Below are 243793 nucleotides of genomic sequence, written 5' to 3'. Positions count from 1 at the left end.
GCTGAATAAACACGCTGACGTTTTGATCAACCGTGTATGTTGTTTAATTCTTGAGTTATGATCACTTGAATGCGTCCAAATTTACTTTGAATCGGGCTTTAATCGCACAAAATTGCACCCTAAAATTTGCAGGGCTCATAGCATCTAAGACAGGTCGGGTGTGATGGCAAGTATGATGTATGATAATTGTCTACCACTCATTGTACCACGGAAACTAAGTCCGATAGCAGTGGGCGCTCCTCCTGTTTGATTTGATCAAGCTTAATAAACTCTGATTATCCTCAACATGTCACTGTATGAAGGGCCATAGACGGGTTTGGTGGAAGATTGGTAAATTCACCTATACGCCTCCTCGGGATAGTAGAGATTCTCCTTCCAGCCACATGATCATACAATTGGTCAAAAAACGAGCCATCCGACATAAGGATACCCCAATGAGTGTGGAGAAGAGCCCTCCCTTTTTCCACGAGAAGTTAACAACAGGAAGTTGACAATTTCACTCTCCCCATGCAAATCGCTTCAATCATGGTCCCTCCCAATTCCAGCATTGTTTTGTATATATGAGCCATAATAAAAATTAAAAAATTTAATCGATCTCACCAACTTTCACTATTTTTTCACCCTTCTGTCCAATTTTCGTGCTTATTTGTGAACTCGTTGTCCTTCTATGCATCACTGCTAGTCGCTACTAGTCTCCCGAAAGTCTCCCATGTTATTGTTGATGTGTTCTACGATATTTCGACGTTCATTATTTTTGTATGATGATCTTGAGTTCCTAGTTGGGTCATATATAACTGTAACACCAATGCGGAAAATGGACAGTGTCTCCGGGTATTTCCTTAACGAGCATCACTCCATTGTCGTATAACATGTGCTCCATTTTGCAGCTCCTTCTTTCGCTTTAACTTTGTTGACTCCATGCTTCCGGAAAAGTTATAGATATATACATTATTAGCAATGATGTGATAAAACCACATAGGGATGGCCGTTTGGAATGTTTTTTTTTTTTTTTTTTTTTATTTGTTTTCCGTCGATCTTGTTTTCCGTGCTGAGCACCAATGCTACCGACGCCAGGAAGGCAGCTCCCACACCTGGACCCTACCTATCGACCCATCAACTCATGAACCGGGGACCAACGGCTTTACTTCCCTTCCGAAGGGACATCAGAACATCCCGGCGGTGCTGACTGAGATTGAACCCAGGCCTGCTGGGGTGAGAGGTAACCACGCTTACCACTACACCACCGGCGCCGCTGTTTGAAATGGTTCAACGGATGTGAAATGAGGGAACATTTCAATTTAACACGATTTAAAGTATTTCAATGCAACATTACATTTGTTCACTAACAATTAACACATTTTTCAATGTGTTATCTTAACTAATTTCTGGAAGAATTTACTTGCGTTTTATATCACTGCTGTTAGGGGTGCTTCTGGAGGAATTCATCCTTGTAAATTTATCCGTTAAAAGTGCCAGATGTGATGACGGACTGACTCATTTTACCACATCCACAGATCGCCTGCCAGACAAGAAATGTATTGGCAGCTTCTAGACTTGTTCGAAAAACAGCTTCGTTCGATATATTGGACTTAGGCCTCTGGCACCAACTCTAAACCTTAACGACAAACGCTCATTTTTGGATATGTTGTTCATTTGGCCCTAATAATTATTTTCCACGTGAGAAAACGTGTCCTCAAAATTTTTTGAAAAATAAGCGCCACCCTAATGTGACGCGTCTGGATTTTCGAAGTGAGTGCAAACAATGTGTTGCGCTTCTGTTCTTGTTCCGACGCCATCACTGTAACCACTCGAACGATTGTGATGAAATATCACGTGTTGTTATTTTGGTATTTATTTGATTTATACAAAACCCGAGCTTATTGTCAGTGCGAACCTCAACCCGAGCCAGGTTACAAAAACAAGCGTTCACACTGACGTTTGCCATTGAACAAGCAGATTCAATCTTGATACCCGATCCAGGCTGTAACTGAATCAAAAACAAATTCGCTGTATTCATATGTTATCGGTTCTTGCTCGGGAAGGGAGGCCCCCGCATATAAGCGTACGTTCAATACCGATACCAACACTGGCATCACTTCCACCGCGAAATGCAACCGATGCTTTCGTCACGGCTGTGACGCTCCGCCACATGCCAACGCCATCGTCGGTGACAGTAGATATGTGTAGCTTGCTATGTACATACCTTATGTATGCCTTAACAACAGGATGGAACTCAACTGCCTCTCGAAAATCTTCTCCCCGAGAACTGGGTCCCCGGGCATGCGCCCTTGCCATCAAGGTCTGGGCATTGGTAGCGGAATCGGAAAAGCTTCCATGTATCGTCAGCTCCATACTCACCCACGAAAACCACCAGCAGCGAGCAGCGTGGTGCAAGCTCACTGCACGCGGTCGTCACGAACGCCACCACCGTCGTCATCGTCGTCGTCGTCCTCTTCACAGGACGAGCTTTTCATTGAGGCAGAGGACTCTCCACGAACATTGCCTGGCCCAAAGAGAATGTATTTCAACAGTTTCCGCTCCACACGCTGCAGTACACTTTCGACCGAGGAATAGAACGTCTGGAAAAATACCACCCAGCGGATCAGCTCTCAAAGTTCAGTTTTCAATTCGGTCTGACCCGGGACTATACAGAGTGCTTGCACTTGGTGAGAAGAAAATAAATTTTTCCTGGAAAAAGTCCTCCAAACAGTAAGGTCTTTGCTCCAGCGTGAGTGAGTCGTCGGTTGCGGTGCCATTGCGTTTCGCGAAGTGTATAAAAGTGATAAAAGTGTGGATTTTGGTGGAAAATCAAAGCTCGGCAATTCCATTGAAAAGGGAAGTGAATTCCAACTACGCATCAGAACGAGCTCCGATTGCGGAGAGAAAAGCGAGAAAAAAATTACTCACAACCGTACGACGGGTGCGTGAATTGTGGAAAAGTTACGTTTGTTGATTGCAGTGGGAATTCTGCTAGAGTGAACTGTAGCGGGGCTTGTTGGTGAAACTTTGATCCGGAAAGAACCCGAGTCAGGATTCCGCACCGCAGCACATTTTTCGGCACATAGGCGCTGCTTCCTGTGGTATCAATTTTACGGCAGTAAAAAAAAGGTAACGTCAATCAACTGGGTTCACACAGGAAAAAACGGAAACGATAAAGTTCTATCTATAATGATATTATTCCACGGTTGGTAGACGAGACGCTGTGTTTCGTCCAGCGGAAAAACAAAAACATATCAATGTCTCAATTATCTCCCATTTGTGTTTTCCATCATAACACGCATTGGTTTTGACTAAGTGTGGTTTGATACACAACATTGAACATACATGAGCTGGGTGCAGGAATAATGTTCGTTGATGCATTACGTAATGAAATTTGAAATAAGTCTGCGGTTTTGATTGTTAAGAATTAGCGTTTGATTGGTCGGTATGGTCGTAGGTGTTATAGTTTGAAGCCGGTTGTGATAAGCAACGTCAATGCACCGAATTGACCTTTTAGGTTTTTGAACGGCACAAGGAGATAGCAATGAAATGACAGTTTCGTGGTCATTAGTCATGTTGAAATAGTTAGACGAATATGTAGGAGTAAAAGCATTTCACATAGGCATGCCACGCTAGTCATGCTAAGCATTAGTATAGATGCTTCTGGAATGGATAAGAATACTTTCAAAGTGGGGCATTCATTAAGGATTGGGATATGTTTGACTTATTTAAACCATAGAAATAGTGGAGTATAAGTGATTCATAATAGTATAGTGGGTCACCAACTTTTAATAAAATTACATGTTATAAATTGCTCATCACTTTATCTACTGTACTGCAAGTAAGTTGGCCCTATAGACTAGTCAGTAAAGACCACGCCGGAGGATTCCCAGACTGGTCGAGGAAATTTTTCGGGTTGGAAATTTTCTCGACTTCCCTGGGAAAAAAGCATCATTGTGCTTGCCACACAATATTTAAATCATGCTTTGGTATTGGCATTAAGAGTTCTCAATTTATAAACTTATTAACTGTTGAAGTGCATTTCGAACACGCAATAAGCTTGTATGCGATGACCAAACAACTTGAAATGCGAAGAAGAATAACAAGAAGAAATCATGTAACAATCAAATGTCGATGACTCCATTTAACCCATATTCAAAAGATTCACGCAAGCATCCTGCGCACCTGCTGTGGAAAATGCGCTGCTGGATTTCAATGGCAGAATTCGTTTCCGCTCCTTCATACCCAAGTAACATTGTAAGTTTTATCGTGGTTTTCAAGCACTCTTCAAGTCTTTATAACCCTAATAAAACCTAAAATGTTACTTGGGTAGTGTGTGGCTGACTCACCTTCACTTCCGTTCTCGAATATCTCCTGACATCGGCTTCTGATGACAGTCAATGAAAACCTGCAGCTGATGAGTGTTCTCGGCAAATACACATCTTGTTTAACTGGCCTATCACAGAATAGATTTCATCTTAGCGGCGCCGGTGTTGTAGTTCAATCCGAGTCATAACATCTCCCCTGTTCATGAGTTCATGGGTCGATAGGTAGGGTCCAGGTGTGAAAGATGACCTTCCTGGCGTCGGTAGCATTGGTGCTCAGCACGGAAAAAAAGATCGACAGAAAACAAATCAAGGAAAAACAATAAAATGAACAGATTTCACGTAGGAATTGAAATCCCGGATTTTGATGCGTTGCTCAATTTGAGTCGATCTCCAGATATTTTGTAAGCTTGTAAAAACAGTTCTGTCGCTCTTGGACACGCCATCTGACGCCGCTACCAATATATTGAACTTTTAACGGATGCGAAATAAAAAGAGTGATGACCTATTTAAAAATTTGAGACTCTAGAATAATTCAGGATTCATTGTTTCGTGTCAGTCATAACTAATTTTTTTTTTATCAGAAACTGGTACAAGCCGAATTAACAAAAATGTGTAGTTTGACTGACTTCGTACTGTTAAAATCGTACAAGAGATTTTATATGTTAAATGATGGATTCAGCTAGATCTTTACTTTTAATCGTCAGAGTGTAAATGAAATCCATGAGCGTTCATTTGTTGCATGAAGATACATCATGTTTCAGCGTATCGATTGGAAAAATTTAAGCTCTAAAGGATATTGGTGATGATAGCCCAAGCAACATTATTATAGTCTTCAAGTCCATTCTAATGCTTTTAAATTAAGCAGAAACCCATGATAATTTAAACATTGTTACTTAGGACGTAAACGAACAGCCCAAGCCGGCCTTTTCCCCTCATTATTTTTAGTGTTTCCTACACGCAAAACAAATGGCATATACATCAAATGTAAGAGTCGATATCTTACATCCTCAACATGTTATCTTACAACAAATTTAACTTCAGTTCTTACAATGGATTGTAGCGTACAGGCAAGCTTTAATTCAGGACAAATATTTTCGTATAAACCTTGATGATCTTATGGCTGCAGTGCAAAAAAATCGACGACCACATTACATAAACAGTTCATAAAGCTAAACCTACAAAGTCTGCAGACTTCAGATTTGGTTGGAAATGCTATCTAACATAATCATGATAATTTAGTAGCTAGAGAATGATCTTAGAAGAGGGTAGATAGATAGTTCCGTTAGAGTACGGCAGTATGAAAATTGAATAGAAGTTGAAAATGAGCGAAGGGCCATTAATGCGGCAGTACAAAGTCAAACGCCCCCCCTTTGCCTAACCCGTACGATGTAGTCTGGATCCATTTCTCTCCAGGTACGGGTCAATGTTTGTCTGAGGCTTGCTGTACTCGGGTGGCGTTTAGAACAGGCCTTGGCCTTCATGACGCGCCTTATTGAGTAATCCAGCGGATTAAGATCGGGGCTGGATGGCGGACACATATTCTTCGCCCAGAACGGAAGATGTTCCTGCAACCACTTCTGAGTGCGGTTCGAGGTGTGGCACGGAGCCCCATCTTGTTGAAATATAACATTTGGCTTTGGACCATACTGTTCTTTGATCCACGGAAGAACATACTTACTTAAAATCCCGATCAAGACCTCCATGTTGACCTTGTCGCCTTCTGGAATGAACACCGGGTCCATTTTTTTGCCATCGGAAGCCACCAATCCAAACACCATAACGCTAGCAGGATGCTTGGTCAGATACTCGTTCTTGTTCTCGTCGGCCACGTCTTTTACCGGACGAGAAATAATATACCGGTCGGTTCTGGAATTTGATACGGGATCGACGGTAAACATGCTCTCGTCGGTGAATAGGAATCAGCTTAAGGAAGTTCAAGATTCTCTTGCATCGTTCGACTCGTAGGTTACGTGCATGCAAAGAAAGCCAAGGCATTGTATGCACAGGTGAAACGGGAACCTTATTTGTACGATAGTACAAACATTATCACGCATACGGTATGTCTTCAAATCTACAGGCAAAAAGTGTGCGCCCGCCTTTGCTCATTACTGTCTGTGGTTGTGGAATAGTTTTAGCGACGTTTCATCACTACCTAAAGCCGCACATTGCCGAAAGCATTTCCAGTCGATGGTGTGTTATAATGCAATTCTTCTTTGCCCAACTATTGCTCCTCTCGTCCGTCATGACCAACGTGTTCATCTCAGAGAGAAAGCAGTAGGGTGGTTGTTGCGTTCTGTACCATCATCAGCATTGTTGACGGCTACTCCCACCTTGAGTTGTTACATTCAAAGTTTTTATGTTACTTCATACGTGACACCACCATCGACTGGAAATGCTCTCGGCAACGTGGGGCTTAACTGCCGTTCTACGCATATCTGTCCCATGTTCTAAAAGTAACATCTGAGAAAATCGCGAATATCGTTTCGAATCATTTCTGCTCATTGGAAAAAAAAATATAAGTTAAAATAAGTTAGTACATTGTTCACATTTGAACAGAATAAAGTTGTTTTAGTTAAAACTACTGAAATTACCTTCTATGAAATTAGTCAAGCCTATTTTTATACGAAAACAATTCAGTGGTACTGTTATGCCGAGAAATTTTCTCTGAAGTAGGAAATTCTACGCATATCAGTCCCACTAAGAACTATTGCTTTTCGTGTTGCTTTGATGGCCACGTTGCGTTTGACGTGTTTACTCTTGTGGTTGTAAATATGTTTACATGAGCGTGCTTGAGTTCTCCGCGAAGTTTTGCAAGTGGATAGTTTGCATAGGCTTGCATCATTAACTGAAACCAACAATAAGTGAGTTGACATTGCTGCAATCGTCGTTTGCTACATCTATAAAGCGTATAAGTATGGGCATCTTGAGAAACAAATGTGCAGAACACAATAAGATTATAAAACAACAAAAAAGGTTATCTTCCATTTAATTCCACTTAATTAATTTTGGTATCCATGGCAGATACGTATTCCGACTACAATGTACAGTCTTCATCAGTGTCATTCCCACTAAAGAACTTATGAAAATCTAACCCCCTTAAGTACTCATCTCCTAGGTAAAAAAAAGTCAAGATCATAGGTATAAAAATGAAACTACAATGTGTTGAATCGGAACCTACCTAACTAATAAAAACCAAAGATTTAAGTAAACTACAAGAGAAAAATCTATTCAACTCTCTAATAAGGAAAATCCCAAAGGCTTGGTAGCCATCATAATGAAGTAATGAAATTGGGTTGTTAGCGGAATGCTTAAACAGCAAAAAAGGTTATCTTCCATTTAATTCCACTTAATTAATTTTGGTATTCATGACAGAAACTTCATTACTTCATTATGATGGCTACCAAGCCTTTGGGATTTTTCTTATTAGAGAGTTGAATAGATTTTTCATATACACGAACACATTTATTTTAAGTGTATTTCACCATTGTTCAATGTGTTCTACGCGTTGATTTCTAGTGTTTGAAACTTTGAAATGTTGATAGTACTTATCTATCAATTAAAGTGAATTGCACATTGAATCAGACAGTAAAAAATAAATTTTAATATTACATCCAAGGGGATGCACTTCAATCATGTCGAAAATCTCGCCACAAAAATAAACAAATGCAATAAAAGCAGCGTAATGTCAGTTCATGCACTGTATTAATGATAATTTTGTCCTTTTTTGCAAGTAATAGTACACCATCTTTTTGACACGATTGCAGTGCATTCACTTTTATGTGATATCAACATTATTTTATTGCTGTGCACAAAGCTGTGTCATTTCTCCGAAGGTTGTTTCGCCGAGTGGGTTATTTCAGCGAATTTAAATCTTTAGTCAATATACAGTTAAATTGAATTTGGAACGCATTTATATAATAGATATTCCCATGTAATGTAACTCGAAAGCATGGCATGCACAGTTGTACACACCAACTGCTCATTTGTTAATAACTTTTCACTCAGTTGTTGAACTTTGTTTTTCTTTAAAGTAATTGATAGATTGGGAACATAGTTTACTATAGATATGGAAAGAGTAGGTAAATCTTAACATTTGAATCAACACCAATGAATTTTTACAATTAAATTCCGAAATGTGCAGCGAGCATTTCATTTTTGCAACGCAAAAACAAATACAGTTTATAACTAGAATTAATGTCTACTGTGATTTACGTATCTACAACAAGCTTAAATTCTTTTCTATCTACTGCTTCAAAAATAATTTTGTTTCGTCAAACCGTTGACGAAGTTATTAGCGAATGAGCAGTTCGTGACCAAAACTGTGTATGCCAAGAAAGAACTTGAAAGAACTTTAGAAGGAAGCATTCCTATAAATAAAAACCCGAATTTATCCACCTATGGTGTGATCAGACCCTTCTTACTTATTCAAGTTTATTTATTTTATTGTCTTTATCAGTGACCAAGCCCCCCACCCCCGTGTCATCCAGGGACGCTACGCCACTGCCTGGGGGTACCCGGAATATATCCGGGTGTAGTCTATTTGGTGAGGCTACCAATCACCTTATCATCGTATTTTAATGTGATTTAATGGGTTTTAATTCAATTCATATTCAAGCAACTTCCCCGGGGTACCCGGAACATGTCCAAGTGTGTCCAATGTGGTCTGGAACACTTAACACGACTTGCATTGATCTTATTTTTGAATTCTGTAGTCATGTGTCGCATGATGGTTTTGATACGTTTTCCGTTAAATCCAGCGTGAAGGCCCATATTCACCGGATCTTATTCCGGCCATATCTCCGGAACCGGTTCACCGATTCCAAAACCGTTCAATAGCGTTCAATGGGACCCCAAGACCTATCATTTGGCGCCGAGTTTTCCAAATCGGTTGAGCGGTTGCAGAGAAACGTGAGCGCATTCATTTCGTTACATACACACACACATACACACATACACACACACACACACACACACACACAGACATGTTCCGATCTCGTCGAGCTGAGTCGAATGGTATATGATGGTTTTGATACGTTTTCCGTTAAATCCAGAGTGAAGGCCCATATTCACCGGATCTTATTCCGGCCAAATCTCCGGAACCGGTTCACCGATTCCAAAACCGTTCAAAAGCGTTCAATGTAATCGAGCTAAGACAATGCCAGCAGCACAAAATATTCGCTGCACTATGAAGTTTTCCGAAATTTCTCGAAGTGCTGCGTATTCTCTTGACAAAGTTCTAAGTATTCCAGTTAACTTCACTGCACTCCTACAAATATCTCTGAAATTTTTAGAATCTCGTTGATTTTCGGCGAAATTTTTTGAACTTCTTCAAAGTTTCCTGAATTTTAAAGAATATCATGATCTATTTTAAGTTCATTAAAATTAATAATTATTGAAGTTTTCAAATTATTCAAAATTACCATAGCTTCAAGAAGGGGTTTCCCAAACTTTCATGAGGATCCCAATTCATTGACCTTCAAGAAGCATCGTAGAACTTATGAAAACTTCGTAGACATTCATTGAATTGCGTTGAAGTTCTGAAAACATTCTAGAAATTGAGCAATTCAGAACATTAAGCTAAGTTTATAAAAGCCCAGCAAATTTTGTAGAAGTTCATTAAACTTCATAGAACTTCAGTGAAATTCAGTTGAACACGAAGCTTCAGATAATTTTGCAAAACTTAGCAAGCTTTGTAGAAGTTCAGATAAAAATATGGAACTTCATCAAATATTGTCAAATATTTGCAAACTTTAGAAAAAAAAATTAGCGATTAAAAAAAAAACATTCAGTAAGCTGAAGCTCAGCGATTTTTCTTCAATATCTTCAGAGATGTTCAGAAGAAATCTTTGGGCTTCAAGAATTGTTATTGTTTCCTTTGTAAAAATTACATAAAAAAGCGAATAATCAAAAAGTTCATAAATTTGACATATAGTTCTTTTTCTGCGGTTTTTGTAAATATTCAAGTGTCCATGGTATTAAATATTCCAAAAGTTTGCATTTTTCATGAGGATTTTGATCACATTTTTACAATGATCGCTCTCCACGATAGATTTTTGATTACTTTATACTTAAAGTGCACTCTTAAAATTTGAAGGTCACAATTTCAAATCTCATCCCAGGTCAAGTCATGAATGATCTAAATTGTGATGAAATCACAGTAAAAAACATAAAATAACCAAAAGGATAGGCTTAAAAATCTCACAATCAAAAACTATGGAAGTGTGCTAAAAGGGGTCTTTGCTGACAGCACGGGTAAAATTACTAACAAGTCGTTATAAAGTCGCGAAGTGAGCCAGTCAACAAACCGACGGAAAGAATTTGTAAAACACGTCCATATTTTTAGATAAGGCTAGAATAGACTAGAAGAATAAGAAGAAAAAGATGCAGAAGTGCAGCAAAGGGTGATTAAATCCACTTAGTGGCTGCTCAATAACTACGTAAACAGTTTAGGGGGGGTGTAGGAGGGGATTTATATTATCCACGGCCAATACAAATTTTAAACATTGTGTATGGTCAATTGTCTACGCAGGGAAAGCGAGGGGGGCAAGAATCCCAAAAACTGTCTACATAGTTAATGAACAGCCGCTAACATGGATGGTAAGTCAAAACATTGTTTAACGATCTCGATAGTTTATGCTAGCAATCAAGCAGCTGCAACATCTGCTTGCAATAAGCAATAACATCTATATGTATAAATCCCACAATTCCTTTCCTAAGCAATTCAGTGCTCCGATCGCTTCCGACAATGAACATACTACTTGCAGTAATCACCTTATCCACGGTTCTCTCATTCATCACTGCTGCCCCTCAGGGAGGTTGCGGATGTGGATGCTGTGGGTGCTTTACACCGTGCTGTGGCGGTGGTTGTGGAGCCCAACGAGCAGACGCACCTACTTCGGACGAGGTGCAGAGAGGATTCAATTTCTTAAAGCTGGGAAAGGGTATTGGGAACATATTCAATAAACTCAAAAAGGGAGGTCAAGCGGCCGAACATGTCGTTGACACTGCATCAGCCGTCGTTGATATTGCAGAGAAGGCATCTGGTGGTGGTGATAAATGATAGTAGTATTAAAGGATGAAGCAATAAACCATTTTCTCCCTGTGTAAAGTTTATGCTTATTGAAAAATCCATCAACTATGTGCTGCAAAAACTTTCGTAAACGTCCTGGGCTCATAACGGGAAAATTTCCACTTTTAAAGGCCTCTCGCCAACAATGGAGCCATGCATTGCACTGCGTCAACTTTCAAACTGCTCAGAAGCTTGATGGAGAGCTAGTACAAAGTTTACTTTCACCCGGAGTGGTGTGTTTGAGGAACATTACTTCCAGCAACTTTGTATGAGCAAGTGAGTTTGAGTCGAGCTCGTGTACATATAACAGCACAACAGGAAATTGCACAACTATGCGGATGTGGCTGTTCAAGCGGTTGGTGATTGTTCTGCAACTCCTTGTGTAACCTAATGAATAGCTGTCACTTTCAAGCTGAACAATCTGACAAGAAAAACTTTCCTGAGCGTGTTACGTAAAACTGCAAGCAATTATAGAAACAGGAAGTTTGGGGATCTTCTCGGCCATTTTTAAAAGCATTTTGAGATTTTTCATTAGCATCAAAAAAAGCATTGATTTCCAAATTTCATAAACGAGATTAATTCGTAGGGCAGTTCAAAGCACTGAACCTAGTTGCAATAGCAGAGCTCAACCATCCCAAGTACTCATGAATAACTTGTTAGGCCAAATGACGGCTTTGGGCACGCATTGACTATTTTTGGCAACCAACATTTAAACGGTTATTTCACTGTATTTAACCACCGAAACACTCCACTGAATGTTTTGAAACGATTCCTCAGTTTTTCAGCTTCAAACTGATTAGATGTGTATGACTGAGTAAAGGCATTTTGTCTAGTTTTTCATGAAATGAAACATACGCACTGCAAAATACGGCTGATTTCGAGATGCCGATAATAGAAATGCAAGTTAACACGCAGTTCAAATGGAAAGGAAGCCGAAGAAAAAGAGGTTGCCGACAATAGTCACACTAACACCAAAAAAAACTGTTCACATAGTTTCTATTGGGAACGTTCAACGTTCAGTAGATTAAAGTTTTGTAAATTAAAATTGGATAGCCATTTATCAAAATTTTGCCACTGAATTTCAGAGAGTGCCGAAATTATTGTCAATTCAGAGAAAACTAACGTCCTGCAACGAACAGTTGGATAAACTTATGTTTATATTCTTCCTATGAATTGAAATTATGAGCTCTAAAAAGTCAAATATGATACAGTTTAATTTACGTTCACTAATATTTCCTTCACAAAAACATTGTTTGTGCAACATCATTTATATGTATAATTATCCTACCCGCTGTAACGAACAACACAAATGAACAATACAAATGAACAATACAAATGAACAATACAACAGCGTCTCGTATACCTCCGCCATGGCAGGATGACAAAGCAATCAGTGTTCTTTATCTTTAATCAATCCGTATCACAACACACAACGTAGGGATTAGACTGATGCAAAATTTGAAATTTTCGCTCCACAGTGCTTAAACGGTTCCAAAGGGGTCCTGCTTAGCCTCCCAAAATTTGAACTACTTTAGTAACAAACTGACTTGGCACAAACCATTTCAAGTTTGAATGGGAATTACTATGGGAAAACTTATGTTTTTGTTCATATCTATCTAACAATTCACCACATCACTATGCTTTTAAAAATGATAGCAGTGATTGTAGCAAATTTTCTCAGCTACAACTTTGTTTAATACCTTTTTTCAATCAAATGTAAGGAGCAAAAGTTTTTTTTTTTTTTTTTTATCTAGTTCGTTTATTTGGGAGGCTCAATCGCGTTAGCTTTACGGAGCCGATAATTCATTGTTCACTGTGTGTAACAAAATTCACTTAATTCTATGTCTAGTAGGAGTTGGGCCGATTACTCGCGGCTTACTCGAGGTTAGAAGGGTACATTTTCGAAGGATAGGATCAGGGGAGGAGCTTGGGGTAGGGTTTCGTTGTCTCATCAGAGCGTTGTCGCCAGTATGAACGGTAGTGCTGTTCTAGCTTCGTCCGGAGTTCGACCGGCTATGGTGGGTGACCAGTGGGCGACGATGAGACTCATCGAGACGGGGGGACAAGACAAACAAAAACTAATAAAGAGAGACAAAAGACAAAAGGAATTAAATTCTTATACTAGACATTTGAAGAAAAACATAAACGGACTGCATATAGCAGAGATCACGGGTTGCCAACACGTCTCTGATAGGAACATAGGGTTGTCTTCCTTGGGCCTCGAGGGTATTCAAAAGTCGCTCTCTGGCGGCGTCATTATCCGTACATTGCCAAACTGCGTGTTCGATGTCATCGTAACCGTTTCCACACCGACAGATGTTGCTGTCCACGAGGTTTATTCTATTGAGATGAGCATCTAGCGAGTAGTGGTTGGACATAAGTCTACTCATCACGCGAATGAAGTCACGACTTAAGCCCAAGCCTTTAAACCACGCTCTCGAAGAAACATTAGGAATAATTGAATGTAACCACCGTCCAAGATTTCCAGTGTCCCAATCGGTTTGCCAACTCGAAAAGGTACTCTGACGCACTAAATGGTAAAATTCATCGTGTGAAATTTGCCTGTCATACAATTCGCCTTCCTGCGCGCCCACCTTTGCGAGAGAGTCCGCCTTCTCATTGCCTGGGATTGAGCAATGTGAGGGGACCCATACAAAGGTAATAATATATGATCTTTCGACCAGCACACACATCTGCTCCCTTACCTTTGAAAGGAAATAAGATGAGTGCCTACCTTGTTTCATCGACCGAATAGCCTCAATCGAACTGAGACTATCCGAGAAGATGAAGTAATGGTCTGTGGGCATATTGGAAATCATCCCCAATGCGAAGTTGATTGCTGCCAGCTCAGCAACAAAAACGGAACAAGGTTCCTGAAGTTTGCGGAAGGCGCTAGAGTTTTCATTGAAGACACCGAAGCCAGTGGAGCCATTGAGACGGGACCCGTCTGTAAAATATCTTTTCATGCAATTGACTTGTTGGTACTTTTCAGTAAAAATACGTGGGATAATAATAGGTCGAAGTTGATCGGGAATCCCATGAGTTGCTTGTTTCATGGTCAGATCATATTCAATTGAGGAACTGCGATTGGTGAAGTGAACACGGTCTGGAGTATAACAAAGAAGACACATATCTGATGATATGTAGTGGTGGTAGATTCTCATAAATCGAGATTGTGTGTTCAGCCCAAGAATTTCTTCAAAATTAGCAATTATAAGTGTGTTCGTCACTCCGCATTTGATTAGTATTCTGAGAGAGAGCTCCCAGAAACGGTTCTGGAGGGGTGTTACTCCTGCCAGAACCTCGAGACTCATGTTATGCGTTGAGTGCATACAGCCTAGAGCAATACGCAGACAACGATATTGAATTCGTTCCAATTTTATTAGGTGACTTTTTCTTGCCGAGAGAAAGCAGAAAGAGCCGTACTCTAGAACAGAGAGAATAGTTGTTTTATAAAGCGTTATGAGGTCTCCCGGATGAGCACCCCACCATGTGCCGCAAATTGAACGGAGAAAGTTGATCCTCTGCTGACATTTTTGCTTCAAATACGTAATATGGGCATTCCAAGTGCACTTTGAATCAAACCAGACCCCAAGGTACTTGAAAGACAATGATTGAGTAATGTTTCTGCCCAAAAGATTAAGATGCATTTGGGCTGGGTACCGCTTTCGAGTAAACACTACCAGTTTAGTTTTCTGCGGCGAGAATTCGATCCCTAGATTCATAGCCCAAGAAGACAAGTTATCTAAGGAATTTTGCAATGGTCCTTGCAAGTCCACGGCATGTGGACCTCTTACGGAAACCACACCGTCATCTGCAAGTTGTCTTAGCGTGCATTGTTCTGCCAAACAGTTGTCGATATCTTTGACGTAAAAGTTATAAAGAAGAGGGCTGAGACATGAGCCTTGGGGCAGGCCCATGTAGCTAATTCTGGAAGTTGTCAGTTGTCCAAGGGAAAAGTTCATTTGCTTTTCTGACAACAAATTGTACAAGAAATTATTTAAAATTCCAGAAAGTCCACATCTGTGCAGATTGTCTGACAGAATTTCAATGGAAACTGAATCAAAAGCCCCCTTAATGTCCAAGAATACTGAAGCCAATTGCTCCTTGTGTGCAAAGGCCAGTTGAATATCTGTGGAAAGCAGCGCTAGACAATCGTTTGTTCCTTTGCTCTTGCGGAACCCAAATTGTGTATTTGATAGCAAGTTATTTGATTCGACCCAGTGATCGAGTCTCCGAAGGATCATTTTCTCCAACAATTTCCTAATGCACGAAAGCATAGCAATCGGACGGTATGAGTTATGGTCAGACGCTGATTTGCCAGGTTTTTTAATGGCTATTACTTTGACCTGTCTCCATTCAGGCGGTACAATGTTGTTTTCTAGCAAGGAATTGAATAAATCTAGCAAGCGTCTTTTAGCGATATCTGGGAGATTTTTCAGAAGATTGAATTTAATCATATCGCTTCCCGGTGAGGAGTTGTTCGATGAAAGAAGAGCCATAGAGAAATCCAGCATTGAGAATGGTCTATCCAGAGAGCCGCCGCTAGGAGACGCTTCTCGAAGAATATTTTGTGCTGGAACTGAGTCCGGACAGACCTTTTTAGCGAAATCGAATATCCATCGGTTGGAGTATTCTTCACTCTCATTGAAAGATGAGCGGTTACGCATGTTGCGAGCCACCCTCCACAAGGTGTTCATTGAGGTTTCTCGTGAGAGTCCCTCGACGAAATTGCGCCAATAACCGCGTTTTTTTGCTTTGATTAATTGTTTCAGCTTTGTCTCAAGCTTTGAATATTCCTCGAAGTAAGTGGAGGTTTTGTGTCTACGAAAAGCTTTGAAAGCATCAGATTTTTCTACATACAATTTTGTGCATTCTTCGTCCCAACCAGGTGTGGCTGGTCTCCTTTTAAAGGGTGCACTTGGAACTTTTCTTTTTTGTGCTTCCAGTGAGCTTTTGTAAATCAAATCGGCTAGGAATCGATATTCTTCCAATGGTGGAAACGCATCTATTGATTCGACACCGATTGTCACCGCCGTTGCATATTTCTGCCAGTCGATGTTCCTTGTAAGATCAAATGGAACCCGAGATGGTTCTGCAGAGTGAGGGCCACACTTTATTGAAATGATGATTGGCAAATGACCGCTACCATGGGGATCATTGATAACCTTCCACTGACAATCCAATGATAGCGATCTTGAACACAAAGATAGGTCGAGTCGGCTTTCTCGAGCCGGAGGTTTTGCTATACGTGTCGCTTCACCAGTGTTCAAAATAGTCAAATTGAAATCGTCACATAAATCGTAAAAAATAGCCGCTCTATTGTCGTCATATAGATCGCCCCACCCAGTACCATGGGAGTTCATATCACCCAGAATTAATACTGGGGATGGAAGAATCGAAACTAGATTCCAGAGTTGACTACGGCTAATGGAGGTTCTTGGTGGAACGTATACTGAAGCTATGCAAAGATCTTTGTTCTTCACATTTATTTGGCAAGCAACGATTTCGACGCCGGATAGAGCAGGAAGGGAAATTTTGTAGAAAGGGTAGCACTTTTTGATCCCTAAAAGTACTCCTCCATAAGAATCGTCTCTATCCAGGCGTATAATGTTAAAATCGTGGAAGTTGAGTTCTTTATCGGAAGAAAGCCATGTTTCACAGAGAGCAAATATATCACAATCAGAATTGTGAAGTAAAAATTTGAACGAGTCTAGTTTAGGCACTAGACTACGGCAGTTCCACTGTAGCACAGTGATCATATCTTCAACCTCGTTCGACGAATTATCCATCGAAAGATATGATTGATGCAAGGAGGGGCCATGAAACAGTCAATTGCTTAAGATATGATTCTAACGTTGGAAGCAAGGCAGAAACTAAGCTTCTTAGAGGGTCTTGTATGTTGAACATGTTTAATATGAATTCCACAATGTCCGAAAAAGCTAGCAAACCTCGTTCGGACTTGGATTTCGTTTGAGAAGTTTGAGGAGCAGCTTTTTTATTTTTTTTATCTTTGTTGGGCAATGGCGGAAAATTCTTGCTGCATCCAGGGATTGGATCAACAGGAGCCTTCGGTTTTGTTTTTTCATCCCCATTACCCTGGGAATTTGGCAATCGTCTGGAGGTGACTTTAGTTTTCTTACGGCGCACTTTCGGGGAGGGGCATTTTCTTTTTGAGGAACCGTCTATTTTTGAAGGTGCGTGTACCACCGTAGAATCACCTTCATCGGATGAGTCAGAGTCCGATTCTTCAACTGACAAAACCGAAAATTGGTTTGCATCTTGGACGGCTGATGCAGCCTTCAACATTTGAGCATATGTCTGCTTGGAGCGTCCAGAGATTGAACGCTGCACTTTATCGGAGTGCTGTTTGTACATCGGGCACTCCTGCAAGGGGTGAGGATTCTCGCCACAGTAAGCGCATTTTACTGATTCTTTGTGGCAAGAATCCTCTTTGTGGTTTTCACCACATTTGCCACAACGAGTTTTGTTGCCGCAATGGCTGGCCGAGTGTCCCAGCCTTTTGCAGTTGGTACAATTATATACCCTCTGTACAAACAACCGCACCGGAAAAAAAGCACCATCAATTTTAACAAAGTTTGGGAGAACTGAACCTGCGAAAGTCACCCGGAACGAGTCTGAATGTTTATAAACTTTTTTACCGTCTAGCAAAGATGCTGAATGCAGTTGCCTTACATCCAGTATCTTCACTAGCGCGGTAGCGAATGTCGAGTTTTTAAAAGTTCCCGAGGCATGTTTCAAGTCCTCGACAGTCAGACTCGCGTCGGAGACCACGCCTTCTATCTCCACATCTCGAGAAGGGATGTAGATGTTGTACTCAACACTAAACAACTCGTGATCAGCAATTTTATTTGCCACATCATAAGTCGGTGCTTCTACACGCAGTTTGTTGAATCTTTCTTTGTGTACCAAGATTCCCGGATACTTACGCAGCAAATCTCTCGTTATGTCGAGAGTTTTCAAAGGTTTATTTTTGGGCCGAAAAAAGACAACCCATGGTCCTTTCGAAGACGGTTCATAGTATCTGGTTCGCGTAACGTAGGCATCGGAAGATGCCATAAGTGTTGCGCAAAAGCGGTGCGCAACCACTTAAGAAGGAAAAAAAAAATAAAACCTTCACTAATTAATTAATTTTAATTACTAGTAATTAAATTTTTTGCCCGACGTACGAACAAATCAAAAAGAAAAAAAAAAAATCGAAACAAAAAAAAAACTTATATCTACTTGCAAAAAGTTGTCTCACTATGACCCATACTCCCCTACCAGGGGTGAGAGACAGAGTCACGCGCCACGAGGCAAAATTAAACTACAATAGGGAGGCAATGGACTTGCAAAATGTATTGTCTAATACTTATGCCGGTTGTAAACAACCTATCAGCCGTTGCAGCTAGATGGTCCGTTTGCTGCTGCTGGTGGTGATGATTGGTGTTGGTGGGTCGGCACGATGATGATAAAATGACTTGACGACCGGATGGATTACCGGGGTGGATTAAAGCTGGATGGCAACTCCAAGGGGCTCGGCCCATGGAATTCCACTTCCTCTGTTGCACACTGGTCACTTGGGGCACCCAATGGGGGGGTGAAAAAACCGCTCGGGCGGAAAAACACCGAAAAAAATTAGATGCCGCGCGACTGAGACCGGGACGTTGTTAACCGACTGAGTGTTCAACTAGGAATGAAGGAGCAAAAGTTATTAATGATTCAAGTCACTGATGTCTTATGATTATGCTCATTCAATTGTTCAGCAGGCAACATTGGTGTTTCTGGTGCGAAGAATAGAGCACAAATATCATGACTACTATGTCGCACTGCAGAATACAGTGCTGCCCACAGAACAGCTGCTTGATCATGCCATACGATTATCAATCTCTTAAAAAATAATAACAATTTAATTTGACATTTGGCTGAAAAACAATATTCTGCAAAATTGTAGCTTATAAAATTTCCCGTAAGGATAGTTATAGAAATTTTCGAAAAAGCAATATGGATAATGGGTAGAAGACAATGAACAAAAAGTTTGGTTTTCCAATAGTAATTTCCATACAAACTTCGAATAGTTTGTGCCAAGTCAGTTTCTTATCAAATGAGTTTAAATTTTGGGAGGCTAATCAGGTCCTGATTTGAAACCGTTTGAGCACTGTGGAGCGAAAATATCAAATTTTGCATCAGTCTAGTAGGGATCCCGCCCGTGCGCGATTAAACATTCATTCATTAATATTTAGCTGAATGCAGGTTTTAAATGTGACAACAATACACGGGAACAAATCCGTGTCCATTTTCATGAATAAAAAATCATGAAATGAAAATACTTGCTATCCCATGAAATCATCACGATGATTTGTGATTTCATGCTGGAAATTCATGATTTCATAATACAGCATTATCATGACGGCTACAAGCGTTACACGTACCTGGCAATCCGTGTTTTTTAAAACGCACTGCATTGGTAGCTCTTATACGCCTTTTGCCTTTCAACTTATACAAGTACTGATAGTCTAGTGGTCCAACTATGGTTTTAAGAGGCAACTAACCATCCCAAGTAACATTGTATGTTTTATTGAGGTTTTAAAGCACTCTACAAGTCTAAATCATGGTCTACAGTACCCTCATAAAACCCAAATTGATACTTGAGATGACTCGATTTGATTCTGTTTCTTCTTCTGGTTTTCCTAAATCATCATTTTCTAAAAGGATTGGTAAAATTCGATGGTAGCATGCGTCGCCGTACCAAAACAGTCAATGCATCATAAATTTAATCTGGAGTGAGTAAAATCTTACCATCTCTTGAATTCTACCACTTTTCAATACAACAGAAAATGTGTCGTCACCGGAGACGAACCAGCCCAGGGCTGAAAGTCTCCTTAATAAAGATATAAAACAAATGTGACGTCATACCATCTAGTGCATAAAGGGTGTACAGTTGAAAATCAGCACACACAAAATTCGAGTTTTTATCCGATTATCACCAATTTTTTAGGGAATAAAATGAAACAATTAAAGTTAGTTTTGGTATCATTAATTTATTTAATTTCGCCTTTATATCCAAAAACGCGAACTTTGGCCTTAACCCCAGCCATGATGTTCTGCACGACTTCAGAATCGACAGTTTTTTGCATATTAAGCCATGCTTTCTTCACTTCTTCTACATTCTTCACCACTTTAGGTCGTGTTAGAAGATGCTCCTCAAAATTTGCCAGTACTTTTCTACTGGGCGCAGTCCGGAGTAGCCCAGCTCGAGTTTTGGTATTCTGCACGAAAGTCTTGCTCACATGCAACTTTTTAGCCACATCTCGAACTGAGGCGTTCGGTTTCCGTTTAAAGGCCCCAACCACGCGTTTGGGATCGTTCTCGTTGACCTGACGGCTTCCCAGACAACCAGAATGCACGTATATTCAAAGTTGTTTCTGTGATATACAAACATATATACAAACAATCAAATCGTATAGAATGCAAAAAAAGAGCTTATACCTACAAAAGTGGAGGCCATATACGTGTAAATTTTTATTTATTATTAAACGAGTTGATTTGACATCATATACGATTTAATGTGTCATAAAAAATTCAATTTGAAAAGTCTTACGATGTAATCCGATTTAATTTGTGGTACATTACGATGGAAAAATGATTCATCGCATATAAGTCGGAAATTTGCATTCTATACGATTTAACTTAAACACAATGCGATGTATGTCATACTTATATGCGATGTTGACTTAAACTGTAGTTATTTACGATACTGTCTGTACATTGTTGTACGACTTCTGGTTTTCTGGGTTTTTTTTCCGGATCTTCGCTTCCAATCAACAGTTAGACGTTCTTCGAACCGTTTTATGATACCAGACTCCGTGGAACTCGCGTTTCCTAGCCCTAATAAAAATAACCATAGAAGAGAGCTTAACGACGTGTTCGGAGTATCATCCAAACCATTTGTGGAATAGTTTACCCATCCGGGATACAGTTCGTTTATGGTATTTGATTATTAGGGAACTTTTTTTCCGATGCCACGATGCGACAGATCCTTATTCTCAAAGTATTCGTGCAAAACTTTTTCGCGCACTGTTCTTTCGTCGCCATTTTGAAAACTTTTGCGCACCTGATGAAATCAACTCATAGAGGGTAAACAATACACATCAAACCATGTCTACGCAAAATTTCAATTAATGTTACCCAACGGATCAAAAGTTAGAGCAATTTTAGTGTGTGTGGACTTTTAACGGTACACCCTTTAAGAATGTCGCATTTAGATAAAATATTCTCATATCAAGACCACGCTGTTATTTTGTTTACATCCTTGAGCGGGAAGGCGACTGACAGGCTACGTGCACTGCTGCCATCTCCCCTGTTTGTGTTAAATTCAATCTCTTTTTACCTTTGTAATTGGAAGGTTTAATTTCCAAAAAGGTCATTTTAGTTTTATTTACTAAGTTTTTGATATTTATTCGGGATAAAAACATTCACTCATCTAAGTTATTGGTTTAAACTTCAAATTTACATGTTTTAATAAACTTATATTCACTGCTAGAGACAATACATCTGGCAACGCTTGTTCAATGATTATTTTGTGTTCGTTAGCAAAGAAGTGGAGTCGAAGTGATTTTCATTATGTTTTATTGTGTTCACCAAGAGATTTTACCAGCAGTTTGAATTAATTTCGTGTAAGGGAAGTGCACCAGTATTGACCTTAGGTTCCTATTTTGGTCACAATTCTAAAAACCAATATTCGGGCATTTTGTGGTCGAAATGTGTATGTACACCGATGAATATGATTTGTACCAACAAACTGAACACAACTGAACATCTCAACATTGTAAACAACGTGAAATATCGTCAACTAAACTACTAGAAGTGTTGAGTGTATCATCAAATGTGAAAAATCAGTGAAATTCAATCGAAAAAATTGAGTGGTGGAAATGATGACCATTTTGCTTTGGTTCCCATAAGAGTACCTGAGATCGAAAGAGTGCGATGTTTTTCCTTCTTTTTATTCTATCCGTCGGTGTTGGTGACGTCGATTTTTGTTCTTGATGAAAAAAAATTTCTTGTGAAAAAAAACAGATCCGCGGAATGGAGGACGCCAAGTGAGTGTTTCATTGCAGTAGTGTAGAAGATAAAAAGTGAGAGAGTGAACACCATCCGAAATATTTGGGGTGGTGGTTATGTTGATTTTCCGTGCTGAGCACCAATGTGCCAGGAGGCAGCTCCCACACCTGGACCCTACCTATCAACCCATCAACTCATGAACCGGGGACCAACGGCTTTACTTCCTGTTATGCCTCAGAACATCCCGCCAGTGCCTACTGGGATTGAACCCAGGCCTGCTGGGGTGAGAGGTATCCACGCTTACCACTACACCACCGGCACCGATTGGTTTTTCACATTTGTTTAGATTGGATTTGTTCCCGTGTGCTCTCAGCTTTTATTGCTGATATTAATCCGCCAGTAGCTTTCCTCTCATCCTTATCTGGGAAGATCTGCAAAGATCCGATTACCCATACGGACGGTTCTTTATCGCTCAAAAGGAGAACTGCAGTTCTAGTTCCAGTCCAGCTCATCAGCTCAGCTCCGAAGCCAAATCACTGAACAGATCTGGGAGCTGTTTCGATGGAAGCGAGAGTGATGAAGGTTTTCCGCATTATTTTTTGCAAGATCCGTTCAGCTGAGCCACTCAGCTAACCTGTTCAGCTCAGAATTGAGCGAGATTTTTGAGGGTATGGGAGAGGCAGTTGTCTCTCTCATATCACCACGAATACAGCTGCGCTCCACGCGTGCTCGCCATGTCTGAATTAACCTTTTATCGAGAAATCCGCTTGGAGTTGTTTGCGATGGGACCGAGAACTATAGACCTTTTTGACGTTTAATCGTCTTTCTCTATCTAGCACACATGGATGAATGGACGGTTTGTTTTCCCACTAATCTGTTTCCCTCTTGCTCTTGCTGAAATTGGAAAAAGAAATGAAGTGGTTCTCAGTGAAGTGAGCTTATGAGCTGCGCTTCCTAAAAAATAGCCCGCGAGTCTTCAGCTCACATTAGTGAATCGGATCTTTTGAACAGCTCGTGAGCTCGTTATTCATCATCTAAAAAATATTCAAAGCCAAATCAATCACTTCAACTGTGGTTTCGGTACAAATGCCAATTAATTGAGTAAAACGCATGAAAATTGCCGCATGATCAGTCCGTTGCGATATAGCTCTTCACCTACGCAACACTGTACAACTTCTTCAAAAACAACTTCATCTCATCACCAGAGCATCATGCAGGAAACGTAACAACCATGAAACTTGTTTAATTTTATGCCAAGAATAATCACCACTTGATGAGTGTTTACGGTTCGTTCTGTGAAATTGTTTGGTTCTCATTAGCAGCGAGTACAGATGTAAAACACTCGCTATCAATCAAATGGCCATTTGAACTCCCTTGCTCCGGCGGAAGGCTTCTATAAAGTTTCATTCTAGCGTTCCACTGTATCGCTCACGCTAGGTCAAGTTTTGTCGTTGGATAATGAGATCAACTATAATTTTCACGGTGCTAGTGGCAACTTTAACCGGCTCGAAAGGAGCCTCATTGCCGTCAGCAGATCCCGGGTGCGGTTGTGGTGGCTGTTTTGGTTGCTGTGGGTGCTGTTGTCAATCGCCAAGCATTCAGCAGGATGGCAATGTAGACTATTCGGGGCAAGAGGGTGACGTATCTCGTTCTCCATTCCTTCCAGCATTGGTTGCTGGCGCCGAGGCGCTTGGCGGGATGATTGCCGAATATGCTGTTCCAGCTCTAGTCAACGCCGGACGTATTACTTTGGCGGCGGCCAAAAGGATTCCTGCAAGACAGTGGGAAAACCTGGGAACGGCCCTTGGAATTGCATCCGATGCGTCCGATGTCGTTTTTGAAGAAGCGTTCGTTGAAGGTAGTAACATGGATGATTTAAATGAATGAAATTAAAATGGTTCATTCCTATGTATTGGTCATGAAATAAATCATGTTAAATGCTGCACGAGGTGAGTGCAATTTAATTATTGCCCATTATCACCAGCGATTATCGCATCGCCTCACTTAGCTCTGGGGATTAAGTATCATTAGCGCCGACGTGCATAGCAGCAATAAAATTGCTCCACTCTAATGAAATATTAAAGCTCTGCCGTCCTTCAGGTTCTCTCCTCTTGATCCCACCGCGTAATTTTCCTCGTTCCATGGTCCATAAACCCAATGAACTTGAACGAGTTTTTTTTTCCAGCTTCTCCTGACAAGAATTATGCACTACGTTAGTGGTAGCAAATGGCCACCGCATACGAAAGTAATGACCTAATGCCAAACCAAGCCAACCGGTGTGCTTGGTGCGGTGGAGGAGTAGTCAGCATAAAAGGATAGCATGTATGCATTCTTTTCACCTCAACTCTGAGTTGCCAGCAGCAGCACCAGCAGTAGACACCCATGTTTGTGCACGAGCTGGTAAGAGCGTGGGAACACGCAATAAATCTGGCGCAGAAATGCAAGAAAATTTGCATAGCGATAAATTTCAAGCGCCAAGGGAAACATTTTTCCTGTGCAGCAAGTGTGTGTATTTTTCGACTCCTAAAAAAACGACTAAAACGGGTTGGTATGCGAACTGGAGAATGCAACTCCCGTGCCTCTTTTCGGTTGACAGTGAATGCGATTCTGAATGGCTATAATGGTGCATTTGTCAGGTGAAAAACGAGCAGAGAATCGGTGGAACAGGCTCTTGCTGATATTAACCTGAAATGCACAATGTCAGGAGCACTGCGCTGATTCGACACTATTGTCCGTCCGGCACGAACTACGCTTGAGTTTCCCTTATGCCCATGGAATGACGACGGTGAGGCATCCGTTGAGTTTGTGCTTAGGTGAATGCCGAGTTTTCCATTTGAATAATATATGAGTGCAAACACTCCGGCGGCACCACGCGCCCGGGGACAAAGTGCAGGTTGTGTTGTGCTTTCTACACGGCAATCGTCGTTCACTTACATCAAGTGCACAATGGAAAATTATTCGTGAAGTCTACTACGGTTCTCTGCATTCAATAAGGGATTACGAGAACGCCGCGAGAAATGCAAAGTTTCGCCTTCTTTTGTGAATGGTAATACTTGTACGTTAGGGGCGTTCTCTACAAAGAAACTAACGGTGTAAATTTGCCATAATTACCAGGTTAATAGCAGGGTCCTTTCTTACAGTTCCACTATAAGCACCTAATCTGCATGAGTGCTTTAGCGTAAAACCGGTAGTTTGACCTTTTTTTTTGTAGAGGAAAGATTACTGTTCCCCAAGGTCTTGTTATGTTCCAAGCTAAGTTAAATACAGTTGCGGATCCGTCATTGCTACAGTTGAGCTAGTCAAAATTAATAACTCCTCATTGTGACGTCATAATGAGCTTTTGAATTCCGCAATTCATCGTAAAAATAGCGATTAGAAGCATGCATCTTCTTCATACGGTATCGATGATGGGAATGGGAGTATTCGGTACGTGTGTTCAAGCTTGAATCTTCCATATGGCAAACACACTCAAAGTTCTGCCACTAGATACACTACACGTGATAGTTTATGTATATTGTTAGCCATATGATTGATTAGAATCAGCATTATTACAAATAGATCCAAATGAATGAGGCTTGAGATAAGCGAACCAATCTCAATAGACGTATTCTGATGGTTCATTGCTTTATTTGGTTAATAATGGCTACGGAAGGATTGTTAGACCGACAGTCGTTGTAATTAGAGACTGAATACACCTGTGCATCTCAACGACACGACGTGGCAAGGGTTTATTTGTTAATAGGAAGCGTGCACTGCATCAGAATTAACTTCCAAAAGTGATGCAACCTATCGAAGCCTGATAAGCAAAGATGCGACCCTATCAACTCAGTAAAGTAAAGGGGCCTGGAGAAGAACCTAGGAAGGAGATGGTGTTGAGCAGTCTCTCGGTCAGACTCGACCGCATGAAACTTTACATAATTCTTTGCTATGGCCAATCATTCACTTGGTACTAAAATTCGGCTATTTTGAATCATGCAATTTTGTCAAAATGGTGTATTTGACATTTTTCAATAAATCGTATCACGAAACCGTCAATTCTAAATCGATAGGAAATCTGAGACAAACTTGTGATAAAAATTAAAGTCTTTCTTGCCTTAATTTTTAATAGAAAGTTCATAAATAATACAAACTTATGGAATATTTAAAATGGCGGGCATTTAAAAATTTATAAATATCGAACAACAATTTTTGGTCCAATTTGTTAAATTTTTAATCGTACGCCATTTTTTATATTTTTGCAAAAAATTAAAACTTATTTTTGTGCAAAATTATCAAAATAATACACTTAAAAAAGCTCAAAAATGTTACCAAAAGTTGATATTCTACACCCAAACGGGGTATGTAAGATTCCCTTACAATTATGTGGGATTCATCATCGGAGGATGTTAGTGGAGATCGCATGAACTGAAGATGCGATAGACCGCGCTGCGGTCCAATGCAAGAAAATGGAGAAAGAAAAATGTGGAGTGTATAAGTGAGAGAAATTAATCATGAAGGGTTCCGACTGGACTCGAACCACGAACGTTGCGATTATCATACCTGTGCTTTCTCCACTGCTCTCTCCATGCTTCGGGTTATGTATAGGCTAAAATCAAACAAGAAACGCTCATTTTCTCGCATATCCGACTTCGTTTGCTTTTCTGCTGGAGAGAATCGAGGTAAGTGTGTGCGTTGTTTTACCATGTTATACATAAAAATCAAGGCAAATGTAAATCCATTGCATCATCTGCAAGATCAACTTCTAACATTCGCTGCGATGAACAAATGATGATAGGAAATGGAACTAACATTCATTGCTATCAATTTTTGTTTGCGTGTACGATTATCAAATTTTAAGCTTCCAAGGTTTTCAATTATTCAAACGTTTTCATTTTTCACAAACTTTATTTAAAAAAAAAATCAAAAACATTGAACAAGAATACGTTAAATATTGGATTGACGAAAATTTTAGTAGAATAATTGTATGCCTTATTACGTGGTTTTTCCTTTTATTTCTATTACAATTGTAACGTTTTCACTACCATTAATTCACTCTAACTATTGACTTCCACATACACTTTATAAAAAACTATAAAAGATACGTATTTCGATTCCAACTTTCAAAGTTCTCCAGTGTCTAGACACTTGTATATGTGATTTTTCCCCCGATAGTTTCAATATGCTCTTACAGCATATCTGGTAATCGCTTAGGGTAGGTGTAGTCACTGGATTATTAGAGGAATTTGTAGCTGGGGTATCTTGTTCATTTAATATCGTTAAACCCACAATCTTCTACTCAACAGTAAAATGGTTACCGCTAGGTCACCGAGCTCCCGAGCTCCACATAATAAATTATAATCGAGTTCCCGATCGAATTGCTGTACCGTACAATCCCGGCGGTGGTCCCAACGATGACTGTCTTACGAATTGATGAGCAGGAAACGGCAGCAAAGAAGCCATTCCGATTAAATGGACATTCAGGAAGGATTCATCATATTTTCTGGTCAATTCTTTTACGTATCCAACGCACGCCAAGCAACTATTCTAGATTCATCTAATTGAAACAGTTTCGCTAAAACTTCAAACAAGTCGATCACCGAACGGACAAACAAAATGGAAAATGATCACCATCGCAGCTCTTCCAACCATTTAACAACTCATTACTCATTGACTCGTGACTCGTCTATTAACCGCTATTGCCTATCGACAGTGTGGGACCAACTTTGGCAGTACGTTTTCAATGTCTTCCCGAGCAGGAACCGATAGCATATGAATATCTTAATGTGGTATGATACATTATTTTCGTTTGCTTGTGGTATAACACCTTGCTTTGATAATATTCAGTAATCCAAATATTTTGTAAAATATCAAATAAATGCTAAAACAACAAAGCCCCAGCTGGAACAAATAACTTATGCTTAAATAATTCTATTCTTGATACCAAAATTTGGTAATGGTCAGCCTGACATAAGAAATAAATACCAGAGAATAATATCAAAAAATGTAATGCAAAATAATGTGTAATTAACAATAATTTATATTTTTTATTTTTTTTTCCTTGATTTGTTTTCCGTCGATCTTGTTTTCCGTGCTGAGTACCAATGTACTGACGCCAGAGAGGCAGCTCCCACACCTGGACCCTTCCTATCGACCCATCAACTCATGAACCGGGGACCAACAGCTTTACTTCCCTTCCGTGAAAGCCAAAAATGGAACATGTAACAAAATTATGAAAGATTTTGAAAGTTAATAACTCAGATGCCCCTAGACCAATTTCAATAATTTTATCACCAATCGATCAGATATATTTCAACACATCTGTTAAATTTAAGATTTCATCACTTTTCAAAATGTCGCTATTGAAAATTTCGCGAATGTGCAACTGCTGCTTTGATAGCTAAAATTATCACCGATTGCCTACGAAAAGCGATTTCCCTATCACAGATTTCAAAGATGAATTCCATCTAGTCTCAACAAACGGTGTTTATTCAATTACCGTGTGGTGAGTGGTGGTGTTCTCCAGTACATAACGAAAGGCTCCCCGCAAGCAGCTAGCTACCAAGGCTGGCCTCAACCGCTGATCGGATTCAGTTCCAATCACCGTGTGTGGTGGTGTGTGGTCATCGGCATCAGCTGCAGCAGCAGCAGCAGTGCTTTAGGCGCGTGGAATTGAACATTGTTCTCCAGTACGCGATGAAAGGCTGCCTGCAAGCAGCGAGCAGCAGCCGACATGAGCATCCATAGAAGGAGGAAGAAGTCGCACCGCTATTGATCGGAATCAGAAGCTATTTGTGAGTTGCGCGTCACCCTCATTCCAAACAACATACTGCTCACCCGTCTTATATGTGTTCTTATCTGTGTTTAACACCCTAATAGCTCAGCATTACTTAACCATCACGATGAAAGATCACTTTTAGAACCACCATGAATTTGTTAAACATTATTTTTTTTAACATTTGTCAAGGTCATCAATCGGATGTCAAGATAAGGCTGGAATTAGGCGTAACAGCTTTTGTAAACAATTACTTCTTTCGATGATATCTTGAAAGTCAAATGCTCGCCCACGCAAATCAACGTCACCATCAGGTAGGGTAAGACTTTCTCTACCCGACGGTGTAATGTTAGTTTGCGTGGGCGTGCCTTGAATTCCTAAAAATCATCGAGAGAAGATATTGTTTACAACAGCTGTTACGCCTAATTCCAGCTCTATCTAGATATGTTTAAATCTAACATACCATGAACTCTAAGGCAACATTGGGGGTGCAATTTCAAAACATTTGGAATCACTTGAAAATGAAGTGAATACAAACTGAATAGTTTTTAATCGCATGAATATTAAGTGAATCACACCTGAAAAGCTTGGAATTACTTGAATATGAAGTGAATTCGAACTGAAAAGTTTGGAATCCCTTGAATATGAAGTGAACCAGACTTGAAAAGTTTTTTTTTTTTTTTTTTCCTTGGTTTGTTTTCCGTCGATCTTGTTTTCCGTGCTGAGCACCAATGCTACCGACGCCAGGAAGGCAGCTCCCACACCTGGACCCTACCTATCGATCCATCAACTCATGAACCGGGGACCAACGGCTTTACTTCCCTGATCAGAGATGTTATGCCTCAGAACATCCCGGCGGCGCCAACTGGGATTGAACCCAGGCCTGCTGGGGTGAGAGGAAATCACGCTTACCACTACACCACCGGCGCCGCTACTTGAAAAGTTAGGAATCACTTGAAATAAGTATGAAATCGCTTAGTAAAGTGTTGCAACACAGACTAGCATGACTCAAATCAATAAAGTTCAAAACCACTTTTCAAAGTACTGAATCACTTCAGGAAAGTTCTGAATCACTTCGGAAAGTGCGGAATTACTTTTCAAATTTTTGGAATCACTTTGGACAGAATTTAATTATTCCACTCCCGCAAATACTGCATCACTGAATAATTTTATAAGAGTTTGGAATCACTTCAGATAGAACTGAATAACTTCAGAAAAGTTCGGAATCACTTCGGAAGGTACTGAATCATTTCAAACAATTTCGTAATTACTCCGGAAAGTATTTAATCAGTTCATAAAAGGTTGAAATCACTTCTGCAAGTACTGAATCATTTCAGAAAAAAATTAATCATTTCAGAAAGCCCTTCATCAGCAAAAAAAAATCTGAATTACTTAGAAAAGTACTGAATCACTTCATGGAAGTTTTAAATCACTTAAAAAAGTACTTAATCACTTAAGAAAAGTTCGGAAAGCACTGAATTGCTTTTGGAAATGTTGGTATCACGTTGGAAAGTAATGAATCAAATCCGCGAAAAATCTGGTAAATTGAAATCACCAGAAAAAAACGTTAAGAACCCGTGAATTTTAATGACAACTCTGGAAAAAAATATACTTCGTTCTCGATTCGATAAAAATAGTTTTAAGACCATGAAAAAATGTCAATACCCTTGACCTGGACTAGGTTTTAAGAATACAGTCACTATAAAGAGAATTTTTGAAAATAAATCCAATGAAATTTTCAGCAGATTTAAGAATGAATTGTAGAGATAACGCCAATATTATAAGCGGCGCCAGTGGTGTAGTGATAAGCGTGATTACCTCTCACCCCAGTAGGCCTGGGTTCAATCCCAGTCGACGCCAACGGGATGTTCTGATCACGCCTTCCTTCGGGGAAAGGGAAGTAAAGTCGTTGGTCCCTGGTTCGTAAGTTGATGGGCGTCGGTAGCATTGGAAAACAAGCTCGACGGAAAACAAATCAAGGAGAGAAAAAAAAACCAATATTATAGTATTTCAGCAAATACCAATACCAATAGTATTTCAGAGAAAATATCGTAGGGAGTTTTGGGATGAACTCTTATGGCAGTAAGCTCCAACCGGTATTATCCTGGGATTAAATGTCGATCAAGATCAAGATCAGCTGCATTGATGTCAACATAAGAGTTAATCAACACGACTCTAAGCACACATTTTGCAGATCATTCAAACAGGGTCGGTATAAAAAGTTAATCCGAGTTGGAGATTACCACCATAAGAGAATTTTCTATATATATCCAAATCAATTGTGTGAGTTCAGAGTATTTTTTTAAGTGGACCTGTGGAAAATTCCTTGGCGATTGTGAAGAGGATTCCAGATTCTGTGAAAAATACCAACGGAATAGAATCTTGCGGGTTCAATTCCAAAGGAATGGTGCAAAGATTTTTATGGAAATTCCGAGGAAAGTTTCAAAGGAATTGATAATAATAAGGAGAATTTTATGTGAATTTTCCGAAAAATTTAGGGGAAAACTTCAAAATATTTCAGAGTAAGATTTAAGACTGAGGTGCACGGAAATTCTAAGGAGAATTCAAGCGAATTAAAAAAACGAAGAAAGGAAATGGATTTGAGAGAAATGCTTGAGAACAGTCAAATAAAATCTTTTAAAGTTTTGTGTGAATTTGTATTGACAATTTACAAGACTTCGAACTTAGATCCAAATTCAAGATCCAGGAAAATTCTGCTGTTTTAGTAATGACTCATTTAACCTAGTGATCTCTTTGGCTCAATCGCGTTTGGTTTTTTTTTTTTTTTTTTCGTTCATTAATTTATTTGATAAAGCTCAACCGAATTAACTTTACAGAACCGAGGATTTTTGGTCAATATACAATACATCTTAAAACTATAGTCAAAAGGTACAATACAATAAACACTTTATCTTCCGCTATCCAAAAAGCCTCCTCCATCAGAACTGGAGCCGCTTCCAGTGGTTTCATTGTATGGCAGTTACGCCAGCGTGGGGCAAAGCGCTTCCATTGCAGCAATGGACGCAAAACGTGGTCAACACTCACACGCTCATCACGAAACGGTTGATTTTAAAGTCGACGACGCATCGACCGAAAGAACTGCTGATGAAGAACAATGAGGAGGACCACACAATGGTCCAAAAAAATTCAAATATTTTAGCCAGCATAAAAACTACAAAATTACACAATAAACAATTTCAAATTGTTTAAAAAAAAACCCCTTCGACGATCTAATTACAGGATATGTTTTTGCTGTGAAATATTTCAAATTATGTATATTTATGAAAAACTGTAATAGAATCTAATATTTCACAACTGGATGTTCAAGCAGAATTGAGAATCGCTACTGCATGATGAAGAAAATGAGCAATATTTGCTGCCAATCCAAGGCGCCCATTTTAAAAGTAGGGTTACCAGACATTCGCCTGTCGTTCATTGATGGAAAATTAAAGGCTGGATGACATTCGATGACATTTTTCTTAGCCTGAGTCACAACGTGGCGACAAGTAACTAACGGTCATGAACAGATTCAGCAACATTTGCATAATTTAAAAAAGCCTTGCAGGAGATTGATTCTGAAGAGTTATAGGCAGCAAACTAAAGTGGGAAGCAGTTAAATCATATAAAAAAGTTCCTCTAAGCATATGTATTTATGTTCACAAATTAAATGTAATTTAATAAAGGCCTCAAAATTAAACATTCATTGTTTTACCACTGCAATGTATGTTCTCCAAATAAATACAACAAACAATGGCTATTTGAATCATCCCGAAGGAACCAACGAAAATGCAAAATAACATTTATTCCCCTTTCAATGAATGCAACAAGCACATCATACTAGTAAAATGGAAATGAACCTGTTGTAGCATTTTTCCGGTCCTACTGTTATTCAGCTACAATACATATTTACATAGCAGCAGAACGTGAAATGAAATACTTTTCAACAGATCTGAATATTTCATCTGAATGCAGAAAATTTCTGAAGTGCCCAGCACCACACCATCCCGGCCCAGAGCAACAAGGGTGAAAATTAAATATTTATAAATTCAACATTGCTCACTTTGGCATATTCAACAATGGTTCATACACATTTCCGAAGCCCAGCAATGAAACAACCGTTTAGGCAAATATTTAAATTCAATCAGCTAAAATCAACCACAATTCCCAATATTAGTGGAGTGGGCCACTTGTTGCTACAGCACACACACACACAGAGCCTCACGCAATCGAAAACATTCGCACGAATCAGAGCATCTGAATGTCTAAAATAAATATTCTTCCACACGAAGCATTCCACCGAACAACATCAACACAAACTGTATCCTCTGGTACGGAGACGGGGGTGGTAAATTATGTACATTTAATCGATTTTGCAAAACGCTTACGCTTCGCGAAAATCCCAACGAGGGATGGTAGGGCAAGCGCATATTCTGTTTGGATTGAACTCGAAGAAGCATCGGCAGCATTTAACGATTTCACTGGTCTTCTACAACGACTCACGGAGCCATAAATAACGCAACAAAGTCATAAAACTGAAGCATGCCGGAATTTCACTCGCCCTTCCCGATTGATTTCTCTAGGTGCAGAGGGTCAATTTTTCAATAGCTCTATCTTTGTTCGATATGTTAAGTGAAATTTTGCGTATTTCCCAAACATTCCGGTCATACATTCTAAATGCAAAAGAAATTCAAGCTGAAGTTGTTGCATCATCATCGCGGCCCGCACTTTAGCCATCACTGCGTCGAGGTGAATTGCTGGTGGCTTCCGATGAAGTGGGTTTTGACAAGTTTTTCAATGTTGAATGATAACTGTTTTGTGGCCGGGATGTGCTTGTTTCGAAATATTCTTGAAGCTCACGGGATGCCTCTCAAAATCTCTAAGCTATAAAACAAACAATTTAACAGGCCCAATGCTGTTTTTCAGTTTGAAAATGTGTTGCAGCCATTTTTGTATGTTTTAAATGTCACCGATTTGAGCCAAACTTGGCCAAAACGCTTATTTTGGAATTCTGAACAAACGCCTTTTTTGATTTGGCTCTAAAGTGCCTAGATACTTCTGGGCTACAACCCTGGATTTTCGAGATTTTTATAAATTTCAATTTTCAGAAGAGATTACTCTACAACTAAATAAGCTATTCGTGATCTTAGATCATCAATTTAAAGGTTTTTTAATGGTTATTCTTGTAATTGTACGAACGTGTTGTTTTTGTTATAGTAACTACAGTAAACAGACTGATCACCGGCAGGTATCCAAATTTTCAAAAAATGGCCTACTTTCACCATGGGTGGGATGTTTTATTTATTAATATTTTGGGCTCAAATTTTCACTACACTTTGGAAAACACTTCTACTTGATGTATATCCTAGGGCAAATGAGATTGTATGTATAAAAAAAATAAATTATTACTCAAATAGGGAGATTATTCAAGAAGCAGCTGTCATCCACAACTGAAATTTTGTATACCTGCTAATCAATCTGATTTCATCGTAGTTGTAAAGTACGATTTGGCTGTATCAGGACCGTAATTAAATGATGGACAGAAGTAAATAAATGAGGTAGTTATGATTTCAGATAATGAGAATCCAGCCCAGAGCATGTGTAAAATAACATAAAATATGATTGTGCCATCAGCGTGAAGGAATTCAAGAAAAAAATAAAAATAAATATTTTAAATAGCATTGATTTTTCACCAGAAAAGCTCAAAACTACCTCTCACTCATCGGGTCATATCTCAAAAACTATTTGTCCAAATAATTTGCCCTTGGAAACACATCAAGTAGAACAGTTTAACAAAGTGTGGTGAAAATTTAGGCCCAAAATATTAAGAAATAAAAAAATCCCGCTAATGGTGAAAGTAGGCCATTTTTTGACAATTTTAATACCTGCCGGTTATCAGCCTGTTTACTGTAGTTACTATAACAAAAACAAAATGAGGGTGCACTTATAAGAATAAACATTAAAAAAAAACCTTCAAATTGACGTTCTAATATAGCGAATAGCTTATTTGGTTTTGGAGTAATCTCTCCTGAATGTTGAAATTTTTAAAAATCTCGAAAATACAGGGTTGTAGCCCAGAAGGATCTAGGAACTTTAGAGCAAAATCAAAAAAGGCATTTTTTAAGAAATCTAAAATAAACGTTTTGGCCAATTTTGGCTCAAATCGGTGATATCAACCACAGGTGGTGTACCCACTTGAGCTGAAATGACCCATATAGGGTTTTTTTTTTCGAAATTAGCAACATTATCAAAATGTCCGCATTCGAAAAAAAAGTTCGATTTGCTGATGTGCTGAACTGCTGATGTAGAAGTTCAATTTGTAGACGGTCCCCTTGACGAAGACCAACATGAACTAGTTCGGTTTATGACAGAGCTTGCATGGAATGTCCTCCCTCGACTTGAGATAAAATATATTCGGATGAAGCCGATTTTTGATGTGCATTGGCAATCCTCATTGTGCATTGACTCAGCGTTGCGACTCAACGATGGGACGAACTATGGGACGTCGAGGCCCATGGAGTTTCTACTTGGCTTCGGAACAGCATGTAAGTGACAGGGGCGTAGCATTAGATAGAATTGATGCAGCTCTCGCAGGACTTCTTCTGTCTTAGTGAACTCGCTGAAGAACTGGAAAACGTATCCAGAGCCTGGTTTTGACCAGATCAGCAACCGATTAAAGGAAAAAAAAACAAACGTTTTTATTCCAAAAACCATAAGAAATGATACATAGAGGAAATGGCTCTAATGTTGGCCTATGGATCTAAGATTGGGCACATCGCTAAAAATCTGCTATTTATCAATTTTATCTAGAAGAACGCGTCATTGGGACGGTACTAATGGCTATTTTTGGTCGCTATTGAAAATTTAGTCGATTGCTGAATGCATGTATGGTCCCAAACTAGTGGCAATTAGGCCGACATTACATCCATTTCCCCTACATACATACTAAGGGAAGTAAAGCCGTTGGTCCCCGGTTCATGAGTTGATGGGTCGATAGGTAGGGTCCTGGTGTGGAAGCTTCCTTCCTGGCGCGTCGGTAGCATTGGTGCTCAGCACGGAAAACAAGATCAACGGAAAACAAACCAAAGGAAAAAAAAACTCCTTGCTTGTACGATAGATGACCGAAGTATTTGAAAAATAGTATCCAAGCATGGAGTGTCCATATTGGCACCGGTCATTGCCCACAGCTCTTGTTCTTACGCAGTCAATCTAGTTAATTTTCTTGGGAGTTGCACCACACAGATAGCAAGTTTGTGAGGATTTTGTTTCCGTTAGGGAATGTATAGCTTTGCCGTCGAGCATAGTTAGTAGAATGTAGCGAGAAATTTTCAGCGTCCGCCCGTTTTCTTAATGACGATAGGTTGCATCTTGTCAATTTGGTTATCGATGTACTCCTTTTCGAACAACGTAACTTCAGTCGTTTCAGAAACATACTGAATTTGCAGCGGTCGACAGTACCGGGTTGAAGAAGGACGTGTCTTCTGGAAAAAAAAAGTTCCCATTGGATTCCAGTTGTGCCGGTCAAATAGATGTAACAATCATCACCAAATGTTTGAGTGTTCACTCGGCTGTCGACAAAAGCAGGCCACTCTCGATGTGTGCCACGCGATCGTCTGTTTTCTCGGCAGCAACCATTGTGTGGTCTTCCTCATTGTTCTTCATCAGCAGTTCTTTCGGTCGATGCGTCGTCGACTTTGGAAAGCAACCGTTTCGTGATGAGTGTGTGAGTGTTGACCACGTTTTGCGTCCATTGCTGCAATGGAAGCGCTATGCCCCACGATGGCGTAACTGCCATACAAAGAAACCACTGGAAGCAGCTCCAGTTCTGATGGAGGAGGCTTTTTGGATAGCGGAAGATAAAGTGTTTATTGTATTGTACCTTTTGATTATAGTTTTAAGATTTGTTGTATAGTGACCAAGAATCCTCGGCTCTGTAAAGTTAATTCGGTTGAGCCTTATCAAATAAATTAATGAACCAAATGCTTGCTTGTGTTTGCTTAATCCAGTTGTGCCATCAAATTCCCACTTAATCGTTAAAGTCATTTTCTCCAATTCGCCAACACTAAACTTTCCAGAATGCACGCATTCGCATCAACAATCCTCATTGCCGTGTGCTCCAAGAGATCCATTAGTTTCACTTCTGCAGACGTTTCCGAAACTACTAACCCTGTATTGGGATAACCGCACTTTTTAACTTGCAGCACTTTGTAGTAGGACGGATACAAACAGCAAACTGGCAACTCCATATCAATCCTATACGTTTGACAGTAGGCAAGATCACGACATAGTGGAAAGGGACGGAAAATCGTGTTGTAAGCAGAAAGACAAGAGCAAATGATAGCATTAAATATATCTCCGCTAGCCAGACCCCTGGATACAAAAGCATTCAGAGCTCTGAATAGGGTACAAAGTCATTTTTGGATGATTGCATAGCCGAAACCATTTTCACGGCTCTGGTCGTAGTTGTTTGCGTTGCCTGTTTTACAATGAACGCTGCATCTTCTTTGCCATCCTTACGTAATTTCATTTGGGTTGCAAATGCAAGTTCATCTATTGGGTAGTTAGACCACATTGCAAACGTCTTGCGTCTCTTAACAACCTCGCTACTTTCTTCGAATTCCAAAGATTTTCTTCCACGACGGGAAGATCCAGAAGTATAAGGGAAACAATCAACAACTTTTTTTGGTAGTTTGAAGGGGCTATCGAAATAACAACGACTGCTGTCAAGCATGTATGACATGGTCCGGTTGTGGTTTTCCCACAGTTTTTTTTTTTTTTTTTTATTCGTATGTCGTCTTCATACAATTGTTGACTTCAGGTGCCACTTTTGGCATTGAAATATAATCAATGCCATAACATTCAAAAACTTCTTTGGATCAGCGCTGGAAAATGTCATTTTCATTGAAAGATCTCACGCGATATTTACAGAGATACTTCTGTCACTATCATTGGACGAGAAAACGGTGATAGAGATTTTCTTCAAAATCTCATCGAATTTTTTGTCATGACAGAACGTGACAGTGTTGTGATCATCGTTATTACTAGCTTATTTAATACTTTTTAAGTTACTTGTACCGAGGAAATCTTAATAATATATTCACTCTACCGATTACATACGGTTGTTTGCTTAAATTCATCTAAAAATCAGTTAGAAATGTGAATCGTTGAAAAATGACAAGAAAGCTAATGATAGGTAGTTTTGGCTCGTGATAGTGAGACAATTTTAATGGAAATTGAAATAACTTTTGACCAAACTTTCATCCTATTCAAGATTCACCTGCCGGATTTTGCCGGATTTTGCCGGATTTTGCCGGATTTTGCCGGATTTTGCCGGATTTTTGTCTGTGAGGGCACAAAATATGTATTTTTTTTTACTAAATTTGTTAATAACTCAGCCTGTGCAATCGATACCTTTTGGACGTATTCAACAAAGTTTGGTATTTTAATAAAGATACCAATATTTGCTTTTATAGCCTTCTAAAACCTTTACTTTTTAAAATTCATTATAAAAACTGAAAAAAAAGAAACTAAATGTTGTTGAACAGTCATATAAAACGATACGTATCTCAAAAAACTAAGGAATATAAGGGATTGGTGTATTCGGCAAGGATTAGTGTAGTAAAATTATCTTCAACTTTTCTTAAGACACCACAAACCTATCAAATAAATGTAAACAGTTAGAATTCGCAGCGCTGCCTGTGGTGGAGTTTCGAACTAAAACTTAGCATTAGTCTTTGCGCTTTATTTTATAAAAAAAACTCTTTTAAAGACATCATACTAAAAAAAATCGATATTGAAGGCGCACATAAAAAAGAGGTGCAGTGGTTTAAAAGTTGATTTTAACCTGCAATGATATGCTTACTCTTTAAAAAATATGAATTTTGTGATTACTCCCCTAAAAGTGATATGAAGAATTATTTTTTTCATAACGTCAAGATAAAGGGTTACCGTCTTCAGTAAAATTTTAGCAAAAAATGTTACAAACAACTTTACTGAAGATAAAAAAAGTGGTATATTTTACCTAGATAGAGATAGAGAGAGTTGTTTAAGGACGGACCCCAAAAACCCTTTTTTATCAAAACACATAGCTTCTTTTATTTAAGGTCTTCACTATGTTCTACAAAGATGTTTGTCAAACTAAATTATACAACTTTCTAGAACATACTAAACCGGACCGGGCTGAAGATCTCTCCACTTGTTGACTTGTACCGCAGGCCAGCTGAATGACGGGAGCTTTCGTGTTTCTACTTCCGAATGTAATCCGGGATTGACTCTTCGCACAGATCACTCAGTCTCTAAAAACATGGTACAAATTGTATGCTCAGTTCGTCAGCGATTCACTTCTGTATTCTGGTTTCCCTGTCCATTGCCTGCCATCTGAATAGAAAATCCTGCCTGTTACTGTTCATGATGTGCTTCGGTTTCACAGATTAATGGCAATCTAGAATCTAAGTTATTTTAAGCCACGGTAAGGAACCTTGAAGGAGTATATCTTTTAGACATCGTTAGAATCATAAATTACTGCAAATAACTTACTATAGTTTGACTGATAAAATATCGCCATAAATTGTGCTGCAACGGAAATTACTACGACGAAAACAAACAACAAACGGAAATCCAGTTGTTTGGAATTTAATGACAAGCAACGACATATAATTCGAACTTCAAACGAATAATTTCATAAAGTTTACGAATAACACAGCGACAACAGCACGTACAGACGAAAGATTTTCGTATTGTATATGTATGTAGCTTTCATGTCAATACGAAACTCCTTTAATTTACTGTACGAATTATGCGTAATATTGGCGATGCACCGAACGGCATACAATACGGATGTTTCGTACAATTAACGAAGCAATTGATTTATCTACGAATCACATGTTTACGAAATAAGCGTAAGAGAATTAACGAAAAAATATTTTCAGTGTAGCAGGCAAGTAATACTACGGGTACAAAGAGACCAGTAGATGCGCAGTTTCAATACAATAATTGTCAAATGGGGAAGCGTTTATCTTAAATCCGGATGCCATGGCCTGCCGTATTGAAGCCCAACGATGGAGAGCAATACGGTCTAGACCTGTAATATCGACTACCTTCTTCAGCTCCTCCAGCGCGCGGTTTATCAACATTGAGGCCCATTTCGATTTAAATCGTTTTTGTATATCCTTTTTCCGTTCAGATAGGGTTTTTGATCTAATTTCCGTCCTACTAAGCACAACACGCACTTTACCTCTCTTTTCTGAACGAGTTTTAACTAAAAATTGAATATTTCTGTAAAATATGACTTCTAAATTTATTCACCTTTCCATACGTACCGTTAGATTCGATAAAGAGTCACAAATTGTTGAGATATTGCTTAAAATCTAATACTGCTTCTCGATTCTAAATTCATTCTACGAGTTTCAATTCCGTCCAAACGCATTGAAACGCCATTAGATTTTCTTCGTCCTACGGATAAACGTAGAAAAAGGGAATTCGCTAGGAGCGCTTCTTTTATTTTGAGAACAATGAGCGTAAATATTCATACAATGCGCTCTAACAGGATTTATGTTGTAGCTAATGAACTAACGCATCGGAACAAACCTATTTTAGATTTGAGAACGGTGAAATCATTGATGTTATTGATCTTTTCTGATCGATAGAACGGAAATGGGCGATTACCACGAAGTAGCGCTCTACCCTACTTTTAGTGTATCTGTATTTTTGTATTTTTTCAATCCTGTTAAAGACTTTTTCTAAAATTTGTGGAATCGCTTAATATCACAAACAGAATCCATATTCCTTTGTGGGTAGTAGCGGAATCTACTTCCACAACTCCACAGTTAACCGTCCTAATTGTTGTTCAAGAGAAAAAAAAACGCTAATTCCATGACTGTTAGACCACGTTTTCTCCGAAAATAAAACATCGTAAATCATCAAAGCCCGGACAGGTCCGATTTTGCCAGTCGCTTCCGAATAGCCATTCATCACTCGGGGCTGTCATAACGTGTGTGTGTGTGTGTGTGTGTATGTGTGTATGTGTGTATGTGTGACGTTCACAACCGGTTGACAAAAAAAAAACTTTGTCAACAACCCTTTTGCTACTACACTAACAGCACCGTGCCAGCACCATACGGTGGTGTTCCATTCAATCAGCGTGTCAGAGATTCCGCTAGGTTCATGAATCAAATTTCATCCTCTAGGTATATCTAGATTACATCAACAAATCGCTGTTAAGCGTGCAAAAGTATCATCATCATCACCACCATCACACCATACCATTACCGTTCACGAAGCTGTCAGTCATCGTTTGTGGGGTTTTGGGTAGGGATAGTATTTATTCTAAGGACAAGGTTCAGCAAAGACTTATTAACTTCACCGTTTTGAATTTAAAAAAAAAAAACTGTCACCATCCAGAAGGCGTTCAGGTATGAAAATTTAAATCAATACATGCCTCTCTGTAGCTAATACTGAGTACCATTATCAGCATGGCCTCCCTAAGCTTAGTCGGTAAGGCGTAGCTACAAAGCAAGACCATGGAGTAGGTTACTGGGTTCGATTCCCGGTCCGGTCTAGAAATGTTTCTGGTTGGAAAATTTTGCGACTTCCCTGGACATAGAGTATGCTGGTACAATCATACTAATGCAAAAATGGTACAGACATTGAAAGCTTTCAATTCAGTGTTGGCAAAATCAGAAATCAATTGATATTTTTCCGCTCTCATGCACTCACAATATCATGCGTGATATTGGAACAAAATATCATGCTTGATATTGATTTTACAAGCTCTTTTGATATTGCGAGACTATTCACAACGTGTAAAAATCAAGCTGAGAGTTGACTCGACACAAAAATGATTCCATTACACATCGTTTTTTTAGAAAGAGAAAGCATAGTTTGCTATCTCTTTTTAATCTTCACCGATGGCAGACGCGAAGGGATTACTGCAAGCCATTAAGTTTCGGTTGCATTCGGGTGTGAAGCAAAAATCATTAAACTCAATCTCGCCACAGTTTGGTGAGATTTGCAGTTGATGAGTTTTGTTAGCTTGATATTCCGAGCTGCGATATCACAGCTTGCAAAATCAACCGCAGTTGTTTGCTTGTTGATTTTTGTCTACGAAAATCAAGCGTGATCTTGGGCGTTGGTGAGATTTGATTTTTTTATATTTTCCCAACACTGTTTCAATTAATAACTATGGAAGTGCATCTAGAACACTAAGTTGAGAGCACACAATAATCTAATATGCGATAAGCAATAAGCTTCAAATGCGAAGAAGAAGAATTACATTCACTTGCTCGTCAGTTGTGTGCAGAGAAAATGTGAATTGAGAAAGCATATTCACAATCCGAGTTTATAAAAAAAATCCTTGATCCTTCGATCATTAAATTTGTGTGAATCATTGGACAGGGCTTGGAAACGCCTCTGAGCGCTTGTGGAGCAATTTTGTGCAACTCTCTTTTTCAACTTATCTTTGAGAATAAAGCAATCCACACAACGAGCGGTGGTAGAATTCACACTCCATGGGGCGCAGGAACGGAATAAAATGCAACAACCAGCTCCCGCCTTCTTTGAGTTATTTGCTGTCGTTGCGTACCACGGAAGTATGCAAAGAAGATGAGAAGCGCACTACAAAGAAGAATTTTGTCTTTCTGCTGGGTTTCCTATTTCGAACCCTACAGTTAGTACGCTCTTAGTGACGGAATGGTGGCTACACTTTGCGTCTTCGTTATTTGTGGGTGTGTGCCTTTCTTCCCTTGTCCGTTGATTTAAGGTGGATTCCGTCCTGAGCGATATTTCACGCGCGGGGCGAGATTTTACGAAGGTACGAGAGGGAGAAAAGTACTAGTTGTCTCTTTCATGTCAACGCAAACTTTGCTCCGCTCCGCTAATGCACGCTCAGATCTGAATACACCATTACACATTCACAGAGAGAAAGGCTAGCAAACTTTGGGTAACTTATAACATCCTCTGTGCTTTGCCCATCCGGTTTGGTCACTTCCGCTGGCCAGAGCATTTCTGCCGCGATGATGCTATTTTTGATCTGGTTGGATTGAAGCAATATTATTCGCATGGCGTCATGTTTTTGATTAAAGGCGCGGCATTTTGGGCAATGAAATACAAGACAACTTTCGTCATCGTCATACAACAGTGATTCTCCGGATGGGAGTATATTACACCTTAACCTAAGGGATAAACAATTCGCTTGTCAAAAGCCTTCGTTACACTTCAGAGTGCGTAAACCAGACAAAAGGACGATGGAATAATTCACCAAATCACAAAGCACTAATCCAAAAATAATCAACTCAAAGCTCACGCAGTCCAACATATCAAAACAGCTACTCATGTTGACCTACAATCATCCAGCTAAAGCAGATTTGACTTTCAAATGAAGTTATTAAAATTTAATTCCTCGTACAGCTGACTTACGATTGCAGATGGACTATACAACCAGCTCTACAGAACAGGAAAGGCTATACGAGTTGAAACCGTTTCAAAGGATGCCTCTTCCAAATCCATCGTTCATTTCCATACATTACACGTTTACACGGAATGTGTGTTCCGAACATAGGCTAACGCTCCGCACATCCTTCCTCTACGGCTCCTGTCGTCGTGAGGGGATATGAAACATGTAATCCAATCCTATGGCAGTTTGGAATAATTTTGCTGCTACCTCGACATAGTAATAGTTCTAGCAGATACGACCACCATCGTGACGTTTTTTAATTTAGCCCAAAAATTTATACTTCGACATGTAATCCTCTGCTGGCTAGGAGCTACTAGGGCGGTTCAAATTATTATTATTATTATTTTCAAACAGAGGAAACTTTAACAAGTTTGATTCCCAACTTGATGCAATAATAAGTTTTCTTAAGCAACTGAGAGGCAGTCAAATTACTTGGACAAAAGCTGCACATTCAAATTTTGGGGAGATGATTCGGTTTTGATTGCAAATCGAAATGTGACCATCTGACCCACCCTAAAGGTACAATTTGAACCATGTATGCTTGCAAGCATACCTATATAAGCGAATGTTGTTGCCACTTTCAGGGTCCCCAGTAGGGCTGGCTATACCGGCAGCTAAAATATCCTGCCCGAAAATTTAATGGACCGGAACATGCAATCTCCGTGTTGTTGGTACTGAAGTGACTGCCTCCTGTCATGCCTTCCTCGCCCTGCTCGGACAAAGTGCTCTCTCGTGGCACACGGACAAAGGTGGAAACCGATCGTTATCATTTGCTTGGTGAAAATATACCTATTTGCTTGCAGTTGAATTACAAACATTCGTTCGCTCGTTCATTCATTCATTCATTCACACACTCATGTAGATACAGGATGACGGCAACTAGGCTCATGTATACATTCACATTCGACCGGAACGCGGCCGTGTATTTATGATGGTCAGACGACACGTAGCGGGCATTAGGAATCTCCTTTGTCAAAAAACAAAAGTTTTCCGAAGTATGAGACTGTCTGGTTTTGGTCGGGATTAAGTTGGATCTTCTTTTTTTTTCTTTTGGGGTCAGATAAATGTGCGAAGACGATGAGCTTTTATGTGAGGAAAGCACTTAGGTCTGATTGCGTTGGTGACTGTTTGTCGTTCTCTCTACGCTGTGTTTTTTTGGTTGGTGGTCCTTACAAAGTGCCACTATCTAGCAAACTTATCACAATACATTATTCTGCCAGTAATAAGTTTTAGTGATTATACTCATAATGTCAGAACCACTAACAATGATGTGGCCAGCTTTCGAAAATAAGGGAAGGGCAAAAATCATCACTACAAATCTTATCTCAAATCTTCAAATCAGTGAACAATATGCAAGTTTTTGCAGGTAAAAGATCCATCAAAACAAATTATCGAAGCTTCAAATTTCTAGATATTTGTTTTCCCAAGTCTGGATCATATTGTTTGTGCAATATCATCTATATGTGCAACTACCCTACCCACTGTACCACTACAATATACAAAACAAAGCAACAATAAATTACCCAAGTAACATTACAGGTTTTATCACGGTTTTATAGCATTCTGCAAGTCTAAATCATGGTCTATAGAACCCTCATAAAACCAAAATTGTTACTTGGGTAGTGTCTCGTATGCCTCCGCCATGTCAGGACGGCGAAGTAATCGGTACTTTTCATTACTATCCGTCTCGATTGGGATCAAAAATTGAAAGCTAAACAAATAAACACAACGTAGGGATCGCTTCCGTGCGCGATCACATATATTTTCTGGAATTTCTTTAGAATGTGCACAAGGATTTCCTCAGAATCGTCCCAGTATTCAGTCAGATTTTTTTCTATGGGAACTGTAACTGATATTCCCTTTCATTTTTTTTCATAACGCACAGATCAGAACACAGAAATAAATAGTTTTGTAAATTGAGAATTAAAATAATTTTCGTAAAAAATCATATAAATTTATCTTACTTAAAATTCACTTCAAAATTACATGGAAAGTGACTCAGACATCCTTTGAGATCTCTTCATCTCTAACGTACAATTTTTCTTAAAATTCATAAGAAATTCACCTCAGAAGTGGATCTAAATTTTAGTCAATATTATCTTGGAAATATTATCAGAATGCCACTGAATTTTCTTAGGAATTATTTCCAGAATTTTCGTAAATACTATTTTTTTGGAAAGCTCACCTCAGAAGTCCCTTGGAGTTCGTCTCAGAGTTCCCTTGAACTGTCCTCAAATGAATTTGATTTCATTTGAATTTTCCTCAGAATCCTCTATGAATTATATCCCAAAATTGCCATTGAATCCTTTCCAGAATTCAATAGCAGTGCTCGGGCGGTGTTATACAATAATTTCGCAGTTTCTTAGAGTGTTTGCTCCGACACGGCTGTCATTTTTTTTCTAAGTCACGAATTTGGCTGACTGAGTGGCTTTTACTCAGTTTGAAATGTCTCGTTTACTCAGATTTTGACAACCTAATGCATCAGACGAAATTGGGTACGATCGGCACCGGTGATGTTGTAAAGTAAAGCCGTTGGTCCCGGGCTCCCGGTCCATGTGTGTTGAATGGGTGCGATATCCTTGATGGATGGCAATCGATGTCCGTCGGTGATTGGCACTAGATTGTGGAACAGAGATCGAGGTTAAATAAAATAATAAGAATAAGAAGAAGACTCACCCGGTGAGTAGGCTGAAGTAAACGTGTATAATGTTGTCCACGAGACAGTTGCGATCAGCTGGCCTTAAGCACCATTAACACCAGATCACTCACACACTCCTGATTTATAGCTGAGAAACGTCCCTTGGATCACCTTACAGTCATAGCAACCTAACTGTTAGTGGAAACTAACGATTTTAAATTGGCTCACTGCTTGACTAGCCTATTGGTTCCAAGCAAATCGATTAACGTACCCCATTCTAGTCAAAATTCTAGTACTACACAATGTTTGTTTTGATTTGCTATAAAAGTTTGACAGATAAAATGAGAGGTTCGTGGATTTTCCTATGTTTCGAGGGGTGCATCGATTAGCTTGGGACCGAAGATAGTACCAGAGCTGAGCCAAAAAGTCTAGCACGTTTCTTCAGGACCTTCTGGTCTTAGAGTTACCTCTATGGTCATAGTCTGGGAGGGAGAACCCAAGGGGGTGCTAAGCGTCCTCTTTTCTGTTGTCAATTATTTCGCACTCATACCCTCACAAAAGACGCAAAACACACACACATGCGGTGTGGGCAACAGCTGAAAGATATGCAATACAAACGCATAATGCGTATGTGTTGTTATTGTTTGTTATGGGCTGTAAATTTATGACTCCGTTAAGATGGCGCTGTCATACTTATCAAATCCCATAGTGATAATATTTTCTGTCAGTTACTTGGGAGAACCAGATTTGAAAAATATGAACGTCAAAAAGAGCCAGAATCAAACTTTCACGAACTGTCATTGGGAGCCAAGCAGTCTGATGATGCTTGTAAGAATACAGTTGAACAAGAATATGCAAGGTGGTATTGAAATCTTTCGTAAAGTAGTTTATGACAAAATTCTCAAAAAATACGTTAATTTTTTCAGTAGCTCCATCATTAGTTTTAAATAAGGTCTCTGAAGCATAGAATAGAGTGAAGGTTGCATGTTATGATAACGCAACAGACAGTTGTGTTTTCTTTATCAGAAGACAGTACTTTCAATATTGAAAAAAATGTTGGTAAATATGTCAGCGAAGTAGGAGAGGAAGGGGTTTAATGATCGTACGGGGTATAAGCACCTTTTTGGGCTCCAATTTAAAGTACAACCCTAATAAAAAATTATCATGCATCATCATTATGTACTTTACAGCGTGTTTAGAATCAAACAAAACAATGATGACTTTTCTCAAAGCAATCGTTTGGTTTCCAAGAAGTAGGTGCTTAATACAACATTGATTGAAAATTATGGGGATTCAGTTATTGAATTTTAAAGTCAAGGGGTAAAAATAACATTTTTCGCGTTTCGTAATATTTGAAGAGGGGAATAATATTGTAGTCTCTCTGAAAATCGGTTAAACCACAGATTCATCCCAGTTTAACTTTGCGTTGTCCGATGCAAAAATTAACTTCGGTTCGACATCGTTCTTAACGTAAAGCTCATCCCACACCTGCCCGATATCATCCGGTCACAGCACCTGCGAGAATTTTCAGCACGACGTTAGAGAGAGAGAGAGAGGGAGGGAGAAAATCCACCTCTTGTTCCTGCTTGCTTCTTGCCACTCCGTCCGAAGCGAAAATGAGCAGAGGCACGACAGCAGCGCTATTTTATAAATTTCAGGTTCAAGCAGAACGTTGTGCAATCAAGTGGTACTCAGTGATAAACTTATCATTTGTACATTTTCCAACAATCTTCTTATGGAAAATTGAAAAAGTGTTTACTTCAGCAGATTTGTAGAGTTATTTCCTATCGATTGACGTATTTGGATTTTAATTCCATCTATAAATGGCAAAGTTACAAGCGTTTAAAACCTAACACTATTTCGCCACGCATTGTTTTTTTTTTTTTCTTCTTCTTGTTCGCATTTCAAGCTTATTGCTTAGCGCATATTAGATTATTGCGTGCTCTCAACACAGTTATTAATTGAGTGCTTTCGATGCCAATACCAATGCATGAATTTGTATATTGTGTGGCAAGCACAATGATACTCTATGCGCCCAGGGAAGTCGAGAAAATTTCCAACCCGAAAGATTCCCTCGACCGGACCGGGAATCGAACCCGCCGCCTCTGGCTTGGTAATACCGTGCCTTTACTGACTAGGCTATGAGGCCCCACATTTTTTTTATTTGCACCCCAGTATAAACAACAAAGATTTAGTTCTGCACCATAACCATTCTTGCCATGATTTGCTTAGAAAAATCCAAATTAATGGAAATAAGTACATAACACGAAGAGCAGTTCCTCGCCAAATGACGAATCGATAAAACTTTACCTTCTCTGGTTTGCATGCAAATTTGCATAATTGTTTGTTATGGGCAATCATTCACATTTTTGCTAAAATTTGGCCATTTTAGATCTTGCACATTTTTTCAAAATGGCGTCCGATATTTTTCAATAAATTGTAGCACGAAAACATAACTTCTGATCTTAATGACGTCTGACACAAAGCTATAGAGAAAAAAATAGTTTCTGGGAGAATCCGACTTAAAATGCGTGGTTTAAGCGTCACTCCACAAGGGAGACCACACGCCCAATGTATATTTACTCGGTTGAGACTCTCCTAAGGGCGAGTCCGTTACATTTCCTACAAAGGATTTACGGATCAGGCAAGCCGGCTTTCAACTAACCGTCCAAACGGGAAAACACTATTATTTCCAAAAAATCACAAACACAATAATCACTCAGAGAGCTCACCCATACCAAAAAAGACCTCTACGAAAGAGAATTTTTCCTCACCGGCAGTCTCGTCACTTGCCACTAGACGTCGCCTCGATCTGTAAGTGGACTACTCTCCCCAACATTCAAACTCTCAAAAAGAGGACGGGACGCGAAAACTACAACGGAGAACGCGAAGTGATGTCGAATTCATTCAATCAATTTAAGCTAGGGAAAGAAAAAAAATATTTTACGAACTAATTCAGACGGTATATTGACGGAATAACGGGTATTTCAACATTACCAGACTTTAGTACGTAGATTTATTTACATGTGTTCGTTCCTCTCTCCTATGTGTGAGCGATTTATCTCTCCCTAACTAACGTGCCCATATGCTCTTACATGTTCGTTTGTGTGACGTCACCTTATCGGCCACTCAGCTCTAAACGAGTCTGCGCTCCTGGTGACAATGAAGTGGCGTTGGAAATCTTACGCGCGCATATTCTACAGGCGGGAATGCCACATCACTAAACTAGGCACTAGTCGCTCCTCAGACACCTCTTAGACTGGCAAAAAATCACTCCGTGGTGCCCTCGCTGGACGCCACACTCCAAAGTAAAAAAAGGAAGGCTTGACTCACCAGATGATCGTTGGCTTACGTGATCACAGTCGATGACCTATCGACGGGTTCGACGCACTCGTTAGTGATCAATCGGTTTCAAACGCCGCTGCGATGGCGGTTACTCTGCCGTGCCGGCAGGTTGGCGAACCGACGGGTGGACCGTGTCCACGTGGAGATCCCCTGAGTCTCCTCGGACAGATTTATTTAACGGATCCGTCCGCTTCCAGCCGGTTGACGATTGCCGGGGAAATTCCGTCCGTCGAGGAGAAGTTGCTGCGCTCGGGTACGGTGAGCTATGCTGTGAACGATTTAAATATGGCTTCACCAGAACAGTGAGCACAAGTACGTGCACGGACATGGACAGCACATATTGAGCACATCTAATCACCTGCAGTTTTAAAGTCTTCCTCCTGATCGCACACAAATTCTTCACGCACACCCTAGTTTCTACTAACTATGGAAATGAACAAAAATATTTAAATAATTTAAACACTAGACATCACTTTAAATTACATACTTTAATTAGAAAAACAACAACCACGAACAAACGTGCACACTTCAAGTTCGAGACCGTGAATCCTCAGATTAAAAAAAAAGTGAAGCTCGGACCCGAAGTCCATCATTTCCCGAAACCCTTCGTGTCCTATCGTAAATCTAAAGACACGAAAATAACTTGATTCGTTTAATAGTGCGGCTGTCCCTTTCCTACCTTATCCATAAATTAAATGGACCCCTCTTAGGAAAAATTTCAGCAAAAATTCCTACTGCCTTCTTCCTACTGCCTACACTATGGAATTTAATTCAAACAATTTAAACCTTTTAAGTTATATACAAATTTATACAAAATTCCTGATCGTTACAATGTCTGGTACCGTAAAACGGTACCACATTGATAGTTTTCTTAAAGTCTATTCTAAATATTTTTTTTACAGCAATGTATGTTTTTCAAATTCTATATTTTTAAAACAAGTACTGAGGATCCAAGAATTAATTTGTCAGTAATATGTTGAACAAAAATTAAAGCATTTTTTTTTTGTTTTTTGACCAAACTTCAGTATTTTGATTTGGGGTTACTTTGATACTGTTCGATGAATGTAGAAAAAAATGAGTGAAACTCAAACAATCTAGTTCTTTAAATATGAAATTTTAAATGAGTATATAATCAGAAAACTTCATGAGCAATAATAATACAACATTAAATTTGTGATGGCTATATCGGAAATACATTTCATAAGCAGGGCTGTTACAAGATTTTCTAAATTTGATCCGCGAAATCCGCGATTTCTCAAAAGATATCCGCGACTTCAAATACTAATCCGCGACAAAAAAAAACTGTTTTCATTGTCTAAAAATAGCATTTGTATACTACTACATGGCTTTTCAAGCCTATTGCCTCTATAGTAGCATATTAGATTTTTGCCTGCTCTCAACTTAGTGTTCTTTGAAGTGCTGTGCCTGTACCATTGGAGTGATGCAAAATTTGAAATTTTCGCTCCACAATACTTAACGATTCCAAATCGGATCCTGACTAACCTCTCAAAATTTGAACCCATTTGGTGAGAAACTGAGATGGCACAAACCATTTGAAGTTTGTATGGGAATTACTATGGTAAAACCAAGATTTTTGTTCATGTCTATCTAATAATTCACCATAACGGTCAGCTTCAAAAACTTTCAACTTTACTTGTAGGAAATTTTCCCTGCTACAACTTTGCTCAAGACCACTTTTTGATTAAATGAAAGGATCGAAATGTATCAATGGTTCAATGCGCTGATGTCTTATGATCATGCTCAATCAACTGCTCAGCAGGCAACATTGGTGTTTCTGGGGCGTTGAATAGGACACAAAAATCATGGCAACTATATCACACTCAAAAATACAGTGTTGCCTACAGAGCAGCTGCTTGATCATGTCATAAGTTTATCAATTTCTTATATAGTTAATAACTTTTTCCTGTCTCGTTTTACATAGGAACAATCTTCAGCAAAGTTGTGGATGATAAAATTTTCTATAAGAATGGCTATCGAACTATTTCGCAGCTCAATATGGAAAAAGTTTAGAAGGCAATGAACAAAAAAATGAGATTTTCCATAGTAATTTACATGTAAACTTCAAATGGGTTGTGCGAAGTCTGTTTCCAACCAAATGAGTTGTAACTTTGGGAGGCTAATCAGGACCCACTGTGGAGCAATAAAGTCAAATTTTGCATCAGTCTACTGTGCCATATTATGCCAAAGAAAGTAGAGAAATTTTCCAATCATAAAAATTAATAGACCGGACGGGAATCGAACTCAGTCGCCTCCAGCATGGACTTGCTTTGTAGCTGCGCCTTTACCGATTGAGCTAAAGGAGTATCGTTTGTAACCTTTGATTTTTTTTTTTTTAATAGGATTTATCATCTTCAATTATTTATGTATAGTATAAATTCTGAGTAATTAGTGAACATAATAAAACACCCTTACATTATGAGATTCCATTGAATAATACCGGCCTAGATTTGATGAAATATTATTTAAAAAAAATGCATTTTCATTAGCAATGCAATTTTTTTAAATTTAACCTTTACGGCTCTGACGTATTTTACTGTCCTAAATGTTGTAGTAAATTTGGCTCTAGTTTTCTGAATTTTGTACCGATTCAAACCAAAGACCCTGCACATAATCGAGAAAATACCAGAGTTTCATAAGTCACACTTGTTGGTCACGTCACGATTGTGTATTTACACGGATATTCCTTGGGTTCAGTCCAATGGTGAGACATTTTGTAATGTGAACCTAGCACTTTTTGTTGTCAAATAATAACTGAATCGTATATATGTGACTTTATGGATCATGCAGGACTTATTACTATGTATACCGGAAATTATAGGTTTTCCAAATCGTCCAGGACATCAGTTGATTTATTCTACTAGATCAACCAAGACTGCAATAATGTGTGTAGTATCGAAAAATGTCCAATCAGATTCAAAGTGTCTATGGGATCATGCATTATCTATTTCCGAGTAATCCAGATGTTCAAGGTTCTTCAAATCGTCCTGGAGTTCAGATAATTTGATCTACTAGATCAACCGAGATATGGACAATGTCTTTACTATCGAAATACTTCCAGACAGATGCACAGTGTATATGTAGATCATGCATGACCTATTGTCATGTATACCAGATGTTTTAAGTTCTCCAAATCGTTCTGAAGTTCAGATGATTTATTCTACTAGATCAACCATGACTGGGATAAAGTCTGTAGTATCGAAATATATCCAAACAGATTCATAGTGTCTATATCGATAATGTTTAATTATTTCCACGTATACCAGATGATCTAGGTTCTCCAAATCGTCCTGCAGTTCAGATGATTTGTTTAACTAGATCAACAAAGACTAGGATAATATCTGTAGTATCGAATTATCGATTTGGAAATCCTAGAACATTTGGCATACACGGAAATAGGTTGGCATGATCCACATAGACACTGCAAATTTGTTTGGGCATATTTCGATACTACAGATATTGAACTAGTCTTGGGTGATCTAGTAGAAAAATAATCTGATGTCCAGAATGATTTCAAAACCTATAACATCTTGTATACGTAGCAATAGGTCGGGCACGATCAACATAGACGATTTGAATCTGTTTGGTCATATTTCGATACTACAGACATTATTGCAGTGCTGGTTGATATAGTAGAACAAACCAACTGAACTCCAGGACGATTTGGAGAACCTAGAATATTCGGTATACATGGCAATTACTCGCATATATACGATTCGTTTATGATTTGACAATGAAAAATGCTATGTTCATATTGGAAAAAAAGGAAAATGTCTCACATTGGACAGACCTCAGGGAATTTCCGTGTCAATCCGATGTGACTTATGGAATTGAGATCATTTCTCGATTATTTGCAGGGTGTTTGGTTTGAACCGGTAAAAAATTGAGAGCCAAATGAACAACAAAATTGATGACAGCAAAATAATCCGGGACAATTTTTGTGACAGCACATCAGTCCCTTCGCGATTTACGCGACATCATTTAATGTTTCCGCGATTTTCGCGACTGAAAATACAAATCCACGACAAATCCGCGAAAATCGCGAAATCCGCAACAGCCCTGCATAAATGATGGTTTGAGTGCTTTTTCAAATAGGCGAAAAACACGAAAATAGTTTTTTAATATGTTTGTAAAATATGTAACACATAATATATAAAAACAATATACAATATCAACGGAAATATCCGCAGCTACAATATGCAGCCAATGTTTCTAATTTGGAAAAAGCGCAGCGAGTAAATTTAATCCTTATATTATACTATCAAAGTTACCCGCATTATCAAAGATACCCCGTTTTACGGTACCTCTAGATGCATTTAGATTATCATTCGAAGTCCCTCCTTTTTTTACACATTCTGCACACAAAATAGCTCACCCCTCACAGAATTTCCCGACGATTTTTATGAATGGGACGGGGCAAAAAGTATCTTTTGTACAGAATATGTAAAAAACCGAGGGACTTTGAATGTTAATCTAAATGCATATATAGAAGTACCAGACATGTTTTGCAGTGTCAGGTACTCTATTTTGTAATCTGTGAAAGGAAAATCAGAAATCGAGTGTCATCAAAATACATGGCATATTGAGAGATTGAGGTCGTGAGAGCAAATTTTCTTTCACAAATTTGATTTTTTTTTTGGCTCTCTGAGGACTGGTAGTAAAGCAGATAAAACTGTATGGTGAAAAATCATTTTTATTAAATTGTAGCTTGTTTAACAATAAGATGAACGACAAAGTTTCTGACTAATTTATTTACGTTGTCGTTCACTTTTTTGACCTAAATATGCACTGAAAGCGAATTATTCCCACTTCTCTCGATTTCTATATGGGGATTTTTATCACTGCGGAACAGCGCCATCTCTGTGGAAAATGGCTGGACGATATGATTAATTGATTGAAAAATGTCAAAGAAGCCATTTTAAAGAAAAAAAAACAAGATCCACAAGGGCCAATCTTAGCAAAAATGTGAATAATTACCCATTACAAACAATTATGAAAAGTTTCATGCAAATCGGTGAAAGACGAGTCAAAAATCAATTTTTATTTCTGTATTTGACCTGGAGGAAAAAAAGCTTTAGGGAGTCATTAAATAATAAATAAAATACAGTATTCTTTCGATTTTGGCAACACGACCTCAATGTTTTTAATTTGCTTGTGTTTTGCAGTTTAAAATCATAGCATATGTTTTATTTAAATTAGCAGTAATTGTAAAGCTATGATCGTGCCCAGATATTTAATCAGGCTTGTTACAAACATTCATGGCATTATGTAGAGTAAACTTCTTTACAACCAACTAGTCATACAAAGGATATATAAACTGTTATAGAACTTGGGGGTTGCTTGCAAAAGAAGTAAAAAACCGAGTGTTGCCAAAATCGAACTGGTACTGTACAGGGAATTCCCACATGCCATAATGGGAACAACAACCTGTTTGTGACTGAAATAAGTCGGATGGAAGCCTTACCCAGCAAACCACAAATCGTATAAGGATGTTCGTTTAAAATAATATAAATATCCAAAACAAGTTGAAGTTGCATAAGATGCAATTCCAAATTGGTTGAAATTGTTTAAGATGAAAATTATGATTCAATTATAATCCTCTTTGCAAGATTATATATAAGTTCGTTTGATGTCGATAAGGAGTTATTTAACGCGATCTATTTTAAAAATGTTGACGATCTTATATACGTTTACATAAGATCAGTTTCAGTCATATTGTCAAAACAAAATATTGAGCCATAACAAACAAAAAGTAACAGCCAATTGTTGCCAATATTCATGAGCTTCCTCACATTCAGCCAATGACTATCGGAATTTACTGTGGAGCTAGTAAACCCGTGGATGTTGATGAATTTTTGTCACAGATGATACAAGAGCTACTGCTACTTTTTGAATCTGGAGTACTCATAAATAACCACTGGATTTCATTGAAAATTCGAGCATTTATGAAAAGCGTTGAAAACTTAAACGGGAAACATGGATTAAATGCACTACCAAAGGGAAATATTCTCGAGATACGAGAGCCATGGTGTTTCCTAAAGAAGATGCGGTGATTATCAACGCGGTTTATCACCGTTAATAAAATTAACGATTAACTTGATGAAAGACGTAATTGTTGCCGACGCATTACATTTACTGGAACTAGGAGTAATGCGGAAATTACTCAATTATTACTTACTGGTTCGATGACTAAAAAAGTTAAATGAAGTTTCAAAGAAAAGAAAGACATTTCAGCAAAGCTCATTGTCAATATTGAGGTTTCCAAGTGAAATTCATCATCGTATGCGCTCATTGCACAACATATCTCTTTAAATTGGTTTGGAATACATAATTTCTCACAACTATGTAGGTGTAGTTCTGCTCAAATATCACCTACTTTCCAGATATTACGAGCACTTCACACCAACCAACCCAACCCAAATTTGTACTCATTGCTTGTTCTCTGGAATGGTTTGTTGCACATTGAAATAATTCATTACGAATCACATTAATGTACAGTTAAAATTATATAAGATAATAAGCCATATATCATGCAGAACAAGATTGTATAATGCAATATGCACTGCTCTCAGCAGTTTTAGCTAGATAAGGAATGATATCATATAATACACCAGATCGAATTAGATTTAATCACGTATACAAGCGAGGCATCATAATTTGAAATTTATTGCTCCGAATATACGTGCTCATATGCCAGCGAGGATCGCAGCAGGACTACGGAGCTAAAGATCTTTGGTTCTAAACTAGTTATTGCAGGTAATATTGACTTTAAGCTTTAAATATGTTCATCTTTTCAAAAGATAGCTCATTATATTTCAATTTCCAACTTATATTCAAACCAATATCACCAAGTACCACCAACTATAGAAAATTGAAGCTTCATTTAAAATGTATTTTTTTCATGCTTTTTGCTTTTTGGTCTGCCATAATTTTAGAGATGTAATTTGAAAGTCGTACAAATAACATTTTATATAAGATATTGGTATATACAAAATCATATTAGAAGCAACTTTAGTTATGCATGGAGTTGTATAAAGTACCCTATTGAATCATATGAAATCATACAATGTAGGAGTATTTTTCCACATGCACGTATATGGCCTCCAGATTTGTACGTATAGTTGAATTCTATGCACTTTATACGATTTATTTTTTTCGAATAAAAATTCACAAAGCAGAGTAACAATTCAGTAATGTGAACAACATTGTTGGCTGGGAAGCAACCAATTTGCGACAAGCATACTACTAGGGTAGCCATGAATCCTACATCAGCCCTAAAAGGTTTGCGCTCGTCCCAGCAATACTGTAGCTCCGCCTAGGAGAAATTACAGTCAGTAACTGCCTGGTATGGGAGCAAAATTAAAGATTCATTAGCTGGGCAAGAAGATTAATGACAATAAATTTTACCCAAATCATAAATCATTACCATAAATTTTCAAATTAAAATTCGGTGAAACATAATGTCTTACTTGTTCACATCATCCTCCCCAACATAGATAAGATATTATGCTAACCATTTCACCCTAGAATCAACCCGTCTGCGTGAACCTTTGCTCGTTAACGAAAGCCTTCTAAAGGCGAATCGCTATCAAAATGCAATAAATAAGAATAATCCTACTATCTAACTCGCCTCGTTTTCTGCTTCCCATCCATGATTGGACCGGGCGGGGCACGATGAGCTGGAAACGGATTTACCCCCTCTTTAATAATAAGGCTTCAGCGAAGCCTCGAAGATCATCATTTTCAACTGATGATATACAGATCTGTGTAGGTAGCGCATTTATCGTTTTCCGTTCCGGAGCCATCGATTGGACACCCTCATTTTTTCTTCAATTTAAAAGCCCTATATACATATATTTTCTCACCTCGTGCAATTTTACTCTCCCATCTTTTGCAGATTTAATCCTAGTGGGAATAAGCACCAACCCCTAATAATCAGCAACATGAAGGCAACGGCGCTGTGGGCGGCCATCGGAGCGATACTAATCTTCAGCGGCACTGCGAACGCTTGGGGTGGCCTATTCAACCGATTTTCGCCGGAAATGCTCGCAAACATGGGCTACGGCAGCCACGGGGGAGCCTATCGGCCACAGGCATTTCTGCAGGTAAGAGCGTATGGTTGAGAGTGATCGCTGGTCACGGAATATTGGATCTGCCAAAGTCATACAGTCGGGTTTGCCAGTTCAATGTGTCTCAGCTGGTTCCCATACTGAATTTTCCCAGAGATCTGTTTCGTAGGCATCGTTGAAATTCAGTATGGGAGAAGAGAGAAAACCAATTATTTAAAATAAATGCAAGCAGTAATCAATAATTCACGTGGCGTAGTTCATAAAGAGAATAAATATCTATCTTCTGGAAAGCTTTTAATTTAAAACGTAGATGTTAAGTTACTGTAAAATCAATAAAACAATTAAGTCCCACACAAGAGAGTAAGCTACTTTGTCCGTCAAACAATTCTCTCTCTCTCTCTCACTCTCTCCCGAGCTCAATCTCTCAACATGCCACGTATTTTGATGACACGCGAAGTTTGATTTCCTTTTCACAGACTTCCAAATAAAGTACCTGGAACTGAAAAAGTTGTCGGTATCCTTATTTATGCATTTAGATTCACACCCCTCCTTTAACTCTTATGTACATGACGATTTTTCCACCAGTAAAAGGGTGACGGGACGGGGTACCCAATCTTATTGCGAAGCTCAGACCATAAGATAGAATCAAACAATATTCTGCAAACTTGTAGGTTTAAATAAGAACTAAAATATGGTTTACATAAATTTAAGAATGGACAGTTCATTATCCCCAGAACAGGTTCCGGAAGCCCCGGGGAGTGGTCAAACTCTGATTTTAACAAGAAATAATCATGTAAAATTTCAGAATTTCATGGAAGCGACGCCGGTGGTAAGCGTGATTACTTCTCATCCGAGCAGGCCTGGGTTCAATCCCAGTCGGCGCCGACGGAATGTTCTGAGGCATAACATCTCTGATCACGCCCACCTTCGGAAGGGAAGTAAAGCCGTTAGTCCCCGGTTCATGAGTTGATGGGTCGATAGGTAGGGTCCAGGTGTGGGAGCTGCCTCTCTGGCGTCGGTAGCATTGGTGCTCAGCACTTAAGATCGACGAAAACCAAAAATCAAGGGAAAAAAGAATTTCAAAGACATGTCATTAGAGACGATGTGAACTAACAAGATTGACAAAGGCCATCCAATGGCCCTGGAACAGATTAAGGAAGCCCCGGGAAAGTGTTCAATCAATAATTTTAGCAAAAACTAGTCATGCGGCATATCCTAATATTCAGAATTTCATGGACATGTCATTAGAGCCATGTCAAATGACAAAAGTGAAAAACGCTACACGATGACCCTGGAACAGGTTCTGGAAGCCCCGGGGAAGTGACCAGTCTCTTACTGTAACAGGAAACAGTCGTACGACATATCAAAATTTTCAGAATTTCATAGACTATGCTTTAGAGACCATACCAACTAAGCAGATTGACAATTACTATGTAATGACCTCGGAACAGGTTCCAGAATCCCCCGGAGAAGTGGCCAATTTCTGATTGCAATATAAACTAATAATGCAACATTTCAAAATTTCAGACATGTCATGGAGATACCATGTCAACTAACAAGAATGACAAAGGCTACCCTATGGCCCTGCAACAGATTTCGGAACCCCCAAGGGAGAGGTCAATCTCTGATTTTAACATAAACTAGTCATGCAGCATATTCAAAATTTCATAATTTTATGGACATGGCATAATTGACCATGCCATCTGACAACAGTCACAAAAACCATCCGATGACTCTGGAACAGATTTTGGAAGCCCCGGGGAAGAGACCAGTCTCTTATTGCAAAAGAAAACAGTCGTGCGACGTATCAAAATTTTCATAATTTCATAGACAATTCATTAAAGACCATAATAACTAAGCAGAATACAATGACATCGTGATGACCCCGGAACAGATTCCAGAAGCCCCCGGAGAAGTTGCTAATTTCTGATTGCGACATAAACTGATTGCATCATGCGACTTTTTGAAATTTCCATATTGTCATGAACATGTCATTAGAGACCATGTCAACTGACAAAAGTGACAAAGGCCGGAACAGATTCCGGAAGCCCCGGGAAAGTTACCAAACTCAGCTCCACAATTGTATCCCGAATTTACAAGCATGATTTCCTCAAGTTTCAAATAACCCATTAAAATTCGATTTTTACGGAAAATTTCAAAAGTTTCGACAAAGAAACTTAAATTCTATTTTTTTTCCCAAAGAAATATGTTCTACAATTACTGTTAACAGTTTAATAATGTTTGAAAAGTTAAAAAAATTTCTGAGCTTTAAAAAAATATTTAAAATATTTTAGGCCGTTATATAGCTATTACAGTTTAAGGTTCCAAGTTGGCTGAAAAATTGACAGACTTTAAAATCTTTTGAGATCATAATTGTGCTTATATAAGATCCTTTTGGTTGTAAGAAGGCTTAAGCATATCACACTTCCCAATGTCTAAAAAACAATCCTCAAGATTTAAGAGGTTAATAAAACTGTTTATTTCAGAAATTACTTGCAGCTTCAGAGCAACGAGCATTCAAACCTTAATATTTACTTTGGCTTGTGCAATTTTGATGAGTAATGCCAAAAATGGTGGTACAAGGAATCTCCATAAAATTTATTATTTAAAAAAAATCAATTAGGTGAAATGGCTCTAATGTTAGCCTATGGATCTAAGATTAGGCCCATCGCTAAAAATCTGCTATTTATCAATTTTATCTAGATGAACGCGTCATTGGGACGTTACTAATGGATATTTTTGGTCACTAGTCGATTGCTGAATCGATGGGCCCAAATTAGGGGCATTTAGGCCGACATTACATCGATTTCCCCTATTTCTAAAGACATGATTTTCAAAACCGAAATTTTTTTTGAATTATTGACCACAAAAACTGGGAAAAAATATTCAAAAATAGCTTATTGGGCTGAAGTTGGGTTAAATCTCTCGTTCCTTTTTTGACATCAGCAAAGAGTGCGACTAAGAGGCTCTACTCAAAATTAAGTGAAAATTATTCAAATTTTAGGATTTTTTTTTCTCCGCACGCCTGGTTTTGTTGAAATTATAGATTGGCCACATCCTCCGGGCCATTGTGAACCTGTTCCATGGACATTGGGCTCTCATTGTCTCTCTTTTCAATTGGCTAGGTCTCTGATGGCATGTCCATAAAATTCTGAAAATATTGATATGCCGTATGACTAGTTTTTGTTAAAGCTAAAGGTTCATCACAGGAACCTGTTCTAGGGACATTGGGTGGTCATTGTCACTCTTGTCAATTGACATGGTCTCTGATGACATGTCCATATAATACTGAAAATTTTGATATGCCGCGTGACTAGTTTTAATTGTAATTAGAGGTTGGTCACATGCTTCAGGGCTTCCGGAACATGTTCCAGAGACATTGGATCATTGTCACTCTTGTTCATTGGCATGGTCTATAATGACATGACCATAAAGTTCTGAAAATTTTAGTATACCGCATAACTAGTTTCTGCTGAAACTCGAGAATGACCTCAGGGGCCTCTAGAACCTGTTCCAAGGACATTGGGTGGCCATTGTCATTTTTCTCAATTGGCATGGTCTATAATGAATTGTCCATGAATTTCTGAAAATTTTAATGTGCCGCACGTCTGGATTTGTAGAAATCAGAGATCGGCCACTTCTACCGGGGCTTCCAGAATCTGTTCCAGGGTGTCTAATGGTATGTTTATCAATTTCTGAAAAAAATTGAACTGCGCGTCTGGTTCTGTTGAAATCAAAGATTGGTCACTTCCTCCGAGGTTTCTGGAACCTGTTCCAGTGACTTTGGGTGGTCCATTCTGGAATTCATGTACGCCATCTTTCAGTTCTTATCGAAACCTACAACTTTGCAGAACATGGTTTGGTTCTACCTTATTATCTGAGCTTCGTAAAAAGCGTGGTAACCTGTCACCCACATAAGAGTCAGGCATACTCAACACAAAACATGCGTCCTAAGTCCCTAAGCTTCTTTTACGAGTATCCTCTTCTTAGCTGTCGAGAGAAGCAGACCTACCTCACGCGATCGCCTGTATTCTCGGCAGCAACCATTTTGTGTCCTAATAAAAATTTACCATAAACGAACGATAACCCAAATTATTGAACTATTCCACAAATGGTTTGGACGATACCCCGAACACGTCTTTAAGCAAATTAACCTTTTTATTAGGGTGGTGCTCGTTGTTTTTCATCAGCAGTTCTTTCGGTCGATGGGTCGTCGACCTTGGAAAGTAACCGTTTCGTGATGAGTGTGTGAGTGACGACAACTAGTTGCGTTTCTTTCTGCAATCCCTTCGGCGATATTGCCATTCCTGCAAACCACTGGAAGTGAATCCTGTTCCAATAGAAGAAGCTCTTTGGATAGCTGACGATACAATGTTTTTTTTTCTATTGTATCTCTTGACTATAGCTTTAACATGTATTGTATAGTCGCCAAGAAATCTCGGCACGATTGTGCATAATAAAATAAAGTAGTTTTGCATTGTCAGGTACTCTATTTTGTAGTCTGTGAAAGGGATTTCAGGATTTGATGACGGCACTGCTCTCTGTTATTAACTAACCATATTTATTTTTTTATTATTATTTTAGATACTTCGGTCATTCGTGACTCGTCCGGGAATGAGATTTGAACTCGTGGCTATGGTATGAGCAGTGTTCGGAAAATCATTCTCAAATCTTATTCGTTGAGCCTCTCTGAGGGAATAAACTTGCATGCAAATGTGGCAAGCAAAACTCATGCATGAGATTCTCATGCATATTCACGCACTCACACTCACAACGCCGAAAAATCGTTCCAACTTAAAACAGAGAGAAGTCGCTTAAAAGCCAATTGATAGCATGTTTATTAGACCTGTTCATTTTAAACGAAATGTTCGGAATGTAACGGGTCAACCGTGATTACTGTTCGTCATGTTAATTTGTACTTCTGTGTAAATTTTCAGCAAAATCGGTGATGATTTTGAGGTGCTTCAAGTTAATTTTATGTTTTTAAGGTAATTTACGGCTTACAATATTTGTATCTCGAGACTGAAATAACGAAAACTGCTGTAACAACTTTCATAGCAAAGTTTAATGTGTCATGTATAAACTTTGTGACCAAAGGTTGACTATTAGAAGTGATTTTATTGAAGTTTGACTTAGTTTCATGCTCGAAGATATCTTAAAATGTGAAGAATTTTAAAGTATTTGTTCTACGAATTTTCCACCCGTATGATATAAAAATGTGTAGTGTACGGCATAATGTTCCTCATATTGTTCTAGAAGTTTCATTCCAACATAGTTTTCGTGTTTATTTCATAGATTGAGAGATAAAAATCAGAAAAGAGGCCGTTTTAGCTAAAATTCACAAGACAACAGAACCAATAAAAGTCAATTAGATTGACAGAACATAGTTGCATTGCTTTTCAATGACGACCGATGACTGTTTCATTGATAGGGTTACGGTATGTAATGTGGGTCTAGTCCTTTCATTCGGCCTATCACGCAAATAAATAATTAATTAAGGAATATTACACAAAAAATAAGGAAAATATTGATCACTGATGATTGATAAATGTGTACCACACACAAATCAATTTATATCACAACATTTCAATACATTTTCAGCTCTCGTAAGTAATAAAACTGGTTGAGAATATCACTCTGTTCGGAGTTTTTAGCCGCCATGACTTCTAAGGTTAAGATGGGAAGGTTGCACTGACGATCATCAAATGGCCTGATTATGGCATTTATTGAATGGAATTACCTGATAATACACACTAGACGTAAAACTCACAGTTACTGTTTGAATATTTTATGTTTATTTTAATTGTTTAACAACGTTTTCACAAGTAAATCATGGACCCAACTTTAGGGACACATTTCTTTTCTATGTTCCTAACTTTGGCCCATGAAATTCATTTGACAGCATATAGCAATAAGAGTAACGTCAACAATGTGGTTTGCATTTGGATGATAAGGAACGAACAGGAAGGGAGATTTTTTCTGCCAAATCTGTATAATGAACATCACAATGTTTTGATTTAGATATTCTGCGGTCGAAAGACGATAAGCGAAATTTTTAATTTTTAATTTTTAACTTGAGTGATTTAATGTAGTTTTCGTAAAATTTTCTCTAAGAAATGTTTTGAGGAATGAAGAGTATTAAGTTAACAGTGATAGTGATAAAAAAAAATACATAAGAAAACGTTACCAAGAGCGTTTTTTTTTTTGAGAATCAAACAGGATAGGACGAAGTTGCATCCATAAATAGACCCAATTTGGGGACAATAGACCGATATTACATACATTTCCCTGGTGAGTTTTTGTCTTAAAAAAAGTAAGTTTTTCAACTTTTTGCGGTTCCTGATAGCAAACGACATGATAAGCATATCTAAGCATACCATTTAGCAGTAGAATATCGTTTGCAGGTAAATTAATTGATGAGTTATGATTAAAAACGTAATCTATGGCTGCATATTAGACCGAGGTTAGGGACGTATACCCTATATGATTTTTTCATAAATATGAATCCTCAGTAGACGTGTTTTTTTATCAAAGGCAAGTGTCACTCGAGCCATTCAAAATATTCGTTATTTTATAAATTGCTGTTATGGTTAAAATGAACAGGTCTAATGTTTATGCATGTTGTGCTAGTTTTCCATCCCCTGATGTAAACACAATAGTTGTAACAATGAATATCAAAATATAAAGCAATGAATTCTTGAACTTGGAAACTCATCTGTGATTTTAACACTGTTGAATTTTGGAAGGCAAAACTTATAGGCGCATAAACTCACAATTAAACATATCGTCCGGCCATTTGCCACAGAGATGGCGCTGTTCTGCTGGTAGGAAGTGATAAAAATCTCCAAATATAATTTAAGAGAAGTGGGAATAATCCGCTTTCGGTGCATATGCAGGTCAAAAAAAAAGTGAAAGACAACCTGAAGAAATTAGTCAGGGACTTAGTCGCTAACTTTTTTCCCGGAAATCATTGTCAAACAAGCTACATTTAAATAAAAATGAATTTTCCCCACACAGTTTTACCTGCTTTACTACCAGTCAAATTTGAGAGAGAAAATTCTCTCTCACCACCTCAATATTTCAACATGCCTTGTATTTTGATAACACTCGATTTGTGATTTCCCTTTCACAGATTACAAAATATAGTACCTGACAATACAAAACATGTCTGGTACCTCTATATATGCATTTACTTTAACATTTGAAGTCCCTCCGTTTTAACATATTCTGCGCAAAAGATACTTTATGCCCCGCCCATTCAAAAACATCGGCGGGAAATTCTGTGAGGGGTACGCTATTTTGTGTGCAGAATGTGTAAAAAAGGAGGGACTTCGAATAATAATCTTAATGCACATATAGAGGTACCAGACATGTTTTGCACTGCAGTGTACTCTGTGAACAATTTTAGGAAAACAGATTGTGTGTAATTTCCGATAGATGTCACCGCAAACAACAGCAGTGACATCTGATGAAACATGAATGCAGAAGCTGGACAAAAAGATTAATTGAGTTTTGAATTTTTCCGAAGTCTCCCAAGTAGCACAATTCTGTCCCAAAAAGTTGTAGCAACTTGTTTATAACTAAAATAAGTCGTGTATAAGTTTCCAAGACCAATTTATAACAAGGGTGCTACTTGGGCTGGTCGTGAGAGGTTTAAATGTTACCCACTATGCCGGGGTCGCCCTCAATTCACAAATCAGGGGCTCAAATCTCGTCATCAGTCGTGTGGAACTGCCCAAGTAACATTTTAAGTTGTATGAAGTAAATACAAAGCTACTATAAAACAAAATTCATAAAACTTTGGTCAAGGCTATTTTGCCATTTATGCATCCACCAGAACCTCATTAAGACTAGAATCTGTCTAGTTGGCCCATCCTGGAAAAATTTCTGAAGGATATATTTTCAAAGCTCTTCAAGATTGATTTACTGCAAAAAGGTTGTATGACGAACGTATTTCGAATTATTTGAAACCCGTATTTAAGCTACAATAAAAGCTATTTGGCAACAATAACAACCTTTTTCATGCCATTTCCCCTAGCCGCTTGCTAAACCCTAGGACGGGACTTGACAATCGGGTAGCGATATCGAGCCAATTTGCTGTCAAATCCGAGCCAGTTGCTGATTGGTCGATTTGACAGTAGCAATCGTGGAATAAAAAGGATAGAGGGAACACATCAATCTGACTTGCAGTGATGCCGGAATCAATGTAGATGTGAATGGTTTATATTTGCGAAAGGAAAGTTTTAAAATAGGGTCCAGGGCGTGCTTTCAGCGATGATTATTCTTGTTTCTTAATGGTTGTTTTTATTGTGTTGAGCAAAAATGATGTACAAGCTGCTAGACTGCGGTAAAAACTCCGAATAACATCCATATTAAAATAGACAAATATTCTGCAATCCTTGCATCATTGAACAACTCCGTCAAACAACATGCACTAATTTTCGACGGGCATTCATCCAAAACATTAAGAGAGTGTGAAACTAGATTGTCAAGTTCCGTCCCAAGCTGAACCCACTAGAAAAATTGCCAATCAAGATAGAAAAGGATTCATAATTACCATCCGATCTTAACAAAATAATTTAATTATAAACTGATCATATAAAAATCCAATTCAATTTCCAAAATTATTAAAATTGTTCTGATAAAGTGTCTATTTGTATGTGTCATATTAAATCTTATGTGAAATTAACATGTTCATTGAAAACGAAGATTGTAAAAATCAATAAAAAAAATATACCCAAGTAACATTTAACGTTTTATGAAGTACTACAAGGCTTTTACAAAACAACATTCATAAAACCCTGGTCAAGATAGCTTTGCCTTTATTACATCCACCAAAATCTCATTAAGACTAGAATCTGTTTAGTTGGCCCACCCTGAAGAAGGTTATAAAGAGTGCATTATTGAGACATTTCAAGAATGACTAAAGGGCGAACACGAAATTATTGCGACACCGAAAATGTCATGCCAATTTTTTTATAATGTTTAGAATCAAACCAAAATTTTAGGGTAGTTTTATACATATATTTACTTCAAAAATCAAAAGAAAAGTTAATCGATGGAGCCTTGAGTGTAAAATTGAACGCATTTTCACTTGATGCCCTCCATCAAAGTCTTTACAGTGTCATCCGGTACCAGTTTCTCAGTTCTTTTTTCCATTTTCTTAACATGTCCTTCTCGTCTTTGACTGTCTTCTTGCTCTTCCGAAGTTCCCGCTTCATTATTGCCCAGTACTGCTCCACCGGGCGCAGCTCCGGACAGCTTGGCGGATTCATGTCCTTTGGGACAAAATGGACAGAATTGGCCTCATACCACTCCAGGACACTTTTAGAATAGTGGCATGATGCCAAATCTGATCTCGCCATTTACTGTGCCCTTTGTCACGAAAGGCTTACTCCTCAGTCCGCAAGAGCAGATGGCCTGCCAAATGAGATATTTGGAGGCGAACTTCGACATTTTCTTCTTCTTAAATTTGTCGTCCACATCGAACTTGCTCTTGCCGGTGAAAAACTCCAACCTCGGAATTTGCTTAAAATCGGCTTTTATATACGTTTCGTCGTCCATCACACAGCAGCCATATTTTGTCAGCATCTTCTCGTAGAGCTTCCGTGCCCGAGTTTTAGCCGTCGATTGTTGCCGCTCATCGCGGTTTGGAAAGTTCTGTACCTTGTAAGTATGTAGAAGAGAGCTATTCTTTGCATTCTGGACGTAGCTCTGCGACATGCCGATCTTTTTAGCCAAATCACGGCTTGAGACGTTGGGATTTGCTTTAATCATCCGCTTCACCTTTCCCTCCGTCTTTTTGTTCTCCGGTCCCGGTTTTCTTCCAGCTCCTTTGCCGTGGTCCAACGTCAACCGCTCCTGGAACCGCTTCAACACTTTGGAGACGGTTGAATGGTGAATCTTCAACATTTTTCCCAACTGCCGGTGCGACAGGTCAGGAAATTCCAGGTGTTTGGAAAGAATTTGTTCTCTCAACTCGCGTTGGTTCACCTCCATTTTTGTTGAATCGAAAAACACGACTTCGAGTTTGACAGCATGTACACAATACACATCAATGAGAAGGTGTGCAAAATTTGGTTGATTTTTACCCAATGGTAAAAAAGTAATGCCCTGTTTAATGTGTCGCAATAATTTCATGTTCGCCCTTTAGCTGCAAAAAGGTTATATGATGAATGCATTAAAAACCATTTGAAATCCTTATTCAAAGTACAATAAAAGCCATTATTCAGCACCAATATTTGTGCCATTTGCCTTTGACGGTTGCTAAGCGCACTAAAAATAAAGCATCGATCAAGATAAAAAGGGATACATTAATATCGTCCGATCTTGCCAAATTCATTGTTCAAAAATAAATCTGTCAAAAATCCTCATAATTTCCTCATCACTAAAGTGAAAGAATTACTAAAATTGTCGAAATTCATATTGTGGTCTATTTTTAGGTGATACATAAAATCAAATGTGAAATGTGCTTCGGAAAATTGAAAAAATAAGTCCGCCTTGGGAAAACGTTGATTTGACTGATAATTTTTAATTTAGGAAACAAAAAATAGTTATATGTTATGTGAAACATTGCTCACAACCGATACAATTTGATGATTTTCGTAATTTCTATTACTGCTCATTGATGAATTGATGAGAGTGAAGTTATTTTAATGGAAAAAAAACGAAGATTTTGAAAAAGCAAATGGAATAATAACAATATAACGATAACATAAATATTAATTTTCATAAGCCATTTGTGAAAATGCTGTTTTGCTTTCACGAAATCGCTAACAAATGCAAAACATTTTAATGCGGCTTTTATGAAGATAATTGCAGACTGAATTGTTTTTATCTGAAGCCATTTTTCTTGATCCTATTCCGTTTAGCTTTATGAAGGTATTAATGGTGGCCAAGTTGCCTGAAAAAAGTTGAACGTCAAAATTTGTTTATGTTTCGATAGTTTTGTTGTGCGATCATTGATACGATGTTCTACTCCAGCGTTGGATCAACAAGCAGGTACTCCAGAAGTGAGTCTACGTAACTTTGAACAGGTGAAAGCTCAATCGTTCCCGAAAAGCTTTCCTTCTTCTGGATGAGTTTCCTGTCTCCAGTTTTCCGCAGTCCCAGTTTGGCACTGATGCTATTCGGATCATCATCGCAACGTTATTTCTGGAGAAGGCTGCCATTGACAATATGCTGTGTATTCTAATTCGTAAACCGCATTCACTTCGCTCCTCTGCTCCTCTGCTGCTCTGTTGTATTGGCTGATTTTGTCGGAGCTGCCCCCCAGAAATTCCTGGAATTGGATTCCTTTTCTCTTCCGTTGACAGCATTGCTAGAATTATTACTCGATTATCCTTTGGCATTTCCTTGTGACTCTGGGTTTGAAAGCCCCACTCGATTATGTTTTTCTCTGTCTCTAGGCGGATCCATGATTTACTGAACAGTTTTATAAAGGGATAGAGTGCTGCAATAAATTCATTTTCAAAACCATACACTTTTTGATTCTCTCTTCAGGCTTTAAAAGGTTTTTAAAACAGCATAAAGCTGAACTACTAATCAAGAATGTTTTGCACTGTTAAATGTTGTGTTTAAACTAAAAATATTGCTTATTGCCGTTATAAAATCACATTAAATCAGAGTGAAAGCCAAAAGGATGTGAAATGGTTACTTGGGTAATATGGCACTAACAAATTCATAAGGTTTTAAAATGGCTTTTATGAAGAAAACTTGCTGACTGAATTGTATTTATCTAAAGTCATTTTGCTTGATCCTAACCCGTTCAGATTTATGGCAGCATTTATAGAGAAAAGTTGCCTGCAAAAAGTTAACGTCCAAGTTTGTTTTTATTTTGATAGTTGCGTTGTGCGATCATTGGAACGAGGTTTGACCATAGAGGTAACTCTAAGACTAGTAGGTCCCGAAGAAACGTGCTCAACTTTTTGGCTCAGCTCTGGTACTATCTTTGGTCCCAAGCTAATCGATTAACCCTTTGAAACATAGGAAAATCCACTAACCCCTCATTTTATCTGTCAAACTTCCATAGCGAATCAAAACAAACATTGTGTAGTAAATTTTGACTAGAATGGGGTACGTTAATCGATTTGCTTGGGAACCAAGGCTAGTCAAGTAGTGAGCCAATTTCAAATCGATAGTTTCGTATTGATTGTTGGTTTTACTCAAGTGTTCTTCCAGGCGATTTTCTCCCGCTGGATTGGAAGTAGTTACTCAGGAAGTGTGCGGAATTCTTTTGCAACATTTCTCATATATAATGGAACAGCTGGAAGCTCAATCGTTCCCGTAAAAGATCTCCTTCTTCAGGATGGTTCCCGAAGCTGCTATGAATTGGAAACCAGCTAACCTCCGCTTACTGAGAGTTTCAGTGATTTTCTGTCGGTACAAATGCAAATTATTTCGTTCGTCCGATCTGGAGAAGGCTTGTCTGATTTTAGACTGTTTCATAAAGCAGACGGTCAACACCGGTTAGAACGTGATGCAAACGCCAGATGCTCAGTCGTTGCTGAAATTTACTTCCCTTCGGTCGTTAACATTGCTTGAATTTTTCATCCTTCTTCGTCTACCCTTCGAGATTTTCTTGTCATAAATTTTGCTTTTATTCGCTATGAGGATCCAACTTTTAAGTTCAATTAAGAAACAGAGTAACTGGGGATTTTATGATACACTTTAACAAGTCTAAACAACAACAAGCATATATGTTTTGCTCTCACTAGTTGCTTTTATAATTATAGAATAACTTTATAGAGTATTTTATCAAGGCATTAATAAACAGTTGCTAATGAAGTTTATGAACAGTTTTATGGAGGGATTGAGAGCTTTAAATTTATTTTTAAAACAAGACAGCTTTTGACTTTCTCGACACATTATAAAAGCTTTTTTAAACAGCAATAAGCTGAATTACTAACCAGGAATCCCAAACAGCATTGCTAGTTTTATCGAGGTTTTAAGGCATTCTACAAGTCTAAATCATTGTCTTCAGAACCCATATAAAACCAGAAATGGGATGTTTTACACTTTAAAATGCTGTACTTAAACTAAATCGATAGTTAATTTCCGTTATTAAACCAACATAAATCAGAGTGGATGCCAAGTAGCTGTTGAATTGTAACCAGGGTGAAAATGCAACTCGATTCTCGCAGCAATAACTGAGCAGCATTTTCAGCTTCATTGTCGCACAATTGATTTGAAATGTTGATTATTGAAGTTTCCTTACCATCCTTACAAAAAAAAACATCTCATTATAAATGCGAGGAAAAATCCTAAGATCGAAGATGAGGCGATTAACGAATCCGTCACTGTCTTTCGCAGTTTCGGGCGACCTTTCTCATTTCAATGTTGCAAACATTCTCCACCTCTGAACCACCGGTGCAAAGGGTGCTGGGGAATTGTGAAAACCGGCAAATCTCTTGATCCCACGTCTGTCAGCTCGGAAATGTAAAGTTGAACGCCTCGCGGGCACTTGTTGGACGCTTTCTTTGTGGCTGCTGCTCATCGCGTTCTCCTTTGTTTCCTTCCTGCCAAACTCTACAGTTGGCGGGTGGCAGCAGTGTGGGTGTCCTGGAAGCAATGGGGGATTATTCATGCTAGAACAGACCGTGGGACATCGGTTTACGGTGGAGCTAAACTCGGATTTGCAAAAAAAAAATAAACTCAGGACAGGGGGTGCTGTTGTGGTTTTCTCTTCTGCAGTGCAAAAGTTGACTTAACAATAACATTTTCAGCCACATTGTTCTATTGAACGAAATCCCACCGGTCTTTTTCGGGGATCGGGTTTTTCCTCCGATTAAATAGTCGGACATGACAGTAAACATGAAGTGACAAAATTAAGGATAAAGATTGTCCTGCCTCCGGGGACCCATCCTGTGCCAGTTAGGGGAAAACCAATTGTGATTCACGGAATAATGTGAAACACGTTGTTTCCAAAAACGTATTTACCATATTCCAATTTATAATAAAAGTGGCTCTGGTATTGTTACCTTTATTACTTCACTATCTTTATGCTCCATCATTGCCAGCAAACTCAATTATCCATAATTTGAGCAGCAATAACCAAACATAAAAATTTGTCGCCGGATACGAGCAGTGAAGCAAAACGGGCTCCCCGTTGGTAATTTTTCGCCCTTTCTTTACGACATTTCGGTCTCTCGTTTCGAGTCCGTATCAGTAAATTGAATCGGACTCCCAATGTCGAACGTTTTTCTTTTTTTTTCCATTTGTAGTGCCGTATTTCGGCCACCGAGAGCTTTTTCTTTCTCTCACTTGCTTCTGCATTTCCGATTTCGTTCGCCGGACCCGTTTCGGTCACCGTTGGATACCCCCGGATCTGCTGAGCTTTCTTTTTCATCAATTCACTAATGAAATCTGCTCGCCGGAAGGCGATCGTTATGCGTCAATTTATGCGCTCAATGCAGGCGTCGCATTGCTGGCGTGCAGGTCTGTGGGTAGAAACATGATAGAGGGTGGAAGGATGTTTTAAAGATACTTATTTTCATTCACAGTTTTCGAAAGGAATTTGAAATGCTTGTCGATTGCTAAGCTTTAATTTGGTTACTCATCGTGATGACGTACCACCAAGTCCTTTTTACCCATTAGACGGTTTGTCTCCCCCAGTAACGTGGATGTGATTCACCATGTTCACAACTACTCTCCATCGAACCACATGGTCTAGTAGTTGAGTAGTGGAGTAGAGTGTAGTTGTGAATAGAAAGCAGATCCACGCCAAATGACAAATCGATCCGACTGTAGCAGGTTCGGATGCATGGTTCAATCGAGCAGACTTCAATTAGAGAAAGTCTTTCCTTGTCCATGCGGTATCCAAACTATGGTAGACTTATTAAAAGTTTCTACCAGTAAGGACCGTAGTAAAGAGAGTTTGAAAGCTGATCGATAATTGGCCTGTGTATTCAGAATGATTTGGTTTATATAGCATTTACATGTTCTTGCTTATCCTAGTTATCCTGTATGTAAGAATGAGACGACTGGAGCGTCGATTCCCAAAATATGCATCTTCGCAAGGTCTGCACTTTTGGTGACTTGGTGGTCCTACCCGACTGCGCAACATGAAACCTTTCGTTTGCAGATCGGTCTAGGTCTCACGCGGGGAGAGGAAAGGGGAAATGAAATATTTCTAACACTATGGCGCAATCGACGCATATGGTTGCAATTGCATTATTTGTAATTTGAACTTTATTCAGGCTGAAGCGTTCTCTCTTAAGTAAGTGTCCAACTAAAAATCCTTCCCATCCCCAGCAGTTGCAAGGACGTGGCCAGGACAGTTCTCGATTATTGGAGATATTGATACTTCCATCTAAGAGACTGAGATCAATCCCAAATCTCGGTCAATACGGTAACGGACGGAGGTGGCAATACTCACATAAAATGGTCTAGGGCTTGTACCACATACGAATTTGTGCAACTTGCTTAATGCTAATGTTAATGCTAATGAACATTTTTCAGGCTGAAGGGAATAACTTAGTTTGTTTACGATTGGGTTATTGTCTTGGTTGTTTGTAGGGATGCACATGACCTTCTCCGATTTGCATAAATGTTTGTTATAGACAATCATTCGAATTTAGCAGTGGCATCGAACAAGTTTTTTTTTAACTAGTTCGTTTATTTGGGAGGCTCAATCGCGTTAGCTTTACGGAGCCAATAGCTCATTGTTGTTTGTAACAAAATTCACTTAATTCTATGTCTAATAGGAGTTTGGCCGAATACTTGCGGCTTACTCGAGGTTAGAGAGGTACATTGTCGAAGGATAGGATCAGGGGAGGAGCTTGGGGGTAAGGTTTCGCCAGTATGAATGGTAGTGCGGTTCTAGTTTCGTCTGGAGTTCGACCGGCTATGGTGGGTGACCAGTGGGCGACGATGAGACTCATCGAGACGGGGGGACAAGACAAACAAAAACTAATAAAGCGAGACAAAAAACAAAGGAATTAAATTCTTATACTAGACATTTGAAGAAACACATAAACCGACTGCATATAGCAGATATCACGAGTTCCCAACACATCTCTGATAGGAACATAGGGTTGTCTTCCTTGGGCCTCAAGGGTATTCAAAAGTCGCTCTCTGACGGCGTCACTATCCGTACATTGCCAAACTGCGTGATCGATGTCATCGTAACCGTTTCCACACCAACAGATGTTGCTGTCCACGAGGTTTATTCTATTGAGATGAGCATCTAGCGAGTAGTGGTTGGACATAAGTCTACTCATCACGCGAATGAAGTCACGACTTAAGTCCAAGCCTTTAAACAACGCTCTCGAAGAAACATTAGGAATAATTGAATGTAGCCACCGTCCAAGATTTCCATTGTCCCAATCGGTTTGCCAACACGAAAGAGTACTGCATCGAACAAGTTGCACAATATCGTAGGTGGTACGAATTCAAAACTATTAAGACCAAGACGGACATCTATTACTGGACAGATAGTAAGTAGGAAATAAATACTCTCTCCCAGATAAAGACATATCCCGCTCCAACAGTTAAGGATTCTCCTGGCTACGTCCTTACAACAGGTAGGGATAGGAAAGGTATGTTAGTCCAACATTTACTTAAGAGAGAAGCAGAGAACTCTACGACCCCTTATAAATGTCTCGGGAATTTAAGAATTATGTTAGCAGTGAAGGTAAGCAGATAAGTCATAGGATACACCCAGTCAGTGTTTGCTGGCAAATGTAGTTTTTTTTTTATAAAAGATGAAATTGTTGTCCAGAGCGTTTGCTGGAATACAAGGTTGCTGAAATAAAATGAAGATATAATATGGTGAACTCACCATCGTTGTCACACCCGTAGCTAATAAAAAAGAAGGAATAATTTTACTACCTCTTCTCCCGTAGGCACAAAACCTCTATGTCGGCTCAACTTGAATCATAATCAATTACAAATTTCAATAATAAATATCATTACTTAAATGGAAGCAATAAAGTTAACAGATTATAATATGTCATCTATTAAATGGTACATAAAATGTTAATAATTGAATGGTCTCACCATATAAATCCAATGCTTCCAGTAATCCCGTCCAGTTAGTTGCAAGCTAGTGGTATTGGAACGATCGTGGCATCTAAATACTCCTTTGAACAGGTGACGAATCATCTCAAGGATCGCACCAAGTTCTTTCTGATATACCACTTTTACTTCATATCATACACAGAACACCATCTGCCGCACAACAAGAATATTCTCCAACTTTTCCGCATGAGAAAATACTTAACTTCCAATGGAATCAAACGCAACGGAAAACGGAGTCACAGATCCAATGAGCGGAATACCGTTTATCGCACCTTACAGCGCGTAAATAAACTGAAATTAAACATTATCACTCGCGATGCCACAAATTTCTGGTCCGGGAGAAAAAAAATCAGACAACGCAGATAGCGACATCTCTTCTGCTGCTTGCAAACATGATGAATCACGATTTATTTCTCGATTCTAAAACATCCCGGATAGCGAGAAAACACACGTATAACCGTCCGGGAGGCAGAGTGCCAGCGCTAATCAGGCAAAGGCAGCCGAAAACTATGATAGCGAACGAACGCACAAAACAGAGAGCAAACTTAAAACACAACCGTATCCAAAGGGGTTCGAAACTGCACTCTCTGCTACAGACAATCATTCAAATTTGTGCTAAAATTCGGTCGTTTTGAAACTTTAAAAAAAATCAAAATGGCGTATTGGATATTTTTTTATAAATCGTAGCTCAACAATGTCACTTCTAATCGAAATGATATCTGAGAAAAAAATGAAGGTTAAACCATTCAGTTAATTTGAAATTGTAAATAATCAACTTTTGGTCAGTGTACTGGTAAGCCGGATTTCCTCTCACCCCAAATGGCCTGGGTTCAATCCCAGTCGACGCCGCCGGAATTTTTTGAGGCATAACATCTCTGATCATGCTTTCCTTCGGAAGGGAAGTAAAGCCGTTGGTCCACGGTTCTTGAGTTGATGGGTTGATATGTAGGGTCCAGGTCTGGGAGCTGCCTCCCTGGTGTCAGTAGCATTGGTACTCAGTACGGAAAACTAGATCGACGGAAAACAAATCAAGGGAAAAAAATCAACTGTTGGTCATTTGTATTCATTTTTGCATATCAAACAATTTAAAAGATCTCAAATACTGTTTTCTGTGCAAAACTTGATTTCCCTTATTTCAGCCTACTTCCCTTATTAATATTCAGCCCATGCATCTACTCCAAAATAGGGACTTAAGATAGCATAAAGCCACGGTATTAGCCAGGCATGGAAAATCATTTACTTTCATTTCGTGCATTCATTTACATTCATTTGCCCCTAACTTTTTTCATCAACAGATTTCCGCAAAATGATGTATGGAGCTTTTGTAGATTTTGTTAGTAGCTACAACTTTTGTTGAAAACTCAAATCCGTATATCTTATGCATGACGAACCAGAGCGAACAGAAGCCACTACTGTTTTTCAGTGAATGCATTTTACATTCACTGAAAAACAGTAACAAGGTCTGCCCGCTCTAATTCGTGATGCATAAGAGATACAGATTTGAGTTGTGGACAAACGTTGTAGCTAACAACAAAATCTACAAAAGCTCCATACACCATTTTATGGAAATCTGTTGATGAAAAAAGTAAGAGGCAAATGAATGTAAATCAATGCACGAAATGAATGTAAATGATTTTCCATGCCTGGTATTACCATAACCATACCAATGCATAGGTACATTGGCATAGAAAGCTCTCAATAATTAACTGTGAATGTGCATCTAGAACACTAAGTTGAGAACCAGCAAAACGTTCGCAACAGAATCGTCAAAAGCCTAGAGGAAGAAGAATCAATTCCAAAATAAAGCGTTTTTGATGTCTACACATTATTTCAAAATTACTCAAATTTTGATAGAATCCACCCAGATCGGTCAAAACAAAACCTAATCAAACACGGGTAAACTATGTTGGGAGTGACAAGTTGACAAATGAACAAAGTTAATCGGATTCATGTCGATGTTGTCTATTGGCCAACTTGTCACTCCCAACATAGTTTACCCATTTTTGGGTAGGTTCAGTTTTGACAGATCTGGGTGGATTCTACCCAAATTTGGGTAGTTTTGAAATAGCGTGTTTTGAAGAGTGGAAGATTTGTATCAATGGGTCCAATCTGTAGACCCAAAGGCCAACATTTGAGCCGTTTCCCCTATTTTTTTTATTTATCCTTCATGTTGAAAATATGCCTATGACTGAATTACAGGGCCTTCCCTTTTTTGACAACATAAAATCATTAGTTTTTTAGTAATGCTATCTGGATAAATTTTGATGCATTACCAGCCATCCCTGATCCCTAGGAACGTTTTAGTAATTTCATGATTCGAATTTAGTGTTCGATCGATTTTATAGAAATTAAAAAAACCTAAGCACACATGTTGCAAAAAACGGGAAGGCACTGTATCACGATAGTTCTCTTGAAACTCTCTACAGGATTTTATGAAAATATTCCTGTTTTTAGGTTACTTTTGTGACTCTTTACGTTGACTAATTCTAGAATTCGCTAAAATGAACACGGATTAATACTGTAGCAATGTATTCTGAAATCATGAATCGACATAATTCAGTCTACCTCACTAGCTGTTCATTATTTTCTTGATCTGGAACCATACAGAGGCCGTATCGTGAAAAGTGAACAACTATTAGAATTTCGGCCTAATATCCCGGATGGTCAAAAATAACATATTGCCGTGAATCCTGTAAGGACCTTCCTTAGCTCAGTCAGTCAGTAAAAGCGCAGCTACAAAGCAAGATCATGCTGAAGGTTGCTGGGTTTAATTCCCGGTCCAGTCTAGAAACTTTTCGGGATGGAAAATTCTCGACTTCCCTGGGCATAGAGTATGACTGTAGTTGCCACACAGTTAAACTAAAGCAAAAATGGTACAGGCATCGAAAGCTCTCAATTGATAACTGTGAGAGTGCAAGTTGAGACCACGCCATAAGCTAATATCTTCTTCTTCTTCGCATTTCAAGCTTATTGCATATCGCATATTAGCTTATTGCGTGCTCTCAACTTAATGTTCTGGATGCACTTCCACAGTTATTAATTGAGAGCTTTCGATGCCTGTACCATTTTTGCATTGGTATAATTGTGTGGCAAGTCCAATCATACTTCTATGCCCAGGGAAGTGGAGACATTTTCCAACCCGAAAAATTCCTAGACCGGACCGGGAATCGAACCCAACCATCTCCAGCATGGTCTTGCTTTGTAGCTGCACCTTTACCGACTGAGCTAAGGGAGGCCCCATAAGCTAATATTCGATAAGCAATAAGCTTGAAATTAGAATAAGAAGAAGAAGAAGAAGAAGAAGAAGAAGAAGAAGAAGAAGAAGAAGAAGAAGAAGAAGAAGAAGAAGAAGAAGAAGAAGAAGAAGAAGAAAAAGAAGAAGAAACCTGTAGGCTCACCCTCCATTTAGTTACAAAAAAAAACTTTTTTATGACGGAAACTCTAAAAAACGTTAATTTGCCTTTACCTATGAAATTTTTGAAAAATGATCTTTTTTCGAAGCTATTTCCGAAAAAAAAATACTTCTAATGCATTGAAATTTAACGAAGCCTAATACGTCAATCTATCCAGCGGGACAAACTTAACGAATTTCAAAGTTGATACGTGTTTTGGAATGTACCAATAGCGCATCATAGCGTACCTTTAAGGATTTTGAACGTACATCAAAACTTCCCGGAAGACTCGTGTCCCGCTGGATAGACATACGATTTCAGCAATGACCATGTCGATCGACCAGATTTCTACGGAAATGTGACGTACCAAATGCATACTGTAATTTTTTTTTAACGTTACTCTTATTTTCACTTAAATGCTTATACTAAGCTTTTTAAATCGGTTTATATATAAATTCTGGGCACGGAATTGGATTTCATGGAAAATATTAGCCTGATTTCAAATAAAAAACATTACACTTAAGTGGATTCTAGTCAATTTGAGGACCAAAAAGAGTTTTTTTATTTGCATCCCTTAAAAATATACTAATTTCGAACAAACCCGATTATTTCATGAATAATTATGGAGACGCACGGTGATGCTTGAAAAACTCCATCATGAGAAATGCCTTGATAACTTTCTGATCGGTCATGACCAACGTACCTAACTGGCATTCACTTTCTGATAGAATTTACCAGTGATTTAAATAAAAATTACTATTATTTTAAAAATTCCATTTTTTCGATGATATATCATTCAGAGTTATGAAATCATTAAATGTTTAGAAAGTTATTTTGCACTTGTAAGTTAAAAAAAGAAATTGTAAGGTATGTGGTTCACACGAAACCTGTCAATTTCGTTTTCAGAATCCGCTTAAGTATAATGTTTTTTATATGAAATCGGGCTAAAATATATGAATTCTGGGCACGGAATTGGATTTCTCGGAAAATTTTAGTCCGATTTCATTTAAAAAATATTATACTTAAGTGGATTCTAGCCGATTTGAGTACCAAAAACAGTTTTTTTTTCATTTGCATCCCTTAAAAATATACTAATTTCCAACAAACCCGATTATTTCATGAATAATTATGGAGACGCATGCGTTGATAACTTTCTGATCGGTCATGACCAACGTACCTAACTGGAATTCACTATCTGATAGAATTACCAGTGATTTAAATAAAAATTAATATTATTCTAAAAATTCCATTTTTTCGATGATATATCATACAGTGTTATGAAATCATTAAATTTTTAGAAGATATTTTGCAATTGTAAGTTAAAAACAAAGATTGTAAGGCATGTGGTTCACATGAAACCTGTCAATTTCGTTTTCAGAATCCACTTAAGTATAATGTTTTTTATATGAAATCGGGCTAAAATTTTCCGAAAAATCCAATTCCGTGCCCAGAATTCATATATAAACCGATTTAAAAGTTTAGTATAAGCATTTAAGGGAAAATAAAAGGTACGTTAAAAATTAATTACAGATTCGTAAAGTACGCATTTGGTACGTCACATTTCCGTAGAAATCTAGTCGATCGACTTGGTCATTGCTGAAATCGTATGTCTATCCAGCGGGACACGAGTTTTCCGGGAAGCTTTGAGGTACGTTCAAAATCCTTGAAGGTACACTATGGTACGCTATTGGTACATTCCAAAACACGTATCAACTTTGAAATTCGTTAAGTTTATCCCGCTGGATAGATTGACGTAAGCCTAATCCCATATTATTTTTACACGTTTCTTGCACAGCAAAAAATAAATTTTAATATAACATCCAAGAGGATGCACTTCAATCATGTCGAAAATCTCATGCAATTTTTATGGCCACAAGAATAAACAAATGCACTTAAAGCAGCCTGATGTCAGTTCATGCACTGTATTAATCATAATTTTGTCTTTTTTGGCAAGTAATATTACACCATATTTTTGACACGATTGAAGTGCATCCACTTCAATTTTTTGCTATGTGGGGTACAAACAATGCCAATGTAAGGAAACTAGTCACGGCCTGCTAGCTGCGTTATTTTTTCGAGACAATTTTTCAAATGACTGTGAATGCTTATTTCTTAGGTACATAATGGCATTTATTTATGAAAAGTGGCTATGAAAAACGACCGAATGATAAAATAAATAGGTACTGGTGAGAAAATACTTCCTTCAGCGATGTCTTCGAAGGTACAACACTCGGTCTTCTAGCTACTTTGGTGACATTGAACGAATTTTCTTCCGTTCTTCACTGACGCTGCCAATATATTTAATAGAATCCGTACAAGGGCGGTGGTGACACTTACCACAAATTGTGTGCGTATATGACCCGACGGAAATCCATCAAATCAAAAAATCACACTTGCGTCAGCAATTCATGCTTCCTATTTTCTCCCTCTGCTACCTCCCGTTACAGAATGAAATCCTAGACGAGGATCAGCAAAGCCAGCGTGTCGAAGAGGACGTCTGCTACGGCAAACCATGCTATTCCAACGAAAACTGCTGCCCCGGGCTGGTTTGTGTGAATGTTGACGGAGGTGAGCTCGCTCCCTACATTTCCAAATGCAAGTGAAACCATCATTCTATTACTATACTAACAACAGTAACAAAAATACCTCACAAGATAAACACACCGAATCACAACGACGTCACTCGGCTTGATGCTTACACACACAAACTGTACCCAGCCACACGTACTGTACTCTACGTACACGATAAACCGGCACCAATTTGACAAGATTCGGCACGGTCAATGAAAAGCTCAATGTTTTGTGTAGCACTCCTCTTCCTGGAAAAATCACATCACACCACCCGACACAATCTCCTCTTAAATAGTTTCATTTCACACTTCACTGTAGGTACACAATCATATTTATGGAAGCGCATGGTAGTCTGTAGAGTGTCTATATGTACTCATGTTTCCGCACCCACACCACCCACCACCGGCAAACTTCGCACTAGAAATGGCAAACAACCTACCTACCTACCTATATAACCACGTTGTTGCACCCCTTCATTCCGATAAATGTGTTCCGTTTGAAATGTTCTTGGATTACAGCAAAAATTGTACAGATCCGGTGTAATGCTAAAAGCGTTCCACCTTTTCTCTGTCTTCTTTGTTCGAGGATGGTAACGCAACGCCTTGGCACTTTTCTCCGACAGCCAAAGCTATCCGGTGACCGGGGCTTAAGCAATCCGCTGCGAGATACCTTCAACCATACAACAAAGGAAATCCGGTTGCAGCAAGATTGCCAACTTAAAAGCGTACTTATGGTTAATGTTGGCCGCGCCCTGCCTTCGGCCGGGATGTGAAATGATGAGAAATATCTGTAAGGTGGATTTTTATGGTGCATATCGGGTAGCGAGACGAGCAACGATGCAGATGGCTTTAATTACTTAGATCGAGCTGTTCAACTTGTAGTTGTTTGCAATGGTGTCAAACTGCAGCGGCATCCACGGACGCAGGATCTAATTTAGCGTATCGCGGAAGCAGTTTCATCGAGCAACTTGGTCCACGCACCAAAAATGCTAGCATAATTCATAGTCAAGTCCAGTACAAAAAAACAATTTTTCATCAACAGCGTCCAGTACCATCTGCTACGAAAACCGAAGCACAAATAGCTCGGCTTCAACAATTAGGAACACGCTATTTCGAGTCTATCTAGTGAACGTATAGATGATGGCACCCATTTCTGGATGATGTATGAAGTTGCCAAAATTTGAGTAAACCAATATTGTTCTGATCAGTACACTCAAAAAATTCCACACGTTTCACTTGATTTTTTAAATGCACAATCACATTTACTTTAAGTGTATTTCACCTTAGTTCAATGTGTTATACACGTTAATTTCTAGTGTTTCAAACTTTGAAAAGTTGAAAATCTTTCACTATCTATTCAAGTGTATTGCACATTGAATCACACTACTGTTCAAAACAGATGGATTTAAAGTGTTTTCCATTTCAATACGATGTGAATTGCTTGCTCAGAAAGGTAAACATCGAAAACAAGAGTTGTGACTTTATCCCATCAAGCCACCTCATATATGAGAACAATCGTGGCACAGTGAGATCGAACAAAGACTCCGACAGCAGCACACCCCAACAGTCCAACATCGAATCCCAAATCAGGCCAATTAAAAAGATATGTGAAAGCTCTGGCCTCTGAAATTTGTTTATATATTTGTCGAAGAAGTCGATAGAGTAGAATATTGTAGAATATTGAACTATGATGTGCAAAGCTATTGATATCACCATATGAGGCACATAGAATCCAAGTGTGTCACAATTCAAATCCATAGTGTTCAGGCATGGTTCATAGCATGAGATTCACACATGAAATGGATGTGTTTCACAATAAGCGCAAAATTAAGTGTGAGACACATGATGATGACGTGGGCAATTTTTTGAGTGTAGAACTTACTCAGTTTCTGCGTAAATGGCTCTAATATTGTATTCCAAAAGTTCTAAATGGCGTGCGAAGTAAAAACTCTAAATAATTATTATAAGTGCTTAAAATAGAACGCTTGCGCGACAGGTCATATGCGTCACGTTCATGTAACTTTTCAATATTGTATACAAAAGGCAATGTTAGTAAGCAATTGAGCTGTTTATGTCAAGTTCAACTCCAAATTTTCTCGGAAATCGAATTTCATATTGTTTTTGTATGCACACCCAAAGTACACAGGAAAAAAAAATATGAATTTTAATCATGTCGCAAAATATTTCTCGTGTAATTTTAAGTATGCAATATTGCTGATTTATGAAAACACGAAATTGACACGTGTTAAAGTGCAAGTTAACACAAAATTTAACGCTAGCTAAGTGCTTAAATTCACATACATTTTTCCAACGGTGCAGAACATGAAACCCTAACCACATGTCCTTTCTTCTCAGAGAGCCATGGTTTCCATTAAAACAACCATCGTTTACCTTTGGTCCGTATACACTTCACAGTTCATGGCATGTCGCTTTTCGCACAGAGCCTCCCGTGATCTAAACGATCCATATTCCCGGAAAATGTATGCAAACGTGGCAGCTAGCAGTAACATAACATAACACATTTCAGGGGACAGCATGAGAGCACACACACACCGCCAAGCATAAATTGTGTCAGCTGATGTTTGTTCAGTACTTACTTGGCGGCAGCTGTATGGCTCGCATTCTACCATATTTTCACGAATGAACCAAAACAAGGAAAACAAGCAAACAATTACGATTCAGGCCATCCGAAATATAACAAATGGCGAAACGTGGCCTGTTTCGTCATCGTTGTCGCAGCTGTCATTTTCATGAGGACGTTTTCCCTTCCGTCCACCCACACCGCGGCGAAAGTGTGATGAAAATCATGTCAGCAGTCAGCCATCGGTGTGCAAAGTGCACAGTGGTGCCAAAGATATCAAAACACGCGTTTTTTAAACATCTCTGAAATGGTTGATAATTGTCTTCAGAAAATTTTCAAATAATGCGAAACTCCTTCGTATGGTAAATATAAGCCAGCGTTTCTCAGTCTATGGGTTGACACAAACCGGTGGCAGGCTGCCCGCAGGTGGGTCGCCAAAATTCAGACAAGTTTTCAAAATCTCGTTTCCAAATTCATTTGAATTGAAAATAATGTTGAGATAATCCAAATTTAATAATAATGACAATCTATTGCTTTTATTTTATTTTTTCTTGTTAAAACGTCTTGAGTTACATATTATCAAAAATGTGCGAAAACAAATATAAATTTTCGAAGAATCGAAGTAGGTTGTGCTTAAGAAGTGACGTGTTTGAATTTTGCTCCAGTGTTTAGAAAATTGTGAAGTTTCTTGCGAACAAGTGTTTTTGCGTATTGCAATGTTTGAATCTGAGAGTGGAACAGTTAGAGCTGATCGGAACGTGGATCGAGAGCCAACAACTGGAGGTAAATCGACAATGCTGCAATGACAGTGCGTGTTCCCAATGTTTGTCGGTCGAATATGTCCCACGGTACGATTTCTGCTAGCAAATCACAACGACGGTATTTTTGTTGCAATTTAGCTTTATCTGTAAGTTTATTTTTAGGTTAGTTTTGGAGTAGTTCATTAGGTTTAGTTTTACTTAAAAAAAATCGGTTTGCATGTGTAGTTTTAAGGACAATCCAAAACCCAGACAATTATTTTCACGCTATTCCTGCATGATTTAGCATAAGTTAGGTTAAGTTTAAACAATTTAGATTTAGAACTTACAATTCGCATGAAATAGCAAGACTCACAAAGATAGAACAACTCGGTTTAAGCATATGGCGATAAGATAATTTAACTAGCTGTAAGAGGCAATTTAATTTAGCTTTATGCAAATAAATTACACTTTTTAATTCTTTTTCTCCTTATGTCATAGCTTCACTATGAAATTCTATTATAATTAGATAGATGACACAGCAGATCTTCACGGTCTATCTTCCTTCTCTCCTTCAGCTCTGTCAACGTGACAGTTTAGTTAACAGTTCGCCCGAGCCGCTACTGTACCGTCACAAGCAGTGTTCCCAATGCCAACATTCTCTCCCCCGTAACACTGGCCACCAGGTCCAGTTTTACTCATCTCATCACTAGCCCCCTAACAGTTTATACCATAGCCTGCCGTATTCTTCCGTCCACCCCCTTGATTGCTTGGACTATACGACCTTTTATCCACTCATTCCTTCTCATCGCCAACTATCAAGACCAGTTCTCCTTCAGCTATCGGCTTCACCTCGCCGCACCACTTCGGACGTTTAGTTCTCCAGAACACGTCGAGCTGTTGTTGTATCTGGCTCTAAGAGGTTCGTAGAGCGTCCGCTGGAGTTGCTGCAGGAACTGCCGGTTGCCGCACACCACTTGAGTTGCCCAGAAGAAAATTATTTGGCGTAAGGGATTCGTATTCCTCCGATGTAAGCGGTAGATACGTGAGTGGACGACTGTTCACCACCACTTCAGCTTCGGCCATGAATGTCTCCAGCGCCTCGTCATCTAGCTTGCGGTTGTTATTGTCTTGATGTCTACAATTTCGACTTCTACATCAACACATGTCAGGCAGCCTTCAGGTTCAATTGGCTAAGCTTGGTGAGTTCGTTCCATTTTGTAAATTATTATTTTTTAAAACCCGTAACGTTGGGAGATCACCTTTTTGTGGTGCGTTACTGGTATAAGATCTACCACCGAACCCTAGTCGTGACAACTTCAACCTAGGGAATCTGGATTTTCCAGTAATCAAAGGATCACATTTTAGTCCTTGTTACTTTTTATGACTTGATAATAGTGACAAGTCTCGGGTAGTGACCACAGCGCCGTTATGCATTTCTATATTGTACATTTCAAATCTAAAATATTGTTTATGTTCATAGATTTCACATAATCCTTTTCCCTTTGTCCTTCTCCTTTTCCTTTCCCTCTTCTCTTTTCAGAAAGCGAGTAATGGCGCTAAAGCCAAAAATCATAAAAGGCTAGGACAAGAGTTAGTACTTATGCCCCAACCGTCAGAAGAAAATTAAGCTTAACCTTTCTAGCTTTGATGCTTCCAACGACCAACCAATCATATAATTACCAAAATCGGAACGTACGGTACGAGATGTCTGCGTTTCATCCATTTATTGGATTCTGAAGCATTTTTTTTTTTAAATCTTCGATTTAAACAGGCCCCATGTTTTCTGAATCAACTTGCCCCTTAAATGCTGCACAGTAGGCCTGACCGTTTTGATATGTGTGACGCATCTTCGATGTGAAACATATATCATATAGACAAGAAAAATGATGTAGGTATATAGGGGAAATGGATGTAATTTCGGCCTAAATGCCCCAATTTGGGCCCATACATAAATTCAGAAATAGACAAAATTTTCAATAGCAACCCAAAATATCCATAAGAACCGTCCCAATTACGCGTTCATCTAGATAAAATTGATAAATAGCATATTTTTATCGATGGGCCCAATCTTAGATCCATAGGCCAACATTAGGCCCTATATCATTTTCCAGGATGCTTCCAAAAACTGACTGTGTTGGTCTTAGATGAGATTAGATCGGATGTGCGAAAACTAAAACAAATTTTCAACCAAATTGATTGAATAATACTTTCATAAATATTTTGGCTTGTTTTTTTTTTAACTAGTTCGGTTATTTGGAAGCCTCAATCGCGTTAGCTTTACGGAGTTGAATTTGATGGTGTTTTAAAATAATCTAATATTCACAATTCCATTTTGAGATTCATTGGTTATTTGGGCGATTTTTAGGTTATATTTGTGTTTTATGGGCTGTCAATTTGGCTATAATTAATTTCAGGACTTTTCGGCTGTTTTCAATCCGTTTTGGCGATATCAAGGTCATTGTGCAATTATAAAGCCAGAATTTGTTTTGCCATTTTTTGGCGTTTAAAGACTATTGACATTTCAGTTGTCGTTTCAAAATGTGACCGTTTTAGTGATTTTAATAACATTTTGACGTTTTTAAATCTATTATCGGCCATTTTAGTGTTTTGAAGCCATTTTGGTCATTGGAGGCTTGTGGCCATTTTTAATGTTTTGACGTTTCTACACACTGAATTCAGATTACCGAAGTCGGTTAAATTTTAACGAAACATTTTTAAAATCGACAGAAAAAAATATCATGAAATAAGGTTAACTGAACCGGACTTTGTTCATAATACATTTTTAAATTTTTGAAGTTTTTAAACTTTTACCGAACAGGTCCTCAGATGCAAAATTGCCAAACAATGGAGGCCTCGATTAGTGCGTAAGGCTATTTGTGATTATAGGCTATGTTTTGCATTTGTAAGGAAATGTTGACGTTGCAAATTGGTTTCTTATACCATTTCATTAATTTGAGGAATACACTAAATTTAACGATGAGCATTTTAGTAGAATAATTGCATACCTTTTACGTTGTTTTTCCTTTGAATTCAAATACTATTGTATCACTTTCATTTTCACCCTATGACTCTATAACTCTATGACTAGACACTGAAGAAGTTTGCAAGTAGTAAACGAAATACGTATCTGTTTTAGTTTAAAGTGATAAATGCGTTGCGTTGCGTATGTAACGGAGTAATTCGTAGATTGCATACTGGCAACTGTCACTTTAACGTTCTTATTCTGATTGCCAAAGGAAAACTGTTTGGGGGGGAAAAGTTCTCAAATCAAAGTTCAGAGCAGGAAAAGGCTTAACAATTACCATTGCCGGCCACGCCCGTCTTCTCAGTTACGGGGAAAGGAAGGATATTGTTGATGTAATATCTACTTAACCGAAGGCCAGCGACTCATCGACGCCCCCATAGATGCTACGGAGTTGGATAGTTTGGTAGGATATGGGTCAGGATTCACTTAAGCAGGCGATGCGACCATAGTAATTGTTTTGTTCTCGAGGAGCTTGGGAGTAAGCCCACGATTTTCTACTCAGTAAGCAAAAGCGGCAGCCACCGCCAAGCTAGCCGAGCTCCTAAATTTAAATTCCAATCCTGTTTCAAATAAAGCTAAATAAACAAAAAGGAACCGTCTCACCCGAATGATCCAATTTACTCCAGCCATGTGTGATAAAAGCACTGATGCACTTTGGGGGGCCACTTCTGAGAACTACTTCAACGACGGTCGACAGTCGTGGAGATTAATTCGCACTCGCCGACACAAAACTATTCAAAGCTCTGTTATAAGTTTAAAGTAAAAGTGAAAGTAAATAGTGAAAGTGAATTAGTGAAAGTGAAAGTGATACAATAGTAAAAGATTTAATAGGAAAAACAACGGAATTCGAGGTGGTTTTCTTTTTAGTTGTAATACTACTTTATCGTTTTGATTTTGATTCTGCGAATGAGCGGTAACTCATTCATTGTGTTCACACCATTTTCGTACATTTAATACCGTTTTCGGCTTTTTTTTTTTACATAATTGTTATTTTTAAATATATTTTGACGTTTTTAACTCGTTTTAATGCCATTCAGTGTCTGGGTAGGTTCATGCAGTTTGAATATATTTTTTTGGAAATTTAAAGCCATTTTGGAATTTTTAAGGTAATTTTGACCTGACAACATCTGTATTAAGTATTGGAAAAAAGTTTGAGAACCGCTGGTATAAGAGATTAAATGATTAATCCATCAAAAGGTGATATACAAAATTTATTTTTTGAATAAGATGAGAGAGAGAAAATCTTTTTTTGGAAAAGCACTGTGAACAACTTTGCTGAAATTTTTTAGCTTTCTAGCTCTTATATCGGATAATCTCTATAATAAAGAAAAAACCAACATTATCAAAATGATGGTTCACGATCTCGATACTGGCTGCCATCGTTTGATGGCTACTTCCTCCTTGTATCTGCTTGTTGATCCTTAATATTTTTTAATCTTTTTTTTTTTTTTTTTCCTTTGGTTTGTTTTTTTCGTCGATCTTGTTTTCCGTGCTGAGCACCAATGCTACCGACGTGCCAAGAAGGCAGCTCCCACACCTGGACCCTACCTATCGACCCATCAACTCATGAACCGGGGACCAACGGCTTTACTTCCCATCCGAAGGAAGGCGTGATCAGAGATGTTATGCCTCAGAACATCCCGGCGGCGCCGACTGGGATTGAACCCAGGCCTGCTGGGGTGAGAGGTAATCACGCTTACCACTACACCACCGGCGCCGTTATTTTTTATTCTTGGTCATGCCGGAATAGCATATTAATCTCCCTGAAACTGCTACCGGTTCTGATAGCGTTGAATAATATCGCGATTCAGATAGGCTACATTACCTCCGGTGTGGTTACAGTCACAAATCTGTTAGCAGCATCTTTACACCACTGTGCCGTGGGGTGAAGCCGGACGTAGTTACGAGGGATACTCAAAATAACTAGGATAAGACATTTTTTAATCAGCTTTTGAGTGTTGCAATTTCGTCAAAATACTCCAATTTTAATTCTTCTAAAAACATTCGACTGGAAAACTAATACAGTGTTATGGTGTAGCCACGAAAATAACTATGGTCACCGGATACTGGAGATATTCCAAGTTTCCGGAGGACATGTATAACTTGCTAAATTTATGATAAGATTTTCTATAGGATGCCGTATAAAAATCGATATATTTAGTTAATACACACAAGAATCATTTCCAAAGCGAATGATACGCCAAGAACTAAAATCAGCGTACAATCAACAGAGATATGGCCATTTCCCTGTAATCGGTTCTGATGAAGGATTCTGCATACGGTCAGATCTTTTAATCAGTGATGCAAAATATCATGACACTCACGTGACACTCGTCTTCGCATCAACCGACTATCGCTGACAGAACGTTTTGTCACGCAGTGAGAGGTAGAGCCATGGCAAACAACAATCACCAGTAATGGTCGCTGCTCACAAGCAAAACGTTACACTCGCTGCTGATGATGAAAAGCACAACGAAAACAGTGAAGACTTCTGCAGTACGATCATGAGAAAAAGTGAAACGACAGAAGAAAATGAAAACAATGCCTACGTATTTCAAGTTCGTCTCGACAGGTGCGACTGTGTGAGCTACAAACAAAGCAGGCAACATTAAAAGGAAGCTGTTGTGATCACTCACCAACACACTCACATAAGCAAGCAAAGCAGCAACTGCTTCAAAACGAGATGAGTGTCGTGATTGTCGGGAATGACGACAATCACCAGTTGCTTTTTATTTCTTTCGTCAACTTGATGGATGGTCATGGAGAGATCTTCGACGAGCACATTGATAGGAATGTACGAAGCGTTACCACCATCAGCTGTTTGACGATCTGGATTGTGATAGGTCGCAACTCTGCTTTTAATCACTAAAAACAAGCCGTGCGATAGCTGGGATACGTTTTAGTTGGGCTCCCAAGTCAAACGTCATTTCTGACAGTGCTGATTCCTTTTCGAAATTTCGACCGACTTCATGCGAAAACCGGCAAACGAGTGGAGTAATGATACAGATTATTGCAATGCGATACAACGAGTTGCTTCTTTTATGGTTGTAAACGAGGGGTGAAGCTAATTTCGGACTTTACTCGCCTTTAAACTGCTATTATGCGATTGAGCAAATGTTTTTGAATAACCCATCCAAACAACTCGAGAAATGAGAAAATCCAAAGTTATTTCAGTCTTTATCTTGACTTTCATTGATATAAGTCAGGAGGCGGAAGAGATACAGTAAGCCCACCCTCACATCCAACTACGAATATTAAATGGAGCAATTTTTTTTTTTTTTTTTTTGAATACATCTCAACGTACCAACTTGACAAGATCAGAAACACAGAAGTTATTTCAGTTTGAAGCTTAACTTCCATTTATATGAGTAAGGAGGGTGGGGATATAGTAAACTCCCCTCCTCTCTTACTATGCCTATGAGATTGAGAAATTGGTTTTGAATAATTTATCTCAACATACCAAATCGAGAAGATAAGAAACTCCGAAGTTATTTCAGTTTGAAACTTTACCTCAATTGATTTGAGTGAGGGGGGCGTGTGAGGGTGTAGATCACTAGATGAATGTGAAAAGTAATTTCCAATTTAAGGCCGTACATTAATAATGATACAATTTGAAAGTGACTGGGGCTAATCACAAAATACGTCCCCATGGTAACTGAAATAAACACGAGTGTGGACCGGTTGGTTGTTTGGGACCCTAAATGGAACCAAAAAAACATTGCTCTAAAAAAATGATCATGAATGAACCATCCTAGTAATTATTCCATTTTTGCCTAAATTTTGCCATTTTAGATCAGCCATTTATTTTATTTTTTTCTTGAAAAAAAAATACAATATTAAAAGTTTAAGTAATTTTGAGAATAAAATTCAAAAAAGTGTTTAAAACCTTAATGTTTCCTTAATGTTCTTGTTCAATACTAACATTTTTTTAAAAGTTCATGAAAACTTTTAAAATTTAAAAACTTGTAAATTGGCAAAAATCGTGAAAAAAATTTCGTACTTTTTACAAGTACGCTTATTTATATAATGTTTGCACAGGGTTCATTTTTAACTTTATATTGTTGTATGGTTGTTGTTTCAGTACGAACCAAAAGTTCAAACATTTAAACAAAAGTGGTTGTTCTATGATTTATGTCAATTTACAAGTACATATCCAAGGTTTATAAAACATATCAAAAGAATGCATTTATCATTCAACATGGGCATTTTGAGATATTTAAGTTTAAAACATTATTTTTAAATTTTATTCAAATTACCGGAATTATTTAAAAAAAAAAAACTATGCAGTTTTGAATCATTGTCAGATGTCATTTCGAACAGAAGTGACGTTTTTGAGCTACAATTTATCGAAAAATGTCAAAGACGCCATCTTGGAAAAACATACACGATCCAAAATGACCGATTTTTTGCGAAAATGTGTATGATTGCCCATAACAAACAATTATGCAAAAATTCATGTAAATCGCATAAGGTCGAATCAAAAATTTGTTTTTGATATTTGGCCTGGAACTGCACTATTCTGAGATAGAGTTAAGCCCTGGATGCAAAGTACCAGAACAATCTGTAGAAAAGCATAAATACTGTGCAAAGCGCTGAAGATGCAAATTCATTGAAAACTTTAATATTTTTAATCAGTACACGGAATACATTAGTTGATTTAAGATTTCAGATGTGTCTATAATGCAATGAATATAGTAGCCTGTCTAAGCTAAGTCATTAAAGGCACAGCTATAAAGCAAAAACATGCTGGAAGTAGCAGGTCTTCATCTCCGGCCTGTTTTAGGGATTTTCCAGTGTGGAAAACTTCTCGACCTTCCTGAACACAGAGTATGATTGTACTTGTCACACAATATAGTACACTAATTCTAGGCTTGGGAATCTCTCACATAACAACTGTGAAACTGCTCAAAAGATTACATGGTTACGATTTTGAGCAATATTTTCATGATGTCCGATTTTGCATGAAACCGCCCCACTGTGCGGTGTGTGTTGTCAGAAGGGAGCATGGCCAAGCATAAAGAGCATGCTTCAAACTGTACACCCACAGCAGCAGCTGTGGAAGCATTTGGTTGCTGATGCATACCATCAAAGTGGAGTCCGCTTTTTGCTACTTCATTCATATTCTATATTGCAGAGTTCACCGGAGGAAGATTTACTCTTTGAACGCTGTAGTGAATGCTTTTAGTAGCTGTCCAGTGCAGCAAAGCATGTCAAATTGATTTATAAAAGTTTCTTGTACACACAGATTGGAACTTGCCTGAAGGTACCTACTGACGTTCAACGTGGTTTGATCCTGCCAAGCGGATTCAAAGCCGCCCGGTAGCTTGTGGAGCATAAATTCAGAAGTAAGTGTCTCTTGAGGAGAATACTGAATTATTCATAACCCTGGGAAGACGAAATGGACATCGATTTCTCCCAAAATTTACTAGCTGTGCAAGTGGAAAATAATGGCTTTCGAACTGCTTCGAGGAGGATGGAGATAGTGTCGTTTTGCAATTGTTCGGTTTTCGATTGCCGAAAAGGTGGCACAGAAAAGTTCATTTGGTATTCAGATCCCAATTTTCTATAGTGAATCACCTTAATTGAACTCACTACACGAAATGAATGCAAATGGACAATCTCCATACAAATAATACAAACAACAAGGGCAGTGCCAAAATGTCGAACAAATTTAAAATGATCTCTGCGTACTTTTAGCTATAACGACAATTGTATAGAAGAAGAACCCATATATTTTTACAAACATTACAATTACGGTTCTAACAAAGAAACTTTGAACAAAAACGTACAATAGAAAGTACGCAAGTAGATATAAAATGTAATTCAATAAATAATAACAATCCTACACAGTCGGGTAATTCGTTCCATAACTGAAAACTCACGCCATCGCATCATTGCCGGTGAACCATGGAGTCCTAAAATTTGTCGCCGATCAATATTGAAACGACGTTTCAGAGTGACATATCATGAACCGCAATTCGAACGTGATTTGTGTCGGTCGGTTTTCAAAGAAATAAATCACGAACCTAACCAAAAGATGCTCTAAAATGTAATGTATCATGCTGTAAAAAATTAGCATTGTAAGATAGGGTTGATGTGCCAGTTATGGTTATAGATATGATATTCTCGTCTACTCGGATTTCATTTCTAGCTCAATTCAAAAAAGTTTGGTTTTCGCATAGTGTAGAGAACTACTTCGCCCTAATCGCCCATTTTGGCCCTATCGAGCAGAAAACTTCAAATAAATTCATGATTTCTGTGGTAACAAGTCAGTTATGCGTTTGGTACGATACTTTAGTTAATAAACTACGGAACGAAGTCAATGAGAACGCGTGATATGAAGGTTTGCACCCATTATTCCCAAAAACAAAAGAAGCGCTCCGACCGAATCAATTTTTATCTTCATCCGATAGGCCGAAGTGAATTCATTGGCGTTTCAATGGTGTTTCAATGCGTTAGGCCGAGTTTAGAATCTATAGGCCGAGTTTGGCGTCAAGAAGCAGTGATATACTTTTGATAATATCTCAACGATTGGTTTCTTTTTATCAAATCTTACGGTGCATACGGAAAGGTAAATAAATGTGGAAGCCATCAGTATTAATAACAATCCGTTTGGTGCTAAACTGCGCTAGATTAAGAAAGACTAAGTGCGGGTTGTGCTTAGTAGGCCGGAAATAGGGTAGTTAACCCTAGTCATTTCCATTTAAACTTCAAATGGTTTGTGCCATGTCAGTTTATAACGAAATTAATGTAAATGTTGGGATGTTAATCAGACCTGATTTGGAACCGATTGAGCACTGTGGAGCGAAAATTACAGCGGTATACTCGATTACATTAACTTTTATGTGTATCTATATGATATATGACGTTCCATTTTTGTGCATCATGTTAAACAGAAATATACACTCCTTTTCGAACCATGTTACTGTGTTACTTTACATGATCTACAATATAAAGTTGCATTTATTATGCATACACTACTTTTCGAATGCTCATTCACACAAAAGGATAAGAAATAGTCCATGAAACATATCAACTATTCAGAGTTGGTTGGAAGCTAGAGAACGATCTTAGGAGAGAGTAGGTAGAAAGTTCTGTTAGAGTACGGCAGTATGAAAGTTGAATAGAAGTTGAAAATGAGCGAAGGGCCATTAATGCGACAGTACAAAGTCAAACGCACAACTTTTGCATAACCCGTACGATGTACGCGGAGATTTGAAGTATGTCTTGAAGGCCTGTAGATTTGAAGACATACTTCAAATATCCGCGTACATCGTACGGGTTAGGCAAAAGGTGTGCGTTTGACTTTGTACTGTCGCATTAATGGCCCTTCGCTAATTTTTAACTTCTGTTCAATTTTCATACTGCCGTACTCTAACGGAACTATCTACCTACTCTCTTCTAAGATCATTCTCTAGCTAATAAATTATCACACTAAAGCTTCATGTTAGATAGCATTTCCAACCAACTCTGAAAATCGCAAACTTCGCGTATGAAGTAACATAACACTTTGAATATATCAACTATTGTTTGAAAAGTTCAAGCAAATTTGATTAACAGGTAACTCAAAGCACATATTTCCAGGCCCAGCAGCTTACGTCACAAATAATATTCAAAACTTTAGAGCGGTGTGATCAGAAAACTACACAGCCAAAACTAAAAATTACCAATACATCAAAGAGGATGAAGTGCACCAAGTCGAACATATGCTGTAATTTTAATTATCAGGAAACGAAAAAATGACACCCGCCCAGATGGGATTGAGCTCATCGATGTAAATTTACTTTTCATAGTTGCATGATTTCCGTTTGTTGCGTTATTACATTCGTATTTAGGGTCGTTCTAGGATATTACGATTGCGCTCTTGAAATGTTTTTTGTTGTGTACGCAAAACGAGGTACTCAAGCAAACAATCACCGACATTCTCAGAACTTGTTTAAAATAGTGAAGATAGCAACGGTTCGTTTCCACGACCCCAATTTCAGTCGACTCGTTCAACACGTCCCGCAAACATATTTTCTTGTTATCTTTTGTCGGTTATAAAGCGAGTCCCGTTCTGCCATGCAGCATTAGAAGTCAGACGACACCAACAACAGCGCTCAAGGATCACACTTTAAACCATTAACTTTATAATATACTTCGTGCACAGAAAAGTGGCACCATTAGGCTGCCCAAGTTATAGCTCCGTTCACTTACGTTGCTGTGGGATTTCTCGCAGTAGTATAGCTGTCATAGCATCAGTGCCCTGAACCAGCAGTTTGAGGGAGTATTTTTAAAGTGCACTTTTCTACGACTGACGGACACTGCGGTAACAGCAAGATAACATCCGATACTAGGGAAGATGCAACAGCGGGATTTGGGATCATGGGACTAGATGGATATTACTGCTTTAGTATCACGTACCTATGATTGATGCAAATAAACGCTTACCATCAATCTTAATTTTTATCAAACATAATCATTGAGAATTAAGTACATAGTAAGCTAACAAGTGAAATGTTTGGTCACATCATCGCAATAGCTGGCACGTTCCATATCATCCGTGTAGTCGGCTGCGGTAAACCGTAATTTCCAGCTGTCCATTGTTGTTATTGTTCGCCAAGATTGGACGATTTTCAGTATCCTTCACATTATAGTAGGCACATACCGCTAACCACCACCACAGCAGTGTCAGAATTTCATCCACCCTCATCATTCGTCCGTCTGTCGCATCAGAATTTTATCAAATGTTGTTGCTGGGGTACCTACAAGTTTTTCCGCATTACGCCAATCGTGTAAATGTTTGGCGGTACAATAGCTTGGAAAATAATGGAAGCAACAACAATAAACATCACCCTCGCAGAAAAAAATAAACAAAACCGACGGTGTCGGTTGAGCAGTGCTCATAAGCGCAACTTTGAATCACGGATATGGGTTGGGATATGGCAAGCAGAAGTTTTGAAGAAAAGCAATGCGAAATAAAAGTTGGGACAGTCTTCGTGTTGCTCCAGGAAAACACCATGACAATAGGCAATAGTAGTAAAATTTGAAAGGTTCAACTTTGTCATTGCAAGCGTAAAATAATAAATGGCATTTTGGCACCGAATACGTAGGGAGGAACGTTTAGGGAAATGGATGTGTTTTACAAATTTGTTTTTTATTGAATCCTGTATATAGGTATTAATCTTCGTTACATTGTTAACCCATCATTTTTGATCAGGATTGATATTATTGTTATGAGACACCTTTATACAGCAATTTAAATGGGTGTTCTCCTTCAAGAAATCCACAAGGCACCAGTGCACAGTGTTTCCTGATGTTGTATCCACTGAAAAGTTGATTTTGTTTCGATTTGGTATGTAGAGCTCTCTACACACTGTGCCGAAACACAGAATGGCACACTATTCGGCACTTTAGGACAAACGTTGACAAGTGGGATACAATCAACATAAAATAAAACGGCATCACTGTCGAGAGTTGACGTTTTGCCAATCGTTACTAAGGTTGACTTCTTTGTTTTCTGCACTGGGTTTCTCATTGGGTTCGGATTCCATGAAAAATGATGTGAGTATTGCCTGCACCTGATTGCATCATGATACTAAGTTTATCTCATCCGATTCATAGCGAAAATTCCAGCGGCTCGTGATTTGTCCAGAATAGCTTCAAACCAACAGAATTCTTCCACACATGGTCGGTCGAGAGGGTTCATATGACAGTCAAGATGGCCAAAATGGGTTCCCTCCAGCAACGGTTATTCAAATGCCTGTAAGATCGTCCAATACGACGGTACGATGCAAAATTCAATCGCCAAACTGAATGGACAACAATCATTTGAACTACGACAATATTATACCAGCTTCGGAAGATTTTTGTTTTGTTTTACAAGGTTGTAACTAAGTAAAGGGTGTCCACGGTGAAATTGCCACACACAAAATTGATTCGCAAAATTCGAGTTTTCATCCGATTGCCATCAAATTTTCAGGGATTGAGAAATAACTATTAAACTTCATTTCACCATTTTACTCGTATTTTATTTACAGTCCATACGCAAATGCCCGCACTTTGGCCTTAACCCCGGCCATAAGATTCTGCACAACCTGTGAATCAACCGTTTTTTGCATGTAAACCCATACTTTCTTCAGTTCCTCGACTGTCTTCACTACCTTAGGTCGTTTAAGAAGGTGCTGCTTCATAATCGCCCAGTACTTCTCGATGGGGCGGAGCTCCGGAGTGTTGGGAGGGTTGAACATTTTCGGCACGAAATTGACCTTATTGTCCGCATACCACTTCAGCACGTCCTTGGAGTAGTGGCATGAGGCCAAATCCGGCCAGAAGATTGTTGGGACGTTGTGGGCCTTCAGGAGAGGAAGCAGCCGCTTCTGGAGGCACTCTTTTATGTACACCTGTCCGTTCATCGTGTCCTGGGTCACGAAAGGTGCACTCCGCTTCCCGCACGTGCAGATGGCTTGCCAAACCAGGAATTTCTTCGCAAATTTGGACATCTTCTGAGTGCGGACATGCTCCGGAACGCTGAACTTATCCTTGGCCGTGAAAAACAGGTTGCCGGGGATCTGTTTGAAGTCGGCCTTCACATATGTTTCGTCGTCCATGATGCAGCATTCAACTTTCGTCAGCATGTTGAGGTACAACTTCCTGGCACGGGTTTTGGCGGACTTGTTCTGCTTCTCGTCGCGATTAGGGGCCTTTTGTACCTTGAACGTTCGAAGCCCAGCCTTAGTTTTGGCCTTCTGGACAAAACTTCGGCTTAGGTGCAGCTTCTTAGCCACATCCCTAACGGAGGCGTTCGGATTTCGGTTGAAGGCCCCAACTACGCGGTTGTGATTTTTGGTGTTGTACGGAATACTTTTTCCTTCACTTCTGGGCTTCCGATCGGTGGTCAACCGTTCCTCGAACCGCTTAATCACTCGCGACACCGTGGAATTCGCGATTCCCAACGTTTTAGCGATGGAACGATGCGAGAGATCCTTGTTCTCGTGATGAATGCGCAAGACACGACGGTTAACAAGTTAGAGCAATTTCATAGTGTGGCAATTTCATCGTGGACACCCTTTAATTTGCTGTTCGGCAAGATCCCATGGGCATGCAAATACACAAAAATAACCACAGGGCTCGCCACAGGGTACAGTTGAACTGCAGATGCGAAGTTTATCTGGATCGTACACCATTTCCGAGGTATGACAGATATGAAGTGGGGGAACATTTGATGGTTTTCACTGAGTGGTACATTGGCCATTAGTTTTGATTGGTGGTACCTTGTGGAAGGTATCACATCTGCAAAGGATCGTGAACTTGATATGCTTGAACGTATGTAATTGGATGATGTTAGGAGACATCACAATCTGCGATACGGTAGGCTTGGATGATGTCTTCGAGGTTACGTAGTTCTGAGTCGATCAGAACTGTTTCGATGATGTTGTTTCTAGGCTGGGAGTTAACTTTCGTCCGTTTGAGTTCTGGGTTTGATATTGTCGGGGAGCATTTTACTGGCAGTTGGTGAAAATTTCGTCCACCGTCCGTTTCTTGTGGACGGGTCGTATAGGTTGTATTGCTTCCAGTTCCTCTTTCACTGCCCAATCCGCTCTCATTCTAATGAGAATGAAGATTACTATTTGCCGAACCATGATCACGAAGTAGAGAAATTGAAAATGTAAACACAATCACAAAAGTCTAACTTCAAGGTTACCAAACTCATGGGATATTGACACCTTGATTTATACACTTCGGCCTACTTCGGAATGATTGGCACAACGCTTGGCACATCTTTCAGCTCTGCCAAAACGCTTGGCACTGATTAAGGTGTGCGGGTTGAATACCCCTTGAGCTTACCGTGCGGGACCGAAATCCGTACACCTAAGCACGAGAGAATCATAAACGGTCAATACTAAATAATGCTATCACATTATGCTCTGTATCACATCTTTTTCCTTTACATTTATCTTTATTTTTCCAATATTTGTAAACACCAGGTCTTAAAATTACCTTCAATTATTAGAAAAAAGGATTTAAATTGCACATATCTTGAATCAAAATCCGTACAGCGTTTTACGATTGAATCAAAATCCGTACAGTTTTGAATCGAAATCCGTACACTGTGTTGAGGATGAATCAAAATCCGTACAGTAATGAATCAAAATCCGTACATGAATGTAAATCGATCCAAATCAATGAAAAAAAACGTGTTGCTATCCTGAATAAAGTATTTTTTTTGTAGTTGCTTGGCTAAGAGTCCAAAACAGCTATATTCGTTTAAATACACTAGTTTACAGCATATTTGAATTTTGTACGCTGATGGTCATTTCCCATGTAAAATTGTGCGCTGAATCCAAAAATATAGTCAAAAAAAATCTCGGTAGGATAGTTTTGAAGATATAGGGGTAAGAGAGGCATAGTGAACAGGTGGGGCATAGTGAGCATCGCGCGTGCTCCAGCTTGGACTTCCGGCCATTCAGAACAAATTTGTTGGCTGTAGGATCAATATCTTAATGATATTGATCCTACTACCAGTTGATTTGTTTCATGCAGTTGGAGATCCAGAGCCAAAGTACGGGATGCTCACTATGCCCCGCCTGTTCACTATGCCCCTCCTTCCCCTAGCTAAAAAATGAAATCTCACATTAAAAAAAAAAACTAAAACACAAATATCTCTGGCTGCAATGAAGTGATATTAATTATTTCAACGCCAAATTAAACGTGATAAAATTTTATTTCGATCGTTTTACACTATTTTTCCGTGAGAGTAATGGTAGAACCACCATAAACATTTTAATTAACATTGCTTAAAAACTTAGCAGAAATTCAATTTTTCTTAGGAAAACTTAAAAAAAAAACAAACTATTAACTAACAACAATACCATCAATCTCACTGACAATTGATGTTCAATTGATCGAACGAAAAAATTTCTTACCTCTAATTTAGCGTTAAAATAATTGATATAATCTCATTACAACCGGAGATATTTGTATTATAGTAATCAAACTTGTTTAAAGTGAATTTTCATTTTTAGCTGTATCTCAAAAACTATCCTACTGACATTTTTTTTCGACTACATTGTTGAATTCAGTGCACGATTTTACATAAGAATCATTCGTCAAAGGTTCAAGTTCATTTTTTTTACTTTTAATTTTTAACTAATGATATCAGCGTTAGATTAATTGATGCTCCAATCGATTCAAAGGAGAGGTAACTGAATTCTTTTTATTTAAGAAGGTAACTGTGCTGGATTTTCATGCTAACTAATATCATGTTAAAGGATTAATTTCTTCCAAATTTTATTCTTTACCAGTGCTTTGGGTTAAATATTCTTACTTTCCTCCGATCAAAACTTCGAGGTTTTTGAAATTTGACATGTGATAACGTGCAAGATGCGCCATACTTTGGAACTCCACAAACCCACTGGCATCAAGCGATAAATTAACCGGTTCCTAAGATGGTAGCCCTATAATGGCGGATAAGTAAAAGAAAAATACCACCATCTTAGAAACCAACAAAAAAAGACAATGAACTGACATCAAGAATTAGTTTTCCGTTTTGTGCATGAAAATTAAAATTGGTAAAATAACGACTATAACTTAATTTAATTTAATACGTCAAGAGAGTAATAATCATAAAAATACAGATCTTTCATTGCTTCTTTTCCACAGCTTTCTTCTGCTTCTTCTCCATTGTTACCATTGCCTTTTCAAGTTATAATGCTTTCTTGCTTCCAACCCTAATAAAAATAACCATAATAGAGAGCTTAACGACGTGTTCGGGGTATCATCCAAACCATTTGTGGGAAAGTTTACCCATCCGGGATAAAGTTCGTTCATGGTATTCGTTTATTAGGGAACTTTCTTTGCTCTTCTTCCTTTTCTTCCTCCTCTTCCTCTCTCGCTCAACCTTTTTCTTTTGTCGTTCCTCAATCCTTTGTTTCTTTGCGTTCTCTTTATCAATTTTCGCCCGCACTACTTTCATGTGTATTTCCGGTCATTCCTCGCTGGTAGCTGGGAATGCTCTCTGGCACATTTCTGTCTGCTCTCTGTAAGGGAGCATCCAAAAATGACGTAGCATATTTTGGATCAATTTTATACTCCTCCCCCCCCCTCGTAGCGTATTTGGCTATATCCAATACATGGCCGGTCACAAATTCTGAAACCCTCACCTCCCCCCTCAAATGCTACGTCATTTATGCATGGTCCCTAATTTGTATATGCGTGTTGGTGATATCCTGTAGGGGAGCTGCGTTGTTTTACTTTTCGGCAGGTTCTTGACGCTCTTCATTAAAAGATATTAATAATATAACGTTTACAATACGAATAAAATAAGAGAGTAGCGATTCAATACGGCATCTCTTATGGTGGTGAATTGAACGGCAAAATCCCTAGATGCTTCTCGGTAATCATTGCCACAGTCTTCTCCAAATTCTCCGGCGTGTATTTAGTTTCCATGATCTGCTGAAAAACATTGGATAAAGTAGAATCGTCATTAGTGATGCACAAGTGTACGGATTTTGAATCAGCTGTTATATATGGATCGAAATCCGTACAGTACTAATTTTGATAAATAAATACCATATGAACGATTCATTGCTTAGAATTGAGATATAAAACGATAAACACTTACCTTTCCGATCGACCTTCAGGAAACTACTTGAAAAAATCACTTAAATACGCTTAACAACTGGAAGTAAATCCGAGACATTTTCTTAGAAAATCGTTAAGAACGCCACCGATTGACAGAAATGCCCGACACGTGATAAGGTTTTTATTTTTCTTATTTTAATTGTATGTTATACTGCTTAATTGTTGAAGTAAACATCAAGCTGATGCATGAATGAACATGAATATGTATTCATGTATAATATTTACATTGTTATGATGCATACAAATAAACAAATTCAACAGGGTGTACGGATTTCGGTGCTGTACGGATTTCGGTCCCGCACGGTATATCTAATTTTGGGCCTACTAAGCATAACCCGAGCTTTACCTCTATTTTTCGAGCGGATTTTTTTTTCACAAAATGGATTTTTTTCGCTGCAGATGACTTCTAAATGTATTTACCTTTCCGTACGTACCGTAAGATTTCATGAAGAGTAACTAATTGTTGAAATATTGTTAATTTGCTACACAGCAAAAATATATGTAAACTAATGACAACGTGATTTATAATCTCAAAAAATGCTAATGTGATCCTTTATTTAAAACAAAGTTCGTTTGGAATAAAATCAGCAGTGTGTTTTTTTTCGCTTTTGAGTTATATTTTTTGAAGTTGTCAAGTTTTAGGTTTTCACTCAATATTCCTATGCGACTAGACTACCATGCGTCTCCATCGATGTATAGCGACTGTAACGTAATCACAACGCATGGTAGTCTAGTCGCATAGGTGTATTGAGCGAAAACCCAAAACTTGATCGACGGTTCATTTCTTAAACACTGAAAACATCACAGCTTGTAAAGATTGTAGGGTAGAGAACTACTTCGGTTTAATCGCCCATTTTGGGCCTATCGAGCAGAAAACTTCAAATAAATCCATGATTTCAGAGTCAACAAGTCAATTATGCGTTTGGAACGATACTTTAGTTAATAAGCTTCCGAACGAAGCCAATGAGGACGCGTGATATGAATGTTTGCACCCATTATTCCCAAAAACAAAAGAAGCGCTCCGACCGAATCAATTTTTATCTTCATCCGATAGGCCGAAGTGAATTCATTGGCGTTTCAATGGCGTTTCAATGGCGTTTCAATGCGTTAGGCCGAGTTTAGAATCCGTAGGCCGAGTTTGGCGTCAAGAAGCAGTGTTAGACTTTTGACAATATCTCAACGATTGGTTTCTCTTTATCATATCTTTTGGTACGTACGGAAAGGTAAATAAATTTGGAAGCCATCAGTAATAATAACATTCCGTTTGGTGCTAAACTGCGCTTGATTAAGAAAGACTAAGTGCAGCTTGTGCTTAATGTGCCGGAAATGGGGTAGTTAACCCTACTGGAAAAAAATGCAACATTTTCTTTTGTGTATAAATTTTCAGTAAAACTAATTTAGATTCCAATGTTTAAATGTGCAAAATCTCGTCACAATCTGTCTAGTGATTATCGCGATGGCTTTCAAGCAAGAAGTGCTTCGACAAAAAATTATGGAAGCGGTCGTGCGGTGGATCGCGAAACAGTTTGACATGTCCCGTGTGGTAAAATCATTTAAGGATCTCCTAGACGATCCAGCGGCGAGCTGGCAGTGGAAGAAAAGCGAAGACGACCAACCCCGTGAACGCAAGGAAGGTGAGAGATTACTTCAAGCGTAATCCGAACCGTTCGATTCGGGACGTGGCCAAGAAGGTCAATTCTTCCATCTGGTTCGTCCAGCAGACAATGAATCGGGCCGGACTTCACGTCTTCAAGGTAAGGAAGCTGCCTAACGGAACCGATAAACAGAATACGGTGGCCAAATCCCGCGCCAGGAAGCTGTACTGCGAGTGGTTGATGCAGCCGAAATGCATTGTAATGGACGACGAGACGTACATTAAAGTGGACGCCAAGCAAACCCTGGTCTGGAGTTTTTCGTCGGCAAGTCCCACCTGGATGTTCCAAAGAAGTTCCAGAAGGAGAAGGCCGACAAATTTGCCAAGAAGTACTTAGTGTGGCAGGCGATCTGTCGCTGCGGCAAATTAAGCAACGACCGGCACCATCAACGGTCAAATATATTAAGAAGAATGCCTCCAGAAGCACCTGCAGTCCTTCGTCCGAAGGTGACACTCTGTTTTGGTCGGATTTGGCATCGTGCCAGAACGTGAAACCGATGATGGAGTGGTACTAAGAAAATGATGTTGTATTTGTGCCGAAGAAGGCAAATCCGCCAAACTCGCCAGAACTTCGCCCAATAGAAAAATTCTGGGCGATTATGAAAGGCAAGCTCCGGAAAACAGGGAAGGTCTTCAAAAACGACAAGGATTTGAAGAAAGAGTGAATGAAAGTGTGTAAGAAAAATGGCGCAAGTGTTGCACAGGATATGATGGGTGGCGTTAAGTCCAAGGTGCGGGCATTTAGCCTAGGAGAGGACGTTGAATAAACCAACTTTGCAAAAACATAGCTAATATGTGTTTATTTATTCTTTGAGAGTTTCAAAAATATTCGAATAAATATTTGAATTTGTGGTGATCATTTTTGTCTTTTGCATCTTTATTGTATAATTGTATTGTATTGTATTATAATAAACACGAAAAAATTCCCGATTGAATTTCAATATTTTTGTGATTACGATACCACCCAGCAAAGAATATCAGACTGATTTTTTTGTTTGTTTAATGGTATGTTTGGCAACCCGGTTAACTTGGCAGTTCACATGTTATGTTTTGAAAAACAAAACAACAAGCAGTGGAATCCTATCTCGGATCCTAACTGTCGTGACTCTCGGTTCGTTGCTCCCAAATTCTATCGGAAAAGGACTACACTGAACCTACTAACCAACGGCCTCTGCCACCGAATCCAAGCTTCGAACGCGAACGTTCTCCGGGGGAGGCACTCCCAATTTCCGACGGGACAATAACTTCTACTGGATTAGAGTATGATGAGGACTCGTGTATGATCAGAGGAAACTGGTCCAGATGCTCTTCAGATTCTGATGAACACTTCCGGAAGAAGTATCTCCCGAAAGCCATCGACTCAGTCAAAGATACGTCGCCAGCGTTCTAGTGGGAGTTTCAACCGGAATCAGACTTGGAGGTGGGGTTTAAGATAGTCTAACGATCGGACAAATGGAGAGAAGTATGATGCATCTGACGAAAATCTGGGGCGCTGTCGATTGTAATAAAGCAAACACCGGTGAAGATTCTACCTCTAAACATGGTCCGAGTGATCATCGAAGGCGAATTAATCGATGTCAGTTACGATGAGGAACGAATCAAGGAAGTGAATGTCGGTTGGTTGATCAACGAAGTGGTGAAGCGTTACGGAATCAACACTGATAAAACTACTACACCCAGCCTTTCTATGGACACCGATCCCCTTACGACCTTCTGTACGGCTCGGATTCTATAATCAATTAGTACCTCATAGAGTTCGAAAAGCTGCGTTTAATCAGCTCTACGAGGATTATTGCAAACATCGCGATGTTGAAATGCTTACCGAACTGCTCCAATCGCTGGGCACCATGGAAAACACCGGTCACTTTACGCTTCGCCGGGACTTCTTCTCCGCAAAGCCTAAAAATATTTTATTTCAAGCGCTGGGTTACCAGGGTCGTGTCTGAGAGCTAAACCTATCCTTCAATCAACTCACCGATGTCAAGCCCAATAACTGGCCAATCAACATCTTACAATTCCTCTTAACCTCCTTCAGCTGTGATTTCAACTCCATCACGAATCTCCCCGCCCCAAATCGATCTACGTCTTCAACGTTCTCTTCATTTTCTTCTTTAGGGTCTCGCTCTCACATTCCGAATCGGCATTATGACCAGTAAAAGTCCCTTCATGGTCATCTTTTCAATCAGCTTCCGGTACGATGCCACTCAGCTTCGATCAAACTGTTCTAAAACAAAAAAAAAAAGCCTTCCGCACCAGATCCTCGAACAGTTCGATCGTCTTGAGTGGAGGTTCTCCGATCTCGAAGTCGGTAGTGACTCCAGCAACATCCGGAAGAATTCCAGTATGACCCCCAGATTACAGTTGTACTTGGCAACGGTCATTGCCTTGATGACCTCGCTCACCCTAATGTTTTGAAAATATGTGCGCTGTGAGGAATCCATGGCAGAACTTCGCCGGGAAATTCACGGTTGAAGTTATGAAATCAAAAATTGGATTGTATCAACAGAAATAATTAACATTTTGACACTTGTCAGTACAGTCAGTAAATTTAAATATCATGAAAATTTCCAACCATGGGTGCCAATGAAAGTGCCCAGGTGTGTCCATCTGTATTTTTGGCACACTGTGCAAAGTGACCAACCATTTGATGTGACATTATAATTAACACGAACAATTTCTCGATTGAATTTCAATATTTGTGTGGTTGCGAAACCCGAAACCACCGAGCCTAGAACATTTGTGCAATGCGATTCTGGATGTATGGGGTAGGGTTTGCAGAGGGGTTCGTTTTTGGTATCAAACTCTGTTGTTACGGAATACTTCGTAGATTGGATTTAGTGTGTATGCATTTTAAAGTTTATGGTTTATTGAGAGCTAAGGAAAAGTTCCAATGCGATAGTGATTTAAACATTTCAACTTTTAGTTATTACGGCGCTTTATGCTCTCGAAACCCGGCGATGGCGGTTTATTCTGTTGTGGGAGAGCTTGAGATTAAACCCATGATTTTCTGCTCGGTAAGCAAAAACGATCCCTCCAGGGTCATAGAGCATCTCAAAACCATGTAATGAACAACAGAGATACGCGGTAATTCATATAGTTTCAGCGGTTGCTGGTTAATTTTAAATATATGAACGGTACTGCCAACGGCGACTACGACGACGACAATCACCAATTTAGAACTTCACATTTGTCTAGGATATAACACTTTTGCCCGGCACCTCCACTAGATCTTCAAGTCCACCATCGGTCACTGTCTGCAAAAATATCTAATAGCAATTACCTGTAATTACATAGTCATACTTCCTTCAACGAAAACACCGTTGTCCACCGGGCACTCGGAATGTGCTTTCTTTCTAAGTCGAACAATCAAAACTCTCACAAGAGAAAAAAATAACGGAAAGTTAACGCATAACTCAGACACGCATCACTTCCCTCGGGTTCAAGTAGCAAGTCAAAAAAATCTTGCTCAACATCATAACTAACAAACCGCACAATAATCACAAAATCGAATGTCCATGTGGCTTCTAATAATAAGCTTCGATGACTACGCATTAATTCCGATTTGAAGCTATTCTACACCCATTCACTGGACTGAACTTTACCGTCTCCATTAAAAAGGATAGAAGACGGAAACTCTGCACTATGCAACGGAACATGCACGGATATGTCACACATCGAACGACATCAGGGCATTTCAGCATCTAGCAATTGCAAAAAATCACATACGTATATAGATTTCTACCACCGTTTAATGAAGAGAACCGATTATCTCGTCATATCTATTGTTCAAAGAGTAAACGGCGATCGAGAGCGAGGGGGTGACACATCTAAATCTTAATTTAAGACGCTCAACAAATCTCTCATCTCGAATAAATCTTCGAAAAATTTTCTTTCATTTCTCGCATCTACTTTCATCGCGCATCATCTTTTTGCAGGAAATCTTCAGAATCATCATCAATCTTCTTTCTATCTACTCAGCTTGCGTGCAGCTAACCAGAGCAAAAAACATTTGTTCCTGCATGGTAGTTAGAGTCACCCCCCTTGATCGAGAGTACTGACCGCAAACAATTATTTGAAAAATAAAATAATCAAAATAAACAGAGCTCCGCGAAACACGTCCGTTTTCGACCACGCTCCAACGCGAATCAGTCAAAAAAGAACTTGAATTTTCATCTAAAAACTTGACGAAAATAAATGAGATCGAAAATGAGCGATGGATTATGTTTTAATTTTGAGAAATATAAAAAAAAAAAAGTAGGGTGCGGGTAAACGAATGTCTACCACGTGTATTCGTCTACATGATACATGTAGGTAAAGAGTTTAGTTTTTAAATCTATAGTCCTGATTTTGTTTAAGTCATAGATCCTTTAACAAATGAAACAATTGTTCAAGATGCCTACCAAATTCTGTACGGGCTCTGAACCTTTCAAAATGCCAATGATTAGATCATCAACAATACTTAAGTATTAAATAATCTCTTGATTCATTTAATTGTAGTGCAGATACAAATTAGATGTTGTTATAAACTATAATTCAATTTAAATACCAACACATTGAACCTAACCCAAAGGCTAATCATTAACCCCCGAGCCATCAGCACACAACGCAATATAGAGTGAAAAACAACGGGTCGTCTGACTGAGCACGGCATGTCAAACAGCGTGTTTAGCGTCAAACACGCCCGCCACGAGGATACGAATATGACACCTCAATTATGTCTATTATGTATGAACAGTGCATGTCACATTCATTGGTGTGTCTGGTCTTTTCTCATCCACCTCCAATCAATCATATACCCTTCCATGCACTGACTTAAACTGTATTGTTTTATGGCTATATAATAGAGGTACTCTTAATAGAACACTGGGTCAGGATACATACAGGAAGGCGCACAGAACCTTGTCTTGATGATTGAAGCAAATCAATCACACTTGCATCAACTTTGTTATAGTGTTCTGTGTGATATGTTCTTGTTGTGTATCTCGGCTGACTATGAGACGATCGATTTTCAAAACATTTTTCCAGAAATAATACCAACTTTTTACTCGTTATCTGGATATGTTCAGTCGGTAATCCCATCGAACAACATGATTGTAGTACCGTTGTACCAACCTGAATGAAACTAACGATTTTATACCATCAAAAGACATACAAAGCAGTACCGTGGTACCATAGAGGTAACTCTAAGACCAGAAGGTCCCGCAGAAACGTACTCAATTTTGTGGCTCAGCTCTGGTACTATCTTCGGTCCCAAGTTAAACGATGCACCCCTCGAAACATAGGAAAATCCACGAACCCCTCACTCATTTTATCTGCCAAACTTTCATAGCAAATCAAAACAAACGTTATAGTACTAGAATGTAGACTAGAATGTGGTACGCTAATAGATGTTCTTGGGACCAATAGGCTTGTCAAGTAGTGAGCCAATTTAAAATCGTTAGTTTCAACCGGTTGGTAGTACTTATTTAATCTAGTACCCCAAAAAGTACAATTTGATGTACTAGTTAATAGCAGTACAACCAACAATCAATACGAAACTAACCATTTTAAATTGGGTAACTACTTGACTAGCCTATTGGTCCCAAGCAAACGATTAACGTACCCCATTCTAGTCTAAATTCTACTACTAAACAATGTTTGTTTTGATTCGCTATGAAAGTTTGACAGATAAAATGAGGGGTTATTGGATTTTCCCATGTTGCGAGAGGTGAATCGATTAGCTTGGGACCGAAGATAGTACCAGAGCTGAGCCAAAAAGTTGAGCATGTTTCTTCGGGACCTACTAGTCTTAGAGTTACCTCTATGGTACAACCAACCGGTGGAAACTAACAATTTTATATTGACTCACTACTTGACTAGCCAATCGGTCCCAAGGTACATCGATTAACGTACCCCATTCTAGTCGAAATTCTACTACTACAAAATGTTTGTTTTGATTCGCTATGAAAGTTTCACAGATTAAGTGAGGGGTTCATGTATTTTCCTATGTTTCGAGGGGTGCATCGATTAGCTTGAGACCGAAGAGAGTACCAGAGCTGACCCAAAAAGCTGAGCACGTTTCTTCGGGACCTTCTGGTCTTAGAGTTACCACTATGGTTGTTTACCTTTAATCCAGTACTGCAATCAGCAGACTAGATTAAATGAGTACAATGGTGCGACAATCATGTCTGTCATAAGTTGATGGTAGGCGTAACGTTTCAGTTTAAATATCCAAAGAAGAAGTTTCGTTACCATGAGCCTGTAAAAAACATTAAAAGCGAAGTGTATACCTTACCCTTTGAGAGGAAATCCTTGAAAAAAATATTTACTGATAAAAATGTATAGCGCAGGAGAAAAGGCTCGCTCAGAAAGTGATGTATGGAACTACTTAAATATTTCCACCGGAGGGAGTAAAATGACCTTTTTCAAAACAAACACTCCATAAGCAAGACTCCATTAGCCCATTGCTCACAACCCATGCCTCTGCGTTATCCTAAGAACGGTAGTGTAAAAGCATCTGCGTGTTTTTCGATAATTTATGGCAAACCGTTACGTTGCGTAATCTGGATGGTTGGTGGCGATCTAAGCTATTCGATGGTTTCTTTTCTTAGTGTCCGTAGTCCGTAGTGGAAAATCAGTGTGAATCATCTCATCTATTCGCTCCACCACATACGACCAACACTCACAACCAAACAGTCCCATCATCTCGATGTTGTCATTCAAATAGAATAAAGGTACATACAACACATCCTCATTCCTCGAAACCGTTTGTATAGGCGTAGGATAGTGGAGTTAAAAAAAAACATAAGCATAATAGCATCACCAGCAGCAGCCACCGTAGCGATTGATTGCACTAATCGAATTTTCTACCACCTCGTTTTTTTCCCCTGTGTTTGTTCTTTTTCTTTCTTCTTTTTGCTTCTGATCTATCAAGTTTCGCCTATTTCAGTCGTTGGACATTGTGTTTTCCCACTGGGGCGCAAGTACGGCGAAATCTGCCTACGGGATTCCGACTGCGAGTCCGGTCTGGTGTGCGACATCTCGACGCTGGGCAGTGCCAGTGTTTGCCGGCCGCCGATGGTTCTGGCCAAGCAGTACGCCGAGGATTGCATCACCTCCAGCGATTGTGATATCACCCGGTAAGTTGACGATTTATTGAAAAATAAGAATGGATCACATCCAGGGTTACTTCCACTCACTTGCTATAAAAAAATGTTTTTAGGAATTATGAAATCATGAGATGGTATAATGATAATAAGTGTTTGTAAACTACAAGAAGAGATCGTAAAGTACGTGCTTGACACATCAAATCTGTCAATAAGGCTTTAAGTGCGTCACAATAATCGATTTTACGAATCGTGAGCGCTCACTCTGAGTGAACGCTCACGAATCATAAGATCGCTGATTGTGACGCCCTGAAAGCGAAATTGACAGGTTTTATGAATCAAACACGTACTTTACACCCAATTCTTGTTACTTACAAGAACAACATATCATTATATCATCTAATGATTGCATAATTCCGAAAAAAAATATTTTTTATAGCAAGTGAGTGGAAGCAACCCTGATCACATCATTCGAGCAGTTTAAAATGACGTTTGCTGCCACTCGAACTATACGGTAGAACAATATTTCGAAAACGAAAATTCTTGTAAGTAGATCGTCGAGAAAGAACGGTTTTATTTATGGCTAGCTTGAGTAAAATCTGGAATTTATTGCTTCATTTTCATGGAATCGCTAGTGGCGGTCGTCTTAAAACTGCTCGAAAAATAAATGTATCAATCTACGTTCTTACGTGACTTATAACGAATATACGTTGTATTCGCAGAAATACAAGCCATATTTTGCCATAAATTAGACGACTTCGCTAAGACTCCGACTCTCATTGGGGTGGCTAGAAAAATTTTCTGTAGGGGGCTTTTTTTTTGTTTTGTTGACTACGGTTAAATAGAAAATCTGGAGCTGCCATTCAATCAAAAGGTGTCAAGGCTATTTTTTCCTGTTGAATACATTTCCACTTCGTCCAATAATACAACCTATTATGGTGAACCTTATTATTAATCTAATGGTGAAACGTTAAAATTTGTTGTATTTATTTCATAACAGCGCTTGGGGGAGAGCCTTAAAAGCATACTGATTTTGAACAAGCAATGATCGTTTGTTGAAGTTTTTTGTAATGAAATTATATATTGTCCAGATCTCATAAGAATATTAAAGATCTCAAAATTAAGATAATGCTCATGTTAGATAGATTCTTAGGGTTAGATAATTCCATGTAAATAGATTTTTTAAGATCATCTATAATAAATCATCAATTAATATCAGACATCGGTACCAGCATTAAATTCAAGGACTTTTATTTGTAATTTTTTAAATTTCTGGTTTTGAAATATGGCCATGTGTACATAAAATAAATATATTTAGGACATAGGAAAATGTTCAAAATATATGTCGATGAGCAATTCTTAAAAAAATTAAAATTAAAATTAAAACAGTTTTGAGATTGTCGAGACGTAGTAAAAACGCGTGGACTGTACTTGAACGTTTTGTTTATTCTGGATGATTTTAGAAAAGTACAAAGAGATGTGTACGAAGGAAATCAAAAACGGAAGCTAAAAAAAAGAGCAAAAGAAAAATTACTATAAATTTAGTTCAGTGTTATACATTTCTTCACTGCGTTGCAAAATCCATCGGTATGACGGAACATTCTCCCCGCCATTGGATTTCTTGGAAATTCAATCAGCTACAAGCTGCTTCTCTTCATCATCCAACGGAAGTATCGCTACTTTCGCCGTCGAACGCTTGAACACTCCTGCCGTGGTTCGCACCGATACCACTCGTGTTACCTTGTCCTTACCTGGATGGGTATAGACCACCCTTCCAAGTTTCCATTGAGCTGGTGGGATATTATCCTCCTTCATTAGCACAAGATCACCAACTTTGACCTCGGTATGATGCTTGCTCCACTTCTGTCTCTGCTGCAACTCTGCCAAATAGTCAACTGACCAACGCTTCCAAAAATCCGTTCGCGTTTTCTGAATGTGCTGCCATCTAGAGAGTGTTCCCGGTTTGAGGTGATCGTAGCTTGGTTCAGGAATTGCGTTGATAGCACGACCAATCAGCAGATGGCCCGGTGTAATCAAGTTGTAGTCGCTTGGATCGGAAGACTGTGCTATCAGAGGGCGTGAGTTTAGCAAGCCTTCAATCTGAACCAGCAACGTATGCCACTCTTCTTCGGTTAGTTTAGCTTCTTCTGCTGTGCGCTTCAGGAAGTATTTTGTTGATTTAACACTAGCCTCCCATAAACCTCCTACGTGTGGCATTCTGAATTCCTCGATGGCTTGGATTGTCTGTTGTTGACGCAGAAGTACGTGAAGTTCATGCAGTTCTGAGCTTGCGCCGGCAAAATTAGTGGCGTTGTCGCTAAAGATGTCGGATGGAAGCCCGCGACGACCAACGAACCTATGCAGAGCTGCTATGAAGGCACTTGTCGTAAGGTTTGACACAAGTTCGATATGGATGCACTTTGTCGCCATGCATATAAACAATGCCACGTATCCTTTTTCGTAGACTGGCTTCCTTGGGTGTCCCTTGCGAACGTAAATAGGTCCCGCAAAATCTATCCCCGTACGCTGAAAAAGGTGTTCCTGGGTCACCCTGTAGTTTGGTAAGTTTCCCATGTAGATCTTGACCTTGAAACACACTATACACTTCCGGAGTTGTTGTCGGATAGCGTTCCGACCGTTGATAATCCAGAAACGCTGCCTGATAATCGAGAGGGTACCACTTGGACCAACGTGAAGGTTCTCGTTGTGAATAGCTTGTATCAATAACTTTGTCACTGGATGCTCAGCAGGAAGGATAGAAGGGTGCTTCTGATCGTAGCACACGTTGGCATACTTGATTCTTCCGTTAACCCGCAAGATTCCATTTTCATCCATCCACGGATTCAGGCTTCGTAGTCTTCCTACATATCTTCCCTGTTGTTCGTTTTTCTGACACTTGTCGATCTGCTGTATTTCTTCGCTTAACTGCTGCTGTTGAACCATTCTGACGATGGCCAATCTCATCTCCTTGACTGTAACATATTTCGAATCATCACCTACCATCCTGAGTTTCCTCGCCTTATTGTAGAAACGGATAACGTAAGACATCACACGCTGCAGCTGTCTGAAGGAACTAAACTTCGTAAGTACAGGCATGTCGGTCATGGACAAACTTGCCAACATCGCAACCCGCATTTCTGGTAGATCCTTCACTTCTTCCGGAACCTCTTCTGCGTACTGATTTTGCCGTAGGTACTCTGGCCCGTGCCACCAAACTTGACTCTGAACTAGTGCCTTCGCATCGAGACCTCGTGACACTAGATCTGCTGGATTATCGCTCGACCTAACATAACCGTATTCGTAGGAAGACGTAAGTTCTTGTACTTCAGCCACTCTGTTGCCAACGTAGGTACTCAGCAGGTGTGGAGCCTTTCGTACCCAGCACAAGTCTATTTGTGAATCTGACCACATCATCTTTCGTCGAAAATCCATCTTGAGTGCCGTTGCCACTTGCGTAACCAACCTTGCCATGAGCTGAAAGCCACACAGTTCCAGTCTAGGAATAGTACCCTTGGATGCTACCCGAGATTTGCTGACCAGAAAGTTTACTTCCACCGTATTGTCTTCATGAATGCTTCGAAGGTAAACACACGTTCCGAAGGCTCCCAAAGTTGCATCAGAGAAGGCGTGTATTTCGACTGCAATCCTCCGAGGCGAAACTACCAGGCGTTCGAGCTTCAAATCCGTCAATGCTTGCAGACCAGCACGAAATCGTTTCCATGCCTCCAACAGTTCCGTTGGTAATTCTTCATCCCACGACATTTTTGCCCTCCACAGCTGCCGAATAAGAAGCTTAGCAACAACCACCACCGGTGCCAAGAGACCCATTGGATCGAAGATTTTGGCGATCTCAGAGAGAATGAAACGTTTCGTTACCGGTTGCGAATGGTCAGCTGGCTCTATGTGGAACCTCAATTGATCGTTTGACGGGTCCCAAAGTAAGCCAAACGTTCGAATCACATTGTTGACTCCGTGTTGTTCGAATGACACCTGCTGTTCACGAAGATCCTCTGGGATTGATGCTAGTAATTCTGGAGAATTCGAGCACCACTTGTGTAGTTCAAAACCTCCCTTTCGTAGCAGCTCCACTAATTCTGTACGTACCTCCGTAGCTTCTTCCAAACTATCGGCTCCTGACAACACATCGTCGATGTAAAAATCGTTCTCCAGTATTGGCTGCCCTTGGAAATGCGTGTCCTTCGTCCTGTACTAACTGTTTCAATGTTCGAGTGGCCAAGTATGGTGCTGACGCCGTCCCGTACGTTACTGTAGTTAGCTCGAGAATCATCAACGGAGCGGAAGGGTTGGATCTCCAGAAAACACGCAGGAACTTGGTATGCTCAAGGCTCACTGCAATCATCCTGAACATTTTCGAAACATCTCCAGTAAAAACGACGGGATAGATTCGAAACCGTACGCATATATCAACGAGAGGATCTTGAATGGTCGGTCCCACCATAAGCGTGTCGTTGAGGGATAGACCAGAAGTAGACTTCGCAGATGCATCAAATACAGTGCGTAACTTCGTGGTAGATGACGATGGTTTCAGTATAGCATGATGCGGTAGAAAGTAACCGTCCGATGTGTCTTCCGTTTCGTTCAGAACTCGGCAATGACCAAGTCGAATGTACTCTTCCACAAATTCACAATACGCTTTCTTGAGTTCCGCATCTCTGCTCAATTTCTTCTCGAGGTAGGTGAACCGTTGCAGAGCGTGATGCATCGAGTCACCTAGTTGATTCACATTGCTTCGAAATGGTAGCTTCACAGTATATCGTCCGCTCGAGTCCCTCGTAGTAGTTTGCATATAGTAGTCCTCACATGCCACCTCTTCCGGCGACATTTTCGTATTTGTAGAAACTTCCTCAGATTCCCAAAACTTCTCAATCAGCTTGTCCAAGTTTGGTTCTTGACACGCCACATTGCAACTGACCATCTTGTAGTTCCAGGCTGTAGAATCAACGAGTCCTCCGACCACCCATCCGAACACAGTGTCTTGTAAGAACGGTAAATTTTCAGCAAGCTTGACATTACCTGATTTCAGGAGACCGAAGAAGTGTCCAATGCCTATGAGCATATCCACTCGCTGAGGGCGATTAAATCCCGGATCTGCCAAATGCAGACCAGGTGGTATCGGCCAGGTAGAAATGTCGATGCAGCTCGATGGGATAGTTCCAGTGATCCTGTTTATCACCAGACACTCAACTTCACTCGCATAACCACTGCCTCTTGCTTGAATGGTGACGTTGACCATCGTAGTAACCCTCGTAGTAGCACCATCAACACCAATAACTTTGACATCCACCGACTGTCGTTTGACTTGCAGCAAACCCGCTAGCTTTTCTGTGAGTAGATTCCACTTCACCATTGCCAACAATATACACAATTGCCGTACACAGTAGCGCTCGCTGATGATGAGTAACATAAGATGCACTGATTGTGGACGTCGAAGAATTGCTGGCTTTAACATTCGATGTGGAATCACTTGCGTTGGTATCCTGAGGTGGGTTCTGCACTGGAGTAGACGTCTGCGGATTCAAAACACACGTCGAAGTAGCTACATTCATGTGTAGCGTAGTATGATGCCGCTTTTTACAGACTTTGCACGACATAGCAGAAGAGCATCGCGATGTGTTATGCCCTTTCCTCAAACAATTGTAGCAAACTTTCGCTTGCTTTGCTTTCTCAAAACGCTCGTTCGGACCCAGCTTCAAGAACTCACTGCACTGATGATTCGCATGAGACTCATCACAAAACTTGCATCGGATATCCACCGATGCCGCTAGAGATGACACCTTCATTGGAGAAACTTTCATCGCAGTAGTAGTATCCATAGGTCGCTGGTTCATCCGGCTCGAAGGACCAAAAATGTCGAGACGTAGTAAAAACGCGTGGACTGTACTTGAACGTTTTGTTTATTCTGGATGATTTTAGAAAAGTACAAAGAGATGTGTACGAAGGAAATCAAAAACGGAAGTTAAAAAAAAAGAGCAAAAGAAAAATTACTGTAAATTTAGTTCAGTGTTATACATTTCTTCACTGCATCTGTCATCATCTGTGGTGCGTTGCAAAATCTATCGGTATGACGGAACAGAGATCCCAAACCCATATGTTTTCAAGATTTTATAATTAAAAATAGATATCTCTGATATAGATTGTAAGTATAAATTCTTCGAATTCAAATATAAATGAAAGATCGCGAAATTTGATCAATTATCATAATTTGAAGATTTGTTATTGCTTATTTGATTCAGCCTGTAGAAATAAACAAATTAAATAATCGAACAAAAATATTTTAAAAAGGTCGGAACAAATCTCAAGTTTTTCTTTTGTCAACCCTCCTTCAGAAATTTGGAATATCACAAAGGGGGAAATAGAAAGATTCAGTGTACATTTATTTTTCATGCTCTCCCTCGCTCGTTCCTTTATTGCCATAATTTAAGCACTGGGTCGAAGTGTAGATTCAATAGTGATTGATTTTTGTTGAGTTGTTGTTTACAAAGTTTTATTTGTAACCAAGTCGGGTAGAACAATATTCACGTTCGGAAAGCGTCGTTTGGCAATATCACGGAACATCACGGACTCCTGGAGCTGTTCCGAATTGGCTTTTCACCGACACACTTGTCTAGGAAACAGATCAGACGATGAAAAGAACAGGATCGTTCCTTTGTTCTCGAGTATCGCTAATTCATTTGGGCGCTTTGCTAGATTTTATTATGTTGAAGAAAATCACCTTGTTTTTTACAGAATTTTTACATACATTGATACTAGACCAGAACGGCATGCCAGGTCCTTGAAATCGGATCAGCCGGTTTCAGTTTTTGAAAACGGATTTCATCGAACATCATTCCTAATCTTGTTTGGCAACACTAATAAATTTGTTATGGTTATTTTGCTTAACGACGTGTTTGGGGTATCATCCAAACCATTTGTGGAAAAGTTCGACTATTTGGGTTATTGTTCGTTTATGGTATTTTTTATTAGGGAACTCACTAGGTAAGCCGCCTTCAATCTGATCGATCCCCATTGTTCGCTGCGCACATCTTCGTCTTGTGGATATCAGTTGGGTCGCTACCAAGACCAATTTTCATTGGGTCGTTATCCGATATTATTACGATGTGCCCAGCCCACCGTAGTAACCTGATTTTACCATTCGATCTAAATTTCTTAACTTACAAATCTACTGCAATGCTACTTAATGATTCTTTGCTTTTCAATGATTTTTTTTTTTTCAAAATTGGTTTAATTTTTTAGAAGTGAAGATTCAAGATATTCCTAATTGAGGTGACACTTTTAAAAGCAGATTCAAAACTGAGTCCGAACTTTTTTGAAGTGAGCTCAAACTTTCGAATAAGTCATCAACATTTTACTAACTGAGCCTAAACTTTCCTGTTATGTTATTCAATCCTTTTTAAAGTCGTCAAGGCTTTCCTGAAGTGATCCAACAGGTTGAATTTCGGTTGGAGTTTGTGCTTGGATTTAAAAGAATGGAAATTGCTGAATCCATACGTGACGGACAAACCTGGTTATTCACAAAAGTAGGTATTCTCATAGACATTTGATTTTTCTGTTTTACCGAACTGAATTTTGGCTCGTAAGTTTCAAAATTGGGCTTGTATTATGTAGAATATAATTTGCTGAATCCACACGTGAAGGTTGAATTTCTCAATTTTTGAGAAAACCGAGTTTAAATTCACATAAGTACGTATTTTCATAGAAACTTTGATTTTCTGTTCTGCCAAGTTGAATTTTGGATCCGCTAGACTTGAATTTTATAGAATGGACCTTGCTGAATACATACGTGATGATACATTTTTGGAGCATGTACAACTTTTTAGAAAACTGGGTTTAAATTTCTAAAAGTACGTATTTTCATAGAAATTTGGGTTTCCTGTTCATCCTAGTTGAATTTCGGCTCCTTCCTTTGAAAAATATGCGTGGATTTAGAAAAAAACAAATTGCTGAATCCATACGTATCTTCATAACAATTTGTTTGGGTTTCCTTTTCTGGTAAGTTGGATTTTGATAACTTCCTTTGAAATTTATGCTTGGATTTTATAGAACAGACCTTACTGAATTTATACGTCATGATTATTTTTTACTCACACAAAGCCAGTACGTATTTTAGTTAAAATTTGGTTTTAATTTTCAGCCAAGATGGGTTTTGGCTCCTTCTTTTGAAGGCTTGAATATTGTTGAATAGATCTTCCTGAATCCATACGTCTAGTTAGAATTTGTGAAGCACGCACAATTTTTGGGAAAACTGGGTTTAAATTCACAAAGTAGGTAATTTCATATCAATTTGGGTTTTCTGTTCTGAGATGTTATATTTGAATAAAGAGGAACTATCGAAAACAGAATGTTTTTTTTATCAGAACTATTACGTATTTTGTATCCACCCTTCCCTCGACTGGTGCGAGCATCGAGTGACAAAAGAAAAACTTGTGATTTGTTCCCGCCTAATTATACTACAAGAAAACCTGACAAATATTAGACCATTTTTTTTTTTTTTGTTTTACTAAAATATAAAATAACCAAAGGTTTCTAACTCATAGCCCAGCTTTGAAGCTCCCGGTCTTCAACATAAAATCATCATTAACCCTTTAACTGTACCTCTAAAATAAAGCTTAACTTCATTGCGACATCCCTTCAAAATGGGTGTTAAATAAAATTCGAAATATGTCTCAACCAAGAGGAATGCATATCAAGAAGACTTAAGCATGGAAAAATGTCAGAGAAAAAATCGTTTTGATGAATCATCAAGATTGCAAACATATCCTGGAGTAATATTGACCCCAAGATACAGACAAAAGATTAAAAATCTTTGGAAACTTACCTAGATTATGAGACTTACATCATTTTTCGAGAGGAAAATTCTTCGAGATAAGAACAACTACAAAATTAAGATTTTCTTTTAAACTTCGAAAAATCTTGAATCTCAGTTATAGAAGAATCATGGAAAATCAGAATATAATTTAATTTTCTTCAGATTTCAAAGATACCTACCGGATTTCTTATGTCCAGATACTGATGTTTGATGAAGAAAGAAAATTATAAAGCATTTATTTATATTTTTTCGATACCTCGGACTAATTAACTTCCAAGATCACGGAGTGAGATATGAAATCAACATTAAAGTCCCAATTTTAACTGAAAGAATGAACTTCAAACTTGAATGTTTGTGCCCTTTATTGAAACTAGATACTATTTGAATTTCTTTATACAAAACCTTATTGGGTTATTTTAATTTTTTTATTTGCAATGGCGTTAGCTTTGGTCGAACCCGTTCGGTGCCAATTTATTATTTACTAGTTTTTTAAAAGCTTTATTAGTGAGATTTTTAGCTTGTTGCCTAGTTCATCTCGTATTATTTACTGGTACTTTATGCAGATAAGAGAAAGCAAACTTATTGGACGCGAGTTAGAAGCTTCAGCTGAATTTTTATCCTGCTTCAAAATTCAACTAACTTTTGCATTTTTCCATTAATCAGGAAATTATGCCAAATGGAAACATCTGTTAATTAGTTTTTCCAAGAAAGACAAGAAACTCTCTGGGAGTTTTTAATGAGGATATAGAAAATTTCTTCATCACCTCGAGCTTTCATATTTTGAAACTTTTTAGTTATAGATCTTACTTCGTCCAAATAAGTCCCCTTGGAAGCATTAAAAATATTTTCCCGAGAGAAAATATTCAGAAAATCCCGAGCAAGCTGACTCTCAATCTAAGACCGTCTCAAGTAATACCCAAACTGAAATTATTGGAACTCCCGAATGATTTAGCAAGTTTCTGAGCTTTTTCCGAATTTGTGATCAAAATTTTACCATCTTCTTTAAGCGCTGGAATAGGTTTTTGTGGTTTTATCAAAATACGGTTTGGAACTCGGGTCTAAATTCGAAACATTATTTTCAAAATTTTTGTTCCTCAGAGCAGAGGATCGCTTTTTATTTTGTTTTTGCAAATACCGCCAGATAACTTTAATGGCAGAATCGCGAGTTGATATTGCCTCCTCCAGACATTTTTCAAGACGGATCAAGAGCTGAAGATCATCGACTAGTATAATTGAATCGAATTTAACCTTGCATTTTGGTACTGAGGCAGCTCTTGCTTCAACTATAGAAGTAGTCAGAGATTCAAGAGCATAATTAATTTCATCTTTGGTTTGCAAAGGAATGTTTGGATCGAAGTTATATTCCATAAATGTTCGATATTGCTCCCAATCAGCTCTATGGTAATTGAAAGCAGAGCTGTTGGGATTACAAATTATTTCTTGGGATATTTCAAAAGTTACTGGAAGGTGATCAGAACCGAAGTCAGCATGAGTAATCAATTGGCTACAAAGTTGACATGAATCAGTTAAGAACAAATCAATCGTTGACGGATTTCTTGCAGAAGAAGTGTATGTTGGGCTGTTTGGATATTGAATAGTGTAATAACCTGCAGAACAATCATCAAACAGAATATTACCATTGGAATTACTTTGAGCATTATTACATGAACGGTGTTTTGCATTAAAATCAAAAATAAGGAAGAATTTATGCCTATGACTAACCACTGAGAAAATTCTTTTGCTGGCTTACGCATTGAAAAGACAAGCTATAAACGTATGTTGTAAAAATATTGTTTCGATAGAAACTCCCAAAGTTTCAAAAACTTTGGTTTCAAATGAAGAAAGAATGTTATGTTTGATACGTCTATGAACAATAATGGCAACGCCACCACTGGCTCCGTCAAGACGAACATTTCAATAAATGAAATAATTTGCGTCCCTTTTAACCTATGGTCAGGTTAAAGGAACGTTTTAGTAATAACGGCGATATGCACGTTATGAAAAAATAAATAGCTCGTCCTTATTATCGTTTAGAAATCACATCATGCATCATTTTACAGAATTTTGTTGACGAAAAAAGTTAAAGGCAAATGGATGTAAATGAATGCCTGAAATGAAAGTAAATGATTTTCCATGCCTGCCTATGAGGACGAATGCAGAATTAGTTCCTCGCTGACCATTGTCAGCAGCTAATTCCTGCCTGATCAGTAATGTGAAGCGTTTCCTACCTGAGATTGTAGGATCGCTTTGCTAGTCTTACATTCCTAAAAATTGGATTTGTGGTTTTCACCACAATTCGAACATTTAAATTTCTTAGGATCATTCTTCACAGGACAGTCGTGAGTGGAAACACCACAATTCATGCTTTAAGCTGGCTGGCAGCAATTTTTTTCCGTGACCCCATCCCTGGCACTTACAGCACTGGGTGAGGTTTTGAAAATTTCCTCCAGTTTTTCTAAAGTGTTCCCACTTCTCTTGGACATGGTGCATAATGCTAGCTTTTTCTAAGGCCTTAATGTTGTTTAGTTCACTAGACTTGAAGTGAACTAAATAAAAATCATTAGAAACCAAGATGCGCGAAACGCCAAGACGGGATTTCATTTTCATTTTGATTACTTGGATTGGCTCAACTCCAAGTAATTGTGTCAATTGATCTTTGATCTGATCCAAGGATTCATCGCTGGGCAGATCTTTCAAGACAACCGTGAACAGACGTTCAGTTTTGGTGTCGTAAGTGTAAAATTTGTGTTTCTTCTCTGGAAGAGAGAAGACATTTGAATCCGTCCAAGGTTTCATCCAATACACGGCATTCATCCCGACGGCCAATTTGAATTGAAAACGTGAATTTAATAAGTTCAAAAGATCCGTGCGCAGAGCATGGAAATCAGAAGTGGTTATCACAATAAGGGGGACCTTTTCCTTCACGGCATGAAGCCAGGAATATTTAATAGGATTTCGCCTGGATGATGGCTAAATCTCATCATCCGTGAGCATTTCAAGTTGATTGTTAAAATTAATTTCATCGGAAGGGAGATCAAGAGATTACCCTTTTCTTTTGCGTTTAGGCACCATGGTGGCAGCAAAACGTTTCTCCAAATTGACTTCCATGCAGATTACTATAACAATCTGAAGGATCGAAGAGGCAGTTTCCAAATCGATATTAGGTACCCAGCATAAAATACATTTTAATATAACATCCAATCACATCGAACATATTATGTAATTTTTATGGCCACAAAAATAAACAATTGCAGTAAAAGCAGCGTAATGTCAGTTCATGCACTGTAGTAATGATAATTTTCCTTTTTGGCAAGTAATAGTGCACCATATTTTTGACACGATTGCAGCATCCACTTTTATGTGATATCAAAATTATTTTTTTGCTGCGCACATTGCTGTTCAAAACAGAGCTGTGTCATTTTGCCGAAGGACATGTCACCGAATGTGTTTCAGCGAATTTTAATCATTAGTCAATATACAATTAAATTGAATCTGGAACGCATTTAAATAATAGACATTCCCATGTAATGCAACTCGAAAGCATGCTTGGCATGCACAGTTGAACACACCAACTGCTCATTTGTTAATAACTTTTCACTCAGTTATTGAACTTTGTTTTTCTTTAAAGTAATTTATAGATATAAAACAAAACAAATACAAATAAGTTTATTACTAGAATTGAAGTTTACTGTGATTTACGTATCTACAACAAGCTAAAACTCTTTTCTATCTACTGCTTCAAAAATAACTATGTTTCCTTAACGGTTTGCAAAGTTATTAGCAAATGAGTAATTTGTGACCGAAACTGTGTATGCCAAGCATGCTTGAAAGAAGTGGAAAAGGAATGCGTAATATTATAAATTAAATTGAACTGCTATGAACTACAGTCACGAATGACCTTTAAAGTGTTAAAGTGACCATAATAAAAAAAAAATGTCCTTTTCGGCAAGTAATTTAACACCATATTTTCGACACGATTGAAGTAAATCCACTTTGATGTGATATTAAAATTAATTTTTTGCTGTGTAGGGTCTAAACAAGGATCGAAGAGGAATAAGAGTCGAACAAGCTAAAAAATTTGCAAGTTATACTGAAAAGTGCTGTTTAAATTTTTTGTAGCTGTATAGCAGTATTGCAAGTTTTATCAAGGTTTTAAAGCATTTTTTAAGTCCAAATCATGGGCAACAAGGCTGTGATTAAACAATAATGCATTTTAGGAAATTGATTTGCCCAAATGTTAAAATAATCCCCAGGATATTTATTCCAATTATGACCACCAACTGCTCAAGATAGATTAAACGATCACTGATTACTGATAGTGGATTTTGAATAAGAAAGATTGATGTAAATTGATATCAACACTTCTATTAACAAATTCACAATGATGAGGAGTGGTGATTAGATTCAGTTTATTAAACTTAAATGTATGGTAAAAATCAGTTTATAAAAATAAATTTATATGAAAAAGTATTGTCGCAAGTTACTATTTTGATTCCATGTGTGCTAGTATTTGAAAATTGATATCAAATTATAGGGGGCCCCGCAATAAAAAAAAATATGCAAGGACCCCCAAGGGTCCCATTCATTTTTATACAAAAAATTGCCCCTATGAAGGTGGTACCATGCTGTTAGTAGTGACGAGAGTAAATCTGACAACTTACATTAAGGCGAATGTGATCCAGTGAGTAAATACAAATTTCAAAAATTGCTTGCTTTGAGACATCAGACAGATTGGAAAATGCTCTTGTCGTTTTGTGCGAAATAATCAAAGGAAAAACAGCGACGAGAGCTTTTTTTCCAATTTGAACTGATGTCTTAGAGAAAACCGTTTTTAAAATTTGTATTTACTCACTAGGTCACTTCACCTTAATCAATTGCGCTGTTTCGTTAGAACGCACTTTGAATATGTGTATAGGCTGTGACAGTAATTCAATGTACCTTCCTACTCACGTTCTACCTAAATGTTTTTTTTTCTTTCTTCTACTTCTATCTCAACAGAGGACTTTGCTGTCAGGTGCAAAGAAGACATCGACAAGTGCCCCGTAAGGTAAGAATGAAAAAAAAGATAGCCGAATCAAGTCAAAATAGGATCACTGTATTAAGAAAATTGGATCGATTGAACACTGGCTCGGTGCAAAGCTATTACATACATCGTTTAGGCAAATGTGTCTTGAATTTGATTTCGGCTTCCATTTTCCTTTTCGAACAGGTCTGCTCGTACTTCAAGGACCCTCTACTGTGCATTGGAACTGTTGCTGCTGATCAGGTGAGACCGAGAGGCAAAAAAGCGTGGTACGAGATTGAACGTTAATTGGTTTTGCTCGCGTGTGAAGTGCAAATATTGTTACGCTCCGAGGCGTGGCAAGACGATCTTTGGACGTGAAGCAATGGTGGAGGTTGTTAAAATTATGGGAATTACTGAGAAAAAAATATGGCTCCTGTTAAATTGAATTGGTATAAAATTTAAGCGTTGCCATTTTCTCTTTGCCAGTTTACTTTCCAATTATAGTGCATTATTAAAGACTCGACACATTTTTCATGAAGCACAATTTTTCCAAATTTTAAAAGGTCAATTAACGAGCATAAACTTGCTGGAAAAATCACCTATATGTGATTATAACACCCATCAAATACGATTGAGCAATTGAGTCCTGAAGTTCTTAACAAAATTAAGCATAAATTTATTCGAACATCTTGATGAACATTTCAAAAGGTCCTATTTGCTATGATCGGTTCTCTTAATCGACTTTCTATTTTTATAACCACGGCTATTAGACTGATGCAAAATTTGAAATTTTCGCTCCATAGTGCTTAAACGGTTCCAAATTGAGTCCTGCTAGCCTCCCAAAATTTGAACTGCTTTAGTAAGAAACTTACTTGGCACAAACCCTTTCAAGTTTATATGGGAATTACTTTGGGAAAACTTATGTTTTTGTTCATATCTATCAAACAATTCACCACATCACTATGCTTTTAAAAATTATAGCAATTTTAGTTTAGTTACAACTTTGTTGAAAACTACTTTTCAATCAAATGTAAGGAACAAAAATTAATAATGATTCTAGTCACTGATGTCTTATGACTATGCTCATTCAACTGTTCAGCAGGCAACATTGGTGTTTCTGGTGCGAAGAATAGAGCACAAATATCATGGCTACTATGTCACACTGCAGAATACAGTGTTGCCCACAGAACAGCTGCTTGATCATGCCGTAATATTATCAATCTCTTCAACAATTAATAACAATTTAATTTGACATTTGGCTGAAAAACGATATGCAGCAAAGTTGTAGCTTAGATAATTTTCCGTAAGAATAGTTTTAGAAATTTTCTAAAAAACAATATGGAAAATGGGTAGAAGACAATGAGCAAGTTTGGTTTTCCCACACACTTAGTATTTTCTACCGAGCTCGGCTGTGCAAATCTCGACAAAAAAAGTTTTACTGAGATCTCAGCAAACATTTAATTTGTTTGCTGAGATTCAGCTAAGCATTATCCGAAACTCAGCAATCAAATGTCACTTATTTTTGCCGAGATTCGCACAGCCAAGCTCGGTAGAAAAAAAAATAAGTATGCATAGTAATTTCCATATAAACTTTGAATGGTTTGTGCAAAGTCAGTCATACCAAATGAGTTTAGATTTTGGGAGGCTAATCAGCACCTGATTTGAAACCGTTTGAGCACTGTGGAGCGAAAATTTCAAATTTTGCATCAGTCTAACGGCTATACAAACAGATTTCACACTATTTTTGCAACATATTTTGATAAAGGATATTCTCATCTAGCACCCAGACCATCAAATACAATAGCTTTCGTTGCAGCTGAGTTATTAACTAAAGAGAAAGTCGACGAAGAGAATCGATCAAAGCAGATAGGACATTTTGAATTATTCGTCTAGGAAGACTTTGTCAATTACATAGTATGAATAAAAAGGCAGTAATGAGAGCAGGCTTATACCCCATACAGACTATGCCTTATATCATGTATTATAGGCTTTCTTGCAATGAGCACTCATACATAGGATATTCAGTGAAAACTAGATGCATGAGTGCTCATTGCAAGACAGCCTATATTGCATGATATTAGACATAGTCTGTACGGGGTATTACGTAAAATATTTAAACAAGTGGATGGTTAATGATAGTTATGAAGTGTTTCAAACTAAGTAGCATTAGCATCCTAAAATAATAAAATAAAATCTGTAAGAAGCTAGTTTTTGAAGCAGAATCGAAGTTTTTTTTAATCAATCAAAACTATGCTTTAATTAACTTAAATAAGAGGCAGCGCAAAAGTGACGTCAAAAGTTGTCAATACACAAGCTGACACAAGCTACAGGATCCCTTACTCCCCTTCAGAAAATAAATTAAATATTTTATGAACAACCCTTAAGTTGTAAGTTTCATATGCAAACACATAAGTGGCTGTCCCTAAACTACGTGTGGAACACAAGTGAGCGATGGTTTCAAAACTAGACATTCAAAGGGAGATGATATTTTCTCACATGAGAAAAGTCTTGTTTTTTTTTCAATTAAAGACCCTTAAATATTTGTGTTTACACTTTTAAATCTTTAATAAAATGCTTCATATCTATTAATCTGCAAACATTTCATTGTGTATCAATCTTCATCGATAATTTTTGATTTTGATTTTGTGACTATGGAAGTTTACTAATATTAAAGTGAGAATAATGGATATACCTTATACCACTCGTGAATGAGCCGTTTTTAAGCAGTTTGTAGGCAACCCCTCAAATATAAAATATTATTTTGAAACAACCTTATCGTTAGATAGATTGCTGTTTGTTCTGCTTTCTGAAAATTGATTTTGATTTCTAATAAAAATTAATGAAACATTGTAGCCCAATAACACTATTTCTTGAACAATTGAGAACATACTTCCTTCTATATTTTGTTCTACCTACCACTATCTCTTTCCATTTGTATCTGTTGGAATAATCCTGTTTGTCCCTTGAATGTGCATCTACAGTACGGTCTAAATCAACCGGTTGCACTTCCACTTTTATCGTCTATTTTGAATCACAGATTTTCTGTGCTTTGAACAGATTTTCTGATTAACTAACTTAGTTTTCCTACTTTATAGCTAATGCCTTAAATACAGGAGACCCCATTTTGTCATAATTATTGACGAGAAAAATGTCAACACGATAGCATTGTATAATTCTTCAATGCATGACGTGTAAATATTTACATCATTGACTAATCTCAGGTAATCAAGACATTTTGATCTTTGAAAACAACGCGAATGAAAAAAAAAGACCTACTGCGTCAGAATCTGTCATGATTACCTGAGTTTAAAAAAAAACGTAAATAATTACGCTGCATGCAGTGAAGAATATCTGAACAAGAAATAAGATAGTCTTTCAAATGTTTCAATCAGCCTACTTGACTAAGCAGTGTTAAATCCTCAACTAATCTAACACCAACAAAATCATCGGGTCGGATCCAACATTTTCTAAAGTTTTTTTTAAGTAACGAAGTCTGATAGTTTTTGGTATTCAATTGACTTCAAGAATAACCCAACTAACATTTTCAGCTTTGTAAGCCAACTTTTCCAGCGTTGTGCTGTAAAGTAGCTGAAAAGAAGCTGCAGATACAGCTACAAGCAAAAGCTAGCAAAATAGTTTTGGATAGCGTTTATTCAACTTTCTCACAACCATTATTCAATTTGTCAGTCGCACTGAATAACATCAGCCAATAAACGCTAATGTCACTTCTATACACACACTAATCAACTTTCAACTTGTAGCTGCAAAACAAAGCTAACAAAGTGAATGTATTACTCATGTGATGGCTTCTTCACAACCAACCACTCTTGCTGAATAACATAAACATCAAAAGTGCTTTTTCAACAACTAAACAACCTGTACTCAGCTTATAAACTGTGTTAGAGCAACTTTGGAAACATTTTCACAATCAACTAGGTTTATTTTTAGACGTGTGCAGTTTTACAGCTTTTACTCTGCTCTTTTATAACTGGTCGAGAAAAGTGATTCGTGTGCACTATTATAAAGCCTCTATTCAGCGATTTTGTTGGAGAAGGGAATGTTGATTTGTTTACATAAGTTCAAAGGGTTGGCGTAGCGAAGTTGTTAGTGTCAAGGTTTGTCAATGAGGTCGTCTCGAGTTCGATTCCAGGTTCGCGTGCAGGGTAAATAATTTGGTGATGATTTGTAACTAATTTCGATTAATTTGATTCACAGCAAAATAAACTCAATAAATTCCTTCATAAAAAAGCGTAAACAGTATTTAACCCGGCTTCAAGAGGAAGCTGTGTAGTGATTATTGGATAACCGGGAAAAGGTTGAATAGGCACCTTTCAAGTTGACACACAACTAAACAGCAGGATAACAGCTGTATAGAAGCGCTAATGGATATGCAATAAGAGCTTCTCCCGACCGTTCCAACAGCCATAAGTAGCTGACTAAGTTCGCCAGATTTGCTTGCGTAGAAGTTGAGTAAAGGTTTCCTCATATCGTATAACGTTTGAATACAGCTTGAGGCTGTATAAATGAAATGAGTAAAGCGTTTACATTGTGAAAATTGTTAGTTGGGAAATTACCAATTTCTAATATTACAAATGAAATGGAATCCTTTAGCCTTAGCCCAGTAGGGTAACCAATGAAGTTCAAAATCCTGGGACTGAGTGAAGTCCAATGGCTGAACTTTGGGGTACACAAGCTGCCGTCGGGACAGGTACTGTTGTATTCCGGAATTTGAAGTGAAAAAGCTACCCCGCACAGTGGAGTTGGTATCCCACTTAACGTTCAGGCAAATGCTGCGTGCATCAAGAGGAAACCTTTCAATGAGGAGGATAATCGTTGCCAGATTTAGAAGACGGTTTCGAAGATTTTCCTAAATCGTCCCGTTTTCTCATATAACCGCCATGATACAGGCACGGTCGTAGCAAAAATCAATACGAAACTAACGATTTAAAATTGGTTCACTACTTGACTAGCCTATTGGTCCCAAGCAAACGATTAACGTACCCCATTCTAGTCGAAATTCTAGTACTACGCAATGTTTGTTTTGATTCGCTATGAAAGTTTGACAGATAAAATGAGGGGTTATTGGTTTTTTCCTATGTTTCGAGGGGTGGATCTATTAGCTTGGGACCGAAGAGAGTACCAGAGCTGAGCCAAAAAGTTGAGCACGTTATTTCGGGACCTTCTAGTCTTAGAGTTACCTCTATGGTCTTAGTGCCAGTAGTGAGCATAATGTAAACAGGTTTCAGCATCTAGCATCATATTGATTCCGGTAGCAACTGAAATTCGAGCTGGTTGGTTGACCTGGCAGCAGTACTGAACCAGCACATATGTAAGCTGTGTCTTCCTTTTAATTCCATTCAATTAATTTTGGTATCTATGACAGATACGTATTTCGACTAAAATATGCAGTTTTCATCAGTATCATTCCCACTAAAGACTTATTAAAATCTAACCCCCTTAAGTACTCATCCCCTAGAAAAACTTTCAACTCAGAGCAGTGTCCAGTCCAGACACCTGAGTAAAGGCTTCTTTCATCTTCTGCGTCTGTACTGGATCAAGGTTGTCTCGAAGAATTTTCTTGACTTTAACAAATGAACAAATCACTATTAAGCTGCGTTTACATCTTCCATGAAAAAGTTTTCAAGTAGTTTCGGTAGGCTGTTGATAGAGCAGAAGCAATTTGTAAGAGCATTGTACAAATGCAAAATACGCTCCACAGTAGGCATCTAGTTTTGGAATATTTGAGGACAGATTTAAATTCTATTTCAACAAATGTATAGATCGAATCTCCGTAACTTTTCAAAACTAGAGCTTCAATATCGATGCCCACCCGATCGAACCCATGTTTGGCCGTATTATAAAGTAAGTGTGCTGGACATCCAATACCAATCAGATCGCGCAGTTGAGAGTTGTGTTATAGCTATCTCCTGAAAGCGCGATGCAATTGTCCACAAGATCATACTTTTTTAACGGAGTTGTCAGTAAATGAGTTATTCTCAACGCAGTCTCGTTCTCCAGATATTCGAAAGAGAGCACTTTCAATCTTATACGTTTTCGGGGTTTAAAAACTGCATCAGTACCGGGAACATTTTAGTAGATCCATATGTGCTGACTCCGATGGATGGCGCAGACTTTGATCGAAATTCCTCCAAACACATGTTGACTGAATGTGGTGCCAAAACGGTTCAGTTTTGGTCCTTGTACAAGCAAACTTCACAGCAATGATTGAATCCAGAAATACTTTCTTCACAAGTTAGTTGCCGCAATCACAGCTCAGGTAGCTGTAATTTGTGTAAGCTTTTGAGACGATCCAGCCGCTCTCACACAAGCTTGATGTTTATGTGATCCCAAATGCTGGACCAGATCAGCTCTTCTTTTATTCGCGACAGAAATTGTTTTCTAACAAATTTCACATAGCACTTCGGATTCGGGGTGACTCTATCTACGATGCAGAAAAGATTTTGTTTTGCTGTGGATAGCTGCGCGCACGATTCTGAAGATTTCCTTCAAACAGATGATGCAAAATGTAAGCGTGATTACCTCTCACCCCAGCAGGCCTGGGTTCAATCCCAGTCGGCGCCGCCGGGATGTTCTGAGGCATAACATCTCTGATCACGCCTTCCTTCGGAAGGGAAGTAAAGCCGTTGGTCCCCGGTTCATGAGTTGATGGGTCGATAGGTAGGGTCCAGGTGTGGGAGCTGCCTTCCTGGCGTTGGTAGTATTGGTGCTCAGCACGGAAAACCAATCAAGGAAGAAAAAAAAGATCGTTCACGATGCAAGTAGATGCGATGAATGCAAGAAGATTGATTCGCTAGTGTGAGATTTTTTGAGCATCTAGAATTGCAATTTAGATGTGACGCCCCCTTCTTTCGGATTCACTGTTGGTAGTTTCTAAGAGCAACCGTAACGGTACGCTGCTAAACGCATTTTAGCAGCGCTGATCATAGCGCAGCTACCGTATCGGGGGTTGCCATACGAGTAACTAATGTCGTTTTCAGAGCTGCCAGGTGGTTTTATAAAAAATCTGTATCCACTCTATTAAAAAATCTGTATTTTCTGTATTGACGATTTTTTTCTTAATTAATCATGATTTCAGTGCCAACATTTCAAAGGGGCGTAATTGCATTTGTAAACAATGGCTTTAGCCGTCGATTTTTCGCGAATAAAAGCTCACTCATGAAAAATAATGACACCAGCAGGTAGAGGAATGTTTCCTCTACCAGCTAGCATTGTTATTTTGGAGAGGTAAGATTTCATTCGCGAGAAATTGACGGCTAAAGTCATTGTTTACAAAAGCAATTACGCCCCTTTGAAATGTTGGCACTGATTTGTTGTTTTACAAATACAGTGCATACAAAATAATCATAAAAAGTGCTTAACCACCTATTCGGGCTATCGTACTAACCATACGAGATATAATTGCGTCATTTGTGATATCGTCCGTACTTATTTATAAGAGTGATATGAAGCCGTTTGAAAATGTATGGAGATTTTAGTTTCTATTCATTATCTTCCTGATAAGCAGTTTTAAATGCAAAAAAGTGCACGAGTTCATTACTATTTGAAATTTTTAATATAGATTAATACAATTAATTACATCATTTGTGTGGTAGTTACACCGAAAAGTCGAGAGATGTCGCCCCGCCAGTGCTGGTAAAATCATTTTTGCAGTATGGAGAATATCAGAAAATCCGCAATTTCTTACGAAATACATTTTCAATGCAAGTAAAATGTTTACGAGTACTTGTATTTGTACCATTTTAATGTGCTCGGGCACTTTTCTTGTATTTAACATACATGCTTATATTGGAAATATTCAATTAATACTGTAAATCCCCATACAATCAAAAAAGTTATTTTGTTTTTATAAATTTTGAATTTTATAAAAATCTGTATAAATCTGTATTGTAATTTAAAAATCTGTGATAAATCTGTATTCTGTATCGGGTCTGTATTAAGATTAAAAAATCTGTATAATACAGATAAATCTGTATAAATGGCAGCGCTGGTCGTTTTCGTTTTTGCGGTGTAGCTACACCGGTGCTACACTGCCGTACACCGAAATATTTTAGGGTGTAGATATAGAATGCACCTTTGTTTACAAACAAATGATGTTGAGCTGTCAAAGACTCGCACTATTCCTGCTTACACTTCACCAGTGCTACACCGCAAAAACGAAAACGACATAAAATAGCAGCCGGCTTCTCGGTGACAAGCGCGTTACCAAATTTAGCAGCGCGATAGCAGCGCGGGAGAAAGGTTGCTATTCGTAGAATTGTCAAAATGCTCACTACCGGTACGGACTACGGCGAGTAAATTGATAACCGCGATAGCAGCGACCGGTGTGGAGAAGAGTGACTAAACTAAAATGAGAGCGCTGTGCGCTGTTAAAATAGTCGCGCAAATGACAACGACCGTTACGGTTGCTCTAATTGCGGAAACTCTTTCTGCAAACTTTCCGAAAACTTGGTTCTTCGGCGAGGCATGATGACTGAGAAAGATTTACTATAGAAATAATAAAGCTCGGGTGGGATTATAATCTTGCAACTTACCAAAACAATTACAACTATACGTGTATGATATCAATAGTTAAAATTATGCTGCCGAGAAGATACCAAATTGTTCGGACACATTCAAAACTTTTGTTTATGCTTGGAGTGGCTTGCACATTCTCAGGCTCTGAACCATTTGGTGTATTATTTTATCTTTTGGTTAAAATTTGACAGATGGAAAGTTATCGATTAACCCTGCTATGCGAGTGTGGTTACTTCGGACAGACAAGAAGTTAAATTTTGACAACCTTGGCTAAATTCTTCTCGAAAACTGGTCGATCGACAGCACAGGGATTTTCGAACATAGAGAATAACTTTCGAAATGTCACTTTTAACCACGAGTTAAATTTAACTCGGCAAATGGTTCACAGCCTCAGTAGCCTGACAGTGGCTGAGCAGCTATCTCGAAATTCGTTAAACGTTACCTTGAACGTCAGTCACAGCTGACATCAAACTGTCAAACGAGGGGCTTATCAAATAGCTTGATTGAAAAGCGTAATATTTCGATACACTCAAAACATGAGTAGTATGAATTTGATTATATTCTACCATATACATATAAAATAATAGCAAATAGTAATCGCCCAATGTGGTTGTTCAGTTAGATTGAACCTTACAAATAAACGAACTAGATAAAAAAATGGGGTTGTTTAGGGGTATTGATGTTTTTGTATGATCTACATTAAAAATGGAACCTAAATCCAAGATATAGAGCAAACTGTCATTTCAGTGCCAACATTTCAAAGGGGCGTAATTGCATTTGTAAACAATTGCTTTACCCGTTGATTTCTCGCGAATAAAAGCTCACTCAAGAAGAATAATGACACCAACAGGTAAAGGAATGTTTCCTCTGCCACCTAGCGTTGTTTATTTGGAGGGGCAAGCTTTTAGTTGCGAGAAATCGACGGCTAAAGCCTTTGTTTACAAAAACAATTACGCCCCTTTGAAATGTTGGCACTGATTTAATGGATATTAATGCCATCGAATGCAATTTATTGACAATTTAAAACTTGGTTTACAAATCAAGATGAATGAAGATGAATGTCTATGGGATCGATAAAAATATATTTGTGCTCAGAAAACGAAGCTCTTTCAGATGATGTAAAAAACGGGCATGTTTTTCAAAACTCAACAACCCAATTTGGTTTGTTTTATATTTGAATGAAAACAAATTACAATCGACTATGGAGTCGGAGGTAGTCGGTCTAATATGGAAAAGTCATAAGTTTTCGGATAAAAGAGTACATAAACCTCCGTTTTACCAAAAGAAAAGTACAAGATTTTTCAAAACAAAAAAGAGTACTTGTACCATAGAGGTAACTCTAAGACCAGAAGGTTTCGAAGAAACGTGCTCAACTTTTTGGCTCAGCTCTGGTACTCTCTTTGGTCTCAAGCTAATCGATGCACCCCTCGAAACATAGGAAAATCCACGAACCCCTCATTTTATCTGTCAAACTTTCATGGCTAATCAAAACAAACATTGTGTAGGCTAGTCAAGTAGTGAGCCAATTTGAAATCGTTAGTTGCCATTATTGTCTTACTGTCAAATTTACGTCAACGCAACGCAAACGGATCTAATGTGGGTGGCCCTTGACAATATGTAGAAATAATATATCTGACAAATTGCACCATTATTGATATAAAAGCCTGTTCACGTTAAATTTCGGACACCTTTCTTTCAGTGTAGTTTTTGAAATGTTTCACGAACAACTGAAACAACATGTTTACATTCCTATTCAGTTTGGTGAAATGGCATCGAATGAAGTGCAAGTACGCAAACGCATTTTGTACGAGCGGCAGCAAAATCCAGCGTTGTCGGTACGTGATCTCGCCAAAGAGCTAAAACTGTAAAAGAGTACCGTGTTTAGTGAGTGCAAATCGTTTGACTTAACTGTGGATCGGCGGGTTAGAAGCGAAACAAATAGAAAAGTATGCTCTCGACAAATGGACCAGAAGGTGGTAGCCATTATTAAGAAACCTCCAAACCTTTCAGTTCGTAATGCAGCTCGCAAAGTTCGAAAATCAACTTTATATGTAAAAAAAAGTGAAGCAGAGCCATGGGCTGAAGGCGTACAAAGTGAAAAAAGGTGCCCAATCGTAATGATAAGCAAAATTTTACTGCAAAAAGTCGTGCTAAGGAGCTTCTCACCCAGTTTTTGCGAAAAATTTCTTGTATCATAATGGACGACGAAACATACGTGCTCGAAGACTTGAAACAACTTCCGGGTTTGGCTTTTTATACTGCGTTGCCGAGTGTTTCCGGACAAAGAAGCTTTTGAGATTCCCCAAAAAATATTTAGTTGCGGGCCGGGAATCCAAAAGTTTCATCTCTACTGGCACTATCAACAAAGATGTGTATGAGAAAGAATGTTTGGAAATGCGGTTGCTACCATTCATCAGAAGCCATGACACTCCAGCTCTCTTTTGGCCTGATTTGGCCTCTTTTCACTATGCAAAATCCATCCTGGAATGGTATAATCAACCGGTGGAAGCCTGGGACGGGACTTGACAATCGGGTAGCGATTTTGAGCCAATTTGCTGTCAAATCCGAGCCAGTTGCTGATTGCTCGATTTGACAGTAGCAATCGTGGAATAAAAAGGACAGAGGGATCACATCACTCTGGCTGGTAGTGATGCCGGAATCAATGTTGACGTCAATGGCGTTGTTTAATGTTTATATTTGTTGTAAAATAGGGTCCACGGCATGCTTTATGGTTGTTTTTATTGTATTAAGTAAAAATGATGTACAAGGTGCTAATCTGCGGTAGAAACTTCGAATCAAATAAAAATTAAAATAGAAAAATCATTTTTCAATCCTAGCATCATTGGTCAACTCCGTCAAACACCATGCACTGATTTTCGACGGGCATTCATCATAAACATTAAGAAGAGTGAGAAGCTGGATTGTCAAGTCCCGTCCCGGGTGGAAGCTAACGATTTTAAATTGGCTCACTACTTGACTAGCCAATTGGTCCCAAGCAAATCGATTAACGTACCCCATTCTAGTACTACACAATGTTTGTTTTGATTCGCTATGAAAGTTTGACAGATAAAATGAGGGGTTCGTGGATTTTTCTATGTTTCGAGGGGTGCATCGATTAGCTTGGGACCGAAGATAGTACCAGAGCTGAGCCAAAAAGTTGAGCACGTCTCTTCGGGACCTTCTGGTCTTAGAGTTACCTCTATGGTATAATTCACAAGAGGTCAAATACGTGCCAAAACAGCCATTCTCCCAAACTTTACAGAACTTTGCCCAAAAGAAAGGTACTGGGCTCTGGTTAAGCGGAAACTATTCGAAAGAAAGAGGAAAGCAAATGTCATCAATGATTTCAAGAGGAGATGGAGGCACGCGCCACCACTAAGGGAATCCACAGAAAGTTCGAGAGTTTTACAGACAAAAAATTTACATTCAAATAAGCTACGTTTGCTGTCGATATACGTCTACTTTACTGAAATAAACAATCAGTTTAGTTGAATTATGTGTATATATTTTTTCCCGACATTATCTTAGTGTCCGAAATTTTATGATGAGTGCTGTCAGAAGCAGTATGAAACACCTAATTGTTTATTACAGAATATTAGAGAGCTTGACATATCACCCCCGCGGTTGCACTTTTAAACAAGTGTGATAAACGTGCGAGTTTCTACCGAAAATCAATTCCGTCTAAATGGTAGTATTGGTGTCTTCGGTGCTCTTGCGGTTCCCAAGTAACCAGCAAGCCCGTTATTTACCCGCTAATCGCTGTTTTTTTTTCTAATATAAAGTTAATATAGGGCTTCCGAGCATTATATTTTTTGTATGTCATTGTATGTATTGCAAAAAAGGGCAATTAGCTTGTTGGTTACTTGGATAGTTGACCTTTATAGGGCAGATATGCGGCAAATATAAAGCTTACATTGCAAAAGGGTATTTAGTAGTTTACTAGGTTACTTGGGTTATTGCCTACGAAATAAGTGGGGCAAAGACACCAAGACGATTTGGCAGATAAGTTAAGATTCAATAAACAATACTCTCAACTCATCATATCATACCTTCATGTTTCCCCTATAGGTCAAGCACCAGATCGAGCACACCGCAGGCGAAAAACGAATCATCTACAACAAGCACTAAGCAGCTAAGTAGAGCAGCAGTGATGCATCCACAAATAGCAAGCGTATCTAGAAGGAAAAGTTTCCGGAAACAGACAAAATCAGCGATAGAATGACACAAAATCATAATCAAAATACTACCAGAAAAAAAAGTAGCGTTTACTTCTAAATTATTGTACAGGTTGTGTTTTTATTTAATTTATTTATTTTCGTTTCAAACACCAAAACTTTTACCCCTCACGTTTTTGTTGTAAAGCCGTTAAGTTTCTAGTTGCATAAACAAACAAGCTTACATATAGAAAAGAGATTCAGGGCGCAGAATGGCTACAGAAAAAGCGAAAGCTGAAGATGAGAGCGAGAGAATGGAATGGTACTTCATAAATGTGTGTCCTACCCAATAGCGCCTGTTGATTCGTCAGTCAGACAAACATGAAGTGGAGGTATGTATTTTCTGAAAATGGCACAGAACTTTAAAAAAGTTTTCACTCGTTGTGGTATATTGTTATTTAGGAGAGTATATATTATGGTACAGTAAAAACAAAAGCAAGAATCAGCACGCACTATTTCAAAATGAACTAATACATATCAATCAATGTCCTTATTGTCCTTGCCGATAAATATATACATATTAACGATATAAATAGTGAATAAAAGCATTCCTTAAAGAGATATATAAATATTGAAAGGTGATAAGATGCGAAATTCCAGAAGCCGGCGAGTAACTTTTTTGCATGATTTTACCAAACGAACAACTCCCTCCACCTTTAAAAAAATAATTATGAGAACAACAACAGCCACACTTAAGAAGTAAACAAGTTACAATGTTACCACCAATAAATTTAAACAATTATACCAAGCTTCCTCATAAATAATCTTATCCCAAAGTGTGATAAAACAGAACAGAACACATCTTAATGGATAACAAAATAAATCCAACAAAATAGAGAGAGGAAAATTTCGACCCTCGGTTCGAGCGGTTCGGCTGGACTAAACACGTGGCAGTCTTTCACCAGCACCGAATGTGTGACCTATTGTTGACTTATGGTTTTTACGACCGTCATGGCCATCTCTGGTTCCATTCAAATCGATTAAGCCGATTGACGGACCAGCCTGTCAAATATCAATTCACGTCAATAACTTTCGGTAGGCCCTGTACAATAATTGACAGTTAGACAATAGATTTACTTATCAGTTATCACGGACCTTCATAGCATGCTGCAGTCGTAAGTCGCATATTTTTTTTTCACTGAGTACTCCAGTCAATTCTGACACTACAGTTTTCATCATGTCCGTTCAAGATAGGAAAGGAACGACAACTATATGTTTGAAGGCTACCACAATCTAACACAAACAGTTTCGAAATGCCGTTTTCTTTTCTCAAAGTGCAATTTTTATGATCTATGGCAGACTTGATAAACACTGAAGTGAACATGGCCTACTTGTTCCAAGACTTAAATAGTGGCAGCTAACGTTTTATGGCATCAAGAGAAACACCTCACTAAATACTAGAATTTATAACCATCGATGGCTTGACTAGTAAGTTCGTTTGATCAACCTTTTGCCAGGCACAACCACATTCACACACTGCAGCGTTTATAGACGTCTTGAACTAATCGAACTGATGGAAACTACACGGCAACGATCATTCTAGAAATTTAAACTCTTCTAATTGATTTGTACTATTTCGGCAACGATGTAAGATATATAATCGATACAACGTTAAAACTATTAAATATTTTCGTCCGCAGAACAATGATTACTTGCCACAAAAATAAAAAAAAATAAATAAAAAAAAACAATGAAGAGTCACAGATATTATACTGATATAATCGGTTCTTATGCAAAGAAACATATCGTTATATTACAAAAAATAAATAAATACAAAAATGAACATAGGATAATAGTGATTACCACATAAGTTTAGGTCCTAAAAACACTAAACAAGAAGATATCATACTGGCTGAGGCATTTACTTATCATATATTAAGTATATATATATAAAATAGAATAACTGATATAGGGAGATTCTTTGAATGCAGCAAATCAAAACAAAAAGATGCCCTGAAGAAGTTATGGTTGAATATCACAACGGCAGCATACAAATCTTCTCACTCGTATCCTTTATTTCAAGATTTTCGAAAATGCGATGAACTCTCGACTGAAATCAAAATAATCGAAACGAAACACGACCAGCAAATGGCAGCAACAATCAACTCAATCTCGAACATACTGTGAACTGAAGACACACAGAACACACAAAACACACAAACACAAACAGAGTGAAAGAGCCACCAGAAAGAGTAACAAATATTTCCATTCGACGAAATCAAAATTACACCAGCAAAATGAAGGTTTAATCTAACAGCGAAAGCCTTTCGCTCCAACAGTAGCACACTCTGAAATGAAAAAAAAAAAAACAAAAAACAATGCACGAAAACTATGTCAAACTACAAAATCGTCCAACATTCTGGAAATGTCAAGAAAGTTACCAACGATCGAAACATGAGTCCATCAAACTTTCTAGAATGTTGCTCGATGGCAACACTGAAACACAAATAAACATACACACACACACACACACACGACTAATTGAAAACATGAAACGAATGACTCTACGAAATCAACCAAAACTTGCTTCTTAGGCCTAAGTTTAGGTGACAGATTGAGAGCACCGCAAATGCAAAAAAATTCCTATAGTTTTTCGGTTGGCCTCACTGAACGAAAAATATGATAAATTGAAAATCAAAACATATCAAATCTCTCAGAATGGTGCCACAGATAGTACTAAATGCATAATGCTATCCTTTTCTCTAGGAATAAACATACAAACAAACAAACAAAGATTATGATGAAAAACGACGCGCAAATGAGAAATCAATCAGTGAATCACTTTTCTATCATACATACACACTCACACACATACACACAGAAGACAAACAAAAATCGGCTTACAGCACGAGTGCACACATACATGTGAACACATTCTCTTTCCAAATGCCGTTTATTCCCGTTCTACCAATTATTCGTGCATACATTTCAATTTTCAATTTACAACTGATGATGGTGCCATCAGCCGCAAGTCGGTGAAATTTACACAAGTTTTCTCTTATGTACAAAACCATTGAAACAAGAACAAAAATAAACCGGTAGTCTGTGCAACAGAGGAATGGAAGACAGAAAACCAGAAAATATATGTGTATATCTCTCAAAACTCAAACGTTGGTAAGAATAGTTTCATTTACCGGAGAAACCACAAATCCGTTCAAGGTATCACAAATTCCATGATGCAAGATCATTAAACCGAAAGAAATTATGATTGCCCATATTGTCGTTTACGTTTGAACGGTATTTTTAACGTAAAAAAAACCTACAAGGGACAGCCCAATGGGGTTGTACGAACAGTTGACGTAGGACTACGCTCACATATGTTAACTATTTTGAACGAAGTTTCCTTTATTTAACGTCGGTTTCTGTTCCGCAATCTAGTGCCAATCACCGACGGACATCGATTGCCATCCATTGACGGCAACCGAATGTGCAGGAAGGCAGCTTCCACACCTGCGTAGGATATCGCACCCACTCTCAACACACATGGGCCGGGACCAACGGCTTGACTTCCCTTCCGAAGGAAGACGTGACCAGAGATTTTTATGCCACAGAAAAATCCCACTGACCTCGGCTGGGATTGAACCCAGACCCATTGGGGTGAGAAAGCAGTCATGCTTACCACTACACCACCGGCGCCGGTTATTATCGGGGTTCACACCAGATCCAACCCAGTGCGAAACCGAACTTTTTGTCAGTGTGAACCTCAACCTGAGCTAGGTTTTAAAAACAAACGAGCAAACTGACGTTTGTCAGAAAACAAACAGACCCAATCTTGATACCCGATCCCGTTTTTGCTACACTAAACTGGTGTAGTATAAGCAGCAATAAGCGCGAGTCATTGACAACTCACCATCATTTGTTTGTAAACAAAGGTGCAACCAATAGCTACACCCTTATTTTTTTTTTCGGTGTTCGGCGGTGTTGCTACCCCGCAAAAACGATAACGACATTAAAATATGTGATTACAGTAATTCCTCCATTTATGCGGTGAGTGGTGACGTCCACCTACCGCTGTTTGTCAACTATCCTTCAGCCGTTTGCGCTGATTTTTTGCATGTGATTAGTGTCAACCATAAACTAGTTATATACAGAAGTTCGGCTCAACCGGTTGAAGGACGGCAGAGATATAGCGGAGGGTTGTTAATGCCAACCACCGCATAAATGAAGGGATTCCTGAGAAGTATTTTGAACAAATTACCTGGTATTCGACAGAATTTTCGAGGAAAATCGAAGAAAATTTAACTCATCCACTAAGTTCCCCACCTTTTTTGAAGCGAATCCAACTCAGTATTGAGCTGTTTTCATCGGCCTTGTATCACAGATTATCACCAAGCAGTCTAGAGTCTAGCAGTTATCAATCATATAAATTAAAAAAAAAGTCAACCTGTTCGGAATTAATCAAAAACATTCTTGCGAAGATAAGAAATAATTTAAATTTAATGTCCTTTTCTAACACATGATCGATTGCCCCTCAGGAGGTCTGCATCACTGGTCGACGTCGCTGGTGAAATGCATCTTTCCAGCAACATGAAAACTCGTATGCAAAATTGCTAGCGAGATATTCGGGAAATATTGCAGCGCAAATTTCTATTGAAACATAGGTGGCTGTCCAGTTAGAACTCGTTCACGTGTATTCACGACCATTCAACGAAGGGTAGGTTCAACACGCTATTTCAAAACTTCCCAAATTTGAGTAAAATCCACCCAAATCGGTTAAAATTGAACCAACCCCAAAAATGGGTAAACTGTGTTGGGAGTGACAAGTTGACAAATGAACAACATTGACATGAAACCGTTCGACGTTGTTCATTTGTCAACTTGACACTCCCAACTCAGTTTACCCCTTTTTTGGGTACACGGATAGAAATCTCCTTATACCTTTTGGCAAATTTCCATTGCTGATTATTCATAAAATGTATAAGTCAACTAATAAGCAGACGCCTTGCAAAAAGTTAATAAAGATCATGTGTCAAATGAAATGTATAAGCGGTCACACATACCTTTTATGCATTCTAATAGAACCTATGTGGTTTGTCTTATGGAATGTATAAGGCTGATGCTTTGGCAAAAATGTATAAGTGAAACACATGAATTAAATAATTGATTTTCGTTTCGTGTAGGTTCAGTTTTGAACGATCTGGATGGATTCTACCCAAATTTTGGAAGTTTTGTAATAGCGTGTACTCAGTACTGAGTAAGCTACACGGCAAATGAGAAAAACCCAAATTTGAGTTTAGTTACCTCATAAATCACATAAAGTGCACACGGCCAACCAGAACAACTCAGCTTCTAAATTCAATAAATACAGAGCATTTTCTTTCCATACGAAATTACCTAATATTTGGGGGGGGGGGGGGGGAAACCTGCAGTTACTCAAAGCTACACTGATAAATTAAACTATTCCCATTTTGCTTGAAATTTAATCAATTTGACATTAAACTCAGTTTAATCATATCGAATGATTAAAAATTAATATTCTCTTTCTAAAAATTAAACTATTGATACTAATCCCAGTTTAATCATGGTTGATATGATTGAAGATTATCTTTTTTGAATAAATTTTAATCATTTTTGATTCTGTTTTATTAATTTTTGATTGAATTTAAATCTATTTTGATTATATATCATTATTGAAAAAGAATAAAATTTAATACTGGGAAGATTATTTCGAATTTAATCATGCATGACTACTACCGAAGTAATCATGGCTCGGACTCAAAAGGTGAAGCGGGAATCTGCATACTTTTTAAGCTTTTTTGATTTAATTTATCTTTGAGTGTAATGAAAAACTGCAGGTTTTTCCAAATATGAGTAAATTTTGTATTGAAAGAAAATGCTCTGTATTTATTAAATTTAGAAGCTGAGTTGTTCTGGTTGGCCGTGAGCACTTTACGTGATTTATGAGGACGGTATAATAACCCTAGAATTCAGATTTTTAAGGTAATTCTGAATACAGTGACGTGTGAGGCGTATTCGTTGTGAAAGCAAAGGAGAATTTCAAGTTAATTCTGAGTAGAGTGGTTGGGCGGCGTCACCCGTCGTTCAGAAGTATAGGCCTTTTTAATAGAAACTAAACGATCGATTCAACTTCTGGTGGTGAATAGAAGAACGTCAAAAAGAGTGTTGTGAGCATAAATTTTTGCCTTGAGACATAGGAAGCGGAACACTTTTTTACTTTTCCTGATAAATTGATTCATCTGAGATGCTGCAAAACTTAATCTACAATTGGGTTCTTTAAGGGTATTGAGGTAAATGCATATTCGTAATCTGCATTAAAAATGGAACCCAAACCCAAAATTTCATCAATTTTGGCACACTGGAACTATTTTAAACAAGTACGATTACATTTGTAAAAATCACCTAATTAGCGCCCCTCGGTGTCACTTTGTATGGGAGCGAGCTGTCAGTTTATCAGTTTAGTGTCAAACAGTGAAGTTATTATTTTGCTTTAAATCATGATTTAAAAATCGAGATGAAAGTGCGTGGGGTTGAAAAAAATATCGCTGTGCTCAGAAAACGAAGCTCTTTCAGATGATATATAAAAACCGATATATTTTTCAAAATTAAAGAACCCAATTGAAAAATTTAATTCTGTAACGTTTTTGAAAATATCCTGCTGGTGTTCAGGAATATTTTTGTTGAGAAAAATGGAAAATTAGAAAAGTGCCTTAGTGGTTATGATCTCCCGGATTTCTTGTGTGTGAATAGTTAAGGTGCAAATCAGTTCAGATTTGTGGAAAATCGTACAATAAGAAAATTACCGATGGAAATTGGCAAGATTTTGAATGAAAAATGCTGTTATTTGCGTTGGGGAAAATACTTATTCTGATGTAAACAAACGGTTTGGTTGACGTTTCTTCTCGAACTCGCGTGGCGCACTCTACGTTGGTGGTGCATTAAAAAGGCGTATTGTGAGTGCTCGAATCCCGCTCCAACTGGTGTATCTTTTCGCAACCTGAAAATTTGCATACTGTTGTGATGTGTTATCAGTTGTCTAGTGTTAAGTATGCAGTATGTGCAACCTCTGGTTGGAGGCGGTGTCAATTGTTTTTTTCAAAACTCGGATGACAATTGCATGAAGATTTTGAGAAGAAAGGAAAAAGTCAGAAAGAGAGAAGAGAAATCATAGAAAATTCTTAAGATGAAACTTAAGGAGTATGCTGATACGATTGATGAGAAAAATATCAATGGAATGCTGTCCACTGTTTCTATGGAAATTCATTTTTATAATATTTTACGAAATTTAAATGGAATTCTGCGAAAAGAAGATCTGGAAATTTCTGGAAGACTTTCAAAGCCAGTTTGGCAAAGTACGTGAGTACTTATAGGAAGTACTAAAGAGGATTTCAAAATAATTCTGACCTTTCCTACAAAGCAGTTCAAAGGGAATTATCGTATTAGTCTGGGAAGAATGTGTGAGCCATTCTGAAGCGTGTACCACGGAAATTATTAAGAATATTCTAAGGGAATTTCGTAGAGAAAAATGGAAATTATTACCAGTTTGAGAGAATTGTGGATTTGGAGAGTGATTTATAAGAGATTATAAGAGTTAATGATAAGAACTGTAAGAATGGTACTGAACAAGTTCGGATATTATCAAGATTATTTAGAGGAATCCAGAAAAGAAGTATAATGGAATTCTAGGATGATTCAAATGGAACCCTAAAAAAGGACGAATATATCCTGTGAAGAGTTCCAAGTAAATTCAGACTAAGAAAAAAATTCATTATCTAGGACCCCGGAAAAATATAATCCTGATACTTCAAAAATGACGCTTTCAGACTTTCATTTTAGTTACATAATAAAAAATTTCTTTGGCATAAAATAAAGTTACTCGTTGTTTAGGTAAACTGTGCATGAGTACCGCGATATTAGGTTTTGGTTCTCACTTCAGCCAGGAGAATTTAAGTTTAAAATTAAATCGCCTACTGGTCCACCGGGTGTTGTGATGTGATGTGATGTCAAGAATTAAATTGTAAGTCTGGTCAACCTCAGGGTAATTATTTAGATCTAATAAACTAAACGACTACGAACGAATAGTAAGGACTAAACCGATTCTTTGCTTCCCATAATAAAAAAAAAACAGGTTTAAAAGCAATTCTATAAATATTTTCTACTGCATTGTACCAACAATTTTACTCATTTTTTGAAATGCTGCGTAATGGATATTTAAACCACAGACAAACAGACATAACACATTGAATATTTCTCACTGTAAAACATCGTCGCTAAAACAGTATTGCCATCTGTTGAGTACACTATAGTGGGTAGTACGCTGAACAGATGGCGGTAGTGTATAAACGTCAAACGCAAGGGAATTGACTATGCGCGCCACAGGTGGCGGTACTACCAACTACGATACTTTTAAATTGACCGTTAATTGCTTGTTCGATGAACAACTTGCGAGTGTTATGTCTGTTTGTCTGTGTTTAAACATTTTGGGTACACTGTTTCTTTTTTTTTTTACTTTTGGATAACTTTAGGAATGCTGATAACTTATTTGCTTTATTTAATTTATTTAAACATGGAATTCATAGACATTCTGGTTCTTTGAATAAATTCCAGATGATCATAGAGATTAGTGACGTTTAACCCACGCACACTAGCGGGAGCAACGCCGTGTAAAGGTGTTTATTATTTTCCTCTGGCTAACCTATAAAATGTATGAAAGTAGATCTGTCAAAATGAGTTTGACATCGATTTGTTATGTATTTTTCTCGAATATTAACTAACACGCTCTCACATATCGCACCAATAGATCAGTGCACGGTCCCTAACCTCACTTTTTGCTCCCTATCATTTTGCTTCTGAGTAAAAGAGATAGCAACGAATGGGAGCCAAAACAAACCACCCAAAACTGTCAAAACTTACGGGTGAGAGAAGAGTGCGGCAAATCTTCGTGAACTGATCAATACAACCGGACGTGAAAATCTCTATACAAACCGATTTTTACGGGAGATTGGCACATCACTTTGATTTCAATAGCATTATGCTAAAAACAGGATTTTTAGGAGCATTCCAGATTTTTCCAGATTTTATATTTTAACTGCTCCAGATTTATCTGAAAATGACCTGGCAACGCTGCCTGGGAATGTCTTTACATGGCCGTGGGGATGCAAAGAGAATCTGTCAATGTTACTTAGGACCTAATGCAATATTCAGCTTGAAGTATTTAAACGTAAAAAAAATCCACTTGATTTTCTTTTCTGGATGTTCGTCACGTCAAAATGAGGTTAAAAAAAGTGTTCCAACGGCTTCTTCGGACACCGAAACCGAGTCGTAAAACGGATCTTCTGTCCGATCGAGAGTACCATGAGCTGGCGTATAAGTATCTACTAAGGACTTATTTTTCCCGCGGCAAATTTTCATTAAATTTTATATTTGAAGCTCTACATCGTTTGGGGACTACCAGCGTAACAATAATTGTTTTTATTGTAATTATTTTACCTTGGAACAGCTGCAACACGGCAGCGGAGGTCGCACAACTGGAGACGTATTATCAACTGTTGGAAAGTATGTTTTCTTCACAGTTTCGGAAGTTCTAAATTTTTGTAACGAAGTTTCGCATTTTCAGAAAAGTCGGAACTCACCCAAAAGCGAATCCGTGATAAACGGCAGCGAGAGGTAGTTCTGCCTGCTGTGATCCACTACGTTCCGGCTCCCACGGCAGTGGAACATGAAGTTCCTGAAAGTGCCAACCGCTCCCGATTCGGAGATTGCGAGGGAAGAAAACAATGATCTCAGACAAGTGCTAGATGATATTGAGAAAAGGAGTGATGAACCGCCGCCACAGCAGCAACAGCAAAACTCCCGACGACAGACGGACGGGATAGAACGGGCTGTAGACGATCTGAATGTGTCTCCCAGGCGATGCCTCCGAAGGAACTGCTCCTTGAAGAACCGATCGTGCTGGAGCCACTCGTTCGTGAAAGCATTGGGGAATTAGATCTGGGTCCACCGGGAGATGCAGGAGCGTTTCTGGGAGTCGACAGTCCCATGCCTCTCAGTGATACTGACGTTCGAAACCGATTGCTGCAGGAGTTTCCAAGCCTTCGACGTCCGGATGCTGGCGGTAGGTTTGAAGAACTGGATGAGGTGCCATTGCCGAAAGTGGAACTAATGCCACCCCCTCTGGGTACCGGGATAAGTTTTTCGACACCTATCGCAGGGATTCCTACGGCTGCAATTCGGAGAGTTCCCGACCGGTTTGAACGATTATTCAACACGGATCTCAGTGCAATCAAAGGTCCGACCCCGACGGATGTGGTGGTAGCGAAATGTACAGAGGATGACACGGCTGTTCAGGTATGAGATAAATAATACAGTTATGATGATAGCGAAATTTGTAGTCCGTCAGTACGATCTTTCATAGGCTGTGGAAATAAACAAGGAGAAAGTTTCTGCAGAAGAGGCCCCATCGGATGTGCCCATACAAAAAGAACCGAAACAGACATCAGAACCGATGCAAATCACTGCTTCGGAGCCAGTTCCAACAACGGAAGCAGTACAATCGAAACAGCAAGATGGTGTTGCCCTTGCTCCAGTTTCAGCGTCAACCGAATCATCGTCGTACGTGGAACGCCCCGTCGACCGTCCTTGCAACGCTCGCAAAGCCCACAGAAAGGTTCCTACCTACGGTGAAAACTCTGTCATCGTACGAAAGAAGCTAAGAACACATTTTGAAGTCGACTGTGGTGGTGACGACCTTGAACAGTTTGAACCGATGCAGGCTTTGATGCAATGGATTTCCCATTTATTGGGCGATCGTGCAGTTCCACTACCACGTCAATCATTTCCGGCGGACATCGAAGGGCAACCGGTCTTGCGTGATATTTCAACCACCCAAGACGAACTCAGCTCAATCCGTGAACAAAACCAAACACGCCTGTTTCCGATCCACGAGCGTCCACAACAAGAGGAGCTGGCAGAGCAACAACTTCAGCACGTGTCTCTACCGGTTCCGGGTGCAGAAGCGGCTGAACACCCAATAACGGTGCCCGTTGTTCCTCCGTCTCCAAATTTGCCGGAAGTTTCGCTCGGTGATGCCAATCGGGTATTGGATACGGGTCTTGGGATGTTCCAGGATATATCTACGATTCCACATGTCGTAATCACCGACACGTCTACCGACAACGATAGCAGGTTGTACCGTGAGAAGTCAGCGTTTGAGCGACCGATTGCAAACATCAGAGAAGCACAGAGTCAGACGGTTGTAGTCTCATGTCAGGATCGGTCGGGTGCCAACCAACCAGTGGAGCAGATTGCGGATGATGCGGTGAAGATTACTACCGAACAATGAGGTAAGCGGCTATGGTTTATTGGATTTTGTGTTTAAGGCTTATGTTTTTGTTCCCATTTTTTGAGGACAGCTCCAACTATAAGTTATGGGTTGAGCCATAGGATTAAGAAAGATTAATTTTCTAGTTGAAATTCCATTGATCTTATTGCATCTATTCGGACACAGGCGATGTCAGTCAGTGACCTTCTTGGGTAACCTAACATCTAATAATCGTGTGAGCTTATCAGGGTTATCCTAAAGTCCTCTAAGAAAGGACGCGGCCAGAGTAGACGCGACGCGACCAATTCAAAAGAATCTTATTATTTATTATTATTTCTTGCGTCGCGCGTCGCGTCTACTCTGGCCGCGACCTAAGTACTAGGGGTCCATGCATTAATTATGTCACGCTAAATCGAGCAAAAAATTACCCCCCCTCCTATCGTGACGTTTTTCCTATACCTAATGCATTGCTTGTCATAAAATCTTAGACCCCCCTCCCCCCTTAGAGCGTGACATAATATATGCATGAACCCTAGAGTGTTTACTCCCTCATCGTTCATTCCCAACCCACATGCGTTACTAGAATGGTCTCACAACATCATGTCGTAAATGCAGAGTTTGCATTGCATACCCACCGGGCGAATGCGTTTGGCACTCTGCGTCGTGACACATTTCATAAAGAATTTGAATTGAAATATTTCGAACCGATTCACGACACACGAGTTTTCAGTCACCACGTGCTGGTGGTTAGGGGTGATGCACATATTATGTCACGCTCTAAGGGGGGATGTTTATGATTTTGTGACAAGCAATGTATTAGGTATAGGGAATACGTCACGAAAAGAGGGAGGAGGGTAAATTTTTCCTCAATTTAGTGTGACATAATGAATGGATCGTCCCTTATACACGGCGAATGAGAACAACCCAAATTTGAGTTTAGTTCACTCATAATCGCCAAAAGTGCAGGAACTCAGCGATGAGTAAAATTTGTCTCATGGTTTCCTGTGGAAAACCTAAAAAATCTGCCGGAAAATGAGGAAATTGACGAAAATTTTATTCAGTCTCGGAGTAGTACCAATAGACTGAGTAAATCCAATCCTTACTTTTCTCAAATTCGGGAATTTTCCCCTGGGAAAACATGAGACAAATTTTACTCATCGCTGAGTTCCTGCACTTTTGGCGATTATGAGTGAACTTAAACTCAAATTTGAGTCGTTCTCATTCGCCGTGTAGAAAAAAAAGTGTTCTTGTTGCTGTATTCTCGTATTCCGTTGCTTCGAAAAAATAACTGTCTCGCGGACTATCAAGTTCGATTTCATAATGCCGCGCCTTCGTAATCCATCCGACCGTACTACTAGACAGTCAATGAATCGAAATTCTAACGCAGCAACAACTCCATTCCTGGAAGCTGCAGTTAGCTCTAGTGCGCGGGCACCTCCAGAGACGGTAGCTCAACACCTATCCCATTTGAGTGACACTCCCATGGTTCCAGCAAAAAACACTGTACCTACGAGTGGGCCGGAAACTTCATCGCACTTCAAATCCTTCATTGGCGATTTTCTCTCAGGAGGAAAAAACTGCTCGGAATCGGTTGAGCCCAGTCCTCGCTTAACGGCTGCGAAGTTCCAATTCAAAACAGCATCAATTGCATCGGATCTTCCGGAGTTGCTGCGCACTTCACCGCTCGGAAAACGGCCACCACTGAACGATAGCGTCGAAGTGAACGAACATGAACTGATGGTTGAAGTCGGAGATGAAATAGCTCAGCTTCCTCCTCCCCAGCGACCGGAAGATGTCTGCAGGACTTCCAGCGACGACATCGACTACGATCTTACCAAATCGCCGTTCCGCACTCAAACCAATCCGATTCCATCACCCTCTCCAAGAGCACCCAAAGTATCACGTGGTTCGCCTACAGCAGCAGCAACAGCCACCAGCATTCACGTGATCGATTCAGATGAAATACCTCCTCGTCTGGACGATGATATGAAAGAATTTCGTTTCGATGAAACTCAACAGCCAACGGCCACATTCTTGAAGAAATCATTTACGCAGGATATCGTCACCGGGTTTCTCAATACGCAGTCCGACTTCTTCGAAACCCAAATGGGAAAAACCGTTGATGAGGAATGCTTTTTACCCCCTAAGGAACCGACCAGAAGGTTCAATTCGGTCGGAACGATGACCGACCCGGTAGTAGAAGAATTGGAATTTCGACAACCCTTAACGGATAAAATGCTACAGCAGAGGGCATCGCTTCGCGCGATCGTCACCAATCTGAATCGAGCCAATGCGGCAATCGTTAGGCTTATGGGCCAGATAGAGAAAGTTTGCAGCAAATCTAATGTCCACTAATGTTTTCCCTGTTTTCTTCCCTTCCAGGTACTGGCTTCGGTGAGTAGAAACATTCCATTTACTTTACTTCGTTGGTCCTAATATTGAATGTTTCTTTCCGTCAGATGATGAACCTTTTTCTTACCATTCAACGTGAATTAGTGTGTTCCAAAGGCAACTCAGCCTGGCGGCCAACCAGCATCGATCGAGGGGCCTGCGCAAAGCATTTCCTATATTTGTTGAGGCTGAAAAAGTGGGGCTTTATCGAGATAGGAGTTGATGGAAAGTCTCACGTGCAAGGCATTTCGTTGTGTCGGTTTTGATCTGAGGATAGGTACGTCTTGTTTCATTTGACGTTTATATTTATCTTGAGCTTTATGCCAAAACAGACACGTACAACAATAGTTATTTGCCATTTTAAAAGTAAAAGAGAAATGCTTTGATATGTTTGCAAAATTGTTGATTAGCTTTTATTGTATTCAGCTGTCTTTTTTCAACTAACGATTAAATATTTTAGCTATTAACTGAAACAATATCAACAATAATATATTGCAGGATAATTATACTAAAATAAACTACAATAATGATACAAATAAAGTCGTTGTAAATATTTGAAAGAAAACATAAGTGTTGAGACCTGCGTTTAGTATCTGATGAGCAGCTCCACGCCAACTGACGAATCGAAATCTTCGCATAATTGCTCACTGCTATGAACTAGAGCCGGTGTATAATGAGTCGAGCCAAGAGAAAATAAAAGGTGGAGGGTGGTGTACAAGACAACCGCATTGTTGAAGTAGGACTACGAATTTTTTTTTACGGTTCGGACGTTTTAGAAGATGTCACGCAGCAGGAGAATGCATACGATGAGGGTTTCTCAGTTAATGGAAGTGAAACGGAAAAAATTTAACCCACCGATAAGATAGAACATAATTTATTTCCCTAAGAAATTATTTGATTTTTGAATCATGATGTATTTAGTGACAAATTGAATGGGTGAATCATGGGTTACTCTATATAAATTATATTCTAACTTTTTACTGAAATGAACTTGGTGGCCCTGAAAAGGGCCGTTTTGTTACGTTGGTGAAAGTTGTAACCTCCGAAACCGTGAGTGCATCCCTGTCGCTTCAGAGCGTAGACGAAATCCATGGCCGTGACGGTTTTGCGCTTAGCGTGTTCAGTGCAGGTGACGGCATCACGCATATTTTCTAGGAAGATCAGACCAGAAACGCTTGACACAACCACGTCGAGCCAGACCCAAGATTACAACTCTAGAGAGCAGCGGCGCCCGTGTTGTAGTGGTAAGCGTCCCAGCAGGCCTGGGTTCAATCCCAGTCAACGCTGCCGGGAAGTTCTGAGGCATAACATCTCTGATCACGCCTTCCTTCGGGGTTCCCGGTTCATGAGTTGATGGGTCGATAGGTAGGGTCCAGGTGTGGACATGCATATTTGTACAAACCAACTGCTCATTTGGTAATAACTTTTCACTCAGATGTTGAAATTTTAGTTAAGTAATTGATAGATTAGGCTATAGATATGCGAAGATTAGGTAAAGCTTAACATTTGAATCAACACTAATCAATTTAACACTTAAATTCCGAGATGTGTAGTGAGCATTTGTCACCTCATTTTTACAACGCAAAAACAAATAAAGTTTACTACTAGCATTAAAATCTACTTTATTTTACATACCTATAACAAGCTTACAGTCTATTATATCTACTGCTTCAAAAAGAACTATATTCCGTTAACTGTGTGCAAAGTTATTAGCAAATGAGCAGTTCGTGACCAAAACTGTGTATGCCAAGCATAGGTGTGGGTAGCATAGGTGCATGGAAAACAAATCCAAGGAAAAAAACAGCATTTTGTGTGGTCGTTGGGGACGTGTGGTTCGGAATAGGCAACAAAATGTTCCGCAATTGTATCCTCCCTATTCGTACACACCCGAAGATCGGAGGCGAATGTCACTTCGACTTGTTTCATCTAGGAACCATTATCTGATGACTGTGTTGGGGAAGCAGCACATGCATGTACGTAATTGGTGGATTTGTTAGTTATTTAGGAGCTTTTGGACAATGCTTGACATTTACCACTTTTTCAATAGTTTCAATTTGAAAATCAACAGTCAAGAGCATTGTTATCGATGCGTAAAAATGTTTCTGATCGATTGCTGATAAAATAATTGAAATTGGTCCAGGGGCAGCTAAGTTATTAACGTTCAAAGTTGTACCCCCATCTTCCCGAAAGACGTAGTCCTACGTCAAAAGTTGAACTCGCCTCACGGTTTTCGAAAGATTCCCTTTCTTTTCACTTGGCAACTACATCAACTTCAAATGACTTCTAGCGAAAAAAAAAGCGACTGTAGTAGGTAAATAATTATATCAGTGATTTTGTCAAATTACCTTATCAAAAAATAGTAGAAATTCTCATGACTGATCATTACCAAACGTATCCCATGACAATTTAAAGCTCACTGCGTGATTGTGATCATTTCTTCGATTATATTTTATTGCAATACCTTTCGTTGACCTCTCATAGCATCGTAATGCTTGTTTACTTTGCACGATAGGTAGCCGGTTTGAAAGTTCAATAGGTAGACTTGGCTTCACTCTTGGCGTGACTCATTATACACCGACTCTACTATGAACTAGTAATCCTATAGGTAAACTTCGATATAACATACATTTTGATTTCACGAATGTATGTTATATCGAATTGTATCTTATATAGAAGCATGATTTTTAAATTAAGAAACACATTTCATTTTGCATTATTTTGATAAATTATAAGAAAATATAGCATATTTTGGTAATATTGTTCACCTAGAAGTGCAAAACAGCCTTTCTTAAAAAAAATTCATATTTTTCTTGCACAAAAGGAAACCCCCCCTTCGGAGATAAGCTGCAGTACAGTCTCCTGTAGGAACAACAGCTTCATTTTTTCAGTTCACAATACAATTATTACTAATAATGCGTGATTTAATTAATGCATCGGTAATTACCGTTGATAGCAACGCGAAATTGAGATATGAATGAAATATTATGTAAGCGGTGATTAGGGGTAAAGTGAAAAAAACAATAAAAATCAAAAGACGCTTCTTTAGCAATTGTTGGAGGAGTAAGGAGAAAAAAATTTAAACATAACTATGAATCATACAAGATGCACACATTTTTCTTAGATGTAAACATATTCTTAGATGGAATTTACCAGTGGAATAAACGTTTTAAATAACAAATGCATGGTCCTATTCAAATTTATTGATTAAGGTTATTGATAATAATCTATGATTAGCATTCTATTTTTCTTCGAAAATATATATTTAGTAACATTCAACTTGTTAAGAATTCAATGGAATTTATCATATCGTGTAGTTTTTCGAGTTAAAAAAAATCAGTTCAGGAAATTAAATAACCATTCATGTTTACATAACAACCAATGCATCAAATAAGATATTCACTCTTGAGATTTATCAAGTCTTTCTAGTTACTATGTTGTTCAAGATGTCTTGTCTCATTTTACGCAAAGAAAACTGGATGTTAAGCGACCAACCTTGCTCTTCCGCATACCTAAGCAGAACGTCAGCTCCATTCAAAGCAGCTTCATCAGAAACGTTAACATTTTCATCTTCAGGATCAACCGATGTAGAAAGATGTTGGCTATCCTCGTGATCTTGGTTCGTTGTGTAAGAGAAGTCATCAACTGATGGGTTGAGTATTTTCTCAACGATTTCATCGTCCTTCAGGATCTCGAACTCTGCGTTTTCCTCGTCAATTGTTTCCAGCTAATTAATATTATTCATTATGTTCCTCAGCCTTTCTTGCAATACGGACAATGGCAAGTCGTCCTCATCATCACCCGGTGTTTCCGTATGCAATATTTTCCAGGACTTCTGAATGGCAGATTCCGGAACAGCTTCCCATGCTTGGGCAATCCAATACATGGCATCTTTGATGTTGATGCGTTTGACGTTATCGTGAAAATCATCACCTCTTCCAAGAATCTCGTTTGTCATGATCTTCTTGTAACGAGCCTTCACCATCTGAATAACATGCTGATCCATCGGTTGGATTACAGCGGTGGTATTGGGTGGCAAAAATTTGCAAAATATGGCTCCGTCATCTGTTCGCAATTCCTCTGTACTATAATGAGCCGAACAGTTATCCAATACGAGAACAGCTTTCACAGGATGGCTTAGTCCTTTTAAAAAATCAGTAACTAGCGGGACGAATTGCTCAAAAAACCAATTTTTGAACAACTCCCTCGTCATCCACGCATTTTTGGATGCTCTGTAGTAGACAGGAAGATCCTTTAGGTTCTTCAGTGGTTGAGGATTTTTGTATTTTCCAATTAACATGAGTGGAAGCTTCAAAGAACCGTCCATATTTGAACAGGGCATAAAAGTTATGCGCTTTTTATTGACTTTTCTATCAGGAGCACTGGCAGAATTCCGGTCGACGTATGTTGTCGATGAGATTGCTTTGAAATATAAGCCACTTTCATCAGCGTTGAAAATTTGATATGGTTGCAAGTTATGATAACGCATTTCTTGCGAGAAATCTACAACATATTGGTCGATAACCGCAGGGTTGCTGGACAGTTTTTCCTCAGTTATCTTAAGAAGGCGAATATCATGCCTTTTGATAAATTTGTCAACATACCCACGGCTACCATATTCACCTTCCCCAATCATCTGTGAATAGAACTTCTGAGCCTGTACTTGAAGCATTTCGTGGCTTACAGGAACGTTTAGCTGCCGTTTTTGCAGGAACCAAACGTATAACGCCTCGTCTACCGCTGGATATCGAGGCTTCTTGAAGCGCTTTCGGTTAGCTGTGAACCGATTGACACATGAGAAATTGTTTAGAGTTTGACATGAATGCACTTACCAATATTTCCTTGAACTTCCGCAATGTTCGACATTATTTTCTGCTTCGCACGAATGATGCCACTAACTGTCGCTCGCGATTTTATGTTGTATTTATGCATTATTGATTTTATGGACATCCCTTGTTCTGCATCCTGAATTATTTTTACTTTGTCGGTTAAAACAACAACGGAACGTTTCCTTGTTTTGTTGCAAGTTAATTCTTTAGGAATTTTCGGAGCCATTTTTGTGAATTTGTTTCGATTTGATTTAAACTTTGAATGAATGTGTCTAAACCACTGGTCCTATATCAATAACTAAGAGGAAGAGGAGACAATTGCCTTCTTACTCTTTTATTTCTATCTCTATCTCTATCTCTATCTTACGCACTTCAAATCGACCAATCACGAGCTGGTTCGCGTTTGACAGAAAAGTGGTTCGTTTTCGCCCCCTTATTGTCTCCTCTTCTCTTACACTGTACCAAAACATCATGCTCTGTTCGAATGAAACCTCAGACCATTCGAATCGAAACATCGAAATTGCTTTTTCAAATGATAGCTGCAACCGGACGACGATTGTTTTGTACTCAGATGATGCTCCTCTCGAATACAGGATGAACATTGATACGAGAAGCGAACGGACCTCAGTTGAAATACGTAATGCTCTCTGTAGAATGATTATCATCCCAAATTGAAATGCATATTGTACATATTGATACATAACGAAAATCCTCCAAAACGATGATGTAAATCATTCTATCGAACGTCTTTTGCTGATCTGAGCTGAGAAACGAGCTGAAAACATATTCATCGCTATCAGAGGTGGTCCGAGCATTGATAAAGCGTAGGAACCGAAGATTGTCTATTTCGTGGTGGAAGAAGTTTCGTCTACCAACAAAAGATTTTTGTATCCATGATGGAATGGCTGTTCCTGGCTATTCAATATGAAAATATAAACAATCGAACTATCAATCCAATTTTAAGCATTTGCAAGCCATCCTATTATTAAACTGATATCCTCTAAGCACTGTATGTTGTACAGCCAATTTTCAAATAAGTATCATCCTTTATTTAGAGGACAGTCATATGGATGCTCGTCAGCTGATGACGAATTCAACCATAAGGCAATCATCCAAAATTCGAAAGCATATTGCTAAAGGGCTCGACCAATGCAATAATCATCCGAAGTATTGCGGATATTTTCGTTCAGTGTAGATCAATAACAGTGTTTGACAGAAGCTTTCATACAAGGTGTATATAAAATTTAGTAGAGGTGGGAATATTATACGCTGATCTGACTATGTTTTAAAATCAGTGTCAACTTCAACTGCTAATTTCTCGTGAGTAAAAGCTCATACACATGTTATTTAAATGAACAGATAATGTGTTTGATTTAAAAACTCAATTGAGGGACATCAAAATACGAACACTCTTGCTTTCCTATATGCTCCCACCTTTCCTATGTCACGATGAGAAATGTAGTCAACATGAGAATGACATTTATAGGATGGATGTACCGTATGCTCATTACAATGTTTGACAGCTGCTGGTTAAAAAGCTTTTCTCCCCTCTTCGCCTCTCAGTAGAACATATGGAAAAGGACCACATTTCACCAGCGTGTTACATCCAGCAGCTGTCAAAAACCAATAAAGAACCATGTGTGGAAAGCTAAATACCTCATTCCATCCTCTATAAACCAGTGTTTGAAGACGTTAATATCAATTCAATTCCATCAAAATGCTGAATTTTATGAGTCTCTTGAAGTGAAAATCAGTTTGCCAGTGTCAAACTAAATATCGCTGACATGAATATCACAGCGGCTCTGCTCATAGTTTTGATTATGGGTGTGCATTAATTTTAAATTAGTTGGAGCTGGAAAATCACTAAAATGTCTTACACAATTAGTGCACAGCCCCTGCAGACTTTCAATACCTGCACCTGGGATGCTGCCCCCCCCCCCAATGCGAGGTCTCTGGACGGTCAATTTGGACTTATAATCTATTGTTCTTGAATCTTGAAACACTAATTCTGATGATAATGAGAAATAAAAAAAATATTTTGAAAGGTGTATCTTATATCGAGGTAAAATGTATCTTATATCGAGTGACGCTATATCGAGGGTATGTTATATCGAAGTTCACCTGTATAGATTACTACTATGAACCAAGTTTGTGTCGGAATTCGACCAGTTTGACTCACGGCTAATCTTCAATATGAAGTATTCGATATTTTCGATCAAATCAAAGCACGAAAACGACTCATCTAATCGAAATGACAACTGTGACGAAATTGAAGGAAACTGGATTGCCTTTTCAGAAAAAAAAGTAAACTGAATAAAAAACATCACCAAATTTCGACAAACAAAAAATAACTGTAAAAAACTTCTGTTTATTTAAAAACTTATCAAAAATGCTAAGTTTTCTGGAATGGACACTTGACAAATTGACCAAAATCGTAGAATATCTACTATTTGTGCACATTTTGAACTTTTTTTTCACAACTAATTTTTATTGTTTTTTATGCTTAACACATAGTTTTTAGTCCAGAAAAATAGTTTCCTATCATACAGGGTGGCCAGCAAACCGGGAAATAACAGGAAATTTGAAAAGTATCCTAAAACCTCGCCTAAAACACCGGGTATTCAATGGGAGATCCGGGAAAAATAAATAAACCTTTTTTATCCGTGTTGGGTTGGGTGTTGGGACCTGCATTTCCCAATATCAAAGGGTTCTGTCAGGCCCTTATCGAGAAATATACGCCTTTTATTGAAGATTGCTGTACAACACCATAGAGGTAACTCTAAGACTAGAAGGTACCGAAGAATCGTGCTCAACTTTTTCGTTCAGCTCTGTCACTATCTTCAGTCCCAAGCTAATCAATGCACCCCTCGAAACATATGAAAATCCACGAACCCCTCATTTTATCTGTCAAACTTTCATAGCAAATCAAAACAAATATATTGTAGTACTAGAATTTCGCCTAGAATGGGGTACGTTAATCGATTAGCTTGGGAGCAATAGGCTAGTCAAGTAGTGAGCCAATTTTAAATCTTTAGTTTCCACCGGTTGGTTCCACCTTGGTCCAAACTTTTCTGTTGAGTGATTGAATAATATTTAATCTTAGTCTGAGCTTTCCTGAAGTGATTTAACTAACTTTGAACGTAGATACCGCTCCCCTAGACCCCTTCCTCGTTCTTGAGAGATTAACATCATTTGAAATTTAGCCTGAGATTTTAAAGACTGCACCTGATGGTCGATTTTTTTTAAAGCAAGCACAATTGTTAAGGGGTTACGCCTACCTGCAAACTTTCAAAAAATCGATTTATTTTTATTGTCCTAATCGAAAGTATATAAAGTCAAGAATATTTCCTCAAAAGATCAAGTTGATCCGATGAAAATTGTGAAAGTTTCGCGACGTACAAAAATATTCACTTATAGTGGACTAAGCCCAACTTGAAACTTTAAACGCAATTATCTCGGAATCATATTTTCAAAACCGGTGCCAAAAATTTCTCGAAATGTATACATTCGATTCGTTTTGATTTCTGTTCAGTACTATTTTGTGCAGTCCACGATCGTTCGGATTTCGTCTATCGATTTTTTACAGCCGATCAAAGACAAATTTTAAGGATCAAAAATCGGCAATTCAACTTTGCAAGGCCGCCATTTTGTCAAAAAAATTAAAAAAAAAACCGAAAGATCAAGGACTAGTTAAACACAGGGTTAACGATTTGGCATGGTTTTTTTTATTTCAGATGATTACATCACAAACCGCAGTTGGCACCGCAAAAAGCGTTTTTTAGAACATCGTCCACGGGGAGCAGCCGTGCGGGGCACCAGGACCTCGTTTTTACAGCATCGACTGATAAATGTACCATTTAATGTGTGTTCAATAAACGGCAGAAAACCGATTTTCAATATGTTGCGTCGTTTTCGAGAAAAAAAATCCAAACTTTCGCTTTTTTTTGGTCTTGCAGGTAGGCGTAACCACTTAAGAAAACTGGGTTTACATTAACAAAAGTACGTATTATTTATAGAAATTTGGGTTTATTGATCAGCCAAGTTGGATTTTGGCTCCGTCCTTTGAAAAACAGGCATGGATTTTAAAGAATAGACCTTTATGAATTCATATGATTTTTTTAAGCCAGCTTGGATTTCGGTTCAATATGGTTCAATCGTTTGAAATGTGTGCTCAGATTTTCTAGAATGGAACTCGCTGAATCCATACGTGAAGGACGAACCTGGCTAATATTCACAAAAAGTAAGTATTTTCATAGAAATTTGATTTTTCTGTTTGCCGAATTGAATTTTGGCTCCTATCTTGAAAAATATGCTTGTATTTTATAGAATAGATCCTGCTGAATCCATACGTGAGGGTTGAATTTCTAAATTTTTGAGAAAACCTAGTTAAAATTCACAAAAGTACGTATTTTCATAGAAACATTGATTTTCTGTTCTGCCAAGTTGAATTTCGGCTCCGATCTTTGAAAAATAGACTTGGATTTTATCCATACGTCAGTGAGGGTTGCATGTTTGTTTGTTTTTTTTTTTGTGAAAACCGAGTATAAATTCACAAAAATATATTGATGGAAGATCGGGTTTCCTGTTAAGATTTTGGCCCCATCCTTTGAGAAATAGACTTAGATGTTATGACCTTGCTGAATCTATACGTGATGGTACCTTTTTTTAAGCATGCACATTTTTTTTAGAAAACTGGATTTAAATTCTCAAAAGTACGTATTTTCATAGAAATTTGAGGTTCCTGTTCTGCCAAGTTGAATTTCGGCTCCAATCTTTGAAAAATAGGCGTGGATTTTATATAATTGCTGAATCCATACGTTTTTCCAGAGAAATTTGGTTTTTCGGTACTGCCAAATTGCATTTCGGCTCATATCTTTGAAAATTAAGCTTTTATTTTATAGAATGGGTTTTGCTGAATCCATACGTGAAGGACGAACCGGGTTAATATTCTCAAAAGCACGTAGGGTAACCAACTGATTTTGGACCCCTAGAGGAAGTGAGATCACGTTTATGTCAAAATAATATTATTTGTTTATTATTATTATGCAATTTACATGCGGTTGTGTTCGAAAGCTACTCATCTTGGATGTAAAATGTCACTAGATGTTTTATTTATTGATATATACTCAAGAAATAATTCTTTTCACATCATGATATTCACATATTTTGGACCCTTCCACTTGATTTTGGACAGTGTCCATAATATATTTTGGACACACTGAATGGGAACGAATATATTTTGGACATGCTGAAGTTCTTTCAACCTATGAGCCTAAAATTAATTACGACGGTCACTTCTTCCTATCTCGCATTTGTTAGGCTTCGTCTAGGTGGGAAAATTTTCAAAGAAGGTGCCGTAAAACGGGGTGAAATTGATCGCTGAGTATACCCAATATTGTACTTATGCATAATATTTTTACAATGTATACAAAGATACCTTCGTACGCTTAGTAACGAAAAACATGTTGCACATGAAAAAATATCACGAGAAATTTCAGCGATCAATTTTGCCCCGCTGATCAATTACACCCCGTTTTACGGTATGCATAAAAGTTAACCCCCCGTTACTCGCGCTGTTGTACTTTGTACAACACATATGAGTTTTCCATTGCCATTTTGTTGCTGCCAATCGATCTGAAACCAACTTGTATTCCTCAAAAAACTTGTTTTGAACTAAAAAAGCTAAACTTTGATTACAATTAACCCCCAAAATGCGGATAATAGAGAAAATGTAAATGGAAACCGCGTAAACGGTGTCCATACTACGTGGGATTGACTTAATTGGTTACAACATGGAATATCTCGAGATCCTGACCAGATAGAAAGTTACTGTCTTGGGCAAAGTTGTTCAGGAGGTCAAAGCCTATTTCTTAGTGTACAATAGTTCAGAATTATCTCACTTCGTGGTGCTAGTATACATGTGAAATTCTCGTGTATAAAATATCTCTAGATCCTGACCAGATAGAAAGTAAATGCCTTCAGCAAAGTTGTTCAGGAAGTCAAGCTCTTTTGGTTGGTGGAGTAGTTCAGAAATTTCACACTACGAGGCGCTAGTATATACGTGTAATTCTCGCATATACAATAGCTCGAGTTCTTGACCAGCTAGAAAGTTACTGTACTGGGCAAATTTGTTCAGGGGGTCAATACTTTTCGACTGGTAGACATTAGTTCAGAATTTTCTCACCACGTGGCGTTTGTATACATATACACTTCTCGCATATGATATATCTCGAGATCCTGACCAAATAGAAAGTTACTGTCTTTGAAAAAGTTGTTCAGGAGGTCAAAGCCTATTGCTTGGTGTAGAATAGTTCAGAATTTTCTCACTATGTAGTTCTAGTATACACGTTAAATTCTCTCATATAAAATATCTAGAGAGCATGACAAGATAGAATGTAACTGTCTTGGGCAAAGTTGTTCAGGGGATCAAGGCCTTTTGGCTAGTGGACGGTAGTTCAGAATATTTCACTTCATGGTACTAGTATATACGTGCAATTCTCGCATATGATATATCTCAAGACCTGCTAAAAATGTACTGTAATCGGCAAAGTTGTCCAGGAGATCAAACCCTATCGTTGGTGGAAAGTATATAATTTTCTCACTAGGTGACGTTGACAGACACGTGAAATCCTTGCATTTAAAATATCTCTGAATGACCCGCATACTAGTGCCACGTAAAGGGAAAATTCTGAATTACTGTACACCAACGAAAAGATCCTAACATCCTGAACAACTTTGCCCAAGACAGTAACTTTCTGTCTGGTCAGGATCTAGAGATATTTTATATGCGAGAATTCCTCATGTATACTAGCGTTGCAAAGTGAGAAAACTCTGAACTTAAGTCCACCAGCAAAAAGGCCTTGACTTCCTGAACAACTTTGCCGAAGACAGCAACTTTTTATATGATCAGGATTTCGAGATATTTTATATGAGAATTTCACGTATATACTAGCACCATATAGTGAAAAAAATCTGAACTATAGGCTTTGAACTGCTGAACAACTTTTTCGAAGACAGTAACTTTCTATCTGGTCAGGATTTCGAGATATATCACATGCGAGAACTTCACATGTATACTAGCGCTATGTAGTAAGTAAATTTTGAACTACTGTCCACCAGCAAAAAGGTTATGATCTCTAGAACTACTTTGGCAAAGACAGTAACTTTCTATCTGGTCAGGATCTCGAGATATTCCATGTTGTAACCAATTAAGTCAGAACCCTCGTAATATGGACACCATTTACGCGGTTTCCATTTACATTTTCTCAATTATCCGCATATTTTGGGGGTTAACTGTAATAAATATTTAGCTTGTTTAGTTAAAAGCAAGTTTTTTGAGGAATACTCGTTGATTTCAGATCGATTGGTAGCTCGGCTGCAAAATGGAAATGGAAAACTCACACTGTTGTACGCGTGAGTACTCGTGTTACAAAAGTTGGCGCGTTTAACGGAGGAAATATAATAAATCATAAGGAAACAACTAATCATACCATAAAAAAAATCATTCAGAAGTAAATCTTAATACGGAGACCTGACTCTATGCTTGCAGTCCATATTATTTTTTGTATGGGCTGTTCATAAACTACGTAGACGGTTTTTGAGAAATTTCAACCCCCCCCCTTCCGTAGAAGACAGTCTCAAACACAAAATTTAAAAAATTGTATGGACCGTAGACATCTACCAAGCGCTCCCACCCCCCTAAAGCGTCTACGTAGTTTATGAACAGCCCCTTAGTTAAATGCGTTTGGGAGATAGGAAAACTTTTGTGGAAAACTAGGAACTAGGAAAACTAGGAAAACTCAGAGTGGACCACTCTACGTGTTTTGCCGTTTTTCCCATTTTGAATCGCCTGATAAACAAGAAATATATTTAAAAACAATGAATTCATATAATTTTGATTGATTTACTTACCAATTTAATCAGAAATCTGAGATAATAGCATGATCGACCAACCGGAATTTTTTTTTGTCGCTCTTTTGATGATTCTCATTTGATAAGTGTCCAAAATAAGTTGGTTACATTTTTTTACGATCTTTTTTGGACACTTTTTATTCAATACTTTTTAAGTAAAATCTTAAGGTGAAATCTTTATAAACACGTGAAATACATCTTCCAAAGTCAGATACAAAATCATTGAATTGTATATTTTAGACCAAATTTAAAACAAGTACACTAACGCTGATTCCTCTTGACAAACGTCGAAACATGAAACTTTTTCGATAACATTTTCTAAAACTGCATAAATTGAGCAATTGTAAGCAATTTGAGGTGAACTAATGATCTTGAGACATAGCAAGTAATTGAAAGAATGTAATTACAACATCAACCCATATGAATTTGAAGAAACTAGACAGTAAGCGAGGAAAATATATGAAAAGGGTCCAAAATATGTAGGGGTCCAATTCAAGTTGGTTACCCTATTTTCTTAGAATTGTTTTTGTTCTGCCGAACTGAATTTCGACTCCTATCTTTGAAAAATTGGCTTGTATTTTATAGAATTGACCTAGCTAAATCCATACATGAAGGTTGAAACGGGTTTGTAATTCGAAAAGTATTTTTTTTTAGAAATGTGGGTTTCCTTTTCTGTTCAGTTGGATTTTGATACCGTCCTTTGCTTTGCTTTGCTTTGATCCTATTCATCTACATTATTACCAATGTTCTTCCAAAAACTTACCCGATAACCCGAGTGTTGCACATAATAAAGACAACATTTGTGGCTCCTGTTAGGGATCGTCCATTAATTATGTCACACTTTTAGGGGGAGGGGGTTTTGGAAACTGTGACGAGCCTTACAAAAAACAATTAAGGTCCTTATAAAAAATGTGACAAAGGGGGGGGGGAGGGGGATGGGCAAAATTTGCGTGACATAATTAATGGACCTTCCCTTATACATAAGTGTAAAAAATCACGGCTTCAAAGAAGTATAAGGCTAAAACAAAGGCTAAGAAGTAATGTAAACGTTTGAAATATACGGTTTAGATGGGGTGTAAAACAAATTTTGCATGTTTTAATTTAATAAGTTCATTTAATTTGTGTAATAAACAAGTATTTTAACTATACATAACTGCTAGTGTTTGCTACTGCAAGTTGTAAACATATGTGATAAGTTTTTTCGGAAACAAATAATAAACCTACATTGCATAGTGTAGCGTATCACATCCCCACTGCATTTTCGTTCTGTATTGAGGTCTACAACAGCTGTGAAAAATTTGGTTATGATCTTGATTTGCGGGAAGGTTTTAAATTTGGTATAAGAAACGGAACGGAATTATTCATTTGCTGGTCGAAAAATCAAAAATAGCTCAATTTTAGATTAGGAAACCTAATACGGCATTTAGATTTTGTCGAAGATCATAAATCGATTCGACTTCTGGCAAAAAGTTATGATTATTTAACTTATTGCCTAGTGCTTCGGGCATATGCCTACAGGCGTATATTATGTGCGAAGTAAAAGCACAGACAAACAGACGCAACTCATTGAATTTTCGTCGTCGCTAAAACATTAAAAAACATCGTCGCTAAAACATTACCGCCATCTGTTGAGTACACTGCGGTGGATAGTACACTGAACAGATGGCGGTAGTGTGTAAACGTAAAACGCACGGGAATTGACTATGCGCGCCATTGGTGGCGGTACTACCAACTACGATACTTTTAAATTGACCGTTAAATGCTTGTTCGATGAACAACTTGCTAGTGTTATGTCTGTTTGTCTGGGGTTAGTTCTGAATAGTTTTCTCAATCTAAATCCCTGGTTTGGTCAAAATTGAGCTGTTTTTTGTATTTTTAACAAACCAATTAATAGTTTCGTTTCGTTGGAAAATTAAAAATTATTCTGCAAATCTAGATCATAACCAAAATTTGGCGCAGTTTTTGGGGACCTCAATACACATCGAAAGAACAGTGGAAAGGTGACCCACCCTATTGAATAGCTTTAATTACCATTAATATATTTTCAATAGGTTATGTTTACGCTGCTTATTGTTTTTTTTTGTCTTATTAGAGCATAATGTTTCGCTTATTGTATCCAAAGCCATCTACTATAGCTAAATAAACTTGGCCCTGAAAACAGCTACCACTATTGCAGCTGCAATCAAACCGTTCAGTACTCGAACCATCATCGCCGAATTACAACCATCTTTGTAGCAAAAAACGCACTGGTCCCTGAAAACTTCACAATTTTGTTTCTTTTCGGCATCAAGCTCTGAAACGCATCCTCGCTCGGTAACAATTCTGCGCTCGTTTCTAATAAGATAACAGCCACGATTGGCGTACTCTACGATCCCTTCACATTTCTCCACCCGATAGGATACATTGGGACCGTCACAGTTACTTTCACAGATTGCACACTGTTGAGTGAGCTGATTTTCGTTGTTACAACCTGCTTCGGCACACTCTTCAATCGATGTAGCTGAGCATGTATTTTGGCCCTGTTCCGATGAGCAACCTCGAACGATGCTATTATCTTCCTGTTTGCACGTGAAGCATCCGGTTTCACTATCCGTAGGACACTGCTCGGCCGAGTCCGATTGGAAGCCCCACGCACAAGTGACATCCATTGATTCCTTGCACCTAATGCAGGCCAATGATGACGTGGTGGTCGTAGTTTCTACGCTGTTGACAGTTGAAGTGCTCGCGTCGTTTGTTGAAGTGCTTGCCTCGCTTGTTGAACTGCCCTCTTCGGTTGTTATGGAACTGTCTTCAGTTGATGTGCTTGTACTTCCCGGAGCTTCTGTAGTACTTTGATCGGGTTGATTTTCGCCATTGCAACCTGTTTCATAGCAGGGAGTGCATAACGCTCCAGTACAAATTGTTTTTAGTTCGGATATGCATCCACGAGATACTGTTGAACCATCATCTGAAATAGCAGTGAAGCAACCATCTCCTTCAACGTATTTGGCACAAATTTCAGGACTTCCAAGCATCGTCTCACAGTCGTCGCAGCGATAGCACTTGATTCTGTCCGATGGGAAGATGTTTTTATTGCAAACGGGTTCAGAGCAAGTTTCATGTTTGTTTCCATAACTGGAACAAAGGTTTTCAAAGCCGCTTAGGCAACCGCGTGATACAATTCCCTCTTTTGAAACGTACGATATGCAAGCTACATCTTCGCACAACTCCCTGGCGTCTAGTTCATTTCCACAGTCCTCTCCTTCGCACTCAATACAGCTGATGATGTCCGGATCTGTTGAATACAGGTTGCATCCATCACAGCTGCAGAGTGTACAATCTACCAGATCAGAACATTCAGGGAAAGCTCGTTGACAACCTTTCTCAATTATTTCATCATTCACCAAAAGGCTGTAGCATTGATCTGTGCTGCTTAGATTAAGTGTTCCCACACATAGCTCCGTTTCTGATTTTTCTTGGCAGTCTCGTGCACCACTGCACTTAATACAGGAAAGCGAACTATTAAATTCGTACGGATGATCATTACAACTGGAGCTATTGCATGTTAAACAGCGTTCGGTGCATTCAAGAACCGTGTCCATTAGGCAACCTCGGTAGATAGAGTCACCTGGAAGTAAATAGGTCGTATTTGAGTTCAATGAAGTCGGCAACTATTGCAGTTAAAAAAAAAGCAGATCCTTACCAATAACGTACGTATAGCAGGATTCATCCGGACTGTATTTCGAACAAGCAACTGGTCGATCGGTTGGTGTTAGATAGTTGCATTCTTCACACTGATAGCATAGGATACGGTCCTCAGGAAATGCTGCATTGTTACACATGGATTCGTGGCATTCATAGCAGGTAGCATCGCCTTGTACGCAGGCAGTTGTTTCGGTGCTGCATCCTTTTTGCGTAAAGCCTTTATCTGTGAATTATATGAAACACGATTTAAAATTGACTTCCGGTGTACCGCACAATATTAATGCATTGGTTGACATAAAAAGCTCTCAATTGATAACTGTGGAAGCGAGAACACTAAGTTGAGAGCACTTATAAGCTTCTGTAAGACCGTTACACCAAGGAAGTAGAAGAATGAATGCCTTCTGGAAGAAGCGTTTGATCTTTCTGGATAGACTCGTAACGGATACAAAGATACCTAAGGTGTCGTAAGCCACCGTGGATGTTCCTGCAACAAAATACATCAGATGATTATTTTAAGGGTTAAATTGGTGCCGTGACCAATCGTTTGAAACCTGCGGGCCTGTTTTTAAAACTATGTAACCACCATACGTGAAACCTGTAACGTGCTGAAGATATTAAGTGATTGGCGTCATCGACTCCGAGGATTCCGCTCCATTTCCAGCTACGATGGTGTGGCCTGAAAGGTAGCCGTCTGGCTGAGTATGTTCTGCGTTCTCGATTCACCGTGGACTTCGACAGTTCTAATCGAAAAACATACTCACTCTAAAAGGCGAGTGGGCATGCCGGATACTCGAGCAGTTGTAGTGTTTTCTTATCTTCAGTTACATTCTTCCAGCCAACAACCACTTTCCTCAATAGAAAACCGATGGTTTGGGGGGGGGAGTATGTTTGTGCAAAGCGTCTAGTACATGTTCAATTGCCCTATTATTTGTAGTAACGTTTGTATCCACGCACAGGTGTCGTTAGTGGTACACGCAAGTGTTTTGCCTTGTGTCTTGCTCTGTATACCAAATACTGCTTTGTATTGTAATGAATGATGAACGACAATAAATAAATGATATAGTTCGTATGCCTCCGCCATGGCAGGACGGCCAGACAATCGTTCGTCTTTTATTTAATTGTTTTCTAAAATAACACAACGGAGGAAAAGGTCCTGCCCGTGCGCGATCATATTTGGTATAGTATGATTTGGTACCATATGATCGAGCACGATAGAACCCTACTGCGTTGTGAGCAGTATAAGATTAAATTAAAAGGCGACCGAATATTCTACCGACCAGCCATTTCACACACGATACAATAAATGTACAAACACAATACGGTATAGCAGGCATTACAATGTTAACAATAGTACGAATAGGGAAGTGGCGCTATGCCCAAACATGTGTAAGACCGTTACACCAAGGAAGTAGAAGAATGAATGCTTTCTGGAAGGAGCGTTTGATCTTTCTGGATAGACGCATAACGGATAAAAATATACCTAAGGTGTCGTAAGCCACCATGGATGTTCCTGACACAAAATACATCAGATGAAATTGACTTCTCGAACTTACCATCAACGTAGCTTACACATCTGCGCCCTTCACATATGACCAACATGTCCGGTGAAACAGGTTTCATCCATTCACCGCATTCCGGATTTGTGGAAGAGTCACACGAAACACAGTTGAAAATATCTCCATTACAGTCATCATGACTGCACAACCTGCACAATCCTTCTAGACTGTTCACGCATTCCTCCTTAATCTCACTGTCTTCATCCAAATCGCTGAGACAGCCCTTTGAAACCATATCCCCATCCGTGTATTCGTAGCAAGAATCTTGTCTTCCGAGAAGTAGTTGCTTGGAGCATTGCTGCCCATCAACTATTCCGCGGCATGTTTCACCTTCACAGGTAACGCACGAAAGCAAATTCGATTCGTACGCTTTGTAGTCATTGCAACCCATATTTGGACATTTAACACACTCATCTTCACACGTTTCTTCCTCAATGCTCGATAAGCAATCCCTCTCGACCCATGTGGAATTCTCAAAGCGCGTGTAGCATTTGTCGTCGGGCGTGTACACCACACATGCCTTGACAAGCCCCGGAATAGGATTGAGGCACTCGAGTTTGGAACCCTGGCAAACGTAACACCGCTGACGATGTTCAGGGAGGATTTTGTCGTTACACAGTTTACCTTGACAGGTGTCGCACTGTGAAATATTTTCGCATGCGTCGGGGAAATCTTCGACGCAGCCTCGTTTGGTGTAGCCATGGGCATCTACTAGAGTCAAGCATTCCGTTTGGCATTCGAATTGATATTGGGAAGTAGATACCAGCTCGGAGCAATCGTTGTCCTCGTTTGAGTTGCACTTATAGCATAATGCCGCTCCAAAGTTGCAATCGTTTTCAGAACATATTGTGCATCTAGGATCTTCTATCAAGCAGTCCTCGTAATATAAATGGTCGATAGGTAGCTCGGATAAGCAACCCTTTTCGATTATCAGGTCTTTGAAATATAGCGTATAGCACTGATCTGACCGACCCAGAAGTTGTTCCTTTGTACACATTGTGCCAAATGCTTGCCCTTCACATGCACTGTTGCTCGGGCATTGAATGCAGGAAAGTTGGTTTGCTTGCACCGTATCCTGGCTATTGCAGTGTTTATCGTGGCAGGGTACACAGGGTTCGCTATCGCATACGAGAGCTAACTTATCATTAGAGCAACCTCGTGTGACCGTGATATTGTCTTGAGCGTATGTGTAACAGAATTGGTCTTCGCCGTAGACTAGACATGGTTTCGAGTCGGAAGGCTGCAGCTTTGATGCTTCACATCCATCTCCGTCGCACTGGTAACAAGAGATACGATTTTCAGGTAGGAGTTGTACGTTGCAATTGTGATCTTTACATTGCTTACAAAGTGGACCTTCGATGCATATACCTTCCTGATCAGTGGAACATCCCCGGTTTAGATGCCCGGCGTCGTCCATGTAGGTAACACAAACTTCGTTGGCTTTACAATAAGATAAATCGATTGGATTCGTGATACATTCAATACCGTCTTTATCAGTTGAACAACTGAAACAGGACAGATCGGGAGTATTGCAGTAGTCTTCGTCACAGAGCTCGCAAGATTGTTGAGGGGTGTAGCAAAAAATTTCTAGGTCTTCTGGAATTCCGTCACTTAGACAGCCTTTGAACAATGTAACGTTGGCTACGGAAATAGTTACGCAGAGATTAATGAGTAAATCTTCATTGTTTCCACACTGCTCTGCTGGCGTGTAGTTGGAGCAGTTTTTTCCTAAACATGAAGAACACAACAACGGATTGGGCTTAACTTCGTGAGTATTGCAGACTTCGTCGACACAAATAAAGCAGTTTATGTTTTCTTTGCAAGAGGTGAACCCAGAGTCCGATACGCAACCACGATCAATGGTTTGGTCCTTGAGATCTTGGACAGTGTAGCATCCTTTGAAAGATTGAATGCAGACTTTTGGTGACAAGTCTTGGAGTTCGGTGCAATTTTTGCATTGGTAACATGATTTGCCTATAATATCCGAATTACACGCAGCTCCTGGACAAATTTCGTCATCTTTGAGTTCCTCCCCGTTATAGTCACTGGTACAACCACGAATCACTTCTCCTTTATCCTTTCTAACTGTAAAGCACTGATCTGCGGGATTCGCACAAAGTATGGTTTCCACATCGTCCACCGTCAAACAATCTGTACACTCGAAGCACTCCGCAAGTTCTACAATGACAAATTATGTCGATTAAATGGAAGATTGTTTGTCATGTCTGATGGATATCACCTTCTGCATTGCACAAATTCTCCTCACATTGAAAACAGTGGTCTTTATCGTTATCACAGATTTCGGGTATTTTATCAATACATCCCAACTGCGGCGCGTTGTCCTGGTTTTGGTAGCGGAAACACTTCTTATCAGACTTATTACTGCTACATATCTCATTGCACATTCCATCGGAACACAAGGTTGCACAGATATCGTTGTTGTTGCATTTGTCTTCTCGGCAAATATTTTTGCACAATCCAAGTTCTTTATTACAAAGGTTTGAATCGTTAATGCAAGCTCTTTTAACGTCGTGACCTGAAATTATGTTGAGATTTACTGAGCGGTCGAGGATTGTGAACGATCATCTTACCATCAATATAAACCGCACAATTCAAGAACGTTTTGCAAGTCTTTGTGTCGTCATCTACGCAGTCTTCACCAACGGCCACGCTACAGCTGTAACATTCCCAAGGTTCAATCGAGTTACACTTGTCTTCTGTGCATGTATTACAAGCGTTTCCGCAATCTAGTCCTTCTTCAGACAGACATCCACGACTCGTGGTGTCGCTACCTGTTGATACTCAACCTATTTATATCAGAACATTTAACTGTACCTATCACCTTACCGTCAATCTTGTAATAGCATCCCGAGACATTATTCCGACTGCAATAATTAAGTTGCTCTCGATCAACGACATCGCAGTCCTCGGTACATTGATAGCATTTCATCGCATCTTTCGGAAACAGTTCATCGTTGCTTGCGGGCTCCCCGTTTTCTTGACATTTATCATCACATATACGATCCTCAAACTTGCTGGAACATCCGCGTACCGTGTGGCCTTCGTCTGTCAAATCACAAAAGTCATTATTTTTCTATGACATGTTATAAGCCTCTTGATCTTGATGACATTTTTATTTTCTATAATTATTGTAACATGTTATAACCAGGGCTGGTAAATGTCATTTTCAATTTAAGATCTCACGCGATATTTACAGAGATACTTCTGTCACTATCATCGGATGAGAAAATGATGATAGAGATTTTGTTCAAAATTTCATCGATTTTTTTGTCATGACAGAATGTGACAGTGTTGTGTTCATTGCAATTACTAGCTTATTTATTGCTGTTAATGTTACTAGTTCCGAGAAAATCTTAATAATATATTCATTCTACTGATTACATACGGTTGTTTGCTTAAATTCATCTAAATCAAATAAAAATGTTGATGTCAAAACCGCATCAGAATTATTCTCATGAGTGCTAGATCATTGAAAAATGAAAGAAAGCTAATGATAGGTAGTTTCGTCTCGTGATAGTTAGAGGACTTGTTTTCTCATCGTCACATGACGGCCGTGATATTTACCAGCTCTGGTTATAACTGTGTAGTCTGAACGTTGTAAACTAAAACATATGAGTGAACAGCAAACGATTAAAATAATTAAAGTTCGCGAAAAAATGAACAATTTAGAAAAGTCGTAAGAATTCTTTCGAAAGCAAGACGGTAAAATTGTTTGCAAATGAATACTGGCCGAGGTCGATAGCAAATAATCAAGTTCTTCTATATGAGTCCGCATCGTACTGAAGGAAGTGTTACTGCTACCTAAAGCTACAACAAATTTAAACATCACTTTAACTTCCTTTTTTGACTCTTGCTCCTCGTCGATCCTTGTTTGGACCCTACCCGAAGTAATCCTGCTTGGAAATCGATTTGGAAAATTCCTCTTCGATCCTTCAGATTATTATAGTAATCAGCTTGGAAATCGATTTGGAGAAACGTTTTACTGCCGTCATGGCGCCTAAGCGCAAAAGAAAAGGACAATCTCTTGATCCTCCTTCTGATGAAATCAATTTGATATGCTCACGGATGATGAGAATGATCCATCATCCATGCAAAATTCAAGTAAAGGTCTCCCCTATTGTGATAACCACTTCTGATTTCCATGCTCTTCGCACGAAACTTGAGAACTTGGTTAAATCCAAGTTTTCACTTCAAATTTGCCGTCGAGGTGAATGCCGTGTATTGGCTGAAAGCTTGGCTGGATTCAAACCTCTTCTCAAGTATCTTACTGATAATCAGCACTTTTTTTTTACTTAAGACACCACACCACAGAACGTCTATTCAAGGTTGTCTTGAAAGGTCTGCCCAGTGGTGAATCCCTGGATCATATCAAAAGTGAATTGACAAAATTACTTGTAGTTGAATCAAACCAAGTAATCAAAATGAAATCCCGTCCTGGCGATTCGCGTAATAGGATTTCTAATGATTTTTATTTAATTCACTTCAAGTCTAGTGAACTAAACAACAATAAGGCCTTACAAAAAGCTAGCCTTATGTGCCTCCATGTCCATGTCCAAAACCTCACCCAGTGCCGTAAGTGCCAGGGTCACGGAACAAAACATTGCTACATGCCAGCTAAATGCATGAATTGTGGAGATTCCTCTCACGCTAAGGACGACTGTCCTATGAAGGAAGATCCTAAGAAATTTAAATGTTCAAATTGTGGTGAAAACCACAAATCCAATTTTTGGGAATGTAAGACTCGCAAAGTGATCCTACAATCTTGTTCTAAGGACAGGTAGTAAACGTTCCACGTTCCCGGTCAGGTACTAATGTTAACAACAGTCAGCGAGGAACAAATTCTACATTCTACGGACCCGTACATAGGTACAAATAGCTCCTCTGTTTCAAATTCTTCATCTATACCCACTGCCAACAATGTTCAGTAAGTAAATGGAGCTACCTATGCTGCTATTGCAGCGGGTGGAAATCAAAATCAACATTCTAGCCAACATAATTCTAACGGAAATTTTGATGATTTCGACTAGCATTACTGCTCCTAAAATTGATTTTTTACAGAAATCATTAATCGACATGATTACTGATAGGTTAAAAACTAACTCCATGTTTGATGCTATTAAAACTGGAGTTTAATTTGCGAACAATATAGTCATGACTTTGAATGTAATGGATTTCAAATCATTCAATATTTTGAATGGGAATGGTCGGTCTATTAAAGATAAAGAAGACGAGCTATTTAATTTTTTAGAGTTCATGACGTGCATATTGCCGTTATAACTGAAACGTTCCTTAAGCCTGACTATAAGGTTAATAGGGACGCAAATTATTTCATTTATCGAAATGATCGTCTTGGTGGAGCCGGTGGTGGCGTTGCCATCATTGTTCATAGACGTATCAATTATCAACATTCTATCTTCATTTGGAACCAATATTTTTGAAACTTTGGGAGTTTCTGTCGATACAAAATTTGAGCAACTTGCGTGCCAGCAAAAGAATTTTCTCAAGGGTGACCTTCAGAAACTTACCCGTCATAGGTTTAAATTCTTCATTATTGGTGATTTTAATGCAAAACACCGCGCATGGAATAATGCTTAAAGCAATTCCAATGGTAATATTCTGTTTGATTACTGTTTTGCAGATTATTACACTTTTCAATATCCAAACAGCCCAACATGCTTTTCTTCAGCAAGAAATCCCTCAACTATTGATTTAGTCTTAACAGATTCATGTCAACTTTGAAGCCAATTGGTTACCCATGCTGACTTCGGTTCTGATCCGTCTGAAAAATGTCCGTAGGCGACAATATCAAAGAAAACGCGATCCTGCCATGACATTAATCTTTCGGGATTTGCAAAAACAAAAATATAAAAGCAATGCTCTGCCGAATTTAAATCCGAATTCCAAAGCTCACAGAACATTAAAAAATCTCAATTGCATTTTGCTGCCCTCGAAGAAGGTGGCAAAATTTTGATCACAAATTCGGAAAAAGCTCAGAAACTTGCTAAGCAGTTATTTCAAAGTTGGGTCTTACTAGTCCTACTGAGAATCAAGTTGCTTGGGATTATCTGAATATTTTTTCTAGGGAAAATATTTTTGACGATTCCTGGGGGACTGATTTGGACGAAATAAGGTCTATAACTAAAAAGTTTCAAAATATGGAAGCTCCAGGTGATGATGGAATTTTCTATATCCTCATCAAAAAACTCTCAGAGAGTACCTTGTATTTCTTGGTAAAACTATTTAACAGATGTTTCCATTTGGCATACTTTCCTGATACATGGAACATTTTAAAATTGTTCAAATTTTGAAGCCGTATAAAAATCTAGCTGAAGCTCTAGCTACCGTCCAATAAGTTTGCTTTTTTCAATAAGTAAACATTTTGAAAAGTTAATTTTCAATAGAATGATGCTTCACATTAATACGAACTCAATTTTTGCAGATTAACAGTTTGGATTTCGTCATGGGCAGAGTAACAAATTTAATTTGTTCAAACAAACCTGAAGGCTGCTCAACTGGAGTTGCTCTTTTTTTTTAATAATTCGTTTATTCTTCCAGGCTCATTTGCTGTAGCTTAGCGGCGCCGATATTAATTGTTTAGACAACAAAATTACTTAAAACTACACACTTAAAAAAATTCATGTAAATTTAGGTGCTCTCAGACTGACATATACGAGCGTCATTTTTGACATAAAATTGAGTCGTAATAGACGCAAAACTCAGCTCAATCAAACGTACTTTTCGTCGAGTACCGAACTTTTCAGTCTCGGAGCACTTAATTTTACATGACATGTTAGTTTACGTCTCATGCTGTATGTCAAAGATGGATTCCGTCACGTGTAAAATTAGGTATTTCTAAGTGTGTAACGTTAGTAAAGCAGGGGCCGATTACTCGCGGCTATCTCGAGGTTAGGGGTAACAAATTGTGACAAATGGATGGCAGGGTAGGGATTGTGAACACAAGGTTTGGAGAGCAATGTGCTCTTGATCTCGAACTAGGCGACACTCTGAAGAAAAAGACAAACATGGGGGTACACCGATGGACAGCTAACAACTTGGGAGAACACAAGATGACACTAACTACTAAATTCTCAAATCTATCCGTTTTAAAAACACATAAATTAAATTCAAATAGTCGAGGTCTCGGCTCGCCAAGACATCTCTAACGGGTATCGCGGGTTGTTTTCCTCGGGCCCTGAGGGATATGGATAACTCAGATCTGGCAAAACGGTGTAGGGTACATGACTATGAAATGCTTATCCCCGAAAGCTATACCCAAGATGGCAGCCCCATCACGGCGGATAGGAGACCTTAGGCTAACTACCTACTGTCCCCGAAACTTTACAACTGTTACAGAAACCAATAGAGAAAGATCACGGACTGATATTACGGCAACGACTTTTAGCGCAAAACAACGGACAAGAATTGGAACATGGAATGTACTAACGCTAGCCCAACAGGGGAAGCTGGCACAACTCGCCAGCGAGGCTCGACGCATGAAGCTCGAAATCCTGGGACTAAGCGAAGTCCGTTGGCCAAACTTTGGAGAACACAAGCTGCCGTCGGGACAGGTACTACTCTATTCTGGTATTCGAGGTTAAAACGCTCCCCGCCACCGTGGAGTTGGTTTCCTGCTTAGCGCCCAAGCAAATGCGGCGCTCATCAAGTGGGAACCTATCAATGAGAGGATAATCGTTGCCAGATTCAGAACGCGGGTTCGTAACCTAACCATAATCCAATGTTATGCGCCAACCGATGCTGCCGAGTTACAGGACAAAGAGAACTTTTACAGTCAACTGAATGCAGTCGTGGATAAAATTCCGAGAGGTGACATCAAGATCTACATCGGCGACTTCAATGCGAAGATCGGCTCCGACAACACGGATTATGAGCGTGTCATGGGGCGCCATGGTCTTGGCGAAATGAGCGAAAACGGTGAGCTGTTGGCAGAGTTTTGTGGCAATAACGACATGGTGATCGGGGGTTCGCTCTTCCCCCATCGACCAGTGCACAAAGTCACGTGGGTTTCCCGTGATGGACATACCGAAAATCAAATCGACCACATCTGCATCAGCCGAAAATGGAGAAGGAGCCTTCTTGACGTTCGGAACAAACGCAGTGCCGACATCGCGTCTGACCACCATCTCCTCGTTGGAGAGATCCGCCTTCGTATCGCGCGGGTCCAGCGGCGGGAGGAGCGGCTCGGACGGCGATTCAACACACGCCGATTGGAAGATCCAGCAGTAAAAAGGTCATTCGTCGAGGAACTGGAGACCAGAGCTGCGGATATTCCTGATGGTGGCAGCGTAGAAGAGCAATGGACGGCGATCAAGGATGCCTTTACTGAAACGAGTGAAAACAACCTGGGCGAGCTGCGCGCTCAGAGAAAGGAGTGGATCACGGATGACACCTGGAGGAAGATAGAGGAGCGGAGAAATGCAAAAGCCGCGATAGAGCGGACGAGAACCAGAGGAGCGAAGAACCAGGCCCGCCAACTGTATTCGGCTCTCGAGAAGGAAGTGAAGCGCTCGTGTAGGCGGGATAAGCGAGCGTGGGTGGACTCCCTAGCCGATGAAGGTGAGAAAGCCGCAGCAACAGGCGATATCCGTCTCCTCTACGATATCTCACGACGCCTGAGTGGAGCAAGGATGAATCCTAGGATGCCAGTGAAGGACGCGACTGGTCAGTTGCTCACCGACCCCACTGATCAGCTGAAACGCTGGTTTGAACACTTCGAACAGCTTCTACAAGTTTCGTCGGTCAACCAGCCATCAACATCTCGGCATGAACCGCCAAGAGTGCGACGCATCACTCGCGTCAATTCTGAGGCGCCATCCCTACCGGAGATCGAAGCTGCTATCCGAACCATGAAATCCAACAAGGCTCCCGGGGTCGATCGCATATCAGCAGAGATGCTCAAAGCTGACCCCATGCTATCTGCACAAATGTTGCATCAACTATTCTGCAATATCTGGGACACCGCGACTTTTCCGGCTGACTGGATGCAGGGCGTCTTAGTGAAGGTCCCAAAGAAGGGGGACCCAACTGTATGCGATAACTGGCGTGGCATTATGTTACTGTGTTGTGTTCTCAAAGTTCTATGCAAAGTTATCCTCAACCGGATACAGGAGAAGATCGACGCGACTCTCCGACGGCAGCAGGCGGGATTCCGTGCTGGAAGATCCTGTGTGGACCATATTGTCTCGCTCCGCATAATCTTGGAGCAGGTCAACGAATTCCAAGAGTCCCTTTACTTGGTTTTCATTGACTACGGAAAAGCTTTCGACCGACTCAACCACGAAAACCTGTGGGGCGCCCTAAGGCGCAAGGGAGTTCCGGATAAAATCGTCAACCTCATCGAAGCTCAGTATGAGGCTTTCACGTGCAGGGTGCTGCACAACGGAGCCCTATCTGACCCTATTCGGGTAGTCGCTGGAGTGAGGCAAGGATGTATTCTATCACCGCTACTGTTCCTCATCGTAATCGACGAGATAATGGTTGGTGCGATCGACCGTGTGCCGAACCGTGGGTTGCTCTGGCAGCCTATTACAATGGAGCATCTAAACGACCTAGATTTGGCGGATGACGTTGCTTTAGTATCACAACGGCGTTCTGACATGCAGAGTAAGCTCGACGATCTCGCCGAACGCTCCTCAGCGGCAGGTCTCAACATCAACGTCAGCAAGACTAAATCGTTGGATATCAACACGGGAAATCCATCCAATTTTACGGTAGCTGGTCAGGAAGTGGAGAAGGTTGAAAGTTTCCAATATCTTGGCAGCCAGATAGCGTCGGACGGCGGAACCAAGAGTGACATAGGTGCACGGATCAAGAAGGCAAGGGCTGCTTTTGCGAGTTTACGAAACATCTGGAAGTCAAATCAGATTAGTCTCCGCACGAAGATCCGAATTTTCAACTCTAACGTGAAATCTGTACTGCTGTACGCTAGCGAAACATGGTGCGTATCAGCGGAGATCACACAGAAGCTGCAGGTGTTCATCAACCGATGCCTGCGGTATATAATTCGTGCTTGGTGGCCTCACAACTGGATTTCGAATGCCGAGCTCCATCGACGGTGTCACCAGAAGCCGATATCGACAGAAATTCGGGAACGTAAGTGGAGGTGGGTTGGCCACACTCTACGGAAGAGCGGAAATGAAATCTGCAAACAAGCGCTGGATTGGAATCCAGCCGGACATCGCAGCAGAGGCAGACCCAGGGGCTCATGGTGGCGAAGCCTAAACAAGGAGATTAAGCAAGTCGACCGGAATTTGACCTGGGCCCAGGTCAAGGCGAAAGCAAACAATCGCCCAGGATGGAGATCTTTCACGTTGGCCCTTTGCGCCAGGGATGGCGCTCAGGACACTTAAGTAAGTAAGTAAGTACATGACTAAACAACGTGCTCGATATCGTGATAACCACTGCCACACGCACATAAATTGCTGCCTGAGAGCCCAATTCGATAGAAATGCGAGTCTAACGAGCAGTGATTGGACATAAGCCTTGATATAACGCGTATAAAGTCGCGGCTCATGTCCAACCCTTTGAACCATGGTTTGTTCGACACCTGTGGGAGAATAGAATGTAACCATCTTCCCAATTCACCATCATTCCATTTTTGTTGCCAACTGATGAGGACTTGCTGACGAGCAATGGAGAAAAATTCGTTGAAGGCGATTTGTCGCTCAAAAATATCGCCTTCCATAGCGCCCACCTTAGCCAACGAGTCCGCTTTCTCATTACCCGGAATTGAGCAATGAGATGGGACCCAAGCTAAGGTGATAGTATAGGAGCAGTTGGATAAAGCACTCAGTTTAGATCGTACTTTAGGCAGGAAATACGAGGAGTGCTTCATGGGCCTCATTGAATGAATAGCACAGAACAGAAGGGGAAGTGCAAACAAATCGGTGAATCAAAAGTGGTTCGTTTTTCTGCTTAACAAGCGATGTGTTGTGGTAGCGTTCCACACGGGCTTTCTATGTGCACGCACACTATCATAGCATGCTGCCTATCTTAACTGCAGGCAGAAGATGCCTTCTACCGCTAGGTGCGCTAGTGTTCTCAAATGACAAGTGGAGCCACTTTCTGATCCGAAGTTCCACTCCTGTGCGAATAGCCTCCAATGAGCTAAGACTATCCGTAAAAATGAAATAATGGTCAGAAGGTAGTGAGGCAATTCGCTCTACTGCGTAAAATATAGCTGCGAGTTCCGCAACGTATACTGAGCATGGTTTCTGCAGTTTATAAGAGGCGCTATGAAATTGATTAAATACACCAAATCCAGTGGAAGCATTTATGGTTGACCCATCTGTGAAAAATCTTTTATCGTTACTTACATGGTGGTACTTGATTGCAAAACTTGAGGGAACAACCATCGACCGATGGTGATCTGGTTCCATGGATTTCTTGCATCATGGTCAGATCAAAATTTACAGAGGAACTATAGAAGGCTTGAAAGCAATCACGATTGGAGATTAATAAAGAAGGACGTCATGTACTCATAGTACAAACTCATGAATGAGGATGTTTGAGGATTTCGGTCGAGCAGCTTCTCAAAGTGTTATATTACCAAAGGATTCATTACTTCACAACGGATGAGAAACCGGAAAGACAGCTCAGCGAAACGATCTGTCAGTGGGAGAACACCCGCGAGTACTTCGAGGCTCATCGTATGAGTCGAGTGCATGCAGCCTAGCGCAATACGAAGGCAACGGTATTGAATCCGTTGCAGCTTAAGAATGTGTGTTTTTGCTGCGGATTGGAAGCAAAAGCTGCCGTACTCTAAAACCGAAAGGATGGTTGTTCGGTACAACCTGATAAGATCTTCCGGGTGTGCTCCCCACCAAGTTCCGGTAATTGTACGAAGAAAATTGATTCTTTGTTGGCATTTTTGTTTTAGATACGCAATATGTTTTCCCCATGTGCATTTGGAATCGAACCAGACACCTAAATACTTGAAAGATATACTTTGAGTGATTGTTCTACCCTTTAGTTGAAGCTGTAACTGTGCAGGATGATGCTTCCTAGAAAAAACAACCAACTCAGTTTTCTCCGGAGAGAATTCGATATCCAGCTTCATAGCCCAAGTAGACAAATTGTCTAAGGTATCTTGCAATGGTCCTTGCAGGTCCGGTGCACTTGGCCCTATAACGGACACAACACCGTCATCTGCAAGCTGCCTTAGCGAGCAATTTTCATCAAGACAACCATCAATGTCTTTTACATAAAAATTATAAAGAAGGGGGCTTAAACATGAGCCCTGGGGGAGACCCATGTAACTAATTCGTGAAGTTGTCGAGTTTCCATGAGAAAAGCTCATATATTTCTCAGACAACAAGTTGCTCAAATAGTTGTTCATAATTGGTGAAAGCCCACTATCGTGGAGTTTATCCGAAAGGACATCGATACAAACAGAATCAAAAGCCCCCTTAATGTCCAAGAAAACTGAACCCATTTGCTGTGTTTGCGCATAGGCCAGTTGAATTTCTGTTGAAAGCAACGCAAGACAGTCGTCGCCTCTCCGAAATCCAAATTGCGTATCTGAAAGTAAACCATTAGACTCGACCCATTTGTCTAGACGAAAAAGAATCATTTTCTCCAACAATTTCCGTATACAGGACAGCATCGCGATGGGACGGTACGAGTTATAATCCGACGCGGGTTTACCGGGTTTTCGAATGGCGATAACTCTTACTTGCCTCCAGTCATCCGGAACAATGTTGTGCTCCAGAAATTGATTGAATAAGTTCAACTGATTTTTAAGCAAGTTGAACTTGATTCTATCCATTCCTGGAGCTGAGTTGTTACATGAGAGGAGAGCAAGTGAGAATTCCACCATCGAAAACGGAGAATCTATTTCGTTACTACCCGACGGACTATCACGAACGTTGGTTTGAACCGACATCGAATCCGGGCAAACTTTCCGCGCGAAGCTGAATATCCAACTGTCTGAGTACTCCTTGTCTTCGTTGACCGGTGATGACGCGTTTCGCATTCTCCTGCCGACATTCCAGAGCGTTCTCATGGATGTCTCTCGTGACAAACCATCGACGAACCGACGCCAGTAACCGCTTTTTTGACTTTAATCAAGCTCTTAAAAGTTTTCTCGAGGTCGGTGTACCGCTCGAAATCCCCGACCTTACCGTGTCTGCGGAAGCGTTTAAACGCGGCGGACTTCTCACTGTTTGAGTGAGAGGTCGTGAGAGGTCGTTTGCGAACGGAACCACCCGGAACGCGTTTCGTCTGCGCTTGAAGAGCGCAGTCAACGATAAGTCTCGATAAAAAGGAGTACTCGTCCAGCGGAGGGAGTATCTCAACCGAATCACCCAACAAACAATTTTAGCTGCAGATTAGCTTATGCAGCCAAAACTTGCCTTATGCAGCTAATTTTTGCCTGTATAAGCTAAGCTGCAGCTAACATTGTTTGTTGGGCAGTACCACCGAGAACCGCGGATGCAAATTTTTGCCAGTCGATGTTTTTCGTGAGGTCGTACGCTATGTCAACCGAGCGAGTGGAAGATGAACCATTGGTAATAGAAATTTTGATTGGCAAGTGGTCACTACCGTAGGGATCTTGAATTACTTTCCACGAGCAATCCAACGATAGTGAACTCGAACTGAGGGAGACGTCTAATCTACTTTCTCTTGCTGGAGGTTTGGCCTTTCGTGTTACTTTCCCAGTGTTTAGAATTGTCATATTGAAGTTATCGCAAAGGTCGTATATCAGGGTTGAGCGGTTGTCATCGTACAGTCCCCCCCCCCCAGCCTGTACCGTGGGAGTTAAAATCTCCTAAGATCAACCAAGGCTCAGATAAAGCTGAGCAGATATCAGAGAAACCTTGGCGAGAAATCGCAGTTCTTGGAGGAAGATATACTGAGGCAATACTGAGGCTTTTACCTCGAATATTTACCTGACATGCGACAACTTCAATGCCTGTCACGGAAGGCAGATCGATTCTATGAAAGGAATGGAGCTTATTAATCCCGAGAAGCACCCCTCCATACGAATCTGCTCGATCAAGGTGAATAATGTTAAAATCGTGGAAAGGGAGATCGTTGCCTGAAGAAAGTCATGTTTCACAAATAGCAAATGCATCACAAAGTGAGTTGTGAACTAAAAATTTGAATGTGTCAAGTTTCGGTATAAGACTTCTACAGTTCCACTGAAGAACAGAGATCATATCCCCGACCTCATTCGGAAAATTATCCATCAAAGAATATGATCGATGCAAGGAAGGACCACCTAGAAGCTAGTTGCTTCAAAAGAGTTTTCACAAATGGAAGCACTAAATTAAAAATGTTCCTAGTTGAGTCAGAGACGTTGAATATATTGAAGATGCTCTCCACAATTCCAGAAAACGTGAACATGGCATCATGTTCTTGCTGATTATACAGCTGTTTTTCTGGCTGAAAAACTGGGATATCTGGGGTTTTAGATGATCCCGGAAGTGGCGGAAAGTCCTTGTTAAAATTACAAGATTTAAATCCCGGTGGTGGGGGTTTCGGTACATTTCCGTTACCTCTTAAATTTGTCAAGGTAGGTTGGGAGTCCATACGAGAGGTCTTACGGGGATTTTGAGGGACGTTTTTTCTTAATCGCTTTCTCGTGTTGCCTTTAAAGACAAAGGGACTACCTTCACCAACCCTGATCATCATCTGGCAAAATGGAGTATGTGTTTTTGGTTTTTGGGGTGGTTTGGGAAGATGAAGCGGTGTTTTTTTAGAGTTCTGCAAGTGACCTCTTTGAGCGAGCTTGCAAAGACCGCTTAAGTTTTTCTCCCTGCTGTTTGTACTTCGGGTAATCAACCAAAGCATGCAGAGTATCCTTGCAGTAAACACATTTTGCGGTAGCCTGGCAAGGACCATCTGCATGCAGCTCGCCACATTGATCGCAGCTCGGTTTGTTGGAGCAGAAGTCAGCGGTGTGACCAAGTTGCTTGCATTTTGAGCAGTTCATTACCCGCGGTACAAACAAGCGTACAGGCAGAACCTTCCCAATTACGACGTAGTAAGGTAGTGCCGATCCTGAAAAGGTCACACGGAACGAGTCTGACAGAGAGTACGTTTTTTTCGTGCCAATGAGAGACAAAAAACAATGCCAATGAGAGAATCTTCACTTTCGGAAGGGCACGGTTTTTAAAAATACCGAAGGATTCGGCATGAAGGAAATCTTCGCAAGTTAGACTCGCTTCGGTGACCACTCCTTCGATTTCTACGTCGCAACTGGGGATGAAGACTCGATATTCCATCGTAAAAAGCTCATAGGCAACAATCCGGTTTGCCTGCTTTGGGTCATCAACGGTAACGCGCAGTTTGTTTGGCGTCACCGTAAAGATATCGGTTACGGCCGAAAAATGTCGCTTGGTTAAACTTTATCGTCGCAGAAATTTTTAAGGGAACGGTTGGAGTAGGGGGAACAGGTGGACGAGGGGGCGATGGTGGAGAAGGGGGGGCAGGGGGTGCAGGAGGCTGTCGTTTAGACATCACCTTTGGGTAAGCACCAGTGCTCATTTTGGGGTCCGAAGTAGAGTCCCCTGAGGTATCCATTTTCTCTTCAGTGAGAAGCAGATTTTCGAATGATGGAGATTTAACAGACTCATCATCGGAGATACCTGCTTGCGAAATACCCCCGCCATCATTGGTTTCATCCATTGCGAGACTTTAAGTACCTCCGCAACAGATTTCGACATAAACAAGAAAAAAAGATGCGTTAAGAAAACAAAAAAAAAATAAAAAATAAAATAATAATAATAAAAAAAAATATATATACGAAAAAAAAACTTATCTAGAAAATATAACGGTAAAAATAATACTTAATCCAACAAAGCAAAACAATGTGCCAGGAAAGTTAATCAACACTGTAGGGAGATTAATCAGACTGCGGATAACGGAAGATAACCATTTGTTACACTCAAAATAATTGACACGTCAATGCTACGTGAAAACATACGTAGATGTTGTCCATCGTACTTTTCACGTAAGAGCTACGTGATTGTCATGTAAGGGCACTCATTTCATTAAGCCTAATTGTCACAGGATTATCACGTAGAAGTTACGTGATTTTTTTATGGCGTTCACTGATTAATTCCAGTATCATAATTTTCGATACTATTTATAAAAAGATTTCTTCATAAGATAAAATCTATTCTGAACACCATTCCCAACAACACCAACATTCCATGATTTATTGATACATTCAAGAACACCACATAAGAAATTTTTATAAAATCTGATGAGGAACACAAACAATCCTGATTATTGAGACGACGAGCATGAGGATAGAACGTGTTTTCTTCGCAGAGGAACTGCCGGATAACTTGCCGCCTATCAGTATAGGTATGTACTATAATGAAAAAAAAATAATACCAGATTTATGCTTATGTCTTGAAATTATTACAAAAAATAACAGATACAAGCACATCATGATGCCGCCATACTTTGCACTACTCTAAGTATACCACTCTTTTTTCAGACGTGGAACTCACATAAGGTTTACGTGAAACGCACATACAAACATTGTATGTGAAATACACGTAAATTTTATTAAATATGTAAGTGCTTTTCATCGGGATTCCCTTGTATATTCAAGGGTATCACGTACATTCTGCGTGGATCACGTAAAACTGAGAGGAGAGGAAAAAGTGAGAGCTTATGTGATTTTTCACGTAGCTTCAACGTGTCGATTATTTTGAGTGTACTTAGCTCTCCACACAAGCGCACGGAGTGTGGCTGATGACGATGATCTACTGATGTGAGGATGATGGTGATAATCGTTCTATTGTTGCCCTCGAGTGTTTGCAACAAAGCACCGGGTGGTGAACTCGATGACCTTGATGTTGCAGTGGCGTGGTGTGATGAAATTTGTTGGCTAAAGATGAACAGCTCATCTGCCGGTCTCGGCCGGAAATGACTGCTTCCTTTCTCGAACGGTTGTGCGGCAAATGCAATTCAGCGATGCTCACTACACTTTTGTATACTACAACACCACTCAGTATGAAAGCGGATTCGAAAAAAACCTCAATAGGGAAAAAACTAGTAAACTAGAGTGCAAGCTACACTAGACCGAAACAGTCGAACGTTCGATGCGGAATGGAGTTGCTCTTGTAGACACAGAAAAAGCATTCGACAGTGTTTGGCATGAAAGTTTGATTGCTAAAGTGAAAAAGTTTAATTCTACGCTCTATATTCAGCCATTCCATAGCAAAACGATATAGTGGTTCTCAGAATCGCGTAACAATTGGCAGTTTTGTTCCTTATCGAAAAATATTAGACCCGAATTTTTTTATTTCCTCATTTTTCAAATTATAACTTTTGAACCATTGAAGCGATTTGAATGATCAAAATATCAAATGAAAGGTTAAAAATACTTTTGTATGTATGTATGTATGTAAGGTAGCCACCATCCCTTCGAAGATCTTGTCTTGTATGCAGCTCCACTTAATAGCAAGATCAATTTGAGCTACCGATCTGAATTCACAATATCGCTGTATGAAGGGCCAAAAACGGTGGGGTGGACCCGTAAGCAGAGGCACTTACGCGAAATCCACGGGAATTTAAGAATCTCCTTCCAACGATACGATCCAACAAATCGAATAACGCAATTCGCAATACTATTAAGCTTCCTACAGGATGGTTTGTTAAGAAGGGCGCGTCAATCTCCATGAAACTGTTGGAGTAGAATTCACACCATCACAATCGAATCGGTAGGATGAAGAAAATGATAGTGTTTATTCCCTCCTAGACTCCGGTTGTCATACCACTCCAATCGTCCAGTTCCAGGTCAAATGATACCCTGATGCTCCCTCCCAACCCAGTATTTATTTATATATATAGTAAACATATGTAATGGAGAAATGAAATATATCAGAACATTAAAATACGTAATAATGAAAATACATTTATATGGATAAAAAAAACTGGTATTCCGCAATGAAAATAATAATTATTTTACATAAAATATGATGCAGCTCTATGTCTCCTCAGCTCCCAATAAGGAAGATGTAACCCTGAAATTTCCAGGTTATATAATGCAAATAAATATTTTTAGCTAGAATGATACTTGATATGTTTGTGTTGTGTTATGTTGTGGGAGAGCTTGGGATTAAACCCATGATGTTCTGCTAATACTCATTAAGCAAAACCGATCCCTCTAAGGTTATCGAGCATCTCAAAACCAAAACACTATATGGCAAAACATGATTAAGCCCTCACCTGGTATGTAATGAACAACAGAAATACGCGATAATTCATATATTTTCAGCATATGATGCAATATCACAACTGTTGATAAAAGGAACGGATCCCATCTTATTTAAAACCTGGATGACTGAAATGTGTGTAACCGGGTTAATACTTATTTAAATGGAAATGATGGTAAGGTTTATATACAACGAAGATTAGTATTGTGTAATTTGCAAGAAGTTTATGCCATTTTCAAGGATCAATATCCCGCAACTAAAATAGGGTTTTCAATGTTTGCAAGTAACCGCCCTAAGCATTGCATTCTGGCAGGAACGAGTGGCACACATACTGTTTGTGTGTGTGTGTGTTTACCACCAAAATGTTAACTTAATTTTTAAAACTCTTCAAGATAGAAAGTCACTTCCAGCTGATGTGAAATCATACCATGACTTATTTTTTTTTAAATTATTTGCACCAACCCCACAGAACAGTGTTGGTTAAAAATGTGTGAACATTGCCCACGTATACAAAATTTGACTTCAGAAATTGGTTACTATCCTGACCGATGGAAATGTGGAATCCTTAAAATTTAAACAATGGCATCAAGCTGACCGTTGTATCAGTGGATTTAGTGGAGTTGGAAACTCAAGAGTTTATAGACATGTTTTTGAAAAAGTTTTCCGATTTATCACCTCATAATTTCATAGCTGAACAACAAGGTAAATACTTGAAATATGTCGAAAGTAACTCGAAAGTAACGGAATGTATAATAATATGTGATTTTTCTGAAAACTTTTCATTTGTTGTACAAGACGCTGTACAAGGATTTCATTGGGCAAACGCACAGTGCACTATACATCCATTTGCTATTTATTATAGAGATGATCATACCAAAGATTTAGTGTTTACTAGTTTCACTGGCAATGAATGGTTTTGTAACATCGATCAACTTTATGTGGAATATATCGCGAATTGGTTGCCTGTAAATTAATAATTATCAGTTCGCGATATATTCCACGTAAAGTTGAGCGATAATACAAAACGATTAATGGACCTTACTGACTACCATAACCATAACCATTAATGTTCTCAAACCATAAGTAAAAACGTTCTAATATAGTTCTCTTTCCGAAAATGTATGGAGAAAACAAGAACTTGAAATGGTAATGGTTCTTAACAACCCATTATTTGTAAGGTCCGCTTCCTAAAAACCATAATACATAGGGTTAAAACTTTATCACACAAACGTTCATGTAAGGTTCCAAAACCATTTCAATTAAAGTTTAGGAGGGATTATAAACAATTTATAACCATTATCTTTAAGGTTAAGTGATGGTTTGCGTTTATGCGGGTTTCTCGCATCTAATTGCATCGCGCATCATCTTTTTGCAGGAAATCTTCAGAATCGTCATCAAGCTTATTTCTATCTACAAAGCGTGCGTGCAGCTAGCCGCAGCAAAACACAACCTTTCCTGCGTCGCAGACAGAGTCGTCCCCCTCAAACACAACCATGTTTCAGTTTGATTATTCGTAGTTAATTGTATAAATTTCATCAAGAGTAATACCCCGGACAGACTATGACTTATATCATGTAACAGGGTGTCGACTCAGGGGCATGGAGTAGTTCGCCTCCTCGTGGTGTGCCCTGGAAACGTTAATTATCGAACCCAAGGGAGAGATATTGCGGCTAAACGAACTACCGCAGAGAAGCCCTGCACAAACCCTCGTTGTGCAAAGGCAGGAGTGACGCCGGGTTCTTAGTGCTTAGCACAAGCAGCTGGTAAGCGGTCACATCTGTCCTAAGCTACCCTGTTGGACAGTTGGCTGGCTATCACGTCTGCTTGGAACCGAGGCGAACAACGAACAGCGAACAACAAGAGGAGGTTGAGAAGCCCTGCACAAACCCTCGTTGTGCAAAGGCAGGAGTGACACCGGGTTCTTAGAGTGCTTAGCACACGCAGCTGGTAAGCGGTCACATCTGTCCTGTACGGGCCCTGGACAGTTGGCTGGCTATCACGTCTGCTCTAGAACTCAGGCGAACAACGAACAGCGAGCAACAAGAGGAAGGCCCTGCACAGCTGCTCACTGTGCAGTAGCGAGTGTCATGTCTGACACAACACGTAGTGATGCGCCATAGCGCAATCGGCCCCCTCCCATGACGTAATGCCTTCGGGCGGTTCCGGGGAGGACAAGGGTCTAGAGCACAGGGTAAGGTTTAGTGGGTCGGGAGAGCTACTTCTCCCATCCCCACACCCTGAGTTATCTTCTCAGGTGTCTGGGAGCAGATTCCCCCCTGTATAAAAAAAAAAAAAAAAAAAAAAGGGTGTCGACTCAAAGTCGAAAATAAAATTGCCTGACTTTCCCTGACTTTCCAGTCGGTTTTCAGAAATATTCCAGTCATCAAAACTTCGTTATTTTAACCTAAGAAGCTACAACGTGATGTGCTTTATTATACCGTAGTGTAAATTAAGGTTAGTTTAAAATGAGCAGCAGGGTAAGTTTTCGAAGATATCAAGAATAGCATACTCATGGCACGTACTACAGAACATGATACTAATACAATTTTACAGAACATATGATCGACTACCTACGAAGGATGTGAATAGGCCTAGGGCTATAAATACATATTCTAATATAATAATGAATAACTACTGCTCACAACTAGGCTCACTATTCATTACTAACTAAAAATAGGAATATTTAATCAATGTCACCAAGCTCTCAATTTGTGTTCATAATTTCACAGCCAAATAAAAATCAACCCGTAGACGATCCTTTCTCTTAACTTATAAATTATTGTAAAATAGCAGAGCAGTGATTATTATTGCTTTGGCAACCGAACCTTAGGATGCACTGATCATGCATTAGTCACTTTCGTACTCTCTGGAACTCCATATGACAACCACAGACATGGCAAAATAATTTAAGTTTAATTATCATTAACATTTTATTCTCTCAGTGAGTTCACATTACAACGAGAAATTGCAAGTTGATTATGTTTATTTTCGGATTACTTTTAAAAATGTTTATCATTTGAGCAGAACAATTTTCTCCTGCAAACTCTCGGCTTCTTTTTGAGCATCTTGAGTTTTCGGAATCTAGAGCTTCTTTCATACGACGATCCTTGTCTACATGGAAAGCGAATGCGATTTTTCGAACTCGCTTAATAAGTTTATTCAAAATTTGTAAGTTTTCCAACCCGCCTGCATGAGTAACACCATCATAGATCTGACGTCGCGCTACGACTGAAGGCCCAAACGCAATGTAGGCGGAAGCGGAATGGAAACGGAAAGTTTGACAATTGTCACAAATGACATCAAGTTGCCTAACCGCATTCGATTTGATTCTAACTAGTTTTCAATCCGACAAATAGGCTTAGGATAGGATTGCGCTTGGGCCTTGACTCTTCCCTCATGTTTTCAAAAATATATTCTGCATTTACCGAAAAACCTCTCTCTGCATTGGCGTTGCCATGCGATAAGCAGCAAATCATTTTCACAACCAACAATAGTTCTGAATACGCCGACCAATAACCTGTGCCAAAAAACGTCCCGTCGTTCCATTTTGCGATCTTATTGATCAAATGTGCATTTACCTGTGCAATATTGTTTAGATGATCAATATTAATGAACCTTTCCATAATGCCTCTAACCATTTGAGACATCGCGTTGCACAAAAAAGACACCATAGGGTTGTTCGTCTGAAATTCGCATTGAAATGGCTCAACTTCGACACCAACTGATTTGAAGAAACCTAGCTTAAATAATACCACGTTCAGACAGCAGAGTTATAACATGTTATAACGGTTGTCAAATAATTGCAACACAGAAACCACCATCAAGATAGTGCTATAACATGTTATAAATCTGTAATCTGAACTTACCATAAGCCATCAGCAGCGAGTCATTCAAACCGTTTTTAACATCTTGGTAGGAGCTGACGTTTTGTCTTTCTGGACGCCTTGAATAAATTTTCGTATTTGTGGAGTAATTTTAATTGCCCTCTGCAGGGCTGGTAGCGATCACTGCTGTCAGAAATAGTGATTTTAGTGACCATGTTGAATAAATAAGTGACCAAATAGTGACTTAAAGTTGTAAAAATAGTGACTAAAAAGTGACCTAAGAGAAGGTACATCAAATAAATGTTTGATGTTTTAGACTTATTAAATTATTATTTCATAAACACTTATGTACGATATGAACCTTTAAAGCGACATATTCAATAGAAACTTTATAACCAAACCCACAGTATTAGTCACGGTGTCTATTAATTTTAAAAATCTGGAAAACCAGGAATCTTCAAGGCATTTTTTGTTTCCCTAAAATACCTAGAAGTCTCAAAGAATTAAAAAAATTCTTACTAAGGAAAATTTAAATAAAATAATGAATTTTAAAATACAACCATTTATTTTTTCTCGATATTTTCATTCACACTTTGAACTTTTAAGATTCACAGTGGATTAATCTTCAGTAAGAAATAAATTTAAAAAATAAACGATTCTGAAGACCACTGTCTTTCTGTAACGTTTCCGAAATTTTTCTAAATTTATGGAACTTTTGTGCTCCCAAAATTTTCATGGAATAAGAACGAAATAATTAATATATTTCTATGATTTTCACTGAAGTTCTCAAGATTTTTCTGAAGTTCATAAAACTTCCCTTAAATTATCGGCACTAATTTAAAACTTCTTCAATAGTCTAGACTTTCTTGGTGTCTAAACGATTACTGAATTTCTTTAAAGTTATCGTCTATCGTCTGAATTTATCAGTATTTTTTAAGAATCCGCAACTTTACTGAAATTAATTGACGTGCCTTGTAGTTTCGACAATGTTCCTTAAGTATTATAACCATTATTAACACTCGCTTTTCCCTGAACTTATCTATGCTTACCTGAAGTTCTCTAAATTTGTTTAATAATCCAGCAAATTTTCTGATACATATTCATAATTCCCCGACGCTTCTGACGTTTTAGGATCAATCATAGAATTCTTGGAATACCCTATAATTCCACGGAACTCCTTGTAAGTTGCTGCAAATTTGCTGAAGTTAATGGGAATATTCTGAAGCTATCTGATCATCCTCGAAGTACTCGGAACTTCACTGAATATCATTTAACTATCTAGAAATATCTAAATTTAGTTCTCTGGAATTTCTAGAATATATCACTGCTTGCTAAAAGTTCTCGTTTTTTTATTAATGGAACTTCGTTTATGTTCTCTAACCAACTAAGCTAAATTTTCACATTTTTTAAGTTCTTGAAATCTCCATGATATAACACCCTTAAAATATTCTCACGTTTTCCGGATGTTCGGCTACCAGCCCTGCCTCTGAACAGCAGCACTATTTTCCAACCATCGGTGACCGCCATACTTTAACGGGAATATGGTAGATCAAGAATACATCGTGATAAACACTCGTCTTGCTGGTACATCTTTGAAGATATTGTTGATACCACGTAAATATTGGACAACATCCCAACTGATACTGCGAATACTTGAATGCATTATGCAAAATAAACAGCCCACAGCTTCCCAAATCTATCAGCTTCTCGCCACTTTTTTTTACCTCTAGCTTCAATTCACATTGGGCCCATCCATGGATACTTGCAGCAACCGGCAAGGGCGTCCATAAACGCAGCGAGTAGATCTGATGCCCGGGATCTTCCCAAAAACATTGACGTCATGCATTGATAAAATTTCATGAGTTCATGTTTTTATGAGTTCCACACATGATTTTTTGCAATGTGATCAACATAATTTTTTTTCCCTGACCTACACTAAAATTCCCTGACATTCCCTGACTTTCCAGATCATAAATATAATTCCCTGACATTCCCTGACTTTCCAGGTTTTTTCAGTCGATACCCTGTGTAATATAGGCTGTCTTGCAATGAACACTCATACATCTAGTTTTCACTGGAAATCCAATGTATGAGTGCTCATTGCAAGACAGCCTATATTACATGATATAAGCCATAGTCTGTCCAGGGTATAAGATACCCAGCCTTAAGAAAATTCACTTTATCTCAGATGGATCAGGCAGTCAGTACAAATATAAGACGACAGCTTTTAATTTGTGCCATTTGAAAAAGGATTTTGGTATAGATGCGGAGTGGAACTTTTTCGCCACACGCCACGGTAAAGGTCCATGTGATGCTTTGGGAGGAGTCTTGAAACGAAATGTTGCTAAAGCAAGTTTGCAGGGGCATCTCATTACAACTGCTAAAGAGCTTTATACATGGACAATTTCTAAAATCGATTCAAAAATGCACTATTGTTTTTTTTTTTCAAACGCAGATCATAAAGCGATGGAAAGAAAACTTAAAACTCGTTATAATCGTGTCTAACAAATTTCCGGAACACAGTCATATCATAGTTTTAGGCCAGAAAATGAAAATTATATTATTATGAAACGATTCTCGTTCTCAAAAGAAGAACATTCTGTGAAATTTTTAACGTATCTTAAAGCATGTTTTATGTCTACAAATAAAAAAAAAATAAATAAATAAATAATGAATTTTATTTTAAACCATTCGTGTGCATGGTTGGAAACCATAAGATTGTCTTATCAAAGCATTGATTCTAGTCCAAATATGGACTAGATATGGAGTTTTTTTTTTCCTCTGTTCGGGACATAAAACTATTGCGACCAGTAATTTGATCTATTGTAGTATATCCCGTGTCCTTGGTTTAGTGCATGTCGTATTACTTCATCACTATTGAAAAATGATGAAGTATTCGGTTTTGATACAGTTGTCATTCTTGCCTTCATCGCAAGGAATCGATTCTAATTGAAAGGTTCCGCTATTTATACCCTTCGGAGTGTTGGAACACTCTCCAAAGGCGCGCTCCTTTGTCAGTCAAAATTGGATTCCTTAGCAACAAAATTAAGGAATGACACCGATAGTGACCATGCATGAGAACCCTAGTCTTAACCACTTCAAACCAGGGAACAACGAATAGAAGATTGGGAATCACATAGATGAAGACTAACTAACTCATTTTTCCTTGTTTCAAGATCATCCTCGGTCCAGGCAACCCGAGGACTTATCACTATCAACAAGGCATAAAAAGTAACAAGGACTAAGATGTGTTCCTTTGATTACTGAAAAATCCTGTTCCCCTAGTTTGAAGAAGTTAGGACTAGGAATCGGTGGTAGATCTTACATCCCGTAACGTACCACGAAAAGGTGATCTACCCACGTTACGGGGCCCTCGGCTCGGCTGGGATAGAACCCAGACCCATTGGGGTGAGAAAGCAGTCACGCACACCACCGGCGCTGGCGGTCCAAATATGTCCCAAAGGCATTTTTCTCGGAAAATGTCGCCAGAGAACAACTTGGAAGACATGATGCGCAACTCATTGACTTGGTCAGACCCGAAACACGCTGATCAAGATGTGCGAGCAGAACGCTCACGGAAAGGAGTAAAAGATGAGCTGTTTGAGCGACAAATGACTTTTTACTATTCCGAGCCAGACGTCAGGGATAAGGACAATGAAGACGATATTAATGCACAAAGTGATGATGAGGAGACGTTGGACGAATGACGTGGTTTTTAAATGACTTTTCTAAAGTTGTTGGTTGTTATACATCGATACTTTCAATTATTTCAAATATTTCAAATATTTCGATCTTTGCCATTATAGGGAATACTGATATTCGATTTCTTGGTTTTTTTACACAAGGTAGTATGGTTTTTAATGTCTTTATCGAACTTGTGGAGTGTTATGGATCGATAATTTCCAATATTTCTTATTGGTAATGGAAAAAGGGGAAAATCTAACATTGCTTACTTAAAATTCACTATTTTTCATAGCCTGAAACCCCTTTTCTGAATTGCGTCTGTTTTTTTGCTCGAAATGGTGGCGTTCCCATAATTGTTCTTTGAAATAGGTCAAGACTAGGAATCGGTGGTAGATCTTACATCCCGTAACGTACCACGAAAAGGTGATCTACCCACGTTACGGGGCTAGATATGGAGTTACAAACAGTCCGTGAAAGATGTGCTACCCAAATTTAATATAAATATATTCTATTTGAACTCCTATGCTATGAATCACTGTAGTAATTATTATTTACACATAACGCAAAAGCAATCAATAAATTTGATTCAAGTTTCTATGAATGTCATGGTAGTCTAGGATCAGAAATTGAAATAAGTAAGAAATGTAATTCGATATGTATCAATGGAGACGCAGGGTAATCTAGTCGTATTGGAGTAATTAGCAAAATTTCTAAACATGATAATTTCAAAAAAAAAAAAACTCAAAAACGAAGAAAAATACATCGCTGATTGTTTGTGCAACGTCATCTACATGTACAACTACCCTACCCACTGTAGCTACTATCCAAGCAAATACAAATAAACAATAGACCAGTAGTTCGTATGCCTCCGCCATGGTGTGTCTTATTTCATTTATTCGTCTCCGTACCTATCCGTATCAAAACACAACGTAGGGATCCCACCCGTGCGCGATCACTGATTTTTTGATATGTTGTGTAGAAAAGCCTAAATTTATAAAAAAATATAAAAACGTGTTACGCCCATTGTATACAAACCTTGAAAACCATAAAAAACAAATACAATCAAAGTTCTTCTATACAACACTCTAATTTTCAAAAAAAAAAAATTCTGATAAGTATTTTTGACCTTTTTTATATTTTGATCATTCAAATCGGTTAAATGGATCAAAAGTTATGATTTTAAAAAAATGCCATTTTTGGAAAGAAAAAATCGATTTTTTGGACCACCCTAACAGGAAAATGGTCGCCCTAATAAAAAAATAAAAAAATACGGGTCTAATATTTTTCGATAAGGAACAAAACTGCCAATTTTTCCGAAATTATGAAAAATTATTATGAAATTGGTTCACAGTTATTTAACAGTCAGAATCAGGGCTCTACAATTTCGAAGCTCTAAAATGAACTCGTGTTTTGTTTCTCTCATACATACGTGTTCGACGCTTCATTTCTATAACGGCTAGCTAGACTATCAGCAAGAAACGAAAATAAAAAAGAAGGACGCTTAGAAGGAAAGGCTGGCTGTGGAACTTCTCATCGTTGCTTTGCTCATCGCTTTCAATATAACTAACGTCGATTTTCTAGTTAAACGAACTTCATTATGGCTTTCAATCCCCTTTCACGAACACTCTATCACCGCTCTTTCAATTTGTTTAAAATGCGTTATGTCCCGTTTTCGATCATTTTTTTTCGATAAATATATGGATGGAAGATAAATTAGAAATATGACGTGTAATCTTCAAGTGTTTTGACGTAAGAAATGCTTTAAATGTGTTATTTCATTTTCCGTCATATACGTCATGAAACCTCTGTTGATGTGTTTCATGAAAGAGAAAACTATCAAAGTCGAGCGCTCTTTCGCTCATCCGTTTCGACGAAGCTTGAAAGGAAGACCAATGGAGCGACGGGAGAAAAAGAGACAAGCGATTGAACATTTGTTTGTGCGCCGACTGAGGTTCTAGAATGCTGCGAAGCTGTTCGACTTTAACAGAAAAAGAAAGCCAGCAGTCTCTTCGTCGCATCGATTTGGTCGATTGAAGCTGATATTGTGACGCCCTGGTCAGAACTCTGCAGGTAAATAATCAAAATTCCAAATCTAAAGGCGAATACCTGTTAGAGCTGGAGTTCCTCAGGGTAGCATTCTTGGGTCTATACTATATATCATTTTCACTTCGGACCTCCCTGATTTGCTTCAGGGTCGCCACAAATCTTTGTTCGCCGATGACACAGGCATTCTCGTTAAAGGAAGAAGTATTCGTGTTATTTGCAGCCGACTGCAGAAAAGTGTACATTTTTTATCTTCTTATTTATTAACAAAAATGGAAGAATTTTCCCAACGCTTTCAAAATTCTACTAATATTCTTCAATTTCAATGATACTGGTGATATAACTTTAGTTATAAAAAACCTGTTTAAAATACTGAATTGCCACGGCAGGAGTAATGTAAAAACACATAGATATATATCATAACAATTAAGGCTGGTAAGTTCCTATAGTAGCTGGAGCACTTCGGTTAAAATGAAATGTAATTTATTTTGAATTTGAAACAAATAAAGAGTTAGAAAAAATACTATTTCCAACAAGCATCATCATTTGCAAAATTCAAGATCCGCATGTGAAAAGGGCATACAAGCTGTTTGTAAACAAACTTTTGTAGGCGCTTTGTACTAGTTCAAGACCAACAATTGAACTGGCCTTAACTCCATTTTGTAAATAAACCTTGTAAGGCTATTTTCTCGCAAACCGAAACCTTCATTCGCAAACCTAAACCACAATCGGGTAGAGGAGAATTTCCCCTACCTGTTCATTATGTTGGTTTGCCTTTGCAGACTTGCTATAAAAAATGTTTTTCCGAGTTTTGAAATCATTAGATGTTATAATGGTACTTAGTAGTTGTAAGTTACAGGAATAAGTTGTAAAGTGTTTGCTAGACACATAAGATCTGCCAATGTTGCTTTCAGAACGTCACAATTAGCGATTTTACGATTCGTGAGAGCTCACTCCGAGTGAACGCTTACGAATCGTAAAATCGCTTATTGTGACGCTCTGAAAGCGAAATTGACAGGTTTTATCACCCCTATTCTGTATTTCGTTTCGAACGAAATTCTCATATAAAAAAATATTTTTTTGTATGAGAATTCCGTTCGAAACGAAATACAGAATAGGGGTGTATATGTCAAACACATACTTAACAACTCAAGCAACAATTTTTGTTTTATTTAAGTTTTATAGCAGTTGATATAACCAAATTATAAAACCTTCACTGACGACCACATTGCTTTAACAATCTCCTGAGAACCGCAATGCAGCCATGTCATGGCCAATTGGCCCAGTTTTAATGCAGTCATTAAAACTTGATATGCGAACTACTTTAGGAGCATAGGATTTGTGTCAGTTTTATCACACTCTAGACGTGATTGTTAAAAATGAAAACATAAAACCTCCTCCAGGTCAGAAAGTTTTAACAGCCTTCTAATGACTACCATAAAACTATATTACAACCGCATAAATCGCTCCTGAAGAAGTTGATAAAACATGATACGCAAAACATTTTGACAACTTTGAAGGTTTTAAGTTGGGGTTTTTGGATGATAGTTAATATTGAGAAATATTTTATTGTGGTTTTATTCTTTCGATGTTTGATGTGAAATCATGATCCTTGTCAGTTGGTAATAATGGCTGATATTATTGTACATTGAAAATAAGACGACTTTATTATAATTTTAAACCAATCTGTATATGCTTCACAGCATGCCGTGCAATATTTATGGTGATTATTATACCAAATAGGAGCATAAATTTAGTGCGCCATATGAATACTAAAATATAGGGATATTTTTAATTTGTCTGCATTAGCACCATGCATTAAAGAGTCATTCAAAGATTATCTATTTAGTACAAAACTGTTACTATTGTTGAGCAATAACCAGTCACATATTATTTAATTATACATAGATGTATGAAAGTGTTTTATTGCCTATCAATAAAAGCGTAATTATTCATACTGTGTGAAATTTGTTCATATGGCGACATTTTTTTTTCGTTATAACTTTCTACTCCTTAAAAATACCTCAATATAACATATCCTCCTAGATTGGAATTCTATAGCATAACATAAACCTAATGGTTGTATCTTAGCATTTCGTAGTCCAAATTGAGAGCGTTAAGTTATATTTAAGCTATATAACTAGCTTGCTGGTTTTATTCGGTACAGCGAATCAAAACAAAACAAAAACCATGACCACCTGTCAAAAAGTCAACATTCCAAGCGATCCTCCTATTTTCGCTTGTAATCAAGATGTAAGAAATGCTTATTGGATCCACTAAAAGCTTTTTCAATACAAGTTTTAAAGCCGTGATGCTAATACTGGCCATCTCCAAACGGATTTAGTGAAACTGTCGACGTTGCTTTAAGAAGGGTTCGTGGATCTTTCGGAAGTGTATCGGAAAGCCGCTTGTTCAATATTTTTAAGAGCTCCTTCACCGCACTGTGCCTTATGTAGGGATTGTATAACTGTAGTTCCTCCAGGTGTTTCATAGTGTCGATCGTCTCATCTTCATCGTGTTCAGAAGCACTGAAGGGGTTTTCATTTCATATATCTGAATAGATTTGTTTTTTATAATGACAAAAATGTTCAGAGTATTTTTTGTTGTAGCAGTATATTTCTTATCTGTGAATCTTAGGCCTCTGATAAAGATGATAGTTGTAATGAAGCTTTAATGAAGGTCTAAGACTGCTTCAAGTTTTATATCGGTCATAAAAAGTGTACCATAAAACATAATTGTATGTTTTGTTTTGGTTTTATTCTTCAGTTATAAGTAGTGATGCAGAACCACCTTACAGCTACCGTTAAAACTATGAAGTCTGAGTTTTAATTTAGTAGTCATAAAACAGTTTTATAGACGACTTGACGGCCTGATTTTATGACAAGCACACAAAACCGTAATACAACCACAGGCTGGAAGGGATGCTATGATAAAACAATGATAGAATAAGAATAAATCTTCCAAGCATTTAGATTGTTACTTGGGAACATCTTCTTGTATCTTACAAGTACTAATAATCACTATAACATCTAGTGATTTCATAATTCCAAAAAAACATTTTTTTTATAGCAAGTGAGTGGAAGTAACCCTGGTCAGAATGAACGAAATTACACTTTTTGTTAGCAGGTGAATCTTTGTCATCTACGAAAAAATGAATGATATTTTGACAAAGGTTTTTTTGAGGATCAAGTCTGTGCGTGAAAAACAATTTTTTAAATGGCAATGAAAAATGTCAGCACTGGTCCCAGGTAGTCGACTCAAAAAATGTTGCGAGTTAACACTGGAGCTCGACATTTCATGCATTTTCACGTCATTTAGCATCAAAATTTATTTTAATTTTTCGATTTGCGAAATTTCACTTAGGGGAAAGATTTCTATTGTTGCGATACGTTAGAAGTGTTAGAAACTTATTGTTGTGTATGGATTTCTTCATACACAACAATAGGCTTCTAACGCTTCTAACGTACTGCAAAAATAGGACTGTATCCCCTATAGGTCTTGGGAGATTTTTCAGATGAAAATAGTTTAGATTTTGACGATTTTGCACCACCCCAAGTCATGTCCGATCGAGTTCAAATTTTGCAGAAGGTCTTTTTTTTTCGAGACAATGAAGATTTGAAAAATTCAACGGTAACTTTTTCCCCACGCACTTCATATGCACCCTAAATGGTAACCGCAAAATACTCAATAATGACTACAAAGTAAGCATTTTCGGGGGAAACTGCTTACTTACCATTTATGTGTAATTACAACTACAACAATAAGTAGTAAGTATTCATTTGTGAATATCAAATACTCATTTATCGGTAATTTGTATACTCATTTAATGGGTAGTCCCAGCCTCCCCCGAAAATGCTATTTTTAACTTTAATAGTCATAATTGGGTATTTTACGGTTACCGTGCAGTGCACGTACACATCTCCCACTACCTACCGTCGACAAACATCCTACATTTGTCTTCATCCATCGGACACAATTCGTACTGGATGTTGCCTTCTCCTGCTACGCATTCCACTCCGTCTCGAGAGTTGCACGACAAACAATGCATCTCGTTGCAGTACAAGCCGGTACACTTCTGACAAGACTCTTCATTATTTGTACAAGCTTGATACTCCTCGGTTTGCTCATCCACCAGTTCATTTAGGCAACCTTTCACAAGCGTCCCGTTAGGCCCATGATACATGTAACACCCGACGTTGAATGTTTCTTGATCACATTTTTTCTTCGTGCATTCTGCCGCATTCGTGTAAATCACACATTCCGCTGCCGGCTCATCAAAATTACATCCGTCCGAATCGCAAATCACACAATTTTCAAACTCTTTACAATCCTGGAATCCTTGATCCGTGTCGCAACCGCGATTCAACCCATCCTGTGTGAAACATCTTGTTGCATTTAGTGAATCGCAGTAGTCATTGCCTTCAATAGCGTCCTGGTAGCACTGACGGTGCGTTGGGAATTCATCACCATTACAATTGGGCTCTGAGCATTCGTAGACAATTTTCTCGTATAAGTTCTTGTCTAAATCATTCGAACAACCACGGGTTGTTGCTTTGGAACCACCTGAAATTAATTATAAGAGATGAATATGTTGCAGCTAGCTAACTAATCAATGCTTACGGTCATATGCAATAAAGCATGTGGAATTGTAGTCGGTACACCTAGGACTACCTTGATCCTGTTCTAATGTTCGACAATTGTCACATGCGTAGCAGGTTTGAAATTCTTAAAAAAAAATCACAAAATTCGATGAATTTTCATTAACGTGAATGAACCCAGTCTTAACGAACCTCTTTGATTGCAATTATCAGCATCACACTTATAACAATCATTAACACCGCATTTTTCTGGTATATCTGGATCAGTAGTACATCCTAGCTGAAATTGTTCCTTACTTACTGAAAAGTGAAACCTATGATCAGCATTGTTTTTTTTTATTAAATTAATATTCACCTTCGTAGCGATAGCAGTTCTCATCTGTAACAAATCCATGGAGTGGACAAGGTTGAGTGAAATTCAGTGGATCGTTTAAGCAGTTTGCGTCATCTGGTCCGTTGTCAGAACTGCATATGACGCAGTGGGCCACTCGGTTACAGTTGTACGATTTGCAAGTTTCAAAATCCACAGTGTTCGTATAGTTGCCATCCGAAGTGCAGCCACGACGGTCGTCTGCAAAGAAGCGTTGGTATAACTATTGATCACAATATATGCAGGTTCATTCTGAGTGGTAAATCACTTTTTAGGTGTATGGTTATTGATTGATAATGGTTATATTGGTTAAACATTTTTTGTTTCAAAATTGATGCATTGCACAGTGGTTTAAAAGTGAAAATTCGTGAACTTAATTGTATCCTGATGTTTGTATACACTTTAGCCATTTGACGTGTTGCAATGATTTTCATAATGGTCTGTTCAGCAACTTTTGAAATATTCACCTTAAATTTTTGTTAATGTGCAACTGTACTTCAGAAACCTAACTTTTCCATTTCAACAAATAGAGAGTAGATGTATATAAAAAAGTTATAGAAAATATTATTTCAAGAAACTTTGCGCAAGACATCAAGTTGCCATGACTTCAATTTACGAATATATAGGATATTCTTCGACAGTTGTACCTTAAAATCAGTTTTTTAAGCTTTTGTATACTTTAATCACTTTGTATCTCTTAGGTGTGTTCTGCGAAGGTTTAGAAAATAGTATAATAAGCAACTTTTTTTTTTTTTTTCCTTTGGTTTGTTTTTTCCGTCGATCTTGTTTTCCGTGCTGAGCACCAATGCTACCGACGTGCCAGGAAGGCAGCTCCCACACTTGGACCCTACCTATCGACCCATCAACTCATGAACCGGGGACCAACGGCTTTACTTCCCATCCGAAGGAAGGCGTGATCAGAGATGTTATGCCTCAGAACATCCTGGCGGCGCCGACTGGGATTGAACCCAGGCCTGTTGGGGTGAGAGGTAATCACGCTTATAAGCAACTTTTCTAAAAACACTAAAGTGTTATGTTTACATTTGTGAGAGCTATAGCCACAAACGAAGTGACAGACGGAGCGGCTCGAAAACTTTGGTGACTAACCTGCTATTGCAATTTTTCAGTGTACCACATGGCAACACTACTACTGGATTGAACTAGCATTTTCACCAAATGTACTAGAATGTTTTGGTTCTATCTCTTTCACTCTACTCAAAACTGGAATGCATAAAAAAATGACAAAATGATGTACACTCTTTGCACACTGTCAAAGAATCATTGTACACAAAATCAACTTTGTGCAAAACCAAAACAAAAATACTATCCCATCTGGTGAATGATGGCTCAAGCTTCCAAGAAAATTCTATTACAGCTAACCACATTATTTTAATTGATTTCTTCGCCAGTTAGTCGTCTGTCACTTCGTTTGTGCTATAGCGATTTATAAGCCAAAAATTATCCTTTTTCAATTGCAGCTAAGCAAGCTGCAAACCGGTGCACTAGAAAACCATTTGAAAGTTTAAAACCAGATCTTTATTTTTGTGCAAAGATCATATGTATCCGTTTTTATCCTGGGGAATGCGGTGGTTTTTAGTAAACAAAGAATTTTGATTTATGAATTTCAGTATTTTATGAAATAATAAAATTCAAAGATTGCAATCGTTTTGAAGATTTATTGGTATGTAGCAACCATTTTAATATTTTAAAAGTTTCCAAAATTGTGTCCAATGAGTCTGAATTTAGTTTTCCAAAGGGCAGTTACGGCTTTTGAAATTAAATGTTTATTTCATTATTCTTAGTGTGTTTTAATATATAGAAAGACTAAGAAGCATATAGTCAACACTCCACAAATCGAAATCCACTAATTCTGTTTCAAAGTAAAAATTAATTTCATGGCTTCTGTGATGATGATTTTCTATGGGATTGTGTCACTATAAACTTGATAATTAACACGAAAGTCTCTTCAATATCGAGTTTTAGAGAGTTCACTGTAGATCACTTTGATTTGAGGACCAGTGAAGATCATAGCAACCTACACATTTTATATTAAAATTAAAAACACAATCGTACAGCTTGTATTCGGCTGTTTAATAACAGGTAGGGGATACTCTCCTCTACCCGATTGTGGTTTAGGTTTGCGAATGAAGTTTTCGGTTCGCGAGTAAATAGCCTTACAAGGTTTGTTTACTAAATGGAGTTAAGGCCATTTCAATTGTTGGTTTTGATATACTTCGTAGATTGGATACTATCAACACTCACGTCTCATCTGAAATTCTCAGTTAGACGACTGTCAGGAATAATGCTGGGGAGTAAACATTGGTTCCAATCTAAACAAGAGCACAAACGAAAAAACTTTGGTGACTAACCTGCTATGGCAACACCACTACTAGTGGATTCAGAGCTGCCAGGTGGTTTTATAAAAAATCTGTATCCGCTCTATTAAAAAATCTGTATTTTCTGTATTGATGATTTTTTCTTAATTAATCATTTTTTGTTGTTTTACAAATACAGTGCATACAAAATAACCATAAAACGTGCTTAACCACCTATTCGGGCTATTGTACTAACCATACGGGATATAATTGCGCCATTTGTGATATCGTCCGTACTTATTTATAAGAGTGATATGAAGCCGTTTGAAAATGTATGGAGATTTTAGTTTCTATTCATTATCTTCCTGATAAGCAGTTTTAAATGCAAAAAAGTGCACGAGTTCATTACTATTTGATATTTTTAATATAGATGAATACAATTAATTACATCATTTGTGTGGTAGTTACACCAAAAAGTCGAGAGATGTCGCCCCGCCAGTGCTGGTAAAATCATTTTTGCAGTATTGGCAAATCAAAGTTGGCACTCGTGGAGAATAGAAGAACTATGAAAGTGATGATGGTTTCAAAATTTTCCACGGGGAAGTATACGAGTGCAATCTTAAAATGCTTTTATTTTGAAAATGGAGCATTTTATTTAAATCTGGTTACTGCTACAGTGGTAGAAAAGCGGAAGTCTATGTTTACACCTAAAAATCTGAAAAGAAATTATGTTTTCTGTATTATATGTCTATTGAGTAGTCCTGAAGTTTTCTACTAACGTAGCACTAACCAGATTTAAATAAAATGCTCCATTCACAAAATAAAAGCATTTTAAGCTGATAAAATCGAGCAAGTTATTTTGTTTTTATAAATTTTGAATTTTTTTTTCTCAAGCAAAAAAATCTGTATAAATCTGTATTGTAATTTAAAAATCTGTGATAAATCTGTATTCTGTATCGGGTCTGTATTAAGATTAAAAAATCTGTATAATACAGATAAATATGTATAAATGGCAGCGCTGACTGGATTGTACTAGTATTTTCACCAGATTTATTAGAATGTTTTGGTTCTATCTCTTTCACTCTACTCAAAACTGAAATGCATAAAAAAATGACAAAATGGTACACTCTTTGCACACTGTCAAAGAATTATTATACACAAAATTAATTTTGTTCAAATCAAAACAAAAAAACTACCCCATCTGGTGGATGATGGCACAAGCTTCCAAGAAAATTCTATTACAGTGAACCACATCATTTCAATGGATTTCTTCGCCAGTTAGTCGTCTGTCACTTCGTTTGTGACAAGAGTAACAGAAGCATGACTGTCGCTATTCCCGGCCACGCCCATCTTTACCATAACTAGGGATAGAGAAGGAAATGTTGATGTAGTACTTACTTAACGAGAGGTCACCAACTAAGCGGCACCCTCATAAGTGCTACGGAGTTGGAGGGTTGGGTAGGGAATTCGGTTAGGATTCCCCTCAAGTTGGCGATGCAACCAAAAGTATGTATTGTTTATTTAATCTCTCGATAGCCGGCTATCGAAAGAACATATTCATTTTGTTTAGTGATCATGAATTTTAAGAGTCATGACGGAGAGCTCTTACAACAAAATTGTCATTGCCAAAAAGGAGTGCTATCCGGAGGATCAGTTCATCGTGGTCGATGAAAAAAAAGCCGAAGTAAATCTTCAAAAACTTTTGGACCATACCTCCAGTAGGATTGTCTTAGTGAACAAAGAGCGTCTTGATGATTTCACAGATGATGAGCTTAAGAAAGTTGTATTTTTTTTTTCGTTGATGCGACTTTAAACAAAAGGTTTATCTTCTTCAGGTTGAACTTTTGATAAAATGGGGATTTGATGGTAGCAGTGGACATCCGGAGTACAAACAAAAAAAAATTAAAAACGATGACGGAGAATCCAGTGATTGTAATATGTTTATAACTTCCTTAGCTCCAATTAAAAGCAAACGGAAAACTTCTGTTCCAAAATCCGAGACCATCATCAACACGATTATGTAGGCCTGTGAGGATTCAGTTTGTCAGTGAAACGACGGAAGTGTCGATAAACGAGAAGAAATATATAGAGAATCAAACCGCACTCCCCAGGATACTAACGGATACTTATGATCTTTGCACAAAAATAAAGATCTGGTTTTAATCATTCAAATGAAAGTTGTTTCAAGTGCAACAGTTTGCAGCTTGCTATGTTATAGTGCATTGAAAAAGGGTAATTTTTGGCCTAAAAATCGCTATAGCTGTCACAAATATTAACACACATACCTAAGATATACAACGTCATTGAAGTATATAAAAGCTTGAAAAATTGATTTTAAGGTGATACTCTAAGGAAGCCTTAGCGTGAAACTTCAAAGGCACATATGTCAGCTTCCACAAAACATACAAATTTGAAATTGCCACTATCTATTTTTAGTAGCACAGCAAACAAGGAGTAGCAATTTCAAATTTGTATGTTTTATGGAAGCTGACATTTGTGCCTTTAAAGTTTCACGGAAGGAAGCTTAGAGTATCACCGTAAGGTACAATTGTCAAAGAATATCCTATATCTTGGCAAATTGAAGTCATGGCAACTTGATGTCTTGAGCAAAGTTTCTTGAAATAATATTTTCTATAACTTTTTTATGTACATCTACTCTCTATTTGCTGAAATGGAAAAGTTAGGTTTCTGAAGTACAGTTGCACCTTCGTGTCGTGGCCGGACCGAGGTTTCCAGCCTCGGCCACGGCAACACGAATTAGCGATGCAGCTCCCACGGGTGCGGCTGCTTCTATTGCTGCTGCTGCTGCTGCTGTTTCTGCTGCTGAGGTTTCTGTTGCTGCTGTTTCTGCTGCTGCTGGTGGTCCGTCACCTCCAAAATTCGTTACAAGAATGACTTCAACGAGCTTAAATACTTCATATTTATACCTGCTAACCTATCAAAATTCTCTAACCAATGAGATTCTGTTTACATACGAACTATCAAGCTTCACGCTCACTTGATTCTACTCATTATTTATTCAACACTAACTCTATCTACTACATTCTTCCCCTCTTCTACTGTCCTTAATTGAGGAAGGGGGGCATTATATCCACCCATTTTGGGGAATTTTATCTACCCTCTCGGGGAACTTTCATCTACCATCTCAGAGATATTTCATCCATGAGGTCATGGCAATTCAAACTATTTAAAAATTTCCTCAGTCCATCCATCAAGTCATGGCAATTCTAACTATTTCTAAATTTCTTCAGTCCATCCATCAGGTAATAGAAATTCTTATCTACCATCCGTTCCAGAATTACCAGGTCATAGTAATTCTATCTACCATCCATCAGGTCATGGTAATTCTTTCTACCATCCATCAGGTCATGGTAATTCTATCTATCATCCATCAGGTCATGGTAATTCTTTCTACCATCCATCAGGTCATGGGAATTCTATCTACCATCCATCAGGTCATGGTAATTCTTTCTACCATCCATCAGGTCATGGTAATTCTATCTACCATCCATCAAGTCATGGTAATTCTTTCTACCATCCATCAGGTCATGGTAATTCTATCTATCATCCATCAGGTCATGGTAATTCTTTCTACCATCCATCAGGTCATGGTAATTCTATCTACCATCCATCAAGTCATGGTAATTCTTTCTACCATCCATCAGGTCATGGTAATTCTATCTATCATCCATCAGGTCATGGTAATTCTTTCTACCATCCATCAGGTCATGGGAATTCTATCTACCATCCATCAGGTCATGGTAATTCTTTCTACCATCCATCAGGTCATGGTAATTCTTTCTCCCATCCATCAGGTCATGGTAATTCTATCTATCATCCATCAGGTCATGGTAATTCTTTCTCCCATCCATCAGGTCATGGTAATTCTATCTACCATCCATCAAGTCATGGTAATTCTTTCTACCATCCATCAGGTCATGGTAATTCTATCTACCATCCATCAGGTCACGGTAATTCTATCTATCATCCATCAGGTCATGGTAATTCTTTCTACCATCCATCAGGTCATGGTAATTCTATCTACCATCCATCAGGTCATGGTAATTCTTTATACCATCCATCAGGTCATGGTAATTCTATCTATCATCCATCAGGTCATGGTAATTCTTTCTACCATCCATCAGGTCATGGTAATTCTATCTATCATCCATCAGGTCATGGTAATTCTTTCTACCATCCATCAGGTCATGGGAATTCTATCTATCATCCATCAGGTCATGGTAATTCTTTCTACCATCCATCAGGTCATGGTAATTCTATCTACCATCCATCAAGTCATGGTAATTCTTTCTACCATCCATCAGGTCATGGTAATTCTATCTATCATCCATCAGGTCATGGTAATTCTTTCTACCATCCATCAGGTCATGGGAATTCTATCTACCATCCATCAGGTCATGGTAATTCTTTCTACCATCCATCAGGTCATGGTAATTCTATCTACCATCAATCAAGTCATGGTAATTCTTTCTACCATCCATCAGGTCATGGTAATTCTATCTATCATCCATCAGGTCATGGTAATTCTTTCTACCATCCATCAGGTCATGGTAATTCTATCTACCATCCATCAAGTCATGGTAATTCTTTCTACCATCCATCAGGTCATGGTAATTCTATCTATCATCCATCAGGTCATGGTAATTCTTTCTACCATCCATCAGGTCATGGGAATTCTATCTACCATCCATCAGGTCATGGTAATTCTTTCTACCATCCATCAGGTCATGGTAATTCTATCTACCATCCATCAGGTCATGGTAATTCTTTATACCATCCATCAGGTCATGGTAATTCTATCTATCATCCATCAGGTCATGGTAATTCTTTCTACCATCCATCAGGTCATGGTAATTCTATCTATCATCCATCAGGTCATGGTAATTCTTTCTACCATCCATCAGGTCATGGGAATTCTATCTACCATCCATCAGGTCATGGTAATTCTTTCTACCATCCATCAGGTCATGGCAATTTTTTTCAAAATAATTCTTCAGTTCTTTAGTCATTTCACTATACTTACACTATCGTACCAACTGCGCCATTGTCGTGGCCGGATCGAGGTTTCCAGCCTCGGCCACGGCAACACGAATTAGCGATGCAGCTCCCACGGGTGCGGCTGCTTCTATTGCTGCTGCTGCTGCTGAGGTTTCTGTTGCTGCTGTTTCTGCTGCCGCTGGTGGTCCGTCACCTCCAAAATTCGTTACAAGAATGACTTCAACGAGGTTAGGTACTTCATATTTATACCTGCTAACCTATCAAAATTCTCTAACCAATGAGATTCTGTTTACATACGAACTATCACGCTTCACGCTCACTTGATTCTACTCATTATTTATTCAACACTAACTCTATCTACTACACTTAGCAAAAATTTAAGGTGACTATTTCAAAAGTTGTGGAACAGACCATTATGAAAATCATTCGAATACGTCAAATGGCTAAAATGTACACAAACATCAGGATACAATTAAGTTCACGAATTTTCACTTTTAAAACACTGTGCATTGGCCCAATATTAGGGACATTTATGCCGACATTAGAGGCATCAACTCTACTTGTTACTACAGGGGCTGAGTGACCCTACACGTTTGCTTTTATTGACAATAATCGTATTGTCAATACACTCTATATAGACGTCAATACATCGGTATTGACAATAATTCTGTATTCACATCATAAATATTAATCCAATGTCAATAATTCCCCTTCTCGTCAATATATTGATACGAGTGAGGTGAGGTTCCGTTTAGCTATCGACAGAAACAGTTGTGTGTTTGTCGAAGCAGGTCGCGCGATAGTCTGTTATTCGATAGCAACTATTGTTGCCGTGCTTGTACATTTTGTTCGCTTTTGTCGATGCCCCGTTGGAAGCAAACAACTAAAGATGTCCGTGGAAATAAAGCTGACGATTTAAGTCAGCTTCGCAACTGGCAGTTCGAGACCATCCATGAGTGGAATTGCAAATTTCGTTATAGTGTTTGACGTGGATCACAATCAGATGATTGCTACATTCAATAGCTGAGGAGAAATCTATGTTCATAATTCATGGTAGTAAAACACCTTATGTAGTGAAATGGTCAGGAAATTATCTCAAAGCATATGAAATGTTTTTCTATGAAAATTTTCACGGTGGAGGAAAATAGCAATGAAATACTCGGAAAATAATTCTTCGAGTGATGCATTTTTTTACGTAGGACTACGTCTTTGTGGACTATACTGGGGTGCAAATCAAATCAAACAATTGGGTGACAAAATAGTGTCAGAATTTAAAAGCTCATAATATGGGCATTTATCGATGGATTTCAATTCTGTTCACATCATTTGATTCAAATTTAATGTAAGATTTCTTTTGTATAAATACTATAGTAATTTATCACATCGTTAGACGTCGTAGACGGTCATTGAGACTAACGCAAAATTGAGTGAGATTTCTCTGAAAATTGAAGAAAGTGTGGTTACTCACTGAGTGAATAATATTTTCCTCCATTTTCTTCAAAAATCTGCTTGAATTTAAATAAAAGTGTACGTCTTTTTATTCCTTGAGTACACTAGTACATGGCTATTGAGAGTAACTCAAAATCGAGTCGAATTTTACTCGCAATTGCAAAAAATTGGAATTACTCGGTGAATAATTAAATGTTTCCAAGATTTTCCAGGACAAACTTCTTGAATCCCGTAGAATCCCGTTTAGTTTGCATAGTTAAAATTGCTTTTAAATGGCGCTCAATGGTACCTCTACAGTGCCCATTGGCGCTACTTAATAAAATGCATGTTTGAGTTGCATTTGACTCAGTTACTGAGTTACTTTTATCGGCCGTGTAGACTGGGTAATTTTTTCTCTCTCCATTTTCGTCATATGCGAGCAGATTTTACTCATTTAGTGAGTAGCCCAAGTGACATTTTCAGTGATGTCATGGTAGTTAGAATTGGTTGCCCTCCAGTGTAAGCAGTAATTGAAAATAAACATTATTTATCTTTATTTCCCGAAAGGGCGCAAAGGGTAATTCTAATGAGTAACCAGTTCCAAATTTACCATGACATCACTAGGTTGCGGTCTTCATCAAATCTGTTCAGATAAATAAGGCCTATTGCAAGGTAAACAGTTGAGTTCAGAATTCGTCTTACAGGGAGTTCAAATATGCCATTTGTTTTCAAATTATTTGCTTAACTTGAATTCTTAACTAGATAGAAGGTTTCTGTATTTGGAAAAGTTGTTCAAGTGAAAGAGGCTCATTGGATGGTGTACATCACACTAGTAGACTTTTGACGTAGGATTTCGTCTTTCGGCAGCATATTGGGGAAGCAAATTCAAAAAACTAAAATCCACTGCATTACGAAAAGTGGTCAGCAAACAAGCCAATCGATTTGGAAATTTTCCTACGAATCTGCTAAAATAAACACTTTATCAATTTTCAATAGGTCACTATTGAAAATTACACGAATGTCCAACTGTTGCAATGGTGATCAAAACTATCACCGCTGGCCTGCAAAAAGCGCTTTCCCTAACACAGATTTCAAAATCGAATTCCATTCGGTCTTACTATATGACCGTGTGTGGTGCCCGGTCGGTCGTCATCAACAGCAGCAGAAGCAGTGCTTTCGCCGCGTGGCGTTGATCATTGTTCTCCAGTACACAACGAAAAGCTGCCAACAAGCAGCGAGCTGCAACCCACATGACCGTTCATTCACCGAAAAAGGAGGAAAAAGCCGCACCGCAATCAGTAGCTCTTCGTGAGTTGCTGTAGGCCATCTATGCCAGGCGCGGCCCCTCGTTTCAAACAACATACAGCTCACCAGTCTCATATGTGTTGAACACCCTAATAGCTCAGCGTTACTCAACCATCACGGTAAACTGTTCTTTTTCAGGACCATCGTAAATTTGAAAAAGAGTATTTGTCACGGTCATTTATCGGTTGTCAGTTCCCATATATTTAAATCTATCATACCATGTATTTAAAAAAAAACCCCAATGCAATTTCAAAAAACCAAAGTCGGTCGTGGCATGAAAATGGTCTGATTTTTATCCAGAGTTGATAGATTTAAATTCTTAATTGGCGTAATCGATATAAAAAATTTCTACGAATCTAAAAATTAAGACTTTACCGTGTGCAACTGTTGTTATGATAATTAAAATTATCATGGCTCTAATGTTGGCTTATGGATCTAAGATGGGGCCCATCGCTAAAAATCTGCTATTTATCAATTTTATCTATAGGACCGCGTCATTGGGACCGTACTAATGGATATTTTTGGACGCTATTGAAAATTTAGTCGATTGCTGAATTTATGTATTAGGGGCAGGGCAAATTAGGGACATTTAGGCCGACATTACATCCATTTCCCCTAAATAAATGTTTTTTTCATTCATTTTACAGAATCTCGATCATCTGTATGCAACCAGCGCTGGAAAGCACCTCAGAGCGTTAGCAAAGCATGCATCTCACAACACTCGACAAAGAGTGTGTGGTTCTCCCATTTGCTTCGCACACTTTTTTCCAACTAATCTGTGAGAAAGCGATCAACACAAAGAGCGGTGCGGTGCAGGGAGCGAATATAATAATACAACAAGCGCTAATGTCTTCTTTGAGTTCATTGCAGACTTTGATTACCGCGACTGCTAGCATAGGAGACGAAGAAGGGCATAACGAAGAATAATTTTGTCTTTTTGCTAGGTTTCCCATTTGCAACCCTATATTGAGTGGCGCTCTTTGCGTCGGAGCCGTCGGAGCGATGCCTACACATTAAGCTTTCGTTATGTCTGGGTGTGTGTCTGTCTTCTCTACTCCGCTGCTTTACACTTGCGCAGGGTGAAAGACGAGCAAACTTTGTGTTTGCTTGATTCTCACGTTGTTTATTTCAGAAAATCAGTACATTGCGCGCATTGAGTGATCAGATGACAGCCCTGTATGCAACGAATGAACACTGCTTCCACCTTCTCCAAGAATATCAATTGAGGACTACTATGCCATTGCCCTTCACCAAATTGTTCACCGATAGATCCAGGTGCAACGCATGAGTACCGCTATCATCTACAAGAACATCGAGGAAAAATTTCACAGCCATCGGTCCTTTTCAGGACCACAAATGACTGATAAAAGAGTTAACTAAAGAGTACAAGTAAGAGCTTGTATCCTAGACATATCGTCCAGGATACCGACAGAGCACCTCAAAAACAGAACTCTAAAATTGCTTCCGAATTTTAACCTATCGAACTTTTTCACTGATAAAGAGTTAAGAAATCAATTTAATATTTACTTTTGCTGTGACATCAAAATTATCCTTCGTAATCCTACGTCAAATCTACGGTCGTGCCTTGGAGAAAACCTCTTACATTTTTCGAGGTAATACACATTTTGTATATGTATAAAGAAACAGAGAAGGACTAGGACAGGTACGCAGACTTCTTCAGTGTCATGTACTAATACTCAAGTCGAGTATTAGTACAAGACACTGAAGAAGTCTCGACGTTGTAGAGGAAGTACGCGTACATGTCAAATATAAGCAAATAAAGTAGTGGAATTAAACGTAAATTACTAATCCTTCGCTATTTCACTAAGACCCACATTGATCAGGATTCCTTTTGTATATGGTCGATTTTGAAAATTCAAGATGACTATTTTGATTGGCACCCTTCTATCATAGAGGTAACTTTAAGATCAGAAGGTCCCGAAGAAATGTGCTCAACTTTTTGGCTCAGCTCTAGTACTATCTTCGGTACCAAGCTAATCGATGCACCCGTCGAAACATAGGAAAATCCACGAACCCCTCATTTTATCTGTCAAACTTTCATAGCGATTCAAAACAAACATAGTGTAGTACTAGAATTTCGACTGGAACGGGGTACGTTAATCGATTTGCTTGGGACCAATAGGCTAGTAAGCCAATTTAAAATCGTTTTCCTCCGGTTGCTACTATTCCCATATTAAATAAATTCGTGCAGTACTAGATCACAGACAAATGAGCTCAAATAATGGGAGAATATTCAGGACCTGATCTGAAATCAGTTGAGCCTTGTTGAGTAACATCGATAATTTAAACCACCCTAATCAACACACACCCTGCAACAGGTAATCTTTATGGAGCCTTGCGTCAAAAGGCAATTAGGTAGACTTTAGAATTATCAACTTCTTTGCTCTGTAGTAGATTTACGGGCAAAACAAATATGTATACTGCACCTTGATAAGTGGATTTTGACGATTTTAATGCCGAATGACGAAGTACCGGGACACTCTGTATCGGTTATAATCACTGGTATTGTTTTCAAACTGCTGCCAGCGGATATTTGCGACAGTATAGATAAGCTGTTGAGACCTATTGCCAAATTATGTAGACAGCTGATAAGCACTTCACTTCACTGGTTCTGATAATCTGACCATATGAACAATTCAACCGTCATCGACCCCGGCCGGGCTGAATGATGCAGTTGAAGCGTAAATTTAGTGCATGGTGCATGATCCCTTAATTTAGTAAGAAGTGAGTTGGCATGTTAATTCATCAAACCTTCCTGATCGGCATTGGAACAATTTATCCATAAGCACCGACTATTGAAAGAAGGTTAAAGGCATATTGCAACATGGCATTACATTCCAATCTAAGTAAGTGCTTCAAACGTTAATTTATCGAAACTGATAGCTTGCCCACGCAAACTAACACCACCTCAGGTAGGGGGAAATTTCACTTTCTTTTTTTTTTTTTCTTTGATTTGTTTTCCGTCGATCTTGTTTTCCGTGCTGAGCACCAATGCTACCGACGCCAGGAAGGCAGCTCCCACACCTGGACCCTACCTATCGACTCATCAACTCATGAACCGGGGACCAACGGCTTTACTATGCCTCAGAACATCCCGGCGGCGCCGACTGGGATTGAACCCAGGCCTGCTGGGGTGAGAGGTAATCACGCTTACCACTACACCACCGGCGCCGCTGAATTTCACTTTCCCGCAAGCTTTTAGTTTCGATAAATTCACGACCAACATACCAGTTCCAGGCCAAATAGGAAACAAATATAAATGTTGAGTCGACTTTCTCCTATTTACATGAAGCTTTTCCTAATTGTGTGCTATGGGCAATCATTGACATTTTTGCAAATTTAGCCAGTTTGGATCCTGCATTTTCTTTTTCAAATGGCATCTTTAACATTTTTCAATGATACAGCGGCGCCGGTGGTGTAGTGGTAAGCGTGACAGAGGCATCTGAGGCATCCCCGGTCTCCGGTCTATGAGTTGATGGGTCGATAGGTAGGGTCCAGGTGTGGGACCTGCCTCCCTGGCGTCGGTAGTATTGGTACTCAGTACGGAAAACAAGATCGACGAAAAACAATAAATTTTAGTACGGAATCGATCGACTTCTAATCGAAATGACGTCTGAGACAGAGTTGTTTAGAAAATTAAAGTCTTTGTAGGAAAAATATACACGGTGATTTTATTAAAGTAATTTTGAGTGAAATACAAAAAGGTGTTAAAGCTGAAATGCCTCAAAAAGTGTATCTTCAATATTTATATTTGTTGTAATATTTAAAACCACGGACACGTGAACATCGGCAAAAATCGTAACGTGGGTAGATCACCTTTTTGTGACACGTTACGGGTTGTAAGATCTACCACCGATTGCTAGTTCTGACTACTTCAAACTAGGAGAACAGGATTTTTCAGTAATCAAAGGTACACAGTCATTGCTTAATTTTGATGCTGGCGAATAAAATTTTGACTGACTGGAAGTGCTCTCACTCTTCAAAGGGTATACATAGCGGGACCATTTAATTAGCACCGATTTCTTGCGATGAAGGCAAGAATGACAACTGTATCAAAACCGAATACTTCATGATTTCTCAATAGTGATGGACAGGTATGGAAAATCATTTGCATTCATTTCGTGCATTCATTTACATTCATTTGTTCCGAACTTTTTTCATCAACAGAATTCCGCAAAATTATGTATAGAGTTTTTGTAGGCTTTATTTTTAGCTACAACTTTGTTAGCAACTCAAATCCGTATCTCTTTTGCATGACGAACGAAAGTGAACAGAAGCAACTACTGTTTTTCAGTGAATGTATTTTACACTCACTGAAAAACAGTAGCAAGTTCTGCTCACTCTAGTTTGTAATGCATAAGAGATACAAATTTGAGGCATGGGCAAAAGTTGTAGCTAATAACAAAACCTACAAAAGCTCTATACATTATTTTGCGGAATGCTGTTGATGAAAAAAGTTAGAGGCAAATGAATGTAAATCAATCCATGAAATGAATGTAAATGATTTTCCATGCCTGGTGATGGAGTAATATGACATGCACTAAACTAAGGAACATTTTTCGTAAGTGGACTCAAAAGCCACAAAACATCGACCTTTCAGTTTTGCTGAGGGTCCAATTTTTTTTTCATAATGAGATAGAAAAAAATATTTCTACATGTAAATTTTCTCAAGAACCGCGCCGAAAAAAAAATTTCCGTTCAGTAAACTTTCCCTAAGGTGTCCCCTAAGTAGATACAGTTGACGCAAATGCAAAGGTAATTTTAAGACTTAGCGATATAAATATTTATATCTAATTTGTCAACATCAATGAAAAGCAATCCCATATCAGTTATAATATATGCAGCGGTCTTCCATGTTTTTTTTGACGTAGGACTACGTCTTTAATTTCTATACTGGGGGTCACATTAAAAAAATCAAAATTCAGACATGTAGCGAAAAATCCCAAACACGGACGCAACGATAGAGCGCAAACCGAACAAACGACACATTGCGCATGCTCACATGCAGCGTTGCCAGGTCATTTTCAGAAAAATCTGGACCAGGTAAAATATAAAATCTGGAAAAATCTAGAATGCTCCAAAAAATCCTCTTTTATCATAATGCTATTGGAATCAAAGTGATGTGCCAATCTCCCGTAAAAATAGGTCAGTGCGATCGTCTGGAATTTATTTAAAGTACTAGAATGGTTATAAATTACATGTTTAAATAAATTATATAAAGCAAATAACTTGTCAGCATTGCTAAAATCATCCAAAAGTTAATAAGTATTGACACGGTGTGCCCAAAAAGTTCAAATATCCATTACGCAGCATTTCAAAAATTGAGTTAAATGTGGGTAAAAAACAGCAGAAAATATGATGAGAATTGTAAACTGTAACTTTTTTAAAAAGAATGAAAAGCAAAGAATCAAAGAAATTGGATGGGATGGATTTTTAAACTAATAGTCGATGTAGTCCTTAATTTTTGATGCAGTACCAGAATTTAAAGATTTTATTAGTTCTAAATAAATAAAAGAGGTTGATCAGATTTACCATTTAATTCTTGACATCATACAACACCCAGCAGACCAGTAGGTAATTTTATTTTGAAGCAAAATTCACCGGGCTGAAGTGGGAATCAAAGCCTAACATTGTGGGACTCACAGTTTACCTAAACTACGGGTAACTCCACTATTCGCATGACCATTACGAATAATTTTATGCCAAAGAATAATTTTATCATATTACTACTTTAGACTTTCAGATAGCTTCATTTTTGAAGTCTCAGGATCTTTCAATGATTCTAAATTCCGGAATTTATATTTTTCCTCCGTCCCAGATCATGAATTTTTTTGTTAGTCTGAATTTACTTGGAACTCTTCACAGGATATCTTCGCCTTTTTTTTAGTTCAATTCGAATCATCCTAGAATTCCATCATTTTTATTTTCTATATTCGCCTAAAATAATCTTGAAAATATCTTAACTTTTCCAGTAACATTCTACGAGTTCTTAGCATTACCTCTTGTAATCTCTTATAGATCATTCTCCAATTCCACAACTCCCTCAAATTGGAAAAAGTTCCCGATTGACTCAATTTTGTGTCATCACCATCAGATATAGCTTTGTTTTCTGAGCACAACGATATTTTTATCGATCCCATAGACATTCATCTCGATTTTTTAATTGAGATTAAATTTTTTGATCGTTAACACTAAATCTATTCGTTTACAGCTCGCTCCCATAGGGGCGCTAAGATGGTGATTTTTGCTAATGTAATCGTACTTATTTAAAATAGTTCCAGTGTACCAAAATTGATGAAATTTGGGATTTCGGTTCCATGCAGATACCGAATATGTATTTACCTCAATACCCCTAAACAATCAAATTTCCTTGGTACACTCTTCAGAACGACCGTCACACTCTTCTCAGACTTATTCGATAATTCCCTTTAAACTGCTTTGTAGGTAAGGTCAGAATTGTTTTGAAATCCTTTTCAGTATTACCTAAGTACTCTAGTACTTTGCCAAAATGGTTTTGAAAGTCTCCCAGAAATTGTGCTTAAAATTTTATTAAAATTAATCTCCATAGAAACATTTGACAGAATTCCATTGAAATTATTCTCACGATTCGTATCAGCATACTCCCTAAGTTTCATCATAAGAATTTTCTATGATTTTTCTTCCGGATTGTAGTTCTTTTATTGACACAATCTCCATGCAATTGTCATCAGAGTTGACAAGACAATTGACACCGTCTTCAACCAGAGGTTGCACAGACTGAATATTTAACTCTAGACAACGGACAACACACCACACCCATTAGCCCATTAGACCAGTAGGGAAATTTTCAGGTTGCCAAAATTTGCACTGGCTGGAGTGGGAATCGAACCCTCGCTTCGTGGCACCCACAATACGCCTAAATGATGGGTGACACCGCACGACTCCGAAGCCCACAAAGATGGATGTACTTCTTCTCAGAAGTAGCTTGAAATTCTCCTTTGATATCACAAATAATTCGCCTCACACTTAACTGTGAACTATTTTTAGAATTACCTTAAAATTCCAATAATGTCCAACGTTGATAGTCTTTAAAAATTAAAGTAGCAAGTTTGGCTTTTAATTTTTTATTAGAGGGTTAATCAATTGCAGTGATATTTTTAAAGCAACATGTTTAAAAAATCTGGGAAAATCTGGAACATATTTATAAAATCTGGAAAATCCAGATAAATCTGGAATACTGGCAACCCTGCTCACATGAGCGAGCTCAACGTTCGGTTGACCGCTCACCTTTCCATCAATGAAAGGAAAGAGGGAGAAAAGCAGCGATAATAAAAACGCTTGCCAAATCGTTTTCTTCATCATTATCATCAGATTCATTCTGCTTAAAACCGTTGTGCAGTACAGTTGGTTGTTTGATTCGCTCGCTCAGTGCCAGTGATATAAGTAGTGCTACGCGTTTGTTCACGTTTTCGGTTTCGTTTCGGTGCATCGCGTGTGATGTCGAAGCGGAAGAAGAAGACAGGCTCGAACCAGGGTTCGAACCCTGCAACCCAGTCTAACGCTGCCCAAGGTGGCAAAACGATGAAGAGAGACACATCCGACCGTGGAAGTGTCCATACCCCAATGAATAGTGGTCCCCAGGATAACGCCACAGCAATCAACGGTAGTGACGTCGGTGATTTCGGCGGGTCCGTTGAAAACATGGCCACGGGCGGCCAGAACGGTCCGAAAGTGAAACTCCCACCTCTGGTGGTGAAGTCAGTACCACTCGACAAGCTGGCTCAAGAGATGGCATCCCTTGGCGTCGCTGCCGAGTACAAGCTGTGCAGGATTGGCACGAAAATCATCCTCCACACCAAAGCGGACTACGACAAACCTTTGGCGGCTTCGCTGAAGAATGCCAAAGTGGAATTTTTCACACACGCCATTCCGGGCGACAAGCCATTTAAGATAGTCATCCGAGGCCTTCCGAATTTCGAAACGAAGGTGATCGAAGCTGAATTTAAAGACCGGTACAAGCTGGTCCCCAATGCCGTCAATCGGATCAACAGGAAGAACGAAAGCCAGAGGAAGTACCAGGATTGCCTTTTCATGGTACACTTCAAGAAGGGGACGGTGACGCTTAATGCGCTGCAAGTAATCCGCTCGCTCTTCAACGTCATCATCCGTTGGGAGTTCTACCGTGGTGGCCGTCGCGATGTAACGCAGTGTCAGCGCTGCCTCAACTTCGGATACGGCACCCGAAATTGCAACATCAACCCACGCTGCAGCTTCTGCACCAAGGATCATGCCTCCTCCGACTGCCCAGATGACAGTCCTGACTCCTGAGGTTATCAAGTGTGTCAACTGTGGCGGTGCTCATCAGGGCTCTGACAGGCAGTGCCCCAAACGCGAGGAGTTCAAGCGTATCCGAAAGGATGCATCGACCTCCAACCAACCCCCAAGTCCCCGACTTTCGGGCCAGGCGATTTTCCACCTCTTCGAACCAACCAGCAAAAGCGAGTGCAACCCGCTCCCACCCAACCAACGCCCGGTGAACAAATTCCACTCCTCCCTGGATCCTGGAGAACACCGCCAACGCTAGAAGGTATGTACTCGGTGGACGAGTGTTGGAACATGTTCGTCCATGTTACAAGCGCTTTCCGCAAGTGCACCAACAAGAACGAACAGTTCCAAAAAAACATCGTGAAACTGGCTATGCATTATGGCGTCTAAACCACTATGCATAGTCACATGGAACGCTTGCTCCTTAAGAGCAAAAACCATCGAGCATACCATCGACGTGGCCCTCCTCACCGACACCCACCTCAAGTCCGGCGACAGTTGCTGGTTACCGGACCACAACATCATTCGGCTTGATCGTACCAGCTCCAGGGGGGGGGGGGGTGGTGTTGCGATCATCGTCAGAAAAGGGATAAAATACCGCAGTCTGTCCCATATCCGCACCTCTATCATCGAGGCCCTTGGTGTGGAGGTGAAGTCGGCGACTGGATACGTCCAGTTCATCGCCGTCTACTGCCCTCGACAGTGTGCCGCCAGCAGCGGACTAGTGGCTAAATTCAAGAAAGACCTGTCCACCCGTACCGGTTCCCGCTTCGTTGTTGAAGGAGATCTAAATGCTCGCCATGAGGCCTGGCGGAACTACCAGCAGAACCATAACGGTCGTCTGCTGTTCGACCATTCGCAGCATGGGCTGTAATCCGTTTGGTTCTCGGACTAGCCAACATTCATCTCACCGGCAGGCAACCCATCGACGCTAGACCTGTTTCTTAAAATACCGGCTTGTCCAAGCCGGTAGCCTTCAACGAACTCAGCTCCGACCATCACTAGTGGCTGAACTGGGATACAACGTAGCTCCTGCTCCAAGCCTGCGCAAGGACTACCATCGCGTAAACTGGGCCCAGTTTGGACGCGTGGTAAACAGGCACATCATCGACAACCCGCCGCTTGACTCCGTGGAGGACATCGACCGAGCGTTGGAGGGACTCCACCAAGCCATAACCGTGGATGACGAGGCGTGCGTCCGACGAGTTCCTGTGACGGGTAAGTTTATTGCCATTGATTCCCACACCCAACTCTTGATTCGAATGAGAAATGTTCGTAGACGCCAGTTCCAAAGAACCGGAGATCTAGCGTGGAAACTTGAAATGGCCGATCTGAACAAGGAGATTGCTTCCAGAATGGTCTCACTCCGGAACGAAAGTTTCGGGCGGCTCATCCAGAATCTGGACGACCGCTCCAGATCATTCTGGAAGGTTGCCAAGGTCCTAAAGACGCACCCCAAACCCATTCCTCCACTCAAAGATGAAAATGATGACGATCGGCTCATAATCACCCCTCAGGAGAAAGCAAATGTGATCGGTGAGCATATTGCCAAATCGCACTTGCTTGGCTTCAACATCCAAAGTCCGCTCGAAGTTCAGGTTGAGCAATGCGTACTCAACCTTGATTCCTCCCCTTGTGCCATCCCTCCGGAGGATAGACTAACAGTGGAACAGATTTGCTCAGCGCTGAAATGCACCAAAAACATGAACGGAATATTCAACCTAGTATTGAAAAATTCACTCTCTGCTGGCTGCTGTCTTCAACAGATGCTGGGAACTGCACTATTTTCCAAGTGTCTGGAAGACAGCGAAAATCATACCTATCCGCAAACCCGGAAAGGACCCAACGCTAGCTTCAAGCTACAGACCGATCAGCCACCTTTCAGCGCTGAGCAAATTGTTCGAGAAACTTATTCTCAATCGTTTGCTCAAGTTTGTCGAGGAACACAACATTCTTCTACCGGAACAGTTCGGGTTCATGAAGGGGCACTCCACAAATCATCAGGTGATGAATAACATCCGAAGTAACAAGGCTGTATCCAAGTCTACAGCCATGGCATTGTTAGACGTTGAGAAAGCGTTTGGCAATGTCTGGCACAATGGGCTTGTATACAAGCTTTGTAACTGCAACTTTCCTTTGCTTCTTATTAAAATCACCCGTAACTACATCAGCAAAGGTCGTTCAGGGTATCGTTGAATGGTTGAAATTCAAGCACATTTTCCATCCCAGCAGGTGTTCCGCAAGGAAGTCTGGGTAACGGTTGCGTGTTATTTCTGTTCGCAGATGATACCGCTATAATCGTCAAGGGAAGAATGCCTCGTGAAATAACAAACAAGCTTCAACGATGCCTTGACGCCTTTGTTGATTATGCCATCACGTGGAAAATCAAAATCAATGCTTCCAAAACCCAAACAATAATGTTCCTCCATCGGCAATCTCCCAAACTAAAACCAGCTCCCTCTTGTACTGTAATCATGGATAGCACAAGGGCTGAGTGGTCCGCCGAAGTAACCTATCTCGGGATGTTGTTTGACGAAAAGTTCCTATTCCGCTCGCATGTGGAGAAAACCGTAATCAAGTGTTCCGCCTTGGTTAGGTGTCTGTATCCGCTGATTTGCCGCAGATTCCGCCTCTTAAGGGTGAACAAACTGGCTGTCTACAAACAAATTATAGCACCTGCGATCCTCTACGCAGGCCCGGTGTGGGAATCATGTGCTCAGACTCACAGGAACAAAATCCAGGTCGCTCAGAACAGAGTGCTTAGGATGATTCTTGATTGTCCCTTTGATACAAAAATTTCAGACCTCCACCAAGAGGCGAACATTCCAAAATTAGATTTCAAAATTGATGACATTAAGACTAGGTTTATGCAGAAATGCAATACATCAGAACATGCTTTGATCAGCAATTTGTATTTAGTAGGTTAGAGGTATATAGTAGTTACAGGTTAATTCTAGTTTTAAATAGTAGTTATAAGTAGTCTCCTTTTTTAAATTCAAAACAAACCAATCCCACCAAGGTGGTCATACTCTAATAACAGGCCTGATAGGACTAGGACCTGTAATTAATAATTAATATTTCAAATATAGAGTAGAGAACTACTTCGGCCTAATCGCCCATTTTGCGCATATCGAGCAAAAATCTTCAAATAAATCCATGATTTCAGAATAAACAAGTCAATTTGTGCGGTTAGTACGATACTTTACTTAATAAGCTACGGAACGAAGTTAATGAGAACGCGTGATATGAAGGTTTGCACCCATTATTCACAAAAACAAAAGAAGCGCTCCGACCGAATCATGTTTTATCTTCATCCGATAGGCCGAAGTGAATTCATTGGCCTTTAAATGGCGTTTCAATGCGTTAGGCCGAGTTTAGAATCCGTAGGCCGAGTTTGGCCTCAAGAAGCAGTGTTAGACTTTTGACAATATATCAACGATTGGTTTCTCTTTATAAAATCTTACGGTACGTACGGAAAGGTAAATAAATTTAGAAGTTATCAGTAATAATAACATTCTGTTTGGTGGTATGCTGTGCTAGATTAAGAAAGACTAAGTGCGGGTTGTGCTTAATAGGCCGGAAATGGGGTAGTTAACCCTACTAAAATTGAAAAGACATATCTGTGTCACTTGATAATCTATACATGTAAACCAAACAAATACAAGAAATAAAGATCATTTAAAGTCAAAAAGTTTTCTTCGTCATTTGCTTTTGAGCATCGGACACGACGTATGAGTGGAACAGCACGCATCACACCAATGCGAAGACGACGGACGACGACGAAAGCACCCACATCGACCGGAGAAAAGGCTTCCCGCAATAGGAAGCATGACTTGCACTGGTGTGGCCACGATTTGAAAACCAACCTGCCACCTATTCAAAAACGGAAAGAGTTAAGAACTTAATGCTCTTCACATTTATTCCGTCCACTAGCGGTCCTACGTCAAGCTTCCGTTCGTGCCCCTAGGCACAGACCCTTCTACTTTTTTAATTAAAACTAGAAGACTGAACAAGGTTTGAAAAATATATCAGGCATAACGTTTGATAACGGCACAAAAGCATTTGTAAACAAACTTTCTAAGGCCCTTTAAACGTGAACCAAAGTGCGAATTTCGTAGCATTTTGAGGAGCTGCGTAAAACTTTATATAAATGTAAGGAATATTTAAAAAGTTCAGGAAATTTTGTATAAGATCTAAAGATAGTTCAATAAACTTCTAGGATATCTTAATTCGAAAAAGCTCCATGAACTTCTTGGGGGTTTTGAGAACTTCGTTAAATTTCAAGGAACTTTCCAGATGTTTAAGAATATTTGTAGACGATAGGTGTCTTTCCAGAAGTGCAAAGATGTTCAGAGATCTTCGTTAGAATTAAGAGAGATTGACAAAATATGGAATTTGGAATAAATTCAGGGAACTTCGTAGAAGTTGAGGAATTTTAGTAAAAGTTAAGGGAGTTTTGTAGACGTTCAGGAAACGTTGCATAAGTTACAGGATATATTCAAAAGATCTCCATATAGACAAAGATAACGTAAAGTTCTCTGAATATTTTTCCAAGACTTCAGGTTGATCAAGTTCTGAGGATCTCCAACTGTTTAAAAATTCAATGTTCTTTCAAAACTTTAGGTTGTTCAGGAAGTACCGTAATCCGGGGGAAAATTGATCACCGTGGTGAAATTGATCATAATGCTTTGTACTTTTAATTGTCACGTGTAACATGATCGGTGATAGATATCAAGAGAAATATTAAAAGTATATCATCATGAGACTCCAATATAAGCCTCGATCTCTTTTCCTAAAAAAAGAAAAATTTATCGCATACACAAACGATCATAGGACTGCAACTATTGATGTCATTACCATACAAGTATCATGTTTTACTAAACTAAGTGTCAATGAATGCGAATTATTTTAAAAATTGCAGTACAATGTTTCAAAGATCAAGAAATCCAGGGTTTTTCGCAAAGTTACCAGTAATTTGGAATTAAATTGCCTACATTTAGGCGCAACTGTGCATTTAAGACTTCTTTTAAGAAAACTTTTCGCACAAGGGTTTTAGCATCTGAATCGAATTCAGGGAACCCACATTTAATAAGAACAATTACTAGGGAGCTGGGCACTGGGAAGCCATTTGAGGGGTTGATAAATTTCACCCCATACCGATAATTTAAAATTTAAGATTTCAAAAATTTCCTAAAAATAAATTAACCATTCATCCAATATTATAATAAATCAGGCAGGAAAATGGAGCCCGCATAGCTACTAATTTAAATGCCATTAGTTTTTCAATTTAGTTTATTGTAGGAATTTATTTATTTACGTTAAAAAGTGATCAATTTCTCCCCGGATTACGGTATTCAAAAGTTGTTCAGCTAATTGAATCTGATGGAATTTTGAAATATGAATCTAGATTTTATGGACATGTTTGTTCATTCTCTTTAGGGAAGACCCGTGCCTTGGTGATTTAGCTAATTTGGTAAGAATTAGCACTCCAGCAGCTGAATTCCGGGCATACATTTAACGAAAAGTGGAAATTTCTACACATATCTAATGTGTACAAATTTCTTTCTTTTCGATGAAATATATTCCCGGAATTCAGCTGCAGGATAGTTTGAATGCCTTAGCACATACAAAAAGCCATGCTTTTTGTGTGTATTTTATGATTAAAAAAGCTCGTGTAAATAATTAATTGGTTCCAAATGGGTATAACCAAAACTAACTACATTCTCAATTTAAAAAAATCCAAATGCTTTTGTAAAAATAAATTCAATTTTTATCTATTCACAAACAGAGACACAATCACTCAAGTTACGAGTTCATTCCTTTCGATTAGAATTAAAGTTAAATCTCGATTGATTCCGAATGTCAGTTAGTCCGATGCATCAAATAAAAAAAATGTTCTGCATAAGTGCTTTATTATTTTCTTTTCTCTTCAAAAATCAGAATCATGACAAATTATAGCCAGGCTCTTCAGTATTTTTCGAAATTTTTAAATCTTAACCTTGAACATATTTAAATCCTAAATGTGTGAAATTTATTCTGTTTTCACTTTATCATGTTTCAACTTCAAACTCCTAGAATTTAGTTTTGGTTCCTGTCTGAGATTTAACTGATGATGAAATATTCAGAAAAAAAGCTTGTTACAAAATTCATGGAATGTTCTAACTCTGCGCATTTTCTTAAGTTTGAGATGCTTAAATTTTTGACATCCGGTCGCCATGTGATTTCATTACACAAAGCATGAGCAAAGGATCATTGCTTGTTCAAATTCAGTTAGTTTTTAAGGCTCCCCCAATCGAGGTCCGAATCATTGCTATGAAATAAATATAATCAAATTTATTGTTTCACCATTCAAATAAAAGTATGTTTCAATGTCATATTATTGGTCACCGAAAAAATGTACTCAAACACAAGCATCTTGGCGAGTTTTTATTTAACCGTAGTTTAGCTAAATAAAATAATTTGTAGGGTTGTGTACAAGACACGACCGCAGGGTTGACGTAGACTACGTTAAGCTATGTAGTGAAATTCTCGTGCATTTTTTCTAGTCATTGATTTAAAATACAGTAGAAGTAACCTATGATGTCGGTCCTATGTTCATATTTTGGATTTCCTACTAAGTAAAACTTGGTTAAATTCAGGACCTCATAAAAATGCGAATACATATTCTATTACAATTTGGTTCCTACATTACAATCAGCTATGAGTAAGGCTTTCGTCAGGTGATTCATTGAAGCGTCCAAAAATGACCGTCATGATGGCTGATATTCCCTATCACTTCAAGATTTCTAGGACACAAATCTTGGACGGTTGTGACATCACTCATGAAATTGAAACTCCTTGTGTACTGGACTGCAACAAGCGTGAAGTTCCAGTTTCTTTGTTATAAGTTTTGTGAGAGCTGATATCTGTACTCTTGAAATGTTTCTATGTTAATGAGATTGATCCTCAGCGATTCAACTTCAAAACGCTAAAAATAAATGCACACACAAAACCGGAGTGCACAATTTTGCATCAATGTTATACAACATTTCATAGTTTATCGAGATGATATCAATTAGCCATGAATCCCTCCAATAAGTTCTCGGTACATCTTTTATCTACCGATTGAACAAATAAAAAAAAATACTAAGGCTGTGTTCCATTTGGAAAATTATCACTTAGATTTGACACTAATAAAATTTTTAAATATGTATGTTCGAAAATCCCTCCTGTTGTAGATCGGCCGGTTTTCAAGAAAGCGTCTGTCAAATTGATTCCTTGTCTGTCAGAAATAAGTCTGCTTGAATAGCAGGTTTATTTGAACATTTTCCATCGGTCAAATTTAAGTAAAAATTCACGAAATGGAACACACCCTTAATAACTTGTGCACATAACCGTTTCTTGTTGTGTTTGTCGTATTAGATGTTAGATAAAAACTTCTTTTATCGATATGTGTGCTGAAAATACCTGGGCCGAGTGGATTCAAGGGGAAAGTCGACTAAGAGAATCTTGTCAATGTTACTTAGGACCTAATGCAATGTTCAGCTTGAATTGTTTCGCTTAGCTGTAAACAGAAAATCGATGAAGAGAGTCGAACATTACAAGCAGGTCCTTTTGAACGCTCACTGTCGAATTTCAGAGCGTAGCACTGAAAGTAAACTCGACGCAACTCCCTCCTACTTGAAGAATTATGAAAAAAAACTGGGGTTGTATAAACCGTTCTATAGCATAATATTCCAAGAAGGAGGGACTTTCATAGCTAATCTAAAAGCATAAATAGAGGTACCGTCTGATAATTTCAGTGCTTGGTACAGAAAACTGTGATCTGTGTAGGAAAATCCTTTTTATCACCACAGAAACACCCCGTTCCCGTTTTTTATGCAAAATAATGAATGTGCGTTCACAAAACGCACGAAATCTTAAAAAACCATATTAAGAATTTGTTTTCATTCAATCAATAGATTAAAGACGTACCGAGAATTAAATGGAGGGATTTCAAGCTAAAATGTTCTGATCGCGAAATATTGACGATCAATACCGAAATTTCGCATAAAGGTCTAACCCATTTTGTGTGGTGTGTGCTGCTGATTTTCAGTGTTGCCCAATGATTTGGGAACTTTCATAAATAACGTAGTAGTTGAGGGAGGAGAGGGGTTTCAGAAGTTGGGACCATGTATTAGGTGTATTACAAAACACGCTCCGAGGGGGAAGGTCAAAAATATACGTAATTTATGGATGGCCCTAATTGTACTTCCAAGGCTGTGTCGCAATGGGTGAGTTGAATTTAACTCGTGGTTAAAAGTGACAGATAAGTTATCGAATAACCCTGCTATAGAAGTTAAATTTTGGTAACCGTGGCTGAGTTCTGTTTGAAAACTGATCAATTTCCGACATTTTCGAACATTGAAAATAACTTACAAAATGTCACGTTTAACCACGAGTTAAATTTAACTCGGCTATTGGTACACAGCCCAAGAAGTTTTTCTCGATTACTTTTTCGAAGGAACGTATCAACTTTTGTAAACAACGCATTTGATCGTCGATTTGGCGTAACTGGTAGCTCGCCCACGCATGCTAGTACAACCATCAGATAGGGGAAAATTTTCCCAACCTGTTAGCGGTGTTAGTATGTGGGGAGAGCTATTAGTTATACCAAACCGACGATAAAATCCGTTGTTTACAAAAGTTTGATGTCCTTCCGAAAAGTAATCGAGATTTGTAATTATCAGTCAGGCAAGGAGCGCTTGCGCCATCGAGGCGACGCCGCTACCAGCAGCCAATGATCTCGACGGGAATGACGTGCAAAGTTCGAGGTGCAAAACTCGAACTCTGCGTGCTTGACAGGAACCGCCCTCCTACTGCTGCTGCTACCTGCTTACCCGCCGTCCGAAGCGAAAATGAGTTGAGGCACATTAGCAGCGCTTTTTTATAACTTTTCTGATTCAAGCAGCACGATGTGCAACCAAATTGTACTTGATTATGAGGACTGGGTTTGGGGAGAACGTTTACTTCATGAAAACAGCGATAAACTTATCACTTTTTATTTGTCCATTTTTACAACAGTTTTTTTTTCATGAAAAATTGAAAAAAAAAAGTTTATTGCAACAGCTTACGAAAAGGATTTCCTATCGATTGGTGTATTCGGATTTTGATTCCATCTATAAATGACAAAGCTTATAGCGTTCAAAAAATTACACCGACGATATGTGCTAGTACAATTGCTTGTACTAGCACATATCGTCGGTAATAGACGATTGTTGTGTATTGAGAACGCTTGCGCAAAAAGACTAAGGGAGGGAAACGGAATCGAAACTCATATGTCATTAGCCAAATACATCCGTAGACCATAGGTCCACCGTTGTATAATTGGCAATGCACCCGTGTACTGAATGGGAATTGTGGGTTCGAATCCCACCGGTGCCCTTAGATTTTTTCGCAAATTTTCTCACACGCACGTCTCTTGCCGATGATATGTGCTAACCTATCAGTATCTTCTAACTGTCGCATATAACACATAAAAATTGACTTTCAGTCGCTAACCTAAATCGGATTCCGTTTTCTGTGCAAAACTTGGAATCAAAATTCCGGCACGAATATGAGTGATTGACACAGCGAACAATTATGCAATGGTTTTGGTGCGAACAATTATGCAATTGGTGTTGTAATGCTCAACCTTTCGAAAATAAACATCACCTTACAGGGTTATTCAGAGTAACTGTCAGCGATTTCCCAAATATGCAATTCTCAATGGGTAAAATGGGTATATTTTCAAGTATTTTTGTTTTAAGGTGTGTTCAAATATCAGCTTGTATTGACAGTAGGATTTGAAATTTCATTCGTTTTCGATTTCAAACAGCTATGGACGTAAAAATTGAGCATGCCATAAATCTGTATAAATTCGTGTGTTATCTTCCAGAAACTGAAACCTCTTCGAAGGAAAGAAACATTTATTTTTCGCATCATTATAGAGGTAATAAGGAACCATGCCAGCTGTGGTTCATTTTCATGACAAATGTGGCTGGTAAATAAAAGTAAAGGGAGAAAGATTTGAATTAAAGTATGCTTAGTTGAAGGTTATAAATGTAGTATATCTGGAATATAGTGATATAAAAAAATCATACAAGCGTTCAATCGTCATGGCCAGTTTAAAAAATGTCAGTTATTCCGAAGAACTCTGTACAATATTTTAATATAAATTTAATGTTTGGATAGTCTGGCGAATGGCATAACATATTTTTCAATACGACATACCTTCTTTGTTAACATAGCACTCAGCTTCCAACGTGTCACATGCTACTTCTTCACAACTTTCTAATGAGCAACACTGCTGACAAACGGGAACAAGTCGGTTGTTACACATGAAGGCGTTGCAATTCGCTATCACTATCACGTTTGTTGATCCTCCGTCTCTGCAGCCACGTTCAACAACACCGTTGTCGTCTAAATCATAGTTTGCGTTGTATGTTAATTGCCTCATAGAGGTAGGGGAGAACAATCCCTAGGATAAAATGGCCCCAGGCGGTTTTTTGTTGCTTTTCCAATACTAATTGTAGGATTTAATGTGCCAGAATGCTAGTTCAAGTACTGTTGTAGCGATGCTCATTGTTAAGTTCACGAATTGATAATCGGAAAGCAATGAAAAACAGTGTGGGGCCATTTTACCCCAGGGGTGCGCTTTAGACCATCCTTCACTATTTTTTTTTAACAAAGCCATACTTTTCCAAATTGAACAGCCCGTACTGCATGTTATTGCCCGGATGTCAGTGGCATCTGGACAATCTGTACATTCTATACAAATCAAGGCTGCCGTAAATTGACATTCTCCCAAAACGAACAGCACTAATATGGAAAATGGTACCCTCCACTGCATTTTTCTTCAGCAATTGCACTATTTTCTTGACACACATCAAGCATAAAGCGCGTGCACTTCTAGACTATTTGAACCGTACCACTGAAATACCGATTAATATTCAATGTTTTTTATTATAGATTACAACTCAATTCAAGCTATTGCGACTGACTGTCTAATCATTTTAAAACCTGATAACCGATTGCACTGGTCCTGCTAATCTTATCACGGAAAAATTCAACCGCCAACGATCCCGGACATTGAGTTAATTTTGGTTTCCAATGCGTGTTGGGTAGGGTGCCAATGAATGTGTAGGAAAAAAGGGACTATTTTACAAACGGACCATGTACAAAATGTTTATTGGCTCGAATAAAAATACCATATAGACATCTCTGACGTTTGAGAAATGCACAAACTGAAAAATCTCCTATTGTTTCAATTCGAAATTTGGCGTTTCCTCGAAAACAATTCTTTCGACAAGAATCGACTTTCTGGGACATTTTTCGTGAGTGGGATCCATGATGTGGAACATTGATGAATTGGTTTATACAAATGTTCACCATTATCTCAAAACTGCTTGTATATTATTTGAAATCATGACTAGCATCATGGGCAAGCGCACAGTGGGGAAAAATCGACCTAAAATCCCACTTAATTAGACGGCGCACGGTAGGAGTCCTGAAAAATAGCCTATCTTATGTGAAACAAATCGGAGAATTGATTGGTGATGGTCCTGTTTAGGGTTCACTTCGGGAAGTGGTTCGTTTTGCCCGATTTACCTTTAATTTTGGAAACAAAAATATAATTATTCTCCAGAAACTGAACTTGGTGCACTTAGATTGAGTCAATGTGAACTTAATCCTTGTAAAAAGAGCTAAGGAGTTGAATGGAACTAGTTTTACTTTGATCAGACGTCAATAAGTGGTCAATTTTTCCCGATTTCCCCTTGGCCTATAAAAACAAGATTAAACACTAGGGAAGCAGAATTTGACGGAAAAAATATTGAACTTTATGCACTTAACTATTGTACAATTATCCAAGGAATCGAATGCTGAATGCTACGAAGTTCGTCATGTGGCGACTACTTTAAAACCCCATTTCACCCTATATTCCCCTCAAACTTGAACAAACTCATATATCATGTGGTTTTATAGATTAGCGTCATTAATATTACACGCACTTGCACTGTACTTATGTAAAAATGTCAGGAAAATCGAATGGTGATGGTCCCGTCTTGGTCAGACTTCAGGAAATGGTCTATTTTGCACGATCTCCCGTCAAATTAAAAAATAAAAACCTATTTTAATCAAGTGGAAATTTAAATTGGTTCTATAATGTATAAACCTATATGCACTAAATTATCGTAGAATTATCCAAGAAATCGAATGATGCAAAACCCAATTTCACCCTATATTCCCCTCAAACTTGAACCAATTCTTACACCATGTGGTTTTTATAGATTAGCGTCATTAATATTACACGGGTTTTATATTCTGAAACTAGGACATCCGGTAGCATCAATAAAAGAAAACAAAACAAAGTATTTTAAGACAATATGAACTGAAGTTTTTTTTTTTAAATTGAACTTAGTTTCATATATGTTAACGAATCGTGATATTGTGAAAATATTTTTAAACTCAGATCGTAGCAAAGCTCGTCTCATTCAGCTCTTTGTAGCAACTTTCAGTGAAAGTGAACAGTTGGTTCGACGAGACGTTGGCAATTGGGTCCATGGATTTATTCGGCGTTGGAGGAAAGTGCATGGACAGACCAAATTCTTTTCTACTCAGAAAACATGACTGGATACAGTTTACTTGGTGAGTAGCAATGTACATATTCAGAACTTTATTATAGTTTCGGTGATACTACACACGGCACTTGTTGATTCTAAATGGCTATTATTCTTATTCAAAGTTCTATGCAACTAAATCATTTATTTAGGAAAAAGGGACACATTTAGGGACATACGATATTCTGCATCTTCTTATTTTAGGCTTTTCATGACTCATTTGCCAGAATTTTGCTGGGTCTCATCTAAGTGTTCTAGATGAATTTCCTCAGTATACATTAGTACTTAGTACTTGATATAGAGCATTTCCAGCCCAAAACGCAAACCGGTTGGTCATGAGTGTTTCCGATTTGAATGAAACATTTCTCACGTGTTCGCTGCTACTAATGGTTGCATTTTTCATTTAAATATGATTTTTTCCTCCAGAGTAACTTTTGAAAAGGGCGTATAAAAAAATGAATTATTTTTTTTTCAAAAAATCATAACTTGAAAACTATTGATCTGATCAAAATGACATATCAGAAAAAGTTTTAGGTAGTTAAATTATCTTTGCGGAAAAAAAACACTGAAAGAAAAACTTAGTAAATTAGTATTTAAAAAACGTAAAACGATGATTATCTCAAAACACCCCCCCTTCGATCTTTATAATTTTTTTTTTCAAGAAAACTGAAAAAATGCTCTAATATTTGGTGAAGAGTGTATGCTGGTAACTTTCTTAAAAAAAAATCTATAATTTTTGAAATTTTTGTTGGTTTTTACAAGTTGGTGAAATTGCATATTTTTTAGTAAAATAGTAATTTATTTGGATTCTACGCATAATTTTCAAAAACTTTGCATATAAAAACTTTTTTCCTAAGTCCAGCCGTTCTCAAGTTAATGCAATTTAAAAAAATAATTAATAATAATTTTCTACATTTTGACCCATTTTAAAATGTTAGTCGTGATGTCCAGCAACGAGATGTTTTTCCATGAATATATATTAAAAAACAAACAGTTCATTCTCAAATATGGTAGCTGTCAGACTTACCCGTTTCTATTTAGACGCAGCAGAAAAGAAACAAGTTTATAAGTAAATACTCTCAAATATACCCAAATAATCAACAAACCCACTCATGTGCCTTTTTCTGTCCTCTATTAGTTGTATACCTGGATAGAATTGTGTATGTCATAACAGAGGCTCAAAACATAAACAGGTAAACAAATATGTTATTAAACCTGTAATTGAGATAAATTCTCTAGGTACTTCTCTGACGTATACCATATTGTGCCTTAAGAGCTCATCCCGCGATATCACAACTACATAAAAAGGCACCCCGTGGAGGCTTCTTACACTCACACTTAAAAAAGTTTGCTATAATCAATTGTACCTAATGAAGATAGGTATAATGTAAACATTGTAATTATTCTGCTACATATATATATATATATTGGGACGTTCTTCACCTGTTCTGTATCCGCTGATTTGCCGCAGATCCCGCCTCTCAAGGGTGAAAAAACTGGCTGTCTACAAACAAATCATAGCACCTGCGATCCTCTATGCAGCTCCCCTGTGGGAATCATGTGCACAGACTCACAGGAACAAAATCCAAATCACTCAGAATAGAGTGCTGAGGATGGTTCTTGATCGTCCTTTCGACACTAGAATAACAAATTTACATGAAGAAGCAGGCATTGCCAAAATAGATTCCCGAATTAACGAAATTAAGACTAAATTTGCACAAAAATGTATTTTATCAGAACATGTATATAGTAGTTGTAGGTTAGTTGTAGTTGTAAATAGTAGTTATAAGTAGTCTCCTTTTTTCAAATTTTAAACAAACCAATCCCACCAAGGTGGTCATTCTTAAAACAGGCCTGATAGGACTAGGAACTGTAATTAATAATAATTTTAATTGAAAAGCAACTAAAGCTGAAAAGACGCATCTGTGTCACTTGATAAGGTATACATGTAAACCACACAATACAAGAAATAAAGATCATTTAAGTCAAGTTCTTCACCTGTTCCATTCAGTTCATCTCTCTTAGCGTTTCAAGTTAAAAAGCAAGTAGTTTTTTATGATGGATAACAATTTCAAGTGTTGTAAACCTCTACCTAAATCAATTTAGAAGCATTACACAGTAGCAGTTCAGTTGTTTATCTCAAAATTATTAGAATTTTTCGCAAATAACAGTCCAAAAGTGTATTTTTATGTTAGATAGAGCAGCATCACAATACTAAAACATAAAAAAATTTGCTAGCCTTTGTGGATTTAAAGATAAGCTAAATGTAGAAATGGAATGGCATTTGTTTGCAACTTCACACGGCAAAGGTCCTTGTGATGCGATTGGCGGTACCCTTAAGAGAATGGCAACCAGAGCAAGTTTAGCTAAGCAACACGAGCACCCTATAACGAACCCTAAACAACTGTACGACTGGGCAAATAGTCGTAAAGAAGATTTTCAAACAAAAATGTCATTTTGTTATGTTTCTACGGAAGAATACAAAAAGGCTGACACGGAATTTGATCCAATTTTTAAGAAAGTGAAACCAATTCCTGGAACTCGAAAATATCATTGCTATATTCCAGTTTCAAACAACCAAATTGCAGTAAAAATATTCTCTAATTCAAACGATACATCCAAATTATTCAATGTATTCAAATAATATGAGTTGTAAAATAAAATAATAAATATATACTGTTTCTTATCTCAACAAATCTTTCATTTGACCACATCAACGTGCTTCTCTTCCGCTGTCTCTAGATAGAAACGGGTAAGTCTGACAGCTACCATATCTGAGAATGAATTGTTTGGTTTTTAATATACAATCATGAAATAAAATCTCGTTGCTGGACAACTCGACGAACATTTGAAAATGGCCTAATATGTTGAAAATTGTTATAATTATATTTTTTTAATTCGCATTAATTTGAGAACGGCTGGACTTAGGAAAAAAGTTTCTATATGCAAAGTTATCGAAAATTATGCGTAGAATCCAAATAAATTATTATTTTATAAAAAAATATGCATTTTCATCAACTTGTAAAATTCAACAAAAATTAAAAAAATTATAGCTTTCTTTTTAAGAAAGTTACCAGCATACACTTTTCACGAAATTTAAGAATATTCCATCAATTATTTTGAAAAAAAAAATTATAAAGATCGAAGGGGGGGTGTTTTGAGATAATCATCGTTTTACGTTTTTTAAATACTAATTTACGAAGTTTTTTCTTTCAGTGTATTTTTTCCGCAAAGATAATTTAATTACCTAAAACTTCTTCTCATATGCCGTTTTGATCAGATCAATAGTTTTCAAGTTATGATTTTTTGGAAAAAAATAATCCATTTTTTTATACGCCCTTTTCAAAAGTTACTCTGGAGGAAAAAATCATATTTAAATGAAAAATGCAACCATTAGTAGCAGCGAACACGTGAGCAATGTTTCATTCAAATCAGAAGGGGTCGAGACAAAATTGACATTTTTTTTAACGATTTGAGCTAGAAATGCTCTATAAATTACCAAAATAAACCGACTTCATTCATTCGTTCTTTTTTTTAATATTTGTGCAAAATTACAGAAAATATGAAAACTGTTTACCGAACGTTCAGCTGTTGAGATTTCGGTAAAATTTACAGATTTCTATAAAAAAAAGTGTTTAGGGAAGGGGTAGTTAAAATTTGCGTTACGTAAGAAGGAGAAAAAAATCATATGTTTGAATTCTTATATTTGAAGTTTGATAATACAAGTAAAAAAATTTTTTTTTTGTTAATTACTTTATTTGTACAGGCTCAATCGAATAAACTTTACAGAGCCAAGTTATCATTTTCTTTATACATTATAAATGTCTTAAATTTAAAATTAAAGGATTGTAACCGATTACTCGCGGTCTTCTCGAGGTTGGTGGATGACAATTGTTTGGATCGGGAGAGGGAAAAGAAGATTTGGAATATGATTTATGATTAAAAAATTTCACTATTTCTAAAACATATACTTAATCCTATCGACGTTATATCAACTCTGTAATTATACAATTATTACAGAAACAAATCTACAAAAAAAAATACACACACACATACAAAACACAAACTAAACACAAGGTTAATCAAACTTACAATCTATGGTTAATATTCTTCAAGAAAACATATATGAGTTGCATAAACTCCAGATCGCGTCTAGCCAAAATATCCCGAACTGGAACATTAGGTTGTCTACCTCGAGCCCGAAGGGAATCGTACAACTCGGAACTGACTCCACGGTGCTCAGCACATGACCAAATAATGTGATCTGCGTCCTGGTAACCTTGTCCACATTCACAGAGATTACTGTCCCCCAGCTCAACACGGAACAAGTGAGCGTTTAACGAGTAGTGATTGGACATGAGGCGAGACATCATACGAATGAAGTCTCGACCCACATCCAACCCCTTGAACCAAGGACACTTCGACACCTTAGGGATGATTGAATATAACCATCGCCCCAAACTCCCTTCACTCCATTTATTTTGCCAGCTGGCGAGGGACTGTTGACGATAAATGAAGAAAAATTCATCGTAGGCGATTTGTCGATCGTAAATATCGCCTTCCATAGCGCCCACCTTTGCAAGCGAGTCCGCCTTTTCATTGCCCGGAATCGAGCAATGAGATGGGACCCATGCAAAGGTGATGACAAAAGATCTTAAAGATAAAGCACTTAGAAGCTGTCGTATTTTCATGAGAAAATACGAGGAGTGCTTTACCGGCCTCATGGAGCGAATAGCCTCGACAGAACTGAAACTATCCGTAAAAATAAAATAATGATCTGGTGCAAGTGAGGTGATCGTTTCTAGCGTATAATGTATTGCCGCCAGTTCCGCAACATATACGGAACAAGGAGCATGAAGCATTCGAGAGGCGCTATGAAATTCGTTATAAATACCAAAACCAGCGGACGCCTCTATTAGTGATCCAATGTAAAAAAATGTAATCACTAATCTTGCTTGCAAAATGGACGTGTTTGATTTTAGATCTTGTGGAGAAATGCAGGTAATTTCGACCTAAGTGTCCCTAATTTGGGCCCATACATAAATTCAGCAATCGCCTAAATTTTCAATAGCAACCAAAAATATTCATTAGTAACGTCCCGATAACGCGTTCATCTAGAAAAAAAATGATACATAGCAGATTTTTAGCGATGGGCCAATCTTAGATCCATAGGCCAACATTAGAGACATTTCCCCTACATCTTTGTTTCCATTAAACTTTTGAAGGGGAGGGGGCTTTTCGCATTACACGTAACGTAATAGTTCAAATTGGTGTTCACCTAATAGGGTGACCGGACAATAGCCATAAATACGCTAGCCATACGGATGCTTGCCATACGTACGATTGCCATAAAAGATGATATCCATAACAGATGATAGCCTAATGTACGACAGTCAAAATTGACGTTAGTCATAATGTTGTTGTATGGTTTTTTTTCAAATCCAATTGCAATACAGTACCCGTTCTATTTTGGCAACAAGGCCGAACATTTAGTGTTGCCAAAATCAAATGGGTACTGTAGTCACTAATAGTTTTTCCCTTGGAGTTGACTCTTTCTTTATATCATGAGGTGTTCATTAACGCATAAAATCTTTTGAAATTCATATCTTAAAATGCTCACAAATTATGTTCCTCTTGGAGTTGACTTCCTCTTTGTATCATGAACTGTTATTTGACAGATAGAAGCATTTTGGAAAGCTCAATTAAAATGTTCACGAATCACTTTTCTTTCGTACCAACTCTTTTGTAACATGGCCAGATCATTGTCAGATAAAATATTTTTTGAAAAATTCAATTGTATCACATTAAAAAAGCTCATATATCATTTCTCCCTTGCAGTTGACTACTTCCCTATATTATAAGCTTTTATTCGACAGTTTTTTCAATAACTCTGAGAGTTTTTTTTTCAGCGCAGGAGTTCACTTAAGAGCGAAATTCACAATAATCTAGATTTTTTAATTAGAGGGAAGATCGGGCAAAACATACAATTTCCTGAATTCAACCCTATAATAGACTATCATCATTCGATTCTCCGGACATTTGTACATAACTATAGTGCAAGTGCGTGTAATATTAATGACGCGAATCCATAAAACCACATGATATATGAGTTTGTTCAAGTTTGAGTGGAATATAGGGTGAAATGGGGTTTTAAAGTGGTCGCCACATGGCGAACTTCACAGCATTCGATTCCTTGGATAATTGTACAATAGTTTAGTGCAAAAAGTTCAATATTTTGTCCGTCAAACTCTGCTTCCCGAGTGTTTAATCTTGTTTTTATAGGCCTAGGGGAAATCGGGTAAAATGGACCACTTATTGACGTCTGACGCCGTCTAATTAAGTGGAATTTTGGGTCGATTTTTTCCCACTGTGCGATGCTTCACCGGGGAGGTTCAATTATTTTTCATTTGCATGGTCCTCTTAATTTAAAAAAAATACATGCAAAAATCATAGCTTGTCACCAAAGGCATCAACAAATATTTCGATAAATCTTCGTGCCACAAGGACAAATTGCTATTTCATGTCCATCCATCAGTGGAATTTGCTTGGAAAAATTTCCCTAGGGTGGCTCATTTGTTTTTATTTAGAGATGAACTAGCCTAAGGCTAAAAATCTCTTTAATAAAGCTTTGAAAAAAAAAAAAAATTGTTTTTATGTTAACTCCCAGCATTAAGCCATGAGAAGAAGCATGCCTCATTGCAATTGAAGACAAAGGCATACCTAGGCCGGAAATTTTACTTGGTTTCTTTCCACGATGTGTAGAGGACACAAATGAGGATATCCTTGCCTTCGTGGAAAGTCAAAATGAAGGATTAATGGATCTTAGAAAAGCCTACACAATCGTGTAAGTTAATATATGGCAACACTCAGCTCACGCCAAGAGCAAAGAATGTAATAGTGTATTTATCCAGAACATTTTTTTTATTCGATGCATCAGACTAACTAACATTCGGGGTTATACATCAAATCAAGATTAAGCTTTAATTCTAATCGAAAGGAATGAACTCGAAACTTGAATGATTGTGTCCCTGTTTGTAGCTAGACAATAATTGAATTTATTTCTACAAAAGCATCAGGATTTTTTTTTAATGAAGGTAGTTTTGGTTAAAACTATGCGGTGCCAATGAAGGTACCCCATTAGGCATAAATACGTAAGGCATACGGACGTTAGGCATACGGACGTTAGGCATAATGGACGTTAGGCATAAAGTTATTAGGCATAATGGACGTTAGGCATAATATACGTTAGGCATAATATACGTTAGGCATAAAATACCTTGCTGCTGTGCAACTCTAGAAACCTGCTTAATCTGTAAACCTGTAAACAATGCTTAAATTAGGCTTAGCGTTGAATAAAAAATGATACAAGTTAAACAAACATAGTTTATTTAATAAGCACAGTTTGGAATCCATTATTTATCATATCATAAGTGACGTATCTACATATTTACTTAGATCCATGATTAGTAGCGATAGTGGTTAAGTAATCTTACAATGAAAACTCAGCTTAGTTTTGAACTATATCTTGAAATCAATCGCATCTAGAAATAAAAAAATCACACATTTGTTGTAATATATTCTTACACACATATTGCAAAGTCAAAGAAGAAAAGGTTTTCCTCAAAGAACAGCTCATGAAATAAAGAATGGTGAATTCTGTGATTTTTCATTCAATAACAAAAAAACAGCCAAGGTTGAATAAAATATGATGCCAAAGAACAGCTCATGAAATCAAGAATGGTTAATTCTGTGGTTTTTCATTCAATAACAAAAAAACATACCTGCTGCTTCCAGTATTTCCTGCCATACTTTTCGATACAACGATTCTGATTTTGTTGTCATCAGAATGAAAACTAGCGGAACCGTCTGCTGATGTGAGGGAGCGATACTTCCATGAACAGTGAACAGAGTTCCAAAAATTAAGGCTCTTTCATTATTGTCACCGAAGTCAGCAATCAATAGACGGTCTCCATTATCATCCTTCTGGAATTCATCCGGTAGATTATGCCTAACGTCCATTATGCCTAACGTCCATTATGCCTAACGTCCATTATGCCTAACGTACTTTATGCCCAACGTCCATTATGCCTATCGTACATTATGCCTAACGTCCGTATGCCTAACGACCGTATGCCTAACGTCCGTATGCCTAACGACCGTATGCCTAACGTCGTGCACCCGCACAAACCATTTGAAGTTTATATGGAAATTACTATGGGAAAATAAAATTTGTCGTTCATTGTCTTCTAGCCTTTTACATATTGTACTGTTAACAGATTCTTTTACTATTCTTATGGGAATTTTTATCAGCTATAACTTTGCAGAAAATCGTTTTTCAGCCAAACGTCAAATTAAATAGTTATTAATTGTTTAAGAGATTGATAATTTTATGGCAAGATTAAGCACCGTACGTTCCGTTGTATTGTTATTTTTAGATGATTGGTCGTTCTGAGCATCTAGTCTAAAAGGGTTAAGTGATGCTCCATTTTCCTGGTGCTCAGCACGGAAAACAAGATCTCCAGCAGTCAAATCGCAACATGGAATATAAGACCCACGCACAGCTCAGTCTAATTATATTAGGTTTGTTCCCGTACTAGTTTTTTTGCTTTTGCTGTAAGTTACTGTAAGAAAATAATACAAGAATCCTCGGTTTGTGCGATGGGTGGTGCCGTTTACCCACTGCCATTTCTCAGTAGTATTTCAACTAATTGAACAGACGTTTTGTGAGTGTTACAAATCACATTCAAAAAATCAGCTAACTTGGTTGAAAGATTGTTGAGAAATGGCAGTGGGTAGACGGCACCACCCATGGTACAAATCGGGGATTCTTGTATTATTTTCATGCGGTAACAGCAAAAGCATAAAAGCTAGTATGAGAACAAACCTATTATTTAACTAGGGTAAGTGTGCCAGTTTGTGACCCTACACACTTAGAAATTATTATTTTTACACGAGACGTAATTCAGCTTTGACGTAAATCATGGAACGTAAACAAACATGGCATGTAAAATTAAGTGTCCTGAAACTGAAACATATACAACTCGACGAAAAGTGCGATTTTCTGATTCTTATGTCAAAAGGGCCGCTTGCATGTGTCGGTCTCAGGACACTGAAATTTACATGTCTTTTTCGTAGTGTATAGTGGTCCTCTAATTGACCCTATCCTAAAGCTTACATTTATTATTTCTTTTGAAAATTAATATCGATACAAGGAAATCACAAATATTTTGCAATCTATCTACCCAAATAAAAGTTAATTCAAATTTGAAATAGGCCCTATGGCCAAAAACACTTACCATATTATAATTTCAACATGCTTCACGTCAATTTGATTTTGAATTTCTAAGGGTAAGTATCAACCTCTCCTTTCAATATTTCAAAACAAAAACTTCGATTAATCTGAACCATAGGATATTCGGATTTATGCAGAATATCCATCGGGCATTGAATGCTTAGATAATGGGGATACGAATAAAACTCGTAGGGGAAACGCTCCTATAGTTGCGGTACGTTAAAAGCGATAGGTTCCTATAGTTGTGCATGGAGACTCAATACACAAGTATAGGAACATAGAGCTATGGCTATTTTCTAATACGACTTACCGGTTTTGCTGACGTAACACTCATCCTCCAGCTTGTCACATACAACATCTTCACAGTTTTGCAATGTAGAACAATACTGACATACGGGAACAGGATCGATGTTGCATTTATCCGAATCACACGAATGTATCAAGCTTGTTGAATCGCCACCGCTGCAGCCACGTTCAACAACTCCATTTTCATCTGAAAATCATATTTTGTGTTGTTGTAAATTGCTTCATAATTTTTTATTACAACAAAGCCATACTTTTCCAAATTGCACATCCAGAACAATCATCTGTAGCTTCGATACCAGTTGCATCGGAACAATCTGTACATTTTACACAAATCAAGGCTGCCATAAATTCAAGTTCTCCCAAAACGAACAGCACCGACATGGACAGTGGCACTACCCACTTCATTTTTCTTGGACGATTACACTATTTTTCTAACATACATTCACTCTCGACAATTCAAACCGCTCGACTGAAGAGCCGATCAAAATGGAATCTTTAAATTCTTCGAATTTGCTGTCATTATAATTTTCGTAATCTTTATAACCCATTTATAAAACTTATTACTCCCAAATTATGTGTCGGTTTTTCGTAGGCAATAGTAACTCGGCTTTTTCATTAGGGTGCTGAGAAAGTTTAGCCCTCCCATTCTTCTGCGTAGAAAGTCGAACATACACATTTAAAACAAAATGTATGGACCGTAGAAACATGCAAATTGACGATTCCACACGCATCCGATGGTATTGCTCTGTAAAAATCGAGTGAGATCTTTCTTTGAAAATGACATCTGCCAGCCCTGCCCTTATCGCTTATCGTTTCCGTTTTCCTATAGCTTACCTTCCATAAATACCTTATTCCGGACGTAGCAGTCACTTACAAGCAATCATAAAATGGATTGATAAACCATGATAGTAGAATTATAAAAAAAGACAATCAATTCCAGGTGAACTCAAACCAATTTCTTTCTATGGTATACCTACAGTGAACTCCATTTGGACGCGGTATCACTTCACGCGAATGAGAACGACCCAAATTTGAGTTTAGTTCACTCATAATCGCCAAAAGTGTAGGAAACGATGAGTAAAATTTGTCTCATGGTCTCATGGTGGAAAACCTAAAAAATCTGCCGGAAAATGAGGAAATTGACGAAAATTTTATTTAGTCTCGGAGTAGTACCAATAGACTGAGTGAATCCAATCTTTACTTTTCTCAAATTCGGGAATTTTTCCCTGGAAAATCCTGGAAAAACCTGGGAAAACATGAGGCAAATTTACTCATCGTTGAGTTCCTGCACTTTTGGCGATTATGAGTGAACTTAACTCAAATTTTGGGTCGTTCTCATTCGCCGTGTTGACATCAATATTGACACTCAACGATCGTACCTCGACCGTTTTTTCCATCTTCTATTACACCCAACGAGCGGCGCCGGTGGTGTAGTGGTAAGCGTGATTGCCTCTCATCCCAGCAGGCCTGGGTTCAATCCCAGTCGGCGCCGCCGGGATGTTCTGAGACGTAACATCTCTGATCACGCCTTCCTTCGGAAGGGAAGTAAAGCCGTTGGTCCCCGGTTCATGAGTTGATGGGTCGATAGGTAGGGACCAGGTGTGGTAGCTGCCTTCCTGGCACGTCGGTAGCATTGGTGCTCAGCACGAAAAACAAGATCGACGGAAAAAAACAAACCAAAGGAAAAAAAAAAAAATACACCCAAATCGATCGCTATCTGAAAGGCTTTTAATTGATGAATTTACGTTACGGTCGACCAGCAGATGGAAATGATGAGAAAATGAAAATGACGTTTTGCTACCTGTCAAATCGTATTTTTAGTACATCATCACT

The 243793-nt window shown here is 38.6% G+C and overlaps 2 protein-coding genes across 4 annotated transcripts; one reads left to right on the top strand and one right to left on the bottom strand.

The window, feature by feature from the left end:
* Positions 1 to 2503: 2503 nt before the first annotated feature.
* On the top strand, positions 2504 to 139339 carry spab (space blanket). Of its 3 annotated transcripts, none has more exons than XM_065216603.1 (7): positions 2504 to 3108; positions 57533 to 57740; positions 80563 to 80710; positions 110236 to 110425; positions 124218 to 124266; positions 124429 to 124485; positions 136828 to 139339. In XM_065216603.1, exons 2-7 carry the CDS (start codon positions 57579 to 57581, stop codon positions 136885 to 136887), a joined length of 666 nt encoding a protein of 221 aa, XP_065072675.1. In that variant the 5' UTR covers positions 2504 to 3108; positions 57533 to 57578; the 3' UTR covers positions 136888 to 139339. The 3 variants fall into 3 exon arrangements, with proteins under 3 accessions (XP_065072675.1, XP_065072676.1, XP_065072677.1); XM_065216604.1 differs by having other exon boundaries at positions 2508 to 3108; positions 80563 to 80683; positions 110221 to 110425; XM_065216605.1 differs by having other exon boundaries at positions 2510 to 3108; positions 80563 to 80683.
* A 15027-nt stretch (positions 139340 to 154366) lies between these two features.
* LOC135697001 (uncharacterized) lies at positions 154367 to 230594 on the bottom strand. Its single transcript, XM_065216544.1, has 14 exons — positions 230441 to 230594; positions 229976 to 230164; positions 201339 to 201554; positions 201176 to 201283; positions 201006 to 201110; positions 200319 to 200948; positions 171467 to 171685; positions 171328 to 171411; positions 170859 to 171071; positions 168617 to 170797; positions 167062 to 167286; positions 165646 to 166986; positions 155244 to 155415; positions 154367 to 154724 (listed from the first exon to the last, which is right to left on the bottom strand). Exons 1-14 carry the CDS (start codon positions 230592 to 230594, stop codon positions 154367 to 154369), a joined length of 6195 nt encoding a protein of 2064 aa, XP_065072616.1.
* Positions 230595 to 243793: the final 13199 nt, after the last annotated feature.

Source organism: Ochlerotatus camptorhynchus, unplaced genomic scaffold (genome assembly GCF_037179485.1).
Source record: "Ochlerotatus camptorhynchus isolate MF236.1 unplaced genomic scaffold, CSIRO-AGI_Acam_v1.1 ptg000064l, whole genome shotgun sequence".
Classification (NCBI taxonomy): Eukaryota; Metazoa; Arthropoda; class Insecta; order Diptera; family Culicidae; genus Ochlerotatus; species Ochlerotatus camptorhynchus.
The sequence above is the reverse complement of the archived record's forward strand: the minus strand, read 5'-3'. Positions and strand labels throughout refer to the sequence as shown.

Coding starts and splice junctions, on each gene's coding strand:
- spab (XM_065216603.1), top strand. CDS start 57,579: ATGAAGGCAACGGCGCTGTGGGCGGCCATCGGAGCGATACTAATCTTC. Junction 57,741..80,562: donor GGCCACAGGCATTTCTGCAG/GTAAGAGCGTAT, acceptor CTCCCGTTACAG/AATGAAATCCTAGACGAGGA. Junction 124,267..124,428: donor ATCGACAAGTGCCCCGTAAG/GTAAGAATGAAA, acceptor CTTTTCGAACAG/GTCTGCTCGTACTTCAAGGA.
- LOC135697001 (XM_065216544.1), bottom strand. CDS start 230,594: ATGCAGTGGAGGGTACCATTTTCCATATTAGTGCTGTTCGTTTTGGGA. Junction 200,949..201,005: donor ATGCTTTATTGCATATGACC/GTAAGCATTGAT, acceptor AATTAATTTCAG/GTGGTTCCAAAGCAACAACC. Junction 171,412..171,466: donor ATGCTATTACAAGATTGACG/GTAAGGTGATAG, acceptor GAGTATCAACAG/GTAGCGACACCACGAGTCGT.